At 45.8% G+C, this 219,093-nt stretch overlaps 4 protein-coding genes across 7 annotated transcripts; 2 read left to right on the forward strand and 2 right to left on the reverse strand.

Moving 5' to 3' along the window:
* Window positions 1-18,268: 18,268 nt before the first annotated feature.
* LOC308252553 (ubiquitin-conjugating enzyme E2 L3-like) lies at window positions 18,269-18,625 on the forward strand (the record flags this gene model as incomplete). The annotated part of the gene is made up of 1 exon (XM_080677353.1): window positions 18,269-18,625. One exon carries the CDS (start codon window positions 18,269-18,271, stop codon window positions 18,623-18,625), a length of 357 nt encoding a protein of 118 aa, XP_080533479.1.
* A 29,943-nt stretch (window positions 18,626-48,568) lies between these two features.
* ADCK1 (aarF domain containing kinase 1) lies at window positions 48,569-170,042 on the reverse strand. Of its 4 annotated transcripts, none has more exons than XM_080672315.1 (11): window positions 169,981-170,042; window positions 164,876-165,019; window positions 162,114-162,197; window positions 127,849-128,052; window positions 97,640-97,798; window positions 87,674-87,832; window positions 73,384-73,500; window positions 59,316-59,465; window positions 58,006-58,203; window positions 52,147-52,340; window positions 48,569-50,311 (listed from the first exon to the last, which is right to left on the reverse strand). In XM_080672315.1, the coding sequence occupies exons 2-11, from the start codon at window positions 165,008-165,010 to the stop codon at window positions 50,140-50,142; spliced, it is 1,572 nt and encodes a 523-aa protein (XP_080528441.1). In that variant the 5' UTR covers window positions 165,011-165,019; window positions 169,981-170,042; the 3' UTR covers window positions 48,569-50,139. The 4 variants fall into 4 exon arrangements, with proteins under 4 accessions (XP_080528441.1, XP_080528440.1, XP_080528443.1 ...); XM_080672314.1 differs by having other exon boundaries at window positions 169,784-170,028; XM_080672317.1 differs by lacking the exon at window positions 169,981-170,042 and adding an exon at window positions 169,784-169,904 and having other exon boundaries at window positions 127,885-128,052.
* LOC308245597 (ferritin light chain-like) lies at window positions 134,758-135,204 on the forward strand (the record flags this gene model as incomplete). The annotated part of the gene is made up of 1 exon (XM_080663113.1): window positions 134,758-135,204. The coding sequence occupies one exon, from the start codon at window positions 134,758-134,760 to the stop codon at window positions 135,202-135,204; it is 447 nt and encodes a 148-aa protein (XP_080519239.1).
* An 18,328-nt stretch (window positions 170,043-188,370) lies between the features above and the next one.
* On the reverse strand, window positions 188,371-189,924 carry LOC308255903 (F-box only protein 31-like; the record flags this gene model as incomplete). The annotated part of the gene is made up of 1 exon (XM_080683774.1): window positions 188,371-189,924. The coding sequence occupies one exon, from the start codon at window positions 189,922-189,924 to the stop codon at window positions 188,371-188,373; it is 1,554 nt and encodes a 517-aa protein (XP_080539900.1).
* Between the last annotated feature and the right edge of the window lie 29,169 nt (window positions 189,925-219,093).

The following is a 219,093-nucleotide window of genomic DNA, read 5'->3' on the forward strand; positions in this document are numbered from 1 at the left end:
GAGATCAGCCAAAGGACTTGCATGCATGCATATAAGCCTAACCAATGTACACAGACAACAGGGGGGTGAGGGCATGAGTGAGGAGAATAGGGGGGGTAATGGGGGAATAAGGACACATATGTAACATCTTAATCAATAAAGAAATTTTAAAAAACACCACAGGGTCCTGAGAGCTGCCCAGGCCCTCACCCAAGAGGATGCTTCTGCAACCCTCATAGGAGAGCTGTGTGCCCTTCAGGTAGGTGACTGACTCTGGTGTCCTGTCTGAAGCCACTCCTCCTCAGGCCAATTCCTGACCACAAGTTGATGTTTAGGTTCTACTTAAAATATGATTAGAACCTAAGGATATGTTTCTATCTACTCTGCATGCCCCACCACCTTGCCCAGAATCTAAACATGGCCCCCGTGTTCAGTTAAATTTTGTCCCAAGAAAGACACTCCCCTGTATTTTGGTTTATGGGACAAACAAAATTAATCTTATACACACAGATAGTAGAGCACAGATGAGGGGCTATGTTCAAACTGGAGGATTTTTGCTTGAGTCATAAGGGAAGGGGATAGATTCCCCCAAGTGTCACAAACATGTGCTAAAATACAAGTGACCTCAGAATCATCCCTCCCCCCCAACACACAGCCCTGAGGCGTGTGTATTACTAGCATTTTGGAACCCCCACCTAAGAGAGGCAGCATAGAAGAGAGGTTAAGAGCAGGCTTCTGGAATTGGGTAAACTCAGGTCCAAATGCTGATTCCATCCTTTATTAGCTATAGGTTGTGGGAGAAAATTTCTCTAAGCCTGATTACTCACCTGTCAAGTCTCTTTTCAAGCTCCCTCACCAAGTTGTCAGGACAGGTAAATGAGACAACGTATAAATCACCCAGTGCCTGGCAAAAGAAGCCAGTATGGCTCTCACCTTTGAAGAGTGGTTTTTGTGATCAGTCTAGGGCAGCCGTGGGCAAACTACAGCCCGCGGGCTGGATCCGGCCCGTTCGGCTGTTCTATCCGGCCCGCGGAGCCAAAAGAGCGGAGGGTTCTCTTGCTCTCCCCTCCGCTCCTTTACTTTGAATTTATATTAGTTCACACAAACACTCCATCCATGCTTTTGTTCCGACCCTCCGGTCCAGTTTAAGAACCCATTGTGGCCCTCGAGTCAAAAAGTTTGCTCACCCCTGTTAGGGGAACAATAAAAGCTGAGACTGCTGAGTATTTACATTAATGACAGCACTGATCTACACCAGGCACTATTCAGGTGCCTTACATACATTGTGTTGACTCATGTAATCTTAAGAAGTAGATACTATTATGATTCCCTTTTTATAGATGACAAAACCAAGCCATTGTGATGTTAAATACTTTCATAAAGGTCACACAAGTCATAAGTGATATAGTCAGGCAGGATTCAAGGTCAGGTCATCTGGCTTGATCCAGCTCCTCACCCCACAGTCCACTACCTCTAATGAAATACACCAACTTGTGCTTTCAGAGTTACATTGATAGATGTCCCACATTCCAATCCCAGAGGACACATCTGGTGCAAGTAAGGTCACCAGCCAATGAATGGGCCTCCCTATGTTGTCTCACTTCAAAGAAGTCAGGATGACTTGGCATCTTTCTTGTTGTTTTTTACTGTGTTCTATTTGGTGCCTCCATGGGCTTACAGGGCTCACCATGATGTTTAGACCGCCCCCCCCCCCACCCCTCCCCAAGCTGTTCTCTTCCTGGCCTTCTCCTTCTGGGCAGTTCTTTCTTGGCTCCAGGGTTTAGCTCAAACATCAGTCCCTTTTGGAAGCCTGACCCAATTAATACCCTGGCTCTGTGCTTCCAAAGCATCCTGAATGAACATCTAACAAAAACACTTACTGCACTGCATTGTCATGACCAGCTGACATCTTTGTTGTCCCTCTGAGGTGCATGTTCTGTGAGGGTGGGGCTAGTATCTTATTTCACTCAGTCATCCAACCAACAAGGTCTTCTACCTCTAGCAGCACCTAGTAAGTGTTCAATAAATGCTGCATGATCAAATGAGGACCTTTACCCTCTAACGTCCCTAGTGTAAAAAACTTCAAAAACACTGTGTTGACCATAATCTTGCTATATGATCTAGATCAAAAACTAATCTTGATCAAGATCAACAATCAAATCTTTCCATGTTCCGCTCTCCTCCGACCTCCTTAAGAAGAGGGAAAGTTTAAAGGAAACAGAGAAGATATTTGGGAGAGCTATGTTACATTGTGCCAAATCTGAGTACAACTACCTCAATGAAAAGAAATCAGACATGAAAAGGAATGAGGTACTGACACATGCTACAAGTTGGATGAACTTTGGAAATATGCTAAGTGAAAGAAACCAGACACTAAAGGACACATATTATAGGATTCCTTTTATATGAAATATCCAGAATAGGCAAATCCAGAGAGACAGAAAGCAGATTGATTAATGGTTGCCAGAGGTAGGGGGAAGGGTTGGGAATGGGGAGTTATTACATAAATGGCAAGAGGTGTTCTCCTTGGAGAAAAGTTTTGAAACTAGAGAAAAATGTTGATTGCACAACATTGTGAATGAACTAAATACTACTGAATTGTATACTTTAAAATGATTAATTGTATGTTATGTGAATTTCACCTTAATTTAAAAAATAAATAAATAAAAGAAAGGATCCCCAGGACCTTGACTATGATACTACGAGCTGTTGAGTATAGGGAGCCCACCCTATGCCTCATCACAGCCTCTAGCACCCAATACAGTGTCTGGGCAAGAGAGACAAGACCTGCAGTTTGCTAGCCTGCAATCTAACTATACCCAAGAGATAGGTTTCATGGACTTCCCCGATCCCCGCCTTCCCAGAAGGGCATTTTCAAGGATTCCCTCCTAGGATATGATCACCATAGCTGAGTGGAAACATTAGGCTGGGGGAGAACAGGGCCAAGAACAAAGTACTCTAAGTGCCCCAAGCTTAATACAGAATGTCTCAATAGTATTAAAATCAATACAGCTGTCAGTTAGCTTGTGAAAAATCGTGCTCCTGGGACGAGGCACATTCCTTTGAGTCTGGCACACAGAAGGGAAAGGGGACTCCACCCAAGATGTTTCAAAAGGATGCACTTCTCTGAACCCTGCCTCCTCTTCTCCACTCCTCTGGCATGAGAGACCCCAGCCTAGTGTGGACATGCCAACTTCTCCAAAGGCAGGAGCTTATACTGCACCTTCAATGTAATGGTCTCCATTTCTCTTTCTGGGAACCTTCCAGGAAATCAAGAGAGCTCTTGTGCACCTGGGAGTGCAGTATAAGTCAATGTCTTCTTTTGTTCAAGTTAGGGAGTTGGGAAAAGCAAGGAGAGTGATTATAGACCCTGGAGGCCAGGACATCTACAGTGAACACCTAGTGGTTATCCACAGCTGACAAACCAGCACACTCGTCCTTCCTCCCCCACCCCCATCCACATGACAGCAGTGGCCATCATTGTTCAACAATTCTATGTTCCTTGTATTCTTTCTTGTCTTAGAGCAGGGGATGGGAAACATCAGCCCATGGGCCATATAAGGCCCAAGAAATCATTTGGTCTGGCTCTGCCAAGGCATTATGGGTGAATTAATTAAATGGTTGACCAAATACAGCAGGCTAGTTTTTAAACTGATAATTTTGTTTGGCCCAAGAATGATATCATAAGTATCCAAATGGCCATTGGCAGAAAGAGGTTCCTCACCCCTGTCTTAGAGGCATAATAAAACAGTCTTTCTTTAATCTAGGGGAACATAAAGGACTTAGATCAAGGAATGAAGGGAGACTGTGTAAGGCAGTTTGGAGGGTTCCATGTAGTCTCTCCCCACATTTAAAAAACAGATAAAGGCATGAGCTTTTATGAAGAAAAAAATAACTTTGACTGTGTCACAGTTATGAATGGAGAATGTGCATATAGACAGCCTTGGCTGCTTACAGTGTACCCCTATCCTGCCATTTATCAGCTATAAGACCTTGGCCAAACTACTTAACCTTTCTAAGCCTCAATTTTCTCATTATAAAGTGGAGAAATAAATTTTTTAGCTTGTTGGAGACATCTTCATTACAAGTCCTCCTAAATATTTCACTACATGCATTACAGAATGGGTATCACTTTCATTCACTGAAAGAACACTGTACTGACCACAAGATCATAATTTGTGTTGAAAGAATTAAATAATATTGTAATAATTCTAAAATGGGAATCCACAAATATATTTTCTGAGTCTTAAGAATTCTCTACAACTACATTTTCTAATGTAAGAGTTTTCAATTGGATACCAGGCTTAAAATTCTAATATTAACATAGTCCAGATCACCAGCTGACTGCCTCATAACTAAGTCCTGCTGGAAGATTTCAGTATCAAAGTTTTTGATGCTATTTGCACAAGTATTGTCACCAGTGGCTACTATTTTAATGACCTTAGGCTGATAAAGAGTGTGCGGGGGTGCGGGGCTGACATATGTAAATGCTGCTTTGAGTTAAAGATAGGCCCAATGATATCACCTCACACTGTACAAGTGGAAGCTTCAGGGGAGTGCTGTGGTTAAACAGAGAAATTAGTGGGAGAATTGAGTCATCGCTCAGCACGAGGGAGCAGTGATATGATAAAAGAACCTGCACCACTGTCATCCACTACAATTCACAGGATGAAGAGCTATTTGGTTTCAGTAAACATGGTCATCCATCACATTAAATAAATGATACTGATTTGAATTGTTTTGTATTGTACTTTTGTTTGCATTTACTTTATAAATCTCATTTTGTTTTAGAGTTGTTTAAACACTATAAGCATAGGAAGCTGAGACCTAGTTGTGTGTCAATACATATTAAAGAACAGCATGATTTTTTAAAAAAATAACTTAAATCAACTCTAGGAGTCCATGAGAGAATACTTTTCCTTTAAATGGAAGCCACATATTAGTCAGGTTGTTAAAACACAATAAGTCACCTAAAGTGTTTAGCATGGTGTGTACAAGTGGTGATTATTACTAAATCTGACAGAATCCTGGCATTCCAGGTCCAGGTAAGGTAGAGCAAGAGCGCTTCACCCTACTTCTCCCATTGAACAGAATGCATGGAGCAGCTATTTGAGTACTTTCAAAAGGAAATAGTTTTTCACATTTTCAACCTGGTATCCCCCAGTCTAAACTCAGTGCAGCCCCAAACCCAGGAAAGGCACTGAGCACAGAGAGTGGGTCCAAGGAGAAGCCTCTAGCTCTACCTGGGGATCAAGAAAGTGAAGGCCTGAAAAGGACCGAAATGGTGGCATAGGTAAACACCTATACTTGCTGCCTCTCACAACCACATCAAAATTACAACTAAAAGACAGAACAACTATCTAGAACCATGGGAAAGCTGGCTGAGCAAAAGCACTACAACTAAAGAGGTAAAGAAGAAAGTGCATTGAGACTGGTAGGAGGTGCAGAGGTGCGGAATGGGCTGGCACCTGGGTGTGCCACTTTTTTAATCGGGAGGGAGATACAAGCTCCTGCTTTGCTCTGAACTCCAGTTCCAGGAGAGACTCTGGGAGACCCAGACACATACAGGGAGAAACTGGACTGTCTGGCATCAGGACAGGAATGTGAGTGCGGCTTTCTTTCAGGCAGAGGTTCTTGCAGCGGCCATTGTTCCTGTGCCTGGGACATCTCTGGTGCAGGGCTGACTGGCAGCCATCGCTGTTCGCTCCACCCTGGTAATTCCCTGAGACCCTGCCCCACCCAATTTACAACCACACCCAAGCTGTGTGCAGCAGCTTTTGTATATGAATGGCCGGTCCTTTCTCAGCCTAAAAACTGTCAAATAGGCAGCAGCTGAGTCAGGGAGGCCCAAAGCAATCAATCCAGCAGCATCAGCCTGCCTTGCTACACAGCTGGGCCTCATATGGGCACCTCCAAAACCCAAACAACGAAGAGGAATCTGCAGATCTCTCTGTAGCTCCTGCTGGGTGACCCCAGGCAGTGGCTGACTTTGCACCTCCTTGGAGATCCAAGAGCCAATGTTCCCAGAGGTCAGTGTGAGAGCATACCAGATTACAACTCTTCACATCCATAAGAGACACACTCAAGAGGCAGATTCAGTGAGCACCAAAGCCCCACTGAAACAAGTCCTGCCCCATAAGGGTGTCTCCTACACAGCAGCTCTTCCATTGTAGACGCAGCAGGTCCTCACAGCCAATTGGCCTGGAGGTCAATTCCTACCAGTGATACCAATAGCAATCAAGGCTTAACTACAACAAGACTGTGCACACAACCCACAAAGGGGTGCACCAAGAGTGTCCACCTCAGGTGATTGGGGAGGCTGAGCCACTGGGCCCTATAGGACACCTACCACACAAGGCCATTCTATCAACTCAAGGAGACTTAGCAGCTACCCAATACATAGAAACAAACACAGGGAAGCAGCCAAAATTTGGAGACAAAGAAATGTCACAAATGAAAGAAATGGATGAAAGCAAAATACTGGCTATAGAGTTCAAAACCATAGTTATAAGATTACTCAAGAATCTTCTAGACACCTCCGAGGAACTTAGTGAGACCTTCAAGGATCTTAGTGAGAATGCCAAAAAAATGGAAAAGGACCAGTCAGAAATTAAGCATACACTGACTGAAATAAAGAATAATATACAGAGATTCAACAGCAGACTAGAAGATACCAAGAATCAAGTCAAAGATTTGAAATACGAAGAAGCAAAAAACACCCAACCAGAAGAGCAAAAAGAAAAAAGATTCCAAAAATATGAAGATAGTGTAAGGAGCCTCTGGGACAACTTCAAGCATACCAACATCCAAATTACGGGGGTGCCAGAAGAAGAGAGAAAGCAAGATATTGAAAACCTATCTGAAGAAATAATCACAGAAAACTTCCCCTACCTGGTGAAAGAAATAGACTTACAAGTCCAGGAAGTGTACAGAACCCCAAACAAAAGGAATCCAAAGAGGACCAAACCAAGACACATCATAATTAAAATGCCAAGAGCAAAAGACAAAGAGAGAATCTTAAAAGCAGAAAGAGAAAAACAGTTAGTGACCTATAAGGAAGTACCCTTATGACTATCAGCTGATTTCTCAAAGGAAACTATGCAGGCCAGACGGGAGTGGCAAGAAATATTCAAAGTGATGAATAGCAAGAACCTACAACCAAGATTACTCTACCCAGCAAAGCTATCATTAGAATTGAAGGGCAGATAAAGAGCTTCACAGATAAGAAAAAGCTAAAGGAGTTCATCACCACCAAACCAGTATTATATGAAATGCTGAAGGGTATTCTTTAAGAAGAGGAAAAAGAAGAAAAAGGTAAAGATAAATAATTATGAACAACAAAGTGACAACAAATACATATCTATCATCAAGTGAACCTAAAAATTAAATGAATAAAAAACCTGATGAACAGAACAGACTGGTGAATGTAATAGAATCAGGGGCATGGAAAGGGAGCAGACTGACAATTCTTGAGCAGAAGGGGGTGTGGGGGTACGGGAAGAGATTGGACAAAGAGCTTACACCTATGGACAAGGACAGTGGGGGGGGAGGGGCGAGGGTCTGGGGTGGAGTAGGAACCAGGTGGAGGGGAGCTATGGGGGGAAAAAAGAGGGACATCTGTAATAATCTGAACAATAAAGATTTTTTTAAAAAGAAAGAAAAAGAAAAGAAAGGGAAGGCCTAATTCTCAGAGAGAGTACAGAAATTTTCCCAGATTTTTGTTCCCTCCATTCTCTCATAGAATCGCATAGGAACCAAAACTCAGAGAGAAGAGAATCTCTGTGACTGGTGGAGCTATGGTCTCAAGAAAATGGTGTGAACCTCCATTGCTTTTTTTTCTCTTTCTACTCCTTGGACCCAGACATGGCACACTTGTGAATGTGGGTGGCAAAATAGGGTAAATAAAGCCCTGGATTTCTGACTGGAGTACAAAAAAGGGAGCCCTTGTAACCCAGAAAGTAATAGAGAGGTCATGGAGAGGGAGGAGCTTAGGAAAGTAACCCCATAAAATTCATGATGAATTCCTGGGCTTGCCTCCAAGCTGTATATGCATGGTTCTGACTCAAATCAGCATACCAAAGATTTGGAGCATTGAACTAACAAACAGATCACCACCCAGGTCCCACACTAGCCACTGGATGGCACATACATGGAAGAACTTCAAGTAGCACACAAAGGACTTAAAAATCAAATTTGCATGGGAACAATAGCCCACCAACAGTGAGTTGGAATTTGTAACCTAAACCTGACCAAAACAAAAATATTAACATTTTCCATAAGATCAAAAAATGCCACAGTCTCATAACAAAATATATCAGGATATAATCCAAAATTATTTGACAGAAAATTTTCAACTTACTTGGGAAAAGACAATAAATAGTTGCTAACACCGAAATGTCACAGATGTTGAAGTTATCTGATAAAGGCTTTAAAGTGGGTATTATAAAAAATGCCCTAACAAATAATCACTAACACTCTGGAAATTAATGTAAAAATAGCAAGTCTGAGCAAAAAAATAAAAGATGTTAAGAAGAAACAAATGGAAAGGTTAGAAATGAAAAATACAGTATGGGCTCAATAGAAGAAGAGTGACCCTAGGTCAACAAACTAGAATAAATAAATTTATCCAAAATGAACAACAGAAATAAATGACATGAAAAAATAAAAAAGAATCTGTGGAACGCTAATTGAAGGTCTAATATTTGTGTTATTAGAGCCTCAAACAGAAAGAAAAAATAGTATGTTGCTGAAATTATTTTAATAAACAATGGCTGAAAACTTCCCAAATGTGGGAGGAAAATAAACCTAACAATTCAAGAAGATCAGCAAACTGAAACCAGGATAAACCCAATGAAACACATGCCCAAATACATCATAATCAATTTGCTAAAAACTAAATACAAAATAAAAATCTTGAAAGCAACTAGAGAAAAAAACACATTATCTATAGAACAATAATTCAAATTACTATGTAGATTTTTCATAAGAAACCATGAAGACCAGGGGGAAGTGGCACACCATCTTTAAAGTACTGAAAGTAAACAATTGCCAACCAGGATTCCATACTCATCAAAAAATGTCCTTCAAAAGTTAAGATGAAAGAAAGATCTTTTCAGATGAAGAAAAACCAAGAAAATCTATTGCCATCAGACCTGCTGTAAAATAGTTGCTAAAAGAAGTTCTTCAGCCCAGCCAGTGTGACTCAGTGGTTGAGCATCAACCTATGAACCAATTCAATTCCTGAAAATAGAAGAGAAGGGTATTTATGGCAATAAATTATTACAATTAGAATAAAATAAAGGTCTCAAGTCAATAATCTAATAATCTCAAGCAATAATTAATGCTTGGGTTGTGGGCTCTATCCCCAGTGGGGGGCACGCAAGAAGCAGCCAATCAATGATTATCTCTCATCACTGATATTTCTATCTCTCTCTTCCTCTCCCTTTCTGAAATCAATTTAAAAATATACTTTTTTAAAAAAAATTTCTTCAGACAGAAGATAAATAATACCAGAAGAAAATTTGGAACATCAGCATGAAGGAAGAGCAACAGAAAGGGTAAATGGCTGGTTAATACAATAAACTATTCTTCATCTCTTAAGTTCTTTAAAATATGTTTGATAATCAAGAGAATTATGACATCATTTGGTGAAGTTTTCAATATATGTAAATGCACTATGTAAGACAACTACAACATAAAATAGGGAGAATAAGAGGAAATGACGTGGTAAGATTTCTACATTTCACTGAAGTAGAAAAATATTAACTCTAAGAAGTCTGTGAAAAGTTAAGATGCATATTGTAATCCCTAGAGCAACTGCTAAAAAGAATGTACAAAGAGCTAAACTAAAAAAAAATAAAATGAAAATGAAACACTAAAAACTGTTTAAATCATCTAAATAAAGGCAAGAAAATAGAATCAGAGGAACAAAAAAGAGGGTACAAACAGAAAACAAATAATAAAATGGTAGACCTAAATCAAAACTTATCAATAATTACATTGAGTGAAAATGGTCTAAACACACCAATTAAAAGACAGTTGTTATCAGAATAGATTTTTTTTGAACCCATGACTCAGCATTATGCTATCTACAAGAAACTCACTTCAAATATAATAATAAAGGTAAGTTAAAAATTAAAGAAAGGGGAATAGGTATATAATGCAAAGAGTAACCAAAAGAAAGTCACAGTGGCTATGTTAATATCAGACACAAAACATTTCAGAAATGAGAAAAGTATGAGGGATCAATTCACCAAAAATAAATTGCAATCCTAAACATGTACCTAACCACAGAGCTTCAAAACACATAAAGAAAAAAAATGGTCCCTCATGTACTGCTGGTAGGAATGCAGACTGGTGCAGCCACTGTGGAGAACAGTATGGAGTTTCCTTAAAAAACTAAAAATGAAACTCCCATTTGACCCAGTGATCCCACTTCTAGGACTATATCCCAAGAAACTAGAAACACCAATCAGAAAGGATATATGCACCCCTATGTTCATAGCAGCACAATTCACCATGGCTAAGATTTGGAAACAGCCTACGTGCCCATCAACAGATGAGTGGATTAAAAAACTGTGGTACATCTACACAGTGGAATACTATGCTGCAGTAAAAAAGAATGAGTTCTTACCATTTGCAACAGCATGGATGGAACTGGAGAGCATTATGCTAAGTGAAATAAGCTAGTCAGAGAAAGATAAATATCACATGACCTCTCTCATTTGTGGAATATAATGAACAACATAAACTGATGAGCAAAAACAAAGCATCGATTAGACCGTCAAACCTCAGAGGGAAGGTATGGGAGGGTGGGGGTAAAGGGGAGAGATAAACCAAAGGGCTTGTGTGAATGCATATAAGCCTAACCAATGGACACAGACACCAGGGGGGTAAGGGTAAGAGTCGGGGCGGGGAGGCAATGGGGGATAAGGACACATATGTAATACCTTAATCAATAAAGGGAAAAAATTTTAAGACCCCCCCCCTCAAAAAAAATGGTAAGAACCGAAAAAAGTAGGCAAGACTATAATTAGAGCTGGAGACTTCAACACTCTTGATAACCAGAATTAATAAACAGAAAATCAGCAAGAATGTAGAAGAATTAAACAAATTATCAAACAACTAGATATAATTGACATTGATAGAACACTCCAGCCAACAACAGAAGAATACACATTCTTGTCAATAGTGCACTCCATCCAAGAATAGAGGAATACATGCTCTTGGCACATTCACAAAGACAAACCATGTTGTGGGCAACAAAATAATTTTAATAAGTTTAAAAGAATTGAAATCACACAAAAAATGTTTCTAGTCATTGTGGAATGAAACTTGATCATATCTCCAAATACTAGGAAATTACACAATGCACTTCCAAATGGGCCAAAGAGAGTCTCAGGGGAAATTAGGACATAATTTTTAAATAAACAAAAGTGAAAAATACATATCAAAATGTGTGAGATGTAGCTAAGGCCATACCTCTAGAGGAATTTATAGCAATAAATTATTACAATTAGAATAAAATAAAGATCTCAAGTCAATAATCTAAGTATTCACTGGACAAAACTAGAAGAAGAACAAAATAAACAGAGAGCAAACAAAAGGAAGGAAATAATGAAGATAGAGCAGAAATCAGTGAAATTGAAAACAGGAAAAAAAAATAAAGGAAATCAAGAAACCCAAAAGTTGGTTATATGAAAAGATCAGTAAAATAGAATATCTTCTAGAAAGACAGACAATAAGAGAAGAGACACAAATTATAAAGATGAGCAGTGAAAGATGTGCATCACTCTAAACCTCACAGACATTAAAAGGATAGTAAGAGATTACTATAAACCATCTATATACAAATAAATTCAACAACTTAGATGAAATGGACAATTCTTCAAAAACCACAAACTACCTAAACTCACCCAAAATGAAATAGATAACCCAAATAGTACTATAATTATTAAAAATTTATAGTTTAACATTTTCCAAAAAAAAAAAAGGAATCCACAAGACTAGATGATTTTGCTGGCAAATTGTACCAAAGATTTAAAGAAGAAATAATATAATTCTAGATCACTTTTTCCTGAAAATAGAAGAGAAGGGTATATTTTGTCTCAATTTTTGAAGTTAGCATTACCCTAATACCAAAGACAGTACTCCCCCTTCAAAAGAAAACTAGAGACAAATAGCCCTCATGAACATAGATGTAAAATCTTCAAAATATACAGTCATGTGCCACATAATGACGTTTCGGTCACTGCCTACAAAATGGATGGTGCTTGACCCAGCAGAGAACCATCCAGCTAAGACCTGAATTGCCTTCTCCCCAAAATGGAAAAAGAAAAGTAGAGCGCTCCCACTCTTCCATTCCTTTTCCCAGCCTCTCTCTTTCATCATTATTCCCAGGGAGCAAATCTCACAAACTGTCAAGGACTTTGCAGAGACTGGAGAAAGGACAGTTCAAGTCTCTATCCAGAAGACCCCCTGACTATCTCACTTAACTCTCTCATCAAACCCATGGAGTGGGTACTTGTTCAGGAATGTTTTGGCTACAAGGGACAGAATAGCCAATTCACAGCAGCATTAACAAGCAAGGTTTGTGTTTCCCAGATGAAACAAGGGCAGTTAATGCCTTTGTTTAGTTGTCCCATTATGTCAGGACCCTGAAGAGGTGTCTGCATATTCTCTTGGTATTAGAATGGCTGCCAAAGCCTCAGTGTTACCCAACAAATTTCCTTCCACTTGGGAAGTAGGGGACCGCATACGGGAGAGGTTTTTCCCATCCACTGAGTTCATATCAAGACAGAAGCAGGTGTCAGAGCAGAGAAACACTCCTTGTTCTCCTTCTCTTATCAGGTAGGGACATTTTCCAGAACTACCCCAGAAATGTTCCCTTTCCATCTCACTGGCCAGAACTGATCACATGTTCACTCTGGGATCAGGAACTGAGCCCACCTCCCTAGGAATCATAGAATGTGATACCCAAGCAAAATTGATATTCTGTTGGCAAAGAAGAAAGGGAGGCAATAAATAGTGTCTACCATGGGATTGCCGTTATTCCTCCTTTTCATAGGTGAGAAAGCTGTGGCCTAGCAAACAAAGATAAGAGGCTTGCCCAAGGTTACCCAGCTGGGAAAGTGCTGAAGCCAGATTTCCATCCCCAAACAGAGCCTGTGCTCTGAATCTCTGTTAGTGCCTCCGGGATGTGGTTGATGCTGTCATCAGCTCCTTCCCTCCCTGGACCAGCCAGGAGGCCTAGTAGAGATCACACTGCTAAAGACGACCCAAGTCTCAGAAGAGAACAGAGCAAGAGTCCTGCTGCGGGTGAGCACGGAGGACACCCTGCACCTGCATACCTATCAGCAGGAGAGCATGTCTGTGACAGCTCCATCTTCCTGTACTTCTGCCTTCCCTGGCCTCTCCCTACCAGCCTCCATCTTCTTTCTTGAACAGGCCTTTTAGAGACTGTCAAGCATAGCTGGGTGAGGAAGCTGGGCTAGAGATCGCTCCTCTGCCTCGCTCCCCAACCCTGCCACTCTGGGCCCCTCCCTTGGCCCTGTTCTGTCTGCTCATCTGTTCCTGGCTGGTGTCCCCAAGGACCCTGACCCCCTCCCCAAATAACTCAAAAGCCACCATATATGATTCTACTGCAAACATATCCTCCCTCAAGTGAGGGCTGCAGACTATTTCAATGAGAAAATTAATTTGCAGATAATAAATGTTCCCTTCTTTCTCTGTGTTCCTAGTGGGCCTTGAAATTAGCAAGAACCAAATGTCACTTTAATTTCATTGTCAGGGGCCAGCTCTAAGGGTGACATCACAGTGTTCCCAGAGACTGGGGTTCATTAGCCTGGGTTGGAGGTAGGCAGGCTGAGGACCAGTGGGGAAAGGAAGGGACGCTCGCTACTCACAAGCAAGTCCCATGCGAAATCCTGTCATGTTTATTTCTGGGCTGTTTCCCAAGAGGAGAGAATGAAATCTCTAAAAAGTTAAAGGTACTATGGTTTGGGGTGTGAGCATGAATAGATTTTTCAACCCTTTGGTCATGTTCTCAACACACTGCTGTCCCTCCCTCCCTCCCCATTGCAGGAGGCCTGGTGGGGAAAGAGCATCTCGTTGTGCCTGAGTGATGGTCTCTCCGTTCCAAAAGAATTTCTGCAACATTATTGAGTGGGACAGGGAAGGATTAGCAAGTCCTCGGATTACTTGAGCAATAAAGATATACTGCCAGGGGCCTTTTCATTTGGAGCTCGGTCTTGGTCAATACCAGCCTCGTAAAGGCAAGTCGATAAATCCAGTATCAGCGGCAGTGAGGAGGTGTCAATGCCTGCTGCCGGCGACTTAGTTTATGGTGAATCAAGACCTCGGACGAAGCTTTAAATTTGCTGATGCTTTTTTCTGTGGGGTTTGTCGCGGCTCACCCAGCCAGATCGATTTGATGCGTCGTGCTGGGGAAGAGGAAAAGGTCTGTGGCTCTCAGAGTATTAGCAAGTTCATTTCACGCTGATGCTGCTGCAGAGGCCAGGGGAAGGTTTACAGGAGCAGCATCCATCAAGCCAGCCGGTCACCCACAACATCCCTCAGGCTTGGAGCAGAGAGACAGAGGAAGGAGGGGCGGGAGGCTGGAAATTCATAGGAAGAATTATAATGGGGGGTGAGGGGTACAGGTAGTGAAAAGGGAAAAGGGTCTGGAGGCTCTGATGGCTCCCACAGCCAGGAGAGGAGCCAGATGTGGGAAGCAGCCTCATTCACTTCAGCCTTCAGGAGCTATTGGAGCAAAGGACATTTTTCTTCCCAGGGAATCTGTGGCAGATTGACTGCAAAAATGGCCCTAATTCACCATCCGTCCCATACCATGGGCAGTATGACTTGGTAGTTAGTTCTTCCCTGCAAGGGATCTCTTTGTCTCTCTTACTGTCTGTCCTTTGACTTGAGGCTGCCTTGTAACTTACTTTGCCCAATGGAATGCAGAAGCAAAAGAAGACATATGTAATACTTTAAACAATAAAGAATTAAAAATAAATAAATAAATGCCTTTATTTAAAAAAAAATGAATGCAGCAGTAGGAGTGATGGCACATCAGTTCTAAGCCTAAGCATCAAAGGTATGCCCACTTCTCTCCCTTCCTCCTCCTCCTCCTCCTCTTCCTCCTCCTCTTCTTCTTCTTCTCTTCTTCTTCTCCTTCTCCTTCTCCTTCTCCTTCTCCTTCTCCTTCTCCTTCTCCTTCTCCTTCTCCTTCTCCTTCTCCTTCTTCTTCTTCTCCTTCTCCTTCTCCCTCTCTCCCTCCCTCCCTCCATCATCATGAAAACAAGATCATGCAGCCTTCTGGAAGATGAGATAGCACCTGGAGAAGAGCTGAGTCTCCCCAGCTGAGGTCATCTAAGACTAATCAGCCTCCAGCCAACCTACCAACTAACCACAGATGCGTGCATGAGCCCAGCTGAGCCCAGCCCAGATCAGCAGAGGCAGCCAGCTGATCCACAAATCTGTGAGCAATGATAAGTGGCTATTGTTTTAAGTCAGTGAGGTTTGGGGGTATGGTGTTTATGTAGTATTATGTTTTAGTAAATGAAGCAATGCCCAGGGGAAATCACCCCAGGCCCTGCACTTTAGAGTTCCTGATTCTCTGAGGGCCAGCGTTCCAAATACCTGAAATTTGTACACTATACACATGCAAGAACAACAACAAAAACCCACAAGGCCAGTCCAGCCCTTCCCAAATAGACTGCCAGCAAAAGGCCACTCACGTTCGCCCAATTCAACTTATTCTTAGGGGCAAGGTCACCTGATTTCCACAACAACCAGCCCAGCTCCAGGACTCTGAACAATACCACTTTCTTCTGAAATGCATGGGCAAATGCCCATCAGGCCTCCACCTACCTCCCTCTGCCTCTCTGAGTCACTTAACCATTTAGAGCCCGTGGCAGGGTCAGCCATTTCAGACTGAAATGAGAGGGGGGAGGCTAATATGTGCTAGTTTAGTTTTCTACTGCTATTTTAACAAATTACCACAAATGAACACAAATGTATTAATTGACTGTTCTAGAGGTAAGAAGTCTGACATGGGTCTCGCTGAGCTGATACGAAGGTGCTGTCAGGACTGCCTTCCCTTCCAGAAGCTCTAGGGAAGAGGCTGTTCCTTGTCTTGGCAGCTACTAGAGGCTGCCCTTATTCCTGAGCTCATGGTCCCTTCCTCCACCTTCAGAGCCAGCAGCGATGGACTGAGTCCTCATCTCACAGCTCTCTGACCTGCTCTCCTGCCTCCCTATTTCACTTTTAAGGACTCAGGCAATTAGAGTGAACCCAATCAGACAATCCCAGACGACCTGCCATCTCAAAGTCCTTAACCTTAATCATATCTTCACACTCCCATTTGCATTATAAAGCAACATAGTCATCATTTGCGGCGGGGGAGGGGGGACGGTTAGGACCTGGGCACATTTGGAGGCCATTATTCCACCTACCACAATTTCACTGTGATTCTGTATAACAAGGATTAAAAGACAGGAAGCTTTTCTTTTTTTTCTGGATATCTCCATAGACTTGATGAGCTTACCCCTTGAGTCTATACAGTGGGCTGGGGCTAGAGAAGAAGGGAAGGATGGAAATGAACAGGTCAGTAGCATCCCATAACTCCCCCACAGAGCTGCAGGGCATCCTGCCCTCTATGAGGAATACCACTGAACAATACCACTTTCTTCTGACTAAAAGGAAAGCAGGATCTGGCTCCCAATTCAAGGGCAGGATTGTTTAGCCTTAGTCCACAGGAACACACCCCTTCATGATGTCATACCCTGCACAGAGCTTCCCAAAGCTGGTGACATCCTGGTGTCAATTCCAGGGAGGTCATTCAGGACCATGGCAGACTGCAACCAACAAGGTTCTTTCCCCCCCTTACACAACTTTGTGTGCAGAGATAGATCTGAAGAGATTCTGTCCACAAAGAGGTTACAAACTAGAGCAGGGATGTGGAGTGTCCAGCCCGCAGGCCATACGGCCCATGAAATCATTTGTTCTGGCCCTGCCAAGGCATTAGGGGTGAGTTAATTAAATATAACAAGCTAATTTTTAAGCTAATAATTTTGTATGGCTCTCGAATGATATTATAAATATCCAAACGCCCCTTGGCAGAAAAAAGGTTTCCCACCCCTGAACTAGAGAATTACACAAAACAGGCACACAAATGACTATTTAAGTTTCTAAAAAGAGGAAACATCATGAGAAACAAACAGATAAAATGTGATGGAAGTTCAGAGCAGGAAGAGATGGGAAGTGTGCACAGGAGAGGTGAGAAAAAAAGAAGAATCTGGGAAGGCTTTTTAGAGGAATTGAAGGAAACATGTTACGCATTTTATCATTTGAGCTTGGCTAGGCAGACTTCTTCTGCAGAGGGGCAGGTAGTAAATATTTTAGGTTTTGTGGGTCATGTGGTCTCTGTTGCAACATTCAACTCTTCTATTGCGAGGCAAAAGCAGCCATAGACAGTACGCGTGTGAGCATGTCTGCATTCCAATGAAAATTCATTTACAAAAATAGGTGGTGAGTCAGATGTAGCCCACAGGTTGTATTGGTTGATCCCTGTTTTAAGCCATGCTGTAGGCATCCCTTGAAAGTTAGCATAACCATGAAAGGATTTATAGATGTCATGCTTTGGTTAGGCTTTGGTGAGTGGATAGACAATCAAGAAAAAGGTTAAAAAAAAAAAACACAACTTTTTTAGAGATATTAAAGAGACTGGGGCTTTAAGCATTTCACCAAATAGAGGGTTTCAGATGGGAAAAGTACTTGAAATATGGCTAGTTTTAGTAGGGTGATTTTGTGGAGGGCCTTGATAGACAATAAAAACATTCACATGGAAGAGAATAGGAATTAGGAACACATTGATAGTTTTTGAGTTGGAAAATTATGGAATGCAAATATTTTTCTAATCACTAAGTTCAAAGATTAGCCTTTGGGCCAGATGGTGTGGCTCAGTGATTGAGCATTGACCTATGAATCAGGAGGTCATGATTCCATTCCCATGCAAGGGCACAAGCCTGGGTTGCAGCCTCAGTCCCCAGTGGGGGGTATGCAGGAGGTAGCTGATCAATGATTCTCTCTCATCATGATGTATCTATCTCTCTCTCTCCCTCTTCCTTCCTCTCTAAAATCAATAAAAAATATTTTAAATGTAAAAAAAAAAAAAAAAAAGATTAGCCTCTGGGGCCATGCAAGCATGCAAAGCAGAGATCCTGAAGACTGTCCCCACAGGATAAAAAACGTGTCCCCAGGGGAAAGCAGCAGCACCGGATCCAAGATGGCAGCCAGCAGTGGGCTGATGAAGGACAACCCTCCATATGATAAGGGGGCCTTCAGAATCGAAATCAACTTTCCAGCAGAATACCCATTCAAACCACCGAAGATCACATTTAAAACAAAGATCTATCACCCCAACATCGATGAAAAGGGACAGGTGTGTCTGCCAGTAATTAGTGCTGAAAACTGGAAGCCAGCAACGAAAACCAACCAAGTAATCCAGTCTCTCTTAGCACTGATGAATGACCCCCAGACTGAGCACCCCCTTCGGGCTGACCTAGCTGAAGAATACTCTAAGGACAGTAAAAAATTCTGTAAGAATGCTGAAGAGTTTACAAAGAAATATGGGGAAAAGTGACCTGTGGACTAAAATCTGCCACGATTGATTCCAGCAAGTGTGAGCAGAGACCCCCGAGCAGTGCATTCAGACACCCTGCAAAGAAGGACTCTGGAAAATTGACACGGGCCACCACCTGGCGTTTGCTTGTGCCAGTTACTAACTTTCTACAGTTTTCTTAATCAAAAGTGGTCTTAGGTAACCTGTAAAGAAAGGATTCAAAATTTAAGATGTTCTAGTTCTGCTTTCTATGTTTTAAAAATCACTGCTTCAGTCTACTCTAAAAAATAATAATAATAATAATAATAATAATAATAATAATAAAAAACGTGTCCCCAGCCAGCAAGTGGCCATGATGCCACCTATTTCCTCACATAGTTGGAGCTGGTCTGCATCTCACATAGTTGGAGCTGGTCTGCCCAGACTCCCAGAAGATTCTAGGTGCCCATTAGGGAGTGGGCTTGGCTTCCCTAAAGCATCAGGCATATTTACCTTCCTGTCCTCTGCAAAGAGGACTCTCCCTCCATCTCCTCCCATGCTCTCTCCTCCTCCACCCCAAAGCTCTCCTACTGCTGTGAACTGCATGTTGTAACAAATGAGTTACCAAAGGCTCCAACAAGCTGCTCATCGTTATCCCCAGCAGGAGAAAAGCAGCCACGACCTGGAGCTGGGACCTTGTTAGAGTTTGTAATGAGCTGACGGGAAAATATTTCTGCCTGATTAGAATCCCTAATGAGCTGCTGACTATGGTGAGCAGGGAAAGGCCAGCTTCCAGCTCTCTCCCCAGCCCCTCCCACACTTCTCCCTGTTCCCAAGCAGAGCCCTAGACAGGAAAGGATTCTTGGCCAGCAGTTAAAACCATAAAGAACAAACACAAAGTAGCCCCAGAAACTCCCTGTCCATCCCTCTCCTCCCTCTCCCTCAGAGGACACCTCCATCTTATTCATTTTTCCATGCACACGCACTGCAGCCACCTGCTAACATCCTAATGATGCCACCAGGACCTAGCCATAATTGGTCACAGGTATCTCGTGGGTCCTGGTGAGGTCCTCACTCAGAGAGAGATGGGAAGATGGGAGAACACAGGGACTGACCAGCCATTGGAAACACTAGACCGGCAAACTGCGGCTCGCGAGCCACATGCAGCTCTTTGGCCCCTTGAGTGTGGCTCTTCCACAAAATACTACGGCCTGGGCAAGTCTATTTGAAGAAGTGGCGTTAGAAGAAGTTTAAGTTTAAAAAATTAGGCTCTCAAAAGAAATTTCAATCGTTGTACTGTTGATATTTGGCTCTGTTGACTAATGAGTTTGCCGACCACTGCACTAGACCACAGGCCAAATTCCCATAGCGACCATTCGGAGCAAGATCTCCGATTTTGCTCAGGTTCAACTTAAATAATAGTTTGATATCCCCATTTTCTTCCAGTTAGCTGGTTTCAGAAAACATCTGGGTTCATTCCAGAGTGAATTGATTCACCACAATGATGCCTTTTAGAAGGAAAATGAAAACTCACAACATATTTTGGGGGTAGTTCATGGTTCAATAAAAACAATATTTGGGTTCAGTTTGGTATTTGGGTTGTGTTCAAGTCCCTGTGTCGGAGGGACTTGAGATTTTTTTAAAGCTTGAGAGATTTCCATGTGGTCCTGAGTTATGAATTCTGGGAAAGAAAACATGGTGATTGGAAACAAAAGTATTCTAGGATTTGATCAAAGGCCCCTGTGGTGCCCATGGGTTCTATCTATGGGACACAGTCCAGTCTGTACCTCTGCCCAGCGGGGGCAGCTCCCACTTCATTCCTAAAGGATCCCTACTACCACCAAGGAGTCCCCTTGCCATGCTTCCCACAGAAGAAAGCTTCTACTCTAAGCTTCTAATCACAAAACATTAGACTTTTTAGCTCCCACCGAGCAAATGACACCAGAGCAGTGGTTCTGAGCTTTGGCTGTACGTTGTTATCACCTGGGGATCTTTGAAAAATGCCAATGCCAGGGTCTACCACAGAGATTCTGATTTATTCGGTCTGGGGTGTGGCTTGGGTACCAGGATTGTCAAGTGTACAGCTAGACTGAGAACCACTGGTCTATAGCAATGCTTCTCAAACTCCAATATGCACCTGAGCAGCGTGGGACCTTGCTAGAATGTAGATTCTGACTCCATAGGTCTGAGATGGGCCTGAGAGTTGGCATTTCTAACAGCTGCTGATCATGGAGCGCTTAGAGCAGAAAAGATATAACATACCATCCTGAAGTGCTGCCACACTTGTTAGGCACTGTAATTGCCAGGACTCTGTCACTGTGATCAACAGAAATCCAATCAAACTGGAATAATCAAAAGGAGGAATTTATTGGTACAAATAAATGGAAAGTATAAGGGTGGGGCTCGCTTTAGGCTTGGCCACATCCACGAGTTCAAATTATGTCACTGGGACCTTCTGTTTTTCTTGCTTTTCCTTGAGTTTGCTCCATTTTGGGGCAAGTTCTCTCCAGGCTTACTTCATTCACACAGCTGGTAAAGCCAGAGAAGGGAGCCTGCATTCTCCCCTGCCCACACCCCCATCATGTACACTGGTCCCTGAGAATGACTCATAAGCCCCAACTTGGGTTATATGCCCACTGCTGGGCAGAGATGGGCAGAGCTCCATGGGTAATAAATAGCCTAACCTGAAACACAAGTATGAGGGCACAAGAGTTTTCCAAAGGAAAGGATGCAGAGCAAACCACTAAGGTGCTGATGTCCCCCATGAGGAACACACCCTATGTGCCTGAAGCTCTTCAGACTTCCTCTACCACCTCCCTTCTCTTGCCATGAGCTCTCACCACCACTACTCTTTGCTCCTCACAGTGGTATAAGGTTCTCCCTACTACACAGCAATCTGTCCACTATGGGCTCACTCCAATCCACTGCTAACATCCTGGGCGAGCAGAAACCAGGGAAGATGTCCTTAAACTCCAGCTTCCTCCATCTCTTCTGACCTCCAAGACCAGGGGAGGAAGAAGACCAAAGTACCTACCTCTGAACAGGAGCCTGGACTCAGCTCAAGGAGAACCCACAATGTTGAGAGTGTGGTGGAGGAGGTTACAAATGGCCTGCGCTTTCCCTTCCTGGACAAGATATGCTAAAGAAGACATGGCTCTCAAGTTTTGCAGATAAAATCCAGAATGCCAGTTAAATGTGAATTTCAGATAAATGACTGATTTTGGAGGATAAGTATGTCCCATGTATTATTCTAATTTGTTGAATTTCAGAAAATGAAATATTTTAGTATAAGTATATATGACTGTTTCCAAAATGCATGAGACATACTTATCCTCAAAAAAAAAAAAAAAAAAAAAAAGTTCATTTATCTGAAATTCACATTTAACTGATTATGCTGCACTTTCACTTGGTAAATGCTGCAACTCTAAAAAGTCCCCAGGGATCTCTGCAGCCAACCCCCAGAAACCAGGGAAGGGAAAGGAAGAGGAACCCCAAAGTCCAGGCTGTTCAAGAGCTCTGGCTAGAGGCAAAACAATGCCCCCATCCCATCCTGCCCCACCCCACCTCACCCCGCCCCACCACCAAAAGTGAGAACTGTCTTTGCCTTGCTTACACTTGTGTTAGGAGTTAGCACAGTTCTTATTTCGTGCTGCAGACAAGAGCTGGGCTTCCAAAGGTCTTCCAGCCCTCCCACCACTTCGTTTCTGCATCCACCAGGAAGCCACAGAAACAGAGGTGCTAATCACTAATTAACTCAGTGTTGGGTTGGGTTGGGTTTATTTTGTTCCACACCAAATCCAAATCACTGCTCCCCCAGCCCAGGGCAGCTCCACTCTCTGGACCTCAGCACCTTCAGGCCATGGGATCCCCAGCAGTGCTCTCAGCTGCCTGGAGCAGCAAGGCTGCCCAGGGGCCCTGTCCCTGAGGATCAAGGACCACAGGCAGTCTGGGTTCGCTCAGCCAGGCTGACCTCTCCGTGCCCTTGCCCAGGCCAAGGCTGTGCCGCCCTCCCACAGTAATGACCCATAACCTCGAAGACAGCTGTGGCCAGACTCCCCAGCAGCTGGGACACTTGACCTTTCTGGGATGGGGGAAGGTGACCAGCAGAGCCTGGGCCTGGCTGGGGGTGCCTCCCTCACCCCTTCCCCCAATGGGAGGTGTCGCAGTCGGTCCCTACATGCACCAACCTAGGTGAGGCAGGCCAGCAGACTGTCTGAATGAGCCAGACAGGCACACAAACAAGTGTTGGCCCTGGCTTGGGCCCAGTCCCACCTCTGCCAATCCACCACCCCTCCCTAGGTTAATGATCAGGCCCGAAGCTGTGCCAGCTGTTCTGGGTGGAAGGTGACAGAGGCAGCAGGAAGACATGCCAACCTCCAGCTCTTAAAACCCTAGGTTGCCTGCCAACAAGAAAGCAGAGGGTCAACTAGAACACCAACTTACACCATACACAAAAATAAACTCAAAATGGATAAAGGACTTAAACGAAAGACAGGAAACCATAAAAATTGTTAGAAGAATCCATAGGCAGAAAAATATCAGACTATGTTGTAGCAATATCTTTACCGATACAGCTCCTAGGGCAATGTAAACTAAGGAGAAAATAAATAAATGGGACTACATCAAAATAAAAAGCTTCTGCACAGCAAAAGAAACCATCAACAAAACAATAAGAAAGCCCACTGTATGGGAGAACATATTTGCCAATGTTATATCCAATAAGGGTCTAATCTCCAAAACTTATAGGAAACTCATACAACTTAACAAAAGGAAGATAAAAAAAATCCAATAAAAAAATGGGCAAAGGACCTAAATACACACTTTTTGAAAGAGGACATACAGAAGGCCAAGAGACATATGAAAACATGCTCAAAGTCACTAATCATCCGAGAGATGCAAACCAAACGACAATGAGATACCATCTCACACATGTCAGAATGGCTGTCATCAACAAATCAACAAACAAGTGCTGGCAAGGATGAGGAGAAAAAGGAACTCTCGTCCACTGCTGGTGGGAAGGCAGACTGGTGCAGCCACTGTGGAAAACAGTATGGAGTTTCCTCAAAAAATTAAAAATGGAACTCGCAGAGAAACCAAGATGGCGGCATAGGTAAACACCTGAACTTGCCACCTCGCACAACCACTTCAAAACTACAACTAAAAGACAAAACAGACATCATCCAGAACCATTGGAAGGTTGGCTAAGTGGAAATTCTACAACTAGAAGGTGAGAGAAAAGCACACTGAGATTCAGAGGAGCTGCGGAAGTAAAGTGCAAAGGTATGGAGGCACACGCGTGGAGAAGGCTGGCAACTGAGTACACAGCTGGCTTTTTCAGTCCAGAGAGAGACACAAGCTCCCAACTGCTCTGAACTCCAGTTCCAGGCGAGACTCTGGGGACCCAGACTCATACGGAGAGAAACTGGACTGTCTGGCAGCGGGCGGAACTCGAGGGCAACTTTCTCTCAGAGGTGCTTGCAGCAATTATCAAGGGACACTGAGACCCAGGGACCTCTTAGGGCAGGGCTGACAGGAAGCCATTGCTGTTTGCTCCGCCCTGAGACTCCACCCCATCCAAGCTGTGCACAGAGGCTTTTGCATATGAATGGCCTGGTCCTTTGAAATCTAAAATTACCTAACAAACTGCAGCTGAGTCAGAGAAACCCAGAACATCCAAAAGAAGGCCCAAGGCCCCACAGCAGCTTGCATTGCTTCACAGCTGGGCCTCATCTGGGCACCTCCAAAACCCAAACAAAGAAGAGGAATCTGCAGATCTCTCCATAGCTCCTGCTAGGTGACCTCAGGCAGAGGCTAAATTAGCACCTCCTTGGAGATCCAAGAGCCAGTATACCCAGGAGTCAGAGTAGGACCATCCAGATTACAACTCCTCAGATCCATAAGAGACACACTCAGGGGGCAGACTCAGTGAGCACCAAAGCCCCACTGAAGCAAGTCTTGCCTCATAAGGGTGTCTCCAGCACAGAAGTTCTCCCAGCATAGACACAGCTGATCCTCATAGCCAAATGGCCTGGAGGTCAATTCCTCCCAGTGATACCAACAACAATCAAGGCTTAACTATAACAAGAGTGTGCACACAGCCCTCAAAGGGGTGCACCAAGAGTGTCCACCTCAGGTAACTGGGGAGGCTGAGCCACTGGGCCCTATAGGACACCTAGCACACAAAGCCACTCTATCAACTCAGGGAAGCAGCCAAAATGCAAAAAAAAAGAAACAGGTCACAAATGAAAGAAATGGAGGAAAGCAAATGACTAGATATAGAGTTCAAAACCACAGTTATAAGGTTTTTCAAGAATCTTCTAGAAAAGGCCAATAAATTTAGTGAGACCCTCGAGGATATGAAAAAGGACCAACTAGAAATTAATCATACACTGACTGAAATAAAAAATAATATACAGAGATCCAACAGCAGACTAGAGGATCCCAAGAATCAAGTCAAAGATTTGAAATACGAAGAAGCAAAAAACACCAAACCGGAAAAGCAAAAAGAAAAAGGAATCCAAAAATATGAAGATAGTGTAAGGAGCCTCTGAGACAACTTCAAGCCTACCAACATCCAAATTATGGGGGTGCCAGAAGATGAGAGAGAGCAAGATACTGAAAACCTATTTGAAGAAATAATGACTGAAAACTTCCCCCACCTGGTGAAAGAAATAGACTTATAAGTCCAGGAAGTGCAGAGAACCTCCAAACAAAAGGAGTCCAAAGAGGACTACACAAAGACACATCATAATTAAAATGCCAAGAACAAAAGACAAAGAGAGAATATTAAAAGCAGCAAGAGAAAAACAGTTAGTTACCTACAAGGGAGCACCCATACGATTGACAGCTGATTTCTCAGCAGAAACTATGCAGGCCAGATGGGAGTGGCAAGAAATATTCAAAGTGATGAATAGCAAGAACCTACAACCAAGATTACTCTACCCAGCAAAGCTATCATTCAGAATTGAAGGTCAGATATAGAACTTCACAGATTAGAAAATGTTAAGGAGTTCATCACCACCAAACCAGTATTACATGAAATGCTGAAAGGTATTCTTTAAGAAGAGGAAGAAGAAGAAAAAGGTAAAGATAAAAATTATGAACAACAAATACATATCTATCAACAAGTGAATCTAAAAATCATTGAATAAAAAATCTGATGAACAGAATAAACTGGTGAATATAATAGAATCAGGGCCATAGAAAGGGAGTAGACTGACAATTCTCGGGAGGAAAGGAGTGTAGGGGGGTGTGGGAAGATACTGGACAAAAATCGTACACCTATGAATGAGGACAGTGGGGGGGGGTGGGTAAGGGCAGAGGGTGGGGTGGGAACCGGGTGGAGGGGAGCTGGGGGGGGGGGAAGGAACAATTGTAATAATCTGAACAATAAAGATTTATTAATGAAAATGGAACTCACATTTGACCCAGTAATCCAACTTCTAGGAATATATCCCAAGAAATCAGAAATGCAATCAGAAAGGACATATGCACCCCTATGTTCATAGCAGCATAATTTACAATAGCTAAGATTTAGAAACAGCCTAAGGGCTCATCAGCAAATGAGAGGATTAAAAAGCTTTGGTACATCTACACAATGGAAAACTATGCTGCTGTAAAAAAGAAGCAACTCTTACCATTCGCAACAGCATGGATGGACCTGGAGAGCATTATGCTAAGCGAAATAAGCCAGTCAGAGGAAGATAAATATCATATGATCTCACTCATTTGTGGAATATAATGAACAACATAAACTGATGAACAAAAATAGATACAGAGACAGAGAAGCATTGAACAGACTGCCAAGCTTCAGTGGGAAGGCGGGGGGGAGGGGCAGGTGGTAAGAGATCAACCAAAGGACTTGTATGCATGCATATAAGCATAACCCATGGACACAGACAGTAGGGGGGTTAGGGCATGTGCTGGGGGGTGGGAATGGCCAGAGAAAGGTCAATTGGGGAATAAGGAGACATATGTAATACTTTAAACAATAAAGAATTTAAAAAAGAAAGAAAGAAAGCAGAGGGTCCCAATGCTGCCCTCAAGAGGGGGTTGCCCCTGCATAGATGAGGGGAATTATGGCCAAGAGATAGGGCAGATCACAGCTCCTAGGGAGTCCAGTGCAAGTAGCAGCTGCTCACCATCAAATTGTCAGGGTGAGATTGCTTTTTTTTTCCAAGTTTCCCTCACTCCCATCCTGCCTTCATCCTCCGGCCTAGACATCATTCAGCTAACCCTGTTTGTTTTTCTGCTTTGCCTGATGTTTGTTCTCTCCCCCTCAACTCCTCACCCTATTCACTGCTACACTCCCAGTAACTACAACAGTGCCCAACATGCAAAAGACTTTGAATAATTGTGGTGGGCTCTATGATAGCAACTGCCCCAACTGAACAGAGCTGCCTGCAAGAGCTGCCTTGGGAGGATGGAGGGCCAGCCTCGGCACCCCACCCAAGACATTGTAAAGAGCAGTTCCAGCTCTGGAGCACCCTGTGGGGTTGGCTGAAGCTGTCGGATTCTCCCTTTGCCCAGTCCTGCATCTGTTCCCTCCTTACCACGGGTGTTGGTGCAAGGACATTCCTTCAACTACCTGCTCCATGAACTCAGCTTTCCAGGAAGCCAAACCCCAGCAATACATACTTGTGGAATGAAGGGAGAGATAAAGAGAGAAAGAGAGAAAGAGCTCTGACTCTACTGCTGATCACCTTCCACAGCCAAAGTCCTCAAAACCACAATTCCCTCTTGTCAGACCCTGCTGATGCCCAGCCAGACCCTCCAGCCTCCTCTAAGTTCACCTGCAGTGGTGGTAGAGGGTGGCTGAAAAGATGCCCCTTCCCACCCCAAGTGACTCCTCTGCCTAAGAGTTTCCTCAACACAGAGCAGGGCAGCCTGGAAGTGGTAGGGACTCGATGTTCCCAGGAACACTTTTCAACCAGTGAGAGCATGAGTCACAGATGAATGCCGGTCCCCAACCCTTGGGAGGACAATGCTCAGGCTTGTTCCACAAGATTACTCAGAGGTCCCCAATGGGATTTAACCCCCATTCATTAACCCCTGCTTTACTTATTGACTTTTCTCTCTTTTCTTCAGTTCTCCCATCCTGAGTTTCACAAATAAAAACTACCTGCACCCAGATTCTGGTCTCAGCATCTGCTTTTTGGGAGAATGCAAACTAGGTGAGCCTCCTCATCAACTCCCTGACTTCAACTCTTGCTGCTTAGAGCTTCTGAAAACAGCAAAGACCCTGGCTTTCTTTCAGCTCCTTTCATACCACAGGGACTTTACCTGTGTGGCTCAATTTATTCTTTCTTTCAATAATTACTCATTGAGGGCCTACCACTTGAGACATTGGGGTACAGCAGCAAACAAGAGTCAAAAATCCTTGCTCTCATGGAGCTGACATCCCCCTTCCCCATCCTTACAACCCCTCCCCACCACACACACAAATACTTGCTTCTTTTCTCTCCCTCCTACTTACCAGTTAAGCCTCAGCTCAATAGTCTGGACTTCAAAGAGATCTTACCTATGCCACCCTTCTTTCCCTTAATTCCCCCCAATAACTGTCCTCGCCAAGCTGGTTCCTTTCTCATTATACCTGTCATCAGATTTGTCTCCTTCACCATCATGCTCACTCCACAAGCACAAGACAATGTCCATTTCTCTCTCACTCTGCCCTTAGCACCGTGCCTGGTACCTAGTGAATGAATAAATAAATGAATGACCAAATGGCACCATTGTCATGAGTGAAAGCTAAGAGGAGAAATGAGAAATTCAACCTCATGGATGGACAGAGATAGGCAGACAAGGAGCAAAATTTCACTATAACCAATACTGATGACTAAGGTGACCATTTTGGAGTCCTAAACCAGCGGTCGCCAACCGGTGGTCCGCAGACCACTGGTGGTCCGTGAGGTCCGAAAGGTTGGTGATCGCTGCAAACCATCAGTAGCAGCAAGAATGTCCTGAGCCCGGAGCCAGTGGCAAGGGGGAGAAACATTGAGATGAGAAAAGGCAAGCCACCAAAAACTAACCATTTCATTCTCCTTCACGATCTTCCAGCCATAAAGTGTCAGTGATGGAAAGTATCTCAGGGCATGTCCAGTATTTTCACAGCAGCATCTTTGCCAGAAGCATTTTTGCCACAAACATCTTCATCCCATAATGAATTGGCTGTAAGAAAATTTTTCTATAAAAAAAATTTAAAAAAAGATACAATCATGGTTGATATTTGGGGTGGGGTGTTTGCTGTGGGGCCCAAAGCAAAAATTGTGAGGCTTTGGAGCACTCAGTCCCCTTCTCCACCCCCTTTTCTAACAGCCCTACCCTCTCCCTTCCACCCAACTCTCTCTGTACACACACACACACACACACACACACACACACACACACACACACCTCCATATCACACCTGACACCACTCCATCATGTACACAAGCGAATAAGGGATAACATGTTACCCTTCAAGAACTTTTACCATTTTAAATGATGGAGAAGGCAATACTAAAACAAAGGAATAGTTGTTCTCTACCTTAGAGTGTCTCAGTCAGTTGTGAGGTATTTTGTTCCTATTAATAGTGAGAATGCTAAAATTTGTGAATTAGCTACTTTTTAGAAAACTAGAGTAAATTCAATATCTCCCCTAAAATAACACCACAATCACTTGAATCTGATTTGTGTTCTTGAGTAGAAGACAGGATGATGTGACAGCTTGCTCAATGGTACCTGCAAAACTCGCCAAAACCGGTTTGGCTCAGTGGATAGAGCGTCAGCCTGCGGACTGAAGGGTCCCAGGTTCGATTCCGGTCAAGGGCATGTACCTTGGTTGCGGGCACATCCCCAGTGGGAGGTGTGCAGGAGGCAGCTGATCGATGTTTCTCTCTCATCGATGTTTCTAACTCTCTATCCCTCTTCCTTCCTCTCTGTAAAAAATCAATAAAATATATTTAAAAAAAACAAAACAAAACTCAAAACACATTTCAAATACGGCACAATCCAAGTTAATCATCAGCACTGGTGTATTCTTAGTAATTGTGCCATTTACCAATTATTTCACTTTACTTTCTCCCACCCAATTTTTTTAGACTTTATCAAAACCTGAGCATCCCCAAGGAACATATTCCCTGGCATGGGAATATCAACCATCACAAGGGCAGCAGCTGGGGAGAAATGCTTTAAAGAAACTGCAGGAACAGAGGGCATTTTGCCAAGACACGTAGAGGTGCTGACAGCTTGTAAGGTGCTTCCCATCTTCATTCAAGAAGATCTCCAAACCCTGCCTTCTCCATGAACTCCACCTCCACCAGTGAGAGAACTCTCCCATCCCATGCCAGGGCCAGGGAGGCCACCTGTCTTAGTCTGCTCAGCTGCCATATAAAATACCATACACTGGGTGGCTTAAACAACAGATGCTCATGGTCTAGAGTCAGAAATACAAGATCAAGGTGCCAGCAAATTGGATTCCTCTGAGAGCTCTCTTCCTGTCTTGTAGCCGGCCACCTTCTTCCTATGTCCATATGACGTTCCTTGGTGTGTGCAAGCTTCCTCTTCTTATAAAGCCACCAAGCATGGCATGAGGGCCCTATCCTCGTGACCCATCTAACCCTAATTACCTCCCAAAGGCTCCATCTCTAAATACCATCACATTGGGGATTAGGGCTTCAATATATAAAATTTTTGTGGGGGGTGGGGACAGGAACATTCAGTCCATAATGGCAATGATCAATATATGAAACTGATCCTCAGGTAACTGACCCAAAAACTGAAACGTTCATCCATCCATTCATTCATTCATCCATTCATCAAATTGTTATGGATTAGTACCTACTATATATCAGTGCTCTGCTTTGGGATCCAAGTGTTGATGTTAGTAAATCTAGTTCCTGCCTTCATTAAGATTACAGTCTTCAAGATTGATAACCATAATCTGTGGAGAAGAGAGCACCAGATATCAGTGTAGGTCTCCACAGAGTTCATTCATTCATTCAACAAACATTTAGAGTTTATGTGCAGGCCACAGGGAGAAATCAGACATGGTCCTTGTCCTCAAAGATCTCACAGTTCAGGAGGTAGAGGCAGATTGTAAATACAATATGGTATGTTCTATAAAGTTAAGTCATGATGTATGTGCATGCAAAATTTGTACATGTAATTATATGGGGGGGGAGAGAGAGAGAGAGAGAGAGAGAGAGAGAGAGAGAGAGAGAGAGAGAGAGAGAGAGGGAGAAATCAGATAAATATCACAGTGGTTCATCCACCATTCCTTTCAATGAGCATGCTCCAGCACTGGCATGAGATAGGAAAGCAAGGCTAGTGTATCTCCAGATTGTTTACTTCCCATTACCTCGAGTGGTTTGATCATTGCTCACCTCACTGACATGCATTTATTATTACAAACACACATTTTTCTTCACTCAAGGTCCCTAAACTCAAGTCAGCTACTTCATGTGGTCATCAGCCAAAGAAGTGGGTTCAGTTCCATCAGAGGCTAGGTTGAACTTATGGACTAGGATATACTTTGTGGATGGGTTGACCAGACAGTTCATCATCCAAACCAGGACACCAATGAGAGTGAAATGAGGTGATAGTGATAATTACACCAGAAGAAGAGACATAAACTGAGACCATTCTGGGCAAGCTGGGCATATGGCATCTCTATTTACAGGTGACTTAAGGGATTTTTGTTTATTTATCTGAAAAGAGATTTTTTAAGTAATATATTTGCTACATAGGCATTAAAATACAAGAATGTTTTCTAGTATTAATTTTACTTATTTTAAAATATAGGGTGGGACAAAAGTAGGTTTAGTTGTTTGTGTGAAAAATAATACAATAAGTAATCTATACTAATAAAAGCCTAGGTGGCCCTCGCGCCCTTGCACCCTTACATCATCACAAGATGGCCGCCACAAGATGGCCAGCAGGAGAGGGCAGTTGTGGGCGATCAGGCCGGCAGGGGAGAGCAGTTGGGGGCGACCGGGCCAGCAGGGGAGGCCAGTTGGGGGCAACCGGGCCAGCAGGGGAGGGCAGTTGGGGGCGATCAGGCCGGCAGGGAAGCAGTTAGGCATCAATCAGGCCAGCAGGAGAGCGGTTAGGGGCAATCAGGCAGGCAAGCAGGCGAGTAGTTAGGAGTCATCAGTCCCAGATTGTGAGAGGGATGTCCCAGATTGGAGAGGGTGCAGGTTGGGCTGAGGGACACTCCCCCTGCAGTGCACGAATTCCATGCACTGGGCCTTTAGTAAATAATACAAGAATAACACTCTGTTTCACATACTCACAAATGTAAATGTACTTTTGCCCCACCCTATAGATTAAAGTTCACATGACTATTCAAAAGGAGCACATTCCTCATTCCTGTTCTCAGCCACTTAGTTGAGGAATTAAATATATATATATATATATATATATATATATATATATACATACATATACATATATATATATATATATATATATATATATATATACACACACACACACACACACACACACACACACACATACATACTAGTGGCCCAGTGCACGAAATTCATGCAAGGGGGGGGGGCGTTCCCTCAGCCCAGCCTGCACCCTCTCCAATTGGGGACCCCTTGGGGGATGTCTGACCACTGGTTTAGGCTGTGGAATCAGGCCTAAACCAGCAGTCAGACATCCCTCTTACAATCTGGTACCGCTGGCTCCTAACCGCTCACCTGCCTGCCTGCCTGATCTCCCCTAACTGCCTCTGATTGCCCCCATCCTCTCTGCCTGCCTGCCTGCCTAATTACCCCTAACTGCCCTCCCCTGCCAGCCTGACCTCGCCCCCAACTGCTCTCCCCTGCTGGCCTGATCTTGCCCCCAACTGTCTCTGCCTGCCTGATCACCCCTAACTGCCCTCCCTTGCTGGCCTGATCTCACCCCCATCGGCCCTCCCCTGCTGACCCAGTTGCCCCCAACTGCCCTCCCCTGCCAGCCTGATCTCGCCCTCTCCCCTGCCTGCCTGATCACCCCTAACTGCCCTCCCCTGCCGGCCTGATCTTGCCCCCAATGGCCCTCCCCTGCTGGCCTGGTTGCCCCCAACTACCCTTCCCTGCCAGCCTGATCTTGCTCCCAACTGCACTCCCCTGCCGGCCTGATCACCCCTAATGACCTCTGCCTTGGCCCCCACCACCATGGCTTTGTCCGAAAGGAAGTCGAACATCTGGAAGATGGCCAGTTGACCTGGTCTAATTAGCATATTACCCTTTTAGTAGCATAGATAGATTATATAGGATAGGGTTGCTTAAATGCGGGGGGGAGCCTTTTTCATCAGGAGGAGATGTTCTTGGCAGACAAAAATACATAATCCCTATATCTGGACTGATAGCCAGCCATATGCACTATACTGCCAAACCAGTCATTAAAAAATTGAACCACTTTCTTACACCTTACACCAAACAGCTGTTGCCCTTAAAACCCTTCCTCAGCCCCCACCTTAGGTTCTGCCTTTGTAGTTCACCCAGACTAGGTTCTGATTGGTCAGTTTCTATGCCAGTCAGCATCTAAAGCTCCACCTTCTAGGAGAAACCAAGATGGCGGCATAGGTAAGCACCTAAACTGCTGCCCTGCACAACAATTTCAAAACTACAACTAAAAGACAGAACAGACACCATCCAGAACCACAGGAAAGCTGGCTGAGTGGAAATTCTACAACTAGAAGGAAAGAGGAAAGATCACGGAGAAGGAGCGGCAAAGAGCTGAGGTACGGAGACACGCGCGCGCAGAGAGGAAGGACGGCGGAGTGCCTGGCTGGCTTTCTCTGGCGGGAAGGGAAAGGAAGCCCCCGACTGCACTGAACCCCAGTTCCGGGCGAAACCCTGTGAACCCAGGCTCATACAGGGGGAGTTTGGACTGTCAGGTAGAGAGAAAGGCACACGGAGACTCAGAGACTTGGAGACTCAGGGGAGCCGCAGCGGCAGGGGACTGGAGGCATGAGTGCTCACAAAGACTGACTGTGGAGGTTACCACAGGCTATCCTGAGTGGAAGGGAGTCTGAAGCTCCTGAATGCACTGAACCCCAGTTCTGACTGCACTGAACCACAGTTCCGGGCGAGCCCCTGGGGACCCACGCTCTTACGGGGGAAATCTGGACTGTAAGGCGGAAACTGGGGAACCGCAGAAGGCAGAGGTCTGGAGACTCGCACGCAAGGGCAGGGCTGACAGGAAGCCAAGACAGTCTGCTCCGCCCTGAGACTCCACCCCTTCCAAGCTGAGCACAGAGGCTTTTGCAATCTGGCAAGGCTAATCCTGTAAGGCTGTCTCCAGCACCGAAAATCTCCCAGTGTAGACACAGCTGATCCTCACAGCCAACTGGCCTGCAAGTCAATTCCTCCCAGTGATACCAACAACAATCAAGACGTAACTACAACAAGGCTGTACACACAGTCCACAAAGGGGTGCACCAAAAGTGTCCACCTCAGGTTAACTGGGGAGGCCAACCCACTGGGCCATATAGGAAACCTAGCACACAAAGCTACCCTACCAACTCAGGGAAGCAGTGAAAAATGGGGGGACGAAGAAACAGATCACAAATGAAAGAAATGAAGGAAAACAAATGACTGGATATAGAATTCAAAACCACGGTTATAAGGCTTTTCAAGAATATCCTAGAAAAGGCCAATAAATATAATGAGACCCTCAAGGATATGAAAAAGGACCAACTAGAAATTAAACATACACTGACTGAAATAAAAAATATTATACAGAGACCCAACAACAGACTAGAGGAACACAAGAATCAAGTCAAAGAATTGAAATACAAAGAAGCAAAAAACACTCAACCGGAAAAGCAAAAAAAAGAAAAAAGAATCCAAAAAGTTGAAGATAGTGTAAGAAGCCTCTGGGACAACTTCAAGCATACCAACATCAGAATTATGGGGGTGCCAGAAGAAGAGAGAGAGCAAGATACTGAAACCTATTGGAAGAAATAATGACAGAAAACTTTCCCTACCTGGTGAAAGAAATAGACTTACAAGTCCAGGAAGCACACAGAACCCCAAACAAAAGGAATCCAAAGAGGACCACACCAAAACACATCATAATTAAAATGCCAAGAGCAAAAGACAAAGAAAGAATATTAAAAGCAGCAAGAGAAAAACAGTTAGTTACCTACAAGGGAGCACCCATACGACTGTCAGCTGATTTGTCAACAGAAACTATGCAGGCCAGACGGGAGTGGCAAGAAATATTCAAAGTGATGAATAGCAAGAACCTACAATCAAGACTACTCTACCCAGCAAAGCTATTATTCAGAATGGAAGGTCAAATAAAGAGTTTCACAGATAAGAAAAAGCTAAAGGAGTTCATCACCACCAAACCAGTATTATATGAAATGCTGAAAGGTATTCTTTAAGAAGAGGAAGAAGAAGAAAAAGGTAAAGAGAAAAATTATGAACAACAAATACATATCTATCAACAAGTGAACCTAAAAATCAAGTGAATTAAAAAATCTGAGGAACAGAATAAACTGGTGAATATAATAGAATCAGGGGCATAGAAAGGGAGTGGACTGATAATTCTCGGGGGGGAAAACGGTATGGGGGGTGCAGGAAGAGACTGGACAAAAATCGAACACCTATGGATGAGGACAATGTGGGGGGAGATAAGGGCAAAGGGTGGGGTGGGAACCGGGTGGAGGGGAGCTATGGGGGGAAAAAGGAGAAACAATTGTAATAATCTGAACAATAAAGATTTATTAAATTTAATTTAAAAAAAAAAAAACGAGAAAAAATAAATAAATAAAGCTCCACCTCCTAGGCAGCCATTGGCTCCTCATACTTCACCCAGATTTGGTTCTGATTGGTCTGTTTCTATGCCAGTCAGCGTCTCTGGGCCTATCAATGGGCCTGATCAGAGAGGCGGGGCTGATCAGCAGCCCCAGTGGAGGCCCAAGAGACAGAGAAGCATGGCTGCTGGCCAGGTCCCAAGAGAAAGACGGAGGCAAGGGCTGATCAACAGCTGCCATGGAGGCTACAGATCAGACCCTGCTTCTCTCTCCCTGGGCCTCCCTTCAGGCCTGATCCGCAGCCCCCTCAGCAGTCAGTGCTGGGTCGCGGTGCCCTCAGTGGCGGGGCAGTCAGTGCTGGGTCACCACGGCAACCTAGCACTGACTTTGGTCAGTCAAGCCTTCAATCGTTTTGGATGTTACGACGCTGGGTTTTTATATATTAGGATTTATATACACTTATATAAACACATTTACAAATATGTATTACACAAATAATAGCACAGTATTCACACTGCTCTGCACTTCCTTTTTTCTATTAACAATATATCTCAGATAATTACATATTGCTACAATGAGCTTCCTCCTAATATTTGATGTTTACTATTTCACTGTATGGATATACATAATTTATTTAACCAGTCTCCATTGATAGACATATATGTTGTTCCCCATCTTTTGCTGCCATTAATGACTCCAACCATCTGTCATTTTGCATATGTTCCAGTATACCTGTAGGACAGATTCCTGGAAGTAGAACTATTGAGTCAAAGGGCATACCAGTCAAAATTCTGTTTGTTTGCTCATAACAAAAAAGCCAAAAGAACAGTCACTTAAACAATAAAGAGATTTGTTTCTCCCTCAAATAAAAAGAGACTGGTGGTGGGCCATCCAGAGCAGCCAAGGGCTTACAAGTATCAAAAAGGAACAGAATTCTATCTTTGGCTCTGCCATCCTCTGCCCAAAGCTTATACCATTGTGGAGGCCTTCTTTAAGTAAAATAATACAAAATTACAAATACCTATTTAGAATGAGAAAAAAAAAAGTTTTTAATGCCGAAATAATACTAACATCACAAAATCTGAGAAAAATAATTTAATTATTCAATTGCCCAACATATCTTTATAATCGGTTCTTCCCAACTTTTTTTTAGCTTTGATTAGTTTTTCATAGAACAAGATTTATATATCTTCTGAAGGATAAAAATAAAATTGAATTTTTCCTGTAGCATGGCTCATCAAAATTTATTTATATTGTTGATAGTTGATATGTATAAAACATGTGAGAGATACTATTTATAGTACTACTACAGGTTTTGCCCTATAACTGTAGGAATTCTAATAAACTCTGTGATTCATAATGCCCATCAGAAAAGTATTTGGTGTGTTTATAAATGTAGAAGCTAAGTTATTAAGCATTTTTCTGATAACAGAAAGCTTCCATTTTACCAGGCATCATTGAGTGCCAAATTTTCCACTTATAATTTTATACATCTGGTAAGTGGAAGAACATTACACAGACCAGCTTCTGGCTCTGTACATTTTAATCTTTTTTCTCCTCCACTACTAAATATTTCCTGTGCTGGCCACAGGACACAATCGCATTATGCTTTGACCTTTGGCCCTGCACCCAGGAGAGCTGACACAGGGAGCAGTGTTTATCAAGCCATTCCTGCAACAAGACAACTAGCAAATGACTGCAAACTGCAGACACATATCCCACTAAACACCAACTAAATGCATCCCCAGTCCAACTTCCTCTTAGCTGGATCCCAAAAATTCCCACAGCCATTCCAATACCATCCCATGGAGGGAAAAGTGTGACCCAGGGAAAATCAGAGTAGAAATAGACAGCAGCCTTAAGATCTGCAATTGAAATACCTCACTTCTGCAAAGATGGTTACAAGAGCACATGACCATGTGAACACATTACTAGGGCCTCCCAGGGCTTTTGGAGATGCTTAACTCTATTACCTGCGTAGTATAATGTCCCTGGCCTGCAGGGTTCTGGATGCGGTCTGGTCAAGCACACACGCAGGATTGGGAAGGTGGGAGAGAGGCGGCAGCCCTCTTCTTTGCCAGTGGCGGTTGCTGAGGCATGAGTTTTCGCACTGGTCATTAGGCTCCATATTCTACAGTCCATCACCCACCTTGGGGTTATGGGCAGTGGAGGGCAGCTATGTGGGTCAGCAGCAGCTTTCTCCTATTTTTTGTTTGTTTGCTTCCACGTAACTTCCATCCTAATTTCAAACATGCAGGAAAGGAGTGCAATGAACACCCAAGAACCATCTATCTAGTTTCAACCATCATTAATAACTGTGCCATTTTTTGCCTCATCACTGAACCATTCCACAGTAAATTTAAAATATCATGACACTTCACCCACAAATATTGCAACATGTATTTCCAAAGAGCAGGGATATTTCTCCAATTAATAATAGTACCAATATTATACCTAACAATAATAGCAGTAATCCCTAATATCACCTAAAACTCACTTCAGTTTCTACAATTGTCCTAAAAATTCTATTTTAGAGACATTTCTTTGAAATCAGAATCCAGTAATTTTCATGCAATTAATTTGTTTATAATGCTCCTTAAGTCTTGTCTTATCTAGTCCCCCTCCTGACATTGACTCTGAAGAGACCCAGCCAGCTGTCATGTAAACTGGTCCACATTCTAAACATGTCTATTCCTTATGCTGTCATTTAATTATCACTATTACTTCCTGAAAAATGAGGTAGATCTAAAAGCTTGGTGTTTTTTTAAGCAAGATTTATTGAGGTATAATTTATATATAGTAAACACCATCCTTTTTACTTTACAGTTTTATGCATTTTGACAAATGCAAACAGTCACGTAATATAATAGCTTGGTCTGATTCAGATTAAGATGATAGGTCAAAATACTTTAACGTGATGCTGTGAACTTCCTGCTGAATTTCCTATCACATCTGCAAGTGCATAATATCTAGTTGTCCCACTCTTAATGATACTGATTTTGAACATTGAGTTTCTGTAGCTTTCTTATCTCTGAATGTGTATATTTTCTATGCCGTGCAACAAATTACTAGGAACTGGGCAGCTTAAAGCAACACCTACTGAACAGCTCACAGCTCCATAGGCCAGAAGTCAAGCATGGCCTTGCTAGGTTCTCTGCTCAGGATATCACAAAAATAAAATCAAGGTGTCGGCAGGCTGCTTCCCATCTGGAACCTCACTGAAGTTGTTCTGACTTTAATTCAGTTCTGATTGATTTGGTAAGGGAAAATAAGACCGATGCTACTCCGTGGGGCCCTGAGAGGCATTTGTCTGCAACCCAGAGGATGCCTGCTAGCACCATTTTAAAAGTTGGTGGAAAACCTAGCACAGTAACCTAACACAGGCAGGACCACCAAGAGAGCACATCTTTGGGAAGGAAGGCTTGGGGCATTCCACCAGATAGAGAACCCTGAACAGCTGAGTGCTGGCTCAGGGCAAAAAAAAACAAGGGATAGGTGGCAGAAGAAGAAAATGCACCAACCTATAGGGACAACATTTCAGTGACTCCCTTTTCCAAGTCCCTAGTTCCTAGCAACCATCAGAGAAAGTCTGCCCAGCGGGCACCAGTTATTTGATGTTTCCCTAACGCCTTGTACTTGGTGTAACAGGTATGTGCTAATCTCCAGTTAGTAGAGGTGGTGCCTTGATTGTAGACTGGAATTTCCAAGGAGGAAGAACTTGTGAGGTTATGGGAGCCGGCTCCCGCTCTGCACAATGAGGAAGGGGATGTCCAGAGTGGGCAGCAACTAGTCCAAGGCTAGTTGAGGCAGAATGAGAACCCATGCCTCCTGGCCCTCCGTCTGGAGCGCTTTCTGGTAGGGCATTTCAGCCCCCTTAGGAGCCCCCTCATTTACTTGGCTGCACTCTAAGTGTGCCCTTCCTGCATTCATGGTGAGCATGGAGGGCACTGGGGATGGGATCCTCTACCACTTTGGGACAGTCTTGATTGGCTCTTATCAAAGCAGTTACAGCGCAGCAGTGAAAACATGAAAACTAAAGCCTGGCTTCTGACGCAGGTTTGCTGAATGGCCCTGGCAAATTCTTACACCCTCTCTATTCATGTAGTTGTCTGTAAATGAGGAATAGTAATAGTATTGGACTCATACTGTTCAACGTATGAGTAGCAGCTACCTCATCTGATGTTCTCTTCCATTTTGTCAGTCTTGGGGGAAAAAAAGGGTGCTATTTCCTTAACATCCTGTTACTGTGTCTTTGAGTAACCAAGCATTTAGTGTCAGGCAGTGGGAGGGAGGGAATGGGAGAGCGCGAGATTTAAAATATGGCCCCAGCCCTAGCTGGTTTGGCTCAGTGGATAGAGCATCTGCCTGGGGACTGAAGGGTCCTGGGTTCGATTCCGGTCAAGGGCACATGTCCGGTTGTGGGCTCGATCCCCATTAGGGGGCGTGCGGGAGGCAGCCGATCAATGATTCTCTCTCATCATTGATGTTTCTCTCTATCTCTATCTCTCTCTCTGCCCCTTCCTCTCTGGAATCAATAAAAATATATTTTTTTAAAAATATGACCCCACTATTTTTGGATTATAATTGAAAATATGGACTACCATTCATTCAGCAAGTATTTACTGAGCATCTACTTGCTGGCTTTTGATTTCAAAAAGCTAACTATTTGCATCTTCTTTCAGAGAATGGAATAGATTCAAAACTTAAGCAAACATTAGGAATAAGACCCAGACTCCCTCCACCACTTCCCCGAACCCAACTCCAATTTAAAAAAAAAAAATTGATGGAAAGGGAAAGTCAGGGGAAATGATGAAAGCTGAGACATCACCCATCACCGGATCCCCTTTCTTTGCACCTATTTTAAGTCTCAGGAGTCCATAGGGGTGTGACATCACAGGACACCTGTGACCATTTCCTAGGAAAAGCCCCTCTGGGCTGGAGGCAAGGTCCCAGAACAGTTTCTAGTTTACAACCTCTGAGGCCCTGTATCCCAGCATGGTTTAGGAGAAGCCTCCTGTGACTGCTGCAGAGAAGTCACACCACACAGCTGCCCTCTCTGACGGGTGGACACAGAGAGGAAGCAGGCAGACTTGGTTACTATCCCCAGGAAAGGTAAGTGGGGCTGAAACTTACCATGGACCAGTTCAGCCCAGTAGATGCCCACACAGCTGGACAACATCCAAGGCAGGATGGCCCCTCGCTGTCCCCACAGAAACCATCAGGACTCAGGAGAGAGGGGAGGAATGACTATGATGAAAACTCTCCCTCCTGGCTGAATGGGCTGAGTCTGAAGTGGGGGCAGACAGGGAGAGGCAGGCGGAGGCTGAGGTACGCAGAAGCAGAAAAGTGCTCTGTATGGCAGAGTGTTAGCAGGAAGGGACAGGTCAGAGGAGAAGGGGTCGCATCTCCATGATTCTCAGCCTGATGAGCTGTCATCAGACCCGATGCGATGACAACAGATGTGATTGCACCTCTCCCACTTTCCTCTCTGAGAAACAACCCAATCGCCAACACCACTTTCCTTTGCCCAGCAGCTACATCCGTGTTCCTGGAAGCTGAGGACTTGCAGGGAACAAGGAAACAGCAGAGGCAAATGAGGAAGGAGGCGAGGTGGAGGCACTATGGGAGCAGGTCCTTTCCATTTTGGCCACTGGTTCCCAGAGGGCTCTGAGTCAAGCTCCCAAGTGGACCATCCTGCCCACATCCCTGGGAAAGTGGGCATTCAACCACCCTGATGCCAGGGTTCTGCTGGTCCTTAGTGTCCCTGGAACAGAGCGAAGACAGGTTGCTCTACATAGGGTGCTGGTCACCTGGTAATCCAGGCCTGCCTTTCCCACTGCAGGGAGTAGTAACAAACTGGTCTTTAGGAGAATTGATCTTTAGGCAATTCTCTTGAGGGCATAGGATTTGAACCAGGATGGTGTTGGTTGAGAGGCAGAGATGGTTGAGAGGCAGAGAATACAAGACATATGAGGAAGCAGAGTCTATGGGGGCTGCTCTGAAGGTCAAGGAGGGGCAAAGGCTGATTCCCAGCTTTTGGACCTAGGTGACTGCTGGCATTGTTTACCTGTCTCTCCTTTTTTTTTTTTTTTTTTTTTTTTTGGTAACAAGGCGAGCAGCCCGCAGACTGCAAGTTTGACATGTTTGTCCTAGGTGGACAGGAGGTACTACATGAATAAATCACTTAACAAATGCCTGACCTACCTCAGGGACATTTCACCTTCATTACTACATCTGAACTCACTTGGTGAGCCACTTAATACCGGGAGAAGTAAGAAAGCATACCCTGCCCCATAAAAGAGCATGGGAGGACTGGGAGGATGTAACCCCAACGCAACTGAGCAGTAGTTGTCCTGCTCTAGGAGAACCGTGACTAGACAATCTCCTAAAGTTAGCTGAATAACTTTGCTTTGGCTTCCCCCTCAATGAATGACAGCACCGGAAAGAAAGGTGATCTAGTGGCCCTAGCACCTTGCTATTCAAAGTGTGGTCTATAGAACAGCAGCAGCAGTGATACCTGGGGGCTTGTGGGATATGCAGAATCCCAGACCCCACCCGACCTGCAATTCGGACTCTTCATGTAACAAGAATGCATATTCAAGTTTGGGTAGCAAGACCTTCGATTACAGAGAGAAAGGAAAGAGCCCTGAGAGAGGGTGAGGAGTAGGAGGACCCGTGAGGTGACTAAGAGCACCTTACATGGCAGGTGTTCACTGTACCTATTAATTTCTAAACTAATTATTATTCCACAGTCAAAGAAAGAGAAAACCAGTGAGACCTAGAGTACAATGGGCGACATCTGGTGCCAAAACCAGCCTGCCTGATGCCAGAGTGTGGCCATGTGAGATTTTGAGCGCAGTCGTTCACAGGTAAACTAGAAGGGCAGCGGGGCTTACTCACCTGCCATTTCCCCCACCAAATCCTTGACAACTACAAACACTACCGGCCCCCATCCTCCCTCCTTGGTAGAAATTGACCATTTCCTACTTTATTCCCAGCACAAAGTAGGCGCTCAATAATTGTGTGCCAAATAATGAAAGTGTTGTGCTAGCAGGCTTAGGTTAGTGATTGTAATTGAAACTGAATGTAATTAATTATATAATTTGGGGCTGTTCAAGTTTAATTCTCCTAAAATTACATCATGAAAACAGGGCATGAGGAAGGATTACAGATAGAAGGAAAGGAGCCATGAGTAAAGCTTCCATATACAGTAGGTGCACACTGAGTTACCAACAGTAAAAGATTCATGCAACTGCCTAACTAGGGGTTTCTCATTCGAATCCCATTTGGACACGGAGTCCAAAATCAAAGATTTCACCACAGAACCAGGGTTATGGAGCAGTGGATGCTCTCAGCAGTGGCTCTGCTCAATTTGGGGACATCGATTTGTCTTGATCCATTTCTACTGCTACTCTCCATGCCACATGAATCTCTTTCCTACTCGCACAGACTCAGACAAGGTTAGAGCTAAAGAAAGGTCTTTGTAGAATCTTTTTCTTTAATCCTCACCCAAGGATATTTTTCCATTTACTTTTACCGAGAAAGGAAGGGAGGGTGCCAGGGAGGGTGCCAGGGAGGGAGGGAGGGGAGAGAGGGAGGGAGGGAGGGAGGGAGGGATGGATGGAGGGAGGGAGGGAGGAAGGAACATCAATTGGTTGCCTCCTGTACACACCCCAACCAAGTATTGAACCCGCAGCCTTGAACTGAGCCCTGACCAGGAATCAACCTGCAACCTTTTGGTGCACAGGATGACACTCCAACCAACTGAGCCAACCAACCAGGGCTCTTTGGAGAATCTTCAGATAAGTGGTTTTTAGCCCAATCAGACCTAATATACCCTTTTACAGTAACTATTTTGTATTGCCCCTTACCATCCTGAAATGAAATCCATAGAAACTAGAATCTAACTACATATTTTAATTTTTAAAAGTCACACTGACCCAGGTGGGGTTGCACTGGCTATTCAAATGCGGACTCTTTATTGCCATTGGTTATGTGCTTTTCCAAGATGGTGAACAATAATTCCTAGAGAAACAAATCATCCTTCAGCTCTCATGGTAATTGCATTCCTGGAAAATTCAACAGATTTTAAACACATGCCAAAAAAAAAAAAAAAAAAAATCCTTTGACTTTACATGTAAAACAATTAGGTTGTCGATTCAGTTCATTATAAACAGGATTTTCATCACACAAATATCCTGTGTGGCATTTAGAAATCACGCAGGTCACAAGAAAATTCTTTGTTGAATGAAGCTGTGCTGCCCATAGGAAGATACCTAGCATCCCTGGTGCCACCCACTCGGTGCCAGTGGCAACACAGCAGTCATCCTGAGAATAAAAAATGTGCCCACACGTTTCCAGGAAGTGCCTGGGGATAATAGCACCCTACTGAGAACCACTGATGTAACTCAAACTCCTGACTTTGCAGGTGAGAAATCAGAGGGTAGGGAGTAAGAGATTTGCCCTAAGTGATCCATAGGTCTCTGAACCCCTGCCCTCCCTCCCCTCCCCCCGACCCCTCCCCCTGCCAGGATCTCTCCTAGATGCTGCAGCTTCCCACACTGAACACTGCTGAAGATCAGGCTCTTGCCTTGAACACTTTTGGTTCCAATACAGACTCAGGATGGTGCCCCACACCCCAGAAGTTCAAACTCCTTGCAAAAGAAAGCAGGGCCAAACAGTGTCCATGAAGTCTTCTAAGCCAGGGAATGACATCATAATGCCTTTAAATCAATCTGCCCAAGTGAGCCCAAGATGTCTCCTCCCCATCACCAGAAAGTAAGGAAAGTTTTGTCATGTGAAGTTAACTTATTCTTCCTCCTATGTTCATTAAGGAGAGCCTTTACTATCCCAAGAAAGGATCCTATTTTGAGAGCAAAATTAGCAACAGGGCATTACATGCCAACTCTGCTCATTCAGTAGCAGTTGACTGGTATGCTGTGTTAAGGATTCTGGAGCCATATCCCAGCTCAACCCAAAAGGTTGCAGTGATCAACTTGTGGAATTTGCATTGGCCATGTTAGGGGGTGGCAGCCCTATGCTAGATATTTGCCATGTCTGTTTTAGAACCCCAGACAAATCCAATCTACTTTCCTAGGTCAAAGTTCATTAGTTTTACCAATAACAGTCTATTTCATTCCAGTGGGGTTTTTTGTTTAAAATTTTTTTAAATATGTTTATATTGATTTCAGAGAGAGGGAAAGATAGAAACATTGATGAGAGAAAAACATCAATCAGCTGCTTCCTACACACCCACTACAGGGGATTGAGCTGGGAACACAAATGGGTGCCCCGACCAGGAATCGAACTGGCAACTTCCTGGTGCATGAGACCACCCTCAACCAACTGAGCCACACCAGCCAGGCTTCTTGTTTAAAGTTTGAGTCAAATGTCTCCTTCCTAATGGTTAATGCAGTTCAAGCATGAGATATATTATTTTGCTACAAGTAGTGGTACCAGGACCTCATCTCAGAATCTTAGCACGAGTTGAGCCATTTTATATATCAATCATTGGCAAATCTGGCATATTATATATAACAATAATCCTTTTTTCAAGGTCCCTAATTCATAAAATAATATACATCATACAAAACAATTAATACATACCAGTTTCCATCTGGAATCTATGTGCCATTAGTTAAGGGATCAAGATGACACAGTTGCATAACAATTGATTATAATTAGGACCTTGAATATTTCTTGCCAGGACAGCTATATTTTGAGGAAAGTGTCTAGACGGCTAAATACTGGTTAGCTTTAAAGTTAATGATCGTAGGATACCTAAGAAAAGAGTCCATAGGAATACAAAATAATTCAAAAAAAAGCTGCCTGTTCAATAAACACTTTTAGAAATACAAATTTAAGTCAAATGCACTTGCATGAATTGGTTTCAAAAACCTTTAAAATGAAAAAAATGGCAAGAAATCATAGGAAGATCAAATAGATCTGATCTAGTAGATCAAGAATACTTAATTTGAGATAAACTGGTCTTTAGAATTGATCCTTAGACAAAAGGGTTTTTTGGCAATTAACTGCAGGCCAGTTGCTTTTGAGCTGGTTTTAAACAAGATGGGAGGCAAGGGAAACAGTGAGGGGACAAGATTTGAACCAGGATGGTGTTGGTTGAGAGGCAGAGATGGTGAATACAAGACATATGAGGAAGCAGAGTCTAGGGGGGCTGCTCTGAAAGTCAAGGAGGGACAAAGGCTGATTCCCTGGGTGACTGCTGGCAGCACCATCCACTGAGGCAGTGAATGCAGGCTCCTTGGTCAAAATAAAATTTGGGAAAATACTGGCCTAGAAGAGAAACATAGAGATGGCCTCATCAAATGTTGCTTCCAGGTGGAGTTGCCAACCTGCATCACTGGTCCCCAAGAGTTGTTTAAATCCCTTTCTTTCCTCCAAGACCACAGAGTCCCAGCTCACCACTGCCTCCACCAGCAGTAGCCTCCCTCTTACCCAAAACCAGTTCCTTCTGTCCGAGAGACCACAGTTCCTTACAGGCAGGCATCATGTCCAATTCATCTTGTCTCTCCACTCCTCCCCCAATAAATGGGTGTTGAAGGAATACATGCATGCCATTCAAGCATGTATAAGTGACCACACAATGACCAATGAAAGGCCTACTGTGGCCTTCACTGTCCTGGTGTCAAAAAGTATCCAAGAGACAAAGAAGTGTCCCTGGCCCCCTGAGGATTGCACAGGGCAGATGGACAGTTGAGTGTGGGTGGCAGAAGTGGAGAGAAGTGTCAGGAGAACTGGGAGGAGGCAGATGGACAAGGGCAGAGTGGTCTTGGGAAGCTCCCTACAGAAGGCAGGACTTGAATGATGTCACAGATGTAGAAAGCAGAGGGCATGGATATAAGGAAAAGCAGAGAGCAGAGTGAACAACAAGAGCAGGTCATGGAGATGGGTAAGCCTGGCATCTGTAATACATCAAGGTCAGCCTGTTTAGGAATCTCACAACCCAGACAGGGACCCTCATATGAGCTCTATGTCACTCAACCAGTCATGTGAAATTAGAGAGAAGCTTCCCCACACACAGTCCAGCTCCCCAACTGGTCCCTAGTTAAACATGGGCTCTGTGAACTGGCCAGCCAGCCTCAGGCCAATAGGGAACACCTATGTGAGACTGTGTTTATCCTAACTGCTCCCAGGAATGTCTCTATCAAACTAATACTATGATTAAAGAAAGAGCTCCTGTCAGCTCTTTGGGGTGGCCTGTGTGGACAGCAACTAGCAAAATCAATAAGACAAATTAAGCCTATTTCAGCCAAATAGCCAGTTTCTAAGAACCCAACAGGGCATGACTATTTTAAAAAAGCATATCCATACAACTGGCATCTAGCCAGAATGGCATGGGCCTCTGTGATGGTTTTGACCAAAGAACAGCATATAAAGTAGCCAACCAGCAATAACAGTAACAACAGCAATAACAGTAAGAACTTACTGTAGTTTAACCTTGTTTTCTTTTTTTTTTTTTAATATATTTTATTGATTTTTTTACAGAGAGGAAGGGAGAGGGATAGAGTTAGAAACATCAATGAGAGAGAAACATCGACCAGCTGCCTCCTGCACACACCTCCTACTGGGGATGTGCCCGCAACCAAGGTACATGCCCTTGACCGGAATCGAACCCGGGACCTCTCAGTCCGCAGGCCAATACTCTATCCACTGAGCCAAACCGGTCAGGGCAACCTTGTTTTCTCTTGTGCAGCTCTCTTGTCCAGTCTATAATTGCCTCTTTATTTTCCATCCCTGTAGACATCTTTACTATTCTCCTTCAGACTTCCTCTAGGCTCTCCACATCCTCCAAACATGATGAAAATATGCCAGAGCAATTGTATCCAATAACGAATTTGTCTGGCCCAGCCCGTGTCGCTCAGTGGTTGAGCATCAACCCATGCACTAAGAGGTCACTGGTTCAATTCCCAGTCAGGGTACATGTCCAGGTTGCGGGCTTGATCCCCAGTAGAGGGCATGAAGGAGGCAGCAGCTGATGCATGTTGATGTTTCTCTTTCATCAATGTTTCTATCTCTCCCTCTCCCTTCCACTCTCTCTCAAATTAATAAAAACATATTTAAAAAAAAAAAAAAGAATTTGTCTGGTCTTTGTTCCTGGTTGCTGAGAGAGAACCTCTAACTCCTTGGAATTTCCCACTGACGGAGGTATCTTTGATCTTCATGTGGTGCCCCTTGGATCACACCGGAGTTTGTACTGAGTGACTCAGGATGGAGGCAATATCCACCCCATCTGCCTGGGGAGGGGAGGGGGGCTGGAGGTTAAGTTCAGTCATGTGGTCAGTCAATCCTGCGGTGTAATGACCCCTGACAGAAACTCTGAACACTGAAGCCCATGCACACACTCCTGTGCCGAGAAGGCGCTGTGTGCGAGGCCACGGGAGGTGACAGGGAAGCTCTGCACCAGGACCCTCCCAGGCACCCCCTTATGCAGCTGTTCAATTGGCTGGTGCTGATTTGTATCCTTTATAATAAAACTGTAATCACAAATGTAGTGACTTCCTGAGTTCTGTGAGTCATTCTAGCAAATTGTTCAATCTGAAGGGCTGGGGAAGCCTCCAAATTTGTAGTCAGTTGGTCAGAACCACAGGTGGCCTGGGGACCTCCAAACCTGCAGCTTGAGTCTCATGGGGAACCGTGACATTAAGCCTGCGGGGTCTGCAGTAACTCTGAATGGTCAGTGTCAGATTTGCACTGTGGAGTGTAGTAGTCCAGGTACATCCTGTCTTAGGTCCCAGGGGACATGCTGAAAATTCAAGTCTGCATTTTCCAGGACTCTTTGTCTCCCTTACCCATCCACTCCCCCACTTCCACTGGAAACCCAATGTCCTCCAAAATCAGGGTATTTGAGACGCAAGGACCAAGTGCGACCGTATCTACAGCACTGTGGGATAGAAACAGAGAATGGACCACCCCGCAGCAGCTGTGTGACTTCAGGCAAATTACTAAACTTCTCTGAGAAGATGAGGCCAATGATCACTCTTCCTTTCAGAGTTGATGGGACAATTCAATGATGGAACTTATTTACACATGGAAGGCACTCAATAATCACCAACCTGCTCCTTTCCTATTTTCAAACTCTCCTGTACCCCAAACTCTCCCAGCCTCCCTACCCTCCCTGGATATCTGTTCTGGGTGCTGAGTCCACTAGCAACATGCTGATGTTTTACATCCCAGGCCAGCAGGAAGCCAACCATTAAACCAAAAGTAAAAAGCAAGTAACCATTACCTTGAACAACAAAAACATATTTACTTCAGTGGTTATAAAAGACACCATAAAATGTAATATCCAGTATGTATCCTCATGATGAGTAACAGATTTTGCAAATTATTCTCTCAGGCCCCTGGGCATATCCAACTAGTCACTAAGAACAATTAATTCTTTCAGGAAATAAAGGGATTGTGACTCATCTGTGATCGGTGGAAAATCTGCTTGTTGTATTAACAGAAAATAAGACGCAAATTTTGGGGTTTTCTGCCCCATGAATAAGGTGAATTAAATCACAGAGACTCATACAATTACTGTCCTTGAGCAAGGGTTCTCAGTAAGAGCTAGGACCTACTGAATCTGGGTGTGACCACTGTGGACAGTGATAGGGCAAAGAGAGGGAACCTGTCTCCAGCCAGCTCAGAGACCATGCTCCCCTCCAGCAAATTCAAACTTCCTGCAAGTTAAATGTGCCAGTGTGGGTGGGATTCATGGTCCACCCAGACACAGGAGGAATTAACGGAAGTGGGGAGACATCTGACCCAATAGCACCTGGAGAACACACATGGACAGCAGTTAAAGCAGGAGTTTGGGGTGTCCCAGAAATAGGAGCAGATGTTCATGCTGGGAGAGGGGCAGACTGGCCACAGGCAATAAGGTAAAGCACAGGGTCCAGACAGGTGACAAGGGGTTTCAGAGTGGAACCCTAGCCACAGTAAGTGAGGTTCAGACAAGTCTCCAGGACTGGGGGCATCACACAATGAACCAAAGGGCTAAGTCAGGAAGCGATTATTAGAACAAGGCAGGTGCCCGGTGAGAACCCAGGGATTTCAGCAGAGCCTCTGAATTCCTGGCCTTGGGCTTCTTAATAGCTCCAATGAGGTCTCAGTCTTGGAGGATGAGAGAAACCTACAAGAAGCAGGAAGTGGCACCGCAGTGGCAACCTGGCGATGCAGAGGCAAGCCAGGCAGAACACTATGGCACGTGGTGTCCAGGTCCGCTCCTGCCTAATGGCCAAAGTACATTCACTCCCAACCTAGACTAAAAATCCCACCGAGCAAGACCAGAGGGGTTTCATTACCCAAGGGGGTCCCCAGTACAGCAGTGAACCCATGGCTGTGGCACAGCCTGCCTTGGAGGCCAAGCCACTCGCTCAGGAGTGTGAGGGCAAGGAGAGGGAACCTGTCTCAAGCAAGTTCAGAGACCCTGCTCCCCTCCAGCAGAATCAAACTTCCTACAAGTTAATATGCCCTCTGTGGGATTCATGGGCCACCCTGACACAGGGAGGGCTAATGGAAGTGGGGGACATCCCACCCAACAGCACACGCCAGGAGTCAAAAAGCAGACTGTGTGCCATCTCCCTGGATAAGGAGAGAAATTACTGCATGGTCAGCTTGTGGTTCCGACAGGGCTATGGTGGGACAGGAATTCCAGAGGTGGAGTAAGGTAGTGCCACAGACAGTGACCTCGCGACTCCAGGCCACCGTGTGGCAGAAACAGGGCAACTGGTAGAGACGTGAGTAAAGGCTGGTGGAAAGACCCCGTGCCCGCCATAGAGTCACACTGAAAAAGGGAAGGGGATAGAAAGTCCACTCAGTGTGGAGCAGGCAACAGCCAGCAAAGCAGGGCCAAGACCCAGCTGGCCAGCCTTAGCCCCTTCGCACGCAGAATGAGTTCATGGAGGCTGATCTGCCACAGGCTGAAGGTCTCACTGAAGGAGATCTGGGTCCTTCTGAAGAATGAACAGGTGTTCTTCTTGTTGTGCCTGCAGGAGGGGCAGGAAGAAAGGAGAGAAAAGAGTTAAAGAGGAAAGAGACACTCAGGATCATTCAGAAAAACATAAGATAGTGGCTTTGCCAACTCACCAGCTCCCTGCCCCAATGGACGAGTCCTGGTCTGGATTAGACCATTGCCCAGTCAGAGACCAGAGGAACTGAACTATTCCTAGGAGTTTTCCAGCTAAGTAGGATAAGCAGGGGCGGCTGTCTCACGGGGCATCAAAAGCCCCGTGTGGACCCACTAAGTACAATGTTTCAATGCTCCCATTTTTCCAAAAGTAGAGTTAATATTTATCAAACCAGAACCCCCCAAACTCAAATATAAAAGCTTTCCCAAACCTTCTGAAGGTTTCAGGGTCACCTGAAAACCTGGTCAGGTGGTCCTAGGAGGCTGAAGCCATTGTGGATGCAGCCCAGCTCAATCCCTCTGCACCAGCAAAAGGGCATGATGAAAACAGGTGTTTCTGATGATGACCTATTCACAACTTCGTTTTCTGGGCCCTCGAAGGAAGAATGAATCATGCTCAGCCCTTTCCGTGTACAGTCTAGGTTGCTATAATCTACTGTGATATTTGATAGTGGGTACATGATATATGTGGTCAACTCTCCCTTCACCAAATAGTAGGCTAAAATGACCCTTCCCCTGCCTGAGATGGATGGGCTGGGAGTTGACCACAGTCAAGGCCTCCCCTCTCAGGTGAGAACATTACACACACACACACACACACACACACACACACACACACACACACGAGTCTCCCCGTGTATTTGCCACCCTCAGGTAGAGGGGCCCAGGACTCTTGCTCCTCTGCTGCTACCTCCCTGAGGAAGTACCCTTCCCTTCCTCATCAACACCCCAAGGATTATGAGGCATCTAAAAAGGTCTGAGATGGCCCTGGTTGGTGTTTCTCAGGGGTTAGAGTGTCAGCCCATGCACCAAAGGGTCGTGGTTCAATTCCTGGTCAAAGGCACATACCCAGGTTGCAGGTTCCATCCCTGGTCCAGATCTGGGTGCGTGCGGGAGGCAACCAATCGCTGTGTCTCTCTCTTATCTATTTTTCTTTCTCTCTGGGTCTCCCCCGCCCTTCCACTCTCTCTAAACATCAATGGAAAAAATATCCTCTGATGAGGATTAAATGAATGAATGAATGAATCTGAGATCCTGAGAGGGCCTAGAGCAGCTGTGGGCAAACTACGGCCCGCGGGCCAGATCCAGCTGTTCTATCCGGTTCTCTTGCTCTCCCCTCCGCTCCTTTACTTTGAATTTATATTAGTTCACACAAACACTCCATCCATGCTTTTGTCCCAGCCCTCTGGTCCAGTTTAAGAACCCATTGTGGCCCTCGAGTCAAAAAGTTTGCCCACCCCTGGCCTAGAGCCTGCTGGCGACACTTTCCTGAGTCACAGCACACCCGTAGGGGAAAGAACACTGGCCTCGCTGCCCAGCCAATCCTGGGGAGGCAGGTCCTGGAACCAGACCGAGATGGGATGTGCACCTGATCCCAAACCCAGGGGACATCTGGATAGGACTAAAACTTTGCTGAGGGTAAGAATCACCTGAAAAGCTTGACTGAGGGGGTGAGATCCCAGAAACCACCATTTTAGCAAGTGCAGATGGCTCTCTAGACTACCCAAAACACTGCCCTGAGGCATCAGCCAGTTTGCTGGAGCTGTTCTCAGCCCCTAACTCCCTGCAGGGAGACCTGGAGATTGAGACACTGGGGCAAGGCCCTGGGAGCTTCTGGGAGAAAGTGGAAGTGAGCAGGACTCCTTGGGCAGGCCAAGGAACTGGAAGGGAGGAGAGGCTGGAGCCCACACTCACGTGGCCAGCGCTCTGACGCAGCAACGTGACATGTTGAGGAAGGAGCTGGCACTGGCGCGGGTGCCCAGGGTGGCCTCGATGCCTCGCAGTAGGTCATTGGTCTTGAAGATGAGCAGCATCTGACGTGGCACGCGGTTGAGGAGTTGGCTGATCTGGGGGAGGTAGGTGGCCGCATTGTTGCGGATCTCGATATTCTAAAGCAGCAACAGGGAGACAGCAGTGGTTGGTGTGGGAAGTGGAGCCCAGGATGGCAGGTATCCAAGCCCATGACCTGAGGGCCTGCAAGGAAGCTCCAGGAGGGAGCTTCAAGCGTAGCTGCCTTGGTACCACTAGAAACCCTCCCCAAAGGGAAGCTTAGCACAAGGAGCTTTGACAAACCATGATGGGACATCTTACCCCAACTTCTGGCCAAGCACTGGACCCAGTACCGGAGCACATCAATGGGGACCACAGGCACTTCTGCTGCCTCTGCTGTCCCAGCTCCCCACAGCCAAGGTCACCGTACCCATCCCCCAAGCTTCCAAACCAGTACCGACTGAAAATCCACCTCCCCACCAACCATTTGATGAGGGTAGAGTGTGCCAGCCTCTCAGCCCAGGGGTCCATTCTGGAGTTACTCTCCAAGGCTTCTTCACTGGCCACCAACTTCAGGCCAGGCCTGGAAGGAGCCCTGGAAGCTGGTACCGCTGAGTCATGTCCCCCATCCCTCAGTCCAGCCCAAGCTGGTGCAGTTCATTGGTCTGAGCTCCTGACTCCAACCCAGCTCCAAAGTTGTGCCCATGCCCTGCATGACTCTGCACCCCGGCCAGAGCCCCTGCCACCCACACAGCCATGCCTATCACTGTCCTCCACTCGGGAGCCAGTCTCAGCCCATCCAGTGCCCAAGGTCCTGATGCCCCAGAACAGGATCCAGGGCTCGCTAGCCCTTACCCCATTCTGGTGTGTAATTTGGGATCTGACTTCCCACCCTTCCCTGTCCCAAGCCTCACATGGCTCTTGGCAGATAATTGCCCCCAACCAGTGTCCTGAGTATGACAGTGAGGCTCTGACCCCTCCTCAGTCTCCAGAGAAATAACAAGGACAATAATGATGGTGACAATGACAAGAGCCAACACATACAGTGCATTCACCCAATAAGCTGGGCACTTTGAAAATGTTTACATGTATTAACTCATTGAATCCTCACAAAACCCCTATCAGGCAAGGGGATTATCTCCTTTGAGCGGGGAAACTGAGATACCGAGAAATTAAGTAACTTGCCCAAGGTCCACAGCTAGTAAGTGGTGAGTCAGGATTCAAACTCAGGCAGTCCAGCTCCCGAGCCCACGCCCTCACCACCAGGTTATACTGCCTCTCACTCACCGCGGACTCTGTAAGCCAGGGCAAGTCCTTTCACCTCCTCCAAGCAGTGTCCCCACCTAAACGCTGGATTGCTCATATCCTCTGTGCCTGCCTCTCAGCAATACCAAGAGGGCATCAGAGATAAGGCACGGGGAGGTGCTCGGTGCCAACCGCAGTCACGAGGGGCCCGGCAGTGCTGCCAAAAACCTTCCCGCCTGGCCGCTCTCTGCAGCAGAAGCGGGACTCTCTGCCCTTTCAGGAACACGTGTGCACTGCTGATAACCAAGCTGCTGTGAAACTTGAAATGTCCCTCAGGCAGGAGCTATCAGACTGGAACATCGCACCGCGCAGCCAGACACCAAGAGGCTGTCTGCCTGCCGCCACCTCCCACAACAGCTGCGGGTCACCCAGGGGGGTTAAGGCCTCATCAAAGCCTGCTCCCCACAGGGATCCCCCTCTCAGCAAGGAAGGGACTGGCCCCACGACAGCCCCTCTCAGGCCCAAGGAAGGCCCTTTGCCCATCCAGATTACCTCGCAGTGGAGGTCACAGCCTTCAAGCCTGGACACATCCTGATGGTGGATGTCTGAAGAAGGCCCCAATGGGTGCCTATCGAACAGCCACCCATCTCCCATTCCCCTTTGTTAAAAGGATCCTATTTTTGTTCATTTGGCCCCTTGGGGCATTGCCCCTCAGGAAGGCAGAGCCCCTCCCTAGCCCCAGATCATTGGCTGATCTCAGCCAATACCGCCTCTGAGCTCAATGTGCCTGCCAAGGGGCATGTGATATGTGACATGATTTTGGCCAATGAGACACAAGGAGGAGTCTTTTGAAGGACTTCTAGGAAAAATTTCCTTGCTCCTAAGAAACAATATGTGAGAAGAAATAGCCCTCATTCCCACTTCTGGACACCAAGGAATTAAGATGCACAGCTTGGACCTGCCACAGTCATCTCAGAATGATGAGAGGAAAACCAAAAGAATCGCAGAGGAGTCAGCCCAGAACCCTGAGACTGTTGACCTGTTCAATCAACCAAGCTGGACCCACCCACCTCCAGGCTGCTTGTCATGGAGTGAGCAAATGCCTAATTGTTTAAGCCACTTGTGGTTGGGAAAACATCCTCCTTGATACAATGTTGGAGGTTCCCTAATTCTAAGTAAGACTAGGACTCAGAAAACTGAGCCCTCACATCTCAGAGTCTGGGCTGGCCTGGAGTGGCTATGTTTATCCTCTGCTGGGTTTTTGTCCAAAGTGAGCAAATGGAGTACACGTCTCCAGAACCTACACAAACGCCTCTCTACTGGACGTGGTCCCAGAACCGCAGAGACCTTATAAAGAGATGCACCAGCCTGGCTGGGCATGGCTCCGTGGTTGAGCATCGACCTAAGAACCAGGAGATCAAGGTTTGATTCCCGCCCAGGTTGTGGGCTTGATCCCCATTGTGGGGCATGCAGGAGGCAGCCAATCAATGATTCTCTCTCATCATTGATGTTTCTATCTTTCCCCCTCTCTCTTCCTCTCTGAAATCAATAAAAATATTTTTAAAAAGAGAGATAGAGAGGCACCAGACAGGATGCCTGCCTTCCAGGTACTTACCAACTAGTCAGAGTCCATATAAATATACAAATAACTAACTCTGAGACGCAGTATAAGCTGCTGGCACATGGGTGATCCAAGTATTAAGGGATCACTTTTGGCAAAAGCATGAGGAAAGGCCTCCAGGGCTGGTGCTATGGACTGAATTGTGCCCCCCACCAAATCACTAAGATGAAGTTCTAATGCCAGTGTGACTACTTAGAGCCAGGGCCTTTAAGGAGGTAACGTTAAGTGAATTCATAAGGGGGGGCCCTAATTCGATAGAGGACTGATGTCCTTTCCAAAAGAGGAAGAGAGATCAGGAGTGTGTACACACAAAAGAAAGGCCATGTGAGGACACAATGAGAAGGCAGCCATCTGCAAGCCAGGAAGAGAGCCCTCACCAGAAACTAATCCTGATGATACCTTGATATTGGACTTTGAGCTCCAGAACTGTGAGAAAATAAATTTCTGCTGTTAAGACATCTGGTTGGTGGTATTCTATTATGGCAACCCAAGCAGACTAGTACACTAGCATTTATGCTGGGCCTTTATGAATGAATAACAAATGCAAAAATAAAATTCAAACTTAGTTAATAAAAACAGATATCATTTACTGAGTACCTACTTGTGCCATGTGATCTTGTCCATTCTGTGACGTTAAATACCATCTATGTGCTGAGGACTCACAAATGTATATCTCGAGGTTGGACCTCTTTGAGTTCCAGGCTTAACTGCCCACCTCTATCTGAATGCTCAAGAGAATTACTGATAGACTACTGGTACCCTCACCCAAAATATGTCCTTCCCAACATCTTCCCTATGTGAGGAAGTGGCACAACCCTCCCCATCCTGTAATTTACCCCCAAGAAGCTATGAGGCCAATTTTCATCCTCCCTACATCCAAGCCAACAGAAAAGCCACTCAGTCTTAAGTCCAAAATGTATCCTGGTTCCATCTGCTTCTCTCCACCTCCATTGCCATGAGCATAGTCTGAGCCCCCAGCACCTCTCCAATGTGAAGTTCTGCCCCAGCCTCCTAATTAATCACCCCATTGCTCATCTTGCCCCAATCCAGAAAGATACTTAAAATAGCAAATCTGAGCATGTCCTTCTCTTGCTTAAAACCTGTCGAAGGCTTTGCTCTGTACTGAGAATTAATCTGAACTTTTCCCATGGCTTATGGGCCCTGAGCAATGCTCCCTCTGCCCAGTGCTCCAAATTCTTCTTATTCCATCATCCACTCACCACACTCCAGACTACACCAAACTCTCCTTTCCCCAGGTCATCGTAGCGCAGGATGTGCCCTCTGCCTGGGATGCTTCCTCCAAGCTCTTCCTGTGGCCAGTGCCTTCCTTGTCCTTCGGGCTCAGCTTAAAAGTCAATTCCTCAGAGATTTCTTCTCTGAGCACCCACTGACAGCACCCCATCACAAGCTTGTTTCCTCCCTGATACCTCCAACCTGCCATTATTCCATTTACCTGCTTGTTCGCATGTTTACTGTCTGTCTCTCTCAACCACAGTACAAATTACAAAGACAGACTGCTCATCACTGGATGCACAGCACCCAGTCCAGGACCCAGCAAAAACCTATGTTTGCTCAATGAAGGCACTTCAGGAGCTACGGAGAGGCACTCTCCAGGCATTATCAGTAAAGCAGAAATTATCCTCCCTATTCAACCAAGAAAGGAAACTGTCTCTCTTCTTCTGAGATGACCAGCTTTAAAGCTGTGTAGGCCGAGGGCAGCCGGTGGTCATCTCTGCCACCACACTTGCTGGGGGATGATGTCAACTTATAAGAAAACAGAACCAAGAGATGGCAATGGGTGGCCTCTTTGGTGACATCGTTTGACACACTGGATCCAGCCATTCCTAAAACCACCTACCACAAGGCAGCTTACAGGGGAACCCCACCACCCACCCCCGCCCGAGGCTCCAAGAGGTGACAAAAACTATCCAAGGTCATGCCACCAGGAAGAGCAGGTGCTGGGACTAGAACCCAGGTCTTTCTAACTGCACAAGCAGGACCCTGCCCCTTGTGGTGAGCCCAAGCGCATCCCCACATGGATATGGGCAAGATTGCATAAACCTGGCAAACAGACAGAAGTCCACTCCATGATAGATTGAGAAACTAGGGATGGAGGGAGCTCTGACCCAGGAAGAAGGAGTGGCCACATAAGTCCCTGTGATGGGGGCAGAAGTGAAAATGGGTGCAGGAAGGAGGTGCTACTTGGATTGGTCTCAGCCCAGACACCATGGGACTACTGTCCAGATCCAATGAAGAAATGAACTACAAAGAAAGACCAAAAAGCTATTTCATTAAAAACTCTGTGTTCCGCCAAGTCCTTACCCTCTGGGTGCAGACAGTGAGACCACCACGAGGAAGGTCTGAGGGGCAGGGAGGCGGGGGGGCAGAGCCTCAGTCAGCCCTGCCTCCGGCCTCCTCCACCCACCTAAGAATGACACATGAGCAATGGGACAAGCAGCACCACATGAGAACCAAAGCACTTTCCCCAGTAGGCTGCCCCAGAGGGACCATACAATGGGAGACAGTACCCAGGAGGAGACAGCAAACTTATTTATCAGATAGTCCCTGGGGATTCCCAGAAGTCCTGGGGAGAACTTTGTGGAAGCCTGAAATCTTGTGTGAGTAGGTCGGAGAAAAAGCCACAGAACTCTAGTCACATGGTTAACGTGACCTGTTTCGTACTCCAGGTGGTTAAGGCCAAGAGTGGGATGTAGCTCCCTTGCCCTCCTTCCATCCAGGGATGCTATTTCTCCTCCCCTCCCTCCTTCTTATCCAATGGATCTCCAATTCTATTCACCCTTCCACCCCCCACAGCCCAGCAGACAGAACCTCAGACTTTGGAGAGGAAGAGGTCCAAAGGCCATTCTGGTCTGGCCCCTTGTATGCAGGAGAGGGCAGGGCCAGGAGGGGACACCTACCTCAGTGGCGGTGACTGGAGCCTGGCTGATGCCCCTATTGACTGAGTTCCAAGAGCGGGCCGTCAGCATGCAGGCAAGCAAGGGGTAGAAGTCACCAGCTCCCAGACGGTGGCAATACTTCTTCACCTTCTCCATGTCAGTCCAGATCAGCGACTGCCAGAGGTGGCAGTAGTCCAGGCGAAACTCTTCCGTGAGCACCTACAGTGGGGGCGACCATGGCCAGACTTGAGCCTCCTCTCTCTATCCAGACCTAGTCCCTGGCTAAAGTGGCCACCGTGATGGGGGATGGATGAAGAATGTGGCTCCTGCACAACATCTGCTTCCCCGCAAAAGTCAATCCAAGTTTAAAGCTACTATTTGGCCAGCCTTGGTCCTAAGTGGTAGAAATTACATTCCCGGGCTCCCTCCTAGTTAAATGTGGCCCTGGGCCTGGGCTCTGATCCACAGAATGTGGCAGAAACTCCACTCCCAGCTTGGCCCATGCGTTCTCCTCCGAGCCCTTACCCCTCTGGATGGCAAAACCACCCGAGGGAGGCCTGGGGGACAGAGTCTCAGTCAGCCCCTGCCTTTGGCCTCCTCCACCCACCCAAGACTGACACATGAGCAAGCATTAGACACCTGCTGTGTCTGGGCCACCATTTGTTCGGGGGCTACATGTGACAGCAACTGGCCTACCTTAAACTAACATACCCAATGTCACGGAGCCTTTCAAAGGGGGCCAAGGTTTTGGGATGTGGAATTAGGACCCTGAGGGAAGGGACTGAGGACCAGGAGACTATAGAGACAGCCTCCCCAAGGATCATCTGTCTCCTAGAATAAAACTAGGCCCTGGGTCCCAGGATTGGCAGTGAACTTCCCAACTTCCAGGCGGGACTCATGGCTCATCTGAGCCAGCTCTGCATCCCAAGTCCAGAGGACAGAGCTTCTATCAGTTCCCAGGCCCCTTTCATGCTACACAGCACCTCGTCACTAGGGCTGAATTACCGTCCCTAGCAAGTCTCAGCTCCCATACCAGGGTCTGGGCTGGCCTAGGCTTCCCTGGGAAGCAAGGTTGTTGTACAATTCCCATGTACTCCTTACAGCATCCCATAAAGGAGGCATTCCCAGCCTCACCTCACCAAGAAGGAAGCTGAGGCTCAGAGTATATGACTGGGACTTGCACAAATGACAGCTCTAGGGCTAGGGCGGGGCCTCTCCCTTACCTCAGCCATCTGCCTCCTGTTTCTGTGGCCCATCGGGGAGTTCAGTGGACTCTCATCCCAGGCAGGACTAGACTCTGGGGCTGGCTGGGTGGGAAAGGCCTGTCCTACCTGGTAGAGCCCATGATCCAACAGGACAATCTCCACCTTTCCCGTGTCCGGGCCCTTGCGCACCAGCACGTTTCCTGGGTGGGGGTCGCAGTGCACAAAGCCATTGACAAAGATCATTTCACTATATATCTTGCCCAGGTGGCGCGAGATCTGGAAGAGAAGGGGCATTGGGCGGGCATTGATGGGCATTAACACCGGTCTCAGAGACATCTACTCTGGCCCCTCAGTCTGGCCACTTTCAAGAGGAAGGCCAGGGGGACCAAGTGGGTCTGAGCGGTCATGGTGAAAGTGATGGCTCAACACTGCAAAGTTCTTGAGTGTAAGCTAAAAGCTAAATTCTCATCCAGTTCTTTTTTAACATTAGCTGCACATCAGAGTCACCTGGAACCCAGAAATGTTGGGAGTGGTACCCAGGTATCAGTATTTTATTTTAAGTTCCCCTGGTGATTTTAATACATGGCAAAGCAGAAGAACCACTGCGTCTAGTTTTTCTGATGGCTGTAACACCCACCTCCTACACCCGCCCCTCCACTCTTCTCTGATTTTTCTCTTCCCTATTTCTTTTATTAGTCTCTCTTCACTTTTTTCCCCAAAGTTGAATATGGGCTGGAAAGCTGGGTTGGAGGAGTCAGTCCACCTGCCCTCCTGCAGAGTAAGGCTAAGGGACTGAGGACCAGGAATAGGTGACCCCACCCGCTCCTGGCCAGTCCCAGGAGGACCCAGAATCACATGCCCTTCTACCCTCTCCCTACAGGCCCCTTTCATCACACCCCTCCCTGTCAGAGCCCAATGCTGATCTGATTTATGATGTCTGCACAGAAGAAATGACACTGGAGAGGCCGTTTAAATCATCCTGTCACTGCTGCTTTCCCTGCCGAGGCAGTCTTCTTATCTCTACTCCCTTTTTATTAAAGCTAAAAGCCTCTTCCCAGCTAGAAAACAGCTGCTGAATAGAGCTAGACCTGGGCCCATGGAATGTGTGCTGATGGGTTTCCATGGACAAAGAGATGCTCAACCCAGACACCTGACATCCCAGGACACACTGCCCTTGGCATTTCTCTCAGCCTCAGCTGGACCCCATGGTCACTAACAAACATATCCCAGCCAGAGGAGAGGAGCTGGGCTCATTGGGTAGCGAACACAGGATTAGGGTTCTAAGATAAAGGCTCAACTGCTTTCCTTGGCCTACAAAGTCTTGCATGATTAAGTCCAGCCTCCCTCCCTGGTCTCATTTTGCACATTGACACACCGGCCATATTTGCTTTCTTCCTCCTCTACAAAGGTCCTCATGCCTTCCTACCTCAGGGCCTTTGCATGTGATAGTCCCTCAGCCAGAAGCATCCTTCCCCTCTCCCCTTCACCTGGTTCACTCCTCCCTTTCTTCCCATCCCAGCTCAGCATCACCTTCCTGGGGAAAACTTCCCTGATCTCCCAGACTCGATGAGGTTCTACTACCATATACTCTCACAGAATGGTGTACTTTACTTTCACAGCACTATTTATGTCACTATTTAATTGCTGACCATCTGGTGCTCTATCATAAGCTCCAAAGGTGGCAGGGACTGGCTCTATTTTGTTAAACAGCTTTATTGCGATGTAATGTACATATGATACACTGGTTCTACTATGCATCCACTTGCCTGTAACAAGCCAAACATGTGAATATAGGATTCTGTCTTCAACATAAATGAGACCTTTGTTTCTCTGGGTTTTTTGAGATGCCGTGGTTCCTGCCTCTGATGCTCATCCTGACACCATTGATCTCCTCAGAATCCCAATCAATTACAATTGGGCCCCAAATAAATCAAGAATAACCCTACTTTAGTAACCATAGCTATCATCCTTATTAAAAATCCCCAAAAGAAGGTACAATTATGACCCCCATTTTGCAGATGAGGAACAGAGACACATCGAGGTTTAACTTCCCCAGAGATACATGGTTAGAAAGGACTAGAGCCAGTATTCAAACTAGGTGTGAGCCTACAGCCTTCTCATAACTATTATTTCTACTAGAGGCCCGGTGCACGACATTCATGCACTAGGGGCGGGGGGAGTCCCTCAGCCTGGCCTGCACCCTCTAGTAGTCTGGGACCCCTCGGGGGATGTCCACCTGCCAACTTAGGCCCGATCCCCCCAGGGAGATCGGGCCTAAGCCGGCAGTCAGACATCCCTCTCACAGTCCAGGACCCCTAGCTCCTTACCGCCTGCCTGCAGTGGAGGCGGGAGAGGATCCCGCCACCGCCGCTACACTGGCCAGCCGTGAGCCCAGCTTCTCACTGAGCAGCGCTCCCCCTGTAGGAGTGCACTGACCACCAAGGGGCAGCTCTTACATTGAGTATCTGCCCCCTGGTGGTCAGTGCGCATCAAAGCAACCAGTCGTTCTGGAGTTCAGTTGATTTGCATATTATGGTTTTATTATATAGGACTAGTAGCCCATCGCGCCATATCGTGCAAGTCCCAGGACCTCTGCCCCCTCCCCCTCCCCGCACCATGGGACCTTACCTGAATGCTCTGAGCATAAACCCCTGCACTTGGTACTGGGATGAGGTTCATGTGGACGGCCATCTTGGCTAAGCCCCCTTACACCTCGCTATACCCCTCACACCAGTCACATCATTTTGCTTATTCACATTACGCCCCCGCACACACAACAAAGCCTTAAGCCACACCCTGGCCATGCCCCCTAAGGGCACCTCAGCTTTGCTCAGAGCCTTTTCCACGGTCTCGAGCGCCTGCCCGGTAACTTGGCCCTGCCCCTGCCCTTGCCCTCTGCCTGGGTACAAACCTCCTTCTAGCAGGACTTCCTTTGCAACACCTCTGAGAGCAGCAAAGCTACGCCCTACGAACCAGGCACACCCTCACATTCAGGGTACATCCTTGCATACACTACTCTGTGGTCCCTCCTCTCTATTGGTGTTCACCCTCATTCTGCTAACTCCACATCTGTCCCTTGTGCCCATGTCCCTGCTTTTAACTCTAGTAATTCCTATGCCTGAGTTTACCCCTCCCACAATCTCTGGGCTAGGCCAAGGCCACGCCCCTACCCTCAGGGCCGGCACCTGCACTCCTTCCCATGGTTCCAGGTTCTGCCCTCCGGTCCAAGTCCTGGAGTCCTGCCCCGCGAGGCCAGCGCACCACGGGATGGCCCCATGTCCTGGAGTGCAGCCCCAATGCCCTACCTCCAGGCAAGTGGGGCCACGGAAACCCCAGCAGAAGCAGCACGAAGTGGATGCCAGGACCCCTGCAGGGCCGCAGGAACCCTGGCAGAATCTGTGCACCAGTAGCTCTCTGCAGGGCCTGGCCGCTCCACACCTGCTGCCCAGAGGTTCTCCGCGGCCCAGAGGCATTCTGCCAGGCCGCTCACGCTGCCCGCTCTCAGCGGCCATCTCCCCCCCCGGATTGGGGGACTCCAGTGGGGCTGAGAGGACTGGACGCTGCCATCTTGTGGCTATGGGCGCCACCATCTTTGTGACGGAGTGACAGTTAATTTGCATATTACCCTTTTATTATATAGGATACTGGCTCCCTCTGACTTCTGCACTCCTCAACTGAACTCCATGACTTTATACTCTCAGCTTCAGTAAATGGAAATGATACCAGTGCCACTCTGAAGGAGTTAATTACAACTTCATGGTGCTTGGAACCTAGTGACCTCTCATCAGTGTCCCTGTTGTTACTGATTCCTCATAACACTCCTGGGAGGGCAGCAGACTGGGCATCATTGCACCTTTTTAAGAGATGGAGACACTGGGGTTAAAGAGGTTGTCTGGAGCCCTGACACTTATCCTATGTCACACTATGTCCTGCCACCATGCCAGCTCTCCAGCTCCCAACGTTTTCCTTGGGTGAAATGAATGCCCAGTACTCAGTGTCTGTTGGCATCTGGGGCAGGACTTTGCCCCATGTCAAGTTCTCAGACTCAGGCTGGTATGTCAGGTGTCCCAGAGCCACCATTTTCCATTATCTGGGAACAGGGCCCAGCCTGAGCTGGTCCTGGGAGAACCAGCAAGTCCCTACCTCTGTGCCCCGAGAACCCCTTCTGTTAGGTGCTCTGGAGCTCCATGGAACCACACTCTGAAAGGCTGCGTTTGCCAAATCAATTGCATTTTTTAACTAATAATTCATTTTTATTTGTCAGGGATGCATATAAGGTCCAATCAGGGCTCCTGATCAGCCCAAGATAAGCAGTGCAGCCAGACTGAGCTGACGGAATTCCAGCCAAAGCAGAGAAATGACATTTCATTTAGTCTGGGCAGGCCTGTCATGGGGAGATGTATGATCTCCCTTAAGATTTCTGAAATATTGCTAATCGCTCTGGGGCCCCTATTACTACATTGAAAGACGGCCCCCCAGGGTCTAGGAACTCAGGATGGGTGAGTCCTTGCCCAAGAGAGAGAGCTTCTGGAGGAGGAGGCGGAGGTGCTGCCCCTTGCAGCTCATAAACGCATGAGCAAAGCCCCAGAATGGTCCTCCCCATCTCAACACCCCGTCTGCCCTGCCTGATTGTCTCCATTTAGGGGCTGCTCTTGATGTTCATTTTAACCAGATTTTACCAAGACAGACAGGCATGGTAGGCAGAGACAGGAGGGAGAACCATCCTCTGCACCCAGATCCACTCTAGAGCCATCTTGGTTTTGCCATTTAAGGTATGGGTGACCTGGGGGACAAGTTGCCTCCCTTCCCAATCTGAGTCTAAAGTTCCCTTAGCTGGTAATGGGACTAACCCTATCTGATAGTCTTCCTCACAGGGAACTTCAAGATTCAAGATCAAAATGTGATCACATCTATGGACAAGTGCTTTATACACCAACGATTTTCAACTCATGGCACACATAAAGTAATTATTAAAATTCTGTGGCACACCAAAAAATATATTTTTGATCAACCTGATAAAAAGAAATAGGTATAATTTTGATTGATTTACAAAAAAAAAAAAATAAGAGTAATTACCTACCCTTAAAAAAAAAATAATAGTAATTACCTACCCTTTTTGCTCCAAAGTAACTTTTTAAAAAAATCAGGTATTTATACTTGTATATAAGGATTTCTGGTATCAGGAATTAAACAATCAGACACAAACTTATTATGTGACATGATATAAGATGCAACTCTATTATATAACCTATATATTTATGGTTCAAGACTGAGCATTCATACCAGGTGGCTATTGTTGTGTTGGCTGTTGTCATTTTTTTATTTGACAATCTAAAAGAAAAGAGATCAGTCAGGTATTACATGTTTTAAAAATTCTCAAGGCACACCACTTAAAAATCGCTGCACTTCACTATAAGATACACAAACATGTTCGTTTGTAATGGGCTAGCTTATTATTTTAACTTGTTAAAAAATATACCCATTATCACTATCAAAGTATAATTTTCAAAAAGGTAAAAACATGACCCTTGTACAAATATAAAATGAACACATGTTGACAATTATTTAACTCATCAATAAAGAACCAAATATGAATGCAGAGTGGTTCAAGGAGAATTTTGAGGGACTGGGTGTTTATGGGCATTTAAACAGGAATAAGAGCCTAAGATTCCTGAGTTAGAGGCAAAACTGGTTATTGTCCTATAGGGCAATAAGGAAATCACAACCTTTGGGTTATCTTTTCTACTGGGCAGAAATCATTTGCACCTCTACCAGATAAGATCTACAGGTTGACATATAACTTCAGCCTGAGTAGTTAATTTTTCAATAGCAAAGTCTAACAAAAGTGCATTCCCCTAAATATTAAAGGATACTCTGGTGGGCTGGTTGAACAATGCTCAAAATGACTTAAAAAAACATACTGCACACTCATGGCCTTATTTCTAAATTTGGGGTAATTTTTCTTTACATCTTCAGAGTTGTACTACATTGTCTCTGGAAACCAATTTTTAACTCTAGTAATTCCAGCCCTCTCCAACTTAGAAAGACATCAAGGTCCTAGGAGACACCTGAGGCCATCACTGGGCACACAACCCTCTCTTCTACTCCTTCTGTAATACTTAAGCCATGCCTCAGCCTCATGATTAAGAATAAACAGAGAGTGGGAGAAACCAAGATGGCGGCATAGGTAAACACCTAAACTGCTGCCTCGCACAACAATATCAAAACTACAACTAAAAGACAAAACGGACACCATCCAGAACCACAGGAAAGCTGGCTGAGTGGAAATTCTACAACTAGAAGAAAAGAGGAAAGCACAATGCAACTCAAGAGGAGCTACAAAAGGCTGAGGTACGGAGGCTCGCACGCGGAGAGGACGGGTGGCTGTGTGCACAGGCGGCTGAGTGCATGGCTGGCTTTCTAAAGCGGGAGGGAGAAGGAAACTCCCGACTGCACTGAACTCCAGTCCTGGGCGAGACGCTGGGAAACCAGACTCATTCAGGGGGAATCTGGACTGTCAGGAAAAAGAAAGCACACTGAGACTCGGGAGCTGCGGAAGGCAGAGGTCTGGAGGCGTGCGTGTGCAAGCGCAGGGAGGACTGACTGCTGAATGCACGGGAGGCTGAGTGCGCAGCTGACTTTCTAAAGCAGGAGGGAGACAGAAGCCCCCGACTGCGTTGAACTCCAGTTCCAGGCAAGTTTCTGGGAACTCCGACTCACTCGGGGAGAAACTGGACTGTCTGGCAGCGGGCAAAACTCAAGGGTGGCTTTCTCTCAGAGGTGCTTGCAGTGATTACCGAGGGGCACTGAGGCCCAGAGGTCTCATAGGGCAGGGCTGACGCGAAACCAAGGCTGTCGGCTCCACCCTGAAATTCCACCCCATCCAAGCTGAGTACAGAGGCTTTTGCAATTTTGCAAGTCTTGTCTCTTAAGAGTGTCTCCAGCACAAAAGTTCTCCCAGCATAGACACAGATGATCCTCACAGCCAATTGGCCTGGAGGTCAATTCCTCCCAGTGATACCAACAACAATCAAGACTTAACTACAACAAGGCTGAGCACCAAAGGGGTGCACCAAGAGTGTCCACCTCAGGAAACTGGGGAGGCTGAGCCACTGTGCCCTAGATGACACCTACCACACAAAGCTACTCTACCAACTCAGGGAAGCAGCGAAAATGCGGAGACAAAGAAACAGATCACAAATGAAAGAAATAGAGGAAAACAAAAAACTGGATATAGAGTTCAAAACCACGGTTATAAGGTTTTTCAAGAATTTCCTAGAAAAGGCCGATAAATTCAACAAGACCCTCGAGGATATGAAAAAGGACCAACTAGAAATTAAACATACACTGTCTGAAAAAAAAAAATTATACAGAGACCTAACAGCAGACTAGAGGAACGCAAGAATCAAGTCAAAGAGTTAAAATACAAAGGAGCAAAAAACACTCAGCCAAAAAAGCAAAAAGAAAAAAGAATCCAAAAATTTGAAGATAGTGTAAGGAGCCTCTGGGACAACCTCAAGCGTACCAACATCAGGATTATGGGGGTGCCAGAAGAAGAGAGAGAGCAAGATACTGAAAACCTATTTGAAGAAACAATGACTGAAAACTTCCCCCACCTGGTGAAAGTAATAGACTTACAAGTCCAAGAAGCGCACAGAACCCCAAACAAAAGGAATCCAAAGAGGACCACACCAAGACACATCATAATTAAAATGCCAAGAGCAAAAGACAAAGAGAGACTATTAAAAGCAGCAAGACAAAAACAGTTAATTACCTACAAGGGAGCACCCATACGACTGTCAGCTGATTTCTCAACAGAAACTATGCAGGCCAGACAGGAGTCGCAAGAAATATTCAAAGTGATGAATAGCAAGAATCTACAACCAAGATTACTCTACCCAGCAAAGCTACATTCAGAATTGAAGGTCAGATAAAGAGCTTCACAGATAAGAAAAAGCTGAAGGAGTTCATCACCACCAAACCAATATTATATGAAATGCTGAAAGGTATTCTTTAAGAAGAGGAAGAAGAAGAAAAAGGTAAAGATAAAAATTATGAACAACTAATAGATGTCTATCAACAAGTGAATCTAAAAATCAAGTGAATTAAAAATCTGATGAACAGAATAAACTGGTGAATATAATAGAATCAGGGGCATAGAAAGGGAGTGGACTGACAATTCTCAGGGGGAAAAGGGTGTGGGAGGTGCAGGAAGAGACTGGACAAAAAGTGTACACCTATGGCCCTGACTGGTTTGGCTCAGTGGATAGAGCATTGGCCTGCGGACTGAAAGGCCCCAGGTTCGATTCTGGTCAAAGGCATGTACCTTGGTTGCGGGTACATCCCCAGTAGGGGGTGTGCAGGAGGCAGCTGATCAATGTTTCTCTCTCATCGATGTTTCTAACTCTCTATCCCTCTCCCTTCCTCTGTAAAAAAATCAATAAAATATTAAAATATTAAAAAAAAAGTGTACACCTATGGATGAGGACAGTGCGGGGGAGGGAAGGGCAGAGGGTGGGGTGGGAACCGGGTGGAGGGGAACTATGGGGGGGGGGAAAGAGGAACAATTGTAATAATCTGAACAATAAAGATTTATTAAATTAAAAAAAAAAGAACAAACAATTGAAAATAATGCTGTAATGAACATGGGGGTGCAGATCTTTTCGAGAAGTTGATTTCATTTCCTTTGGATATATACACCCAGAAGTAGGGATTGCTGGGTCATATGATATGGTAGTTCTACTTTTAGTTTTTTGAGGAACCTCCATACTGTTTTCCATACTGGCTGCACCAATTTATATTCCCACAAAACAGTGTACAAGGGTTCCCTTTTGTCCACATCCTCGCCGACACTTGTTATCTCCTGTCTTTTTATAACAACCTTTCTAACAGGTATGTGGTAATATCTCATTGTGGTTTTGATTTTCATTCCCTTGATTAGTAATGTTGAGGACCTTCTCAGGTACCTGTTGGCCTGGACAAATGTCTACTCAATTCTTCTAAGGCTTCCCCTTGCCCTGTTAATGGTGGTAGCTGCACAAAGACAAGAAGTAACACCTCTTTAAAATGGTAACAGCTAATGTTCTGTGCCAGGCACTTTGCATGGACTCCCAGCCACCTTCTGTAGTAGATATGTAAAGGAAGCAAGATTTCCAAAGAGGGAGCAGCTTGGTCCCCTGGCCAGCAGTTAGAAAAACCATGATCCAAACCCAGAAGGCCTGACTCCGGGAAACAAGCTCTCCATCATCAGGCCACCTGCCTTTCCACTCACAGGAAGCTTGTGCCTGGAGGCCGAGGCTGCACCAAAAACCTCCAAAGGTCCCCACAGCATCCAAGAAGTCATTCCATGTAGATAAGAGCCTCAGGGAAATCCAGGGCTGTTTGTCTTACCAAAAACACACGGCTAATTAAAGCCATAGTACAGCAATCTTTAGAGGAAAAGTCAGTGACGAGTCCTTTAATTGCTCCATGTAAAAAGGATGTGCCACTCACGTTAAGTGATTTCGGTAATTACACAATGCCTTTATTCTATAACAGTAAGGGGGGCGGGAGAGGGGGGAGCCAGGAATCTGTAAAAAGTATGAGTAAAGAATTAATTTAGTAAATAATATGTAAATTAAGGAGTTATTTTTAGATTTTTCTTAAAACTTGAATTGGCTGAAAGTACTTTAATTACTCAATAATTGCGTGGATTAATTTATTCCCACCCCCAAGGGAAAGTCTATTTATGTTTTTGGGGGTGTCATGGAAGCAAGGCCAAGCTCTCTGAAAGAAACAGGAGGTAGGTGTTGTAAGATATTAATAATCACACAAGTTGCCCGATATTAAGTACAAGGAGGTTAATAATTCAGACTCTCTTTGCCTATCCCCAGTTTCTGCTGAGGCTTCCTAAGACCAGACCACAGCCTAGAGCATTTTCCTCTCTCCATACCCACCTTTCCCCCAGGAACCACCCCTGGGACATCTAAACCTCCAATTGCTCACTGCTGCCCAGCACGAGGCCACATCTATTCACGGAGTGAGTCAATCTTGGACTAGCAAACGGAGTGAAATCCCTGAATGTGAAGGCACTGGGAACCTCTTCAACCACACAGTGTTGGAAGGAAGGAGAGGTACTGAGCTAATTACAGGAAACTGGAAGGATTATTCTAATTTTGGAGCTTCTGGGAGCTCAGTGAAAGTCTCTCTAGATTAGGCTTGAACAGGGACATCGCTTGAGAGACTTAAAGGGACATGGCTACCTGAGGGACTTGGGGCCATAACTACTGGAAGACACAGTGGAGGGAACAAGAGCTGTGGACATCTGACATTCCCGGCCTCGGGCAACAACTCACTCCAGAGAAATATTTCCACCTCTTCTGCCTTCCCTGGGCCAATATGAAACAGAGAAAGGTTTCTCCCCTACCTGTTTCCCACAGAGTGGGCAGAGGGTTGGAATTCCAGGATAATAACCTGGCAAGCAGGGACTGTTGGCATTCTGCCATTGCTTGGTGTGTCAATCATCAAACAGTCCCCCAGGTTGCTTGTGTACCCCACTTGACAAGAAGCTGAAGCTTCCAAAGGGTGATCAGTTCCACCAAGGAGGCATGGCTGGCAAGTGGCAGAGGCAGCACCAAATCCAGGAAGGTCAAGTCCAGAGTGGCACTGTCCCCACTCCTGACACCCCTGACACTGGGGAAATGAATCTTCAGGAACTCATCTGTGCCCTGGACCCCTCCAACATCCCTGGGCCTCCCAAGATTTGGTCCAAGTTTTAGAGGGGAGGATGATGGGATGTGACTTCTCTCTAGTGATTTTGGTCACTAGGGTCTGCATGTCTTTGCAGCTTCTCCTCCCTGGTCTCCTGGGCCCCTCCCACCACCGAGCCAGAGAGGCCCAGTGGGCGATGGTGAGCAAAACATAAATGTCTCATTCAGTCCTTGGTGGCATGAGGGGACAAGAGGAAACTCTAAGGAGATGGGGAGGGGAGTCACCATACTCAATCGATGACCATCACTCACAGACAACAGGGGTAGGTGGACAGGAGGGAAGCAAAGAAGATTCTCAAAGATTCTATGGAGGGAGATATGCCCCTATGAAGAATAACCCCATGAATTATAAATGGGTTTTTTTTTTTTTTTACAGAACTTCACAGCTTGCAAAGTCTGAACAATGGCCCTGTGAAGTACGTATTATTGCCACTCCAAGTATATAGATGAGGGACTCTGACCAGAGAGGCTGCAACTGAGGGCACTTGGAACCTCTGAAAACAGGAGTTGGGGGCCTAAAAAAGGAGGGTTAGTGGGGAGACTTTCAAAGTAAGAGCTAAACCCCAGCTCCCTCCTGACCCTGACAGGAGGGAAAATACCACAGGCTCTGGAGGCCACACCGCACACCAGGAGGGCCATCCGAGGACAGAGGACTGAATCCAACTCCACACGATGACCACGGGGCGTCCCAGCCCTCTTCCCTCTGCTGGCCCCCAGGCCTCCAGAACAGAGATGATGGAGTCTCTGTGAGCCCCCCATCCCTACACCCACCCCCCTTCTTCCCAGACTACAGATGTCTGCCCATTGGGTCTTCAGTCCCTGTTTTGCCAACCCCACACTTGAGACTCTGTCACCTTTCTCTCAGCTGATTTCACGCAAATTCAATTGGGCCTCAGCCCAGGCAGGGTCTTAAATACATACTCACTGAAATCCAATTAACCCTCGATAAAGGTCGTGCAATCAATAGTCATCCAGTGGCTTGAGGAGGCTCCATCCAGCCTGGGAACGTGCTCCCGCACGACCTTTACTTTTAATGAAATCAATGGCAGTCACTGTCACCAGCTCTTAAAGTGACGGGCAAATATGATCATGGGTCAGGCCCTCAGTAATATCTGCTGCTAGGCTCAGAGATACAAGCAAACAAGGGCTCCTGCGGGCTGCTGGCTCCTCACAGCCCCATGTTCCCTGGCAGATGAGAATAGCTGGGCAGGGCTGCCTTGTTCCCAGAAGTGCAAATCAACCTAGGTGGCCAGGCCCTCTGGGCCTGGGGAAGGTGGTTCCTGAACTCCAATGACTATCAGAACCCACCTAGAGAGTTTGTTAAAAATGCATATTCTTCAATCCTTCCCCGCTCCCAGATTCTGATTAGTAAATTTGGGGTGGGTCCCAGGAATCTGCATTGTTAAATAAGCTCCCCAGTGATTCTGAAATAGCTGGCTCAAGTCCTAGCTCCCAGCAAGCAGAGAATCATTGCTCTCTCAAATATCCAAGCAGGACATACCCTTAGAATCCAGCTAATCCAAAACCTTCAATAAGAAAACTGAGATCCAGAAAAGGAGAGTGATTTGTCCAAGGTCACACAGTGAGCCACTGACAGAACTGGAGTTTGAACCCAAGTCTCTTGCTTCCTAACCTGGTGTTTCCCTACCCGAGTCTATTGTGAACTGGTTACTTAGGCTGGTCTTGAGATCCTCACACGCTAGGCCCAGTGGGGCTGGGCTGCTGCAGGGTGAGAGGGCCTCTTCAAAGTGCAGTGGGATGACTCCACAAGTGGTTGGAGGGGTCTGGAGCCACCCCCACCCAACTCGAGATTCCTTCTAGAGCCAACCCCTACTGAGCCCCACCTTCTGGCTGAGTCACCAGCTTATAGCAGCCAAGATGCCACTAACCAACCTACACCCCAGGATTTGGCCCTTGTCACCCCTATCTGTCCCTTATACCTCCCTCCCCAAGGAATACACACAGCCAGTCTGCCCTCATGAGGAAGAGTCACTCCAGGGATGGGCTTCCTGAGTCCCACAATCCTAGAGCCTCAGAAACCTGTGAGAAACTTTCAGTAATGCGGGGTGTTTCATACTCTGTGTGTATGTGTGTGTGTGTGCACGCGCACGCACTTGTATATACACATACATACATACACACATACTACCAGTCTTCCATGAGACCTGTGGCTTTGATATTAGCTGATAAGAGACATAATAGATTGATTTCTACAAAGTAGGACCTATTGCTGGTCTACTCCGAACATCACCATTGGTCTGCCACAACACAGTGGAGCCCATGGCCCAGAGTCCCCTGTCCAGCCTTCAGTTTCTGTGACAGTATTTAATGACATCATTTCAGAATACCCAAGAGCTTTCTGGGTCATACAAAAACTAGAAACCAGGGGCAAGAGATTAAGGAATTGAGTAATTGATTCCTTAGGAATGCCTAAGCAATTAAGACAGATGGTAACCCAGCCAGTGTGGCTCGGTGGTTGAGCATTGATCTATGAATTAGGAGGTCATGGTTCGATTTCCGGTTGGGGCACATGCCCAGGCTACAGGCTCTTTCCCCAGTAGGGGGCTTGCAGGAGGCTGCCAATGGATGATTCTCTCTCATCATTGATGTTTCTATCTCTCTCTCCCTTTCCCTTCCTCTCTGAAATCAACAAAAATATTTTAAATGGTATTATTGTAAGGGTAGACCCATAGACAAATGGGAGAGAACAGAGTTTCTGCCAGACCCAAAAGCCTAGATTGTATGATTCCATTTACATGAAGTTCAGTAGTGAGCAAAACTGTTCTTTGGTGTCAGAAGTCAGATTGAGAATATGGACTGGGAGGGACATGAAGGAGCCTTCTGGGGTTCTAGAAATGACTTGAATCTTTATCTGGCTAGTGATTATGTGGTACCATTAAGATCTGGGACCTTACATAAGTTAGGTCTAAGTCTCTGATTTTTCATCTGCCAAATAGAGACAGTAAGATCTCCCTCCTAAGGTTCCAAGGCAGAAAGGGACTGGCACAGGGAGCCAGGCCGTCAGTAAACATCGTGGTAAAGGAGGATACTAAGAATGAAAACAACAATAATCAACTAGCTCCCAATCTGGAGCACTAACCACAGGCCAGGCGCTATGCTAAGCACGGCTTGTGCGCTAACTCAGCCCTCACATCTCTACTAGATGGAACAATGTCCATATGGAATGGATGAAATGACCCTGGATGTAAGCTAAAGAAAGAAGGGCTGCAATCAGATAGTGCATGGGCAGTTCTCGGTCAGTGCTCCAACTCCTGCCTCGGGAGTTACCGAAGTGGCCCAGATTCCACTGCAGTCCAAGGCAAATCCCTAGGACGAAGATGGGAAGGCAGACAAGGAAGGACTCTAAAGTCATGCAGACCTGGGTTCTAATCCCAACTCTGCTTCTGCTAGCTGTGTGAGCCAAAGCCATGAGCACTCAGCCTCACCTCGTTGACATCAATCTTGTTCCTCTCCATGTAGTCTCTGTCATTGACCTGCCCGCCATCCAAAAACTCCATCAGAAGGACCCGCTTGGTGGACAGCTCCCAGTAGATTTGGGGGACCTGGAATAGGAAAGGGTGGGTCAGAAAAGTCTGGGGGACTGGGAGTCAGGGGGAGGGGGCGAGGACCACCAAGAGGCCCAGAGAACCAGACAACAGCAGACACTCCTCCCAGGAACAAGAGAGAAGGCCTGAGAGGGGCCTCAGCAGTGGCAGGTGGGAAAGAGGAAGGCAGGACAAGAGAGAAGGCCAGGCTGCCTTCCTCCACCAGCCAAGCCCCAGCCCCCTCCACCAAAGACCCCTCCTGCTTGGGGACCAAAGAAGGCTTCCCTGTCCTCTTTAATGCCTTCCAGGCACAATTAACAGCCAAAACTAAAATTGGGACTCAGGGGAAAATGTGTGGAACCTCTCACACCTGAACAAGAGTTGGCATTAAAAGCTGTTTCCCTCTCTCACCAGGCCCATTTCAGGCTCCTGACATGAATCTCAACCCTCTGCCTCAGTTTCCACACCTGTGCAACTGGTGTATTGTACCTATGCATGAATGCATGAATGTATAAATGTATGAACAAATGCGCATTTATTGGATGATCAATTTTTAGTCAGGAAGTTATGAGTTTTCTCCTGCTCTTTCCTACAAGACCCTGTGGCAGACAATGCTGGATCCTAACCCAACACCTATTCCCAATCGTCCTCTTTCCCAGAGACAGGAAATACTAACTACTTCCTGGCCAGCCTCGCAATAGGTATGGCCATGTGACACAGTTCTGGCTATAAGACACAGTAGAGGTCAGCTAGGGAGTCTGGAAAGATTTTTATTTTCTAGATAAAAAAAAGGGATGTTTGCAGATGCTGCAATGATTCTTATACTTCTCTTCCTACCTTAAAGTGAGTGCGGTACTGGGAGCTGCAGCAGCCCCCTTGAGGAAAAATTCAAGGAAATCAGAGGTGCCAGCCCTGATATTGTTAAGCCACTAAGACCACCACCAGGCAACTTCTACGAGTCTTCTTCCTATGTTAGGAAAAGAAATCCTTTCTGTCTAAGATCCTCTAAATAGAGCTATCAATTACCTGTAGACAAATGCATTCTCAACCGATACGCTCTTCCATCCTCTCTGACTCTGAAAACACCTAATAGCCAAAAAGAGAACAGATTTCCCTAAGAAGAGGCAAGAGACTGGACTGCACCAAGAGCTGCTGGGCTGCCATATGAGTGAGCGACCCCCATCAGTCCCACCACGGTTGGGAAGGAGGAATTACCAGCTATCAGCACACCATGTCTCCCCAACAAGTTGGTGGGTTTATTTCTATTTACAAATAAAGAAACAAGGGCCCTGGCTAATTTGCTCAGTGGTTAGAGCGTCAGCCCATGGACCGAAGGATTGCAGGTTCCATTCCAGGTCAAGAACACATACCTTGGTTGCAGGTTCCCCAGCCCTAGTAAAAGCATATGTGGGAGGCAACCAATCCATATGTCTCTCACATCCATGTTTCTCTCTTTCTCTAATTCTTTCTCTCTCTCTCTCCCTTCCTCTCTCTCTCTCTCTCTCTCTCCCCATCTTCCTTGCTTTTATACTCTTTCTAGAAATCATTGAAAAAAAATAGAGGAAAAATTGGTGGCGGAATACACAGACGTGACCCGAGCCTTGTCCCAGAGCAGATAGAAAGAACAGCTGAGGGTCGCACAGGGAGTGCTTGTTGGTGAATTGAGGGACAGCTATACTACAGGAGACGGTGGAGGACTGCTGGACGGGGCTCCCCTGACTGGGCAGCCCCCACTGCTGCTGGGTTCCCTCCCAGAGTGACCTGCTCGGACGCGGAGACCACGCCATCTTGAAGGGGAAAGTGGATGTTATCGGAAGCCTGAAAATCTACAACTGTGGCACCCACCGAACAGCTGCGAACCCCAGAGCACCGGTCCCCAATTGGTGCAAACATGCGGATTCAGAGGAGCTCTACACTCCACCACGGAAAGGAGAGAGAGAACTACATAACCAGACACCCAGAGAAGAGAGACCATGGGGAGACTAAGAAACAGCCCGCATATGAAAGGAAAGCAGGCATCACCAGAAAAGGAAGTAAACGAAATGGAGGCAAGCAACCTGCCAGAGAAAGAATTCAGAGAAATGGTCATCAGGTGGCTGAAAAGAATGGAAGACAAATTCGACAATATGTGTAAGAACCAAGAGGAAATGAAGAAGAACCAAGAAGAAATGAAAAATGACATCGCTGCTGTAAAGAACTCAATAGAAAGCATCAAGAGTAGACTAGAAGAAGCAGAGGACCGCATCAGTGAGCTAGAAGACAAGGTAGGAAAAAATACCCAAGTAGGGCAGCTTCTAGAAAAAAAAATTAAAAAGCAGGAGGAGAGCCTAAGGGAACTTTGGGACAACACGAAACAAAACAACATCCACATAATAGGGGTTCCAGAAGGAGAAGAAACTGAGCAAGGAATAGAAAACCTGTTTGAAGAAATGACAGAAAACTTCCCTGATATAGGGAAGAAAAAACCCACACAAATCCAAGAAGCTCACAGAGTCCCAAGCAAAATGAACCCCAAAAGACCGATGCCAAGGCACATTATAATTAAATTGGCAAACACCAATGACAAAGTAAGAACATTAAAAGCGGCCAGAGAGAGACAGAAAGTTACCTACAAAGGAACCCCCATCAGACTTGTGACTGATTTCTCAACAGAAACTCGTCAGGCCAGAAGGGAATGTAATGAAATATACAAAGTCATGCAAATGAATGGTCTGAATCCAAGAATACAGTACCCAGCAAGGCTATAAATCAAAATTGAAGGTGAAATCAGGAGCTTCAAAGACAAAAAAGGACTAAGGGAATTTATTAACACCAAACCAGCAATGCAAGAAATGCTAAAGGGTCTACTGTAAAAAAAAAGGAATAGGAAGCGAAGAAGGAACACAGGGGTAAAGAATAAAAATGGCGACAAATAAGCACCTATCAATAATAACTTTAAATGTAAATGGATTAAATGCCCCAATCAAAAGACATAGGGTAACGGATTGGATAAGAAAGCAAGACCCATATATCTGCTGTCTACAAGAAACCCACCTCAGAAAAAAAGACGCACACAGACTGAGGGTGAAGGGATGGAAAAAGGTTTTTCAGGTGAATGGAAATGAATAAAAAGCTGGGGTAGCAATACTTATATCTGACTAATTAGATCTCAAAGTGAAGGACATAACAAGAGATAAGGAAGGCCACTTCATAATACTAAAGGGAGCAATCCAACAAGAAGTAATAACTCTGGTAAACATATACGCACCCAATACAGGAGCACCCAAAAATATAAAAAAAAACTCCTGGAGGATATCAAGGGAGAGATTGACAGCAATACAATCATAGTAGGAAACTTTAATACCCCACTATCACCATTGGACAAATCCTCTAAACAAATAATCAGCAAAGAAACATCAATCCTAAATGACTCACTAGACCAGATGGAATTAATTGACATCTTCAGAACATTTCACCCCAAAGCCACAGAATATACATTCTTCTCAAGTGCATATGGGTCATTTTCAAAGATAGACCATATGTTGGGTTATAGGCAAAGTATCTTCAAATTCAAGAAGATAGAAATCATATCAAGCATCTTCTCAGACCACAGTGGCATAAAGCTGGAAATCAACTACAATAAAAACAACCCAAAGAAATCAAACACATGGAGACTAAACAGCATGCTATTAAACAATGACTGGGTTACCAGAGCTGGGTTATCAAAGAAGAAATAAAAAACATCATGGCAACAAATGACAATGAAAACACAACAATCCAAAATCTATGGGGCACGGCGAAAGCAGTCTTGAGAGGGAAGTTCATAGCTCTACAAGTCTACTGCAAAAAATAAGAAACAATGGTAATAAATTACCTAACCCTACAACTCAAAGATTTAGAAAGAGAGCAACAAGAAAAGCCCAGTGTAAGCAGAAGGAAGGAAATAATAAAGATCAGAGCAGAGATAAACAACATAGAAACCAAAAAAAAACAGTACAAAATATCAACAAAACCAAGAGCTGGTTCTTTGAAAGGATAAACAAGATTGATGAACCTCTAGCCAAGCTCACCAAGAAGCAAAGAGAGAGGACCCAAATAAACAAAATCAGAAATGAAAGATGAGAAATAACAACAGACCCCACCGAAATACAAAGAATTGTTTAAAAATACTATGAACAACTCTATTCCAACAAACTGGACAACCTGGAGGAAATGGACATAATCCTAGAAAAATATAACCTTCCAAAACTCAATCAGGAAGAATGTAAACATCTCAATAGACCAATAACTATGGAAGAAATTGAAACAGTCATCAAAAAGCTTCCAGCAAACAAACGCCCGGGGCCAGACAGCTTCACAGGGGAGTTTTACCAAAAATTCAAGGAAGAACTAAAACCTATCCTCCTCAGACTATTCCAAAAAATTCAAGAGGAAGGAACACTTCCAAGCTCATTCTATGAAGCCAGCATCACCCTAATACCAATACCAGATAAAGACAACACAATGAAAGAGAATTACAGGCCAATATCCCTCATGAACAGAGATGCCAAAATCCTCAACAAAATTCTAGCAAATTGGATCCAGCAGTATATCATAAAGATCATACACCATGACCAAGTAGGATTCATCCCAGGAATGCAAGGATGGTACAATATCCACAAATCAATAAATGTGATACATCACATAAACAAATTGAGAGATAAAAATCACAGTCATATCAATTGATGCAGAAAAAGCATTTGACAAAATCCAACACCCTTTCTTGATAAAAACTCTCAACAAGGTGGGAATAGAAGGATCATACCTCAACATAATAAAAGCCATATATGATAAACCCACAGCTAACATCATACTCAATGGGCAAAAACTAAAACCATTTCCCCTAAGAGCAGGAACAAGACAGAGATGCCCACTCTCACCACTCCTGTTCGACATAGTACTGGAAGTATTAGCCATTGCAATTAGACAAGAAGAAGAAATAAAAGGCATCCAAATCAGAAAAGAAGAAGTAAAGCTGTCCTTATTTGCAGATGACATGAAATTGTATGTAAAAAACCCGAAAGACTCCATCAAAAAACTAATAGACTTAATAAATGAATTCGGCAATGTAGCAGGATACAAAATTAACGCCAAGAAATCTATGGCAGGAGAAACCAAGATGGCGGCATAGGTAAACACCTAAACTGCTGCCTCGCACAACAATTTCAAAACTACAACTAAAAGACAGAACGGACACCATCCAGAACCACAGGAAAGCTGGCTGAGTGAAAATTCTACAACTAGAAGGAAAGAGGAAAGCTCACAGAGAATTGGAGGTACGGCAAAGGGGCTTTGTGCGCGCAGAGAGGAAGGGCGGCTGAGAGCTTGGCTGACTTCCTCTGGCGGAAGGGGGAAGAAAGCCTCGGACCGCGAGCTGGGAAAGGCAGAAGTCTGAAGGCGCACACGGGCCAGTGCGCACAAAGGCTGCGGAGGTAGCCATAGGCTTTCCCTAGTGAAAGGGAGTCAGAGGATCCTGACTGAGCCCCAGTTCTGACTGCAGTGAACCCCGGTTCCAGGCGAGCCCCTGGGGACCCACGCTCTTGTAGGGGGAGTCTGGACTCTCGGGCGGAGACTCAGGAGCCGGGGAAGGCGGAGGACTGAAAGTGCGCACACGCGCCGCGCCGGTGCGCACAAAGGCTGCGGGGGTTGCCACAGGCTTTCCCTAGTGGAGGGGAGTCAGAGGATTCTGACTGCACCGAGCCCCAGTTCTGACTGCAGTGAACCCCAGTTCCAGGCGAGCCCCTGGGGACCCACGCTCTTGTGGGGGGAGTCTGGACTCTCAGGCGGAGACTCGAGCTGGGGAAGGCGGAGGACTGAAAGCGCACATGCGCGCAGGGGCGGGTCTGACAGGAAGCCAAGACTGAGACTCCACACCATCCAAGCTGAGCACAGAGGCTATTGCAATTTGGCAAGTCTAATCCTATAAGGCTGTCTCCAGCACCGGGCTTCTCCCAGCATAGACACAGCTGATCCTTACAGCCAACTGGCCCGGAGGTCAATTCTTCCCAGTGATACCAACAACAATAAAGACTTAATTACAACAAGGCTGTACACACAGTCCACAAAGGGGTACACCAAGAGTGTCCACCTCAGGTTAACTGGGGAAGCAGACCCACTGGGCCATATTGGAAACCTAGCACAAATATCTACCTTACCAACTCAGGGATTCAGTGAAAATGCGGGGTCAAAGAATCAGATCACAAACGAAAGAAATGGAGGAAAACAAACGACTGGATATAGAATTCAAAACCACGGTTATAAGACTTTTTAAGAATATCCTAGAAAAGGCCGATAAATATAACGAGACCCTCGAAGATATGAAAAAGGACCAACTAGAAATTAAACATACACTGACTGAAATAAAAAATATTATACAGAGACCCAGAAACAGAATAGAGGAACACAAGAATCAAGTCAAAGAATTGAAATACAAAGAAGCAAAAAACACTCAACCGAAAAAGCAAAAAGCAAAAAAAAAAATCCAAAAAGTTGAAGATAATGTAAGAAGACTCTGGGACAACTTCAAGCGTACCAACATCAGAATTATGGGGGTGCCAGAAGAAGAGAGAGAGCAAGATACTGAAAACCTATTTGAAGAAATAATGACCGAAAACTTCCCCCACCTGGTGAAAGAAATAGACTTACAAGTCCAGGAAGCCCAGAGAACCCCAAACAAAAGGAATCCAAAGAGGACCACACCAAGACACATCATAATTAAAATGCCAAGAGCAAAAGACAAAGAGAGAATATTAAAAGCAGCAAGAGAAAAACAGTTAATTACCTACAAGGGAGCACCCATACGACTGTCAGCTGACTTCTCAACAGAAACTATGCAGGCCAGACGGGAGTGGCAAGAAATTTTCAATGTGATGAATAGCAAGAACCTACAACCAAGATTACTCTACCCAGCAAAGCTATCATTCAGAATTGAAGGGCAGATAAAGAGCTTCACAGATAAGAAAAAGCTGAAGGAGTTCATCACCACCAAACCAGTACTATATGAAATGCTGAAAGGTATTCTTAAAGAAGAGGAAGAAGAAAAAAGTAAAGAGAAAAAATTATGAACAACAAATACATATCTATCAACAAGCCAACCTAAAAATCAAGTGAATTAAAAACCTGAGGAGCAGAATAATCTGGTGAATATAATAGAATCAGGGGCATAGAAAGGGAGTGGGCTGATAATTCTCAGGGGGAAAGGGGTATGGGGGGGTTCATGAAGAGAATGGACAAAAATCATACACCTATGGATGAGGACAGTGGGGGGGAGGTAAGGGCAGAAGGTGGGGTGGGAAAGGGGTGGAGGGGAGCTATGGGGGGAAAAAGGAGAAATAATTGTAATAATCTGAATAAAGATTTATTTAAAAAAAAAAAAAAAAAAAAAAGAAATCTATGGCATTTCTATATACCAGTAGTGAACTTACAGAAAGAGAGATTAAAAAAGCAATCCCATTTACCATCACACCAAAAAAATTAAGATACCTAGGAATAAACTTAACTAAGGAGGTAAAAGACCTATACGCGGAAAACTACAGGACACTGAAAAAAGAGATAGAGGAAGACGTAAACAGATGGAAGAACATACCATGTTCATGGATTGGGAGAATCAACATCATTAAAATGTCCATACTACCCAAAGCAATCTATAGATTCAATGCACTCCCCATTAAAATACCAACGGCATATTTCACAGACCTAGAAAGAACTCTCCAAAAATTCATCTGGAATAAAAAAAGACCCCGAATAGCCACAGCAATCCTGAGAAAGAAGAACAAAGTAGGTGGGATCTCAATACCAGATTTCAAGCTGTACTACAAAGCCACTGTTCTCAAAACAGCCTGGTACTGGCACAAGAACAGACATATAGACCAATGGAATAGAATAGAGAATCCAGACCACTATGCGCAATTAATATTTGACAAAGGAGGCATGAACATACAATGGAGTCAAGACAGTCTCTTCAATAAATGGTGTTGGGAAAATTGGACAGATACATGCAAAAAAATGAAACTAGACCACCAACTTACACCATACACAAAAATTAACTCAAAATGGATACAAGACTTAAACATAAGACGGAAAACCATAAAAATACTAGAGGAATCCACAGGCAGAGAAATCTCAGACATATGCTGAAGCAATTTCTCACCAATACCACTCCTAGGGCAATGGAAACTAAAGAGAAAATAAACAAATGGGACTACATCAAAATAAAAAGCTTTTGCACACCAAAAGAAACCATTAACAAAACAACAAAAAAGCCCACTGTATGGGAGAACATATTTGCAAATGTTATCACTGATAAAGGTTTAATCTCCAACATCTACAGGGAACTTATACAACTTAATTAAAGGAAGATAAATGATCCAATAAAAAAATGGGCAACGGACCTAAATAGAATCTTTTTGAAAGAAGACAGAAGAAAGGCCAAGAGACATATGAAAACATGCTCAAAGTCACTAATTATCCGAGAGATGCAAATCAAAACGACAATGCGGTACCACCTCACACCTGTCAGAATGGCAACCATCAACAAATCAACAAACGACAAGTGCTGGCGAGGATGCGGAGAAAAAGGAACCCTCGTGCACTGCTGCTGGGAATGCAGACTGGTGCAGCCACTGTGGAGAACAGTTTGGAATTTCCTCAAGAAACTAAAAATGGAGCTCCCATTTGACCCAGTAATCCCACTTCTAGGAATATATCCCAATAAACTAGAAAAACCAATCAGAAAGGATATATGCACTCCTATGTTCATAGCAGTACAACTCATCATAGCTAAGATTTGGAAACAGCCTAAATGCCCATCAGCAGAGGAGTGGATTAGAAAACTATGGTACATCTACACAATGGAATACTACGCTGCTATAAAAAAAGAAGGAATTCTTACCATTTGCAGCAGCATGGATGGACCTGGAGAGCATTATGTTAAGTGAAATAACCCAGGCAATGAAAGAAAAATACCACATGATCTCACTCATTTATGGAAAATAAAGAACATTATAACCTGATGAATAAAAAGATAGATAAAGAGGCAGTAAAGCACCGAAGAGACTGTCAAATTACAGCGGGAAGGCTGGGGAGTGTTGGGGAGGGAGGGAAATAGATCACCCAAAGGCCTTGTATGCATGCATATAAGCACAACAATGGACACAAGACACTGGGGGGGTGGGATGAGGGCATGCAATAGGGGGTAGGGGAGGCTGGGGGAAGGTCAATGGGGGAAAAAAGAAGATATATGTACTAATATATGTAATATTTTAAACAATAAAAAAAATATTTAAAAAAATATCCTAAGGTGAGTTAAAAAAAAAGAAAGAAAGAAAGAAAGAAAGAAAGAAAGAAAGAAAGAAAGAAAGAAAGAAAGAAACAAACAAACAAGGGAAGCTAATTCAAGCGTTTGGGGAATAAGTACTTCTCTCATCCCAAACCCCGAAAACTCATCTAGCAGTAAGAGAGCAGCTCTGACATCAAAAAACCTGTTCCCTGTTCCTAGTTCTGCTAATAACTGTGTGACTTAGTCCGGCCCTTAGCTCCTCTACATCCTGCTTCTCATTAGAAAGGAGCCTGTTCCTGCCCCTCTTGATAAGGAGCTCTGAGTATAATTAGGCCTGCGCACAAGCCTAAGGCTCCGGCTCCCTGGAACAAAGGGTCCACTGCAATCAAGGTGTCATTCTGGTTTGCTACTTTCCTGCAGCTTTTGCCATTTGAAAACCTGTGACTCTCTGTTACTCTGAACTTGAAAGTCAGCTTTGCTTGGCATTTTTCAAAAGGCATCTTTAAAAATGTGAGTGTAAGTCTGCTGCTATTGTTCGTGGCTTCTGAGCGCAGGGGATATATTTGGGGTTAAGTTCTTCCCTCAGTGTGTCTGGAATGGAAGCGTCCTGGGGCTCTGCCGACAGGTGGTCACACCCCCATCTGAGCCACCTGGGCAACATGGGACAGCCATGAAGGAGCCACCAATGGGAAGAGAATCTAAAAGCTGGAGACTTTCCGGGCTTGTCAACCAGGGTCATGGGTGTGCTGGGTTCCCCCCTCTACCACCTTTCCCCCACCACCCCCAAAATGCAAACATCCCAGCCTCACAGAAGAATACATCCCTTGCTTCAGTTGTTCACATATGAAGTGACAGACATATCAAGCCTGGGAGAACTAGGCATTTGTCCTGGGAGCTCAGGGAGGACACTGACCCTCCTTGATGTGACATGGAAATGACCGCAAAATGCAAACCTGCTCCCTGCTCCGTGATGAGAAGCTTGACTTGACATGGGGACTAGCCCCTGAATCACCATGTGGGCAAGAGGGTTTGGGTTGTAAGGGGAAATTCACTTCACTTAAACACCCATGTTGCACCACTGACCCTTTCCCTGCTTCTTCTATCAAGGACAGGAAAGATGAAAGAGGAAAATTTTAAAGCGGCAATAAGAACCACTGTCCACTTGCCTCCTGCCCCCCAACCCGCCCCAATAAAACAAAACCCTGGGAGGCTCATGACCAGGGCACCTGCTGACCCCACAGGCAGGGTCACACCGGCCATGAGGACCTCTGCATCCTGGGTCTACTTGGAGGCCCCGCTGCTGTGGACTCCACCTGCCCCCACACTGGGGCCAATCCTGCCCTACGAAAGAGAGCCCAGGTTCTGGAAAGTTCCAGCTCCAGATCCTGGGCCTGTCTCACAGTCTGCCTTCCACTTTGTTCCTATGCTTTGATCAACGCACCTATGAAGCAAGGCCTGGATCGTCCGGACCAGTGCCCCTCACCCAGGGCCGCAGCCCTCGTCAGCCGCTCCCGGCGGAGCTGAGCACAGTCTCAGAGCCAGTCTATCGGGCCGGAGCCCCGGCTGTGTCTCCTCCAAGCTGTGTGGCTGTGGCCAAGTTTTATAACCTCTCTGAGGGGCAGTTTCCCCACCTGTAAGAGCGTGATGACCACCACAATGGAAGCAACACTCCCTACTTCCAAGTAGCACGTGTGGAGTCCTGGTGCTCAACACAGAAGCACTCAACTTGCAGCGGCTGGACAACCAGCAGCTGCCATGTGACAGCCTCGCAGTTTCTTTCACCCGTGGTTCTGATACACAACCAGAGCTTAGGGTTCACAGTACAGACAGTGCAGCATAATTCAGATCTTCCCCCACAAGTTGTCACTCGGGCAGAAGAGCACAGAGGTTAAGCGTGTAGGCTCTGAAGCTGTCTGCCTTGTGCAGAGCCTGCCTCTGACCCTTACCAGGAAGCTGTGTGGCCTTGGGCAAAGGTTTCATCTCTCTGTGGCCCAGCTTTCCCGCTGATGACATGGAGCTAATACCAGCATCTCCCTTGTGGGGCTTTTATAAAGATTAAAACATAAACACATATAATGCACTTTAAAAATCGCAAACAGCATAAGCATGTAAAAAGTTTAACTAATATTGATTGTTATCCATCAGCAGTTCTGAGTCTTTGGATTCTGAGAAAGCTGTGAGAAAGAATCATTGATGCCCAACAAGGCTTATCTACAGTGTTTGGGGAGCCCCAGCTCCTGGTCTCCCACTGAGGAACCGTGACCTTGGGGTGGTGAACATATGCAATATACAGAGGTTATGTTCTAGAATTGGACTCCTGAAACCTCTATAATTTAGTTAACAAGTGTCACCCCAATAAATTCAATAAAATGTTTTTAAAAGGAAAAGAAACTGTGGAGTGGCCCTACTCAAAAGATGTCGCCCATACCCATCTCCACCTCCATGAGTAGAATTACACTCCCATCTCTTCCTGTCCCAAACCCTGAGGTTACCAGGCTCCTCCCTCCTAACTGTCCTAGCTGTCTCCCAGGTCAGGCACAGGCCTCACTGCCTGTCCTGTCCCTGCCCCCAGCACACACACTGACGCCAAATCCACAAATGCCCTGGTCTTGACCGTTCAGCCTGGCTGCCTCCTCACCCTGTTCCCGTCTCCCCGCCATCGCATCTGCATTCAGTCCGAGTCTAAAGCCCGGAGATTTATAGCCTAGGGCTGAGGCTATTACACCCCACTGGAAGGTGCCGCGCACACTGAGAGGTGAACTCTTTGCTGAGACTTAATTACGCACAGATGTTGTGATGGGGTGCCAGTGTGCGAAAGCAATCTATCTCCAGTTTTAAGAGCTGAACTGGGTGTTCAGCACACAAAATTTGCTTCCTACTTGTTATTTGTTTAGGCAAAATTAATGACTCAGGAACCTTAACGCTACCACTGTCTTAGGAATGGCGTTCGGGTTTTAGAAGCAGCAGGTCAAATAGTTACATTAATTATTTACCCATTTGGCATCCTCGTCTCAAAAATTTGTGTTATTATTATTATTACATGTCTTGGTCTGGCAGATGCCAGTTGGTCCCAGCCAGGGGACAATTTTGCTGTTTCCATGGGAACCGTGGAGGAGATGGTTCTGTTTGTCTGGCTCATAGTTCTAGCTCTGAAGAGTACCCCTGCCGGGTAAGAGGCAACAGAATGTCCTCAGCCGAGTACCAGAGTCGAAGTCAGAAAAGCTGGGTTGCAGCCCGAGCATCTCCACTCAGACTGCTGTCTGCAAAATGGGATGCCGGTTGCTGGAAGAATTCACTGTCATCACATCTGCATAGTGCTCAGTGCAGCGAAAGAACATTCAGTAAACACTGCCTATTCCCTTGTATAACCAACACTTCTTGGAAGCCCCCTCTGCGCTCCATATCCAGAGTGGATTTAAGTCCTTCCTCTTGGACATCCACAGATTACATGGATAAGTAAGTCTCTGACATAGCATCACCAGCCTATACACAGCAACACCTTTGTGTGCCTGTCCCTCACTTAGATAGGTCATTTTTCCAGGCAGGAGCCAACCATCTCTTACTCATCTATACATGCCCAGCTCCTAGCAATAGCAGCAAGCTCCAGAAATGCTCAATCACTGTGGAAAAAAGGAATGAAAGGAATAGGATATGCAAGTGGAGGCTTATTTTAGACTCCACAGCATCATGCTAATTATTTAATATTATTACCTATCTGAGAGAGCCAAGTTTTCACTGAACTGGTGGTTTGAATGTCAAGGCTGAGAGTGTTGCCCTGGCTGGTTTGGCTCAGTGGCTAGAGCGTCTGCCTGCGGACTGAAGGGTCCTGGGTTCAATTCCGGTCAGGGCACCCCCTACTGGAGGGGGTGGTTTGCAGGAGGCAGCCAATCAATGATTCTCTCTCATGATTGATGTTTCTCTCTCTCTCTCTCTCTCTCTCTCTCTCTCTCTCTCTCTCTCTCTCTCTCTCCCCCTTACTCTCTGAAAGTCAATAAAAAAAAATTTTTTTAATAAAAAGCAGGTGTCATGATGCTGTGATCTTCAGTATTTCATAGCCATCTAACACGCGTAAAACTATGCTACCCTCTTTATTAGGTTCCCATCTTCTTTTGTTGTTGTTTTTAATATATTTTTAATTTATGTCAGAGAAGGAGAGAGAGAGAAAGAAACATCAATGAGAGAGAATCACTGACTGGCTGCCTCCTACACACCCCCTACTGGGGATCGAGCCCACAACCCGGGTATGTGCCCTGACCAGGAATGGAATTGTGAACTCTTGGTTCAAAGGGCGACGCTCAATCACTGAGCCATGCCACCTGGGCAGGTTCCTATCTTCTTTTATTTTCCATGTCACTGGTAATGTTTTTGAGTGTTTTAAGCATAATCTATTCTCCCTATAAGCCCTGTAGTGTCTGTTGTGTGACTTTACATACTGTGGATATTTCTAAGAACATGTATGTTGTGTTACAGCAAAATGGACTGTATAGTAAATGAGCTAATATAATATACATGAAGTGTTAGGAACAGTGCCAGAGTGCAGTCACATTAGCTATCATAGTCATCATCACCACCACCACCATCATCATTATCACTATTACCATCATCATCATCATTATTGCCATAGCCCCATGTTTCATGGAGGCAGAGACCACAATTCACAGCTCTTGGGTAGCACTCAGTGTCTTGAAACTGTAGATCATTCAATAAACATCTGTGTGATTGATGACAGGTCAACAATAACAGCTGGTATTTCTCTATAATGTTGCCTCGAAGGGCTTTAATGTACATCACTCAGGAAGATATCCCCACTCATGTCCTGCAAGGGGGGATACTCAGGGCCAGGACCAGTCCTCCCCTGCACTCTCCCACCATGCCCCCATTGCCCTGCCCTCCTACCTTTAAGAAGTCAAAGTGCTTGAGCATTTGGGCCACTTTCTCCGCGTTCCTCCCTTCATTGAGGAAATCCAGCTCCAAAGGCAGGTTCTTCTTGGCTTCATCCACCAGCCACATGAATTCAAACTCTGGAAACAGCTGTTTGACAGCCAGGACGAGCACCTGAAATCCACCAGGCACCCCATCAGTCAGCTCTTGATGCCCCACCAAGGCACCCTGCCCTCCTGACTAGTCTAAATGTTGACAACCCGCCAGGTCTCCCCTGGAGTAAGGGTGAGTGGGAAAACAGCTCCCCTGGCGCCTGCCACTAGGGAATCCAAGATGCAGGATGATAAAAAGCCAACAGCCACCAGCAGTAACAACAACTACCATTTGCTGAGTGCTCCCCACGTGCCCTGCACTGGCTCAGCACTTGACTGGGTTACTCCACTTCATATGCACATCTGGGAAGTACAGTGCACACTCTTATCATCTCCCCATTTCATAGATAATGAAATTGAGGTTCTGAGAGGTTATATGATTTTTTTTTCTGAACTTGCCCAGTAAGGAAGCGCAGAAACAGAATTCTACTTGGATCCACCCAGCCCCCAAAACCATTGCTCTGAAGCATGTCTCTGAACTGCTGTCTTCACTGCTCCCAGGTCTTCAGGGTTTTGTTTACGAAGGGCTGGAGTGTACTGCCACTGTCACTGTGCTTTTATTTATTTCTTAAGCTGAGTGGTTAGCACCTGAGCATTTATAATGTTACTTTCTATACTTTTTGTACATCTAAACTATTTCATGATAAAAAAAAATCAAATTGGAAAAGAAAACAAGGTTAGATAAGATAAAAAAGTAAGAGATAAGGGATTTGACCACTTGGATGAAAAGCTCAGATTTGGGGCCATTTGGCCTCACTGTGGATTCTTGAGTGAGGACAGGATGAAAAGTGGAGAGGGGTTAGAAGACTCATCTGGCATTTCGTTGTCAGTTTAATGATGTGAAATTAAATGTCACTGGCAGAGAACCAGAGTCCGGTGGCATCTGCGGAGCACACCCGGACCCTCCCTGGGCAAGGACTCAGTTCTGAGGCCACCTCACCACTAGAGCTCTGGAGCTGAGACAGTCTCACAAGTTCGCAGGCATGGCTCTACAGTGGGTGAGCAAGGTTGTGCCAGGGACGTGGGAGATGGTCCAGCAATCCAGGAGGGAAGCACAGCAGGCAACCCTCCTGCTCGCTGATAAGCCCTCTGTTAGTGTTCAAAGTCGGGCCTGGGGAGACCACCAACCAACACTCCCAGTAATTCTTGGTAGAGATTACAGTCCAAGTTTGAGATACCCCTCTCCATCCCTGGCTAGAGCAGGAGGACATTGAGCAGGAACCAAGGAACCATGGGTCTGCTGGTACCTTCCCCAACTATTATGGACTAAGTGCCGGTGTCCCCCTCCCTCCCCCAAATTCTTATGTTGAAACCCTAACCCCAGTGTGATGGTGTTTGGATGTGGGGCCTCTGGGGGCTAATTAGGTTTAGATGAGGTCACGGAGGTTGGCCCTATGATGGGATTAGTGTTCTTGTAAGCAGAGAGAGATCAAAGCTCACTCTTTCTCTGCCATGCAAGGAACAGAGAGAAGGCAGCTGTCTACAAGCCAGGAAGAAAGTCCGTACCAGGGCCGAAACCGGTTTGGCTCAGTGGATAGAGCATCAGCCTGCGGACTGAAAGGTCCCGAGTTCGATTCCGGTCAAGGGCAGGTACCTTGGTTGCGGGCACAACCCCAGTAGGAGGTGTGCAGGAGGCAGCTGATCGATGTTTCTCTCTCATCAATGTTTCTAACTCTCTATCCCTCTCCTTTCCTCTCTGTAAAAAATCAATAAAATATATTTGAAAAAAAAAAGAAAGAAAGAAAGAAAGTCCGTACCAGGAACTGAATCGTCCGGCACCTTGATCTTGGACTTCCAGCTTCCACCACTGCGAGAAATAAATGTCACAGTTTAAGCCACCTGGTCAATGGTATTTTGTTATGGTGGCCCCAGCAGCCTAAGACACAGCCAGTCTATCCAGGAGGTTTTACTGAGCCCCACCTATGAGCCTTGGCTTGTGCTTCCTTTTGTCCTGGTCTATAATATTATGCCCAACACTGTGTTCGTCACAAGTGGTATGAAAGAAAGAAAGCTAAAGCAGAGCCATGAACTAAAAAGCATTAACGGTTTTGCTTTTAAACACAAGTCCGAGGCTGTGTACCAGACGCCGGTCTAAAATAATCATCACACAGGGTTATTATATTCAATTTCTCTCAAAACTCTTTTTAATTGCATTCAGCTGCAGTCTAATTTCTTTTAAGTCTTGTCTAGTCTTTCACAGGCCAGACCTGTGACCTTATGATAATCAGTTTAGTTTATGTTTTGTTTCTGTTGGTGTCACATGAAACTGGAAGGCAGAGAGAGGTGGCAACAGCTAGGCCCAGGCCACATGTGTCAGACCCAGACAACTGGCCCAGCAGCCTCCAGGCACTGCATCTCGTCACCATGCCCTCAGATGGCCCTTAGCAGCCGCCAAAGGGGAGGCAGAGCTGGTGCACAGGAAGCAGACGCACCTGCCCAGGCCTGGGCCAGGGGCACACACGTCATCAGAGGCACCTGAATTCCACTCTGGGCTCTGAGGTCAGGCAAGAAACCTCTTCGGTCTTTGGTTCTGACCTAAATTCCAGAGGTTCTCACCCAGTAGGGATGAGGGAAGGAGCCGCAATGAGGCTTGGTCAATTGTTCATTCAATATTTACTGATTACCTCCTAGGTAATGACCCTGGGCCAGATGTGAGTATACACAGGGAGTTACATGCAACCGAGTTGGGTCTATACCTGGGAATGAGTCTTCCGGCCAAACAATAAATCCTCATCATTTACTGTACGGTCACTGTTATTTGTGAAATTTTTCATTAGCATTATCATCTAAACAGCACTGATATGCACTTTAAAGATTTTTCTGTTACTAATCAATTTATAATTAGTTATTACTAGTACTATTGGTTATTATTAATATCTGATGTCATTAATCATAAAAGCAATCAAAGATTTTATTGACTGATATTAATTGCTAATAACTACTTAGTAAAATAATTCATAACCCAAAAAATTGTACAGTACTCACTAAACTGGTTTCTAAAGCATTCTCTGGGTGGTGGGTGAGTTACTCCCTGGGTTACTCTTTTATTTTAATATGTTTTTATTGACTTGAGAGAGAGAGGAAGGGGGAGAGGGGAAGGAGAGAGAGAGGAAGAGAAACATTGATTTAAGAGAGAAACATCGATTGGCTGCTTCCTGCCCACTCCCTACTGGGGATCGAACCCACAACCTGGGCAGCGCCCCTACCTGGAATCGAACCAGTGACGTTTTGGTTCATTGGGCAGCACTCAACCAACTGAGCCACACCAGCCAGAGCACCCTTGGTTATTTTAAAACAAAGGTCTGTTTGGATGGAAATCAATGGTTCTTAGTTTTCTAGGAGGACATCATCCCCCTTAAAGGAAGTCACCAATTTAAAATTTTGGTGCTAGCTATGAAGCCCATAAGAATGTACATGCTCACATAATTTTGCACATAGTTCAGGGGATGAGGAGAAGGGTCAGATTAAGCATTGTCTGGTCCAAGTCACTGTCTGATCCAAGTCTAAAACTTTTCTTGGCTGAGGAAAATAAATAAAACTCAGTTTTACCTTCTGCTTTCATTCAATTCCCTTCTTAAGAGCCTGCCCTAAGTAGATTCACTTAAGTTTTTCTTTTTTGACAACAGATGCAATCAACTAAAATAAAACAGGTGTTGCTATCAATTTGACTTTTTTATTTTTCTTCCAAAATGTACTTTCTCCATAAAATTCTTCCAACAGCCAATATTTTCACCAGAGTCTAGCACATACTCAATACACGGCAGATGTTTATTGAATATTCACGTGAATAAGTCAGTGAATGAATAAATGAATGAACAAATGAACATTTCAAAGGATTTGTCCTCTCCCCAGAAATAATTATATGTTCACATGTGTGTTATTCAAATGGATTAAATTGTTCTATTTCTGAGATTTTGGTGGGAAAGGGGATTATCTCTAAATTTTGGGCAACTGCAGTTTTGGAATGCCTGAGAATTTTCTACTCGATTTGGAACCTTATGAATCAATCAAGGTATATTCAACAGTTAATACCTCCTTCAAGATAGAATAATGAAATTATTTTTCTATAGGGTCACTGGCTCACAGGAGGGAAAATCAATTGTTTCCACACAGAAATATAATGGAAAAATTAAGAGTCACATAAAAGCTTGAAAACTTGACTGTTATTGATAATAGCAAAAGGGGGAGGGGGAGATTATGATTTAGTACCCACTACATGCCAGGCACTGTGCTGCAAGGCACTTTATATGTAGGTCCTCATTTCATCCTCTGCGTGCCCATTTCACAGAGAAGGAAACCGGTTCCAGGAGGTTGAAGTACTTCTCAAGGTCACGTAGCTTGTAATTTCAAATGCAGGATTTGGACCCAGGTGTTTTGGGGTTTTGTTGGGATTTTTTTTTTCCTTCTTTCTTTATGCAGCCCTGTCTCATGCAATACAATACAAAATGATACAATAGGAAGCTTGTGATAAGACATAAAAAGAGCTTTTTAAACTGTAACATGCAGCTGAAATGCGAGTTCCTGTTATCAAGTTATTATATATTATAAAAGAAATAACGTTCTATGGGAAAGAGCACACAAAATAGAACACCTGTGCAAACCCAAACTGGTAAAAATAAGTGTTTGACAAGGATCGAAAATCAATTCGAAGCTATGTAAATAACTCAGCGCTCATGGGCTTATCTTTGTTCTGATAAGTTGTTAAAGTGAACACCTTTTAGAAAAGAGAAATACAGGGTGAAGAAAAGTTTCCGTGGGGTTGTTTGCATCTTTGTTTATATCTTTAAAAATAAAATCAACTGTTGGATTCTGTGCCACACACAAACATTACCTAGCCACCTACTGTTCAATCAACACATTCAGAAAAGAAATGAGATGACAGCAGCATTTCCTGAAAATGTGGTTCCAAAAAAGTCAAAAACATGACTATCATAGGCCCTTGAGATGGGATGGGTGGCATCAAATGGGGGGTCAGATTCTGGTGCTCAGACCAGAGTCCCATCCCAAGACTGAAGAGCATGTTGGGGACAGGTGGTACACGGAGGGCAGGGTGCCTGGCCATGAGTTATAGAGTCTTTAGGGGGTGATAGTGCCAGGGGGTGCTCAGCATCAAACTCAGAATCTTGAGACATAACAGGGTGGTGTCACCATCGAGATGTGGGGATCAGATCTCACCCCCAGTTCCCAGGTCATCCGAATCCTGCCCTGCTCTCAAACAGTGAGAACACAGTGCGCCTGGCAACTGAGCTCCCTGCTATTGTGGGCAGGCAGGAGCTGCTGCAAAGCCAGCCCGCCAGCAGCCCGCCAAGGGTGGACTCTGCCTTGTCAGTTCCCCCTTCCTGCTGAATCATTGTTCCAATCTCTGGGCCCAATTAGTCTGGCTCTGGACAGCCACTCAAATCAATAAGAGTCACTGGCCGTGCATCTAGAAGTAGAGTTGCCCCAGCTACTAAAGGGACAATATCAGGTGATAATGACAAAGCCAAAAAACACCCTTGGCTGTGCCTCTCTCTTTTGTGCAAAGTCACCCACATCATCCGGTTCATCAAACACCATTTACTGAGAGCCGGCCTTCACATCTCTGTCACCATTCAACAGTCTACCCCAGAAGCTGTCCCCTTCTCCCAAGAGGAGAGGCACGTTCACAAGAGACACAAAACACAAGGGTAGCACATACTATTGAGTGCCAACACAAAAGCCATGTCCCCCACCGTCCTGGCTTACAGAACTTCAAATATGTGCATCTCTCATGTCCTTCAAGGAAGGCAGTCCTTTACCTGACGAGGTGAGTCATGATTGGTCAGTAAGCCAATCAGAGTGGTCTTTCTCTCACCAAGACCGATTTAGGCTAGGACACATGGCCAACTTCCGGCCAGTGAGAAATGAAGAGGATTCTACTGAGGGGCTCCTTTTTGTAAGGAATATGAGAAAAGAAACAGGACCTCTTCGGCATCCAGATGCCATCGACTTGTAATAGCAGAAACTACTGCTGCTGTTTGGGGACCATGAAGGGCATTACCTTGGAAGGACAAGCCAGAATGGAAGAGTGGAAGACCAAAGGAACCTAGGTACTTAAAAACCACAAAGCCCTAACCCAGCCATGGGCAAACTACGGCCCGCGGGCCGGATCCGGCCCGTTCGGCTGTTCTATCTGGCCCGCGGAGCCAAAAGAGCGGAGGGTTCTCTTGCTCTCCCCTCCGCTCCTTTACTTTGAATTTATATTAGTTCACACAAACACTCCATCCATGCTTTTGTTCCCACCCTCCGGTCCAGTTTAAGAACCCATTGTGGCCCTCGAGTCAAAAAGTTTGCCCACCCCTGCAACCGGTTTGGCTCAGTGGATAGTCAGCCTGTGGACCAAAGGGTCCCAGGTTCCATTCCGGTCAAGGACATGTACCTCGATTGCAGGCTCCTCCCCAATATGGGTCCTGGTCAGGGTGCATATAGGAGGCAACCAATCGATGTGTTTCTTTCAGATCAATATTTCTCTCTGTGTTTCCCTCTCTCTTCCACTCTCTCTAAAAAACAATGGAAAAATATCCTCAGGTGAGGATTAAAAAACACACACAAAGTGCTAGATTAGTCAACAATGGAAAAGTTGACACGACCACCAGAAGTCTTGAAATGTGAGATAATATAGGTTACTATTATTTACCCCACTTTTAGTTGAATTTTCTGATACCTTGGCCAACGACATCCTAATGATACAACCAGTAGTCCCCACTCCTCACTCTCAAAAGCCTAACTCCTACAGACCTCACAGCAGATATGCATTTGGATTTATAAACTCACTAGAGGCCCGGTGCATGACATATGTGCACTGGGGGGAAGGGGGTTCCTCAGCCCGGCCTGCACCCTCTCGCAGTCCGGGACCCCTCGGGAGATGTCCGCCTGCCGGCTTAGGCCCCAGGAATCAGGCCTAAGCTGGCAATCAGAAATCCCTCTCTCAGTCCAGGGCTCTCACAGTCCAGGACCCTTGCTCCTTACCGCCCACCTGCAAAGGAGGCGGGAGAGGCTCCAGCCACCACCGCTACGCTCGCCAGCCATGAGCCCAACTTCCAGCTAAGCTGTGCTCCCCTGTGGGAGCACACTGACCACCAGGGGGCAGCTCCTACATTGCGCATCTACCCCCTGGTGGTTAGTCATAGCGACTGGTCATTACACCATTCGGTCAATTTGCATATTAGTCTTTTATTATATAGGCTTTCTTAAACTACAAATATCCAGAGGTTAATCCTATTAGTCACTCTCTCCTTAATATGAATTACTTTGATCAGATAGTATTCCTCTCAAGGCCATGCTGTGATCAATCACTGGGTCAGAGAAGAGAGATGAACAATAGTGGGCAGTGGGAGGGAAGGATAAGGGCTCACAACACCTGGATATGTCATGAGAGGAAGCACCAGAAGGCTGTGCAGAACAGTGGCTTTGCCTGCCCTTTGTCTCCAAGTTTCTGGTGGCTAAAGTGACCCTAATACCCCCTAGAAATCATTCTTCTCCTGCCAAGCATCCCTGAGCACCATTCTGGGGTTGTCATTCCTAAAACCAAGGCCCATTTTAGGTCTGGCCTCAGAAAAAACACACTAATTTCAAATATAAAATAGAATTAGCTTTCCAGTCAGGCTCTTCTTAGCTTTACAGCAGAGAAGGATGACCCAGGTAGAATATTTCCACCAGAGATGTGTCCAGTGAGAAGGCAGTGCCACCTGGTACTGTTGGTAATGCTGATGGCTCACGGAGGTGGTGACCTCAGGCCTTGGTTCCAGCCTCTCTGCTGAAGGCTGTGAGTACAGGACTCTGATCTGTCTGTGATCCCAGCCCCAGCATGGCCTCAGCCGTGTGAAGGAGCCACTTTGTATTCTGCACATGGCCATTAGGCTGCTCTTCCCGAGAAAAGCATCTGATGCTTATCTCCAGAAGATGCCAAATCTTTATCACTGCTATTATTGCGATTGACCCTACGGCCACCATTACTTAGAGAGCCAGCAAGGCTCTGAGCAGAGAAAACAGTGTCAGCTGTCCTCCTGACAACACGGCTGGCCAGAGGCAAGTTCCCACCTGACGCAGGAGCAGCTGCTGGGTCTCAGGATGGCCGGGGATCCTCCAAGACCCCCGGTCCCTCCCAGCAATGGCCATTCCATAGCCACAGACAGGTGTTCCAGAAAACCTAGGTTTCCAGGGTGATTCCCAGGGCCAGTTGGCACTCCTGCTCTCTTCCAGCAACTATTTCAAACCTTCCCCCGTTTAGAGCCTCCAAAGCCACCTCCTACCCCCTCTTTCTCAGCAGATGGTCTTGCCTCCTACCTCAGAGAAAAAAATAGAGGCTATTAGGCTGGTACAACTCAGCTGTCCACCTTTCCCCCATCTTTCACTCTGCCCCACACACCTGTCTTTACCCAGCCTGACCACTTCCCTCCAGGCTCCAAACAAAGGCTGCTGGTTCCACCTGCACCCTTACATTCCATCCAAGTCTCCTTCTGGACCATACCTATGAGTGACTTGCTCTCTCCTGAACCTTCAATCCCTCTCTTTGCTGCTGCCAGTCCCACGGCTGCCTGACTGACCTCTAATCCTGGCTCTGCACTGACCTCCACTCTCACTCCCCCACCACCGATGGTGCAACGTGAGAAGAGTAATCTTCGTTAACTTGTCCCATTCCCTGGGCCTCAATCCTCCTTCATCCACTCACCCCACTCTCCTTGCTCTTCCCAAGCACTCCAAATCACCAAATCTAATAGGCCCTTCTTAGAGTGCCACTCATTCATCGCCCCTTTGACGACAGTGTGTAATTCTGGCAGGCTGTGTTTTCCAAAATGGCTGCAACGATATCTCCCACTCTAATGCTCTAGAACAGTGGTCGGCAAACTCATTAGTCAACAGAGCCAAATATCAACAGTACAACGATTGAAATTTCTTTTTTGAGAGCCAAATTTTTTAAACTTAAACTTCTTCTAACACCACTTCTTTAAAATAGACTCGCTCAGGCCATGGTATTTTGTGGAAGAGCCACACTCAAGGGGCCAAAGAGCCACATGTGGCTCGCGAGCCGCGGTTTGCCAACCACTGCTCTAGAACCAATCCAAGCCCCATCCAGAAGTAAGTCTATTTCCCACCCCTTTCTCAAAGGGGGCCTCCATGACTCCTGCTGTTACCAATAAAGTGAGGAAGAAGCAGCCTGCATGGCAGCCAAGGCAAGATCATAAAACTAGGATGGGCTTTCAGCCTTATTCTCTTAGGCAGCACTTCACTCGCTCTGAGAACCCGGCAGCCATGCTGTGGGGAAGCCCAAGACACCGTGGAGAGATGACCTGGAGAGGACCTGTAGCCGTGGCCCATAGCCCTGGCTGAGCTCCCCGCCAACAGCCAGCACCCACTTGCCAGCCACGTGAGTGGGCCACCTTGAAGTGGGTCCTCCACTTCCCGTCAAGCCACCCAACTGGCAACACATGCTCTTCTGTCATTTTTATATCCCTTGGCTGTCCATATGCTTTGTTTCATTATAATTTAACAAATTAAGATGCAATGTTTCCACCCCCAAGGAAATCACCTCTAGTTCATCTCATTTTTACGCCATCCTCCTGAGGTCCCCTTGGCCCCAGTGGCTGTTCAGTGTTCTGAGACCACCCACATGCCGTTCCCAGGAACAAATGAGAAGGAACTGACCAACCCAGCCCTGGATCGCATGGTCACAGCACTGTCTTGCTACCTCCTCTCTGCCACTGCTACTCAAAGGGCCACCCACACCTACCCACCAGCCTGGGACCAGTTTCCCTGGTACTGCCTGAATCGCAGAATGAGGACGAAGGCAGGTGAAAGGGAAGGTTCTCACCTCCATCAGGAGAATGTCCTTTGAGCTCTGCATCTGTACCTTAGGGTGCTGGACCTTCACAGCCACTGTCCGCCCGTCATGCAGCACTGCCTTATGGACCTGGGCCAGGGAAGCGGCTCCCATAGGGGTGTCATCAAAGCTCACAAACAAATCAGGAATCTGTCAAGAGTGGAGAGAGGGTGGAACAATTAAGATGACTGAATTCAGTGAAAGGGGGCAGGAGGACAGGCCAGAACTGTGCTGCCTGATGCCCCACCACAGATTTTCTTCTCTGTCAGTTGTATGTCAGCCCAGTCCCTGCTGCCAGAGATTCACACCAGGCATATGGAGGGAGTGAGACAGAAAACACATTGGAGAATGTGTTCTCACACGTGTACAAAGGTGCCTTGAGCACTTCCATTTAAGGCCAAAGAAATGCTATCTAGAACAGCGGTCACCAACCGGTGGTCCACAGACCACTGGTGGTCCATGAGGTCTGAAAGGTTGGCAACCGCTGGTTTAAGGAAACCTTTGGAGCAGCGGTTGTCAACCGGTGGTCCGTGAGGTCCAAAAGGTTGGTGATTGCTGATCTAGAATGTTCAGAAATGTGCATAATCCACCCATGTAATTACCTACCACAGTGTCTCCCAGGCTCTCACATATGGATACTAGAGGCCCAGTGCACAAAATTCATGTACGGGGGGTTGGGGGGGTCCTTCAGCACAACTTGCACCCTCTCCAATCTGGGACCCCTCGGGGGATGTCCGACGGCCGGTTTAGGCCCAATCCCTGTGGGCCTGATTGCCCCCAACTTCCCTCCCCTGTAGGCCAGTTGCCCCCAACTGCCCTCCCCTGACAGCCTGATCTCACCCCCAACTGCCTTCCCCTGCCAGCCTGATCTCACCTCCAACTGCCCTCCCCTGCCAGCCTGATTGCCCCTAACTGCCCTCCCCTACTGGCCTGATCGCCCCTAACCCCCTGCAGCCTGATCTCACCCCTAACCCCCTGCCAGCCTAGGCCCCCACCTAACCCCACTAGCCTGATCTCGCCCCTAACTGCTCTCCCCTGCCAGCCTGATCTCGCCCCTAACTGCCTCTGCCTAGGCCCCCACCACCATGGCTTTATCTGGAAGGAAGTCAGATGTCCGGAAGATGGCCCGTTGAACCGATCTAATTAGCATAATACCCTTTTATTAGTCTAGATAATTAAAAGTTAACAGAACCTGGGCCCAGGGCAGCCCAAGACATGGGTCAGATGGAATACTTCCCACCTCGACAACCTGGGAGTTCAAGGAACCCTGGCTGGAGACTGCACACCCCATAACCACCTCATATTCCTGCTGAACAGCAGCCTCAACATGGGTCCCCAAGCCCATTCTCAGCTCAGACACCTGGCAGAGATCCCAGGGCTGCAGGCCCGAGCCTTGCACTTGGTCCTCACCTGCAGTGCCACCCAAAGGTAGCCTTGGGTGGATCCCCTGCCCTACTGTGCCTCGCTTTCTCTATGAAATGAAACATATACCCTTATTCTTCCATCTTCTCTTTCCTTCTGCCTTCCCTCTTTTCTGATTAGAAATGTCATACTGTCCAGCCGGCGTGGCTCAGTGGTTGAGCATCAACTCATGAACCTGGAGGTCCTGGTTCTATTCCCAGTCAGGGCACATGCCTGGGTTGCAGGCTTGAGCCCCAGTAGGGGGCTTGCAGGAGGCAGCTGATCAATGATTCTCTCTCACTGATGTTTCTATCTCTCCCTTCCTCTCCCTGAAATCAATAAACACATTTAAAAAAAAAAAATACGAATTTTCCTGAAGGAAAAAGTCTTTCTGACTTGAGTGGTCACACCTACATGATCCAGATATAAATATCCTACCAGATGGGAAGGAGGTCCCCAAAAATCTTTTGCAAGATTGGCCAAGGCTGAAATACTCATCCCCTCTGTTTCTTGTAGTCCCTCGGTAGCCTCACAATGCCGGAAAGTCAAGACATTCACACACACAGCTACCCAAATGTGTATGTGGATAGTCACACGCCTCCCCTCCTTCTCACACATCCAGGTTGGCAGGCTGTGCCCCCACCTCCCTCTGTCCCCTTCTGCAGCAAACACCCAGCCCCTCAGCGCCTCTCCCCTCCTTGGACTTCAGAAGTTAGATGACCCACAGCCACCATCCCATCCCATTTGCTAGGCTGCACCATCACTAATCTTGTCTCATAAATCACTCCCTCCAGCCCTGTCATCATCTTTTAGCTTTCACTAAACTACATCCCATTTATCAACATCCTATGGAGGCCAAAGGTCCAGGCAACTAGGGAGGGGCCTACACTTCACTGTCACGAGATGGTATGGATTAGCTTCCCTGCCCCCTCCTTCCTCATTGGGTTTTGATCTGTACCCCTCCCAGTCCCCACTTCCCTCTTCTGCCCCAACCATGCGCCCATCTTTTTCCCTCCTTTGTGAGTTCTAGGCTCCCTGAGGGCCATATTCTTCCCATATCATCAACCCTCAGAAACACCTTGAATTTCTCTGCACAAGACCCTTTATCCCGGAACGTGGAATAAGACAATGCAAGGACCACCAGCCATATACACCTCATTAGAATATCAACTCCCTGTGGGCAGACACTTTTGTCTATTTTGTTCAATGTTGAATTCCCTGCACCTAGAATGGGGCTGGAACTAGTCAGTGACAAACAAAGATTTGTTGAAGGACTGAATCCACTATTCTCTCCATTGGAGAAGAACTGGATGAACTCTTTGTTCCCTTTGAAATGGCTGGGTCTTCCAGATCCCACACTCCTACTAATCCAAAAGTCTCAAATGGAAAAGCGCATGTCAAGTGTAAGGTTTACCTACGTTACTCCAGGGTGAGCCTGGCCAATCAGAACCCTGAATACTCTGGACCACAATGATTGGTTCTGAGATAGACACATGACCCAACTGGTCCAATCAGACTCAACCATTTTACTTTTGTTTGAACTGTAGAAGAAGGGATTCTTTCTTTCTGCTAAATTGAACTTGAAGCCTAGAGATGCCTAGGGTCACATAGTAGCAACAAAGAGGAAAGCAAAGCCAAGAGACAGAAAGAGTAAATCCTAATCACAATGGTTGAGCCCCTTGATCTAGCCATGCCTGAATGCCCACCCTATGATTCCTTTTTTTTTTTTTTTTTTTTTTTTGGCTTACGTCAGTTTGAGTTGTTTTCTGTCGCACACAGCAGAAGGGGCTCTGACTGATACAGTGTGTTCTCTGCCTCAGCTGGGCTAAATTGAAGAAACACAGGCATGGTGCCAGGCATCCCCAAGAGGCTCAGTAAGTGTGAGTTCCCTCCTCTCTCCATTCTCTTACTGGGACAGGGATCCAGGAATAGAAGAGGAGAACTTCAGCAACATTCCTGGCCGATACATAATGAGATCACCATCAGTTCTTTTGGGAACCCTCTGGAGTTACTGAAGGAGCACCAAGAACACTTTCAGGAGCAGAGCTGTGAACTAGCACCCTCACCTCCCAGGCAGATGGGACAGCCCAATCTCCCCACTGCAAAGGGACTTGGGAGTGACCTGACCTCACTCCCTGAGAACACTGGCTCATTCGCTGAGACGGACAACCAGTCTTCAAATCAGTGTCATTGCAGGGACATTGCAGAGTCATTGCATCGCTAGGGCTGTGTGCAAAAAACAGCTGCCAAGAGCACTCCAAGGGGAGGTGGAGAAAGGAAAGGGCTGAAGCAAGCATCCCAATCTCCAGGGTAAGAGGAAGCCTGGTCCACCCTATCCCCAAGGGATAGAAAGGGGGCCTCCCATAATTCCCTGCTCCCACCAGGGGATGGAAGGGGTCCCAAACCCAACTGTCAACTCAGCACCCTGAACAAGGCCCAGCTCTGAGGACTTGTCCAAATTCCCAATCTGACCAGTGGAAGTAAAGACAGGAATGGGAAGTGAGGATGCGATGCACCACTCACTTGGCACAAGGAGCCTGTCAGGCAGGTACCCCACCCCACCCCAGCCTGCCCACCACCTCCCATTGCCCCTGCAGCCATCTGTTCCCTCTCTATCAGAGAGCAAGCCACACGCCCATACCCTCCTATGCTTACACACACACACACACACACACACACACACACACACACACACACACACAATAACTGATTGCTAGTGGATGTTCCTAGCTGGCTTATAATAAAGGTAATTAAAGATTGGTGCTACAGCCTATAATTAAATATGAATAAAGTATCTCTAAATGGAACCTTGATTCAAAGTGTTCAGTGGAAGTACTTTAAGCTGATAGATAGGAAGGAAAAACAGACCCTGTCCTGAAAGCAGAATTACACCCGCGACGCAGCTGAAACAAATGCAACCCCCCTCCAATCAGGCCTGGTCCCCCAGCCCTTTCAGCAGAAAACCATTAGCAGAAACAATCTGCGGCATGGGCAGCAATTAGATTCAAGATGGGCCTCGGCTGCCTCCAGTCAGTGCAGAAACCTCTCTCCCCAAGGCTTTCTCCCCCCACCTCACCTTCCCTCCTCCCCCTCCCCCCACACACACACTACCTTTTATTTTCCTCTGGGTCTGGCGGCAAAATCAATTAAGTAAAACAACTGCATTTTAAAATGACTAGTTATATGCTTTTTAATTACTGTCGGCCCATGATTCAAATATATCGATGTCCTTGTCTAAAAAAGGAAAAATAATCAGGAAAAAAGTTTCTCTAGCTTTGTATGGTCTGTTTTTTTTTTAGGGGTGTGAGGGGAGATTTAGGGGTTTTTTTAAGAGCAGAAAACATGAGAGGGGCAGGAAACAATGTGTCACCCCCAGGGGCCTGCAGGCTGGGGCTCAAGTGAAGACTTAAGCAGGCTCTTCAGCTGGGGTCCGGGAATCAGAGACCACGTGACACTGTGCCCCAGTGCAGGGCAGAGGGAGACTCCAGAAAAGCCAGCGTGCAGATTCCCAAGAAGCCAGGTGACTAGGCAATGTTCACACTGAGCAGCCAAACACTGGCCAGGGGCTACATTCTGCCCAGCATAAGGTGAAGGAAGTCAGAATCTTCTGGAGAAGCCTCAGTGTGACTCCTGGGAGTTCCATGTGAGCCCAGCCAGCCTCGCTCGGGTACCCTGTGGGGACTGACTCACCAGTTACAAAATGGGAGATGTCCTGGATTTTTCCAAGATGGCCCAGTTTCACCTATTCCATCCTGTTGTCCTCATACTCAGTCACATCACACCTATTCTGGGTTCAGAAACCACATCGCTGTAAGGTAATGCTAGTAAGTCTAACAAACCCTGAGCTGGCTGGCTGCAGATGAAGACAGGGGCCTACTCAAAGCAAGCAGGTCCGGGCCTAGATACCAAGGCCAGGCTGCTCCCACTTAGGAGCTGGGGAGACTTCCCGGGGCACCTGAAGTAGGTTACCATGGCATCAGCAGTAAAGAACATCTGGCTCTCCAGGTCCTGAAATGGGACCCCTCACACATGGCTGCAGCCATCTACCGCAGGCTGATGGGGAGAAAGACCAGTCCCTGAGCTAACAGAGTGGCGGGAGTGAACCTTCCCCACCCTGTGCCCCTCCCCGAACTGAGGCAGACAAGATAGCTCCAGCCAGCTAGGGTACTGTAAAGCACTGCCATCTCGGGTGGAAAACCTACCACCACCTCTGACCTGCCTCTGCTTGAAACTCATCACCTCCTCTCAGCATCTTTTCCCAGGGACCTGCCCCAGGCACCCTAGCGGCTGATAACCCATTTTGCTGCAATTCCTTCTTCTACCGCTTAAACATGCCTAGCTTATATCCCACCTGTATAGGGTCATTCCTGTACTTTCCAAGATAACACCTGACAGTAACAGCAAATGGGTGGCACATGCACCCTCATTCCCCCTCCGGTGGTTTTAAAATATGTTCATACATTTTTAAATACTCCTGTTTTTGAGAGTTGGAGCCTATTTCCCATGCCTTGAGAGTGAGCTGGACTTCAAGGCACACTCCTAACCAACAGCATCTGGAGGAAGTGATAGTGTCTGACTTCTGAGACTGTCACTATGACGTCCTCCTTGCTCTCTCTCAGATCGCCTGCTCCAGGGGAAGCCAGCTGCCCTGTCAGGAGGACACTGAGGCAGCCTGTGGAAAGTCCAGGTGGTCAGGAACCAAGGCCGCCTGCCAACAGTGAGCCACCTTGGTAGCAGCTCCTCCTTCCCCACCCAGGCCTTCAGATGACACCGCCTCAGCTGACATCCTCACTGCACCCTCATGAGAGACTCTGAGCCAGAACCTTCCAGGGAGCCACTCCCAAATTCCTGACCCACACAAACTAAGAAGTCAAAAGTTGGTTGTTTTAAGATGCTAAGTTTTGGGGTCATTTGTTATGCAGCAATAGCTTATTAATACAACCCCAAACATACCCATGCCAGACCTCACAATCACAGCATTCCTTTCTGCTGGGCCCAGAGATGCCTCAGAATCTCTCTCAGCATAATGCTCCAGGCAGCCACTAATGAGTGACTAGAGTGAATGTGTAAAATGAAACCAATGTGCCATTCCTTAGCTTCAGCCAGTCAACAGATACAGGGTGGGACAAAAGTAGCTTTACAGCTGTGAACAGGTGAAACAGAGTTTATTCTTGTATTGTTATTTATTAATTATTGTATTTTCTCCATACAACTGTTAACCCACTTTGGCCCACCCTGTATTTACTGCAGGCTAGAAAATATCACATGCCAGAAACCATGCTGATACGTGGGCCAACAAAACAGACACAGTCTCTGGCCATGAGGAGACCTCAGTCCAGCAAAAGACAACTACCTCTGAAAAACACACCTGCATTTCAGCAGGGCCTGCTAGAGACAGTGCCCCTGCCCACAACTGCTTCACCCAACCCCAAAGAGGCTCTCTAGCTAGGTAAGAGGGCACCTCCAATATCACCATGTAGACCCTGGGGATTCCCGGAAGAGGATAGGCACCCAAGTGTCTCTCCCTCCCCCCACCCCCACCCCCGCTCCATAGCTGTCCTGCCTCAGGGTGGGAGTACTCCTATCCCCAGCTTCCCACAATAAAAATAACAGAAACAGCTCGAGAACACGTAGACCTTGTCTTCCATGGAATCTGTTCTTTCTGAGGTTCAGAAAAATCGAACTGTCGGTTCTGCAGAGCTAAGAGGTATTGCTACTGCCAAGCTGGGAAGAAAGAATGAAGTGACAATGGCAGAACCTGAGGCCTTTTTGACAAGGGTGAACCCCAGAAATCACCAGTGTTCCTATTTAACACGGAGAGTGGCATAATGCTCAACTCTTACCAACTGGCTAAAGAGCCTCCAGGTACAGGACCTAATTGGCCACCTGACTCTGCCCAGGGCATCACAGGACAGACCGAGCTTCTCTCCTCCCGCAAGAAGGTGACAAGCAGCTGACAAAAGGAGAAAAAAGAAGCCGGGACCAGCCATACCCTCCATACCCTCCGTTAGCTGTGGGTCCACCAGCTGGCCAAGAGAAGGGGCCTGAGAGGCAGTAAGGCACAATGACTCCAATGCAAGCTCTTCGTCAAATGCCCAGGCTGAAATTCTGGCCCCAATGTGCACCAGTTCCAGCAGTTATAGAGCCCCTCCAGACCTCAGTTTTCTCTTCTATAAAATGGGAGTTTTAATACCAAGCTCACTGAGTTGTTATATGAAACAACATACATAAAGTGTCTGGAGTACAGCCTATAGAAGACCCCAATAACTAGCAGGAGTAGTGGTGCCCCATCTGACGCCCCCAGGAAGAGAGCAGAGTGGTACAATGACAAGAGCCCTGCACAGCCAGCAATTCTAGGCCCCCGGTTCTTCCCTGTCAGTGTCCACCCTCATTGAGCCAGAGGCTGTACTGGCCTCCTGACTGGCCCACGCACCTGCATTCCTTCCCCCTCTGACCCAGCCTCCACATACAGCTAAGGTGAGTTTTCCAAACATAAGCTGATTGTGTCACTTCTCTCTGCTTAAACCACTTCACCAGCTTCCCAGGGACCAAAATCCTTTACATGACCCACAGGGTCTGACCCTGCCCACCTCTCCTGCCCCATCTCTCCCCTCTGACCCCAGCTCTCTCTGCCTCTTCCTACCACCAGCACACACACTCCCTGCATGCTGCAGGACTTTGCACATGCTGTCCCCTCTGCCCAGAAGGTCCCCTCCCCCCTCCTCATCATTCAGGTAACTCCTACTCATCCTTCAAATCATGGCTCAACTGTCACTTCCTCAAAGAAGCCTCCCTGTGTACATTCCCAGAGTTCACGCATCCTCAAGAGCTGCACTTTTGCCTCGGTTTGTATTTGCTTAATCTCCCTCTTCCCTTCTAGACTGTAGACTTCCATTTTTGCTCAGCATTGCATCCTAACACATAATTAACAAATGGAGGTGAGGTTCCACTTTCCCTAACCTATTCTTGGTGAGAGAACTTGGGCCTTCCAGCTGATCCCAGACGTGGCTGCAGTTCCTTCAAGGTGGCCGAAGGAGCCTCCCTGGTGCTGGCCATGTCGACAGCTGTGGTTGGAGGGACTCTATGGAAATGTTGTGATAATAATGATTAATAAAAAGCAGATAAACACCCTGTGTGGCTGGCCAGCCTGGGAAGCCATCCATTAGATCTGTCATTCATTAGAGATGGGGGAGGGGGCAGTGCTCAGCTTAAGCAAACCTTCTGTAAATTGTAGGCTGCGGGCACTGACATTTGATAAATTATTCTTCATAATCCACCATTGGCTGTCATAAATCTAATCTTTCAACATTCCTCATCTTAATAACTTGTGCAATCTCACAGGGTGACGTTGACTATGTCTCTGCCTGTGACAGAGATCTCTGGGGTAGAAGCAACCAGAGACCCCAGACAGTGCAGTGTGAAGCTGGGGACCCCCACAGCCAGGGCAGCCCATGCAGATATTCCCTGAGTGATCAGAGTACAGAGGTCATGAGCCGTACTTGGAGCCATGAAGGCCTAGAGGTCAAGTTCACAGACCATGCCAGGGCCAAGAGACAGGTGGTGGCAGGACTCAGACCTGGGGCAGAATGGGGCAGGCTAGCTCTATACCCTCCCTGTAAGCGTGCTCCCGTAAATACCTACCACCTCTCCTTGAACTTGAGGTTGGGTTGGTATGAGGGATGTCAGGATACCTTTGCTCTGCCGAGCCTGAATGGTCAACCATGGATAATTCCTTATAGATGCATGTTTGTTGCCTTTAGAGGGCTCTTACATGATTCTCAACTTTCTTTTGAAGTTAGATAGAGGAGATATAACTGCCCCCATTTTAGAGAGAGGGACATATTTGCTAAAGGTCATTTGTTTATTCATCTGTGTGTTCAAATGTGTATTGAGTTACAAATATGTGCCAGGCACTGTGCTAGTCTCCTCGGGGCTCGATGGGGAGCAAGTCCAAATTGGGTACAGCCACCACCCTCTGAGGTCACTACTGGATCATGAAGTCCAGTGAGAAGACAGGAATTAATCAAGTAACCACAGACAAACGTAAAATGGCTAACTCTGATAAATGCTATAAACGGAGAGGTACTGTGAAGAACCTGTGTTCAGAGGATTAAACCTGGGCAGGGAGGACTTCCCTGAGGAGGTGTCAAAGAGTTGAGTTCTGGCCGAAACCGGTTTGGCTCAGTGGATAGAGCGTCGGCCTGCGGACTGAAGAGTCCCGGGTTCGATTCCGGTCAAGGGCATGTACCTTGGTTGCGGGCACATCCCCAGTGGGAGGTGTGCAGGAGGCAGCTGATCAATGTTTCTCTCTCATCGATGTTTCTAGCTCTCTATCCCTCTCCCTTCCTCTCTGTAAAATATCAATAAAATATATTAAAAAAAAAAAAAAGAAAAAAAAAAAAGAGTTGAGTTCTGAAGGGCGAGGAGCCAGTTACCTCACTGCAGAAATGAAGGACACGCCGTCCAGGCAGAGGGAACAGCTCGCATGAAGTATAAATGAAAGGAGTAAGATAGGGCAACAGGAGAGAATCAGAAAGAAGATGCCCAGCAACTCCCAACCCAGATTCCAGGATGGCTTGGGCGCTCTAGGTCTCCCCCAGGGGAGGGATCCTCACCCATAGCTCTGCCCCTGGGGAGAAGCCCGGCCACAGAGGCTCACAGCCATTTCTGGGGAGGCCCAGGAATTCTCAAACCTGATGAACTCACCGTCACAAAACCCCAAAGTCCTTTTTGCAACAACCTTCAGATGTTCCTACACTCAAAAACATAGGAAGAGAGGCAATAAAGCATAAGCATCCTTTGCCATCAGGACAGACTTCCTTATGTCCTGGGAGGTGGCAAGATACCACACAGCAAATGAGCCTAGGCCAGCCTTGGGCAAACTACGGCCCGCGGGCCGGATCCGGCTGTTCTCTCCGGTTCTCTTGCTCTCCCCTCCGCTCCTTTACTTTGAATTTATATTAGTTTACACAAACACTCCATCCATGCTTTTGTTCCGGCCCTCCGGTCCAGTTTAAGAACCCATTGTGGCCCTCGAGTCAAAAAGTTTGCCCACCCCTGGGCCCTAGGCTATGTTCCCATGCTTCAGAGCCCCACATGAGAGAGTTCAGGTACCAAAGCGCAGTCTTTCTGGAACACCTTTACAGGTTTCTCTCAGTAAGAAGTTTTCCAGATGCACTTTGCAAGTGATAACAGCAGAGCCCAAAGATTTTTATATATTTTTAATTGATTTCAGAGAGGAAGGAAGAAGAGAGATATGTAAACATCAATGATGAGAATCATTGATTGGCTGCCTCCTGCATGCCCCCCACTGGGGATCAAGCCCGCAACCCCGGGCATGTGCCCTGACCAGGAATCAAACTATGACCTCCTGGTTCATAGGTCAACACTCAACCCCTGAGCCACACTGGCCTGGCAAGGGCCTAGGAATTTTAAAGGGAGGTAAGCCCAGACTTCCTGGGTCTACTGGGAAGATAATGCCCACATTTGGGGGGAAGAAGCCACACTACTGGCTTGACCCAGCAAAGAGGACCAGTGGTTAAGAACTCCAGCGCCAGCGGCCCCACCTGCCAACGTCCAGCCATGTGGTAAACTACTTCTCTAATAATTACACCTACCTGGTAGGGGCCTTGCACATGTTAAAGGACATTAAGCATCTAGAGCAGAGGGCAGCCCACCATCGCCTGGGGGCCAAATCCAGGCCACCACCTGTTTTTGTACAACCCAAGAGCTAAGAATGCTTTTCACATTTTTAAGTGTTTAAAACAATCAAAAGAATAGCATTTTGTGACATGTGAAATTATATGAAATGCAGTTTCCCTGTCCATGAAGGAAGTTTTATTGGGACACAGCATGCTCATTCATCACCCGTAGTCTATGCCTGCTCTCATCCTGCCGTGGCAGGGTTCAGCAGTTGTGACAGAGTGTGTGGTCTGCAAAACCTAAAATACTGACTATCTGGCCCTCTGGGAGGCAGAAAAATGGCCCCCTCAACGATGTCCATGTCCTTAACCCCAAAGGTGTGATTAAGGGAAGGCTCTGGAAATGGTGGGAGTACCCTGGATTAGCATGTGGGCCCAACGTAATCACAGGGTCCTTATCAAACAGAGGCAGGAAGGTCAGAGCAGAGACATGAGAAAGGAAGCAGAGGTGAAAGGATGAGAGGGATGAAAAGGGGGTAGAGGGAGAGAAAGAGAGAGAGAAAGAGAGGAAGAGGGAGGGAGGAAGCAAGAAAGAGAGAGAGAGTGAGACAGAGAGCTTTAAAGATTGCACTGCTGGCTTTGATAATGAAGGAGAGGCCACAAGCTAAGGAACAGAGGCAACTTCTAGAAACTAGAAAAGGCCAGGACAGAGATTCTCCGCTAGAGCCTCTAGAAGGAGCAACCCCCAGCCAACACCTGAATTTTTGAACTTCTGACCCACAGAATGGAAAGATAATAAATGTGTATTTTTTTAAGGCAATAATTTTGTGGTAATTTGTTACAGCAGCAATAGGAACCTATTATAGGCCCTTTACAGGAAACGTTGGCTGACCCCTGTAGAGCATTAGTGTAACACTCCTAGTATATGTCTGTTTTTATGCTTTTGCTGTATTTCCCAGGGCAGTGGTGAGACTACAAAGCTGAGGAACAAGACAAGAGATGCACAAGCTGCATGGGGAACACAGGACAAGTGTGAACCCCAAGATGTGGCACCAGGAAAATATCCAGGCTTCCATTCTGCTGTGCCAGGTGACTGTCCCCGTTTCCCCTCCCAGGGTAAGAGGTCCTTTGCTCCCCTGGCTGCCTCTACCCAGTGTTCCTTCCCAGCCCCCAGGTCAAATCCAAAAACCTGCTTGGCTGTAATGACCTCTTCCCCAGTGTCTCTTCCCCAGGAGCCCAGTTTCCTCTTAAACTTCACACAGAACCACCAGTCTCAGTTCACACACCAAAGATGGAAGAGTGGGGAGAAACCAAGATGGCGGCATAGGTAAACACCTGAACTTGCCACCTTGCACAACCACTTCAAAACTACAACTAAAAGACAAAATGGACATCATCCAGAACCACAGGAAGGCTGGCTAAGTGGAAATTCTACAACTAGAAGGGAAGAGAAAAGCACACTGAGACTCAGAAGCTGGAGAAGTAAAGTGCAGAGGTACGAGGCACACGCGCACGGAGAGGGCTGGCAACTGAGTACGTGGCTGGCTTTTTCAATCCGGAGAGAGACACAAGCTCCCAACTGCTCTGAACTCCAGTTCCGGATGAGACTCTGGGGACCCAGATTCATACGGGAAGAAACTGGACTGTCTGGCAGTGGGCAGATCTCGAGGGCGGCTTTCTCTCAGAGGTGCTTGCAGCGATTACCAAGGGACACTGAGACCCAGGGGCCTCTTAGGGCATGGCTGACAGGAAGCCATTGCTGTTTGCTCTGCCCTGAGACTCCGCCCCATCCAAGCTGTGCACAGAGGCTTTTGCATATGAATGGCCTGGTCCTTTGAAATCTAAACTTACCTATCAAACTGCAGCTGAGTCAGAGAGACCCAGAACATCCAAAAGAAGGCCCAAGGCCCCACAGCAACTTGCATTGCTTCACAGCTGGGCCTCATCTGGGCACCTCCAAAACCCAAACAAAGAAGAGAAATCTGCAGATCTTTCTGTAGCTCCTGCTGGGTGGCCTCAGGCAGAGGCTAAATTAGCACCTCCTAGGAGATCCAAGAGCCAGTGTACCCAGGGGTCAGAGTAGGACCATCCAGATTACAACTCCTCAGATCCATAAGGGACACACTCAGGGGGCAGACTCAGTGAGCACCAAAGCCCCACTGAAGCAAGTCTTGCCTCATAAGGGTGTCTCCAGCACAGAAGTTCTCCCAGCATAGACACAGCTGATCCTCACAGCCAACAGGCCTGGAGGTCAATTCCTCCCAGTGATACCAACAATCAAGGCTTAACTACAACAAGACTGTGCACACAGCCCACAAAGGGGTGCACCAAGAGTGTCCACCTCAGGTAACTGGGAAGGCTGAGCCACTGGGCCCTATAGGACACCTAGCACACAAAGCCACTCTATCAACTCAGGGAAGCAGCCAAAATGTGGAGACAAAGAAACAGGTCACAAATGACAGAAATGGAGGAAAGCAAACTACTGGATATAGAATTCAAAACCACGGTTATAAGGTTTTTCAAGAATCTTCTAGAAAAGGCCGATAAATTTAGCGAGACCCTCGAGGAAATGAAAAAGGACCAACTAGAAATTAAGCATACACTGATTGAAATAAAAAATAATATACGGAGATCCAACAGCAGATTAGAGGATCACAAGAATCAAGTCAAAGATTTAAAATACAAAGAGCAAAAAACACACAACTGGAAAAGCAAAAGGAAAAAAGAATCCAAAAATTTGAAGATAGTGTAAGGCGTCTCTGGGACAACTTCAAGCGTACCAACATCAGAATTATGGGGGTGCCAGAAGAAGAGAGAGAGCAAAATATTGAAAACCAATTAGAAGAAATAATGACAGAAAACTTTCCCTATCTGGTAAAAGAAATAGACTTACAAGTCCAGGAAGCCCAGAGAACCCCAAAAAAAAGGAATCCAAAGAGGACCACAACAAGACACATCATAATTAAAATGCCAAGAGCAAAAGACAAAGAGAGAATCTTGAAAGCAGCAAGAGAAAAACAGTTAGTTGCCTACAAGGGAGCACCCATACGACTGTCAGCTGATTTGTCAACAGAAACTATGCAGACCAGATGGGAGTGGCAAGAAATATTCAAAGCGATGAATAGCAAGAACCCACAACCAAGATTACTCGACCCAGCAAAGCTATCATTCAGAATTGAAGGTCAGATAAAGAGCTTCACAGATAAGAAAAAGTTAAGGAGTTCATCACCGCCAAACCAGTATAATATGAAATGCTGAAAGGTATTCTTTAAGAAGAGGAAGAAGAAGAAAAGGTAAAGATAAAAATTATGAACAACAAATACTTTTAATTAACAAGTGAATCTAAAAATCAAGTGAATAAAAAATCTGATGAACAGAATAATCTGGTGAATATAATAGAATCAGGGGCATAGAAAGGGAGTGGACTGACAATCCTCGGGGGGAATGGATGGGGGTGGTATGGAAAGAGACTGGACAAAAATCATACACCTATGGATGAGGACAGTGTTGGGGGGGCAGTAAGGGCATGGGATGGGGTGGGAACCAGGTGGAGGGGAGCTATGGGGGGGGGGGAGAGGAACAACTGTAATAATCTGAACAATAAAGATTTTTTAAAAAATAAATAAAAACTGAAAAAAAAAAAAAAAACAAACACAAAGACGGAAGAGCAGGAGGGCCCATGAAGGACTTCTCACCACAGATAGCAACACAGGTGACTGACTCAAAGGAGCTGCCCCAGCTGTTAAAGCAACAGTCTCTCCTTCTCCAAAGCCAGTTACAGGGACATGGACACACACACACACACACACACACACACACACACACACACACTCCTGATGACTTTTTTAAATAACCAGAAACTAGGAACCCAATGGGGCTCCAGCCTACCACTGTTGAACCCCAAATTGCTCTGTCCCACGTGGACTCTCCAACCTTCTGTGACCACCAACCCACCCATCCTACTGGAAGGAGAGAGGGGGGCCACTGTGCAAATCCCAGCCCTTCCCCCCCGCAAAAAAAAAAATCCTTCCCCAAACTGCTAGCAGGATAACCTGTTAGCACACTTGCCCCCACTTCCCCTTAGTGCTGTGGTCATTTCTGAGGTTGACCCCCACTGTTCATGCCAGAAGCCTGGGAGTCGATCATGGCACCTCCTTCTCCCTCAGCCCCTCCCCATTTAATTCATCTTTGACCTTAGTCTCCAAAATACGTATGTCCACTCTTTGACTGAGCCACTGTCACCTCTTGCCTGGAGGACCACAAAGCCTGGTCATTGGTCTCCTGGTTCCACCCATTCTCGTATAAGCCACTGCAGCCTGGACATGCCGTTCTCTGTGTAGAACCTATCAGTGGCTGCAACCTGGATCTCCTGAACATGCCCAGTACCCTCTTCCAGCCTCATCTTTCAGTGTCTCTCTGCCCTGCCACCACCACCCCCTTTCTGTCCCACCCCGAGGCCTCCACATTCTCTCTTCTCTCTGCCCCACCCTCCTCTCCCCTAACTATCCTCTGGTCTCAGCTTAACCACCACTTCCTCAGAAGGGCCACTAGGGCTGCCCCAAACTCAAGCACCATATACTTTTCCCCATGGCATTTATCAAAAGTGTCATTAAATTTTCCTTGTTCTGATCGCTTGTGCAACATCTGCCATCCCCTACAACTAGATCATAAGCACCATGAGGGCAGCCTGGCCACCCCCATCACACCCAGGGCCACACAACAGAAGCTCAATAAACATCTGCTGAGTCAACACATGAATCAACAAGTGATTGGTGAGGTCCCAAAGGGAGAAAGGCTGTGGTGGCTCAGACACACAGGAGCCCCTGCCTGCAGGACAGCCAAGCTGTGTTCCCAGCCGAGCACCTGCCCCCACCTGGAGCTTCCAGCTCCAGGCCCAGTAGGCACAGGCCCTTCTGGTCTCCCTCAAGTTCAGACACCTCCCCGAGGTGCCGCCTGCCAGCGATATCCTTGGCCTGCCTCCACCTCTCAGCTCAGGCACTCCACTTGCCCAGAATGCCCTCTCCGTGCCCTTCTGCTGCTTCCCCCGTCCACAGCCCTCGCACCTGCTCTGGTTTCCCCTCCTCCAGGAAGCCCTAACTCCCACTCTTGCAACCCTACTTGTGGATTCCCAAAAGCTATAGCCCAAACCTCAGATGACTTTCTCTCACCCAATGTTGACCTCTTGTTGTCTACAGCCCATTCTGTACCTAAGATGCAAGCTCCTCAGAGATGTCAGAGTGTGTCATGAGTACGGCAGCCCACACAGTACCTTCCTCAGACTCTCACCCCATTCATACTACTCTGAGTAAGGGGACGGGGTGCTGGGCCCACCTCTGCCACCAACCAGCCTCTTTGGGTCTTAATTCCTCGCATGTAACAGGAGTGTGTTGGGGTACGTGACCCCTGACAGCCCTCCTCTTACCTTCCATACCACACTCCCCAACTGCGCCCCAGCCCAGCCCAACTTTCCTCTACACATGTGTGCACCCATACATGCACACTCAAATCTGCATCAGCTTACCCTCCCTGGTGACAAACGCATGCTCACACACATGTACACACACCGGGAGTCACCTCCAGAGTGGCACAGGCCAGGCCACAGAGGGGCTCTCCTGGATACAGGGCCTCCCGCGGCAGAAATCACCAGGGGAACCTGGCCTGGGATGCCGGCTTGTTCCCGAAGCTCCATGAATAAAGAAGCAGGCACAGCTGGCCTATTCATAATCAGCATAAAAAATTGATTAGCCCTTTCCAGATTAAACATTATTGTTTCAACGATGAACATAAATCAGGCCGACGTGGAGGGCCTGCCTCCCCCTGCTGCATCAGGGAGATAGCGAGTGGGGGCAGCGGAATAGAGGGGCTCCTCGCTGGAGAAGGACGCAGCGCTAAGAAGCTACGCAGGAGAGCGGACCACCCTCTCTCTCTTCACCAGCCCAGCCTGTGCCCACAGGGGGCAGCACCTTTCCCAGAGGTGAGATGGAGGAGAGCCTAGCAACCCACACTTCTAAAGAGCACCTCCTCGACCATCATCTCGTCGGCTCTTAGGCAACACAGGGCCAGGGTCAGCCCCGGGCGTAGGGGAGGTGGCAGACTGGTATGATGTCAGAGGAAAGAACATGGCCCTCCGAGGCAGGTTGGGTCTCATAGGCCCGTCACCGTGGCCTTGAACCAGGCCCCTCCCCTCCGTAAAGCAGCCTCTGTAATTGAAGCATGTTTTTCTCCGTAGTCAGACAATACTCAGGTCCAGTTCCCAGCTGAGGCACTGTCTTGCTGTGTGATCCTGAATAAGTTACTCAGCATCTCTGTGTCTGTTTCTACATCTGGAAAAAAAAAAATGGGTAAAGGAATACCTACCTCGCTGAGCTGTTATGAGGCCTCAATGAGACCTTGTGTTTGAAAACATCTAACTTGTTCTAGGGACACTTAGTAAATATTCAGTTCCTTGACCATCTGCCTGATCTGCCTCCCACCAGGAATGCGGGGCGAGGCCCTAAGCTGCAAGAGTGAAACTGTGAAAAGCACTGGGCTCCTTACAGAGAGCAATGGAACCCAGGGGTCAGGAGCACAGGTTCTGGACTCAGCCTGGCTTTTGCTCCTGACTCTGCCTTGTCCTATCTGTGTGACCTCAGGCATGTGACTCAGCCTCTCTGGCCATGGGTTGCTCCTCTGTAAAATAGGAATAATAGGACTTCCCCTCACAGGCAGCTGTGAGGTTCATGGGAGATGTGCCTACAAAGTAACGCCAGTGAGCACAACCCTTAGCCCTTCCTCCTGCTCTATCAGCCTGACTCGCAATTCCCAGTATTTGCACCTGTAGCTGCAGAATTAACAGCCCTCAGGAACACACTACTCGAGGAGTTAGGTCACAGCCGTGGGCAAACTACGGCCCGCGGGCCGGATCCAGCTGTTCTATCCGGTTCTCTTGCTCTCCCCTCCGCTCCTTTACTTTGAATTTATATTAGTTCACACAAACACTCCATCCATGCTTTTGTTCTGGCCCTCCGGTCCAGTTTAAGAACCCATTGTGGCCCTCGAGTCAAAAAGTTCGCCCACCCCTGAGTTAGGAGGTTGGTGTACAAACACCCTACCTTCTCCCTTGGTCCATGGGTGGGATCATTCTAAGGTGACTGTTTGGCACCATTTCCCCATCGTTCACCTGGTGTTGGCAGCTAGTTTAAGACCACAGCCACGGGCAGCCTTCTGTCCCTGGACCACGTTCCCAGTTCCCCCCTGGCAGCACCTGAGCATCCCACAAAACCACTTTCACTGGAATCCTTGTCTGGAGCTGTCTTCTGGGAGAGCCCATCTAGGATGAGCACTTCTCCCGCCATGAGCACTCAGTCAAGGTAGGTAATCACGTTCACTAACACAGGGCAGGCCTGGGGCTCCTTCCACCATCGCTCCTACTCCAGCCCTCCCCAGTAAAGACAACCCTCTGGCTCACACGGAGAAGCATCAGAAACCACTGCCGTCGCATCCACCTGCCCACGCTGCCAACCCAGCCCCGAGCAGCCTGCAGGAGACCCACTCCCCTCTCCCTGCGCCAGGGAAGGAAGGCCACGAGTCCATTGAAGGAGATGAGGACCTGCTGCCCCTCTCACAGTCCCTGAGGGCGTGGGGTCAGCTGTCAGGGCAACTCCTTCAAGAGTGGTGCTGTGCCATCTGTCCCTGTCCTTCGGTTTGTGTCCAGCCTGAGACACTTGCTCTGAGCTTCAGGGGGATGGAGGGAAGGAGAGGGGGGTGGATTAACCCTGCCCAGCTCCAGGAGACAGCTAAAAAAAGGCTCCATTGCCCTAGCTCAGTGGTCAGCAAACTGCGGCTCGCGAGCCACATGCGGCTCTTTGGCCCCTTGAGTGTGGCTCTTCCACAAAATACCACGGCCTAGGCGAGTCTATTTTGAAGAAGTGGCGTTAGAAGAAGTTTAAGTTTAAAAAATTTGGCTCTCAAAAGAAATTTCAATCGTTGTACTGTTGATATTTGGCTCTGTTGACTAATGAGTTGGCCGACCACTGCCCTAGCTGGTTTGGCTCAGTGGATAGAGCGACGGCCTGCTGACTGAAGGGTCTCAGGTTCGATTACAGGTTGTGGGCTCGATCCCCAGTAGGGGGCGTGCAGGAGGTGGCCGATCAGTGATTCTCTATCATCACTGATGTTTCTATCTCTCTCTCCCTCTCCCTTCCTCTCTGAAATCAATAAAAATATTTTTTAAACAAAGATTTCCCTTTAAAAAAAAAAAAGTCTCCATCTGCCAGGTATGGTTGATAACAGAGACTCCTCACATGGTTCCTGCCTTGGGCCCCTCCATCCATCCTGCATTGTTGGCTGACTGTGCCCAAAATGTCTATTCTTCAGTCTTGGGGGCTTGTACACACATGCTCATAGGATTAGCTGATCTGACTTAATACTACTTCTTAGGCCCGGAGCCTGTGGTGACTCCCTAAAGCTTGCTTATCAAAGCCCACTGCCTACAGCCAAGCTATTGCCCCCCAGAGTCCAGCCCCAGATAGCAGCTGCCTGGCAGGAGGGGTGGGGACTTAGGCAACAGAGCTCAAAAGCAGTTCTGTTTCATATATATATATATATATATATATATATATATATATATATATATACTGATTTTTTACAGATAGGAAGGGAGAGGGATAGAGAGTTAGAAACATTGATGAGAGAGAAACATCGATCAGTTGCCTCCTGCACACTCCCCACTGGGGATGTGCCTGCAACCAAAGTACATGCCCTTGACTGGAATCGAACCTGGGACCCTTGAGTCTGCAGGCCGACGCTCTATCCACCAAGCCAAACCAGTTAGGGCAGTTCTGTTTCTTTTAGCTGCGTGACTGTTACTTAACCTCTCAGGGCCTGTGCTTCCTCACTTGGAAAACTGGGAGGGTAAAATCTACCAACCCTGCAGAATTATGGTAAGAGTTAGAAACAATATCTGTAAAACATCCAGCAAGCAAGCACCAAATAAACAGAAACTGTAACATTATTATCCACTGACATGGTTTTTCCGCCTTACCCATCGTTATGCCTTTTTCTGCCTTGCTGCTTCCCACCACATCCCAAATCTAACTGTGGGGACTACATGAGTGGGGTCCCATCTCCTCACGCTAGTCTGAGAACGGACATCTGTATGTGTTTCCCAGAGCTGGCATAACAAATTGCCACCCACTGGGTGGCTTCAAACAACAGAAATGTACTGTCTCGTGGTTCTGGGGGCTGGAAGTCTGGAATCGAGGTGCTGGCAGGCCTGTGTCCTCTGAAGGTCTGGGATTTGCTAGCCACCGGGCACTGCACTTTCAATGAGTTACACCTTTCCATCCTCATCACAGTCCTATCAATGCGAAGGTTCTATTATCATGCCTGTTTAGAGATGAGGGAACTATGGCTCAGAAAGAATAATACAGTTAGAATGTGGTAGCATTTGGGTTTGGTGCAAGGCTCTCTGACTCCAAGCCCATTGTATAACCTTCATGCCATACTGCCTCAGAAATGATCCCTTCGCTCCTTCTGGAAGCCAGACCCTGCCCTTGCCCTTAGCCCATAGTTTAGCAGGCGTCCTCAAACTGCGGCCCGCGGGCCACATGCGGCCCGCCGAGGACATTTATCCGGCCCACCGGGTGCCGCTGCCTGTCCTGCTTAGCAGCCAACTCGTCCCGGGCCCGCAGTGCGCATAGGAATTTGCTCATAGTTTTTTTTTTTAAACTATAGTCCGGCCCTCCAACAGTCTGAGGGACAGTGAACTGGCCCCCCTGTGTAAAAAGTCTGAGGACCCCTGGAGAGAGTCCCAGACATACCCTCACATGGCCCTCCACAGGCTCCTATGAGAATGCCCCAGGGAACGATGCAACCAAGACCTGGGCAGAGCTGGCTCCTGAGGACTTTAGGCCCATAAAACCACAATGTCCCGCATCGGTGCCTGTAACAATCCATTACTGAGCAACTTGCGTGCCGGGCCCTGTGTGGTGCTCTGAGGGAACCCAGGATGGGTGGGCGGAGACCTGCCATCCTGAGAACATAAACTGAGCATTGAGAGAACCAGAAAGCCAGGCTGAAGCAAGAGGACCACCCGTGGGTTAAGCCCAGTGCTCAGGATTCCCAGTCCCGCCTGGCCAGGAGGTCAGGGAAGGCTGCGAGGGCACAGGGGCTCAAAGGAGCTCATCAATTCAATTCACCCACATTTATTAACATCTACCACGTGCAGAGCCCACACTACGACCCACAGGGGATTCAAGAGGAGGCAGCAACCAACCTCAGTGCATGAGAGCTGCAGCAGGGGACAGTAGTGCCTGGGACACGAAAGAGCCATTAATCCTCCCTGAGGTCATGAAGGGGCCAGGAGAGACAAAGTTATCAGAAATGGTCCCTCAGTTTCCCATTTGTAAGAGAATAATGCCTGTTACAGAGGGTTTTAGTGAGAAGCTGATTCATGTGAAACTTGTAAACAGGGCCCAACACATGGCAAGCATTCATAGTGTGCATGTGTTGTTGTTAGATCTGGAGTTTAAAAAATGGGAGAGTCCAGCCAGTGTGGCTCAGTGGTTGATCATTAACCTATGAACCAGGAGGTCACAGTTCGATTCCCAGTGAAGGCATGTGGCCAGTAGGGGGCGTGCAGGAGGCAGCTGACCAAAGAGTCTCTCTCATCATTGTTTCTATTTCTCTCTCCCTCTTCCTTCCTCTCCGAAATCAATATATATATATATAATTTTTTTTTTAAAAGATGAGAAGACGTCTGATGAGCAAAGAAGGGAAGCAGGTTCATGGAGTGAAGTCCTATGCAGCCAGGGTGGCACTGAGTGACGAGTGGAAAAGGCACGAGGCTGCAAAGAAAGTGGGAGCAGCTCCAGGTCACCCACTGGGTGTCTATTCTGCAGGCACAATGGATATGCACCTGAAGCTGTGCAGATTCATCCAGAAGCCACAGAGCACTTGATAGAAGGGGACTCAGAGACTGGAGCAGGAGCCTCACAGGGCAGGGGGTGCAGAGCCTGAGGGAAGGCAGCATTCAGGGTGGGGCTGGGCCGCCTGGGGAAGAAGCAGTGGCCACGGGCCTCAGTCTTCTCCAGTGACTAATGCTTCCTGCCATCCATCTCCACTCCTTAAATTAACATTTATGGCCAAAATCGCTCTCTCATAATTGATTAAAATCTCCTTTTGATGTTTGGCATTACTGGAGAGAAGTTGTTTTTTTATTCTTCATTATGTTTTTAATATAAATGTATTTTTTATTGAGAACTGCTGGGAAGGCCAGATGAGGCCAAGTTGGGAGGGAGGGTCATCTCTTTCCCTCATCCCCAGGCCTGCCACACAGTTTTGTGGCCACAGGCTCCTCCTGTTCCCAAAACACTCACAAGGTAGCCTTTTCAGGAACTCTCTAGAGAGACAAAGAAACTGGGTGCCAGAGCAAGCAAGGGTGCTGAGGATCAAAGGAAGCAAATCCACAGACAGCTGAAGCCCTTGAGGAGGTCCTCAGCCCAGGCCAGTGGGGCAGCCCGGGGGGGAGGGGAGGCAGGGGGGGAGCCACCCTGTACCAGGCCCTTTCCAGTGTGGGAGAATGGGGATCCTCGGGGACTGGCAGAGTGCCTGGCACAGTGGTGGGCTCAATAGATATTTGTGAGTGAATAAGAGAAGAAGGCAACAAGGATTGTGAGGAAGGACTTGGAGACACCTGTTGTCATGGGCAGGAAAAGTGTTCTGCTAGCCACAGGCCCCATGGGTGGAACTGGCCCCTCTGCCCTAAGCACTTCCCTAGCCCTAGTCCAACCAAGGGCATGTTCATTCCTGCTCATGCCCCACCCCCAGCTCCTCCAGGACAAGGAAAGCTGAGAGCAGCTGCCATCCTGCAAGTGAGAACGGCTAGGTGGGTCCTGACATAGCACAGCCACCATGACCCTGGGCACCCAGGACTCTTCCTCCAACCCCTCCTCCATGGAGTCAGCTCTGGGAACCAAGAACACAAAGGAGGTGCTGCTGATGGACCTCTGGAAACCACAGATGTCAAAACTGCTTGGAGGAGCTGCCAGCAGCCCCCCAAGATGAGGATTATGGGAAGGAAGCAAGGGATGTCCAGAAGTTAGGGGACCAGCTTCCAGGGCAGCCCATGGAGGTTTCTAACAGTGGAAGGGAAGGGACTGCCACTGGATGGAACGCTGGGGACCCATCAGGGAGGAGAAGAGAAAGGAGGATGGTTCTGGCAAAATAGTAGTATCTGGAACAGAGAACCGAACCAGGTATCAGAAAACCTGGTTAAAGACCCATCTCTACCGTTTATAGTCTCTCAGAACCTTCGTTCCTCCCACAGAAAAAGCATCCAACGCAAGACAGAAATAATGGCTAATGTTTGCTCACCATTTGATCTGATCTGTGCCAGGCATGCTCTATGTGCTCCACATTCATTAATTTATTTAACCCCTGCAGCAGGTGCACTTATTATCCCAATCTTACAAATGAGGAAACTGAGACAGAAGATAAGAAACATCCCCAAGGTCACAAAGCCAATAAAGAAACAAGCAGTTTGGCTCCTGCCCACTTCAGAGGGTCAATATGAATGAAGCCTGAATGTCACATGGACGCGGGACCAAGGATACTAATGTGTAATCCTGACCAAGGGCTGTGTGGGGAACCATGAAGGTTAATGTTATGTACGGACTTGGCTGGGTCACAGTGCCCAGATATTTGATCAAACATTATTCAGCTGTTTCTATAAGATGTTTTTGGATGTGATTTACATGTAAATCTGTGGACTTTGAAAAAAGCAGATTGCCTTCCATAATGTGGGTGGGCCTCATCCAATCAATTGAAGGCCTGAATAGAATCCAAAACTGACCTCCTGGAGCAAGAGGGAATTCTGCCAGCAGACAGCCCTCAGACTTACAGGGCAACATCAGCTCTTCCTGAGTCTCCAGTCTGATGGCCCACTCTGAAGCCTTGACTTGCCAGCCTTCATAAGTGTATTCTTTAAAATCAATTAGTCAATCTCTCTCTCTCTCTCTCACACACACACACACACACACACACACACACACACACACGCACACGCACACACACACACACACACCCTGTTGGTTCTTGTTTCTCTAAAAGAATGAAATACAGCTCTGGTAGAGCTGCCACAGCCTGGAGGAAGGGATGCCCAGAGGGGCCACCTTCTCCTAGTTCTCACACAGTTCTCCAGCAGAGGCCCTGTGTGCGGACCTGCAGAGATGATAAGGGTCATCCCAGAGTTTGCCATCACTATCTATGCCAGGGGTGAGGAATGTCTGGCCCTCGAAATCATTTGGTCAGGCCCTGCCAAGGCATCAAGAGTGAGTTAATTAAATGGCTGACCAAATATAGCATGCTAATTTTTAAGTTGATAATTTTATATGACCTACAAATGATGTTATAAATATCCAAATGGCCCTTGGCAGGAAAAAGGTTCCCCACCCCTGATCTATGCCCACCACCCTGTCCCCTGGCCCCGAGGCCTCCACAAAAGTCCCTGCTCCAGTCTCTGCACTGCCCCCACCCAGTGCTCCCACCACCAGGAGCCCCTTGCACAGGCCAGGTGGCCTCCTGTCACACTTCCCACCGTCCACCTTTGCTCCTGCTAGTCCTGATGCCATGAGTGACTTCTCTGCCACCCCGCCAAGCTTGATAAACAATTGGTGTTCTTGGAGGAAGAGCTTCTTTTTGTCTTTTCTAAACTTTTGCTTATACCTTGACTGAAACAAGATAAAAATGTCAGCCTCCACCTGTACCTACAGGTTCATGTGAAACAACAGGGTGTGCAGTCTGATGCATGGTAGTTCTCTTCTACATTTTCAAAGCCATCCCGGTCAAATGGTGCATCAAGAATACTGAGCCCTACAACACCCAGCACTGCCCTTGGGTAGTACTGGAAGTTAAAAACAAGGTCAAGTCTAGCTCCCCACCCCATGGGAGCTCAGGGGTAAAAGACTAAGGAAACATGTTTCAGAGTAACAAGTCAAATCCTGATATCCCACCACTAGTACAAGCAGTGTCCCTAACAAAGATATTTTTATGTTCCACTCCAGTAGCTGACCTCATTTCCTTGGGTTTTTTCATAGAATTTCAAAGCTAGAGAGAACCTTATCTGATACAACTATATTCCAGAATAATAAACAAAACTGAATCATTTACTAAAATGTATTGTAGTGATATTGGACTTTCTGTATGTGTTGGGGAAGAAGGAAAGAAGGAGGGATATGTTGTCCCATGACCAAAGATAACTGTACCAGTGCAGTCGACAATTCCATCATCTCTTCCTAAATGCCCCTGTAACTCCTATCCCCAAGCTCTCCACCAAACTACAAACCTCCCGCTTCCACCTTCCCCACCTATGAAGGATGAGCTCATCTCCCATATTACTAAATCTGTCCCACTCCATCCTACTTAGCTCAGATCCTTCTCCAAGTCTTCCTCTTCCTCGGGCTCACGTTATGAAAAGAACACTCAAAGACCCTTCATAATGTGACTTCAGCCCCAACTTTGCAACCTCAGCTCCACAAATTCTAGTCCACAAGACCATTCGCCATGCACTCTCTGTGCTTTATGCTTTCCAGTGCCTGCACCTTAGCCCATCTCATTAATCATTACTCAGTAATCCTCTCCTCCAACCTCCATCTCCTCTGGTCTCACCCATCCTTGAGAGCCTGGGTCAGATGCCACCTGCTCCAGAAAGCCTCTATCCACCCAAATGTAACCTCTCTCCCTCTCCTTATCCCATTCCTACTCCCCCTCCACACACACCCTCCCTCTCTCTCCTGCAAACTCCATGGGTACTTACATGGCCAGGTATTATAGTGATGAATGTACTTCTCAATGACCCCAGACTACAGGGGACAAAAGTAGGTCCTGGCTGCACCCACAGCTTTCAGCACTGTGCCCTTTTCACTAAATGCCAGTTGCTTGTATAACAAAGAGAGACAAGAAATGGAAGAATGAAGGGAAAGGTGTTGAACCACAGAACTACAGGCTGAGTCTGGATGGGGACCTCAGAAGATGCCTAACCCAGAGAGGGAAGGTGTAAGGATGGGTAGAACTCTACCAGGCCTTCCAGCTCAGAGCCAAATGCCTCATGACTTAGGCCTGTGTCTGTCCCACTCAGTGTGCAGAGGTGTCGGCCTGGGCTCCTTCCACAGCATGGACCATGCCCAGGAGGAGAAAGAACCTGAATCTCATCCACTAGTCAGGGCTCCCCACAGCAGGGAAGGCCCAGATCCTAAACACCCCTCCCTGATTCTCAGGCTCAGGCGCCATCTGCTGGCCAAGGTCAGCACCGCACCTGGACCGGTAGCCCCAAGGGCAGTCAGGGGACCAAGCCTGAGGCCATCCCCAACCCACTCCAGACCCAGGTCACTTTTGAGGCTGCAGAAACAACCCCACCTCCTAGAGTTTGGGCTCCTGATTGCTTCCCAGAACCCGTCCTTCCAAACATAAGCCTAACATTCAAAAGAAAAAGAAAAAAGTAAGATTCTTTATGGTAACACTAGCTGAGAAACTTCTAAGACACACACACGCAAACACATAGAAAACTGATTTCCAAAAGGATTTCTGCCGAACAGTTTTGTTACACAGAAGACCGAGCATTGGCCTGTGTATCAGAAGATCTGAGATCTTGTTATGGTTCCTGCCTCCCAGCCGCACCCTTCCTGACCACACCAATCCTTGTGCCAGGATGGTATTCCCTCACTTGCCCTCACCTCTACACTGCTGGCACTGGCTGCAGCCCAGGGACTTGGACTGATCCAGAACCGACTCTAAATCATGCAACCTCAATCTCACCCACCTACCCCCCCCCCCCCACTCCCAAGTCTGGACACCTCTCAGGGCCAGCCCTATCCGCCTTGGACAGGGATTGGTCTGAGAGCACTACTGACCCTTTAAGGTTGCTGCTAATGGGAGGGTCCCCAAGAGGCATAGCTGTGACCAACCAGCCCAGGCTGGAACATACCAGCCTAGAGCCATGGCCCTTCTTTCCAGTCTGAGATCTAGGGATGCTACACTGTCTTTGAGTTCCAGGTAACCTCAAAGCCCATCCAAGGACTCCAGATCAGCTTCCATTAACCATGCTCCTGAAACCAGGGAGGAAATGGACCTTCCCACTGAGGGTCCCAGGGCAGTCATGGAGCCCAGGGTCAGTGGGGCCGCTCAAACATCTTCCCGGGGGGAGAGCTGCTCCCTGAGAAGTGTCACAGGAGGGGCTGAGGAGGAGGGAAGTGCAAAGTGAGTGACTTTCCCCGCCCTCCACCCCCACACCCACCTACCCTGCTCCCCGCACAGCCCCTTTCCCCTCCCTCCGCCCACAGACTGAGAAAGTGTGTCACAGGGAACAAATGCCATCTTCCCGGGTGGGAGGAGGAGGAGGAATGGGAGGGAAGGCTTTGATTGTGTGCCTGTGGGGGCCGGGGTAAGAAACCAGAGGTTTCTGAGCTTCCCAGCTGTGAGGGACACCCCCACAGAACCGTGACCGACTGTCATCAGCTGCCCTTTCTCAGAGGGCTCAAAACAACCCATGTGGCAGAGCCACAGGCCACCACACTCAAGACGACTTGACCAGGTGGCCTGCAGAAGAGGCCCTTAAGATGCAGGTGACATCTTCCAACCCCAAACATCCTTTGGTCGGCTGGGTGGGTCCACCATGACTGCTGACACCCCAAACTTCTCATCTCGCTCCAACATGACTTAGAGAGAGTCACTGACCTGCTCTAGCCTCCCTCCTGTCCCTCATTCGTCCATTGGTTTATTAAACAAACACTAGCACCTACTATACACCAGATACTGTTCTGGTGCTGTAGGTACAGGGTAAAGGACCATCAGGGTCTTTATCCACAGACAAGTCAACCTCCAAGGGTTAATCTGCTAGCTTTCCTCCCTCGCAGCCACCCGCACTGAGCTGCCACATGCCAGCAATGATGCTCTTCACACTGTTATTACAGTGATTTATTTAGTTTTAATTTGGGGGTGAATCTCGTACTATAGGAAGCAGGAAGCCAAGAGTCTTTGCAAGAAGCAAAGCCATGCATGAGCCTCCACAGTGCCAATCCTGTCCTCTCTACCTGGGGTCCCTCCATCCTAACCCTGCTCCTCCCAGCCTGCAGCCTGCTCCTGACTCCAGCCCTAAATTGGGTTTCACCTTCGCTCAATCTCCCCCATGTTCCTCAGTGGGAAAGAAATCCAAAAGGTTTCTATGCTCCCCCTCCTGTGTGATCCAGGCCCTCTCTAGGCCAGTGGGACATCTTTGGCTGGATGCTGGGCATCCGATACCAGCTCTACATTCAGGGACAAATAGCCAGGCCAGCTCCATGCAGACCAAAGAAATGGAACAGTTGGTCTTTATGAAGCCTCTGCCCCGACTCTCCATCCCGAGTAGCCTGAGGAAGCTGTCCCTCATTCGTCCAATGGTTCATTAAACTAACACTGGCACCCACTCTACACCAGATACTGTTCTGCAGATACAGAGTAAAAGGACCATAAGAATCTCCTCCCCAAAGACTTTAGTGCCTGCAGTGGAACCTCCTAGATATAACTAACCAAGCCACAAGGTGCATGAGTAGAGGAAGCAAAGTTGTGCAGAGATCACAGACGATTTCACAGGAAAGCTGGGCTTTGATCAGGATACTCAGCACTGTGCTGGCATTTGGCAGATGGGAGGATAGATGGATGAACTGTCTAGAAACACAAGCACTCCCTGGACAGGGAGAGGATGGGGTAAGACATTGCAGGCAGACAGAAGACCATGCATAGGCACTGAGGGCTAAGGGTACACGGTAGGTCTGAGTAATAACTAGCATTTGTCGAGCACTTGCTCCAGGTCAGGGATGGCACTAAAGCACTTTCTGTTCATTACCACGTCTAATCCTCACAACAACCCTATGAGGAGAACACACTCTCCCATCTTGCAGATGAGGGAAGTGAGGAGCCAGATAAATAATTTGTGCATGGTCCACACTCCTGGCTCTAGAGCCCAAACTCTAAAGCCACTGTGCCTGACCCAGACATAGTCATGAAATGGATGGGCAAGTTGAAAGTGGATGGGGTGGACCTGGCAAATGGGAGGCATCAAAGGCTGTAAACTCATCTCAGGAAAGGTATTAGTTGCTCGGGGCTTGACTTTAAGATTATTTTGCTCAGAAAAAAAATTCTAGAAGACCCAAAGGATTCTCTATCAAAGAGGAGAATTGCAAATAGAATAATAGGTGAGGGCGGAGAGGAAGTTTTTTTTAGTAGAGATACCTGAGGTACCCTACACAATTTGTAGGGCTGGGCCTAACCCACAGCTCAGCAACCTGCAGACAGCTGCTCAAGCCCCTCCCTGTCCCCAGAAGCAAGACGACCAGAACAGGCCAGCGAGGGCCCATGCCACTGTGCCCAGTTCAGGGTCCACACATCCTGCAGATCACGAGCATGAGTCCAAAGGAATGTGATCTGGGCTGTGGACAGAGGGACCCTTTGCCCCTTTCTCTGTTGCTCTAAGCATCAGAATAAAGATCAGAAAAGTGAGGTTGGAGGAGGCAGGTTCTTCCTTAGGAGGAAGAACGTTTATAGTTAGAGATGACTAACAAAAGAAGAGACCACCGAGGGCAGCAGATGAGAGGATGAGCTTCCCGTCACTGGAGGTAATCAAGCAGAGGCTGATGGCTGCCTGCCAGAGATGTTCTGGGAAAGCCAATGCACCGAATGATTTGGACAGCCCACTGACAGGATCATAGAGCAGTATGCTGGCATCACGTATTAAAGTGCCCTTGGATATTTTACCTTAGCACCTAAATCTCCATCCCTCATCTGCAAAATTGAGTTAATGGCAGTACCTACCTCATATGTTTGCGTGAGAATTAAGTGAGATAGTGCATGGAACGAACACAGCACAGGTGTCGGCACATGAGAAACCCTCAATAGATTATAGATATTATTAGGTTAAACCAATCATATTAGGTTGCAGTAGAATATCACTTATTTCATATGGTCCAACTAGTATTTTTACTGAGAAACACTGGTTCCTTCTAACCTCTTTGATCTGAGCACTGAAAGCTGCGTGAAGTGTGGTTCTGCACTAGTAGTGGGTCCTCAGCACCGGACAGCGAGAATCTGCCAGGGCCTTTTCAAAAGCATACCGTCCCAGGGCCCAGCCCTCCTGGCAGAGGCGGGTACCTCCTTGCCCAGGTCCTCACGGATGACCTGGCTGACCTCTTGCATGCTGCTCTTCGGGGCCTGGCTGTGCAGCACCTTCAGTGTGCTGGTGTACTCCTGAGGCAGCAGGTAGTCCAAGGCTGCCAGGTGCTGGCCCACCTTGATGAAGGTGCCCCTGTTGGCACAGCAGAGCTCACAGAGACGCCGGGCAGAACGGAGGTGCACCTGCAGGGAGACAGGCCAAGACCAGAGAGGTGTGAGTGCACCCTGTCCAGTGGGCATTGACCCTCTGTCCCTCTGCTTGGGAATCCTGATTTATCCTCAGAACACACACACACACACACACACACACACACACACACACACACACACACCTTCATCACCTCTTCTCTCAGTGTTCTCCTTCAGTCATGGTACCCAGAGCAGTCAATTGCAACCTCATACCAATGCTGGCCTTCTCATATGATCGGATGCTTCCGATCTCCTTTCCATCAAACTTACCTGGTCTGGACCCCACTCCCTCAGAAATGAGTGTTTGTTCAAGGCTTTTAACCAAATCTCATCTACTAATGATTCATTCAAGGGTACATCACCACCCAACCCTCAGACATATTAATATTACTATCTGTATGGAGACCTATAATTTATAAAACATAGTCATATACATTATTTCATTTCATTCTTACAGCAGCTCAGGGAGGCAGGTATTGGTATCTTTAAAGATAGGAAACTCAGATGGTTTGCTTATCAAGAAGTAGCTAATAAAATTTTTAAGTCTAGAAAACACTCCAAACCTAGAGCTCTTTCAACTCAGCAAACTTTTGCAGTGATCTCATATTAACTGGAGCAAAAAGTTTCCTGGCACATGAAGCAGGCTGCTGGGCAGGTTGTCTAGGACAGGGCAGCCTTAACTTGCGACCTGATGCCCACCTGTCCTTCCAGAGCTGGGAGGTGGGTACCATGGTGTGCATCCCCAGTCATCACCCAGCTCAGCTGAGGGTCTGGGAGCTCTGAGGGCCCTGCCTTCCTGGAGCTACAGCTTCTAAGGTAGGGTGGGCCCATGAGCACACACAGAAGGCAAGGGAGTCCCGTGCCCTGTGGGAACCCTGTACCTCTTCTGCCCATGAAGTCAACCAAGAGAGGGTGACCATCTATGATGGACTCACCCTCTCTTAAGTACTATGAAAGATGCTGACATAATTAAGTACATATTGGAGGCAATGAACCACATGAAGAGTTAAATAACAGTGGGCAGCAAACATGGAAGAAATGTTGAAAAATCCCATATAATTAGTTGCCAAGTAAACCATACAGAAAACTATTACTTTAGAAATTAAGAAGAGAATACTATAGCCCTGAACATCCTCATCCCAGGAGCCAGGAAGCCTATCTGCTCCCTCCCACCACAGCAGATCAGATGCCACAGACTCCAGGCAGGGGCAGGACATCCTTAGGCCCTGAGGGACCCACACTGCTGGCTCTGCTGGACACCTCTGCCTCCCACCCCAATGTACTCTCAGGGAATCCTGTGCACATGACTCCATTCCCCTGGGTGGACTCCTCCAGCCTTGATGTGGATACTAATCCAAGCTGGGCCATGGAGGAGCTTCTTTCCCAGACAGGAGATTATAGGGAGAAGGGAATTAATACTAAGGATGGAGAGCACACTCTAAACTAGATGAATTAAAAGATTGTGAGGGATGGACAGATTCTCTCTTTTTATATGTATATTTTTATTGACTTCTTAGACACAGAGGAAGAGAGCGGGAGAGAGAAAGAAAGATGGATGTGAGCGTAAAATATCGATAGGCTGCCTCCTGCACACCCCCTCCTGGGGATCAAGTTGGCAACCTGGGCATGTGCCCTGACCAGGAATCGAACCAGCAACCTTTTGGCATGGTACAATGCCCAACCAACTGAGCCACACTGGCCGGGCCTCTTTTTTAAGAATTTGGAACAGGCCCGGACAGTGTGGCTCAGTGGTTGAGCACCTGCCCTGCCCTGGTTGCGGTTGATCCCCAGTAGAGGGCATGCAAGAGGCAATCAATGAATGATTCTCTATCATCATTGATGTTTCTATCTCTCTCTCCCTCTCCCTTTCTCTCTCTGGAATCAATAAAAACACATTTAAAAAATTTGGAACATACTAGTAAGGTCAGTATTACTATGGCTGGCCAAGGCCATACTCAAACCCTTATTCTAAGGAAGCAAGAAAGAAAGTTAATACAGTCAAACATGGTACTGGGCACATCCTCACAACACAAGGGTCCAGGCTATTATAAACAAACTAGAGGCCTGGTGCACCAGTGGGGTCCCTCGGCCTGGCCTGCAGGATCAGGCCAAAACTGGCTCTCCAACATCCCCCAAGGGGTCCTAGATTGCAAGAGGGTGCTGGCCAGGCCGAGGGACCCCACCAGTGCACAATCAGGCCAGGAAGGGATGCGGGAGGTTGGCCAGCTGGGGAGGGACTGTGGGAAGGCTCCAGGGCGTGTCCAGCCCATCTCACTCAGTCCCAATCAGCCAGACCCCAGCAGCAAGCTAACCTACAGGTCGGAGCATCTGGCCCCTGGTGGTCAGTGCACATCATAGCGACTGGTCGACCAGTTGACTGTCTGCCCTCTGGTGGCCAGTGCACGTCATAGAGACTGGTCAACTGATCAACTGTCTGCCCCCTGGGGGTCAGTACACATCATAGTGAGCGGTTGAGTGGCCTTGGCATATCATTAGCATATTACGCTTTGATTGGTTGAGATGAACAGACGACCAGTTGACCCAACACTTAGCATATTAGGCTTTTATTATATAGGATGACTTTTTGCAGCTCAAGTAATTGTCCCCCAATTCCAACCCAGCGGAGAAGAGGTCACATTATTCAACAGAAGAATATGAGGTGGCCAGAAAGGCATCCACAACCCATTAATTCTAAAGCAAGGTATGACCAGAACCCAGGTCCAGCCAGATGCTCCGGTGAGGCTGCCCTGGCACCCAGCAGCCACCCCCCACCCTAAGGAGGCCCACTCAGCCCCCACTCAAAGCTGTTCCAGGGTCAATGCCAAATGGAAGCAGAGGATTGGAAAATAGGGTAAGGACACACACCCCTGTTGCCTCCCCTTGCAGTAAAGACATCAACCATTGTGCACTCACTGGGACTTCAGCAGGCTGAGTGCTGTGCCCTCTACCACAGAGGAGACCCGACAGACACATGGCAGTGGGATCCATTGCGAGACCTCATGGATGGAAGGCCCAAAAGGGCTGGAATCAGAGGAAAGGCTTGGCTCCGGGGAGGGAAAGCAGGGTACGTGCCAATCATGAACAGATGCCTCTCAGCTCCAAATCCACCCTCTTTGCCCTGAACTGTAACACTGGAGCAGGACCCTGTGTCATTTCTCCTGTCAAATGGTAGTTTTTGGGCTTTGTCAACAGGGGCTCTGGAGGGACAGTGGAGGCCACAACAGAGCACGAGTCTCCCTTGCTGGTCCCAATGTGCCATCTTCAGCACAACAGCCAGCAGGTCAGTTGCTTGGGAGTGCCCACTTCAGTGGCCCTCACAGACCAGCCATCCCCAATAAATTTCTCCTCCACCTTGTGGGCTCCTCCCATGGACCAGCTCAGACCCACACCCTCCAGCGAGTGTTCTGACTACCCAGCAGGCCTTTCCTGCACATAAGCTCCAGCCAATTTCTCTGCCACCAGGCAGGCTGCCCCCATGGGCCACGCCTTCCACCACATCTCCTCACCACCCAGGCAGCTCAGCCTTGCAGGTGGGAAGCCCTGGGCTGAGTCTTCAGTTTTATCCTGGTTCACTACCCTTGACCCTAGAGGGAGCAGCTGCTCTGTGCATTTGCTACTTCTGTACCCTTAGAATCTTCTTTTACTCCTTTTAGGAGTAAATTACCTTTTACTAGTTAATGATCCTTTTTATTAAATTTTCCCCAAATTATTGGCATGACTAGACTCTGGCTTATATAAAAGGTTAGCCCCTGGAATTGAATTTGAATAGATTAGGGTAAAAAAGGAGGGCATTTCAGAATGAGAGAACATAACCACATGCATCTGTGTGTGTGTATTCATGTGTATAGTGTGTGTGTTTGTGTGGATGTGTGTGGGTTTCTATGTAAGGATGTGGGTGCATCCATGTGTATGTGTGTGCATGTGTATCTGTGTGCATGCATGTGTGTGTACGTGTACGCATGTGTATTGAACACTTCTACCATTTTCTTTTGACAATGCACATCTGCATTTGTCTGCCTCTGGCAGCCCTCAGAAAACATCAGTGTCACCCTGCAAGCCTTCCCACCAGGGAACAGAGCCAGGGTTCTGCTGCCCCTCATCTGTGGCATAAGAGTCTCAGGTAGGGTGTCTCTTGGCACAAAGTGATGGTCACCTTCAGGACGGTGTCTAGGTAATGCTCCGCGTGGGCCATCTCGGCCATCTCTGGTGACACAAGCCCAGGAAGGCCAGTCTACTGACTCACCAGATACTTGGCACATCCGCCATTAGGATAAATCATGTGTGTCCCCTGTGCACTCGGTGTACCTCAGGGCAAGCCCTGCATGTGTCATAGTGTAGGTTGATGGTGACTATAGGTCATACACTCACAAAGCCATCATCCATGGAAATGAGTCAGCATCTACTTGCTACTCATATTTCAACTAAAGAGGCCCCAAAATCACCTTCAACCAGCTTCTAAATAAACACACACAGTCACATGAGGGTGAGGGACACTGCCACTCACCAAAAAATTAAAATGCTCTTTTAAGGCCAAAAGACACCATTCTGAGTAGCAGAGCAGGCCCTCTGCTCTCCAGGGTCCTTTCCAGCTCCGGCTCCTGCAGCTTCACTGTCCTTTGGGATCAGAAGGCAGGTACCACTCAGCATTTTAAGAAACTACTGGCTCAGTGCAAACCCCCCCTTTTGGCATCATTTAATTTGGTACCTTAAAGGGCTAAGCCTGCTGGGAGCAGGAAACATACAGGCATTCTCTCCTACTCAGAATCCGGTCCCTGACCCTGCGAGTGTGCTCAGTGAGAGGCACAGCTTCCAGGATCTCCCGACCTCTGCATCCCCTTGAATCTGGTCCTTCAAACTACGCATCTCTCTGAGCACTTACACAGGCATACATACCAGGAGGGACATGCAGGTAAATGAAAGTCAATTTATAACAGTTCCGTTCAACAGAACGTTCTGCAATGATGCAGGTGTTCTGTACCTGCACTGTCCAATATGCGGCCACTAGCTCCATGGCCACAGTGGCCACTGAGCACTTAAAATGTAGCTAGTATGATTGAGGAACTGAATTTTTCATTTTATTCAAATTTAAATCATTTACGTTAAAATTGCCACACGTGGCTAGTGGCTACCATATTGGACAGCTCAGGTTTATAAATTAGTAACAACTACAATAAATAAATAATCATTTTTAAAATTATTATTCATTTAAACTAAAAAAAAATGTTACCCATTTCTCCCACCCTTGCCTCTTGCAACCTCCAAGTTGTTCTCTGTATCTGTAAGCTTGGTTTTGTTTTGTTTTGTTTTGTTTTGATTCTACACATAAAAGAGATCATACTGTATTTGTCTCTCTGTGTCTGACTTATTTCACTTAGCATAATGCCCTCACCATCCATGTTAGTGCAAATGGCAAGATTTCATTCTTTTTTATGGCTGAGTAATATTCCATTGTGTTTATGTACCACATTTTCTTTAACCATTTATCCATCCATGGACACTTAGGTTGTTTCCATATCTTGGCTATTATAAATAATCCTTCAATGAACATAGGGATGCCTACATCTTTTCAAATCAGAGTTTTCATTTTCTTCCTATAAATACCAAGAAATAAAATTGCTGGGTCATAGGTAGTTCTATTTTAAATTTTTTTAGGAACTTCCATACTGTTTTCCATAGTGGTTGCACCAATTTACATTCCTACCAACAGTGCACAAGATTTCCCTTTTCTCCACATCCTCGCCAACACTTAAATAATCATTTATTTAGTGCCCCCTTCTAAGTACTATTTCTGGCCTACAGTAAACATTCAAATATAGGTTGTGGTGGTGGTTATCATTTTTAAATCTGTACAACAGCTCTGTAAAATGATCTTAATACGTATCTTTAAGGATGAAAAAATAATCCCAGAGATGTTCAGTGACATTCCCAAGGTCCCAGAGCCAGTATTTGGTGAACCATTTGGTGTGCTTACCCAGGGGCCAGGAAGAGGCATCAACTGAATTTCTCTGTGTACAAGCATTGTGGGGAGGCAAGGAAGTACAACCAGGGTCCTCATGGGCCAAGGGCTTACAATGTAGACTGAGAGGTGCACATGCACCCATAAAACTAGAATCACCAATGGCAGGCAGGAAAAGTACTGCCGAGCTCTCCCAGGTCTGACGGGTGCTGGAGAGGTCACCAGGGTGGCCATGGAACTTGAATCAAGTACAGGCGGTATAAAAGTCCAATGCAAGCTGGAGCTGGTCTTGAATACAATAAGAGGGGATCATAAAACATAATGATTAATAGTTCTGGCTATGGAATCAAAAAGACCTGGGTTCAAATCCTGATTTCCTACTGACTTGCCATATAACGACGGCCAAGTTACTAAACCTTGGAGCCTCAGTTTCCTCATCAGTAAAAGAGAAACGTGATAACTGTGTTGACCAAATGAAGCAATGCATAAAAAAGCTTAGCACAGGCCCCAGCGTATATATAATCAGTGCTCAATAAATGAATAAAAAGGCAGCGCACTCGGAGGTCCCGGATCTGTCTCTTGCTTCAACAGTGTTTGGACGGAACAGACCCAGGGACATCCGTTCTTCCAGCCTCCGGCCACTCTCCTGAGTCTCATCCAGTCACCACTTTCAGAATCACCTCCAGGACCAGCCAACACACCAGTGTTTTTTTTCTACCTTAACCCTTCATTGCTGAACAACCATGAGCTCCCAAATTCGTCAGAATTATTCCACTGAGGTGGAGGCTGCGGTCAACCGCCTGGCCAACCTGCATCTGCAGGCCTCCCACACCTACTTCTCTCTGGGCTACTATTTCGACCGTGATGATGTGGCTCTGGAGGGTGTGGGCCACTTCTTCCACGAGTTGGCGGAGAAGAAGCACGAGAGCGCGGAGCATTTCTTAAAGTTGCAAAACAAGCGAGGCGGCTGCATTCTCTTCCAGGATGTGCAGAAACCTTCACAGGATGACTGGGCCAAAACTCAGGACACCATGGAAGCCGCCCTGGCCTTGGAGAAGCGCCTGAACCAGACCCTTTTGGAGCTGCATGCCCTGGCTTCTACCCGTGCAGACCCTCATGTCTGCGACATCCTGGAGAACCACTTCCTGGATGAGGAGGTGAAACTGATCAAGAAGATGGGCGACACTTGACTAACATCCGCAGGCTGGCCAGCCCCCAGGCTGAGCTGGGCGAGTATCTTTTCGAAAGGCTCACCCTCAAACACGACTAGTTGCCTTTGGAGCCCAGAGGCCTTTCAGAGGCGCCCACCCCCCCCCCCACCCCCCTGCATCCCCCTGGTGTCTCTGACTTTTAACTGAGCCTCTTCCCAAAACTACTAGCCATTCTTTTAACCACCCTGGAGCCCTCTCCCATGCATTAGACCAAATGAAACAATAAAGCTTTTTGCAGGAAAAAAAAAAAAAAAAAGAATAAAAAGAGATGGGGGCGTGGCAGGGAGGAAGGGAATCAATCTTCCTTGAAAGATGAAATTTAAAAAAATAAATAACTTGAGGCCCATCTATTCTCTATACTTCGTTCAGTTGAACAAGTCTGGACCACAATCTAATAGACAGAAATAATAGTTAATTTCAAGCTGTGTCATCTAAATTGCAAAGCATCCGTGCATAAGAATAGCTATTGAGGCCTATTCTAAATACACCAATTTCAGGTTCTCTTCCCCAAAGATCTCCCTACTTCTGCTACTACCCTAATACTGACCACCCTTTGCTCATTAGAGCTGAGTGCTGCCCTTACCCAGCACCTGGCTTCACTGACTGGTTTGGGTGTGTCACTGCAGCGTATCCTCACGGCAGGCCCCCACTCCCCCACCCATCCCTGCCCAAAAAATGGCAGAAACAGCTGGCCTGGTCTCCCTGCCCCTCCTCCAACTTCATTTTTACTCCCAGCTCAATAACTTGCCTTATGATTATCTCATTACCAATAACCTTGCTGTAATGAGTTTTAATCTGCCTTACATTAATTAAAAACACTCTCATTAGTCAACTTGGTTTGGGGTTTGGGAGGGGACAGTGAATAGCTAATAAGATCAACTCACTGTTGATTAGTTATTGATTGGGAGGGATAGAGCAAAGGCCTAAGGAGGGCAATTCTTGACTTGTGTCTAAATCCCAAGAGCAAGGGTCTCGGCCCCCAACCTTGGCAGAAAGTTACCAAAGTCAGAATGAATCAACGGGGCTCCCCATCAGAATGGGGCAATATCCCCAATGGGATTTAGGGGTGAGTGTGAACAGAGCGGAAAGAGACAGTCAGACACACATATATACACACCCCACACACACAGGAAGAGTCAGTGAAGGAAAAGGTGACAGATCCCAAAACAGAGAAGGACCTTTGATTAATTCTTCTAGTCAAAAACTCAAGACCCGAAGGAAATACACTTGATATATTAACAGTGGCATCTCTGGGCTGTGAGATTACATGTGTATTTTTCCTTCTTTATAGGTTTTTCAGTATTTTCCAAATTTCTTTAAATTAATGTATATTATATCAATAATGGGGGAGATATATATATATTTTTTTAATCATCCCTTCTTCAACATCTTCTGGAAACAGAAAAGTCCAGCTGATTTTTTTTTTTTTTTTCAGCTTTAAATGTACAAGACTCTGCCACGCGGACTTTGGTGCAGAGGGAGGACTCCAGCACCTCCTCCCTAATATTATAGGACACTATGATCCACATGTGTGTTTTCATCATGAACATGGAATTGTAACTCCCCGCTCATCCCAAGAAATCAGTCCAGGACTGCCTGGAAGGTCTCTTTTCTGATGTCACCCTTTGCTTTAAATTGTCATTTAGGCAACAAAGTAAAATTCATCATGTCTTAGGGGGAGGGGAGGAATAGGTTGCAGTTTCTAAACGTTTTGAAGGAGACTGACCACTCCTTGGAGTGTCCTCTCTCTCTCTTCTCAGCTATATCCATAGCGTTCCTGGGAAAGTTAAATGAGGTACTCCAGGCAGCCAGAGCCGGCATTGCTGTACTGTTTGTTGTAAGGGTACCGAGGACTTGTTTTAATGAGATACAGCAAGACAGACACAGAAACGGCTGTCACAAAGTTAGAAGTTTCACTCACAGTTCCCAGCAGCAGGAGGCGTGGCAGGCCATGCAGGGCCAACGGGGAAGCACTAGGGTTGGCTGAGAGTACGGGAGGGAGGAGAAAATGTGGGCAAGAGCTTTTATTGTAGATTCCGTGGGAAAGAATAGGTGAGGGAGAGTAAGCAAGCTTAGGATTGACTAGATTGAATAACTGCAGTAGGCCTGGGAGGACAGGGCATGTCCCTAATTGTTTGGTACCTGGCCCTGGCGTAGGTGGGGCAGGTGGATAGTGTCCCAGAGAATAACTGCTCAATAAAGGAGGTGGTTGGTGGCATGGGCTCTGAACTGGGTGGTGTGCCTATGAAAGGCATGCTTCCAGGTGAGGTGCTTGCTATCTCTATAAATTAGTTCTTCCAGTGTCAACAAGGCCCCGGATGTCAAAGGACCAAAAAATACAGGGGGAAAAACATGATAAATACAATATTCTAGGTATATTCCCTCAGGGATCTCATTCAGGATAATGGTTGTAAATACCATCTACCCCCTAACATCACACATGGGTAACTATACAAGAGGATTTTTTTTTAATATTCTGTCTCTTTAAAGGTAATCACTTAAACAGAAACAATGTAATGTAAAGTTTATAATACATATAAAAGCAAAATGTATTGCATCAGGGGGGTGGGGGCATGAATGGGAGGTGGGGGGTAATGGGGGAATAAGGACACATATGTAATACCTTAATCAATAAAGAAATTATAAAAAAATGTATTGCATCATAAAGATTGGAAGAAAGTATACTATTGTAAGACTCTTATATTCTGTGAAGTAATATAATGTCATTTGAATGTAGACAGTGACATGTAAAAACTATGCTATAAACTAACATAACCACTAAAATAACAAAAATAATTATAGCTCGTAAGCCAAAACAAAGAGATAAAATGGGATATTTTTTCCTTACTGAGTAGTATGCCATTGTATGACTCTATCACAATTCATGTATTCATTTATCTGTTAAGTATAAATAAAGCTGTCATAAACATTCATGTACATGAACATATGCTTTCATTTCTCATGAGTAAATACTTAGGAATGTAATGATCAAACTGTTTGATAGGTATATGTTTAACTTTTTAAGAAATTAAACAATTTTGTGAAGTGGCTGTACCATTTTTAAATTCCCATCAACAGAGTAGAGTTCCTCCACATCCTCCCAAAGCTTATATAGTCTTTTTCATTTTAGTCATTCTAATGCATGTGTAATGTTACTTCATTATGTTTCCCTAAGAGTAATTATGTTGAGCATATTTTCATGTGCTTATTTGCCATCTTTATATTTTCTTTGGTGAAATGTCTACCCAAATCTTTTGTCCATTTTTTAATGGATTGTTTGGTTTCTTATTATTAAGTTGTAGGAATTCTTTAAATATTCCACATACGAGTACTTTATTTAATATATGACTTGAAAATATTTTCTCCCAGTCTGCAGTTTGTCTTTCTTTTCATATATATAAATAAAATCTATCATTTAGAAATTTCTCCTAAGAAAATAATCCAAGACATGAAAAAGAGAATAGTTAAGTAAATTGTGTAACAGTTACACAATGGCATATTAGGTAGCCATTTTAAATGAACACTATGTAGCAACATGTAAAAATGCTAATAATAACATGGTAAATGAGAAAAACAGTTCATTATATTAACAGAACATTATGGATATAATAGAAAAGGGTTAGAAGAGAGTATATCAAAATCATACTGTTTGAACTGGTAAAAGACTAGGTAATTTTTTCTTGACTCTAAATTTTTTATAATAAAGTTATTGCTTTAGTTATTTTTTATTTTTAAAATTGAGATATGATTCACATACCATAAAACTTACCATTTTTAAGTGTACAATTCAATAGTGGTTACTATATTCACTAAGTTGTGCGACTACACCACTATCTAATTCCAAAATATATAAATTGTTTATTTTTAAATCAATTATAGTATTTTAGACATATTTTATATAAATATCCATCTTGAGTCCTTTAAACAAGAGATTCCTGTCTTCATTCAATTTATATGTGCTCATTAATAGATGATACAGGCTGTGAATGCCCACGTACATGTGTTTCCTATCATCTTACGTTTTACTAACACCAAGCTCAGTTAATAATTTCATATTAAAATGAGAATCAAACTTAAGTTGCCAAATGACTTGTCAGCACAATACAAATATAAATAGGTCCCTGATTTGTAATTTTCACATACTCTTCTCCATAATCACTAGTTTCTATTTGAATTGTTGGCTCACTATACCAGCATACGATATAAGCTGCTGGGAACAAATCTTGCTCGTCAGACGCTGTGACAATGGTCCTCATAGTAAATTCACAGTCACTTACAGTGCATGAAACCTTGGACACACATCATCTCACCTGATCCAGGTAAGAGCCTTGAGGTGGGTACTATCATTCTCTCCATTGCACAGATGCAGGAATTGAGGCTCCGAAAAGTTAGGGGCCTTGCCAGGGTTATTCGGCCAATAAGTAGTAGATACAGGGTTTGAGTCATTATCTTCTGATTCCAATCCTGTCCCTTCCTACTAAAATCTGCTGCCCCTCCAAACACACTGTTAAGCATTCCTCATGAACTAAAAGAAAAAAATTCAGGCAGCCAGTGCTTGCTATGGGCCCACCGTGTTGCCCTCCCCACACGCTCACAACCCCCATTCCTGCCCCAGCTGAGCCTCAGCTATATCCAACAGCTGGGCCACACGGCCGCCATGGCGCCTGGCCATGTCTGGCCTCCCAGGAGCTGTTCCAATAAGCCAGCTAACAGCATGAAGATTAGGAACAAATTCATGAACATACAGAGGCCTGGAAAGCACCAGTTGCACAAATAAACTAAGATCAGAGAACCACTGGGAGAAGGAAGTGAGGGAGGCCTAGGAGGCATAAGGCCTCTCACTGCAAACACTGGACAAGACCACAGACCATGAGGCCCAAGGAGGCGGGTCAGGAAGGGACAGGGTACTGGTCACAGTGGAAAACGGAAAACAGCTTTCAGTGATAACCCTCCAAAAGTCCCCACTGCCTTCAGTATGACATTCAACTCCTACCAGGCCCCCCATGATGCAACCCAGGCACCCTCCCACCTCGTAACTTATCTCCCCACTCACTCACTATCCCTCCCCACACCCAGTGATCAGTCACCTTCCGTGCCATCCACGGGCAGATCCACAATCTCACCACTCTCTTCCCTTCTCACCTGTCAAAACCCTCCTCAGCCAGGACCCAGGCCTCCCTCCCCACCCCTCCCCTCTTCCTAGCCCCAAGATGGCCCATTCTCCTCTCCTCCAGCCCCCACCCCCACCCCCACCCCGTCTCCCTCTCACAGGCAATGCTACTGCCTTCCCCGTCCCAGAACTAACAGCAGAGCCAGGAGTTGCACCCTGCGTGGCTCTCAATCCTCCCTGTATCTGAGCCTCCCTTGGATATAACGGGGCTCGGCCCATGCCACAGCTCTGGGGCTATGTTCATCAGCTCTGCTCTGGCCCAGACAATGGAAAGCAGGGAAGCAACCACAGACATGGCCACGGTGCAACGGAACTGTGACCCAAAGTCAAACAATGCAAAGGGTGGCCACTCATCATGCAGGAGTCAGCTCCAAGTCCTTTCCCCCCTGGTCCACAGGAGAGGTGGGCATAAGGGGGTGGGGCTGGCACCAGCTGGCCGTTGGTGCCCAGTCTCCAAACTAGGTCAGAGGTGGGGGGAACACAATGGCTTAGGGGTTCAGTGACACTCTCAGGGAAGACGCTAGAATGATGTTCCCGTCAGAGGGGAGACCAGGCAAAATGGCCCCCAAGGCCCCTTTCGGCAGCTGTTCCTTGGGGAGTCACAGAGGCCTCCAGGGCTGCATCGCACACTCCAAACCAAGACGAATTTCTGTGGAGCATGAAGTGTAACAACAAAAGCTGCCCCAGAAGTGCAGGCATTACTGACCCAGCACCATTTCACATTTGGCTATTATACGGTGAGAGTCGTCATCACCAAACTACAATTCCAGGAACACTTCAAACCCAGAAGTCCCATAGCATTCCACAGGGAACGCAGAGAAGTGCGTGCTGAGTGGTAACCCTGAAGGACACTGAGAGGCATGACCATGGGAAGGTTGTGTGTCCATATCCAGCAAGAATCTAGAAGGACAATGCAATAAAAACGTAACATTTTAGCCTGACCCGTGTGGCTCAGTTGGTTGGAATATGGTGCTGTACAACGAAAGTTCACAGGTTAGATTCTAGCCAGGGCATATACCCAGGTTGTGGGTTTGATCCCCTGGGGAGCAATCAATCGATGTTTCAACCTCACATCAATGTCTCTCTCTCTCTCTCTCTCTCTCTCTCTCCTACCCCCGCTCATCCACCTCCTGTTCTCCCTCTCTAAAATCAATGAAAGCGGAGAGAAACCAAGATGGCGGCATAGGTAAGCACCTAAACTGCTGCCCCGCACAACAATTTCAAAACTACAACTAAAAGACAGAACGGACACCATCCAGAACCACAGGAAAGCTGGCTGAGTGAAAATTCTACAACTAGAAGGAAAGAGAAAAGCTCACAGAGAATTGGAGGTACGGCAAAGGGTCTTTGTGCACGCAGAGAGGAAGGGCGGCTGAGAGCCTGGCTGACTTTCTCTGGCGGAAGGGGGAAGGAAGCCCCCGACCGCACTGAACCCCAATTCTGACTGCACTGAACCGCAGTCCCGGGCGAGCCCCTGAGGACCCACGCTCTTACGGGGGGGAGTCTGGACTCTCGGGCGGAGACTCGGGAGCTGGGGAAGGCAGAAGTCTGAAGGCGCGTGCCTGCCAGTGCGCACAAAGGCTGCGGAGGTTGCCACAGGCTTTCCCTAGTGGAAGGGAGTCGGAGGCTCCTGACTGCACTAGGCCCCAGTTCTGACTGCACTGAACCCCGGTTCCAGGCGAGACCCTGGGGACCCACGCTCTTGTGGGGGGAATCTGGACTCTCGGGCGGAGACTCGGGAGCTGGGGAAGGCGGAGGACTGAAAGCGCACGCGTGCCAGTGCGCACAAAGGCTGCGGAGGTTGCCACAGGCTTTCCCTAGTGGAAGGAAGTCAGAGGCTCCTGACTGCATTGAGCCCCAGTTCCAGGCGAGCCCCTGGGGACCCACGCTCTTGTGGGGGGAGTCTGGACTCTCGGGCGGAGACTCGGGAGCCGGGAAGGCAGAGGTCTGAAGGCGTGCACATGCACGCAAGGGCAAGGCTGATGGGAAGCCAAGACTGAGACTCCACACCATCCAAGCTGAGCACAGAGGCTATTGCAATTTGGCAAGTCTAATCCTATAGGGCTGTCTCCAGCAACGGGCTTCTCCCAGCATAGACACAGCTGATCCTTACAGCCAACTGGCCCGGAGGTCAATTCTTCCCAGTGATACCAACAACAATCAAGACTTAATTACAACAAGGCTGTACACATAGTCCACAAAGGGGTGCACCAAGAGTGTCCACCTCAGGTTAACTGGGGAGGCAGACCCACTGGGCCATATTGGAAACCTAGCACACAAATCTACCTTACCAACTCAGGGAAGCAGTGAAAATGCGGCGTCAAAGAATCAGATCACAAACGAAAGAAATGGAGGAAAACAAACGACTGGATATAGAATTCAAAACCACGGTTATAAGGCTTTTTAAGAATATCCTAGAAAAGGCCGATAAATATAACGAGACCCTCGAAGATATGAAAAAGGACCAACTGGAAATTAAACATACACTGACTGAAATAAAAAATATTATACAGAGACCCAAAAACAGACAAGAGGAACACAAAAATCAAGTCAAAGAATTGAAATACAAAGAAGCAAAAAACACTCAACCAAAAAAGCAAAAAGAAAAAAAGAAAAATCCAAAAGGTTGAAGATAGTGTAAGAAGCCTCTGGGACAACTTCAAGCGTACCAACATCAGAATTATGGGGGTGCCAGAAGAAGAGAGAGAGCAAGATACTGAAAACCTATTGGAAGAAATAATGACTAAAAACTTCCCCCACCTGGTGAAAGAAATAGACTTACAAGTCCAGGAAGCCCACAGAACCCCAAACAAAAGGAATCCAAAGAGGACCACACCAAGACACATCATAATTAAAATGCCAAGAGCAAAAGACAAAGAGAGAATCTTAAAAGCAGCAAGAGAAAAACAGTTAGTTACCTACAAGGGAGCACCCATACGATTGTCAGCTGATTTCTCAACAGAAACTATGCAGGCCAGACAGGAGTGGCAAGAAATTTTCAATGTGATGAATAGCAAGAACCTACAACCAAGACTACTCTACCCAGCAAAGCTATCATTCAGAACTGAAGGGCAGATAAAGAGTTTCACAGACAAGAAAAAGCTGAAGGAGTTCATCACCACCAAACCAGTATTATATGAAATGCTGAAAGGTATTCTTAAAGAAGAGGAAGAAGAAAAAAGTAAAGAGAAAAATTATGAACAACAAATACATATCTATCAACAAGTGAACCTAAAAATCAAGTGAATTAAAAACCTGAGGAACAGAATAATCTGGTGAATATAATAGAATCAGGGGCATAGAAAGGGAGTGGACTGATAATTCTCAGGGGGAAAGGGGTATGGAGGGTTCATGAAGAGACTGGACAAAAATCATACACCTATGGATGAGGACAGTGGCGGGGAGGTAAGGGCAGAAGGTGGGCTGGGAACTGGGTGGAGGGGAGCTATGGGGGGAAAAAGGAGAAATAATTGTAATAATCTGAATAAAGATTTATATAAAAATAAATAAATAAATAAATAAAATCAATGAAAGCATGCCCTCAATGAGGATTTAAAAAAAAAAGTAACACTTTAACTAAGTTACTAACATTTATTAAGTACTTACTATGTGTTAAGCCCTAATCTGAACACTTTATATGTGTAATATCTCATTTAATTCCACAACCACCCAATAAGATAGACATAATTATTATCCCCTATTTTACAGATGAAGGAGCTATGGTTCAGAAAGGTTAAATAACTTGGTCAAGGCACCCAGCTAACTAGTGGCAAAGCTGGGACCTGAACCCAGAAACTGGCTCCCAGACCACAATGCTCTTTAACCACAGTGAAACATTTCTTAGAATACCTGGATACGTCAGGAAAAAAGGGTTTTGAACCAGGACATAAGAGATCTGGATTGTGGGCCAATTCTGTCCCTAACTTACTGCCCCTACTTGTGTAGTCCTGATCAAATCATCCCAGCTCTCTGGATCTCAGCGGGCTCATTTGTGAATAAGAGATGGAGCAGAATCAGGAATTGCAAGTGGGTGACATCGTGTCTCTCCTCTATGACCACACATCAGACATCACTAATCTACCACAACATGCAGTCACTGAGCCCAAGTGAAGACTCACTTATTCTCCACTCTACACTAAGACAACCACTACTTATCAATACAAGCATATTTCATTTGAGTTGGCAAATGAAATATGCTTGTTTGCCCAGAGTTAGATTGTTTCTAAGGTGTCTTCTGACCCTAATAATCTACAACTGTGTTTACTGAGCTTCTAAAGACCTTTTCAAATCTAGCCCCATTCCAACTGGAGTTGTCCTGACACCTCAATCTTGCTTCTGCAGAATGGACATTATGTTACATGTGGTTCACTCCACTTTCATTGCTACCCACAATGAACACCACTCCAAGCCAATGCCCAATCTGAGTTACAAAAACTGGATCTACTCTCAAGGTGGTCCAGCTAGGACCCTCTCTCGCCTCTGCCTCAATCAGGGAGCCCAATAAAGGAGAGAGCTAAGGGTAAGGCCGCTGACAGGACAGAATGAAGGGGTAAAGGTTCCTGTGCATTAAGCATTGTGTATCCAGAAAACTTCAGTTCAAATGCAAATACTCCCTAGAGGTGGTAACGCAGGAAATTGTTTTCTGTCGTTGTCACTTTGACAGGAGTTTCTATAACCTGCCTGTTTTCCCAGCCTCCGCAACTGAGAGTAGAATTCTGTGGAATGGGATAGTTTCCAAAATATAGGTTCTGTTTCAGAGAAGGCCATCCAAAAAGAAAGTTGCAGGAGAGGGCATCTGGGGAGGGTAGCTGCTAATGGCTGAGAAAGCTTAATGAATAAAACATGCTACACAGCTGCCAAGAATACGTGTATTTTGATAGGGAACAAGTTTTAGGCCAAAGGAATTAATCTCTAATGGTGGAATTACAAGCATCAGCAATGATTTAGGGAGGTATTAAGGAAAGAAAGTTGTTCCAGCATCCCTGAAATCCCAACGAATGAGCTGATGTGAGTGTGCAGGCCCTCGGCAAACAGCGCACATGCTGAAAATTTAAGAGATTAATAATATTACTGGCAACTTGTGACTCTGCCTGCCAGTGAGCAAGCCTGCCACCATACAGACAAACCCAGATGCCTACAGGAGCCCAGGACACGCACTCTTCAGTCTGAAAAGCATCCATTTGGGAGTCTAGTTGCCAGAAAAACTAAAGAGAACCCTTCCCTCCATGTGCCCCTTAATCATACACACTGAGAAGATACATTATTAATTTGTTCTCAACAGTTACTCTGCGGTTGGAAGAATGATGGCACTTCTAGAATGACAATTACAGACAAGAAAAACCAATGTTAGTCCACAAGCAGAATAACATGCAGTCAGCCCTCTTCCCTTCCCTTCCCTTCGCTTCCCTCCCTTTCCCCTCCCTCTCCTTCTCTCCCCTCCCCTCCCTTCCCTTTCCTTCCCTTCCCTTCCCCATAGTCTCTGTCCAGGCCATGGGCCTGGGTGTGGAACAGGAGTCTCTTTCACTTCCTCACAGCCTGGAGATGTTGGGGGCTGGTGGGAAGGAACACAAAACAAAACTCAGCAAGGTTCAGAGAAAGAGGCCTGATGCTAAGAGGGAATAGGTACAAAGCTCAGGTGCAATGTGAAGATCAACAGGCAGGGCATTTGGGGAACTGAACATGCATAGGAATTAGATGACGTTGGAAAAAAAAAAAAAAAAAAAACTCCTCGCCGAAGCCGGTTTGGCTCAGTGGATAGAGCGTCGGCCTGTGGACTGAAGGGTCCTGGGTTCGATTCCGGTCAGGGGCATGTACCTTGGTTGCGGGCACATCCCCAGTGGGAGGTGTGCAGGAGGCAGCTGATCGATGTTTCTAGCTCTCTATCCCTCTCCCTTCCTCTCTGTAAAATATCAATAAAATATATTTTTAAAAAAAAAAAAAAAACTCCTGTTAATTTCATTATGTGACATGTGGTCAGCTCCACTTTCTTGTTCATGGTGATAATGATATGAATACTTAGGAAAACACCCATTGTTAGAGATGCACACAGAAATGAAAGGAGAAAAGCCATGATTTCTATCATTTAAAATTCTTCAGCATTAATTACAGCAACATCTTTTAGAGCAGTGGTTCTCAACCTTTCTAACGCCGCGACCCTTTAATACAGTTCCTCATGTTGTGGTGACCCCCAACCATAAAATTATTTTCGTTGCTACTTCATAACTGTAATTTTGCTACTGTTATGAATCGTAATGTAAATATCTGTGTTTTCCGATGGTCTTAGGCGAGCCTGCTAGTGGTTCTCAACCTGTGGGCCGCTGCTGTAGAGCCTAAGACCATCAGAAAACACAGATATTTACATTACGATTCATAACAGTAGCAAAATTACAGTTATGAAGTAGCAACGAAAATAATTTTATGGTTGGGGGTCACCACAACATGAGGAACTGTATTAAAGGGTCGCGGCGTTAGAAAGGTTGAGAACCACTGTTTTAGATCTAGGTGCCAGGTATGTGGTTTTCTTCATATTATTCTCTCTACTTTTTAATTGCATCTGAAATTTTTCATATATTTTGTTTTTAAGATTCAAAGGCAGATTACAGCCTGCTGTTCCTAACTCTTCATTTTTCCTGTGTTCTCAACCTGAGTCAGACTCTCCCATCTCATTTTGTACCACATGGCCTGTCATTCACCCTACTCCATCACGCTGGCCTCCTTTCGGGTCTGTGAACAAGCCAAGGATTCCCATCTCACGGATTTTAGGCTTACAATTTCCTTTTCCCAGGGCCAGCTTCATGGGCATGTGACCAGTGAGGCCCCACTGAGCCCCACACTTATGATTTAATATGGAAGGCCGAATAATGCCAACTTCCCCCTCCAACAAAGATGGCCATGACACAGAACCTGTATGTTCCTTACATGGCAAAAGGGAATTAAGGTCACAGATGAAATTAAGGTTGCTAATCAGCTGACCTTGGGCTATCTCAGATTATCCAGGTGGTCCCAGTTGCCGTGACCTTCGCGGCAGGATTCAGGATCTGAAGGAGGGGCCGATGCACAAATGAAAATGCTATACAAGAAATATGAATTTAGAAGGCATGGGGGGCCAGACTGAGCCTCTTTCTTGAAGAGACACACCAACCTCTGGCCTGGTCCGCCTTTTATTTACTTGAATACACCTTTTCCCTTTAGCAATGCATACAGACACAGCCAAGGTAAAATTTGGTAAACAGTAAAAGGATTATCAGGCTAGGGAATTGCCTTGAGCCACCACCATCTCAACACAAACAAGCCTCAGCCCTGCTAACGCCCAAGGTCACTGGCCTTCTGCGTTCCTTGGTGCACTCTCGTGACAGTATCAGCAAGCAGTGCCTTCCCGCACCCAGTATGGTCACAATGGTCCTGTTAAGTGGAACAGGGGACGCACAGGAAAAGAACCAGAGAGGTGGCAGAGTGAGGACTTGCCCAGACATTGCTGGCTTTAAAGATGGAGAAAAGGTGCCACCAGTCAAGGAATACAGATGGCCTTCAGAAGCTGCAAAAGACAGGTAGCCCCCGGGAGGAACAAATCTCTGCTGATGTGTTCAATTTAGCCCAGTGAGAACCATTTCAGACTTCTGATCTCCATAACTGAAAGAGAATAGATCTCTTTTGTTTTTTTGTTTTGTTTTGTTTTTTAAATCTGTATTGTTTTAAGTCACTAAACTTGTGATCCTTTGTTACAGCAGCAATAGGAAACTAATACAGTAGCTGTCTTGAAATTCTTAATTTTATCTTTGAATTTGTGTTTTACAAGTGAAGCCTGATAGGACAATGGAGGACACACTGAGGGATTCAGCTCACACAAAGTCCCAATCCCTAGTGGACTGCCCATTCCTCATCCCCAGGACCCTGGCTCCTGGCCCCCCACCACCACCTCCACCCCACAGTCACAGCTGCCTTCCACCCAGGGTGGCAACCAGGTTGCCCAGGTGAGGGAGGCCAACACTCTGCCATTGCCCTTCATCTCCGCTGGGTGCCAGGTTGCAGACACAGTGTGGACAAAAGGGGCCACATGCTAACCTGACAGGCTCAAGGAAGGCCTGCATGGCAGTCTTGCAAACTCAGAGACCTAAAGTAAACACAAAGGATGGTCTGAAATTAAACTTTAAAAGCAGTTATGGTGGGTAGTTACACCCTAGGCCGGTATCTTCACTGACAAGGTCAACCTTTACCTTAACTGAGCCTATCTGTCTTTTTGCATCTTTGATAACATACCCCTTGAAATGTCTGAGTAACTTGTTACTTCCCTTCTTCCGGACCCCTTGGGGCACAACCTAATGTGTTGGGCCCCAAAGCAGATACCACAGATTCCTTCATTATCATGTTAATTGTTCCTGTACCCACCTAAGTATGTGTCCATCATTTTACTTTTTATCTAATCCCAGGGATCCCCCTCCCCTCCCTGCTCTCCTGCCTCTCTAGTCTATCACCAATGGCTTTCATATAACCCACCTTCGTCCCTTTCCTTTGATTGCAATGTATAAATACAAATGTAACCCCCCCATTCCCTTTGATTGCAATGTATAAATACAAATGTAACCCGCCATTCTCCAGAGCATTATCTCAATTCGTTGAGGTTCTACTTCCAGGCATATGTCGACAGTTTGGCTCAAACAAACTCACAAAAATTCTTTACAGGTTTCAGTGGGTTTTTTTTACATTAACAATAGGAAGGGTCGGGGTCATACACATTATTCAGTCTCTCTCCCTATCCCAGACTCCCATCACCACCACGAGTTCAACAGGCAACTTGGCAGGGACCTCTCACCACCCCCAATCCTGGTTCCAACATGTCCCAGCACAGAGGTTGCCATCTCCTGAGAGACTCCTGCAGGTTAGGATGCAGGGCCACAGGAAGACGATGCTGATTTACTCACCCCCCGGGGCCCACATTTTGCTTTTGCAGTGGGCCCCGAAAATTATGTAGCCCACCCTGCCTCTTCCTCTAACAGTCTTCCCTCAGCTCTTTTCTTGCTGGTTCTTTCATCACTTTCCAATTTCAACTGAAAAGCCCCCATCAGAGAGCCCTTCCCCAGCCCATCTTCAGTCACTTTTTATCCCATGACCACATTTTATCTCTTTTAGGGCACTCAGCAAGAGCTGGCATTATGTTGTTTACTAACCTCCCTGATCCTCTACATCTACAAAGTACTTAGTGAGCCTGGCGTGTGCCCAGTGCTGTCCCAAGTGTTGTGGATAAAGCAGCAAGCAATCAGATTGAGTCCTTGGCCTCCTAGAGTGGACGCTCTGAGTTCCATCAACTGATAGTTATCTCTGGTCCCCTCAAGAATAGGCCATTGCATACCCAGCACCTCACACAGTGCCTGGCACGTGGTGTGGTGGGTGCTCACTAAATATTAACTGCACAATTGTCCACATGAATGAGTGGCTTAGGTACTTGGTGCTGTGACCAGGCATAGCACAGAGATGCCCCTCTTCGTCCTCTAGCATGTGGGGCATGAAGCTCTGTTCCATTAGCAAGAAACTGCAGGGAAGGAGAGGCCTGGAAACAGACTGGAGAAGGGGGCGGTACCCCAGATCCTGAACCACGCTGCCTTAAATTAGCCTCACATATGTCCCGCCATTATCAGTCAACAGTTTATTTGTATATTTAAGGGAAGTTATTCTGCTAATTGGACATATGTCTCACGGTTCTACAAGGAAAAGTCTATTAAAAAGGCTTGCTGTCGCCAGCAAGAGCTTTGAGGGTAGTTTTACTCAGGGACAGAAAGGAAGTTGAGTAGATTTTAATTTGTTAGAAAATAGCTGCTTGGGGCCAAGACAGTAAGAAGCAGGAAATCAAGAACCGGCTATTTGATTATTACTGTTATTAACAAGCGCCTCGCTCACCATTACGGCTGCAGAGCGCCTTCCATCAACTTTATTAGGTATACCATGGCCTTCCCTCTATACCTGCTACTCCAGCGATTCCCATCTTGGAGACATGACCCGCAAGGCAAGAGAAATGCAGCTTGGCCAGGCCAGGATGAGTCTGGCCTCATGGCCCCTATGGCCCACCCTCCTGAGCACAGGAAGCTGTAAGAATTCGGGAGACCAAAGGGCTTTGGGAGAAATGGCGAGGGCTGAGGGGATGGGAGAGAGGAGGCAGAAAACACTGGTTTCTCAAGGCTTGACAAAGGGTTCAAACTCTCTGATACAGCAAAGAAATCCACACCTCAGCTCGCCCAGAGGAATCGAGGAGTCAGCCAGTCCAGAAGAGACAGCCAGGAAGTCAAGTGGTCACAGGCACCTGCTCAGGAGCCACACTATCACAGATAAATCCAAGACCTGGTGGTGGGTTGAATGCTGGCACCCCAAAAGATATGTCCACATCCTAACCTGTGATTATGACATTATTTAGAATTGATTGATTTCAGAGAGGAAAGGAGAGGGAGAGAGATAAAAACATCAATGACACGAGAGAATCATTGATCTGTTACCTCCTGCATGCCCCCTACTGGGGATCAAGCCTACAAACCAGGCATGTGCCCTGACTGGGAATTGAACCATGAACCTCCTGGTTCATAGGTCAGTGCTCAACCACTGAGCCACACTGGCAGGGCCTTATTTAGAATCTTGAAGAGATCACCCTGGACTGGCTGGATGGGCCCTAACTCCAAGGACAAGTGTCCTTATAAGAAAGAGAAGAGAAGATGGAAGCAGAGAGTGGAGGGATGTGGACACAAGGAGCGACAGGAGCCACCAGAAGCCAGAAATGGCAATGAAGGATCCTTCCTGTGAGCCTCCAGAAGGAGTGTGGCCCTGCTGGCATCTTGATTTTGGACTTCCAGGCTCTAAAACTATGACAGAATACATTTCTGTTGTCAGTGGCCACCGATTTGTGGTCATTTGTTATGGCAATCACAGGAAACATACCTAATTACTAGGTGTGGGCCATCAGACAAGTCAATCAATCTGCCTCAGTTTCTTCATCTGTAAAACAGGGATGATAACAATCATATCTACCTCACAGGGTTGCTATGAAGTTCAAGAAGATAATAGAGAGACACCTCCTAGTATAGCACCTGCCCTTTATTGTTCAGTCCATGTAAACACTTGTTCTTAGCAATGGAAGCCATTAAAAATATGGTTTTCCAGCCCTAACCGGTTTGGCTCAGTGGATAGAGTGTCGGCCTGCTGACCGAGAGGTCCCAGGTTCGATTCTGGTCAAGGGCATGTACCTTGGTTGCGGGCACATCCCCAGTAGGAGGCTTGCAGGAGGCAGCTGATCCATGTTTCTCTCTCATCGATGTTTCTAACTCTCTATCTCTCTCCCTTCCTCTCTGTAAAAAAAAATATATATATATTTATATATATACATATATATGGTTTTCCAGGCCTCACCCCAGGGTCATGGAAAATAAATCTTTCAAGTGTATGGTCTAGAAGTCTGCACTTTGTAAGGCTTCCCTGGTGACTCTAATTGCCTAAAGGTTGGGAACCACCAGCGAGTCGTCACAGTCCCCTCCATGACAGACAGACAGAATCTCTCCCGTTTTGGGAAAGTTGCCCTTCCAGATACAGATGTCACCACTGTCCTTGGTAAGCCATTCCAGTACTATAACCTACCTTGGTGGTAAGGAAGTCCCAGCTTATGCCCACCCTGAATCCGTCATCACATAGCTTCAGCCCATTGCCCTTCACTACCCTGGGCAGAGGTAGAGGCCACTTGGGAGCTTTCCAGTGGGAAACGTAATCAGCACAGGGAAGCCCAGCTGTGGTTAGTCTGGGACAGAGTGTGAGACGGGTAAGAACAGGCAGCAGCGGCGGTTTCTCCAGCTCTTGCCCCAGTAGGTGTGTGTCAATGCAGTACCTCAACACAGCACTGTCTCTGGGGAGCACTGTACAAGAACCAGGTAGCCCGGCAGTTGGAGAGCAGCTCTGCGGCAGGAGGAAGCAACCCTGTGTGTCCAGACAGCCTGTGTAGGCAAGGGGACTGCAGACACATGCAAACAAGGAATCAGCTAATGTGATGCTCGTGCTGAACAGAATGGAGATACACCGCACACAACAACGGCCTTCCATCACCTGAAACCCAGGGGCTTATTTTGTTTCATTTCAGCTGTGGCCTTTGGAAAGCGATCACTGCCTCTGAGCAGCAGCAGCAAACACTACCCCAACAGGCAGCTTCAAGCCTGGAACAGCACCAGGAGATAAACAGGGTGAGCTAGGAGAAAAGAAGAGCTGGAAAGAAAGGGAGAAAGACCAAGGCAATGGTGTGTGCAAGCCAGAGTCTGGCCCAGCGTCTACTATAGACGGTGCAGCCTGCGCTTCTCAAAGTGTGACCGGCACCAGTGATGGTGTGCAAAAATGTGGTACAAGAGTCAAATGGGGGTGGTACCCAGAATGCTTATTTGCATATGCATTAGACCCCCTAAAAAGAGAGAGCTAGCCTATCAAATCTGCAATTTCACAGATATTTTTCCCTAGAACAAAACCAAGTAATGGAAAAAAGAGTCAACAGAATGAAAAATATCATACAAACACAAAAATGGCTGGTTGTGCCAAGGAAGTGCATGGCAATGATAACGAAACCAAGATTGAACTCGTGTCTGGTTAAGTAGGAGGAAGGCTGAAGTCAGGGCAGAAGTACCTGGGGCTGCAATTGTAAGGGTAAGGTGTTATTTCTGAAATAGTGAGTACAGGGGTAATCACTACATTATTTTTATACCTTTTCTTAGGTCTTATATATTTCACATTTTTAAAAAGACAAGAGATATGCAAACCTGGCAAGATGGGACATAGTTATTGGCCATGGTCTACAGGTCACCGGCAAGTCCACAGCAATCAAGGGCTTTGAGTGGTCTGCTAGGAACTACAGAGAAGCCACTGTGCTGTGAGCCCCATCTCCAAGGGAAGCTGGATCATGCCAGATTTTCCTCCAGCATCCCCACTGGTGGGAGTGAACCCCCAGATCTCTCCCCAGACTACACCAAGGCCCAAAAGCCCACTCCTAGGGAATGTTCCCCAAATTTAGAAGGCCGTGGGGTCAGGGCCACTGCAGAAAGTTGTGCAGCTTTGCAATGCAGTACTCAGAGAGCTTTGGGTACACAGAAAACTAAAAAGGACGTGCTAGATTCCATCACAGACTCTCATCATATTCCAGAGGCCTGGTCCTGAGATGACCCAACCAAAGCAAATTAAATGCAGCTCATGTTCCTGCAGAAATTATCACAAACTCTGAAAAAGCCAGTCACCAAGAGAGCAAGGATTCAATTTCCCTTCTCCTCTAGACAGAACACTCTCAGGTGAATGTTCCCTGATGACCAGCAAAAGAGGCACAGAGGGCAAGGAAACTCACTGAAAAGCTTCTACCCCAGGTTGACAGATACTGTGCATGCAAAAGAGCTGTGGCACAATTAAATACCGTTGCTCTGGAGGCCTTCCTGGGCATGCACCCCACCCCCGGCTGGGTGAGGAGACCCTCTCCTGTCCCCGCTCTTCATGGCCCAGGAGCTAGTTGCTGTCAGGGACCGGAGCTGGAATGAAGGCAAATCAATCCTCCTGCAGCTGTGATTTCACACCCGCTTCCCCACTAGACTGTGAGCAACTGGAAGGCATAGGACACGTCTTATTTTCCTTTATATCTTCGGAGCCTAAGCCTCACACAGGACCTGGCACACAGCAGGCTCCATTAATGTGGGTTAAAATGGATGGAAGAATCCATTGAGTGTTCCTCAATGGTTGAGTGTCAACCTATGAACCAGGAGGTCATGATTCGATTCCTGGTCAGGGCACATGCCTGGGTTGGGAGCGCGATCCCCAATAGGGGGCGTGCAGGAGGCAGCCGATCAATGACTCTCTCTCATCATTGATGTTTCTCTCTCTCCCTCTCCCTTCCTCTCCGAAATCAATAAAAATATGTTTTTAAAATGGATGGAAAATGGTGGAGACATGTCCTGACTTGGCCAGGGTAGTCCCAGCTTTCAGAGAATATTCCTGAAGAGCCAGACACTGCTACAGTTCCCCTTGCAGAGCAACAAGCTCTTTAAACTGCCAACTGAATTGCCATGCCTTCACTAAGCTGGTAGTATGGTTATCCTGCAAACTGGCAGCTTTTGCATAGCTTAAGAGTTGAAGTGTTTTCCCAAAGCACAGAGCTAGCATGTACCAATTCCTTTAGGGTCTACACTCCCCTCTACCAAGGAGCGCAAATTCCAATTATTTGTTGAATTAACTGGTTGATTGAGTGGGTAAAGGAATCCCACGGAGGAGGCTCCATTGCCCTTCTTCCTCTTCCCCTGTGTTTCCCAAACCGACCCCAAGCAGCATGTCAGCCTCAGGGCTCACACCAGGGGGGACAGACCCCAAGGAGAAGCAACTCCAGCCACTGCAAGCTAGTTGGCAAGAACAGCTGCCCAAGCTTTTTTGGTTCCACTTTCCATCCAACTTGGCTTTCCCCCAAGTTGGAAGTTAATAAATGGAGACAATCGAGTATCAAATGCAAAGAACAAGAGATTGGACAAGACCTGGATATCCAAGCCCAAGCCTATGATCTGCCACAAACCTGCGGGGGTCTAAAGAGTGGCATCAAGCCTCTGGACCTCCGGTTCCGCATCTGTACATCAAAGGCTTGAGCTAGCTCCGTGATCGGCAAACCGCAGCTCTTTGGCCCCTTGAGTGTTGTTCTTCCACAAAATACCACGGCCTGGGCGATTCTATTTTGAAGAAGTGGCATTAGAAGAAGTTTAAAAAATTTGGCTCTCAAAAGAAATTTCAATCGTTGTACTGTTGATATTTGGCTCTGTTGACTAATGAGTTTGCCGACCACTGAGCTGCTAGCTGATGCCAAAGATGGCTTTCTCAAGTTCAATGGAATAATTATAAACAGAGGCATCACCCCACCTTAGCCCCTTACTCTACTCCTCTGGGTAACATCCACTGGTCATATTAAGTCCCTTTCCCCTGCAAACACCCTACCATATGCCATGGTTCTCAAGAGTGCCAACATATGACCCTCCCTCTTAATGCAGATTTCAGTAATGCCAAAATTGCTATCCCCTACTCAAGCCCAAAGCACCTGTGTCCTTCAACAAGGTCAGGTGTAAAGGCTAGCTGAATTTAGTAGGCACAAAAGGTCCTTGCAGCACATTTAAAACTATCTCCCATTCTGAGGGTAAATATTGCAGGTGAACCTCCTATCTCTAAGTTTCACACAAGCACGTGGAGGGAGCGCCATCAGAGGTGTAATACTTCTGACCTCTCCCTGCCCTCTCCCTCACTCCTTGTGGCAGGAGGAACTGCAGCTGGTGAGTTGGGAGAAGAAGCACAACATGGTGGACTCACCCTTTCCTCTCTCCTCCCCTTTGGGACCTTCATACCTACAGAGCACTGGTATTCAGCACCTCCCTGACCTAGGACGCAGGCCCCCATCTGAGAGGCTTGCCCTGCCAAGTCTATGCCTGGTAGATAAGTCTAACAAATTCAGGGGAGAAGTCAAACAAAGCCCACTCACCCGGGGACCCAGGCCACAAGCTCCAGCCCAGCATTGATCAGTAATAGGCTGACAGTTTGCTCCCTACCTGGCAGAGTTCTGCTACTCCTGGGTTCTGCTTCTTGGGTAAGGAGGAAAAGAGCATTAATCATTTCCTCCTCAAGCCCAAATGTTAAGTATTGCAGTAACTAATATGACACCCACTGTTGTCCTAAAGCATCTGATACCATGGGAGCCCAGTGACCCAGTCAGTAACACAAAATTGAATTCTGCTAAAAAGCTTCCTAGCCATGCTCTGGCCAGTGTTTCTAAATGGTTAGAACATTGATCCCAGCACCAAAGGGTCCCAGGTTCAATTCTCAGTGCAAGGGCACATTCCTGGATTGCAGGTTCCATTCCCAACCGCCCTTGGTCAAGGCAGGTGTAAGAGACAACTAACTGATGTGCTTCTCTCACATCAATGTTTCTCTCTCTCTCTCTCTCCCCCTCCCTCCTTCCCTTCAACTCTCTCTCTCTCAAAATCAATAGAAAAAATAACCTCAGGTGAGGATTAACAAAAAATAAATAAATAAATAAGCAAACTTCCCAGTCAGTAGCAATCAAGGTCCCCTCTCATTAGTAGGACTCTAGCAGTCGTCTGGCTTTAGCCTCCGTTAGGTCCAGGGACTCAAATGACACATCTCTCCACAATACTGGCTGCATTCACAGATGGGCTTTCCCCTTAAGGGGGCAAGATGGCTACCAGTAGACCTAAGCCAACATTCTATACTCTCTGCTCATACAGCAGAAAAGACACTGTCCTATGGGAGACACCCCCAAAAGTCCTGGAGCTGATGCTCACTGCCCAGCCTGGCACAGGTGCCCTCCCTGAATCAATCTCTAGGGCCAGAGGAATAGGCCTGATTAAGTCACATGCCCACTCTTGTAGCTGAGGATGGAATGAGCCCCATTCAAACCTCATGGTGAGTACCTGAGATATGACTAATTCCCCAAAGGAAAGTTTGGATGAGAATGGTTCTCGATGAGAATGGTTCCTGCGCTGTAGAATTAACTTATGTCCACTTTACCCCAACCCCTCGCTCAGAATAAATTGTTCTACATCCTCCAGCCCGTTGTCTGAACGTCTGCATCAGCTATGACTTTTTTCTGCCCTGTGGACAGGCCAGTTCACACACGTTTTCCCTGTTTATAAGCATCCTGAGCACCAGGGATCTCATTCTCCAACATCCCTGGGCCCCACCCCACACCTCAGCTGCCTAGCAAAGTGCCACTGAGCCCCAAGGAAACACTCCGCATCAGGTCCCACCCCCTCCTGACTCAGGGCTGATTCACTGAGATCCATGTCAGCTGAGCACCAACCTTGAAAGTGCCTGCCAACCTCATCTCCTGGCTCTGGCATATTCCAGGACCTGGGGACGCTGGCTTGACAGGTGAGATAATTATGTTTTACCCTTCACTCACTCCTTTATCAGTCACTCAGATGAGAACAGATAAGTGTTCCGATGGAAGAACACACTCCTGCAGTATTTACCTGTTCTCTTTAGTGCCAGCCAGCTCCTCCTTCCAAGGCACAACTTCGGGACCAGCCAACACCCCTCTTATCTGGTGCCAACTACCATGTGCTACCCTCTTGTCAAATGCCAGGCTGCACTTTCCTTATTCAATTTCCCCAGGCGCTGCGGCACCCCGGCCTTTCGGATAACTTATACATGGAGGGCGACTGTCTCCATGGCACCCCTGCCCCTGCCTGCTCTGCCCTTGGACCTCTCTGCAGAATGTTGCTCTGGTGGGTTACAAGGCCCATAGCATTAGTTAGATGGACAAAGGAGGGCAGAGAAAAGCAGGGGGTGGGGGTATATTAAGTGCTACAGACTTTGAGACCTTCCAATACAAACTTTCATTCATTCATTCATTCAACAAACCTTTATTCAGAACCTACTGTGCCCGGGGTACTGTTGTAGGTGCTTCAGACGTGGAGAAACACAACACAGACAAGTCCCTGGGCTCATGGAGCACACCTTCTAGTAGCCATCTGACTTATTTACATTTACATTTCACAAAATATTCCTTAGTGATGGGTATAACCATCTCCAGCCTACAAACAAGGAAAATGGCAGCTCCCAAAATGACCTCGCCAAAGCTGAGGCACAAACTCGGGTCTTCTGATTCCAAACCTTACTCTCTTTCCAAACCTTACTCTCCCAAGGCAAGTAGCTAGCAAGATGCAGCCTGGCATTGAAACAGACATTCAATCAACTCAGTCCCAGGCATCATCACTAGAGGTGGAAGATATAAAAAAGACTCAATCCCTGATTGAATAGAATCTATAGTCTTAAGAGAGAAAAAGACCAACTATCATTTGTGGCAGGAATAAAGGTAGAGTGATTAAATTCAAAGAGGAATCTATCTCTAAAATAATACACAGGAAATAATGACCACCTTCAGGCAGGAAAATTGGGATCCTGAGGAACAGGGATCCAAGAATCATTTTGTATGTTCAAATATTATATATTTTGAATTGTGTGCCATCCAAAACTATTTCCTATTAAATGACCCTTTGAGGATGCAATCAGCCAAATCCTGAATGTGGAAAATTCTAGGGGATAAATGATCTGGTTCTTCAATAAGCAAAAAAGCTCAAAAAAATAATGAAAGAAAAGAGGCAGGGGAAATATAGATTTGAAAGGATTCAGGAAACATCAACCAAATGCAATATTTGTGCCTTATTTGGATCCAGATTTGAACAAACCAACTTTAAAAATATATTTTGGCCACAACAAGGAAGATTTAAATGTGGACTATTAGAAGTTATTAAGGAATTATTGTTAATTTTGTTAGGTATGATCATGGTTTCTTTAAAGGTCCTTATCTATTAGAAATGCATACTGAAATATGTAACATGAAATAATACGAAGCCTGAGACTTGCTATTAAATACTTCAACAAATAATAATAATAAATAAATGCATAAAAAATAAATAAAGGAATGAATAAAGGGGGAATAAGACAAGATTGACGGAAGTCCTTCCCCTTGAGTTGGGCTCCCGCCTGGCCCCCAATATTTCCAAATTAATATTTTCTAGTCTCGCCCTAGCTGGTTTGGCTCAATGGATAGAGCGTCAGCCTGCGGACTGAAGGGTGCCAGGTTTGATTCTGGCCAAGGGCACATGCCTGGGTTTTGGGCTCGATCCCCAGTAGGGGGCATGCAGGAGGCAGCTAATCAATGATTCTCTCTCATCATTGATGTTTCTATCTCTCGCTCCCTCTCTAAAATCAATAAAATATATTTTAAATATATATATATATATATATATACATATATATATATATATATATATATATTTTCTAGTCTCTTTCATTTGTGTGTAGCCTCCTCCAGAGCCCGAACCCTGAACCTGAACCCTGAACCACGCAGGACATGAAAGGGGTTCACTACAAACTGGCGCCTTCGATGTGGGACCTCTAGAAGGGGATGATATTTCGCCTAGAGCGAAGAACGGAAGAATACACCGAAAAGGTGGGGGAAAAAATTCACCGAAAAGGTGGGGAAAAGATCACCATATAGGTGAGGGAAATTCACCGCACGCAAAGCCCACGATCAGCTGCAGAAGTCGCGATCTTAAACAACCCCAAGACCATGTGGATTCCTGCAACAACGGATCCCGGAGAGAAACTGACCGGATTGCTCCAGCCATGAAGACAAGAGAAGCAGTCCAGAGATGGGAGACGCTGAAGACGCCTTGCCATACTAGCAGTCAGCAGCTGTGCGTCGCTGTAGGTTGCCCAGGACCAAAACCAGAGAAGGTCGGGCCTGCATTGCCACCATCTGTTCACCATCCAGAACTGAAATATCATTGCTGACATGTACATATAAGGAACTGTTGGACATTGAAATTCGGACTCAAAAGTGTTAGACATTGAAATTGGGACTCAAGGAACTGTTGGCCCAGAAAGAAACTTACTACAGACTGATTCATTTGCCTCTCAGCATAACCACTATTGCTTGTCTCATTTTTGTTTTCATATGTTTATTTCTAGTCTGCAGATGCATGATTTTTTAAGAAAAAAAAAACATGGGGGAGATGTTGAGAGCCGTCCATTGTCCTCACTAGCAGAGAGGTATGGATAAGGAACCCGGAAGGCTGGTCAACCATGAAGCTCTGAAAGGTCATAGCCTCCACCCACTGTTTAGTTGAGACAATGGTAGCTGAAGCAACTTCCACCTTCTAGTTTTATGTAAATTCTTGCTGATTGGCTATTATTGGAATTGCCTGCCTAAAGGCTATGGGTGTATCCCATAGTTTTAATAAAAGAGATTGCTAGGCCAGAGCAAAGCGAAGTTCTTCCCCTTGAGTTGGGCTCCCGCCTGGCCCCCAATATTCCCAAATTAATATTTTCTAGTCTCTTTCATTTGTGTGCAGCCTCCTCCAGAGCCCGAACCCTGAACCACGTGGGACGTGAAAGGGGTTCACTACACTTTTATTCTAAGACTTGAATTCTTGAGAGAATTAAATTACATCCTAGAATTATATCTACCTATGTAAGGTTACGATAGTTTTTCTTTTTAGAGAAATAAGTTTATTGATTTTTAGAGAGAGGAAGGGAGAGGAGAGAGAAACATCTATGTGAGAGCATAACATTGATTGCACACCCGCCACTGGGGATGGAGCCAACCAGGGCATTGTCCCCTGGCCAGGAATCGAACCAGCAACCTTTTGGTACACTAGACAAGGCCCAACCAACTAAGCCACACCAGCTAGGGCTATACTTTTCATAATTTTTTACCACCAGATTTACCATTACTGGTCAACAACCCATCAAAAATTATGCCTCTTTCTTAGTGGTGCAACTATTAGTCCTTCCATTTGGAGAGAAACCAACTGGTCCCCAAAAATGTCAGGGAGATGACACACCATTGTAATTTTATGGGATTCTTCTCCCCACCCTCTGACATAATTGTTTTTTACAAAGGCATGTAGGTCATTGCATCCTTATGTCATCAATGAGGTGGGCTAGTGTGTAACAGCCTGTGGACTGATGAAACAATAAATCCTTCTGTAGCACAGAGTCAGAATTGAGCTAAGTTTGATGGTAGACAATGAAGTTGTACTGCTATCCTGTCCCTCCTGGGAAAAAGATGTTCTCACTTTATTGGAATCAAGAATAAATATAGCCCTAACCGGTTTGGCTCGGTGGATGGAGCGTCGGCCTGCAGACTAAAGGGTCCCAGGTTCGATTCCGGTCAAGGGCATGTACCTTGGTTGCAGGCGCACACCCAGTGGGGAGTGTGCAGGAGGCAGCTGATTGATGTTTCTCTCTCATCGATGTTTCTAACTCTATCCCTCTCCCTCTCTGTAAAAAATCAATAAAATATATTTTTTTAAAAAAAGAATAAATATAATTTGTTAGATTAAAAAAAAAAAAAAGACAAGATTGACAAAATATTGATCATTTCTGAAGTTGAATGACAATTCCACAGGACTTCATAACACTGTTCTCTCTACCCCTATGAATGGCTGAAATTTCCATAATGAAAATATTAAATAAATTTTAAAAAAATTAATTATTCCATCCACCAAGGATGATTGATAAGGGGAGATGTTTGAGCTGAGTCTGGATGACTTGGAATTTTCTAAGGGGCAAAGGGCTGAGCAAAGACACATCTTTCTGGAGGAACCAAAAGTATCTACATTTGACCCCAATCTCAAATTACATTCAACAAAGATGCCCTCTTACTTGATGCCCCAACTCTCTGGGATATCTAGTCACAGCATCAAAATCAACCACCCTATTCCAAGTGAGAACAGAGTGTGTGGGGTGGACAGCTCCACTCAGAGGCCTACAAGAGGCCCCAGTGTCACTCTCAAAGGACAAAAAAACAATTAACCTCTTTCAACTGGGTTTTGCCTGATAAAGCAGTTTGGAAGCCAGCTGAGTTATCTCAGAGACAGAGCCATCCTTCCTCCTGAGTCATCCCAGAAACACACCCCAGCCTCCCTGACAATGCCTTGTAGACCCATGGTCTTGGCACTACGGGATCCAGCTTGATGTCAGCCTGGCAGCCCAGCCCCTCCTGGGCAGCCACAGCACCTCCAATGAGGAGGTGGTCCTTCCCTCCTTCCTCCCGAGCCCCCATCCTCGATCCCCACACTGGCCCCTGCACACAGGAAGTGTGCTGGCTTTGCAGCCACTTTGGGACTTACTCAGTCCTGGTCTGGCTCAGATGGGTCCCATGGGTCCTTACCTCGGAGCGAAGCTGCGCATACTCCTCCGAGCCATAGGGGACACTCCTCAAGGAGGTGAGATAGTCATAACTGATAACAGCTGTCTGTGAAGCAAGAAGGGGGAAGCTTAGTGCCCAGGCATCAAATATGACTCCTCTGCCAAAGAACTAAAGCTGCATGCCCCTGACATTGGGGAACAGGTAGTCCCACCCCTCAGACGCTCTGCCCCCAGATTTTTTTTTTATTGTTTTTTTTACTTTTTAGAGTATTACATATGTCTCCTTTTTCCCCGATTCTGCCCCCAGATCTTAACCTGGCTGGCTTTTTCCTGCTAATCAGAGCTTTGCACAAATGCCACTTCTGCCGAATTCCAATCTAAAGTTGCCTCACCCCCCAGGAACTCTCAATTGTCTGTCATAACAAACCACCATCCAAAATTACCTTGCTCATTTGTTTCCTTGTATTTGGACTGTCTCCCCTTTGCTAGGATTTCAGCTCTCTGGGCACAGGGGCTTGTCCTTACCGTGTCAGGCATATAGGTAAATGCTCAGTAAATACTAATTGAATGAGGGCTGTTGGGTAAGCTTATCCCACTCTCTGTATCACAAATAAACATCATTTCATATTTATGTTTGCTTTAATAGCGTAAGTTTTGATTCTCGGTCCCTTGGCCAAAACTCCAAGAGAAGCCCCCTCACCTCTGGTGAATCAGTCTCCAGATATCTCAGGCATGGAGGAACTGTGGAGATTGCCTTGCCTAAACATCCCCTTTTAGAATTGAGCAACTGAGGCCCCTAGAGGTTAAGGTGAAAAGGAAAAGGGAGTGGGTGGGCTTGCAATCTAGTTCAGTATCTGGTTAAAACTGTAGTCTTACTTCCCCACTCTGACTTGGGTGGAGCTGCAGGGCCTAACCCCAGGGCCCCACCACAGCGGACTTGAGAGGAACTGAGGAGCATGCCCCCAAGGCCCCGCCAAGACTGACTTGGGCGGAGCTTCGGGGACCCTCAGGGGCCCGCCACAGGAGGAGATGTATAGGTCAGAGCCTCCCCATGAGTTCAGTTCAGGCTTTGGATCTGGAATTCCTCTGGACTAGCAGATCTGCGAAATAAAGGTTAAACTTTCCTCCCTACGAGTGCTGGCTGATGTTCTCCTGTGCCACAACAAAGGGGCTTACAAAGCTGATATTGAGAGGAGTTTGTTCCTTCGTCTGCACCCCAAAGCTTTATTCCATTTGACATATACTTGTTGAACGCCAACCACAACCAAGACCTGGTCACTAAGCAGTGCAGAATAGTCAAGACCAGAACCCTATCCTTTAAAGAATGCACAGCCTAGAGGCTGATTTATAAAGCACTGGTAAAGACCTTCCTCCCTTCTGTCCAACTGTTCAAATCCCTAAGGCTCTATGGCACTCTATACAGCACTCATCCTGACTCCCAGTTCAAGGGCTCACTCCTGTGTCTGAGGTCCCACAGTGGTGGTCGTCCGAGTCACTATTTTGAGCCAGTGCATGGCTGTAGATTGTTTTCTGACCCATTCAGATGAGCATTTCTCAGCCAGAAGCTCCTTCAAAGCTTTGTCTAAATGGGACCGTTTGCTTCTACTCCTCAAAGCATATAAGACAATGCTAGACCCCAAAAAGGCACTCAGAAAACACAGAAATCGTTTCATAGTCTCTGCTTATCTATTGTCTGTCGTGATTCTCTGACTCAGCTTTCCCTAGAACAGTGGTCGGCAAACTCATTAGTCAACAGAGACAAATATCAACAGTACAACGATTGAAATTTCTTTTGAGAGCCAAAATTTTTAAACTTAAACTTCTTCTAACGCCACTTCTTCAAAATAGACTTGCCCAGGCCGTGGTATTTTGTGGAAGAGCCACACTCAAGGGGCCAAAGAGCCGCATGTGGCTTGCGAGCCGCAGTTTGCCGACCACTGCCCTAGAAGGTAGGCACTACAGCAGCCTCCCCTCTGAGCCAGGCCAGGGAGAAGACTTGATAACACCAAGTATTTTTTTTTTAAATATATTTTATTGATATCTCACAGAGAGGAAGGGAGAGGGATAGAGAGCTAGAAACATCGATTAGAGAGAAACATCGATCAGCTGCCTCCTGCACACCCCCTACTGGGGATGTGCCCGCAACCAAGGTACATGCCCTTGACCGGAATCGAACCTGGGACCCTTCAGTCCGCAGGCCAACGCTCTATCCACTGAGCCAAACCGGTTTCGGCAATAACACCAAGTATTAAAGAAATGGCTGGACAACAACCCAAACAGACTGTGCATCAGAATACAGCTACCCCAGGGGGAGTAAGGATGAGCTCATCCTGCAGGACACAGGAGAAAAGAAAGCATGAAGCATGTAGTAATCGACCCACAAGCAAATGGGACAGTGATACAGGCTGCTTTCCACAGAGGACACACTCACAACAGAATGATGCTCCTGAGCCAGTGGGCAAAACCATCAATGGTCACATCGTCAACTCAGATTCTCAAAATGGCAAACCCTTCTTTTCAGGTATTCGCTGAGGAGCGCTGCCCTCTGAGTCTGTCACTAAAATGAGATATGGAACTTACAATGTAGGCTGTAACACAAAGATCCTGTACAATCCTACTCTCCTTAACTTCAAGACGGCAGAGGTTGTGTACATGTAAGGATAGGTACATGTTTATCTCCACAAATGTGTGACCAGCATGTCCATCTGCTACATATATGAACACCTGCATTTAATATGATAGTTCCTTTCCACCCCCAATTGAAAAAAAACAAAAAACACCTACCGTAGCAACTGCTCTGCCCACCCTGACAGCTCCAAAGTCATTAGGGTCCAAGTACTTGTTACTGTAGAGGTAGAAGCCAGAGGCAGCAAGAGCCATGCTGGTCCAGGAAGCGAGCTTGAGAGCCCTTCTGGCCATGCTCCCAAACTGCAGAAGGCAAGTAGAGAAAGAGGAACAACTGAGTTTCATAAACAGACCAGGATTCAAATCTAGGCTCTTAATAGATTGTATTTTGGGTTGTTTTCTTAATCTCATTGCGCTATCGTTTGCCAAACCTTGGCTTAGCTCATAGTAGGTATTCCAAAAGTATTTACTGAATGAATCAATCAATGAATGAATAAACTATATCCCATGAGCCTGTGCAGAGCCAGTAACAACATACGTCCCCAGGTGAGAATCACATACTGAAGTATGATAGCAACCATACTTGGGTAAAAATTGCTGTTTAATATTTTAACCTTGCTGTTTTGGGTTCTGTACTCATTTAAAAGTTATTTTGATTTTCTGAACTTATGTACTATTGAATACTCCCTTGATGGCGGTTTGAATATCCCTTGATTGTGATCTCACTGGTCATCGAAGCACATTCCTCTGGGACCCAGGACAGATAGTGATCCTAAATTGTCTCAGTAGCTACAGATAACTGAGTTTCGGTTGACTCAGTGGTCCCGGAATCTGGACAGCACAATTATTCTAAATTGTCCAGGTGGTCCCAGATAATGCGTTTCTGTTGATTCAGTGATTCGTAGATACTTTAGATAACTAAATTGCTCTAATTCTGCTTCTGTAAAAATGCTTTTTCACGAAACAGGTTCCTCATTCCAGACCCAAAGATGTAATCAATACTTTTGTGATATTCTGCATATAAGCCAGAAGTGGCAAGGTGTTCGGGGCTGCAAGGTCTGGAGTGCTTTTGCTCCCTCGTATGCCGCCGGCTTTTAATAAATGACTCCATAATTCGACCTTTTTTTGAGGCGTCCTTTGTAAGATGGGGGTTATACTACAATACCGGGGCTGCCAGTTGGATAGCCATCCTCCTCTGTTCACCCCCAGCACCAGCTCCCAGCCCTCGCCTCCTCTGAACCCTATCTCCTAGTGCACCATTCTCCACATCTGTCCTTGTAGGCAATAAGGCCACCCCTAGCCTTGAGACAACCTCTGGGTGGGGAAGCAGCTGTGAAATAGACACAACTCCCAAGACCTGGTTTTCATGCAAATGTCCGCAGTAATAAAAGAAGTGGAAATTGAAAAACATAAAATAGATGATATAGAAGCCAAACTGTGTCTAAATAGACTGAAGCTGGCGTTTTCCATAAGGTGTCAGGGAGTCTTTAACATGCAAATGAGTTGCTTCCCTCGGGGTATTTTAAAAGACCCTGTCAGCCGTGAAATATGTCTGTCCATGAAAAACACCTCTCATTATTAAACCCTTTGCTCATGGATCATCTGCTCTCTTCTGTTTACTTGACTTTTTACTTTCACCTGAGTTACTTCTCATACCAACATACATTTGAAGGGGGAGGGGCGGCTGAGGTCACCAAGAGCCTAAACCTAATCATTAGATAAATAACATTAGCAGTAACTAACCTTTACAAAGCCCTTTGCACTCATTATCTCATTTGATTTTCCACACAATCCAGTGAGGTGAGAAATAGTATTACCAGCCCCATGTATAAGTGAGGAAACCGAGGAGCACAGAAAGCAAGTGATTTGGCCAAGGCGGCTCAGATGGTAAACGGTTGAGTAAGAGCTTGGGCCCTACTCTTTATGACAGGTGACCTCTTTGACAGGCTCTCCCAGACCTCTGTTCACCAACGTTCTTACCACTGTTCACACGTTAACTGAATCAGCCACTCTGGGCAGGGACTATGATTTCTGACCCTCTACCACCAGTGGTTCTCAACCTTTCTAATGCCGCGACCCTTTAATACAGTTCCTCATGTTGTGGTGACCCCCAACCATAAAATTATTGTCGTTGCTACTTCATAACTGTAATTTTGCTACTGTTAATGAAGCGTAATGTAAATATCTGTGTTTTCCGATGGTCTTAGGCGAGCCTGCTAGCGGTTCTCATCCTGTGGGTTCTCAACCTGCTAGCGACCCACAGGTTGAGAACTGCTAGCAGGCTCGCCTAAGACCATCGGAAAACACAGATATTTACATTACGCTTCATTAACAGTAGCAAAATTACAGTTATGAAGTAGCAACGACAATAATTTTATGGTTGGGGGTCACCACAACATGAGGAACTATATTAAAGGGTCGTGGCATTAGAAAGGTTGAGAACCACTGCTCTACCACACCCAAGCAATGCCAGGCATATGGAAGATGCTGCTTGGAGCCCTGGAAATCAACATGTCACAAGAGCAACCAGCCCTAACCGGTTTGGCTCAGTGGATAGAGCATCAGCCTGCAAACTGAAGGGTCCTAGGTTCGATTCCGGTCAAGGGCATGTACCTTGGTTGCGGGCACATCCCCAGTGGGGAGTGTGCAGGAGGCAGCTGAATTGATGTTTCTCTCTCATCGATGTTTCTAACACTCTATACCTCTCCTTTCCTCTCTGTAAAAAAATCAATAAAATATATTTTTTTTAAAAAAGAGCAACCAAAGCACCTCACCAGAAACCGATTCCAGCCTATGAAACATTTAGGAGAGCTGTGTTATTGTCAAAACTATGATTAGAATCCATCTCATTGGACCGCGCCGGTGGGTGATGAAACGAGGCAACAGGAAAGTCTGGAAGTTGATGGGCAAATGAAATATCCATTCCCTGGACCGAACTAAATGGGGAACCTCACACTTACTGTTCACCGGCCAATAAGTGGCTAGATCTTTTCAGTTACCATCCCTCCCCACATCACATTCTGTGACAACAAGCCTGGAATCATCTCACCCTGCTTGGTGCACAGGTGAGAATGGTCTCAGAGGAAAGGCACTTTGGGCCCTACTTCCATCAAGCCTGTAAAATGATCACAGCCTCCTCCCATTTCCTAGACAGACTATTAGACAAATGAGCCTTATTTTTCCTGTCGTGGATAAGTAACTTGTCCATCATGTCTTGAGTTGATGCCCAGGGTTGAGTCAATGCCCAGGGTTTGGCCTGGGCAGGTTTATAATCTGCTCTGCCCTATAGAGAGTGATGCAGTCCCAGTGTAACCACACTCCCCTTCCTAGTGTTTGATGCTCAGAAGGTGGCTGAATCAATATTGATTAAATAAAGGAATCCCTGACTGATGCCAAGGTGCCAGAGTTGACAGGGAAAATAAATCTCACCCAAGCAAGGAATAGAGGTTCTTCATTCTCCTGGGAAGGAGGGCCTCAGGGAGAACAGTGGAAAACCTAGTGCCAAGAGTCAGCAGCAGGCTAAGTGCGAGGTAGAATGCCAAGTGCTTAAACATCTCATGTAACTTGCACAACGTATTCTGAGGTGCACACGATTAGGGCCTCATTCTACAGATAAGGAATTGAGTTTTAGAAAAGGTAAGAAACTCAGCAGGGAAGCTAGTAAGCGATGGAGCCTGAACTTGAATGCAGGTGTGTCTTTCCAACTAAGAGAGCACAGGGTCAAGACAAACAAGTGGTTCGCTGGACCCTGGGGTGGGTCACTGGAGTCCCTCAGTGAGTTGGGGGAGAGAAGAGAGGGAAGGAATGGATATCTGAATCAAGCACTATTCTTATTTTACAGGTCCCTTGTCTGACAAGAAAATGTGTATATCAGAAAGAAATGAAGTGCAAACGCTCCCAGCAGAGATCAAATCTGGCATCCATGAAGGCTGTTGAGAAATAGCCAAGCCAGTAATGACATAAGATAGAATATGATGTAATAATTACAAAATTAAACCAGCAAACAAGAACACAAAGGCCTAGCCCTAGCCGGTTTGGCTCACTGGATAGAGCGTCGGCCTGGGGACTGGGGGGTCCCAGGTTCGATTCCGGTCAAGGGCATGTACCTTGGTTGCGGGCACATCCCCAGTGGGGGGTGTGCAGGAGGCAGCTGATCGATGCTTCTCTCTCATCGATGTTTCTAACTCTCTGTCCCTCTCCCTTCCTCTCTGTAAAAAAATCAATAAAATATATATTAAAAAAAAAAACACAAAGGCCTATAACCAGGTGTAAAGGGTAAGAGTTTTAAGTACATAGGATTTTTTCCCCTATATAACAGTAGAACTCAAAAATAAGTCTCCAGAACAACAACATCCCCATTTCCTAGTGGATGCAAATTCTTGCTCCCCACTTAGACCTACTGAATCAGAAACTTTGGGGGTTGGGGTCCAGCATTGTGTTGTAACAGCCCTCCAGGTACACTGATACGAGCTAAGTTTGAAAATCACTGCAATAGGAACATGCTTCAAAAAAATGTGGGAAGGCACAGTAAACTCTAATTCACTTTCAACTGGGCAAATACAGCTTGAGCACCCACGAAGTGCCAAGCATCATGGAGGTAATCAATCAATACTTGTTGAATTGAATGACTTCCTAGTCAGTGGAAAGCAAATGCCACTTAAACTGGGGAGAGAGCTGCACCGGGTGTCTTCTAAAGGCTGCTCTCCACACACGGGCTGTCATGGGCACTCATTTATTGTGCGACCCGAAAATGCAAGGCCCGGCTAGGTGCTGGAAACGAGGTGCAGTCTGGGCACCCCGCACGTCCAGGCGGGAGGGCCGGTTTCTGCTTGGCCCCTGCTTTAGTTCAGAACAAGCTGCAGTCCCAGCTGCCTGCGCCTTGCAGCTCACAGATCACCTGGGGCTTAGGACGTCTGGGTGAGCACCCTGCTACCCTCTAGCTCCAGCTCTACCTACTGGCAAGACTGCGCCACCGAAGAAGCCAGTCCACGCTTCAATATATTGATAAATATTGATGTAAGCCAGGCAGGAGAGTCTCCGCCGAGGGGGTGGGGCACTGCCAGTCACCTGAGCCACGTGCCCGCGTCCGCGCCCGGTGTGACAAGGTCACGGCTGGGGTTTCCTCCAGGCTCCCCAGGTGGCTGCAGTAGCCCGAGCAGGGGAGGGCGCCCGGGGCGTCCACGCTGGCTTCCCCGCGCTCCACGCGCCGTGAGACCCTGGCGGCCCCGGCTCTGCGACCGCTTCAGAGGGACCGCCTTACTCACCCAGAAGGAAGCAGAGCCAAGGCGCCCGGCCTCCCACCGCAGCCGGGAACGGGAGGTGTCAGGAAACGTCGCTCTCCTCCACGCCCTGATTGCGTTTGGTTAAGCCGGGCGCCCCGCGGCCTGCCGGGACTTGTAGTTCTTGGTTCCCTAAGCCGCAGGGACCCCAGACAAAGAACCACCGAGGTCCGCTGAACTGGAGGAGGCAAAGGGGTCACCGACACTGTACCTGTTACATGGCCTTGTTTCTTTGCCTGGGCCGCGGACACGGAATCTTCCTGAAAACTTGTTTCTCAAGAGGCTTTCCAAATAGCAAAGTGTTCAGTGGAGGATGGAGTTGTGGGCTGTGTGTTTTTAATAAGGAATTAGAAAAAGTAGTTGAGGAAGAAATTTACTGGCAGTTGCTAAGTAGTACAGATGTGCTCATTAATCTTAATTATCTTTGGCCCCGATTTATTCGTTTACTGACAGCTATCGAATGTTTGTTCATAAGATGTATTTTGTTTTGTGTGTGTGTTGTAAATATATTTTTATTGATTTTGGAGAGGGAGAGCGAGATAGAAACATCAATGATGCCCTAGCCAGTTGGCTCAGTGGATAGAGCGTTGGCCTATAGACTGAAGGGTCCCAGTTCAATTCCAGTCAAGGGCATATGCACGGGTTACAGGCTCGATCCCCAGTGGGGGGCCTGCAGAAGGCAGCCGATCAATGATCCTCCCTCATCATTGATGTTTCTATCTCTCTCTCCCTCTCCCTTCCTCTCTGAAATAAATAAATATATATATAAACAAACAAACAAAAAAAAGCAGCAGACGCATATAAAAAAAATAAAAACATCAAAGGAAACAGCAAGTGCAGCTGGAGGGCAGCCCGGGTCCTGGGTGCCAAAGGGAAGCCGGTGCTGGCAGCCAGGGGAAGGAAGGCCTACTCTTGCACGAATTGCGTGCATCAGGCCTCTAGTTTATTACAAAACTATAAAAATCAACACAGGTGGTATTAAAATAGGAATTGACAGAGTAGGGGGAGGGGGGGATGAAACAGCCTAGAAGAGTCCAGAAACAGGTCCACTGCCAGGGCCAGGACTTTCCCAAACAGGGTTGTGAGCTCAATCCCCAATAGGGGCATGCAGGAGGCAGCCAATCAATGAGTCTGTCTCATCATTGATGTTTCTATCTCTCTCTCCCTCCCTTCCTCTCTGAAATCAATAAAAATAAATTTTTTTAAAAAATAAGAGTAGTCAGGCAAGGCCTCTTTGAGGCTTCTTAACCTGCTGAATGAGGAAGTCAGCCATGGGGAAGATGAGCAAGCATGTTCCAAGCCAAGGAAACAGCAAGTGCAAAGGCCCAGAGGTAGGAAAGAGCTTGGCATGTTTGAGAAACATGTTTTAAATTGAGATGGTATATGACCAGAGAAGCTAAATAGAAAATGTACTGACCAACCAAATCCATAAAGGGAAGCGACTAACTTACTTCAGAACCTGCCAGAGTCCCAGTTGTGTTCCTGGGGCAACAAGGCCTGGGGTTGGTAAACGGAGGTTTTCATGCAGGATGCTGTATATTTTGTACCAAAAGTGTGGCCCATCTGGGAGAAAGCATCACATAGTAGCCAACCAGAGGAAAAGCAGAAACCAAAGTGCACGGTTCTTCCTTAAGGCAATGAGAAAAAGCTCCCGCAGAGGAAATGATAAAGGAACTGTGTTCTATGTGGGAGACGAGCCTGAGGCCTGTGGTAATGGAAGCAGGAAAGCCGAATTTAGTTCCAGCAGGGTCTCAAAGGTGAGAAAAACCCTGCAGAGGCTGCATCCATAGAAGCAGCAGCAGAAGGAAGTATGAACCGGAGACCAGGAAGCTTGTGTTACAGGTGTCCTCAAACTGCGGCCCGCGGGCCACATGCGGCCCACCGAGGACATTTATCAGGCCCGCCGGGTGCCGCTGCCTGTCCTGCTTAGCAGCCAACTCGTCCCGGGCCCGCAGTGCGCATAGGAATTTGTTCATAGTTGTTTTTTTAAACTATAGTCCGGCCCTCCAACGGTCTGAGGGACAGTGAACTGGCCCCTGTTTAAAAAGTTTGAGGACCCCTGTTTAGCACCTGCTCAGGACAGAGAATGTCCCAGCAGGACAAAGGCAGTTAACCCCAGACTTCAGGCTGAAGGTCAGGGTTCTGCTATCCCAAAGGGCCACTTTCAGCTTTATTGAGCTATTATTGACATACCCTAAGTTTTCTTTTTTTTTTTTTTTTAATTTTTTTAAAATATATTTTATTGATTTTTTACAGAGAGGAAGGGAGAGGGATAGAAAGTCAGAAACATCGATGAGAGAGAAACATCGATCAGCTGCCTCCTGCACACTCCCTACTGGGGATGTGTCTGCAACCAAGGTACATGCCCTTGACTGGAATCGAACCTGGGACCCTTCAGTCTGCAGGCCGACGCTCTATCCACTGAGCCAAACCGGTTAGGGCATACCCTAAGTTTTCTTAACTGCCACAAGGGAGAGGGGGAAAAAATCCTTGTGAAATGGCAGCTGATATATCTCAATAAGGAATAAAAAGCATATGAATTCATAACCAGAATTCTAAATCAATATATCTATTCTACATACATTTATATGCAAATAAATGCATATGTATGCTATCATTTATCAAGTACTTATTATTTAAATGCTTTAAATATACTTTCTCATACAATCCTCATGAGGTGTGACATAGATACCTTTATTATCCCCATTTTATAATTGAGCAAACTGAGGCACAGAGAGTTAAGTAACTTGTCCAAGATCACTCCATAAGGGCAGAGCTGGTATTCTACCCCATGATTCTGACATGGGCATTCTGGATTGGGCAGCCCAGATTCTGGACTGGGCAGCCCACTCTGATCATAGATGTATTTAGAGAGGGATTCATTTGAGGCAAGTATCTGGGACCAAAGTAAACTATGCCCTGAGGTCTTTGAGCAATTTCAACAGGAAATAGGCAAGCTGGCTCAGCAGTAATCTTTTATTATCAACCACTTATTGGCCACACCTCTCAAATTAAGAGGCATAATGGACTGGGAGTTAGGCGAGCTGGGTTCCAATCCTGCCTATGCTACTAATGAGCTGCCAGCCTTGGACCCTTGACCTATCAGTCATTTTCCCTCCCTGGGCCTCACAATCCTCTTTTGCAAAGTAAAGGGCCTTTGTGGACAGAACTCAAAGGGTCCTTCTAACTCTCATATTCCATGATTCTTTGAGTCTGTAAGCAGTGTCCTACCTCGGATGGACTAACATGGAGTAATCCCCTCTGCTGAGTATCCTCTCTATCCTCCCCGAGTGCTCTGCCCTACACCCCAGGATGCTGACTGGCACTGCTTGCTTCCCCAAGGCTGTCTATGACCAGGAGACAGGGAAGGCAAAGGAGAGAAAAGTCTAGATGTTTGTTCACACACAGACACACACACACACACACACACACACACACATACACACACACACACACTCCTGCGTAATCTGCCCTTCCTATCTGCATTGCAACAGTAGCTGGGTTCCTCTCCTGCCACAGCTCCTGTCGGGGTACCTCTGCCCTAGCCCCAGATCTTTTTTTTTTTTTTTTTAATACATTTTATTGATTTTTTACAGAGAGGAAGGGAAAGAGACAGAGAGCTAGAAACATCGATGAGAGAGAAACATCGATCAGCTGCCTCCTGCACAACCCCTACTGGGGATGTGCCCGCAACCAAGGTACATGCCCCTGACCGGAATCGAACCTGGGACCTTTCAGTCCGCAGGCAGACGCTCTATCCACTGAGCCAAACCAGTTAGGGCTAGCCCCAGTTCTTGCTGGGCTCAGGAACACACATGGTGCCCCTTTAGGCCTAGGGGTGGCGATTGCTTCCTGTTAGTGCCCAGATGCTTCCCCACCCCCTTGTTCCCTTAAATGCCCAAACCTGCCCTAACCGGTTTGGCTCAGTGGATAGAGCGTCGGCCTGCGGACTGAAAGGTCCCAGGTTCGATTCCGGTCAAGGGCATGTACCTTGGTTGTGGGCACATCCCCAGTAGGAGGTGTGTAAGAGGCAGCTGATCAATGTCTCTCTCATCGATGTTTCTAACTCTCCATCCCTCTCCCTTCCTCTCTGTAAAAAATCAATAAAATATATTTTTTAAAAAAATAATAATAATAAAATAAATAAATGCCCAAACCTCTTCTACACACTCCATTCATTCAACACTGCATTGAAACCCTATCTATTTCCTGTAGGACCCTGTCTGCCATAGCCCCCTAATGGTGAGGTGGCTTTCCTTCTTGTAATTGCTACCATGATATTGAAATCTCTCCTCCTGTCATGAAACAACATGGGAATCCCAGACCTCCAGCAGAGAACCTAGAAATAGGTACTTTCTGGGTGAGGGAGCAGGATTCTCCAAATCTCCCATAGTGGTAGGAGCATCAACACCAATGTTCTATTAATCAAAGTCTATATAAGCTCTCAAGCTCTCTTGAGAGAGACCACATGGAGTCAGAGACCTGGGTTTCAATCCTGGCTCCAGTTCACTGGGTTTAAATCCTAGGTCAGCTACTTACTGGCTGTGAGACCTTCTTGTGCCTTAGATTCCTCATCTGTATAATGAAGATAATAGTATGTGCCTCTCAGGCTTGCTGCAAGGATTAAATAAGACAACCTAAAGGAGGGCTAGTACATACTAGCCTGGCACATACTAAATAGATGCTCAGTAAATGTTCATCCCCTCCCTCTCTATTAGACAACTAGGAGAAAGAAAGGGGAAGCCATGAAAACAATTAGGTAAGGTAAATTTTCTCCAGAAATACCATACCACCTCCTTCAGTTCTCCAATGAAATAGCCAAGGGCTGGAATGGCAATGGACCAAAGCAAGAAAAAGAAAAAAGAACAAAAAAAATAAAATAAAAATGCTCAAACCCAACTGCAGTAAGCAATTAAGGAACAATAGCTAAATACTTTCTATAATTAGAATGAGAAACCATCGCAAGTGATCAGAGTGCCTTTGTCTGCACTGACCCTTTACACCCAACGGTCTTGGCTCATGTGAGATGGAGAGAGGGGGTCTTTGTGTCTTTTTTAGTTTTCTTGATAAATTAAATCTCACACCACCCTTCTATTGCCAGGAAAGGAGGGCAGAGGAGGCATTGAGCACCCTCTCATCAGAAAAGAAAAGCAATTGGAAGTGTGACTCATGTTAGCAGCTAATTTGATCCTGATAAAGGAAAGGGTCTTATGGTTTCCCCTGAGATCTACTGACAGACACCCGGGTCCTACTCTGCTTATAGGGCAGGTGTGGGAGAGGGGAAGCATTTCTGTAACAAGTGGCAGCACATGGGTTTTGTCATCCACCTATCATACCTCTTTTGCTAAAATCTGAAGGGCAAATCCTTATCTTTAACCGTGGATATGCTAGACAAAAGCAAAGGAGAAACGATTCCCACAAACATTAGTGCTAGAGAATTGCTCTCTTGGTCTTCCCAGAAGGACCACGCTAGCTTCCTGGCCCTGAATCTCTGTGTCTGCCCAGGCACTATTCTTCCAGGGCCCCAGGTTCCAATTTTGGGTCATCCTTTTCATTCTTCTCAGTCTCTCATTGCTAATTAACTCAGCCTATTACACTTCCGTCTATATACCCTTCCCATCTTTCCCTTTCTCCCCATTCCTATCACCACAAACACTGTCAAGCTCCCCATACATTTATGCCTAGACTTTTCCACAGACTTCCATCCAGCCCCCCTTCCTCCAGAACCCACCCTCTCAAATACATCCCACAAAGAGCCACCTAAAACACACATCCACAATGCCGTGCTCTCTACGGTGAGTTTGGTACAAGTGCCCCTGGTGGTACACTGGATACTTTTAGGTGGTGAGGTACACACGGTTAGTGTCCTGCCCCAGTCCCCATTAGCAGGCCAGTACCCCCACCACTCAACTGCTGTGAGTGGTGGCTACTGACAGCTCACAGCTGCCCCATTCTCTGGAAAATTGACTGTCTCATCAAGAAATGTCTGAATAGTCACACTCACCCATTCCCACATTATGCTTTCAGGAATATATTCTGTTTTTTGAACACATGGATGCTACAAACTGTTTCTTTGGGAGAAAACCAGGTCACTCTTGGAAAATTGAGAACACCTGCAATTCAGTTCTATGAAAGGACATGGAGACCTAGTTGTGTCTGTGACTGGAAGGAACAGTTATTGGATGTCTACTATGTTCCAAGTACTGAGCCACTATTGAGCACCAGGTCTTGTTTTGAGGATACTAATATTAGTATAAATAAGAAGATACTCCTGCCCTGCTAAGAAATCCATAGTCTGGTGGTAGACACAGATAATTTTTTTTAAAGTTTACAATTAATTTTGAAGTGTTATCCTATATAATAAAAGGGTAATATGCAAACTGACACTAATGACGCAATGACCGGTCGCTATGATGTGCACTGACCGCCAGGGGGTGACACTTAACGCAGGAGCTGCCCCCTGGTGGTCGGCGCACTCTCACAGTGGGAGCTCCATTCAGCCAGAAGCCGGGCGCATGGCTGGCAAGCTCAGTGGTGTGGCGGGAGCCTCTCCCACCTCCTCTGCAGCACTAAGGATGTCTGATTGCTGCTTAGGCCCGCTCCCTGTGGGCCTAAGTTGGACATCCCCCGAGGGATCCTGGGTTGCCAGAGGGATGTCTGACTGCCAGCTTAGGCCAGATCCCCCGGGGAGCGGGCCTAAGCTGGCAGGTGGACATCCCCTGAGGGGTCCCGGACTGTGAGAGGGCACAGGCCAGGCTGAGACCCCACTTCCCCTGAGTGCACAAATTTTTGTGCACTGAGCCTCTAGTATAGATATGTGTGTACAGTAATTCTGGGGGTGGGGGGGGTGGGGAATCTCCATAATGAAGTTCAGGTTCCAGCATCTGGGTTCAGTGTGGTCTCTCCCACTCACTAGCTGAGACACCCCAGGAAAGTCACTGATGGTGTCTGCTGGCAGAGAGAGAGAGAGAGAGAGAGAGAGCAATTGAAATGCCCTTTAGAAGTCTGGAAGGATATACATCAACATAATGGGCATTGTCTCTGGGTAATAGGATTGCAGGTGGTTTTATTTTCTTCTGTTTGCTTTTCTATTTTTAAAAATTTTTTCCTGCCCTTCCTATTTTAAAAAATTTTCCTTTTGAAACCAGAAAAAGAGACTCACTAAATTTTCTTATCTTAATGTGGTGTAATTCTCAGAACTATCTCCAAGTTCCACTCTTCTGAGGCATATCCCTTCCTCCTCATGCTTTGTCTCTCTGTATATCTATCTGGCAGTGTACTTCAAAGGGTAGTTGATAGGACCATCTTCTTCAAAATCACTTGGAAGTCTTATTAAAATACAAATTCTGGCCCTAACCGGTTTGGCTCAGTGGATAGAGCGTCGGCCTGTGGACTGAAGGGTTCCAGGTTCGATTCCAGTCAAGGGCATGTACCTTGATTGCGGGCACATCCCCAGTAGGGGGTGTGCAAGAGGCAGCTGATCGATGTTACTCTCTCATTGATGTTTCTAACTCTATCCCTCTCCCTTCCTCTCTGTAAAAATCAATAAAATATATTTTTAAAAAAATACAAATTCTGATCCCAGATTCAGACAGTCGGGGTGGGGAGGAGGGGAGAAGAAATCTGTATTTTGACAAGTTCCCTAAATGATTCTTTTCTTTTCTTTTTTTTTAAAATATTTTTATTGATTTCAGAGAGGAAGAAAGAGGGAAAGAGAGATAGAAACATCCATGATGAGAGAGAATCACCGATCGGCTGCCTCCTGCAAGTCCCCCACTGGGGATCGAGCCCACAACCCGGGCATGTATGTGCCCTTGACCGGAATCGAACCTGGGACCCCTCAGTTCGCAGGCCAACGCTCTATCCACTGAGCCAAACCAGCCAGGGCTAAATGATTCTTTTCTGTACCATAAGCCTGAGAACCACTGTTAAGGTGAATGGAGCATTCTATTTACATTAATTTTCTAGGTAACTAGGACTCATCTACATGTATACTTTTTTTTTTTTTTTTTTTTTATACATCTTTGTAAAGTAAGTTTGCTGAACAGTGTTTTCTTGGTGACTGCAGGTCATACATATCCATGATATGGAGTGGGCATTCCTATTGAGTTAAAGATATAAAGATATAAAGGATCCCAGCCCTGACCGGTTTGGCTCAGTGGATAGAGCGTTGGCCTGCAGACTGAAGGGTCCCGGGTTCGATTCCAGTCAAGGGCATGTACCTTGATTGCGGGCACATCCCCAGTAGGGGGAGTGCAGGGGACAGCTGATTGATGTTTCCCTCTCTATCCCTCTCCCTTCTTCTCTGTAAAAGATCAATAAAATATACTTTTTAAAAAAATAAAATAAAAATAAAGGATCCTGGACTATGACACTTCTATAGTTTATCTTTTACTTTTATTCACCATCCAGTGTCTGTTATTCCTTTTATTTTATTTTATTTTATTTTTAATATATTTTATTGATTTTTTACAGAGAGGAAGAGAGAGGAACAGAGAGTCAGAAACATCGATGAGAGAGAAACATCCATCAGCTGCCTCCTGCACACCCCCTACTGGGGATGTGCCCGCAACCAAGGTACATGCCCTTGACTGGAATCGAACCTGGGACCTTTCGATCCGCAGGCCGACGCTCCATCCACTGAGCCAAACCGGTCAGGACTATTCCTTTTATTTTATTTTATTTTATTTTATTTTATTTTAATCTTTTTTTCACTGATCCCCCTGTCCCCTGCCTCTTGGAGCGTCCTGCACTCTCTCTGTCTGTGCTCCTCTCCCCCCACCACCCTTCCACCCAGTTCAGAGAGCACCCCCTCCCCCACCCCCTGCCACTCAAGGCCCACTACTGTTATTCCTTTTATAAAACATCATTTATTTACTACCTCTTAATACACAGGTTGTCCCACTAAAAGAAAACAGGGCTATTTAGAAAAATGAGTCATTCCAGCCCTGGCTGGTTTGGCTCAGTGGATAGAGCGTCAGCCTGCCGACTCAAGGATCCCGGGTTCGACTCTAGTCAAGGGCATGTACCTTGGTTGCGGGCATATCCCCAGTGGGGGGTGGGCAGGAGGCAGCTGATTGATGTTTCTCTATCATCAATGTTTCTAGCTCTCTCTCCCTCTCCCTTCCTCTCTGTGGAAAATAAATAAAATATTTTTTTTTAAAGAAATGAGTCATTCCAGATCTGAAGATAGAAATGAATATGATGATCCTAGAATATCGTGTTATAAAGGAAGGCATGGAAGTTATCAAAGACTATTGGGGTTGGGTCAAAAGGACTCAGAAGTCAACATGCAGAGCCTTTTAGCAAGTGGGACCATTTGTTCATCAATCAGCTAAAAACATCAATGAATTAAAGCAAATCAAGTATGTTGAGATCCATGAGTTTATAATTATACTCTGGAAAAAAATTAAGTCACTTCTGAAGAATGCTAGGAAATGACCTAATTATTTTAAAAACTATAATTATTAAAGAGAAAAAATCAGGCATTCATTCTCTCTTCATTGTCTGTCCCAAATAGTAATCAAATAGTTGATGAAGGGAAACTTCTCTTTTATAGAAATATTCCAGCTAGTAAATGGAAAAGGAATGATAGGATATCACCAATTTGTAATTCCTAATAATTTATGAATGTAGCAATGATCATAAATGGCTGCTAACCTCATAAGACCACCAGATTTTGAATCTTTCATAGAAATACCACCATCTCTGAAGTTCCTTTATCCTTCCCATACCCCACCTCAAAAACAAAGCAAAACAAAACTCTGAATCTGATCAAGCCTCTAGATCTAATGGAGAAAATTACAAGAAATGAAAGAGAAGGAACAACATCACAAAGATAAAATCAAGGCTATGAAAAACTCTACAAGGCAAATGATCTAATTTCTTCAATAAATTATTGCATGAAAAAAAATAGAGGGAACCTATAAGCAAAGATATATAAGAGACATATCAACCAATCACAATAGCTAAAACTTATTTGGATCTCAATTCAAATAAGCCAACTATATTTATGCAAAAAGCAAAACCAAGAACACATAAAACATAAAAATGTTGCCCTAACCGGTTTGGCTCAGTGGATAGAGCGTCGGCCTGCGGACTGAAAGGTCCCAGGTTCGATTCCAGTCAAGGGCATGTACCTTGGTTGCGGGCACATCCCCAGTAGGAGGTGTGCAAGAGGCAGCTGATAGATGTTTCTCTCCCATCGATGTTTCTAACTCTCTATCCCTCTTCCTTCCTCTCTGTAACAAATCAATAAAAATATATTAAAAAAAAAAAAAGAACTCTTAACAAAAAAAAAAAAAAAAAAAAACATAAAAATGTTGAGAGAGGGAAATGCCAACACTGATTGGATATGTGATGATATTATGATATTAAAGAATTATTTTTTAATTTAGGTGTGATAATAGTACTGTGTTTTTTTTTTAAAGGAGTTTTTATTTTTTAGAGACACATGCAATATGAAATACGATGTTTGAGATTTGTTTCAAAATAATCCGACGGAGAGAGTAGGAGAGGGTAAGATGGACAAGATTGGCTCAGAGTTGAAAATTGTTAAAACTGGTGATGAATTCATTCAGGTTTGTTTTTCTATTCTCTCTACTTTAGAATTTGTTTGAAATTTTCATAAATAAGGTATTCTGCAAATTCATGGTTAAAACTTGAAGAGTTCAGAAAAGTAAAAGGAGAAAATGTAAATTATCCATAAACCCACCCTGCGGAGATAATCACTATCATTTTACACTACATCTGTCTAGCCTTTTAAATACGTAATAGAAGTCCTGCTGCGGATACTGTTTTGTATCTGCTTTTTTCACTTAAATCGTATATTTTTTCCTTGTCATTAAAAATTCTAAAATATTATTCTAATAGTTGAATTAGTATTTTACTTTTTTTAAATATATTTTATTGATTTTTTTACAGAGAGGAAGGGAGAGGGATAGAGAGCTAGAAACATCGATCAGCTGTCTCCTGCACAACTCCCCCTGGGGATGTGCCCACAACCAAGGTACATGCCCTTGACTGGAATCGAACCTGGGACCCTTCAGTCCGCAGGCTGACGCCCTATCCACTGAGCCAAACCCGTTAGGGCTGCATTAGTATTTTAGTTCCTAACATTTATTTAATCAAAACTCTATTTTTGCTACTAAAAATTTTGCTGCTATAAACGTCCTTGAAAATCTTTATTTTGGGGTACTATTCATTTTTTAAAAGTACAGTTAGTCGTTAAAATAATGTATTTTCAGCCGAAACCGGTTTGGCTCAGTGGATAGATCGTCGGCCTGCGGACTGAAGGGTCCCGGGTTCGATTCCAGTCAAGGGCATGTACCTTGGTTGCGGGCACATCCCCAGTGGGAGGTGTGCAGGAGGCAGCTGATCGATGTTTCTAGCTCTCCCTTCCTCTCTGTAAAGTGTCAATAAAGTATATATTTTTTAAAAATAATAATAATATATTTTCAGAATATAAACGTTTTATTATATACTGCCAAACTGCTAGAAAGGTTATATTCATTTATGTTCCTACTAGTAGTGAGGTAGAATTCCCCTTTTCCCAAAACCTTACTCTTACTCTTTTGGAAGCATTTAATTTTCCCTCTTTAATAAAGAATATTAAGTTAAAAAAAATAATTGATAAGTGTGGTGGAATCACAGACCTACTAGTATATCTGAATCCTGTTAGCTGTGTGACATTGTGAGAGTTACTTAACATCTCTGGGTCTGGAAAAAGAACAATATTGGGAGGTCACTACCATTGAATAAGATACTAAATATAATGATGTATTATCTGTACATTGCTTAGCACAGTGCATGGCTTAGTAAATGTTAGCCACAACCATCATCATTATCATTATTATTACATATTGCCTTCCTACAAAATGAAATTTATAGTTTTGGGGACAGCTGTTTTCCTTTTCATGAAGAGGCCTTTTTTACTTGCTTCTCCATTTGTGTCTGTATTTAAGGTAACGTAAGGATGCTTTTGGTTGCAAGTAACAGAAACTCAAAGTCAAATTGACAGAGCTGCAGCACTCAGAGATAAAAGGAACTCAAAAGACATGGTCTGACTCTGTTCTCAGTGATTCCCTGGGCTCTGTCTTTATCTGACTTCTGTTTTCAAACTCATACTGATGTCCCCAGAATAAGGCAACTTCCAACAGCAACTAAATCTACATTCTTCTTCCTTCACTTTCAGGTGAAAAAGAAAGAGTCCCTATCCACTATCCTTCAATTAGATCCTGAGATGTATACTGATTCGGAAAACTGTTTTATTTGTTTATTTACTTATTGGGAGGGGCGGGGGGGGGGGGAGGAGAGAGACTTGATAAGCTGATTTTCAAAGTAAAGGGCCAAGACAAAACACATTATTGAATAAAGACAAGGTAGGAGTCCATATGTGTAGATCTGTTTGGGCCTCTTCAAGGGAACAGAATGAAGAGGCCCAAACAGATCTACACATATGGACACTTGCTACACAACAGAGGTGGCCTGCAAATCAGTAAGAAAAGAACAAACTTGTTCATGAATGGTGCTGATAAAATCAAGCATCTATGTAGGAAAATTAAAATTGCACACCTATCTCACATCATACACAATAGTCAATTCCAGGTGAAAGTGACCTAAGTATAAAAGGAAAAACTATAAAATGTTTATAAGATACTAACAGGAAAGCATAGTCAAGACCTTGGGACAGGAAAGAATTTCTTAATCAAGAAACAAAGAGCACTTAATCATAATAGAAATGATTCATAAATCTGCTTACTTAGGAATTAAAATGTTCTATTCATCAAAAGATACTTGCTGTAGACCAAGGACTGGTTTCCAAACCACAGGAATTGCACAAATAAACAACATAAAGACATCTAACTGAGTAAGAAATGAACAATGAACAAGATACTTGAACAGAAATTTCACAAAAGATGAAAATCAGCCAGGCTGGCATGGCTCGGAGGTTGAGTGTCTACACAAAAACTAAGAAGTCACTGGTTCAATCCCAGTCAGGTCACATGCCGGAAACCAATCACTGTCTCACTAATAGAAAGATGTGGACAAGGAACCCGGAAGGCTGATCAACCTTGAAGCTCTGAAAGGTCAGAGCCAACCACTCTCTATCTAATTAAGACAATAGTAGCTGAAGTAACTTCCCCACCAAATAATCATGTAAATCCTACTGATAAAATAAGCTGCCTGTTACTGGAATTACCTGCGTAAGGGCAATGGGTGCATCCCAAACCTGAATAAAAGGGATGGCAAGGCCAAAGCATGGCGTAGTCCTCCCACTAGAGGTGGGCTTCTGCCTGGCCCCCAATATTCCCAAATTAATACTTTTCCAAGTCTCTTTTCATTTGTGTGCAGCCTTCTCCAGAACCCCAACCCTGAACTGGAACCCTGAACCACTCGGGACGTGAAAGGGGTTCCCACATCTGGCACCCAACATGCTGATCAATTGGTTGCTTTATTAAAAGAAGCCTTAGAATCTCATCAGCTTTTATATCAGTCTACCAAAATGCTGTCTAAACAATTCTCAGTCACTCGGACAACAGGCAAAACAGATTTTTAAGAATGTCCCACTTGCATGTTACATCTACCTCAAGGGCCTAACACAGGAGTCAACCCCAGAGGTTTGCTAAGAGACCATATCTGGCAAATGGATGTAACACATTATACTTCCTTTGGACGCCTTGGGGCATTACATGTCTCTGTAGACACCTTTTCAAAGGTCCTGTGGGCTACTGCATCTACAGGAGAAACGGCAAAACAGGTTATTAATCATTGCCTAGCTGCTTTTGCCATCATGGGAGTTCCAAAAATTATTAAAACTGATAATGGGCCTGCTTACACAAGCTGTCAATTCCAGGAATTTTGTAAAAGGTGGAAAATTCAGCACATTACAGGAATACCATATAATTCCCAAGGACAGGCCATTATTGAATGACAGTATCAGCGGCTAAAATCCCAACTTGAAAAACAAAAAGGGGGGATGATGAAGAAATCACCTGCGGGTAGGCTGCACCAAGCCTTAATTACTTTAAATTTTTTCACTTGTGATGCTGATGGAAAGACACCTATGGAGCTGCATTGGTGTCAGAACAAAACAAAATAAAATGGTCTAGTTAAATGGAAGGATCCCGAATCTGGTTTATAGAAGGGACCCGATCCATTATTAACCTTTGGCAGAGGGTATGCTTGTATATTTCCAGAGAATTTTCCTTTGGCAGAGGGTATGCTTGTATATTTCCAGAGAATTTTTCCAAACCCGTGTGGATTCCTGCTAGAATATTAAACTGCAACAGGGATCCAAGAGAGAAACTAGCCAGACTAATGAGGACCTTGCGCCTGGAGCCACACCATGCAGCTGCAGACAATCAACTACCTCAGCCACAGAGAGCAGCGACTCCAAGCAATCCACTGAAGATGAGGAGCAGGAGGAGGACGAGCCAGACAACAAACAGCCCGGAGCCCACCGGGAGCATGGTAAAGAAGACGGTACAGACGCCTGAGAACGTCTTTCTTGCCATGCTAGTAGTGACCAGCTGTATGGTAATATTACCTGGGGAAAATGGGGCAAAAATGGGGAAGTATTTTCGACTTATGTTCCTGACCCTTCATGGGTAAGAACCCTTATGTGGGCTGATCCCCGCCTAATGTAGTCATCAATAATACCAAACACGTTGGTTCATCCAGGAGGAACATGGGTGGGGCAAGGAAGTATAATTACACAGGTGTCACCACCCAGCTTCCCTTTTGTATGACACAAAGTCAAACCACTGCTCCTTTGTGTGTAAAATTAAAGAGAGGCCTCTGGCTTGCGGGACACCAAACGAGGGGAAGCAAAAGCAAAAACACGTCTACTATCATTACTTGCTCCTGGGAGAGGTGCAGAAAATGTAACTAGACGTTGTCTATACAAAGAAAAATTGACAGCCAATTTGAAATTGAATTGCCATGGCCTAGAGCAAAGAATATCCTTACATGATATTATTCTACAATGTCATTATAATTTTTGATATTTTACAACAGCATATTGTACAATTATCCCAAACAAACTTACACACTAATTGTTTGAATGTTTGGCAACATTTTAAAAAAGGACATGAGCCAAAACCGGTTTGGCTCAGTGGATAGAGCATCGGCCTGCGGACTGAATGGTCCCGGGTTCGATTCCGGTCAAGGGAATGTACCTGGGTTGCAAGCACATCCCCAGTAGGGGGTGTGCAGGCGGCAGCTGATTGATGTTCCTCTCTTAATCGATGTTTCTAACTCTCTATCCCTCTCCCTTCCTCTCTGTAAAATATCAATAAAAAATATATATATTTTTTAAAAAGGACATGAAAGGATTTAATCCCTTCCAGAAGGCATTAAGGCACTGGGAAGGCACTTGAGCATTCTATATTGGCCCCTCTTGCCCTTTTTGCCAAGAGGGACCCTCTTCTCACAATCCAATTGCCCACAGCTGTTGCCTGAGCTTTAGGTCGAAGCCTTGCGGTGGCTGGTACCATGGATCTGTCTCTCGCCCAATGGTGTGAGCTGGGCCTTCTCTGGAGAAGAAACCTGGGTTTTCCAAGATATGTGATCAATGCCGGGGCCCCACCAGCAGGCGAAGGGATCTCAAGGCAGGTGCTGGGTGTGGAGGCCACAGGGGCATAGACTACCAAGGAGACAAAAATAAACCTCACAGTACCCTGCTTGGCCCCGGAGGATGGCTGGTTAGCCAGAGATGGGTAAGATTCCTCAAGGAAGGAACAACCTAAGACAGGCACAGTCGCAGAGGGGCCATCAGGAGAGAACTTGGGGGTCAACAGAGGTGGGGCATAGACCCTCACCCCCCCAACCTTGCAGGGGCCTGAATCCTAGCCCCTTCTGAGGGAGGTCTCCTGCCCCATGGCTGCTTGGCTTCCCACACCCAGCTCAGATTGGGATCCAGGTAACAGAGACTTGGCCTACCTCAGATCAGGACCTAGGCAACAGACAGGCTTGACAGCAGCTGCCCTATATCTAAATCCAACTTCGCATCGGGAATGCTCAGAGACTATTCAAGAATGCAAATAATCCTTTCCACTAATATTTAGAGGGAGAACTAAGATTGTTGTTAGAGTATTAAATTTGACAGTAAAATAGTAGTCAAGTTTTCAGATTAATTCAAATTGGCTAATTGAAATAAGTGAATATTCAAGAAAATTTAATTGTACTGGACAAAAAGCTGTTCCTAAAGTATTAACTAAAATTTCTATTGGTAGTTCATCTCATGGTAAAATTGCTTAACATGCAATGAACCTAAAGCAGTCATATTTTTGTGCAAAAAATTAAAATTTAAAGTTATCAAGACTGCATTATATATTTTCCAAAAGCCTCCTAATAATTAAATCAAAAAAAGGGGGGGATAGTGGAGTAATATTATGTAAGGAAAAATATCTTGTAAGTAAATTACATCTAGAAAAATTTTTACTTTGAAAATTAATTTTCATTTGTTATGCTAACAGCAAGACACCCATGAAAAACACACATGGTGTCAAAATAAGCCAAAGGAAAATCGTTTGGGCAAAATATATATATATATTTAAAGATGAAAGCAAAAGTGTTCCCCTCATTAGTAATCAAGGAAAAGCAAATTAAAATTGATGCCACCATTACATACCAGATGTAAAATGTTACAAGATGAGCATATCAAGTGTGGGGGTGGGAGTATAAACTGAATCAACTGCTCTGGAAAATGGTTTGGCTTTATCTGGAAACTAGTGACCTGGTGCATGGATTCGTGCACATTGAAAGGAAATTAGAAGGTGGCCAGCGGGGCAGGATTGGGCAAGACAGGCCGGACACACCCTGAAGCCAACCTCCCGTAGTCCTTTCCCTGCATCTGTGTAGTGAGCAGGGTCCCTCTGGCAGGTGGGGTCCCTTGGCCTAGCCTGCAGGGATTGGGCCAAGACTAGCTCTCCGACATCCCCCAAGGAGCCCAGGCATGCAAGAGGGCACTGTGCAAAGTTGCTATCATACAGTGTGTGGAATGCAAACACAAGTGTGTGGTAAACCAGATTTGGGGCCCACAGTGCCCCAGCAACAATGCAGCCCACAGCCAAAAGTGGAATCATGCAGCCCCATGAGGAATCGGGCTCCCTCCTCTATGGATTCGGGGTACATCATCTGAGAACCACCACCACCAAATCACTGCAGCTTGGCAGTTCCTGCACTAAGCATCTGCCCCCTGATGGTCAGTGCGCATCATAGCAACCGGTCAGACAGCAGGAGGGACACTTAGCATACTAGCCTTTTATCTATAGAAAGATCCACATACCTGTAGTCCACCCCTAATGTATACAGAAAGTGCAGAAATATTCAAAACCATATTACTTAACAGAATAATGCCAAATTGTAAAGTTTAAATGTTCAACAGCAGAACAGATCAAGTCTTAGACAAATTAGCCATTACCCTCTGCAATAAAAATAAGTAAATAATATCTAATACTTATAGAGCACTTATTATATGCTAAATACTTTTCTAGGTTTTTAATATATAATCACAAATACTAATACAGATTTTACTATATATGTACTATACTAGGTACTGTTCTAAGCAGGCTTAATATGGTCATTTTTTTGTCTTCACACTTAACCTATGAAGAGGTACAATTGCTATCCCCAATTTTCAAATGGGAAGAAATTGAGGTCAAGAAGTTAGCTAACTTGCTCAAGATCACAGAACTAGTTAGTTGTAAAGTTGGGAGCCTGCCTTCATGGAGCAAAACCACTATACAAGGGTCTAAGACAGAACCTTAAGAAAAACAAGCAGATAGGAGTTAAGTTTCTAACTCTATCCCTCTCTCCCTTCTCTGTAAAAAAAAAAAAAAAAAAAAAAATCAATAAAATTTATGTTTTTAAAAAGAAACTTGGAGCAGACATTTGTTTTTAATAACAGCTTTATTGAGATATAATTCACATACTATAAAATCCATTTTAAAATGTACAATTCAGTGGTTTTTATTATATTCAGAGTTGTACAATCTTAACAATTACCACTATCTAATTTTAGGATCTTTACTTTTTCTTTCTTTTTAAAAAGACATGCTCAGCCCTAGCTGGTTTGGCGCAGTGGATAGAGCCTAAACATGCGGATTCAAAGGTCTAAGGTTTGGTTCTACCTCACTTGCTGGCTCCTTCCCAGCCTGGCCCTGGTCCAGGCTTGGGCAGAAGGCAACCCAGTTGATGTTTCTCTCACATCGATATTTCTGTGTCTCCCTCTCTCTCTAAAAATCAATGGGAAAATATCCTCTGGTGAGGATTAAAAAAAAAAAAAAAGAAGAGGGACAGAGGGAGGGAGGGAGGGAGGAAGGGAGGGAAAAAAAGAGAAGGGAAAAAACAAAAACAAGGTGGGTAATCTGGTCAGGTCAAATCTTCCAAAAAGTGCATGCAAGCGGACTGAATGTTCTTGAGCATCTCCAGGAAGGCCTGTGCGGAAGGTGCCTCCACATTCTGGAAGGTGTCCTGTACTCTGCTGTACAGGTTGAAGCCTTTCGTAACCAGACAGAGGAACCCGAAGTGATTCTCATCGAACAGGAAGAAGATTCCAGGGCAGCGCCGGGGGTTATAAACGTTAACCGTGTTCACGCCATAGAAACACATCCTGTAGGTTCGGGGGTAGTTCCGGTCTCTTGACCTCACGTCCTCAGGCAGAACAAAGCGGTGGGCAGGCTGCTCCTCCAAAGCTGCAGCCCCGGGATCCCCGACGCTGGGCTGGGCAGGGCTCTGCCAGCCATGGCCCTCGCTGTCCTCAGGCCCGTCTTCTTCCTCCTGCTGCTCCTGGATCACCTGCAGGTAAATCTCCTGGACGATGAGGGAGAGTATGTTGAAGTTGCGGAGGATCTCGACATTTGGCAGCTGGATGCGGTGCATGAGGTGGATCTCTAACGTCTCCGAGGCAGGGACGTTGGGGTCTCCCGTGAGCTTGGTGACCCTGGCATACTTCCCATGGAAGCGGAGTATGGCAAACGTTAGGCTGCAGGTCTCGAAGGTGCCTTTGAAGAGGCCTGGCCTGATGAGGTCGTCCGGGTGGCTCGGCGGGAAGTAGATGCGGCGGTAGGTCAGGGAGTCAGAAAGATGGTAGTGTAACAGCAGCCCCCTTTCTTCCCCCAGCCACTTTGGTGTATACATTCGGACACACCCAGACATCCTGTGGTAGTTTGTCTGGTTGCACGTGGTGGTGAACCCATCCTTCTGAATCTGCATGCGGCAGCTGTGGGGCCAACTGTAGCCTTCCATGCACTCCACCGTGGCTGATTTCCTCTCCGTCAGGCGAATTCTAAACGAGGGCTTCAATTGCATTGGGCCATCCACCTGGAGGTTAGGGGGAGGCAGGTACTTCCAACCGGTAATGCATAAGCCGTCCACCGCTACATTCAGCAGTTCTCTATAGGGCTCAGTATCTACCTGCCACAATCCCAAAATGTTTCTGTATGGGTGGAGCAGCTTCGTATAGACTTCTCGGCAAGACATACCCGTCACCTCCAGGTTCTCAAGGTTTTCACAAAGGCCATACTCCTCCCGGCAGCGCCGTCTCCAGAAGCTGTCGGTGTTCAGGATGCTGTGGAATTTGGTGCAGGCCTGGGCCAGGCTGGGCAGGTCGGTGGCGGGGAGCTTGGCGAAGATCTCCACCAGCATCTCCAGCGGCAGGTCCTGCAGCGAGCAGCGCGGGGGCGGCATGGGGCTCGCGATCCCTCCACTCTCCGCACAGCACCGCGCTGCCGCGTCCGCCTCGACGTACTTCTCTGCCGGGGCCGGGGCCGGGGCCGGGGCCGGGGCCGGGGCCGGGGCCGGGGCCGGCTTGCTGTCGGCCGCTGCCGTCTCAGCTGGGCGCTGGCGCTGCTGACGACACCAGCATCCCGGCAAAGAGAACACGTCGCAGATGTAAGCGTCGCAGTGGTAAGCGCACCGCTCCATACCTCGTCCTGTAACAGCCAACAATAACCTGAGCTGCCACAGCCGGGCTTTAAACTGGCACGGTCCCGCCCAAGAGTCCAGCCACGCCCCCCGGGGACTTTAGCAACACTTCCCAAGGAAACCCATACCCATTAACAGTCGCCTCCCTTGCCCAGGGCCCCTCCCTTTCCTCCTACCCTAGCCCTGGCCCCAGGCAGTCACTAATCTGCGTTCTGTAAGGATATGCCTCCAGGGGTATTCCTATCTGGGACATTTCACATAAATGCAGTCATAATATCTGGTCTTTTGTGACCGGCTTCTTTCACTTAGCATAACATTTTCAAGTTTAATGTCTGTTATATTCTAGTGTATGGGCATACCACATTTTGTTTACCCATTCATCAGTTGATGAATTTTGCGTTGTTTCCAGTTTGAGGCTCTTATATGAGTAACACTGCTATGAACATTGTGTACACGTTTTTGTGTGAACATGTTTCCATTTCTTTTGGGTATGTACCTAGAAGTGGAACTTCTGGGTCATATGGTAACTCTATGCTTAGCATGCGGAGGAACTGCCAAAAACGTTTTCCAACATGGCTCCACTATTTTACATTTCCACCAGCAATGTACGAGGGATCCAATTTTTAAACATTCTCATGAATGCTTTTTAAAAATATATATTATAGCCATCCTCGTGAGTGTTGAGTGGTATTTTATTTTAATTTAGAGCAGAGTTCTTGATTGTAGGTTGACTTGACCTTGAACTCCTTAAGGGAAATCTCTTCTATCCTCAGCCTTCACCCAGCCTCTGCCAAATCTCTCAGGCCCCTGGTAGGAACGGCTCCTACATATGAGCAAGGATGGACTCGAGTTCTTCACTTTCAGTTGACCTCAGTTTTTCACATTCAAGTGACTAACCTTGCTAGTTCCTTGGGTGAATGGATGCCTTCAAAAAGAAAAGTTCACAGGATCTGCCCACTATGAACATAATTTTCCTATGGGCTGAGACTGGCCCTGCCCATTCAGACAGGCTTCCGTTCTCATACTGAGAGCAGCTAGATTCCTTCTCTCCACTTTTCTGGATTCCTACCAGAGAAACACTCCCACCTTTAGAGGGTCCTCTTAGTGCCCTGGGAGGAATTTGCTTTGCCTTTTGTCAGGAATAGACATTTAGGGTGCTTTATTTGATAGAGGGGTGTAAATTCCACCTGCCACAGACACTGACTTCGATCATTTAAACACTAAAATATTCTCAGTCCCTCTGAAGCAGGAATTTTAGGAGAACATAGGCAGGCTTAGGGATTTTTTAGAATTGGGGTCCATGGAAAGCATGGGGCTGCAGACTGGGAGAAGGTACATTTTCATAACACAAAGCCAGCTGCAGTCACATCTCCATAACACAAGGAAGCCAGGTGCAGTTACACTTCCATAAGACAAGGAGGCAGCAACAGGTATATTTACATAAGACAAGGGAACTGGAAGTAGCCAAGAAAGATCACATTTACAAAATAAAGAGAAGGAAGCCCTTCATTCAGAAGGAAGGAGGGGGAAGAACCTCACATGTCCCATGTGAGGTTCGACCTTTGAGACCAGGAGTTACTATAGTAACCAACTCGAAGGGGAATAGTGACCCATCAGAGGGGATATCAAGGCACCAGGATTTGCAGCCTTTATAAACTGTAGGGAGGAGGGACTCAGTGGGACCCTTCTGTGGAGGGCAGGAAGGGACTAGACCTCGGGGTCTAGAGTCAGAGTAGAAAAATTTAAAACAACCACTTGGAAAGGTCACCCCCCCGCAGGCACTATAGAACTCCCCGTTCCATAAATAAAAGAAATAGTTTCTGCCTGACCACCACTCCCCTACCTGCCAGAGGCATTACAGAGCTGTCTCTGTAACAAACAACCCATATAGGGAAAGGTCCGGTGTAGAACTTCCTCACTGCACGAGCGAACCATATTAGGAAAAGTCCAGGACAAAGGGGTCCCACATTCGCGGGTCATTCAAAGGGGCCAATCAGGGAATGCCAGGCCAACGGTTATAGAGGGAAGGGGTATAAAGGAAGGGACTGCCCCTTTCAACGGCGCTCTCGCCACGGCACTTGCCTGCTGCTGTGTCAGCTACGGCGGGGCCCAGATTCGAATCTGCAATAAACTTCTCCCTGTTTGATCCAATTGGTCTCGGTGGTCTATCTCCGGGGGACGTGCTCCGTTACACCTTCCTCCCTTCCCCACGTGGGAGTCCGTTCTGTGGGACTCTTCCCCCTCCCTACGTGGGAGTCTGTACTTGTTCTTCAATAAATCTCCACCTTTGCTATACCACTTTCTGTCCGTGGATTCATTCTTCGATTTCAGGGGACAAAGAATCCGGGTTCCAGTCCAAAAATTCGGTATCACCTCCTCTGAAGAATAGCCCTATATTATTATTGGTATGTAACTGGGTAATGGGTGTAAAGACTCTTCTTTTAGGAGCCTGTATTGATGGGATTTTGAGGGATGGTCTCCAAGGGTACTTGTGTGTCTGGTGGGTGAAGGAGAACCTAGGAATGTGAGTGCAGCTGATGTATGGCCCTAGGAGGGCTTGATAGGCTAGTGAAGAGGTCCAATCATCTTTTCTCTCCCAGGATTGAGGGAGCCAGAGACACCACTGCCCTAAGGAAGAAATCTGTCTGTGTAGGAAGGTCAAAGGCAGGTCAATAGATCAAAGGAGAGATAGAGGCTGCTGCTATGGTTAGAAGCCAAAAAAAAAAAAAAAAAAAAAGAATATTGGGGATTAGTTATGGATATTGGAAATATTAATTGTGCTCTGTTAACCATGATTGCCTTGTGTTGGTTAAAGAAAGGACATTCTGACCTGGCTAGGAGTTGTACGCCCCTGGGACCTGGGAGTCAATCTTGGACCAGGGAGTCAACCTTGGAATGTGGTCCATTCTCATTCAAGAACAGCCTATTGGGATATATTCCTAGAAGTGGGATTGTTACAGAAAACCGAAGAAGAACAAAGCAATACTTAGAGATATGGAGTTACATTTATTACGCGCGGGTCCAGAGGAGAATGTCTCTCAAATTCTGGGCCCCAGCATGCAGGAATTTTCCCTATTTATATGTTTTTACCTTCTTTGTCTCCCAAATATGGGGTGTTTCTGGCCCCTTTTGCAAGTTCTTAAAGAGCCTGTATGTGCTGGGGCCTCGAGACCTCAACCAGAGAACTGGCCTGGTGCCAGCACTGATAACTTTGTCTGGGGAAGGTTTAATGGCCTCTCTGAAGTGGGAGTAGTCTTAGCAAGCAAGAATTTACAGAAGCCAAATAGCAGGGCTAAAATTTCAAACAGCAGTATTTATATAAGATGGATGCTTCAGGATCACTGGGTCAAATGGGAGTTCCATTTTTTGTTTTTTGAGGAAACTCCATTCTGTTCTCCACAGTGGCTGCACCAGTCTGCATTCCCACCAACAGTGCATGAGGGTTCCTTTTTCTCCGCATCCTCGCCTAATATATCGCAAGAAACTAGAAACACCAATCAGAAAGAATATATGCACCCCTATGTTCATAGCGGCACAATTCACCATAGCTAAAATTTGGAAAGAGCCTAAGTGCCCATCAGCAGATAAGTAGATTAAAAAAAGGAGGTACATCTACACAATGGAATACTAAAAAAGAAGGAATTCTTACCATTTGCAACAGCATTGATGGAACTGGAGAGCATTATGCTAATCGAAATAAGCCAGTCAGAGAAAGATAAATATCACATGATCTCAATCATTTATGGAATATAATGAACAACATAAACTGATGAACAAAAGCAGATCCAGAGATAGAGAAGCATTGATCAGACCCTCAAACCTCAGAAGGAAGGTAGGGGAGGGTGGGGGTAAGGGGGAGAGATCAACCAAATGACTTGTATGCATGCATATAAGCCAAACCAATGGACACAGACAACAGGGGTGTGAGGGCATGAGTGGGGGTGTGAGGGGGGGCAATGGGGCGATAAGGGCACATATGTAATACCTTAATCAATAAAGAAAAAAAAAAAGAGCCCTAACCGGTTTGGCTCAGTGGATAGAGCGTCGGCCTGCGGACTCAAGGGTCCCAGGTTCGATTCCAGTCAAGGGCATATACCTTGGTTGCGGGCACATACCCGGTGGGGAGTGTGCAGGAGGCAGCTGATCGATGTTTCTGGCTCTCTATCCCTCTCCCTTACTCTCTGTAAAAAATCAATAAAATATATATTTAAAAAAAGAAAAGAAAAAAGAACAGCCTATTATCATGGAAAGATTAACAAAGTTGTTGCCCAAACAATGGAGTCCCACCCCAGCCTCCTACTTTTCCATGCCTATTATCCCTACTTCCCCATGTAATCTTTGTTTTACCACATATAAGCAGCTGGCTTATAGGTGGCTGCAGAGCAGATTTTTGTGGATGACCTTCTGTTCTCCCATACTGCTGGCATTATAGTAATAAATGCTCTTATATGGTTCAACCCTGTATCTGCTGAATTGGCTCAAGTAGTGACAGGCAGCCCAGACCCTTTGATTGTCCCGTTACACTATCTCTGAGCCTTTTCCCATGCTGTTCCATCTGTTTACACAGCTCTCTCACTCCACCCACCACCCAAACCTCTACCATTGTCCTGGGCCTCACCTACTAATGGCACATGATCTTGGTCAGGAAGCATCCTGTGAAGCCCGAGGCCTTACCAAGTGCCTCCCCCGGATATCTCCAAAGCGCCTTGAGCTTAAGTGCCCATCAGTAGATGAGCGGCTAAAAAAGCTGCGGTACATTTATGCCATGGGACACTATGCAGCAGTAAAAAAGAACAATCTCTTACCCTTTGAGACAGCGTGGAGAGACCTGGAGAGTATCATGCTAAGTAAAATAAACAGTCAGAGAAAGACAAGTATCACATGATCTCACTCATATGTGGAATATAATTAACAAAATAAACTGATGAACAGAGAGGATCCGGAGACATGAAAGCATGGAACAGAGTACAGGATCTCAGAGGGAAGGTGGGGGAGGTAATCAACCAAATACTATATATAAATATATATATACACACACACATAACCCATGGACACAGACAATTAGGTGGTGAAAGCCTGGGGGAGACAAGGGGGGCAGGCTGGAGAGGGTTAATTGGGGGGAGGGGGAGGGGACATATGTAATACTTTCAACAATAAAGTTATTTTTTAAAGGATTATAAAGGTTTTGGAGGGCCCTAACTTGTTTGGCTCAGTGGATAGAGTGCTGGCCTGTGGACTGAAAGGTCCCAGGTTCGATTCCAGTCAAGGGCATGTACCTTGGTTTCGGGCACATCCCCAGTAGGAGGTGTGCAGGAGGCTGATTGATGTTTTTCTCTCATTGATGTTTCTGACTCTCTGTCCCTCTCTCTTCCTCTCTGTAAAAAAATCAATAAAATATATTTTTAAAAAAATAAAAATAAAGGTTTTGGCAGGGGGGGGGCAGGGGGGAGCACCTTGGGCTTGCCTCCAGCATGATACTTATCACATTCCAATGTTATCTTTTTTTTTTTTTTTTAATATATTTTATTGATTTTTTACAGAGAGGAAGGGAGAGGGATAGAGAGTTAGAAACATTGATGAGAGAGAAACATCAATCAGCTGCCTCCTGCACATCCCCCACTGGGGACATGCCCGCAACCAAGGTACATGCCCCTGACCGGAATCGAACCCGGGACCTTTCAGTCCGCAGGCTGACGCTCTATCTACTGAGCCAAACCGGTTTTTTTTTTTTTTTTTTTCAAATTTTTATTAAGGTATTATATGTGTACATATCTTACCATTGCCCCCCACCCCCACCCCACTCCCATACATGCCCTCACCCCCCAAAGTTTTGCATCCGTTGGTTACTCTTATATACATGCATATAAGTCCTTCAGTTGATCTCTTATTTCCCCCACCTCTCCCTAACCTTACCACTGTAATTTGACAGTCTGTTTGATGCTTTACTGCCTCTGTAACTATCTTTTTGTTCATCAGTTTATAATGTTTTTCATTATCCCCAAATGAGTGGGATCATGTGGTATTTTTCTTTCATTGACTGGCTTATTTCACTTAGCATAATGTTCTCTAATTCCATCCAAGTGCCTACAAATGGTAGTAATTCCTTCTTTTTTACGGCAGCATAGTATTCCATTGTGTAGATGTACCATAGTTTTCTGATCCAGTCATCTGCTGATGGGCACCTAGGCTGTTTCCAAATCTTAGCTATTGTAAATTGTGCTGCTATGAACATAGGGGTGCATATATCCTTTCTGATTGGTGTTTCTGGTTTCTTAGGATATATTCCTAGGAGTGGGATTACTGGGTCAAATGGGAGTTCCATTTTCAGTTTTTTGAGGAAACTCCATACTGTTCTCCACAGTGGCTGCACCAGTCTGCATTCCCACCAGCAGTGCACGAGGGTTCCTTTTTCTCCGCATCCTCGCCAACACTTGTCGTTTGTTGATTTGTTGATGATAGCCATTCTGGCAGGTGTGAGATGGTATCGCATTGTTGTTTTGATTTGCATCTCTCGGATAATTAGTGACTTTGAGCATGTTTTCATGTGTCTCTTGGCCTTCCTTCTGTCTTCTTTCGAAAAGCTTCTATTTAGGTCCGTTGCCCATTTTTTTATTGGATCATTTATCTTCCTTTTATTAAGTTGTATAAGCTGCCTGTAGATGTTGGAAATTAAACCTTTATCAGTGATACCATTTGCAAATATGTTCTCCCATACAGTGGGGTTTCTTGTTGTTTTGTTGATGGTTTCTTTTGCTGTGCAAAAGCTTTTTATTTTGATGTAGTCCCATTTGTTTATTTTCTGTTTGGCTTCCATTGCCCTAGGGGCAGTATCACTGAAAAAGTTCTTTTGGCATATGTCTGAGATTTTGCTGCCTGTGGATTCCTCTAGTATTTTTATGGTTTCCCGTCTTATATTTAAGTCCTGTACCCATTTTGAGTTTATTTTTGTGTATGGTGTAAGTTGGTGATCTAGTTTCATTTTTTTGCATGTATCTGTCCAATTTTCCCAACACCATTTATTAAAGAGACTGTCTTGACTCCATTGTATGTTCATGCCTCCTTTGTCAAATATTAAATGCGCATATTGGTTTGGGTCGATATCTGGATTCTCTATTCTGTTCCATTGATCTATATGTCTGTTCTTGTGCCAGTACCAGGCTGTTTTGAGGACAGTGGCTTTGTAATACAGCTTGAAATCTGGTATTGAGATCCCTCCTACTTTATTCTTCTTTCTCAGGATTGCTGTGGCTATTCGGGGTCTTTTTTTATTCCAGATGAATTTTTGGAGAGTTCTTTCTAGGTCTGTGAAATACGCCGTTGGTATTTTAATGGGGAGTGCATTGAATCTATAGATTGCTTTGGGTAGTATGGACATTTTAATGATGTTGATTCTACCAATCCATGAACATGGTATGTTCTTCCATCTGTTTACATCTTCCTCTATCTCTTTTTTCAGTGTCCTGTAGTTTTCCGCATATAGGTCTTTTACCTCCTTGGTTAGGTTTATTCCTAAGTATCTTAATTTTTTTGGTGCGATGGAAAATGGGATTGCTTTTTTAGTCTCTCTTTCTGTAAGTTCATTGTTGGTGTATAGAAATGCCATAGATTTCTTGGTGTTAATTTTGTATCCTGCTACATTGCCGAATTCATTTATTAAGTCTGTTAGTTTTTTGATGGAGTCTTTCGGGTTTTTTATGTACAATATCATGTCATCTGCAAATAAGGACAGCTTTACTTCTTCTTTTCCAATTTGGATGCCTTTTATTTCTTCTTCTTGTCTAATTGCAGTGGCTAATACTTCCAGTACTATGTCAAACAGGAGTGGTGAGAGTGGGCATCCCTGTCTTGTTCCTGTTCTTAGGGGAAATGGTTTTAGTTTTTGCCCATTGAGTATGATGTTAGCTGTGGGTTTATCATATATAGCTTTTATGATGTTGAGGTATGATCCTTCTATTCCCACCTTGTTGAGAGTTTTTATCAAGAAAGGGTGTTGGATTTTGTCAAATGCTTTTTCTGCATCAATTGATATGACTATGTGATTTTTATCTCTCAATTTGTTTATGTGATGTATCACATTTATTGATTTGCGGATATTGAACCATCCTTGCATTCCTGGGATAAACCCTACTTGGTCATGGTGTATGATCTTTCTGATGTACTGCTGGATCCTATTTGCTAGAATTTTGTTGAGGATTTTGGCATCTACATTCATGAGGGATATTGGCCTGTAATTCTCTTTCATTGTGTTGTCTTTATCTGGTTTTGGTATTAGGGTGATGCTGGCTTCATAGAAGGAGCTTGGAAGTGTTCCTTCCTCTTGAATTTTTTGGAATAGTCTGAGGAGGATAGGTTTTAGTTCTTCCTTGAATGTTTGGTAGAACTCTCCTGTGAAGCCATCTGGCCCCGGGCTTTTGTTTGCCGGAAGCTCTTTGATGACTGCTTCAATTTCTTCCATAGTTACTGGCATGTTGAGCTGTTTAGATTCTTCCTGATTGAGTTTTGGAAGGTTATATTTTTCTAGGAATATGTCCATTTCCTCCAGGTTGTCCAGTTTGTTGGAATAGAGTTGTTCGTAGTATTTTTTAACAATCCTTTGTATTTCGGCGGGATCTGTTGTTATTTCACCTCTTTCATTTCTGATCTTGTTTATTTGGGTCCTCTCCCTTTGCTTCTTGGTGAGCCTGGCTAGAGGTTCATCAATCTTGTTTATCCTTTCAAAGAACCAGCTCTTGGTTTTGTTGATCTTTTGTATTGTTTCTTTGGTCTCTATGTCGTTTATCTGTGCTCTGATCTTTATTATTTCCTTCCTTCTGCTTACACTGGGCTTTTCTTGTTGCTCTTTTTCTAACTCTTTGAGTTGTTGGGTTAGGTAATTTATTAGCCCTGTTTCTTGTTTTTTGCCGTAGGCTTGTAGAGCTATGAACTTCCCTCTCAAGACTGCTTTCGCTGTGTCCCATAGATTTTGGATTGTAGTGTTTTCATTGTCATTTGTTGTCATGATGTTTTTTATTTCTTCTTTGATCTCTCTGGTAACCCAGTCATGGTTTAATAGCATGCTGTTTAGTCTCCATGTGTTTGATTTCTTTGGGTTGTTTTTATTGTAGTTGATTTCCAGTTTTATGCCACTGTGGTCTGAGAAGATGCTTGATATGATTTCTATCTTCTTGAATTTGAAGAGACTTTGCCTATGTCCCAACATATGGTCTATCTTTGAAAATGACCCATGTGCGCTTGAGAAGAATGTATATTCTGTGGCTTTGGGGTGAAATGTTCTGAAGATGTCAATTAATTCCATCTGGTCTAGTGAGTCATTTAGGATTGATGTTTCTTTGCTGATGTTTTGTTTAGAGGATTTGTCCAATGGTGATAGTGGGGTATTAAAGTCTCCTACTATGATTGTATTGCTGTCAATCTCTCCCTTGATATCCTCCAGGAGTTTTTTTATGTATTTGGGTGCTCCTGTATTGGGTGCATATATGTTTACCAGAGTTATTTCTTCTTGTTGGATTGCTCCCTTTAGTATTATGAAATGGCCTTCCTTATCTCTTGTTATGTCCTTCAGTTTGAGATCTAATTTGTCAGAAATAAGTATTGCTACCCCAGCTTTTTTTTCAGTTCCATTTGCCTGGAAAACCTTTTTCCATCCCTTCACCCTCAGTCTGTGTGCGTCTTTTTTTCTGAGGTGGGTTTCTTGTAGACAGCAGATATATGGGTCGTGTTTTCTTATCCAATCTGTTACCCTATGTCTTTTGATTGGGGCATTTAATCCATTTACATTTAAAGTTATTATTGATAGGTACTTATTTGTCGCCATTCCTATTCTTTACCCCTGTGTTACTTCTTTGCTTCCTGTTTCTTTCTTTCTTTCTTTCTTTCTTTTTTTTTTTTTACAGTAGACCCTTTAGCATTTCTTGCATTGCTGGTTTGGTGGTAATAAATTCCCTTAGTCCTTTTTTGTCTGTGAAGCTCCTGATTTCACCTTCAATTTTGATTGACAGCCTTGCTGGGTACAGTATTCTTGGATTCAGCCCCTTCCTTTGCATGACTTTGTATATTTCATTCCATTCCCTTCTGGCCTGATGAGTTTCTGTTGAGAAATCAGTTGCTAGTCTGATGGGGGTTCCTTTGTATGTAACTTTCTGTCTCTCTCTTGCTGCTTTTAAGATTCTTACTTTGTCGTTGGTGTTTGCCAATTTAATTATAATGTGCCTTGGCGTCGGTCTTTTGGGGTTCATTTTGCTTGGGACTCTGTGAGCTTCTTGGATTTGTGTGGGTTTTTTCTTCCCTATATCTGGGAAATTTTCTGTCATTATTTCTTCAAAGAGGTTTTCTATTCCTTGCTCAGCTTCCTTTCCTTCTGGAACCCCTATTATGCGGATGTTGTTTTGTTTCGTGTTGTCCCAAAGTTCCCTTAGACTCTCCTCCTGCCTTTTAATTTTTTTTTCTAGAAGTTGCTTTTCTTGGGTATTTTTTTCCATCTTGTCTTCTAGCTCACTGATGCGGTCCTCTGCTTCTTCTAGTCTACTCTTGATGCTTTCTATTGAGTTCTTTACAGCAGCGATGTCATTTTTCATTTCTTCTTGGTTCTTCTTCATTTCCTCTTGGTTCTTACTCATATTGTCGAATTTGTCTTCCATTCTTTTCAGCCACCTTATGACCATTTCTCTGAATTCTTTTTCTGGAAGGTTGCTTGCCTCCATTTCGTTTACTTCCTTTTCTGGTGATGCCTGCTTTTCTTTCATATGCGGGCTGCTTCTTTGTCTCCCCATGGTCTCTCTTCTCTGGGTGTCTGGTTATGTAGTTCTCTCTCTCCTGGGTTGATTTAAAGGCACAAAATACAGCACTACCAGGTACAACTCACAAGGCACTGAACAGGAATGTATTCACGATATTAATAACCTCCAATAAAGGTGACCACCAGAGAAAGGCAAATTAGGTGATAGGAGAGAAAGAAGAAGAGGAAAAAAGAAAGAACGAAAGAAAGAAAGAAAAAAGGAGTGTGAAAATGAAATTGGGAAAAGGGAAAGTAAAGAGAAAAAAAAAAGTAAGAGACAAGAAACTGACTAAGAGAGAAAGGGGAACAGACTATATATATATTGGGGATAAAACTCCAATAGAACAATCACTAATCCCAGCAAATGCCAGCAACAAGTGCCTGGGGATTAGTACAAACTACAACACCAACTAATATGGAGTGAGGCAAGGTTAAGCTGAAGCACAAAACAAACAAAAGAATAAACAAAAGAAGAATAAGCAAAACAATCTCACAAAAAAAGCATAAAAATTGCATATAATCTACATTCAAGCAAACAACAACAAAAGGACAGAGATAAGGACAAGTTTATGGATAACTCAGACAGCGAAGGGAGAGGTGTATGTGGACTTGGAGCAGGGGATTGGAGATTAGATATGTAAGTAGGGTGAAATTTTAACAAGGGGTAAACAGAAAGAATAGGGAAAATCTAAAGCAGTAAAAGGGTAAGACAAACAGGACACTGAAAAGGGGGAGGTTAGGAAGAGAGTGATGGCCTAAAGGTAGAGTTGAGATAGAGTAAAACGATGCTAAAGGAAAGATAAAAAATAGAATGTAGAACCCTAATCCCAAAATAAAATGAAGAGAAAATAAAATGACACTTTAAAAAAAAAAAAAAAAGATAAAATAGCAGTAGTAATAATACGGATTGAAAATAAAAATGTAATCATTAAAAAGGTAAAATCAAGTGATGAAAAAAGAAAAAAAAGTTTCTTGATTAAAAGATGCAAAAAATGAAAATTAAAAAAAAATTAAAAATAAAAAAAATAAAAGGTAAAAATAAAATGTGGAGTAGTGAAGGTCATTCACTTCCTCTGTTTTTCTGTTTGGCACGCCTGTTTCTCAGTCCAGACAGTATTGCAGTTCCCTGCGATCCACTGCTCTTCGGTGTTGTAAGCCAGTCCTGATTTTAAGCAGGCGGTGTGTCTTAATTTCTCGTATTCCTTTATTTTTGATTACACAAGAGTCAATTTGTGATTCAGCCCCTGGGTGGCAGTGTTTCTGGATTGACTTCCGGGTCTATCTATGGCCTCTCTAGGGAGTGTTAGAGCCTTCTTTCCCTGTGGCACTCGGGCCTGTGGGAGTGGTCTGCCTCAGAGCTGACTCTCTGATGGTCACTCCCCGCTCCGATCCCCAGGTTCCAGAAAAACAACCTTCCCCTGCAGTCTCCCAGGGTGTCCCCAACTGGGTGATCCTATGTATTGGGCTTAGTAATCAGAAGCAAGGATTTGAAGAGGAAAAAAGCCCAAGTGTGCGAACTCCGGGACTGCGAGTGAGCCCAGGCACCCAGGGAGCGCACGGGCTGCGCGTAAGTCTGGACTGCCTGAAATTCTTAGGGTGTCCCTGCACTTCAGATCAAAATGGGTTGCTTTTTAGAGTGCCCTTCTCTTAGCAGCTCTGAGGACCCCTTTCCACAGTCACAGATCACGCCAGCCCCTACAGCCACGGATTTTTCTAGGCACAGACTTCCCTGGTCCTCCAGCTCCCGCAAAACGCGCGTTCCTCTCTCCCGCCGGGACCAGAGACCTCACCTTATCCCAGGCGAAATCTGACCTTTCCGTGGTGGAGTGTAGAGCTTCTCTGAACCCGTGTGCTTGCGCCAGTTGGGGAGCGTTGTTCTGGGGCTCGCAGCTGTTCCTGGGGTGCCGCAGTTGTGGATTCTCAGGCTTCAGATAAGCTCCACTTTCCGGATCAAGATGGCGCAGACCGAGCCAAACCGGTTTTGGCCCAATGTTATCTTTTTATACCCAGGGGCTGCAAACTCAAAAGTCTATGGAGGCCAAGATGATAATAAAAATAAGTAGATTAAACATGAGAATAATCCTGGCTTTTATTTTTATTTTATTTTTTTTAAATATATATATTTTTTATTGATATTTTTACAGAGAGGAAGGGAGAGGGATAGAGAGTTAGAAACATCAATGAGAGAGAAACATCGATCAGCTGCCTCCTGCACACCTCCCACTGGGGATGTGCCCGCAACCCAGGTACATGCCCTTGACCGGAATCGAACCCGGGACCCTTCAGTCCGCAGGCCGACGCCCTATCCACTGAGCCAAACCGGTTTCGGCAATCCAGGCTTTTAAACAAAAACATCATCCGTTTTTCCTAAGTCGTGTAGTTCCCTTGACCTGTCTTTTGTTTTCTTATGAGAGCATCATGGGTATATGAAGCATTTTATTTCTATCATAAGAAAAACAGTGCAATTGCAACTATGACTGGCCACTGACTCCCTCAATTTGGGATGCAATAGGGAGTGGTGGGGAGTGGCCCACATTCCCACATGGCAAGCTACGTTCTGTGAGAACACATTCTACAGGCCCAGTGTTCCCAGCTCTACTGGTTTTCAAAAGAAGTTGGAAATCCAGATTTTTATTAAAATAAAAATCGTTAAGTCTCCCAATTTTTAAATATCTGCAACGAGTTCTGGACATTTTGTGCCGGCTTGTGGTGGCCATATTGCTTTTCTGTAGAGGGGTGGCAGCTGTGGCTTATTGCTGTGTTGAACCACACTCTCAGTGGAAGCAGGGGAGCAGAGTTGGAGCCATGGCCAGACAGTGTAGCAGTTGGAATGACCATTGCTGCTGCAGGATTTGCAAGCCGTTATATTTTGCAAGCCATGAAGCCCATGGAGCCTCAAGCAAACACGTCTTTCAGCCTACCAAAATCTGTGAGACTTACTAAACATTTTTGCTAATTCTTTGCTGCCTGTATATGAAGCCTAGAACTACGGTTGAAGAGGGCCTTCAGTGGTGGCTGTTCCAGGGGTGGCCATTACAAAATGGCAAAACAGGAAGCAACATTAATACTAGATATAAGCCCTACTACCAATAAAGGAAAAAGAAGAGATGCTCGTCGACAAATTATGCTTTTAAATCACTCATACAAGGGAGCATCTCCTTGTGTAGCAGCCAAAAAATAAAGCTAAAGATTTACTAGAAAGAAAAAAAAAAGATTTACTAGAAGGTCAAGTTAAAAAATGAAGTAAATGTACAATGAATTTTAAGTTATTAGTTTATGTCTATCAGTATCAGCTTTTTATTATAAAATGCCCAATGCTACAAATTTTTAAAAATGATTTAGCACAAACTAAGTCAAAGCCTTGGTATCCATTTCTTATTTAAATTTGAAGATATTAAATCAGATTATAGAATATTTGGAGATAAATGCTCACAATTATGGATAAATACATACCACTTGAATAGAAATACCGTTCATTCTCATTTAGCAAATAATTTGGTACTTACTTCAAGACAAAGTGAATATGGCAGTCCCAGCTCTCAAGGAATCCCAATCTAATGGGGACTGATAAACTGGTGATTAAAATACAATGTCATAAATATTCAAATAAATGTCTGCAACTAGTTCAAAAGTGTGGGAGAAACAGAACACTCCTTTTTTAAAAATATATATATTTCTTTTCTTTTTTTAATGTTATTGCCTTTTCATCTATATATATTTTTGAATATGTTTTTTATGAGTTTCAGAGAGAGGAAGGGGGGGAGAGAGAGATAGAAACATCAATGATGAGACTCATTGATCGGTTGCCTACTGCACCCTCCCGTCCCCCCTACTGGGGATCCAGCTTGAAATTCCCAGCCTGTGCCCTGACTGGGAATCAAACCATGACCTCCTGGATCATAGACCTACACTCAACCACTGAGCCACACCAGCTGGGTTATTTCTTTTTTTCTTTTCTTTTTTTCAAAAATATATTTTATTGATTTTTTACAGAGAAGAAGGGAGAGGGATAGAGAGTTAGAAACATTGATCAGCTGCCTCCTGCACACCCCCCACTGGGGATGTGCCTGCAACCAAGGTACATGCCCTTGACTGGAATCGAACCTGGGACCACTCAGTCCGCAGGCCGACAATCTATCCACTGAGCCATACCGGTCAGGGCTTTCTTTTCTTTTTTTAAAAATATATATATTTGTTGATTTCAGAGAGGAAGGGAGAGGGAGAGAGATATAGAAACATCAATGATAAGAGAGAATCATTGATCGGCTGCCTCCTGCATGCCCCACACTGGGGATGGAGCCCACAACCTGAGCATGTGCCCTGACCGGAAATCAAACTGTGACCTCCTGGTTCATAGGTCAACGCTCAACCACTGAACCATGCTGACCGCCCTGGGCTATTTCTTTTTAATTATTGACAGTATTACAGATGTCCCCCATCTCTCCCCCTTTATCCCTTTCGCCCAGCCCCTACCCCACCCCAGGCCTTCACCACACTGTCTGTCTCCTTGGGTTATGTATATAAGTATTTAAGTTCTCTGGTTTATCTTTTCTCACCACCCCCTACCTCAAGATTTGTCAGTCTGAGAGAAACAGAACACTTCTGAAGGCCAGGTTCAACCCACAAAACCGCTCTACCAATCCCCTGGTCTTTAGGACTCAGGATGTACAGTACTTAATTCTTGAGTCCCCCTAAATTAACACAGGGTCTAGTATAGAAAAAGCACTTGATAAAATTTTGATACATTTTTGAAGAATAACAGCTGATATTTATTTGGTACTCATTGTGAACCAAGCACTTTACATTTATTATCTCATATCATCTTCACAGCCTTATGAAATAGGTTATGTAACCTTGCTGGAGGTTACAGAGCTAAGAAGCCAGGGAGGCAGATCAGTCTGACTTCAAACTCAGATCTGACTTCAGATTTCATAGAAAGATAGAATCTCCCACTTGGGAACCAGTAGGGAATAGTGATTAAGATCATATTCCTTAGATTTAAGTTCCAGATTAGTCATTTTCTACTTGTCATCTTGGGAAATTACATATATCTAAACCTCCACATGTCAATCTGTAAAATGGGGTTAAAAAGGCTGCTGTAAGGGTGAAATGAGATAAATAGGCACAGAGGAGCTCATCAACAAACAGTAACTATACTTTTTTTTTTAAAATATATTTTATTGATATTTTACAGAGAGGAAGTGAGAGGGATAGAGAGCTAGAAACATCGATCAGCTGCCTCCTGCATACCTCCCACTGGGGATGTGCCCGCAACCAAGGTACATGCCCTTGACTGGAATCGAACCCGGGATCCTTCAGTCCGCAGGCCGATGCTCTATCCACTGAGCCAAACCGGTTTCGGCTATTCTTATTCTTATTGTCCCAGTATTTTCCCCCTTAGGGTTATTAAATCATAGCCATCTACACCCACTGTAGCTCCTTGCTCCACAAACAGGTATATTTTGGTGGAATATCTTGTTACTAGAGAAAAGACACTTCAGGTATCAGATGGCTGCCTTCGGAGCCTGCAGTACATTTGATAAGAATGAAAATGATCAAAACAAACAACAGTGTTCAGTACAAGGGGCAAATTGTTCCCCTGCCAGGCTGCTTCATAGGAAAAGGGATTGTTATCTTAAGTCTAAAACCTAATCCCCGCTGGAGCCTTGTGTTTCAAATCCCCTTAAGGTTAGAGCCAAACTGGCTAGGGCAGTGGTCAGCAAACTCATTGGTCAACAGAGCCAAATATCAACAGTACAACGATTGATATTTTTTTTGAGAGCCAAATTTTTTTAAAAAATATATTTTTATTGATTTTTTACAGAGAGGAAGGGAGAGGGATAGAGAGCTAGAAACATTGATGAGAGAGAAACATCGATCAGCTGCCTCCTGCACATCTCCTACTGGGGATGTGTCCGCAACCAAGGTACATGCCCTTGACTGGAATCGAACCTGGGACCCTTCAGTCCGCAGGCTGACGCTCTATCCACTGAGCCAAACCAGTTAGGCCAGAGAGCCAAATTTTTTAAACTTAAACTTCTTCTAACGCCACTTCTTCAAAATAGAATCGCCCAGGCCATGGTATTTTGTGGAAGAGCCACACTCAAGGGGCCAAAGAGCCGAATGTGGCTCGCGAGCCGCAGTTTGCCGACCACGGGGCTAGGCCAATATGAAAGATTTTAATATTTCAAACCTAAACAGTGCTCCTGAGACATAAAATTGTAAAGATATCACCTTTCTAAGTTAGTTTATGATCAAGTCAATGACAATTAATATTTTTACAGACTTTTTAAAAATAACAAAATAATTCTAAAGCTCATTTGGAAAAAAATTAATGAAGGGATACTAGATTATACTTTTCATTCACTTATTCATTTAATAAATTTTGCATTTTACTTGACTTTACCTTTTATAGCTTTATTAAGATATATTTCACAGTCCATAAAATTCACCTTTTCAAAGTGGTTTTTAGTATATTCTCAGAGTTGTGCCATGATCAGCACTATATAATTTTCCAACACTCTTAAAAGAAACCCTGCCGAAACCGGTTTGGCTCAGTGGATAGAGCATCGGCCTGCGGACTGAATGGTCCCGGGTTCGATTCCGGTCAAAGGCATGTACCTTGGTTGTGGGCACATCCCTAGTGGGAAGTGTGCAGGAGGCAGCTGATGGATGTTTCTCTCTCATCAATGTTTCTAGCTCTCTATCCCTCTCCCTTCCTCTCTGTAAAATATCAATAAAATATATTTTTTTTAAAAAAAGAAAGAAACCCTGTACCTACCCAGCAGTCATTTATCTTTCCCATCCCTCAACCCCACCTACCTAGTCTCAGGCAACTATTAATCTACTTCTTGTCTCTATGGATTTGTCTATCCTGGAAATTTTATATAAATGGAATTACGCAATAGCTGGTCTTTTTTTAAATTTAATTCTTTATTGTTTAAGGTATTACATATGTCTCCTTTTTTCCCCATCGACCGCTCTCTGGCTGCTCGCACCCCCCAGCACATGCCCTCACCCTCAACTGTCTGTGTCCATTGATTATGCTTATATGCATGCATACAAGTCCTTTGGTTAATCTCTTACCACCTCTTCCACCCTCCCCTGCCTTCCCTCTGAGGTTTGACGGTCTGTCTCTGGATCCATTTTTGTTCATCAGTTTATGTTGTTCATTATATTCCACAAATGAGTGAGATCCTGTGATATTTATCTTTCTCTATCTGGCTTATTTCACTTAGCATAATGCTCTCTAGGTCCATCCATGCTGTTGCGAATGGTAAGAGTTCTTTCTTTTTTACAGCAGCATAATATTCCATTACATAGCTATAGCAATAGCTGGCCTTTTGTGACTGGCTCCTTTCACTTAGTTTAATGTTTTTAAAGTTTCTGTAGTCAAGAATTTAACCTTGCCCAAACAGAGATCTGGCCTTTGTCCTCAGCTTCTGGGAAGTAATCTCTAAGCTCTTGAAATTTCATGCCTAATAGGGGGTGGTCTTTGCCTTGGAGCCTTGAGTCACCAGATAGTCTTTTTTTAGTTATTTTTAAATTAATTTTTAGAGAGAGGGAAAAGGAGAGGGAGAAAGAAACATCCATGTGATCAAGCCCAACAACTCGGGCATGTGCCCTGACCTGGAATGAAACTGGCAACCTTTCCGTGCACAGCATGACACCCAACCAACTGAGCCACACCGGCCAGGGCCAGATAGTCTCAAAATTATGATTTAAGTTGGCAGCTGGCCACATCAAATAGTCTTAGGGTGGTGGCTATCCAGAAAGACCGGCAATGTGATTTAGCATGGGGGCTATCGGTCATGCAGTATCAGTAGATGTCTGGAGGGGCTGGAGACTAAGATCAGCCATATAGGCAGTCATGCCTAGGTAATGGAGATTCAATAAAAACTATGGACATTCCCCAGCCGGCATGGCTCAGTGGTTGAGAATCGACCTATGAACCAGAAGGTCACAATTCAATTCCCGGTCAGAGCACATGCCTGGGTTGCTGGCTTGATCTCCAGTGTGGAGTGTACAAAAGGCAGCCCATCAGTGATTCTCTCTCATCATTGATGTTTCTTTCTCTCTCTCCCTCTCCCTTCCTCTCTGAAATCAATAAAAAATATATTTAAAAGTAAATAATAAATAAATAAATTTACAAAAGAATAAGGACATTATTCTTACCTACTCCTACGTAACCACAATGTCATTAATACTTCAAAGAAAATTAGCCAACATTTCATAATGTAGTCTACTACAAGTCCATATTCAAATTTGTCCAAATGTCCCATGAATATCTTTTATCATTTTTACCAGCGGAACCAGAATCCAATCAAGCTTTTTACTCATTGCATTTGGTCTCTTTTTCATTTATTCTATTACTTTTTTTTATAACACTGGTATTTCAAAGATTCTAGGCCAGTTGTCCTGTAGAATGTTTTACATTCTAGATTTTTATGATTGTTTCCTATGCTGTTTATCTTGCTCCTATATCTCCTGAATTTCTTGTGAACTGGAAATTAGAGCTGTCTAGATCAGGTAATGGAAGCACTTAATGCCAGATTGCCCCTCTATAAGAAATACCAAAGCGATGACAGCCAGATCTCTTCTTTTGCAGTTACCAAGTTATCTGGAGGCCTAATCTTTTAAACTATCTATACTAATAAAAGCCTAGGTGGCATCTCGCCATCGTGTCATCACAAGATGGCCGCCACAAGATGGCCACCCCATGTCATCACAAGATGGCTGCCCCATGTCATCACAAGATGACTGCCCCATGTCATCACAAGATGACTGCCCCATGTCATCACAAGATGGCCACCACAAGATGGTAGCCCCCATGTCATCACAAGATGGCCACCCCATGTCATCACAAGATGGCCACCACAAGATGGTAGCCCCCATGTCATCACCAGATGGCCAACCCTATGTTGTCACAAGATGGCCACCCCCACATCATCACAAGATGGCTGTCCCCATGTCATCACAAGATGGCTGGCAGGGGAGGGCAGTTGTGGGCGACCAGGCCAGCAGGAGAGGGCAGTTGGGAGTGACCGGGCTGGCAGGGGAGCAATTAGGCATCAATCAGGTCGGCAGGGGAGTGGTTAGGGGGTGATCAGGCTGGAAGGCAGAAGTGATTAGGGGCAATCAGGCAGGCAGGCGAGCGGTTAGGAGCCAGCAGTCCTGGATTGTGAGAGGGATGTCCGACTGCAGGATTGGGCCTAAACCGGCAGTCGGACATCCCCCGAGGGGTGCCAGATTGGAGAAGGTGCAGGCTGGGCTGAGGGACACCCCCCTGAGTGCACGAACTTTGTGCACCGGGCCTCTAGTCTACATAATAAAAGCCCAGCAACTGTTATGGAGGAACAACCAGAACAACTGGTCGCTATGATGCACTGGCTGAAGGGGCTGCCACCAGCACTGCTGCTGAGCCCGAGGGCCCTGGGGCCAATTGCATGGCCTCTGCCAAGGCACCGATAAAGCAGAACACGAAGGTGACCAGCGTGAGTGTGCAGCTTGAGATGAAGGCTCTGGGGACGAATTCAATCAGTTGGGCACCGAGATGATCGTCACCAAGGCTGGCAGGTCAGGGCACCTCTGTCCCCACTGCAACCCTCTCCACGTGGTGCCAGTCTCGGGTAGCAGGCTTTGGCTCAATCCACGTGAGCAAGACTGAGAAGCAGGGTAGGGGGCATAGCCTGGCCACCTGTGGGTCCAGCTTCTTCACACTCTGAGTCCCAGCTTGATTGGGGGCGGGGTTGGCTGGCCAACCTCCCGTGGCCCCTCCCCCAAGATGGCCTGGCCTAATTGGTCCTGTCAGGATGGGCCAGCCAGACCCCACCTATTCACGAATTCGTGAACTGGGCCTCTAGTACAGTAATCCTATCTAATAAAAAGGGAATATGCTAATTGACCCTCACACCATTGCAAAGATGGTAGCGCCCACAGCCAATAAGGAGGGAATATGCTAATTGACTGTCCTACCCTCATAGATGGCGGCCACAGCCAATAAGGAGGGAATATGCTAATTGACTGCCATGCCCTCAAAGATGGCAGCGCCCACAGCCACAAGATGGTGGCACCCAGTCTCAGCAGCCCTCGCGGGGTGGCAGGCACCGGCCGAGGCGCAGGCAAGACTTGGATGTAAGCTGCTCAGCCGCCCAGGGACACCCGAGGATCAGGTAACCAGGGCCAGACAAGGCTTGCACTGCCGGCAGTGGCAGCAGCAGAGGTATGATGCGGGCGTCACTTTCCCCTGATCGCCGGGTTGCCTCCTACCCCAAGGGCTCCTGGACTGTGAGAGGGGGCAGGCTGGGCTGAAGACCCCCCCTCCAGTGCATGAATCTTCATGCACCAGGTCTCTAGTCCTATATAATAAAAGGGTAATATGCAAATTGACCCTCAGACCCTCACAAGATGGCTGCTTACGATCAGGTCGGCAGGGGGGTTAGTGAGGGACAACCAAACGACTGAACAAGCAGGCTGTGTGGGGAGACCAGGCCAGCAGGAAGGCCGTGAGGGGCGACCAGAACAGCGAGGGGGGGGGCAGTTAGGGGCAACCAGGCAGGCAGGCAGGTGAGCGATTAGGAGCCAGTGGTCCAGGATTGTGAGAGTGATGTCCGACTGACAGTTTAGGCCCCATCTTCAGAGATTATCTTGAAGATTGTAAATAGGAGAAGATACATGTCTAAACCAGGGGTTGGCAAACAGCCTACATAATAAAAGGGTAATATGCAAATTGACCCTCAGACCCTCACAAGATCCGAGGGGTCCCGGATTGGAGAGGGTGCAGGCTGGGCCTCTAGTAGAAACAGACATGTTGCTTTTTTTTTTTTTTTAATATATTTCATTGATTTTTTACAGAGAGGAAGGGAGAGGGATAGAGAGTTAGAAACATTGATGAGAGAGAACCATCAATCAGCTGCCTCCTGCACACCCCCTACTGGGGATGTGCCCTCAACCAAGGTACATGCCCTTGACCGGAATCGAACCCGGGACCCCTCAGTCCGCAGGCCGACGCTCTATCCACTGAGCCAAACCGGTTAGGGCCAGACATGTTGCTTTTACATTTTTTTTTAAAAGATTGTAAAGGCAAATGAAAGACTTCTAATAAGGAGGAACAGTGAGGTGGGTCAGTACCATTTTTCACCAGAGAATAAATTTAAATAAAGCAGCAACCCCTGGCTAGTGTAGCTTAATTGGTGGAGCATCGTCTATGTTCCAAAAGGTAGCTGGTTCGATTCTCTATCAGGGCACGTGCCCAGGTTGCGGGGCTCAATCCCCAATAGGGGGCTTGCAGGAGGCAGCCAATCAATTGTTTCTTTTTTCACACTGATGTTTCTCTCTTTCTCTAAGATCAATAAAAACATAATAAATAAATAGGTAATAAATAAATAAAGCAGCAATAACTAAAGCATAATGGCATCAGAGCATAAAATACTGACATTACAATAAATAAAAACATACAATCATACAGGAGAAAAGAATGTTAGTTGGAAGGAACCCTAGAAATAAAATTGAGTATAATTGCCTTACTTTACTACAAAATCTGAAGTTCAAGAAGCTTAATAAATGTTGTTAAGGCCAATTAAATTAAGGCCAGAAAATAATTACTTTTTGAATGCTTACTCTATACTGGCTTGTTCTAATCACTTTACATGAGTAACTCATTTAATTATCCCAACAACTTTTTTAATTATCCCAACTCATTTAATTATCCCAACAACTAGATTATACTTACTTTACCCATTTTTATTATTATTATTATTATTTTTTGGCCAGTGAGAAAACTGAGAGAAAAGTTAAGTGACTTTCTCAGGATGCACACTTAGCAGATTAGGGTGCTGGGAAGGGAATCCAGGAACACTGACTCCGGAATGTGTGTGTAAAATTACTCCACCCTACTGCTACTGTTATAGGCAGTTAGACAGACATAAGCAGAGCAAAGACCATGAGCCAGGTACAGAAACTTACCAGGGCAGAAAGCCCCAGATACCTAACAAGGGGCAAAACTGGCAAAATAAGAACCTCATCCCAAGGGTAACTTTCCTTCCGTTAGCATGTCGCTGGTCATGCAATTTAGACCTCCTGACCTTTTTCTCCCTAAAGATAACATCCAGGCCTCAGTTATATTTCAGCTCCACACCACAAAAAAAGCAGCAAAACCAGACAAGTAACCCATGGCTGCCTTAGGACCAGCTGCATTGACTAATGACCGCCTGCCCTGGTGCCAACCAGTCAGTGGAGATCATGACCCTGAAAGAGCACACCCAGAAAGCTGATGAATATTCTATTGAGACCCTCCCCTGACACTCCCCCTCCCCTAAGATTCCCACCCAAAAGAGAGAGATAAATACCCTCAACACAAAGGACCTCAGTCTCCCCCAGGGGAGCATGCATGCGCCATTTCCTTCTCCCCTTCTTCCCACTAAAGGAGCTCACAAGACTTGCAACCAGGAGAGCAGTGGTCAGTGGCAGCTTGTCCTGGGTTAACCCCCTGAACCTGTCTCCAAGGCCCCTTTTCTCTGACTTCTCAGTGAGCCAGAGCAGCTCCTCCTAGGCTCTCCTTGCTTCTTCTATGCCCTTCCTTGTTTCACTGGCCTAAGTGTGTTTTTGCTGCAGCCAATAAATTCTTGCTTGCTTTGTTGCATTTTGTCTCTTGATTGAAATATTTCCTTCAAGATAAGAACAGAGGTCTTGTGCCTCCCAGTAACACTACTACTAAAATTCACTTGTTGGTACAGAACCAGAACTAGTTAGGATTATACCCCAGGCTCTTTGAGGGCAAATCTCACCCTCTTTCTGGATTACTAAAAGTAGAATCAGTGGATTGCTACTTGCAACATGGAGCAGCACCAATTCCGGCCTACCCTGGGCTCTCTATTTATGAGCAAGCAGCTGCTAACTGTGGTAATGAGAGATGAATGCTGTAAGGAAGACCCCACCCCCACAAACATGAATAAAGTACTTAGCCTTGGGGTAAAATATCATCTTACTTTTGCAGTAGATTTGCTTTCTTACTTATGTTTTGCTAAGATTGCTATTAAAGTCAGTTGCTATTCTCTATATGCCCCAAGGACAGTGAGGGACCAGGACTGACAGAAATGCTTCACATGGATGTGCCTCTGTGAAAAATGAGAGTAGATTTTAAAAGCTCTTCTCCAGCAAGGGAGCAAGAAATTGAGAACCTACTTGAAAAAATAATGACAGATAACTTCCCTTACCTGGTGAAAGAAACAGACATACACGTCCAGGAAGCACAGAGAAACACAAACAAGAGGAACACAAAGAGGCCTAGATCAAGACACATCATAATTAAAATGCCAAAAGTTAAAGACAAAGAGGGAATCTTAAAAAAAAAAAAAAAAAAAAAAAAAAAAGAGGGAATCTTAAAACTGCAAAAGAAATGCAGTTAGTTACCTATAAGGGAGCGAGCACCCATATGACTGTCAGATTATTTCTCAACAGAAAATTTGCAGGCCAGAAGGGAGTGGCAAGAAATATTAAAAGTGATGAAAAGCAAGGACCTACAACAAAGATTATTCTGTCCAGAAAAGCTATCAATTAGAATTGAAGATCAGATAAAGAGCTTCACAGACAAGAAAAAGTTTGTTGTTTTTTTTAATTTTTTTTTATTAAGGTATTATATGTGTACATATCTTACCACCCCCCCCACTCCCATACATGACCTCACCCCCCAATGTTTTGCATCCGTTGGTTACTCTTATATGCATGCATATAAGTCCTTCAGTTGATCTCTTACTTCCCCCACCTCTCCCTAACCTTACCGCTGTAATTTGACAGTCTGTTTGATGCTTTACTGCCTCTGTATCTATCTTTTTGTTCATCAGTTTATAACGTTTTTTATTATCCCCAAATGAGTGAGATCATGTGGTATTTTTCTTTCATTGACTGGCTTATTTCACTTAGCATAATGTTCTCCAATTCCATCCAGGTTGCTACAAATGGTAAGAATTCCTTCTTTTTTATGGCAGCATAGTATTCCATTGTGTAGACGTACCATAGTTTTCTGATCCAGTCATCTGCTGACGGGCACCTAGGCTGTTTCCAAATCTTAGCTATTGTAAATTGTGCTGCTATGAACATAGGGGTGCATATATCCTTTCTGATTGGTGTTTCTAGTTTCTTAAGATATAAGAAAAAGTTAAATGAATTCATCACCACCAAACCAGTATTACATGAAATGTTAATGGGTGTGCTTGAAGAAGGAGGAGGAGGAGGAGGAAGAGGAGGAGGAGGAGGAAGAGGAGGAGGAAGAGGAAGAGAAGGAAGAGGAGGAGGAGGAGGAGGAGGAGGAGGAGGAGGAGGAGGAGGAGGAGGAGGAGGAGGAGGAGGAGGAGGAGAGATCAAGAAGAGGAACAATAAAATGGCAATAAATACATATTTATCAACAATTGAATCTAAAAATCAAAATAGACAAACAAGCAAAACAGAAACAGACTCATGGATAAGAGAACATTTTGATGGTTGCCAGATTTTGCGGGGGGGGGGCGGGGGGCGGCGGGTAAAAAAAGTGAAGGGGTTTAGAAGCACAAATGAGTAATAGCCCATGGACACAGACAATAGACAGGTGAAGGCCTGGGATGGGGGTGGGGGGAGATGGGGAGAGGGGAGCAAAGGGGGGAAAATAGGGGACATCTGTAATACTCTCAACAATAAAATTAATTTAAAAAATAATAAAAGCTCTGCATATAAGCATAACCATGGACACAAACAGTAGGGGGATGAGGGCATGTGTTGGGAAAGTGGGAATGACTGGGGGGAAGAGATCAATGGGGGGAAAAGGAGACATATGTAATACTTTAAATAATAAAGAATCAAAAATAAATAAATAAAAGCCCCTTTTCACCTTTTTCTTTCAATCCTACATTCCAGGTCTTGGTCTGTATCTGACTGATTTCCCATGGTAATTATTTTAACCTTGTCCTCAGTGGCCTTTTTTGTCTCTCATCACCATAGAAATTCATCTGTCTTAAAAATCATCTTTCAAGCCAGTTTCTTGGACCCAGTTAAGTCCTCCTTCAGCTTCAAAATACCTGCTGAATTAAATCTAAGCTCCTTAATCTTGGCTTCTGGGATCTTATCTAATTTGCTCCTCTTTTATTCTCTTTTTAGAAATAATAGGCTCCTGGAGCAGAATTAAGGCAGATCACTGTCAACCATAATATTAACTGTGATAACTAGTATATTTACATTTAGAGTTGATTGTCATAATCACGCTATGATATATATATCAAGCAATTAACAGGATAAGCATTTATTTTGATAAAATTGAAGCCAAAGAGTGACCATGATAGCAAAGCTTATTATGAAGTTACTAGAGGCCTGATGCATGAAATTCCTGCACAGGGCAGGGCAGGGATGCGGGAATCCCTTAGCCCGGCCTGCATCCTCTTGTAATCCGGGACCCCTCAGACATCCCTCTCGCAATCCAGGACTACTGGCTCCTAACTGCTAGCCTGACTGCCTGCCTGATCTCCCCAAACCGCTTGCCTGCCTGCCTGATTGCCCCTAACCCCTCTGCCTGCCTGCCTGATCACCCCTAACTGCCTCTGCTTTGGCCCCCACCACTGTGGCTTCATCTGGAATGACGTCTGGAAGGTTGTTCGGCTGCCAGGTCTAATTAGCATATTATACTTTTATTATTATAGATAGCTTGAATATGTATCTTCAGACTCCCAGATCATGCTTGTTACCCTACACAATGTGATCAACAATCCTGCATTTACCAAAAAAAAAAAAAAAAAAAAAATATATATATATATATATATATATATATATATATTTCCCCCCCCCCTTTGGTTTATATCCTGTAGCAGGCAGGATTCTAAGATCTCTCCCAAGATCTCTTTCCTCCCCTCCTCCCTGCCCTCCCCCATACCTTCCATTTATATGTCCTGCATAATCCCTGGGGATGTGAACATGATGGAATATCAGTCCCCAAACTGTGTTTATGTTACAGTAGTCTCCCCTTACCCATGGTTTTACATACACAATTATGACATTAAATACCAAGATTTTCAGAAGAGATACACATAAAATCAAAGTTAAGTAAAATCTGTGTAATCTCAATGGAATACTATGCTGCCATAAAAAAGAAGGAATTCTTACCATTTGTAGCAACCTGGATGGAATTGGAGAACATTATGCTAAGTGCAATAAGCCAGTCAATGAAAGAAAAATACCACATGATCTCACTCATTTGGGGATAATAAAAAACGTTATAAACTGATGAACAAAAAGATAGATACAGAGGCAGTAAAGCATCAAACAGACTGTCAAATTACAGCGGTAAGGTTAGGGAGAGGTGGGGGAAGTAAGAGATCAACTGAAGGACTTATATGCATGCATATAAGAGTAACCAACGGATGCAAAACATTGGGGGGTCAGGGCATGTATGGGAGTGGGGTGGGAGGGGGCAATGGTGAGATATGTACACATATAATACCTTAATAAAAAAAAAATCTGTGTAATCCTGAATCTGCAGTTTGGGAAATATTGGTATGAAAATATGATGCATTTTCTCAAAAAAATGTGTGTGTGAATTTTTTAGCTCTGTCTACTGAAAAGCCTTACAAACAATAATCAACTCGGTAACATGATGAGCATTTGCAGCATCCAGATTGTCTCCTCTAAATATCACTTTCCCACTTAAAGGAGAACTCCTTGGAGGAGTGACTGATTGCAGGTCTAGGGCAGAAAAAAGTACTAGATGAGCATAGAACAATCTTGTCACACCAGAAATGGAATCATCCTGGTGGGTGTAGAGGAGGTGCTTCTTCTGCTCAGACTAGTGTTTGGTTTGGGAAAATTCAAAGAGCGATACACTTAGAGTGTATGCACCTTTCTATGTGTGCTATACTGCAATTAAAAGCTTGTTTCTATTTTTTATCATAGAAAATTTCAAACGTATGCAAAAATAGAACACTACAGTTAACATCCATGTCCCCATTATCCAGCTTCAACAGAGATCAAAATTCAAGGCTATTCTCATTTCATCTATACTTCACCCACTTTCCTCTTTCCAATATTTTGAAGCAGATGCCATTTATCCTATCAGTTCATCAAAGATTATGTTTGACTCATAATCTATGTAAAACACTACCTAAAACACATACATTCATACATAAAAACATACATAAATAATACATGAGTATCAATGGATTGTCATTGGCATCAATTCAATGCCAGCAGGAATCCCTAACTTGGGGTGCAGTGAAAAGGGAAATTATTCAGTGCAAGACAACTCAATTGTGATACAGCACCTCTATGCAAAGAGCACAGCTGTGAGGCAGCTTTGGTGTTAGGCCCCTCTCCCATTAGACTCATCAGCACTGTTCCTTGTAGGTCTGCTTTGCCCTTTCTCTACGCCCAAGGTGAGCTGGCTTATATGGACAGAAGTTCCTGGATCTGGGCCCTGATTGGTCTGTCCTCATGCAAATGAGGGCTCCAAATTCTTGAAGTTTGATTGGTCTGAAAGTCACTGTCCTGATTGGTCAGAATAGAGCCACTCTGGTTGGTCAGAACTGTGCAGCTCTGATTGGATGGGAGAAGCCTCAGACCTATTGGTTGAAATAGAATTCCAGACACTCCTTTATAAGGGCTATCTCAGGGTAAAAAAAAACATCTTCCTGAAGTGCACTTTCCTGAGAGCCCCCTATGTAGAAATGGAGGCTAACCTGGTTTCTTTATTTGTTTTTAAATTTGAGCCCAGTTAGCCACTGGGAACCCTTTTTAGTTGGTGTCTTCTTTCTCAGGGTCACAGTTCTAAAGGTAACTTAATAAGGATTACACAATACCTCCTCAGGAGGATGAGGAGAGGGGGTGTCTTGTGGTAAGGGATAAAATTTAAAGAAAAATTTGAGTGTAAATATTTTCAGAGTGTCCAAGAACTCTCCATTCGCTAGTCTTATGATTTTCTACTATTTTAAAACCCTTCATCCTAGCCAGTTTGTGTCAGTGGTTTGTCTCAGTGGATAGAGCAACAGCCTGCTGACTGAAAGGTCCCAGGTTCAATTACGGGTTGCAGGCTCTATCCCCAGTAGGGGGCGTGCAGGAGGCAGCTGATCAATGATTCTCTCCCATCGTTGATATTTCTATCTTTCTCTTCTCCCAGCCTCTCTGAAGTCAATAAAAAATATATTTAAAAAATAAAAATAGCCCTAACCGGTTTGGCTCAGTGGATAGAGCGTCAGCCTGCAGACTCAAGGGTCCCAGGTTCGATTCTGGTCAAGGGCATGTACCTTGGTTGCAGGCACATCCCCGGTGGGGGGTGTGCAGGAGGCAGCTGATCGATGTTCCTCTCTCATCAATGTTTCTAACTCTCTATCCCTCTCCTTTCCTCTCTGTAAAAAAATCAATAAAATATATTTTTAAAAAAATAA

Source organism: Plecotus auritus, assembly GCF_963455305.1.
Source record: "Plecotus auritus genome assembly, chromosome: 1".
NCBI lineage: Eukaryota > Metazoa > Chordata > Mammalia > Chiroptera > Vespertilionidae > Plecotus > Plecotus auritus.

Coding starts and splice junctions, on each gene's coding strand:
- ADCK1 (XM_080672315.1), bottom strand. CDS start 165,010: ATGGCCAGAAGGGCTCTCAAGCTCGCTTCCTGGACCAGCATGGCTCTT. Junction 128,053..162,113: donor ATGCGCAGCTTCGCTCCGAG/GTAAGGACCCAT, acceptor GTCTCCCTGCAG/GTGCACCTCCGTTCTGCCCG. Junction 50,312..52,146: donor TGCGTCAGAGCGCTGGCCAC/GTGAGTGTGGGC, acceptor CCCCTCCTGCAG/GCACAACAAGAAGAACACCT.